The sequence below is a fragment of the Gallinula chloropus genome (assembly GCF_964237585.1).
Source record: "Gallinula chloropus genome assembly, chromosome: 18".
NCBI classification, from domain to species: domain Eukaryota; kingdom Metazoa; phylum Chordata; class Aves; order Gruiformes; family Rallidae; genus Gallinula; species Gallinula chloropus.
In genome coordinates this window covers 1227394-1511603 of record NC_140103.1, presented here as the reverse complement: position 1 = coordinate 1511603, position 284210 = coordinate 1227394, and the positions used below count along the sequence as shown (strand labels likewise).

Sequence of the window (284210 nt, the reverse complement as noted above, 5' to 3'; positions counted from 1 at the left end):
TTTCTCTGACAAAACAGAAAATCTTACTGAGGTGCAGTTACTCTCTCCTGGTAATTGAATAAATATTACTCCTCGTGAGTTGTTCCAATTAAACAGCGGGTTTAAATTATAGTATCATTTGGCAAAGGTCCCAAATTATTTGAATTATAGCCCTTTCTTGTTTCTTGAGATTTCTACAGTGCTTATTTCTTCAAGTTCATCATATATATTATTTGTTATTTTTAAATTATCTATAAAGTTTGTTCCATAATTCAAAACATTGAGTATGTTGAAAGACAGTGATGATGTGTAATTCTTGCAAATCATGAGGCATACTTTATTTGATTACATTATGCTGTATACTACATAAATTCACAAGAGCTTTCCTGAACACAGAAATCTCTTAAGATAAACTTACTACACATTAAAGAAAAAAAAACTGAACACAAAGCATTATTTCTGCAGATATTTGCCTCTAAGAAATGATAACATATGTCTGTGTCTGAATCTACAAATAGATAGATGGATACACACACATATGTTCCTTCACACACACACACATAGCCTCATACAGTCATATATCTTATACATATTTATATAAACAAATTTGCATGCTGCATCATTTGTAAATCTTAAAACCAGCAATACACATTTTGTGTCTCATTTTCAGGTGTTAATTCCAGTAAAATTACTTAATATTTTCCCAAACAGGAATTACATTGACAATAATCAGCCACACTTGTATTAAAAGTTTGCAAAGTATAAAACGGGCAAAATGTCAGTGATTGGTTGGAAATGCCCTTTCACCTGATTGTGTCTGACCTGCCACTTAATTAATCTGCTCTTGTCTGAGAGTGGACAGTGTTGGAGATAAGCAGCGTAGTGAGCAGAGTCTGCAGCACTTGGAAACTTGAAAATACATTCAGGGGGTTTTTTAGAAAATAATTCTACGGCAAAATATTTATAACATTCATCGTGGCTATTTCAATTTGTATCTTCTCTGATTTCTTCTTATTGCAAATATTCACACATACAGTTCCTGGCATCTACTGCTCTGCTTCTGGTTTTATCTACTCTAATCACATCCGCTCAGACAGCAAAGTTTGGGTTCCATACCTGTTCTCTGTGTTTCCCAATCATGTTTCAGAGACATGCTGTGGGCATTCAGGTAGTCCAGAGAAGGGTTTATAGTGACAAAATATTGACTGGATTTGGTATTCACTTATGAAGGATGACGTTAGTGCCACAAAAATCCCTGTGATGTACAGGGAATAGTTAATTAATTAAAGGACCTGCTAATTGCTACTTGAGGTACTGTGCAGAGATGATGAAGAGTGCTTGGTACAAGGTTAGATTCTCAGTTTTGAGTGAACATTTTCATTTAAAAGATTTCTTTAAAGTACATCCTAATTTTTTTAATGTTTTTTTCAGGTTACTGTATCTAGTTCAGACTCAAGTGTTCAATTGAGCTTCAATTAATTATAATATATAGTCAGGGTTCTTTAGCTGGGATAGATTGATGGAGAAGCTTTGTTTCATTTGGTGCAGGTGGCACTGTTTAATAAGCACAGGAGAGAGTGAATAATGTAGTGTTTGCAAAGAGAAATAAATGCAAAATAGAGAGGTGCAATTAGATCAGCTCAGAGAAATAAAGGATAAATATTAAATGGTCAGGTATCTTGCAAATGTAAAATAAAATAGTAATAAGTATCTCATTGAAAACTGCCGTTTTAATTTATGAATATCTAAAAGCACTGCTTTAAAATAAACCTAGTTAACAAGTCTTCTGCCTTCATTAAGCAGGCATGTTTCAGTATCTGGAAAATACTGCATTTCTAGTTTTCAAACTCTTCATATTATTTTTCTTAAGCTGAAGTATAAATATGTTTCTAAATTTAAAATATTGGCACAAGGACTTAAAAAATGAATGTATAAATTGTATTATAAAATACCTTAACCTTTGGCATTCTTTAATTGGAGCTATGTTATACTGGAGAAAAATCACCTCATGGAATATTGATCTGTGAAAACTTGTAAATTGTTATCAGTATTTCCTGTCAAATGCAGGGTTGTACCCTGCTCATGTGTGCACCAAAGTTGCAAAAGATTACTGGAAAGAACAGCAGAATTGTAGATGAAGTAAAGCCCTTGAGAATTAAAATATTCTAATGGCACACAAAAAATAAAAACAAGGATATACTCCTGATATTAATAAATAAGGAAAAAATGAGAAATGTGATTTGACTTTAAAAAAAAAGTATCTGGTAGCTAAGAGGATAGTCCTGTAAGCTACTTAACAAAAGAATGTGAATGTATTAGGCATTTCAGCAACACTTCTGCATCTAAAAATTTCAGCTGTAGACAGATTTTCCACAGACGATTCCCCCCTACTGCTAACCTCTTAAATATACCTATAAAACACAAAATGCTCCAAATCACCTCCAATAAAGGAAGCTTCCTTACATTAAATGCATCTAATATTTGTGTTCAAAATCTGAAGTGCTTTCTGATGTGGTTAAATTCACAAAGAAATGTGGTTGTAGAACAGAAAGGAATGTATTGAGCACATCACTGAATATTTGCAGATGGATACAGAGCCGTGGAGGTTTACTGATAAAATATGGAATTAATCATATTCTTAGCCTCTGATTATTCAAAGCAGGCAATACTATTGGGCTCTTTCTCTACAAACCTTATTTTTGTTCTGTAGCTGTGTTTACCAAATCCATGATGTACCCAATCAGGGCAGCCTCCCAAACCTCCAGGATTGGTTGATATTGAACTTGTAAAATGTTTATGAGTGAGTGTTTGCCTGGTAATGTAGCCCTGGGTGCCCTGCTGTCAGCATGGAATTACTGATACTATTACACACAGAAGGGGTTTGGAGGAAGGAGAGGAGGGGAGCTGGGCAGACATAGGGAACTTTCTTATCCCAACACTCAATGTGCATTTAAACAAAACAGTTTTGAACAAAAAAATACCTTCTCCACTTTGTTTAAAAAAACCAAGCACACACCACTGCCCGTTTACACTGGAAAGGGTTCCCACAAAGAATCTTGCTACACTTATTTAAAGTCTAACTGCAGGGCAAAAATATCAGCATGGAGTAAATAGATTTTAAAATTATTAAGAAGCAACTACACTACTAGATGTGAAGAGACATTTCTGCAATCTTTGCCATATTCTGTACAAGAAATGTACTGAATCATTAGTAATTACCACTTCATGTTTTGTAAAAATTATTCTATTCAAATTATTTGCTCCGGTAGATGCCCGAGTCGGGCAATCAGATCTAAACACAGCACCAGAAATCTATATTCCCCAACCTCACACTCGGAAGCTATCTTAACTATACAGCTACTGACCTTCAGAATCATATTTTCTTTACCAATTCACTGTAATAAAAGTGAACATTTTGTCATCACTTTGGGAAACTGTGCCAAACACCTTAAAACACATGTCACATGCCAACTTTACTTCATTTTTCTCCTCAGGGAATTGATACATCTGGAATCATAATCACAGATAAAAACCTTGACAAAATTGCACATGAGCCCAGCCCTTCTCTCCAACACCTACCTTTTCATAACATTTAATACAATATTAATATCGGTTACTAAAAAGGCTTCCAACCTTTACATTTCTGACATAACATGTTCAAACCCATATTTCACACTTCTTGTTCTGTTTTAAGTTCAGTGGATTTAACAGGACTCTGGAGAGCAGATCATGTGGTTGAAGATTTCCCTCCCTCTTTGACACCCGTAGAGGCAGTTTTGGAATTGTTTAAATAGCTGTGGCTATATAAACTGAAATATGTAAGATCATGGGCATCTTACTTCCCTTTCACATCTAGAGATACACCCTTATATTTCCACCCACAATCTCTTGCTTGTACCAGCAATAAACAATTTCAACACAACATCTGGCCAAAACATTCTAAATATTTTCCTTTTAAACTGTATTACTTATCTTTCCTCCATATTCCTGGCTTACCAGACAAATACAATTAGCTAGCATTATATAGTAATATTATTTGGTCTTTTATATCGATGATTGACAGTTTTTCAGATCAAAATAAAACATGTTCTTAGTCGATCATCTTCCTGAAAGTGTGCTACTGTTTTAAGCTCAGTTTGCTTCTGAGACAGCTAGAGATCTTATTCAGTCAGGGGTAAATGGGGAAATTAGAAATCCACCAGATTCCATACTCTCACTTGGCTTAGGTAGTATTTGATAGCTAACTCGTGGACTGATATTTTTACTGCATGCTTTCAGAAAAAACCTCATCAGCTGGTACTGCAAAGAAATGGAAATTGGAGAACTTCGCAAATTTTCATTTATTATTGTGTTTGTAATTAATACCCTACTACAAGTACCTCAGGCTGCTCACTGTATGGCTTTGTTCATGTCAGAATGGTGATAGCAAACTCTATTTGTTACATATTTAACAGCTTTGAAAGACATTTTTCTAAACAGCAAATGTACTAGACAGCGTTAAAGCACAGGACATTAAATAGGTTGCCAATTATTCATTCAGCCGCTCTATGTGCGTCAAAAAAATGCATACCACCAAATTTCCCTGAGACAAACCACTTAAATTTCCTGTGACTCATACACCATTTTTGCACTAACTGGATAAGGATAGCAATCATTTAGAAAAAGAAACAGATATAAAACGTTTCTTGCCCTGGAACACTGAAAAGAAAAATCTTGTAAAATATCTTCATTTACAGCTATGGGACAGCATTTGTGACAAGAAATGACCTATTTTTAAACTGAATAGTGTTTCTTAAGAAGATTATTTCATTATTCTCCTTCACTTTAAAATTACCCAAAGTGTCTAACTTGGTATGTAAGAAGTGCAAGAAGTGAAAGGAGTAATAATTTCCCTGAATCGTTTCAAGTCAGGCTACAGAGCAACTGAATCTGAAGCATGCTAGTCTGTCTCCGGCAACTCAGAGAGATGAAGAGCTGAGCTGAGCTCCACTTGCTGACAAGAAGCAAACTGTCTCACATTTTAGGAGAACAACATCATTGCCTATAAAAATGAAGAAGAGACAAAATAAATAAAACCAGTTAATGTTGTAGTTAACTTGCAAATCAAGTAAATCTGTTGGTACAGTATTTTAGAAATAAACGATAACAGCATCACACCAAACACACATTTCTGAACATATAAGCGTTCTGATTTTGATTTAATGGTATATCAGCGTCAACTATTGCTTCCTTTGCTGGTACACACTTCCTGATGCCTACTGTGAAGGGTGCCCATATTTACAACTGAGTAAGATGATTAATTACACCTTGTCAATCACGGTGCATGAAGACATAACACCACAGCAGACAATGAAGAAGATGCCTGAAGCTACAATTACATTTTAATTCATAGTTTATTGTATGTTCCCATATATTGCAGTCTAATAACCGTCGGGGCATCGAAAACATATGAGATATCAATCACTCTGCCCCCTGGTCTTTCATGTTTATATTATTACACAGCCTTTAAATTACCATAAGTAGTTACTTATTTTCTAAGCTTTCTTCTCTTCTCTCTTACCTTTTGCTTCCATTTATCTTTTATTCTTAGTACCTTTATCCAACAGCTATAAGTATTTGATGGAAGTTTGTAGCTCACTTAAAATCTGTAACAGACAACCTGAAACCCAGCAATTAGCAAAGACAGCTTAGACTTGTGTTCCTTTGTTGAAGGAGGCGTTGAATCTTTTGTTCTGATTTAGTCACGGTAGCTGGGTGGAAGCTGGTACCTCATTATGTGGTTGGTCTGTTTGTCTGGTAGGTAGCAGATGGTACTGGAGATGACGTTACCAAGAGAGGCAGGGTAGAGAAACTCAAGACCTGTGATTTGTTCACCTGTCACCTATAACAAAATACAGGTTAAAAGACTTTATTATTAGCTGCACCATTTTTTAAATGAAAAACCTCTCATTTCAAATGAGTCTGCGTTTGATTCTGAGGATTATTTTGCTATAGCAATTTTTCTGTTGCTCATTATTCAAGAATATCCTGGATTTTATTCTGAACAATGTAAATGTCATTCATGTGTCAGTGTGTACATTAGCAGCTTTGTGTTTACATTCTGTTCCTCTCCTTGTGTTTTGGTAGCAAGGGTTGGATGTCTTCTTGTGTTTGTATATCCATTAAGAAGATAATCAGAGATAGCCTGTGAACTGGAGGTCATGCCATACCTTTTTAACGTGCTATTGGTATTATTGGTTCCAACCACTTAGGCAATACCACTACATAAAATGTTGTATTTTAATCCTGTTAAATACATAAAGTCTCATTGTTAATTAGCAATGCCAGGCGACCTTTCTTAACTCCAAAATATATGTAATCAATTATGTGATAGGGAATTAAAAGGGTATTAAAACATCTAAGGGTAGTACAGTATGCAGCTGTGGATAAGGATATGTCCAGCAAATTGCTTAAGTGAAGATAACAGAACGGTGTTCCACAACAAGGTACGTGCTGTCCAGTAAGCAGTATTCCACACCCCTGTGACTGGAGGTGAATCTCCATCACAGCCGACAGTCCTTGAAATATCTTGGAATTTAACGGAGGAAGGGAAAGATTATTTTATCAAGATAAATACCATACAGCACCAGTCATTCTATTGTAGACTTCTAAACTGAATTAAAACACGAATTTCCATTGTTTCCAAGGTCTGATTTTAGGACAGGCTTTGGATAGTTCCCACGGATGCCAAATTAGCTTGCATTCGGTATGGTTTCTTGAGGGGTCTTGTGGCTATTTCATATGCATTTCTACAAGAGACACTTTGTTCTCCTCTGTGGCATGCAAATGTATTTAACTACTCAGAGCAATTCCAACAGAAGGATGATAAAAAGCCTAGATTATTGTAAGAACAGAACGGGTAACCCCAGCGAAGTCTGGCTATAAACAGAGTCCTTCCATTTATAGCAAAGGTAGTCTGACTGTACTAACCTGCAAGAGGCAAATCAGGATGACAGAAAACAACACCTAACAGGAATACGCTAAGTGATGTAATAATTTGCAGTCACGGATTAAGCAGCAAGTCTCATGATCTCAGATGTGCATTCAGATTTACTTTCCGTTGTGCTACCTTTTCTAATATAATTAGAAGTGTGATATTTGACATCTTTAATACTAATTAGTCCTTCCTTACTACCCACCTTCTGGATAAATATTTAGACATCACGAACACTTTCCCTGTGTACTCTTTGTCTTTCCTGGAGACTTCCTGAAGCTGCTCCTCAAGTTCGGAGGAGAACTGGCCTGGCTTTCTTCCCATCTGCTTGGAAATGAGGGAAATGAGGGGCTGTGGGGGGCAGGCGGCTTCGTGAACTCGAGTGACACAAACGATGACGTTCTGATGGTGGATCTTTCCGCGCTGAGTGTCGCTGGGTGCACTCAGCGAGCAATACGTGTTTGGGGTACCGTGATTTCGCGCTGTAAACAAACTTTTGACCCCCCCTACTCCTCCCACGCTGGAGGCATTCCCCCCCCCCCCTCCCCCATTTCTTTGTTGCTCCCAGGCCAGGCGCGTCGCTGACCGTCACCAGGCGGCAAACGCAACCCTCCGAGCGGCTGCGGGTGCCGGTCCCGCTCCGGCCTTCAGCGGCCGCCTCAGGCGCTCCCGAGGCCACGGAGCGCCCGCGCTGGGCGGGGAAACGGGACGTGGCAGCGTCCCGGGGATCCGGACGCCCGGGGCCGGGGCGCAGGGGCCGGGCCGGGCGGGCTGCCGGGCCGGGCGGGCAGGGCGGGCCGCGGCTCCGCGCCCCTCCGCGCCTCCAAGCCCCGAGCACATGCCGGCGGGCCCGGGCGCGGCGGCAGCCAATGGCGGCGGGGCAGGACATGATGTCAGAGGGGCTGTAGAAAAGGCGCGGAGCCTCGCGCGGCGCCCGGGCTGCAGACGCGCCGCTTGCAGGCACCGCGGCGGGCGGCGGCTCCGGCTCCGCTCCCCCCCTGCGGCGCGGCCGCCTTGCGAGCAGCCGCCCCGGGCCCCGCGGGCCGCGCCGCTTTAAGGAGAGAGGGGGGCCGCCGAGTGCCCGTCCCATCTGGTGCCCGTCCAACTCTTCCTCCTTCCCCTTGGCTTTTTCTTTTCCCAATGAGCTCCAGCGGGCTGGGGGAGGAGCGGGGGAAGGAGCAAACTTTGCCCCTGAGCTGCCGCCGCTGCCAGCCCTCTGGACTGTGAGTGCGTACGGTGGGCATCCGCCCCATCCTCCTTGCAGCCACAGCCTGCTCTCTGCTGCAGCCTCCCTCTCCCTCGCTTTCCTCCTTTAAATTTCGCACAGTGCGATGTAGGGGGCTTGTCGTTATTTTTTTTATTATTATTTATTTATTTCTCACCGAAGATAGCTTAATTTTTTATATTTCTATTATTTATTAATCCCTCCCAACCGTAAACCTGCCCAGCCTTCTGCCAGCTGGGCCAGAGCATAAAGCCTGGGACTGCACCTGGGGCAATGAGCCCCGCACTGAAGAAGCCTCCTAGAGGGATGTGCCGGGGCCGCGCAACAGACTAGATCCAAGCCCCGAAGCTTACACCACCAGTTATCCCCTCTCCCTCATCCCCTTCGCCCGCCTTTTCTGCACCCCGTCCCCTTGAAGCCTCGGATCAGTGCCTGCGCTGCGCTCCGGAGATCTTTGCCGGGGTGAAAAGCCCGGAGCCCAAGGAGAGACGGGGCGGCCGTGCTAGATGCATGGGGGAGGGCTCCGGTTAATGCAAGTTCTGGGCTCCTGCAGGGACCCCGACAACTGTCAGCAGCAGCAGCAACTCGGGGCCTCCTCCTCTGCTTCCTCAGCGATGCTTTTCCACAGTCTCTCCGGCTCGGAGATGCACGGGGTCATCGACGAGATGGATCGGAGAACCAAAAGCGAAGCACCGGCCATCAGCTCGGCTATAGACAGGGGAGAGACCGAAACGGTAGGAGGTGAAGGAATGGGAGAGTCATTCAACCCCCTAAACATAATAAACCCTTCAAAGATACAGCTTTTCCTTTAAAATAACAGATGGGGGGAACGTGTGCAAAATGCTAAATCGGAAGAAAATTAAGCAAAAAGGCACCCCAAAAGATTAAATAAAACCATGGGGAAAGGCATGAAACTGTTAATTATTAATAATATGCATAGTAATAGTAACGCTTGGGTGAAATGAACGGTACTGCTCTTGCGAGAAAACAGAAAGATAGATCAGCCTTTTGGTAGCGTCCAAGAACTCCTTCCCTTCCCCCCGCCTGCCCGGCCTTCCAAAGTTTTTAGGAAGAGGCAAAGAATGCTTTTATACAGATAACGTTTTGGCGCAGCGATTTATTTTTTTTCCTGCAGAATGGAAACACAAACACCAAAGAATCCAATTCTGTGTTGTTTTCCAGGTAGGATGTCTACACGGAATTGGTCTTTATAGCATTTATAAGGAAAAAAATTTCCAAACTCAAGTGCCTTTAAATAATTATTTTTTACATAATTGCAGTATGCATGAACACCGGGCTTGTGAACATGGCAAACAGAACTGGAAGATGTTTCAGTGAGACAGATGGATGCAAATTTTTATAACTTTATCACTTTTTATCTTATGTCTACTTATGCACAGTACTCGTATATTAACGCGAGTAGGAAATAGAGATGCATCCTTCTAACCAAAGTTAAACTACCAAAGCAGAAGAGATTTCTGAAGTGTTAACTGATGCAACGTTTTATGTATACTACTTTTTTTGTTAAGAAGTGATAATTCTGAAGTGAATCCCGTATTTTGGTTAAAGCTGTCTTGTAAACTGATACAGGCATATTCAAGGAAGGTATCTGTTCTCGTTTTTAAAACTTAATCGGTGTGTGTAATTTTTATGAATGCTACGTAGAAATTTACTGAAAGGCGACAGTGAGGGTATTTAATCTTGAAATACTGGCTGAAGAAAACAGCCTTCGTGCTATACGGGTGGAATGTAATTTCTAATCTGAACGGTTTTCGTTTTCTTTGGAAAAGTTAGTATTTCTCCATACAATTAAACAATATTAATTTTTTTCCCTGGAATAAATATTGTTGCATGATACCTTTATATATATATATTGTATATGTATACACATATATATAATAAATACTGGGATAGACTACTCGATCCTTAAATACCACTTCTGGATCCCAAATATTTTTTGCTACAGGAAAAGCAAAGCAGAAATATAGTATTTCATTTAAAGTGTATTTACAAGAAACTTCTTTGGTTATAAAACGGTCCCTAATTGGAAGTTAGCTAATGCCTTGAAAGGAATAAGCGATCGGTGGACTTGTCTAACACACCAGTGTAGCGCCATAATTTTATTTCTGTGTAGTGCTGATAGTGGGAATGGTGTAGTGCAGCCAGTAGTGCTCATTGCGATTGGGTTTTGTGATCTCTGCAAGCGCTGGAGGAAAGTAATCCGTGTGGCATATGCTGGGAAAAATAGCTTCAGTGGTTTTGGATTCTTCCCTATTAGCTGTCTTGTCTTTTTGCTTTGCGCAAGGACTTAAGGCTCTAGAGGAGGTAAAAGTAAACAAACAACTTCTCCCCCACTCCGAATCAAAACAAACTGCGTGTTTCTCACCTCTATTAAAAAAAAAACAAACCAAAAACCAAACCCAAAAACCCGTTTCGGGTTTTCCTGCTCAAGAACAAATCTGCAGAGGCTTTTGTGCAAAGTGGATAATAGTAAGTTTGGGACGAAGTGGACAGCAGCGCGTTGTAAGCTCTGCCATAGCCACTGCTCCCCTCGAGCCTCCTCTCTTCTCTCCTGCTTTAAGGTGCCGGCTCACATAAATACGCGTACTTCAACGGTTTCCGTTATTTTTCTCTCTTGCTATTTTGGTAGAAGTTGACAGAATATGGACGTATTTGTTTTTTGCGGGCTTTCGTTTGGATTGCGATTTGACACTAAACTATTAAATTATATAGGGGTTACATTTAGTTTTATTGCTTCCAAGTTTATCCCAGCATAATCTGAAGTGCTCTGTTGTTTTTCCCCCACTTTCTTTCCTTCACGTTTCTCGCTATTTCATTTTCCTGATAAAACATTCTGCACCCTCGGGTTTGGTGATGCTCGTCTCCTCCGCAGTTTTATTTATTTACTGATCCCCTTAGTGCTTTGGGTCACGTCGGATTTGGATACATGTTGTTTGGAACCAGCTTGCAGAGGGAGCTGTGTCTGAGCACTGACTACTAAGGGGTTTGATCGTAATTCACTCGGAATTTTATAGCTAGGAAAATACACACACAGACACGCTCCACATACACGCACTCACAAAGCATTAACTATGCAGGCATTCTCAATTTATCCATGATAATACATTTGAAAGATAACTCTCTGCGGTTTGCACTACCCTGTGGTTATTGCGCCCGTTATTGAGCAGCTTTTCTTGTTCCGGGGCTGGAAAATCCACCCAAAAAAAGGAGAAAATCCTGGGTTTCACCCGGACGCCTTCCCTAGAAGCCAGGGTGGTTTTCTTTTTGTCTCGCCTTCCTTCCCCCGCTCCTCCCGGGAAGGTGGGATGTCGCAGGACCCTGGGGATCCTCGTTCCCGGGAGCGGGAGGCAGGTCGGGGCGGCCGGGCGCGGAGCCCCCTCTCCTCTGCCAAACCCCTGCAAGGGAGAGGAGAAGCCCGGCCCCGGACGGGCAGGGGGAGGGGGGAGCCCAGCAGTGCACAAGAGTTTCTCCCTCTCGCTAACGGTCTGTAATTGTTTTCCCCCAGCAGACCATGCCTTCCATCAGCAGTGACCGGGCTGCCCTGTGCGCTGGCTGCGGGGGGAAAATCTCCGACCGTTATTACCTCCTGGCTGTGGATAAACAGTGGCACATGCGCTGCCTGAAGTGCTGTGAATGTAAACTCAACCTGGAGTCCGAGCTCACCTGCTTCAGCAAGGACGGCAGCATTTACTGCAAGGAGGATTACTACAGGTATAGCCTGCCCTCAGCCTGGGTGGGGGGGTGGAGAGAACCTGCTTGGCGGCCCCCCACGCCGAGCAAGCTCAGTCCAAAAGAGACTGCAGAGGGGATCCGTGGGCACGCGGTCCCCGTGGTGCAGGCTGTGGGCTCCTAAAGCCTCCCACTGGAGAGGGGATGGTGGAGATGAGCCCCGTGTTCTTGGAAGGGGAACACAGTCCGGGCCACAGCTTTACTCTGCGGGTACCGGGGGCCTCAAGCAGGCGTCCCCCTCCGTCCCGGGCTTCTTGGGCTGCGAAGGGAACCGAAACGGCCAAGGGGAACTAGGCGCGTTTCCTGCCCCGGACACGCAGGGCAGAGCGCGGGCACGGAGCGGCACCACGACCCTTGCGAGGGGCTTGCCTTCCCCGTGCGTGTCCCTTCGCAGATGAGAAGGGACGGGGTTGAGCCCCGGGCACGCTGTCAGCTCAGCCGGTAGCGGGGCTGGGTTCTCGCCCTCCGGCAGTGCCTTCTGCGCGGTTTCGGGCCGTGCCCGGGGCCCGGAGCCTCCTCCGGCCCCCGCAGCGCAGGGAAGTTTGCGGGGGTCCGTGCGTTGTCCTGGTGGGAGCTGGCGGGACAGGCGCTGCGCGGTGGCAAAGCGGACAAAGGCCCCTCGGGCTCCCTGCCCGTGGTGCCCGCCCGGCTGAGGGGCCCGTGGGGAGAGGCCGCCCTGCAAACGTCCCGGCTTTGTGCCGCTGCCCCGGGCCCCGCTGCCCCTCTCCCTCTGCCGCCCTGCGGGCGGACCCGACGAAGGGGTGGGGGGGATGCGCCTCTCACCGTCTCCTCTGGCCGTTCTGTTTTGCAGGAGGTTTTCGGTGCAGAGATGTGCGAGATGTCACCTGGGGATTTCTGCCTCCGAGATGGTCATGAGGGCCAGGGATTTGGTATATCACTTAAATTGCTTCACTTGCACCACTTGCAACAAGATGCTGACCACCGGCGATCACTTTGGCATGAAGGACAATCTGGTGTACTGCCGCCTCCATTTCGAGACTCTCATCCAGGGGGAGTACCAGGTGCATTTCAATCACTCGGATGTAGCCGCTGGGAAGGGCCCGGCATTGGGAGCGGGCTCTGCCAATACTTTGGGACTGCCTTATTACAACGGCGTGGGGACTGTCCAGAAGGGGAGACCCAGGAAAAGGAAGAGCCCAGGGCCTGGGGCAGACCTGGCAGCCTACAACGCAGGTAAGAGACCACCGCTTTCCCCCAGAACAATTCAAACGGTTTGTTTCTGTTCACTTCCAAAGGGGGATTTCCGTTTATTTTAGCTTAAACCGTTAATAATAGTTTAGCTGCAGCATAATTATTGAGATCAAGTGCTGTCAAACTGCAATTACAGAAGCTAATATGTTAGCATTTTTCACTTCAGCTGGAAATAAAATGTTTTGAAGCAAGGTCATCTGGTTAAGGAGGGGGAGAAGGGGGAGTGTAGCCTGAAATAAAATCTGGAAACCAGAGGTTGTAAGTTAGCACTTCAGAGAGCTGTGAATTTTCTTTAGTAGCTACACTCAAAGGCTGCTGATGGGTGAATTATTCTGCCCTTGTCCTGAGCTCTTGCACCCCAGAGTTTTGGAAGGAAAGAGAGAGGGAGAAAGTGAGAAAGTGGCTGTTTTCTAAGGACCTGCAGCAGGAGGCGGGATGGGGCCGCAGGGCTGTTGGGTGCCCGCGGAGCCCGGGCAGGGGCTGCAGGCAGCAGGTGTCTGCAGGCAGCCTCGAGTCTGTTCAGACGATGACAAGTTCGGCTGGAGTGTGGTTCATCAGATGTGGCTGAGAGAAGAGTCGGGAAACTCACAGCATCCCCTTCTAAAGCCTCGCTGTCCCGACTCGCAGCCCCTGCCTCTTAACTGAGATCAGCAGCAAGAAGAAAGGGAGCAAACCTGGCAGCAGCCACAAGCCTGCAGTCTGTGCAGAAAGCCTGTCTCCCAGGCTCTCTGCATCGAGCTGCAAACTTTCTGATGTGTTTCCTCGTTTAACCTCACCGCGACCACAGCACTGTAATTTTGCAGGCAGAGGAATTCGAGCAGCCTTCCATCCTCCTCCCCTCCGCCACTACCCAGCCCCCCCAGCACTGCCTCCCCCTTCCCCTCGCTCTTGGTCCATGTAGCTGCCCACCAGAACGGCTGTGATCACTGGCTCTCCCAACACTGCTGTTTGTAGGCAGCGGGAAAAAGTGTTTGGACAAAGGAAAATTCTTAGATCTTGATTTTATTAGAAGAATTGGAGAGAGAGGTGGGCTTTGCTCCCGACCCGAGTTTCCCTGAGCTGTGCGCCCCAGTTAGACCCTGGAGACAAAACTCGTTTGCATCTCTCGTTGCGCTGCTCAGTGCTGTCTGCTCTGCTCCGCTGCTTCGTGCATGTTTTCTTTTTATAATCTACGAACTTTAGACACGTCCCGTGGGGGGTAGATTTGCCTTTAAGACACACTCTCCCCCCCTCACCACCCCACCCACCGAAGAGGGCGTTAGGTAAAGGCCAAGTTTGCCGCGCTGTGTTTCGAGCCGCATCTCTGCGCGCCCCGGCTGCTCGGACTCCAGCTCCGGGCTGCGCTGTGCTCCCACCGTTCCGCCCTGTACGGGGGGAGAAGGGCGGGGGAAGGTGTGGGGGGACGCCGAGGTGGTGGGGGTCTCGGACTGCATTGGTGATCTCCCAGCACCGAGGTCTTCGGGTGCGGGGGAGGCGACCACTCCGGGAGGATAAGGCTGCGGGTGTTTTGCGCCTAAACGCAGAGTAACAATAGCGACGAGCTGGAGAGGCTTGCGCTGAAAATGGCAGGGAGAAAAGGCGCATCTCTAACTGGCAAACCAACCTGGGGAGAAAAATTGCCAGCTATTATTGGTTTAACTAATTGCTGAATAATTTGGAAATAGTGCAAAAATCAGTAGTAGTCCCAGCGGTGAAGGTCGATGAAAGGTGCACGTTTCTTGCGAGTAACAGTTGAGCCTTAAAACATACATAAAATATGAGTATTTCCCGCTTTAAAAGTGTCCTTTTTGGAGGGATTAGATTTTAATTGTCCTTCCGCTGTCTTCCTGTGCAGGACAGATGTTCAGATTCAAAGGACCTGTAAACCGAACCAGCGGCATCTGTCCTGGATGGGAGCACAGCCTGAAAAAGTCTTACTGCTCCCTGACTTCCTAAATAAACCATCTTTATCTGTATTTTATAAAATTCGTTTTCAAAATAATTGCCCTCTGACTTTTGGTCTTTGAAATTATGTTTAGAGCCTGCAACTGAAGCTTAAGAGATCTTCTTTGAGGAACCTTTGCCTTCTTTGCTTAAACTATTTATCTGCTTAACTATTTACTAAACCAATAACGGACTAATTTATACGACAATAAGTGCCATTGATCTTGGAAATCAGACCAGGTTGACCGTTGATGTAAAATTTCACAGACTAGTAAATTATTGCAAAACCTTCGATTTTGTGCCTTTTAAAGGGAAACCGTTTAACAGCGTTACAGCTTTTAGTTTTATTTTCAATGGAATTGGTAATTTCTCTCTCAGCAATGCACTAGTAATGCACAATATCGTCCTCTGAGGGGATCTGTTGCTGGTAATTTGTGTAAATACTTTGTGTAAATAAATCTACTCCAGAGGTGGTGGGAAAAGGGGGACCGGTAAACTTAGGCAGAGTTGAGACTGGGATTATTTTGTAAATCGCAACAAATATTCATCTGCAACACGAATTGGACTGATTTTTTTTTTCTTACTGAAAGAGACTCCGTTTGCTCGGGGATGATGGGTTTTAGATGTGGATAGAGCCTGACAAGTGGAAAATAGCTTAGAAGGATGCTGAAACTTCAAAAAGGTTTCTCTTTCTTTTTTTCCCTTTCTTTTCTTCCCTTTTTTTTTTTTTAAAGTGTGTTCCTGTGATCATAATTTCTTCTTTCACTTGTTGGAATGAAGTTTGATGGGGTTTTTTAGGTCAGTAAATCAATGGCTGAAAGCTTGCTGAACACAGAAGCACCTGTAAAGAATTCTGAATACTCCCTTTGTGAATTAGACCCCAAACCTCCCACATCCTGCTATATTTTATTCATTTGTATCGGGTCTGTCTTTAATATGAAGACACTGAGAGATCCTCGGGAATGACAGATGCTCTGCGCAGGCTTGGGGCGCGACGAGCCGGGAAAACACCCGTAATCGGTGCGGAAACCTTTCCTGCCTTTGCTAGCAGGACGGTACACAGCGTTTCGTTAAGAAGGCGATTCGGTATCTAGGCTAGATACACACCCTCGCGGATGGGGACCGAGCGGGGGCTGGCGGCTGCGGGGGCGGCTTTTTGCCGGGGGACGGGAGGGTGCTGAGGCGCTGGCCCCGCTCCCCGGCGCGGTGCGGAGCTGACTCTCCGAACGGCGTTTGTCAGAACTTGGTTGGGTGGTTTTGGGGCTTTATTTGGGTGGTGGTTGGTGGTGGTTTGTTATTTGGTTGGGTTTTTTGTTTGGTTTGGGTTTTTTGGGGGTGCTGGTGGGGCTGTTTTTTGGTGTTGCTTTTCCTGACAAAAATGGATAGAGCCTGGAAAGTTTTGAGGAGCGAATTTCTCTTCCCTTCCCCCCCCCCCCCCTTCCCTCCCCCCCGCATTATCCCGGGGAGTAAAAGGTCGGAATAAGCTTTCCTGTGACTCCAGTTGCAGAGCGAGCAAACAGGAGTGGCAGCTTAAAAACGGATGTCTTGCGGCGATTTCCTAAGAAAAATCAGAGTTCCCTCCTTCCCCCCCCCCTCCCGCTTCTCTCCCCGCTCCTCCTCCTCTTCCCCCCTCCGTCGCCGTCACCTTTCGGGCTGCCGCGGGCGCGGTGCGTCTGGCCCCTCCCCGGGGGCCTGGGGCAGGCGGAGGGGTCGGGGCAGGGAGCCGGTACCGCTCGCTCCCCGAAGGGCGAGCGGGGCCCCGGGAGCACTCCCATCCCTCTGCCCCGCCAGGCTGCCGTGCGCGGGGGCGGCGAGTCCCTCGGGAAGAGCGCGGCGGGGCGAGCCCCGAGGGGAGCGGAGCGGAGCCGGGCGCCGCCGCCAGCCGCTTCCCCCGGCCCTGCAGCCGGGCCGGCGGGCAGCGAGGAGCCCGGCTCGGCCGGGGCTGCCCGGGTTAATCGCGGCGCTCAGGGAATTACGGTGCACTCGCACCGGCTATTCAGCGCCATTCAGTTGGCTTAATTGAGGGGAAAAACCCTCCGCGGCTGGCTCCTCCCGCACCGCCCGGTGCCCCGCGGCGGCCCGGCGCGGCCCCTCTCCGGACCCTTTGTTCTCCCGCCCCGCCGCAGCCCCGGCCCCGGCCGCTCTCTCCCCGAGGCACCGCGGGGGAGTGGGGCGGGGGGGACTGTCCCTCGGGCAGTCCCGGGAGGCAGCGGGACACGCAGCCCTTTTGTCCGAGGCGGCCGAGGCAGGCCAGAGGAAAGAGGGTTTCTAATCCCAGCTCTCCTGCCTTGTGATGCTCGGTCTGGAGACAGTCGCTCCTTAAGACAGGCTTTATTTCCCTCTTTCTAGAAACACGTCTTGAAATTACAAGGCTGAGGCAGCGCTTTCTGGGTCTGTTGCTCCAAAGGGTTGTTGGGGGTCCCCTGCTTTCAGGGCTGCCGAGGAACCTCAGATGCAGAGAGGGTTACCTTGCCTGCTCCAGTGCCACAGCTTCACCCCTTTCAATACCAGCTGCGGTAAAGAGTTTAGGAATCTGCCCTCTCCAAGGGTCGCCTTCCACCAGGGAGGAAGACTCTATCGCTTCTCCTGTCCCAAGCTCCTTTCAGAGGACTCTGGTCTCACTTTTGTTCCCTCAAAGGGTGCGGGTACCAAAAAGTCCTGTGTTCACTCATGCCAAACAACAAATAAGGCTGTACCTCTGCCTGGTCCAGTTAATCACAAGTTCCCTCTCCAGGCAGCAGAAGGTTAAGACACCCCTTTGACTCACTGCAGAAGGGGTGTATGTTCCTGAGCCACTGAATACAGGGAGCTGATACATGCACCAAATATATGTTGTTTGTTTCATCTTTCTTTCAGAATCAGGAGTAGTTTGCTTTCTTCTTGAGTAATTTAACATGTCAAGCACAAGCTAAGAACAAAAGTTCCTCCAAAGGAAATTCCTCTTTCTCATCTTCTTCACGTGCCATGTGCTTGGCGACCTACTGACTGCTCAGGGCGAGCTTTACCCCGCTCCTGTCGTGGGGGGCTCTGGTGATGCAGTGTGACACACAGTGCTCCCGAGTTTTCTTCTTCACTTGGTGTTTGTTACAAAGGTAACAGCACATCCTGCTTCACACTCACGTTGCTGTTTTTAGTGATGCCATTATGCATTATTCCACAGAGGATATTTTGGCCACCAATACCAAAATAGGATCTTTTAATCTTAAATCTACTGTGATGCTCTCTGAGGACATCACCATCTTGTGGCCAAATGGACACTAGTATCGTGGTGCTAATGGAGGAGGCTGTAGGAGCTGGAGGCTCCAGGGGCCAGCCGAAGGACAGCAGGGCAATGGCCTGGATGTGGGGGCTGCAGGAAAGGCACAAGGGACTTAGAAATGTTCTAGGGTCAAAAAAGAAACCTGGCACCACTCCAGAATTTGTTTTATCACAAATAGGAATGAAACATTAGTTAATTTAGGACTCCTCTGTTTGACTGGAATTTTACCAATTGCATTTCTGAACTCCCAGCAGGAGCCCCAGAGACAGCAATTGAATGGAAACCCTACGTACGGATAGTGCAGCAATTCCTTTGGGAGACACCCAAGGACACCACAAAGGAACAGGGAAAAGAGGGTTGCGTGAGGAGCATGTACAGGGTTAGTCTTACACTGTGATGCCTTTTGCAGAAACTCCTCAGCTCTTAAAATCTCCACATGCTCACGCCCTTGGCCCGGTGTGTATCTCTGTGTCTGCAATGCCCATAGACACTTCAGATTCCGTGAGAGATGCATATAATGTTAGACCTAATATAAGAGACTTTTGAAGATGGAGCCAAGCACCACAACCAGATACGAGAGGGGAATTGGCATCAACCAGGACTATTTATGTCATACGGGGTGATGCCTGGGGGTACCCAAATCGCTTGCTCAAGACAACAAGCAGCAGACGCCCTTGTGCACTTTCAAAATCTGTTCCATAACTTTCTGCATAGGAAAGGACAATAGCTAACCAGTCTCACATGGCACACACCTACTGTCATTTTAATATTGTCTTTATGGAGTAGATGAGGAGGTAAAGTTATGAGCAATTCGAAGAGTAAATTGTTCATTGTCCAGTCAGGCATGATGACAAGCTGATATATCCTCATCCCGCTCTGCTAGGGTTTAGAATCACTCTTAGTTCCTGGGATCCTCTGCGTATCTCATTCTCTATGAACAGGTTAAAATCCAACTACTTGCAGCCCAAGGGTTTGTTTTGTTGCACGTTAACATGAACAGACAGATATTTCAGTGCATTTTCTCTGCCTTGTTATTTCTGGGAGGGTTTGAAAGCATTTAAGATAACACAGGGAGGTCTTTCCCATTCCTAATATCTACAATTCTACGAGTACATTTTAAACCCAAGTACTGCTTGGTTTTACATTTCCATAATAGAATTTGCTATGAGCGATATAGTTTCAGTTATTCATCCCAGTATTCTTTACATCAGGAATGGTAGCTGTGGAGGAGGCTGGAGCACAGGGGATGACCCCAGTTTGGCAACTAGATCTTAGTTCTTAAACCAGCAAAAAGATTTTACTACATTCCTCTCAGCTCCATTAATACCACAATTTTACTATCTCCTTTTATGTGTCTTATACCTTTTAAATTCAGGTGCTTCCAGTCTTGCCACGCCACAGGAAAACAAGCAGAAATGCCTCTTATTGCTAGAATTTGGCAGAAGGTCCTTGGGTCTGGAAAGGATTTATACAAACGTACACACACGCACGCACACACGCACGCAGACGTACACATGTATTTATACTGCACCATTTTTTTAGGCTGTTTTTGAAATTAAAGGAGCACAGAAACACATAGAAAAATCTGAGGCTTTGGACACTTTCTATGTATCTATTAAACAGACATGGGGTTTGCCTTAAAGCTGAGTTTTTGCAGGCCATGCTCTGTGCTGTGCCGTATCTCTTGAAGTTCGCAGAGCTGTGCATGCTGCAGGACCATGGCCTGTGGAGCCTGTGTGGATTTTCACTGATGAGTATGTGTGTTTTATGTGTATATTTAAAACTGGTATAACTCACACCCTTCAGAATTTGGATTTTTTGAATAGGGCTGAGGGATAGATGAGCCCAAAGTAAGACTCTAACAATACCCATCTACGAGATGTCCTCAACTGTAGTGAACCAGCAAGAGTAAATGATTGAAAACAAATCTTTATGTGTGTAAAAAATCACCAAGAATTCACATTTTTAAATACTTTTTTCCTCAATTTTTGCATGAAACATAGAACAGGGATAGTTGTAATTTTTTTCATGGCACTACTTTAAATATAAAACTGGTAGGAAATGAAAAGGGAGCTGTAAATTAACGACAGCTTGTTTCAGCTAATTTTCAGTTATATCCCTGATTATTTTTAGTGGATTTAAGCTTCATCCTTAATGTTATTTTAAGTCTTTCTATGGATAACTGTATGCACAAATGAATGAAAACCTACTTTTGATCTATGAGATTATTTTGCTTGGCATTCAACATTTAATACTACTTGATAATTATGATAATGTTCCTTGCTCACAGTCTGCCTCTACAGACTCAAGGTTGATTTATGCAAATGTATCAATCAGTGTCATTCAGTGATTTCAAAAGGATATAACAAATTGATCATTCAAACTAGTATTTGCAAATACTTTTTTAAAAAGGGAAATACAAACACATAAATAATTAAAAATGTACTTAATTTGGCATGCCAGCGATACATTCTAGCAACAGCTTTATTTCTGTAGCTAGTCAAATTATAGTAATAATTTGCTGTCTGGTACCCACAAACTTTATTTCTTTTATAGTGTTTCATTTAATGGTCTCTCTTGTACTCTACGGGGTTTAGTTTGATGGAGGAAATAATTATAATTTTAACTGGTCTGTTCCGTCGAGATTTAAGTGGACTGTATTGTGCAGCTCTCTTTGTGTGTTACAATGCAATTTATAGTGATACAAAGTACATTAAAACACTTTACAGAGTTGAGGACTGCTACTGTCCTACAAGCAGAGAGTGGAGGAAAGGCTGTGTGGAGATGGAGGGAAGAAAAAAGGAAACAGACCTGACATTTTAAAAGCCATAAAGAGGCAGGTGAGGGTCCTTGCAGGCTGGTTATTGTAAGGGGAAAATAGAAGATGCAGAGATGGAGGGGAAGGCAAGTAGGGTTTGTGCCAGTACAATACGTGCCATGGTATGTTATTTTAATTGCTGCACTCAGATGAACTGCAAACAATGTTGGTCACGGAGCAATAGATTTACACGCCTTTTCCTCTTGTTGCCTTAAGCTCTGAGTTGCAATGAAAACGATGGTGACCACCTGGATAGAGACCAGCAATACCCCAGCAATCAGAAAACAAAGCGCATGAGGACATCATTCAAACACCACCAGTTGCGGACAATGAAGTCATACTTTGCTATTAACCACAACCCCGACGCCAAGGACTTGAAACAGCTAGCTCAGAAAACTGGCCTGACCAAAAGAGTTCTTCAGGTAAGAATGATCTTTTGTCTTGGAAAGTGAATAAAACACCAGCTTTATATTTAAAATGCCAGGCATTTTGCTGATTTTCAGTCTTTTCTCAATCCTTCATACCTTCTGTGGGACTTCAGTCAGACCCTACAAAACAGTAGAGTTCTTTTCTTCTTAGTTTCCCAAAAGCAGATCACTTGGCTTCTAATTTGTAATGACAGATGTGAAAGTTTGTGGTCCTGCTTATTTTCCTGTAGTTAGTTAATCCTGGTGCATGTTTTAGCTTCCAATCTGTTGTAAAAAATGTGAATTATTTTAGCCAGTGTGATCACTGTAAATAGAGAGCTCTTAATTTAGAAATTACTGTGAATGTCTACCTTTATAAGAAATTAATCAGCAGCCTGAATTTATCTTATCAGGACAAGGAGGATATCTTTTCTTTCATAATTTAAATGGACATACATTTAATTTTTCAAAGATTAATTTTTTTCATTCATAGTTAGTAACTTAGAATGAAAGGAGACTACATTTTAAAGGTACTTTTTCTCTGAAAGCTGGAATTCTCTTGCTTCAAGAATATACACTTCATTGGAACTATAGTGGGAAGAAAAGGGGAGAATGCTAGATGCTAGATGCTTCAGCTCTGTTTGAATTTATAGTTCTAATTGAATAAGTCAGTTTGAACGGGTACTTATCCCAGTAACTATACCTAGAGATAAATTTGGGCATAAAGGAGCCATGGCATTCCAGGATCTGTTGCTGAAGTTTTTGAATGGGTCTTAATTGTAGCAAAGTGGTTTGTGAGCTTGGACACAGGGAGGGCTCAGAGGCAGGGCCCTGGGGACACTTCGTGGAGCTCTTGCAAATTCCTAGGTGAGTGGAGGCCAGCAGGCAAAAATATTGAGGAAAACTGAACTCACTGGAGAAAGTCTGGACCTTACAGTGTTAATACCTAACAGGAGAAGGAGTAAAGGTTTTGTAGTCTTCCTAGTAAAAACTACTAATGAAAACCCATACATAATTACTTCTCTTGGCTACGTCCTCTGTAGCTGGATTATTTTTCATGAGGTTCATTTGCGGTGGTGGAACAGATTCCTCTGAGATAATAGTGCCCATCCTAACACTTGATGCAGTGTCTCTCAGCAGCTCTCCTTTATCCATGCACACAGGTGCAATAGTTTACTGTATTTGTCCTTATTTTGACACTTCTCCTTTATCTTACCCTGTGAGTTTGGAGGCCTCTGTAGTAGCTCTTCTGTCCATTACAGAGCACTGACACCTGAACAAGCTGAGAATTTCCATGTAGTGCGTTAAGAGATGAGATCAGTGTCTAGAAAGTATCTTTCTCATCATCATCTTTCTGTTCTCTCTCCTCACTCCATGCCAACTTGTGTTCCATATCCCTTCTCTTTGCACCTAATAGGTCTTTCCTTCCATCTTTTTTCCAAGTTATTGTCTCTCTTTCTCTCCTTCCTTTTCAAAATGCATTTCCTTATCTCCAAAATTGGGCTCCATGTCTCCATTACACTTCAGTTCCTCTTTCAGTTTCTTTATTGCTTCTGTTTCCACCTGAAGCATACCACATCCTACACTTTTAAGGTGCTTAGTGGTTGGTTTGGGGTTTTTTTTGTGGTGAACCCTTACAATTCCACTAAACATTTGTTATATTTTGGTTGTTGGTGTTTTACTTCCTTTGGTTTCACAGTTAAATACTCCTTTATGTCTGGGGTCCTTTACCCAAAGAGTGTTGGAAGCTAATATGATGAGGATAGCACCCAGAGGGTGATACCATTGAAGGCAATTCAAGAAAATAATGGCTTGGAGCGATATTTGTCTAGTATCACTTGAATTTTCCTGTCTGTTAGGAGCACTCTCTACTCCATACTCTTGGTCATTTTGTTTGAAAATTAATCTGGACCATGAAAAAACCTCACCCTATATGAGTTTCAGGATTGCTCTTTGCTGGGGAAAACTTTTCCTGATGTTGGTTACTCAGATAGTGTCACTTGTTAATGCTTTTGTGCCAGAAATGTTGGCATTCTATCTGTGTCATTTATTGAACATGAAGTAATTCACTGACACTATTGATCTAAACAAGCATCATTAGGATCATCTGTCCTACACACCCAAGGTGCCTGGGCTCCCAGGTGTACACACACACTTGCCAGTAGTGAGAATTCTGCATTCCCTGTGTTATTATTAAGCACATTAGTATTGTCTGTGTGCTCAGATCTCAGTTCAGCTGATGAAGGATCATGGCTCTTTGTAAATCATTAATAGAATATATTTCAATAGGAAATGCAAGGCAGCAGATCAGGAGAAACAGATTATCTCGTAGTGCAACCAGAGCAGTTCCAAGCACATGGAGCAGAGCTCCGAGGGATTTAGGAAACAGCTACAGTGCCCTTACTGTAGAGACAGTTGCACATAACATGCAATGAGGCTACTTTAGAGATGAGCAGAGAATTTGACCATATTCTTAATGATCTGTGATATCAGACTGGGAAGACCTGACTTCTCTCTTTGCTTTGTATACAATTAGTCATCAGCTACACGTGTCCAGAAGTGGAATGGCACAGGAGTGTAACACGGCCTCATAAGCTGCATTTCCTTCAGTGGCTGTGTAATGCAGACTATTTTCCATAAGCAGCCACGTTAGAATCACAGTAAGCCTATTTATATTTTAACCCCTATTTTTATTTATTTCCATTTCAATTTAGCTTTATATTTGCAATTTAATTCATACATCTCTTGTATTGCAGCTGGGGAACATAAGCTCATTGTAAGTTTCCATTCATAATGAAAGTGACCAGCTAATTATGAGTTAACTAACTGGCATAAATGTTCCTCTTTTGGGAATTGATCTTTCTCTGAGTTTAGAAAGGGAAGGTGAAAGCAGATAGTCCTCAGAAGATACGGCTTGCTAGCCATAGGTATGTGCTCCTCCTCTCCCCAGGATTCTGCAATATAATTACCCATGGCAAAAGCAGCTTCGGAGCACAAAATGCTATTTTCTAGCAGGTGTCTGGTTTGCTGCTTACTGTCTCTTGAATCACTCCCCAGTGAAGCTGCTTGGAAAGCCCTACAAGGATAGCTGCGTGCATTTGGACTTCGCTAATTCAATTTCCAGTAGTCAACAAGCATGAAAACGTTCACAGTCGTGCGTGGGTACGAGAAGCTTTGCTTTAGGCTAGCATGCAGCAGGCTCCATTCAGAAAACAGCCCATAGTTCCCCTTGAACTCTATGCTTACTAATTACTCCAGCCTAATCAGAACGTGCGTGCAAGCAGTGAACATACTTGCTTTGTGGTGCAACACTCTTAGCATTTTTGTTTCTCCACTCACTAATCAGTAAAATTCAGCCACCCTAAATGTCTCCAGGTAGCTGTGTGAATGGGCAAAGCTGGGCTTAAAAATTAGTACCTAGCACGAGTTATTCCTACAACTCTCATGCAGCAGCTGGAACAATGGAGGTGTCACATACAAGAAAATAAAGTTATCTAAAGAGACTAGATAATCTCATTCACTGCAGCATCCAAAATCTTTATAATAATTAATGTATTTTCAATATGGGGATGTTATTTTATTCCTGTTTTACTTGACAGAGTTAGCTGTGCTGAGATACTATTTATTGCAGTTAGAATATTATATTATTTTGCCTAGCTGCTGAGTTGCCCAACTGCAGGCATCCAGCCCTGCCAAGCACGGTGTGGCAGTGTCAGTGGAGGGTCTTGCAGCTGCTTTTCTTTTTCAGCAGGAGCTTTGGTCCATATTTCCCCTTTGACTTGAAACAGCTCAGCCTCACAATGATGCAGCTGGACAGGAAAACACTACATACTTTCCAGTGATTTTTTTATTCCTCAGTATTGAAGACCAGATTCCTAACTGTGTAATTGATGTGAGATAAGTCCTTCTGGAACAATTCTTTCAGTGCTGTATGTTGGGGTTGTTACTCCCTGACTTCTCTGTCATGCTGTTACAGGTGCAGGGCCCGGACTGCCCATGCGAGCGCGCGGCGCTGCCGCCGCTATCCCCGGGCAGCCCGGCCTCGCCCGCTCCTGCACAGGCAGCAGAGAAGCAGCCCTGCACTTCTACACAGCACCAAACAACAGTTTGACTTCTTCACTTCAACCTCAAGTCTTTGCTAAATATTACCATATTTAAGTACATCCCAGAATATCGCTCCTGTGACAATTCTCCCTGTCATAAGACAGGGCATTGTCAGAATTCCAGAATTTCAATTGACAAATATTTAAACATCTTTTCAGTAATAATATGAATATTTATTATTGGAAATTTTTAAAGAGCTTTATAGCTATTATCTAATAAACCTTAACAGTATCTCAGTGAGGAAGGAAGTCAAAGTTTCCATATAATCTCTATTTTTTGAATAATACTTACAAGATTATGCAATATTTTCTATGTCTAACATCAATTACCACTATTAAAAAGAATGATCCATCTTATATGTGCAGCTCCTGCAAGCAGCACCAACAGACATTAGTAAGGGCATTTGAGCACAGAGTTTCATATTTAATGGAAGGTAAAGGGGAATACATAAACACCAGTAATACTGTTCACTTTGCATATGACACGTTTCAAATCCCAAACAGAAGCAATATCCTAGAGTGTCTCACTCTGTTAGGGAGCAGTGGGGCATTTAGGAACAATGCAAATAAAACAGTTATGGTGCCTGCTAGACGTTTCCATGCTTTAAGCAAGAATGGAAATGTTACTCATATTTGGGACCACTGCATATACACCATGTATATTTTTAATGACATAAGTATGAAATTGCAGAGAAGTGTGTACATATGCAGCTGGAATGGTGGTTTTGTCTGTTCTAAGTATCCTGTAGCTACTGCACACACACATAGCAGCAGCAGCCTCTAAACCTCCATTTCACCTTTGTATCTATTATCCTTTTTACAATTGCTAGAAGGTAAATTTAAAGAAATCAAATCCAAGTAACTGTGGAACAAATAGAAATTATCTCATAGTGAACAATAAAAAAGTCCCATAACTATTTAAATTGCAGTTTTGCACCATCCCAACTAGTTGGCTCTTAAGACTTTGCAGCTCAACTGCTTCTCTTCACTTGCACGCGGTCCCCCCGGGGCTCCGTGCCTCAGAGCCCCATGCACACACTCCTGCTTCTCCCTTCTTGCATGGCTCTGAGGGAACAGCCACAGGAGAGGACCCTGGTTGTGAATGTCCCAGCGAAACACCCCACGTTTGGTTTGCCTGGTTCTGCCAACATCGCTGCCCTTCAACAGCTGTGCTGCTACAAGGGACCGTGCCATAGAATCATGAGTATGTTTTTGCCAGAGCTAGTTCAGGAGATTTTTGTTGTTGTATATGAAATGGATATATGACCTTTAAACCGAGGGTTTTAACAAAGGGAATGCTCTTTTAGGATACTGAGCTTTTAGAAAGAGGGACCTGTAGGGATGTGAGTCATGCACGGCCATAGCCACCGCTAGAATTTATGCCTGAGGATTACTTCCTTCTGGCATTCCCTGGAGAGTGTGAGAGAGGGTGTGCACCTGAAAGACCCTTGGTTGGGAGAGAAAGCTTTCCAGAGAAAAAGCAAGTGCTCAGTAGGGGGAATTTGGGACTGGAGCATCCATAGATGTGAAGAAAGCCAGAGGAGAAAAGCTGAGATGCTCATCAGTTGTAACTGTGTCTGGCAAGCTGAGAGTGCAGAGAGAACACCTCACGGTCTGCTTGTGTTTAAAGCATTGCTCCCCTGCCAGCGGTCTGGCTTAACGTGGATCCTACAGCAGGGGCCAGATGTTTGGACTTAGAGATCAGAATTGCTGTAGAGATTGGTGTGGCCTCATGAGCTCCATGCAATCAGTGTCCCTACAGAGGCAGCCGAGGAGAAATCGGATGGAGATACTGTGTGGGTACGCAGATCCTTCCGCTCGCTCGATTCCGTTCTCTGGCAGACACAGAGACGATGAGGCTCATTGCATCTGGAATGGAAAGACTCGGTCCTGTTCCTTATAGCAGGTCAACACGAGGACAGCAGGACCAGGATTGAATCCATTGTAAAGAATGTAATGATGAGAGAAAGCCTTCTGATAAACAAGCTCAGTGACATTTCAGCTAGTGTGTAGCAGTAAAGTTATCTGGAAACAACATGTATCAGGTTGAACACAGGGTATTTAATGGCTGTGTCAAAGTCACACGCTGTACCTGGGTTTCATGCAAGTTTCACAAACACTTTTTATTTTATCTGTTTTCAAGTCAGAAAAATATTTTCTCTTTGAACAAATCCTGCAGAGAGTGGAGAGGATTATGGACCTAAGCACAGCAACTTAACTGAGAGAGATGGAGTCAGCTTCTGTCCTTCACTGGTAGTTAATAATCAAATAATGCAAAAAGTAGCAGTCTTGGAAAAAAAACTGTGTGTGGATGTAATTTCTACTGGAATGACAGTTTTTAATGCAATGTGGGTCTCTAATATCATTCAAGCCTCTTTTCCTGACATCATTCCATTGAAAAGGAAAGTGGCATAGGCAAAGGGAGCTGAAGCATTTGAGGAAGAAGATTTAAGGAAGAGGGACAGTTCTAGAAAAACGAGAGCACTGCTGACAGAAAGAGGGGAAGGCTCCTGGGAGAGCCCACAGACAGGCAGGGTGCTGTGGGCTGTGTCACCTGCTGCTTACCATGGGAGACGGACTTAAGATATGAGGGGGCCAAAACTCCTGGGTTCATACTCATCAGATGCTTGATGTCTGCCTCATCCTGACAAATACTTCTGGTGTTGAGGGCAGTTGAGGATTCATGTAGGCTGCCAAATTTCTGAGCATCTTTACACATAGCCTGCACAGAAAGACTCCCCACCTCCATCCTTAGTCCACTCCTGTCCCAGGCAGACCATTCATACAGGAGAGGGAGAGAGGAATGAGAGCTTTGCAGGTGTGCAGAGGACACGGCTCAGGACTGGGGCTACTTCTCTCACATTTTACCAGTAAAAGCCTCTTCCACAATTCAAGTGTTGGTGAACTTGTGAGTATGCTTTTGTTTTCTTAAACACTGCAGCTCTTTAAATGCTACCCTGTTATATTAAACTATTGCAGGTTTGGTTTCAAAATGCTCGAGCCAAATTCAGACGGAACCTCTTACGTCAAGAAAACACAGGGGTGGATAAGACTTCAGACTCAACACTCCAAGCAGGGACCCCATCAGGTCCTGCCTCAGAAATATCCAATGCCTCCATGAGTCCATCCAGCACTCCCACTACTTTAACGGACTTGACTAACCCTACTATGCCTACTGTGACATCTGTCTTGACGTCAGTGCCCGGAAGTCTTGAGGTTCATGAATCTCGAAGTCCTTCACAGACAACTCTTACAAACCTTTTCTGATGACTCTTTCTTAATAATTTCTTTAAAAAAGAAATTATTCTTAGTTGAAATTCCAAGTGTATTTTAATAGAGGCTTTGAGCAACTGACTAACCACAATTAGGATCTCTCCTAAAAACAGAAGGAAAAGTAGTGTTCTGGTATTACGGAGTACGGACTGAAGAATAACTTGGAAGATCTATTGCAACACAACATTTGTGTAACTGTACAGTTTTGTGGACTGAGCAAGGGAAACAGCAATTAATTTAAGTTGGCTAAAGCTTCTGTATTTTCAAAGACTGCCATGTGCCTTATATACTGTTTTATCTACATACTTTGGATTCCATGTCCACTTCTCTCTTTTTCTCTCTGTATATTTATGACCAGGGCAAAAATGTTAAGAGTTTGTTACTTTGGATAGTCCTAAGCCTTTCATCAGTTGCTTTGTTGTTTTAGAATTTTAAGGTCGAAGTCTGTTCGAATACCAGAATTTGTAAAATCTAACCAGTAATAAAACCACTTATGGAAACTACTTGGTAATGGCTGCAGTTACATTTAACAGTAGTGTCACAGTCCAGATAGGCTGATTGTATGTGAAAGGAATAGAAAACTGCACTTCAGACACAGTATCTGCCTAGGATAAACTCTGAATATGATGTGTACATTCCTTCGGTTTCCAAAGTACGTATGGGTGAGAAATCCAGCTTGTACAACACTCTAGGTGTCTTCATCCTAGAGAAATAGCTGTTAGTTGCAGGTAGAAGTTAAAATTCAAGCAGAAAAATTATACTTAAAAATAAAAATAAAATAAAAATTATACTTAAAAATAAAAAATAAAAGAAACGACATCAGCCAGCGTTTGTGAAAGCAATCTTGCCTTTGTGCCAGAGATGGGGCAGGCAAGCAGGGTACCCAGAGCTGTGTGGCCAGTCAGCCCATTTTAGAGCTGGGCACTGGGTAATACTGTCCTAGGAAAAAAGGCAGAAGTATTTCAGGTTATTTTACGACACTGGTGGGCAAAATCAAGGCAAAATTATGTTTTATAAAGTCACAGCCTTACATTCTTGTAATGATTTGAAGGAATAAAAAGTCAAGGAAAACTGATCTTACTGATGACAATAAAAGTGGTTATTCCTTTCATGATTCTGGACCTTTCAATACAATTTAACTCTTTCTCCCCGAAAAATCTGTGCAGAATATAACTCATCATTTGAGTTTTTTTCCTATTGTTTTTAAAGATGCTTTTCTGTAATTAAAGAAATACCTCAGCAAAGTTTAACTATGTATAAGAAGGAGTACACACTATGCTGTTTGCCCAGTAGTTTTATAGATTTTGAGTGGTACCTAAGATGCATATTGTTGTTCCTTTTCAAACCTGTTTCAGTCAGTTTCAGTCAGATGTTGTTTGTGGCTGGCTCTCTAACCTGTCATTCCTCTTGGATCAAAACTGCTAAAAGATGATTGCAAAAAGACAGCAAAATAGGTGCCAGGGTTCAGGCTCTTTGCCCTTTCCAGTGCACTGAGGGTGATTCGGTACCCAGACCCCTTCGTAACACAGTTTTTGTGTTGAAGTGCTACATTTATCCAGCTTTCCCAGCTGAAAATTCACCATTCTCGTGCAGGCCAAATTCCTACCGAGATCAGGGAGAGATCTCAGAGCATGAGGACTGTGGGATAGGAATGCTGACATAATTAGGTCATTTATTAGCCTTTTTTACACTTCAGCTTAAAAAACCCCACAGGTGAGTTATCTGAAAAGCAAGATAGTCCTAAAAAAATCCCAACTAGCAAAGATGAGTGTGAGGGATCATGTTCTGGTCACCAAACCCAGTAGGCTGGAACAGCTCATTATGTTTTTGCACAATAATCAAACATTACAAATGATAATTTGGGTTGAATTAGTAATTGTTACAGGTTTGTCCAAGACATTTTTCTTCATCATATAAAAGTCTAACAAGGAACTTGTGCTGGTTAGGGGACTGTAAAGGAGAACATATCCCCCTTTCAGAGACACTCAGACACGGAGGTTCTGCTGTGTGGAATGTCTGGTTTGTTGTCATTTACCTTGGAGATTTTTTGAGGTTTTTTTCTTTTTACATGCTTAGCTGGATCTTTTATTGATTTAAAAGGCAATGTTGGTCCACTGCTAGATAATTAAAACCCATAATTAAACCCCTGTGTAGTAACCTGTACACGGTTTTTAAAAACTGACTCCTGAATCCTCACGTGTTGCTGCAAATGTGGCAGGTAACAACCCAAAGGGGTCTTTTAAAATCACATTGCTACTGTCTGGGAACTTGAGTTTGAACTACCTGAACCCATGGATGGAAATACCTTTCAAACCAATCCTCAATATTGCCTTTTCAAAGAACTGTCAGTTACCAAGGGGAATACTCTGGTGTTAATCTAAAACCTATAAGAGACAATTAGAGAAATTGTCTGGTTGAATCAAATCAGGGATTTTGAATATAAATAAGAGACAATATTCTATGTAGGGTCTTTATGTAGGTGCATTAGGATTCACTCTCTGGCTCCGATGACCTATGTTGTCCCCATGATTGTTTCAATCCTGTGGTATTGTTTGGTTGTTTAGAGCTTGTTGGTTTTGAATGCTGTACATTTTTTTACTACTGCAATCCTAATGTTTCTTCACATACTTGTACAGTTCCACATTTGATGTACTAGTCTGAAATTCTGTTAAAAACATGAACAAAAATGGAAATGATATTTCTTTGGAAGTGTATTTTTACTGTATATCTAATTTGAACTAGTTGAACATACTTCTTTACATTTTGCATGATAGGTGTGTAGTTCATTTTTTAAATATGAAAGAGACTTAAGAGTAACTTAGAATGAGAATATAATGAAACCTATACAAATATGGAAAATACATACAATGATTTGCTACTTTTTGACTCAAGAAACTTTTTGAAATACATTTTACCTAGTTAATTTAAGATAATGCAGGTATTTTGTCTTTGAGTCTATACATGATACAGAATATAAAAGGGGATTATACACTAGAAGAACATTCGAGTCACCACAGTACCTGACAGCACACTGGAGTGTCATGGCAAGCAAGGAGAAAGGATATTTGGTTTTAAGAATACTGAATGAATGTATTTTGGTCTGCAGGAGAGAGGGATTGCATTGCACTAAGTGATCTCTAATCACAATTCGAAATCTATTGACACTGTTAGTTGCTACATCTCATAAAACTGACTTCTCATTCAAATTAACCAAGTCTGGGAAAAGAAGACTGAGGCTCATTATACTAATGAAGAAACTGGATGCCTGCCCTGGAAGCAAAAGTCAATTTGTCAAATATACTGTGGATGGAGAAAGTGCCTCCAGGATATTTTGGTTTCCAAACTGTCTTTCCCTCTGAGCTGTTCAAACCCCCACATATTTAGAGCATTTCTTATAGCTGGTAGTTATTTTTTGTCTGCTGGAAGGTAAAGACTAAACCTTAGGCACCTGTGACAATAATCTTCATCTAAAGGAAATGGAGAGAAACCCACAAATCAAAATAAGAATCAGGCTTTATACTGGGGCATGGTGATAGCAGAGACATCCAGGTGTCGACCAGAAGTTCCATGTGTACATGCTGATGGTCTTCCCTGTGATTTAATAATACTTGGAAGGAGAGATTTATTTGAAAACAGGTGAATTATGTTTGGTGTTCTTTTCTTTAGAAAGCCAGGGCTACTTACACAAATCTATTGTTGTTTTTCACAATGAGATTTGGTGTCAGGTATCATTAGAAAGGGTCACAGCCTCAAATACAGTGTAGGCATTTTAATTGAAGAGAAGCAAAGGAATAAGTATTCGATTCTTGATCTACAGTGAATAAAAATGTGTTATAAGAGTATCTTAGGACTGGAAAATGGCTTTAAAGGGGAATAAAGAGGACATATTTTTGACACACAGGAAGCTGCCTGGGTTGTGAAGATGAGCAGCGAAGCAGCTGGACCGAGCGCTCGTGTTTTCACTTCTGTAAGTGCAGAGACTGTCTTTAGCTCATCACAGGCTTTAGCTGGGGGCTTAAAATGATGTGGAAAATGAAGAATCAGGTTTGACTCTGTCATGACTTTAGGTGAGTTGTCAATAAGCTGCCTGAAAAGGCAACAGGGGAAAGACAGCTGCTAATGGAGCGTTACCCCTTGTTCTCTGCTGGGAAGGCACCTTCACAGGCTCCTGGGCTTGGGCAGGTGAACCCTCCTGAGAACTCCCAGTGAGCAACGTCTCTGGGGAATGGCAGAGAAACTGATATTGTATCATTGCAATTGATTGTAGTAATTTATAATTGTCATTGATACCCATGCCTCATTTTGCTGACATCTCCTGGTTTGTAAGCTCTGTGCAAAGTTCTTCTGGTGTTTGGGGGCTACAGAGTCATCAAGTCCCTTTACTGAGCTGAGCTTTGGCTTTGTGCCAGGAAGGAGAGTAAGAACTGAGTTGCATCAGGCATCATATATTACTTTCCATAGCTTAAAAAGCATCAGATGTGAGGTGGCAGCGATGGAAAAGCCTTTGGCTGGGTTTAGTTGCACCTTTGATGTTTACAGGGAGCCTTCGCTCTATGTGGAGTGACGCCGTGTCACACAGCGGCGTCCGGCCACACGCGGCAGTGGGCAGCTGATGGGCCACCTGAGAGGGTTCAGAGAGAGAACCCAGCCTCAAAAATGACTTCACTGAATCAGCAAATCCTGCCAGGCCTATCAGGCAGAAATGGATATTATTACAATTTCTGCTGCAATCGTAGCCCCCCCCAACCTTTTATGCTAATTGAACATGTGTTTCTTCTCACCATTCAGCCTGGTGAGATGGAGTTGTGTTGGATCAGGGCCATGGATGGCATTTATCAATTTCAGGATTGGTTTTTTCATCAAGGACTAGATAAAAAGATAGAAGGGGCACTTCTTGGATTTCTGATGACACGAATGTGATGTCAGCAGCTCCTTCTGGCCGAGTAACTGGAGTTTTGCAGCAACAAAGGTCAGTAAATATTTTGGGATTTCTGTTTGGAGCAAAACACTGCACTTAAAATATGCAACCTGCTGGCAGCAAATTCAGAGCTAGCAGTATCCTTTAGCATGCTAATGCACATCACTGTGCAAATTATAATTATTGCCTAAGAATACCACTCCTGTGGAAGTTCCTCTTTTGTTACAAAACAAACCCCTGTAAAAGGCATGGCTCCACATATCTATTTGCACAGCTTGTTTACACACTGTTGTATCAATTTATTAGACTGTAAAATCCTGCACTGAACAGAAAGCTGAATTTCTGCAACAACCTCTAGAGAAAAAAAAAAAATAACTAAGCTTTTCCTTAAAGAGAGAAACCTCTTCTAGCCACTGCCTAGTTTTAGCCCAGTGCCTATGAATAAAAATTATCTAACAGCTAAAACAAGAGAGACACAAATATTTGGGAAGTGTTATGCAGCTCTGTGGTGACCTGGTTTAATTGAGAAATCTCAGCACTGGCTTTTTCCAGGTGCATACAGATTACTGGGTAATTAGTGTTAGGGAACCACAATGAATCTGCAGCACTGCAAACACAGCGATGGCCATACATTTTTCTTGCAATGGCACAGAACTACCCAGGCTGTTATCCATCCACTGCACAGTAATTACTGTGTAATTTAATGCCTCTTGGTTACCAGGGGAGGTTTAGATTGGATATTAGGAAAAATTTCTTCACTGAAGGGGTTGTCAAGCACTGGACCGGGCTGCCCAGGGAAGTGGTGGGGTCACCATCCCTGGGGGGGTTAAAAGATGCGTAGATGTGCTTGGGGACATGGTTTAGTGTTGGACTCGATATCAAAGATCTTCTCCAACCTAAACAATTCTATGACTCTACAGTTCTGTGGTTCTATTTAAAAGCAGTGAGAAGATACTCACTTTGGTACTAACTTCAAACACTCCAGTGAAAGGGAGCTGAAATATTGGTCCAATAAAGAGTAACCATGCTGAGGAGCGCTAATCCATGTGCGATCTGTGTTGGCTGGAACCCTTCCTAGACAGCCAGAGACAACTCCCTCCCTACACAGAGCTGAAGAGACAAGTTCTCCCAGTGGCTCTGTGTATGGATCTGACAGATCTCACTGGCTCTCTAAACAGCTAGAGGAAGAAATGAGTCCAAGAGGCATATTTATGTTCTTATCAGCTCTGCTCTCGGTGCGTTTACAAGCTAAATCTGGCAGCTGTTTCATACCCTGTCTGGCTGAATGCCTCTGGCCCCGGCAGTCCTTGTGCCTCTGGAGCTACCCAAGGCTCTGGTAGATCCACTGTAGCATCTCACACCTTCAAAATATTGTTCAAACCAGGTTTTTCCCTAACATCACACACAGTGATGTGGTCCATCTGCTTAACCCTGGCACGTGGGAAGTGCAGATGTGAGATTGGCGTGGACAGGGTTCAGCTGCTTCTTCTGATTACAGCCTCCAGCCTCCAGAAATCGCTTCTCTACCAACTATTTCATTTGCCTTCTCACATCATTTCCACATGCTTGATCACTCACTTCCTGCTGCCCTCCTTCTGGAAATGAAGGCTAACAAAAGAGAGACTGTAATACAGCTGTGATTGAGCAAGGAGCTGGTGCCAGGCTACTCTGCGAAGGTAGGGGAGACAGTGTCTGAAAGGGCAGGTCTGTCACCACAGACAGGTAAGAAGGTAAACAGATGGCACTGCCCAGGCTAAGCCCCCAAAGACAGCTCATCTCTCACGCTCAGAGGGGCTGGGAGTTTTTTTAATGGTGGTATGAAACTTTTTGAGGCAGAAGAACACTTCACCTGTCATCAGTTCTGTCACTAGTCTAGACAGGCAGTTCCACCTTTTTCAAACTGTGGATTCCCTGAACGTTTTCTGCTGGGGATGCAGACTGTCTGGTGGGTTTAACGCTGCTGACCACAGCCTTGCCTTTAGTAGTTCACATGCACAGATCCCTTAGAAGTAGCTCAAAACCTTTTATATCCGTTTTTGTTACTCTATGATCTGACCTTTTCTGGAGAAGCCGGTGTACAAGCGTGAGCTACCCTGGGCTTGGGAGATAAGATGCCTCATAGCCTGAGCTTGCACAGCTCTTTGAACGGAGGCTCTTCCCCTCCAGCAGTCTGCAGTGCTCGCTTTCATCTGGGCAGGGTTCATAGGAGAGTTCTTGGAACAGGCTGCTGCCCTGGCCAGCTGCTGATGCCTTTTGGAGCTGGTATCATGCTTAAAGAAATCAATCATGGATGTTCTCAGCATCTCTTTCAGTCAACCCTAATTAATACAGACTCAGACCTTCTCCATTTCACATACTCTTGGCATTGACTCTCAACACTTCTCCCAACATGCTAAATGACAGCAGAAGTCACACTGCAGCCAGTGTCATTTGTGTTACAGAAATAAGCCTAACCATACACACTCTGAAAGCCATCCTTAATGTAATGAAGGCCATTTGTGGCCTCCGTTTATCTTTATGCCTTTTCCAGTTCTACCCCTATTGTGCCTACAGAATCCAGGACTCTGTTTTAGGCTGAGGTAAAAGCTACACAATGCTCCTTTCTGGGATCCTTCACTCTGTGGCTCCATGAGGGCAGGTGGTTCCCATCATGTTTTGTGTCCATACTCTTGTTTGCTGTCCCTCTGCTTTGTCCCAGAGGTTATGGCTTGTGCACACTGACACCCCCCACACTGACAGGATTCTCCAGCATCTCTTCCAGCTATTCCAGCACAAAAGAGGAGTCTTGGAAGAGACACTGGCAGCTATTTGTAGAGCTCCTTTCTCCCCACAAACCAGGTCCAGTTCCTGGGGATCTGAGGTTGGAGTGGAAGGTGTGCTGCTGCCACTCACATGTAGATGCCATCGTTACCAGCTGCCTTGGAAAAATCTGGAAGCTAGTGTTTTAATTCCAGTTCTAGTGGAGGGGGTGCCAGGTGTTAAAAGGAAGAACGTGTTCCTGGCAGGACTCCAGGTGTTTCTCAGGGGCCAAGGCAGGACTCCTGCCTCCTGCTTCCAGCGCAGACACCACTGTACTCTGTAGCTGTCACAGGGAGGCTGCCTGGAGGTAGTAAAGCTTTGCTTTGAGAAAGTGCTTAAAGTTCTCGCCTGAACAGGGCCAAACTAGAGCAAAATGTGTGTGACTGCAAGAGGAAGTCATTCCATTTCACATGGGAAGCCACAAGAAGAGGAAATTGCAGCAGATGAACATGACTCTGTGTGTAGCTCTGGTCTCACCTCCGAGTCCTGCTTGCTGCTTGACCAAGCTGTGCTGAAGACAGGAGACTCTGATTTACGTTATTCTGGAAAATGGAAACAGGAACCTATTGCATGTCTTCTGGGGATTGGCAAGATACATGAGAATGCACAGCTCCATCCTCTGCAGCAAACAGAGGAATTTATGCTGGCTGGAACTGAAGGAAATCTTCCTTTTCCAAGAAACCAGATCATATTATCTGGTAACCACAGATGGGGAAGCACAGGCCTGTGAAGCAGGGATGTGGAGAACTAAACTCGGTCAAAACAGGTAAGGCCGAGAGCATGAGAAGTCTATCCCTTCTCCTTCCCTGAGAGACAGCAAAAGTCCCAAGAGCTTTACAACTGAAAGAAGATAAAGATGCATTTCTGTATAAAAATCCCTGTAAGAGTGCTGGGGAGGAGCACCGGGCCCAGGGGTCAGGACCGCGGGATTGCCGGGATAAGGAGAAGTTCCCGTGTTAGAGGTGACGCCAACCCCGGTCACCGGTGAGGCTTTGGCTTGAGGAGTGATTTCAGATTCAGGCTGCACAGGTCAGGGAGAGAATAATCTATAGTGTGTGGAACAACACTTAAACATTCAATACTTGCCGACTGCTCAGCGTCCCAGCCCCTGTTGTTAATAGAAGGGAGAAGATGGCAGGACATGTCGGAGGGCTCAGCATTTTCTTTCACGCTTCCAAGCTTTCTGTCAGAAGCCTGAAGGAGACAAGCCCAGCCTATTCCACGTGCTGCCTTTGTACCCAAAGCTGCCCTTCGCTGCTCTAAGCTGGCTCTCTTCATTAAATGTATTTACTCAGATCAGTTGTTACGTATGAATAATTAACAAGGGAAGGTGTCTCTTGCTGCGCCAGCACCGCACGTTTCCAGTCCTACAAACCTGGCAGAGGAGCTGTGAGCCCCGTCTCTCCTTGTACAGAGTTTAATTTGGGGCATGTTTCCTATCTCAGTGCGTCACCTAACTGCTGAAAGTGACAAAACCAGATGCCATAAAATGCAGGAAAAATGCAGCTGGACTGAACCTGGAGTATTAACAAATCATATTCCCTTGATATACACTAATCTTATACCTTCAAAACCAGGAAAGATTCAGTTAAACTCACAATCGTTTTATAGTCTCTGTAGAACCATAGAAGCTTAGGGATCCTTTGTTATTCCTCCATAAAGAGGAAAGTTATAGTGAATGTGCCCTTCTTAAGTTGGGTGTCTTTAAATACTAACGTTTATTGCTCTGCAGTTTGTCTTTAATGTGTGTGCAGAGAACAAGAAAACACCTCACTGCATGGGAGTATTTTCAGAAACAATAAAAGAGTCCTCTGCTAATAACTAGTTACCTCTCACCATTTGCATAGCTGATCACTGTTAATGATCCGGTTAACAGGATTCATTAGGGAGGTGGGAAGATTTGCAGTTACACAGTACGTGATCCGTGGCACTCAGCAGAGCAGCGTGGTGTGTGTGGCTGTCAAGCCTCTGGGAAAGCTCTGTGGGTTGGGCACACACAAACCTGCCCCGTTTGGGTCCCACGTGCCAAACCCATCCACCCCTACATTGCCATTCATTTGCAACAAAAAATTTGTTTAATTTTGTGTGTTCTCGACCTGGCATCTGGATCGTCAGATCATTACATTCAGTTGGCCCCAAATAAAGGTTTTCTGAATAATAATAATAAAAAAGATAAAAGGATTACCAATATATTAGTCAGGTTTTGCAGAGCTCAGCCATACATCTGTGTGTAGGAAACACGACGCTCTGCTTGCAAACTGAGCTCTGCGCATCTCACAGGAGATTAATGCAAAGGTGGGAGATACCTAATCTTAATCTTCTGGAGAGAGCGAAACACTGATACAACATGTCACGCCCTGTCAACACCTGTTGCTGAGGGTTGAGATATTCCCAGTGTTGGAAGGAGGCTGTGAATGAGGAGTGCATTTTGATGACTGCAGAGGAGGGGAGGTTCTCAGCCACTGTTGAAGATGCTGCTGTTTTTCAGTGTATGATATGCCTGACCTGAGGCAGCGGATCAGCAGAGGCAGCCTGAGGTGCCTGCATTGAAAACATCTCTTTTTGAGCTACTGCTACATTTAGCAGCTGTCAGTCAAGGAGGAGAGCTGGTCCTCTCTTAAGCAGACCTCCTCACAACCTATTGTTGTAAAGGCCTAAAGCGTGGCTCCTTCTTTGGCATTCCCTGGTCCCAGTCTGAACATCTCTTTCAGCTTCATATTCTCCTTACGTTCCTCTTTTCACCTTTAGTACGCTGCTGCCTGGCTCCCACCTGCTGCCTCCCCAGTGCCACCTGCTTGCCTCTCTCCACTTAGTCTCCTTTGTTCCTTCTCCTCATCTCTGCTCCCTGGGGGAAGGCAGCACCACGAGCACATTGTCCCAGGTTGCTCCCCCAGGGCTTACTCTGCTTATTACTGCAACCAACCGCAGCCTTCCCTTGCATCACCAGGACCACTGGCACTGCACCGTAAGCCTCGCTGGCAAAAACTAAGGGGAGACCTGAGAAGCCAGGAGCCCCAGCAGGCAGGGGGCTGCCAACACACCCGCAGCAGGAAGGAAACAAGAGACAGGAGCTGAGGACACAGTGGGCTTCGAGGACAACCAAGGCCAGACAGCTGGAGGAGCACAAGCCTGGAAGCTGCAGAGGGAAACCTACAGCAAAGCAGAAGTTACGGGAAGAGTTGCAACATTGTCTTTCACAACCAAACATCCATCTTGCCATTAAATTCCACTGGCAGCTCAGTCTTTGGCTGTAAAAGTGGGGCCAAAGTGCTGCTTTCGCCTCCACTTTGCTGAGTGTCTTTATCTGGTGGTTTTTTGGGTATTGTATGTGCTTTGGCACCTGCCACAGCTGAACCCGCTGTGAGGCAGAGACTCTTGGACCTGCTACCATCCAAATTATTAGAATTTACATTATTAGTACTTCTATTATCTTTTTAAATAATAGTAGCAACTTAACACGCCATTTTCAGCACTGCCTGGGAAACAGGGCCCCCATCCCTGCGGTTTTTACACCAGGGATTGGCAGACTCCTGTCCCCAAAGAAGGGGTTTGGAGTAGGGCTGAGTCTCTCTTGGTACCAGCTGCTCTTCCATGCCACGGCACCCTTCTCCCGGCCCGGGAGGATCCATCCCCTCTCGGCTTCTGCAACACAGGCCGTCGGCACAGGCACAGCCAGCCGCTGTTTAGAGGAGGGCCCGTTCCTTGGCTCCCGGCTCCCAGGCCGCTCGGCCGCTCCGGCCGTCCCTCGCCCGGGGCCGGGGCCGCGGCGGTGCCCGGGGCCGGGCCGCGCTCCTGGCGGGGGCGCTGCGAGCCCTCTTTCCGCCGCCGGGCCGGAGTGCGGGGCTGGGGGCTGACCGGGCCGGGCGGGCCCGCGGCTGGGCGGGCGGGCGAAAGGGCGGGAAAGGGCCGGCGCTCCGTCACTAGGGACGAACGAACTGGGCGCGACCCCCGCTCTGCTTGTCAGGGAACGTCCTGGAGCTGAACCGCCGCTGTTCGTGAACAGCTGGGCTGGGGTGTCGCTCTCTGTCAATCGCAGTTGTTTTCCCAACGTTGCTGCACAAGGCTGAGAGTGAAAAAGCACGGAGGGCAGAGCTGAGAGTGTCAGCCTTGCAGGGGCTCCTGAGGGGCTCTGCCCAGCGCTGCTGTCACACCAGCACACACTGTGTCCTCACTAACCCCTCCCTGACTCAGCTTGCAGAGTCCCCTGCGAAACCTTGTGGCTGCAAACTGGCCCCAATATTAAGCCACACAAAGGCTCAGAAGTCTTGTGAGGCCCCTGATCCATGACACGCAGTGAGCCAGTATTAGGCCAGGCAATAAAGCAGCATCCTGTGTGGGTTGCCACCAACAGCGACCAGGCCGGGCCCTCCACCAGTCTGGGCACCAACGGCCTGTGGGCTCACGCTCGGAGCAGACAGGGCCAGAGGGGCCCAGCGTGCCAGGCGAAGAGCTCAGTGACGGTATCTGGTGGCAGAGACTATGGACTCGATCAGAAAAATGACACTGCAATGCACCACTCTCCAGTTGTCTCCAGTGAATGGGACAGAAGCCCTTCTGTTGGAGATACTGAATGGTGGGCTCGACAAATGAGTAGAAGATACATTTCTGGCAGGGAACTCTACTCGGGCTGCAGCGTGAAGGTTAGGTCGGACCTAGAGAAAGGCAGAAGTCAAGCCCCTTTCTGGGACCACACCTTATCTCACACGGAGCATGTACAGCCTGTGTACAAGCAGTGTGTCCCGTGTTTCTGGGTAGCCAGCAGAAACACTGAAAGGCTCTGCGAAGTGGGGGCTCAGCGAGTCTCATTTAATTACAAGAGCAGCGCTGGCGCTGCTCAGCCCCACCCACATGCCATTTCACGCCTGATTTCTTCTCTGATTTCTTTGGGGAAAGGGAAGGAATTCGAGTGCATGTAATTTGGGTTAACAAGACGCATTATATGCAGCCTCATTCTTGTAAAAACTTTCACAGGGAAATCACCCAGCCCATGGAGAGAAAAAGTTCTCTCCTTATTGTAATTTTTTCCAAGGCTAATCAAACTCTCGCCGCGATCCTATTGATCACGGGGAAGGTTTGATTTTCTACTGGTTGCCTAGTTAAGGTACAGTAGCTGTTGCTTGGCTTACTGCATGCTGTGAGTACAACAGAGATCAACCCTCCATTTCTATGCTCCTTTTTGTCCCTTTCCTAGATCCCTTTCCCTTCAAAGCTCACCTGCCTTTTGCTTTTGTGGTGCTCTACCTGCATTTCGCCTTCTCCTATACCCATTGAGCAACAAAAGGTGAAAAGCTGGGTTTATACAATTAAAATTGTCAGAATAAGAATGGGAAAAAGCAAAAACTCCGAGCAGGTTTGAAAACAGGAGGCAAAGGAAAAGTTAGCTCTGAATGCAGCATCCCCCAACAATATGGACAAAAAGGCTCTGTGCCCAGTACCTGTGTGTGTTATTAGCATAAACTCCCTCCAGCTTGGACGAGTAATTAGAAGGTATGAGCCCTTCGAGGTGGTGTGTGTCCAGAACTGTCACCGAACGCACGAGATCTAATCCTGCCATTATTGCCATATGCTCTATAGTCTCCAAAGCTTGTCTTCCCGTGTGAGGAAAAGCATCAGTCTCCATTTCAAGGTGCAGTCCCCATCCCTCTGGGGGACAGCTGCTGTGTGTCAGAGCACAGCAAGGAGGCAGGGAACAGCTACACAAGAGCAGCATGCTGGAGAAAGGTGCGGGCTTTGCTTTGCCTTCCTGTGCAAGGGTTTCTTTGGATGTGTTTTGTGTCCCTTCAAGTCACTTGGGAGTTTAGGAGAGCCAGAGAGAATAGCTTTTTCTGTCATTATTTGATAACCAATACAGTTCCCTTTGACCCTCTCCCCTCTTCCCAAAAAAGAAAGACCAGCTCAGCATTGTGTTATTTTTCAAAGCCTTTACAAATTAAGACAGTAACATGGAAATCCTCGTTGGGTTTCAGTTCATACTTCCTCCCATGCTGGGCTGAAACGGGGATTCTTTTGTGATGGCTGTGCTGCTTATTTTTTTTAAACCTCCTGAATTTGGCACACTGCCCTACTTTATTTTCTTTCCATTCTCTAGTGCTGCTCCCATTGGGAGGCTCATTCTCTTCTAATGCATGGTGTTATCTTTTGCAAGTTGAACTCTAAATCCCCGTGTTGTTTTTCCTTGCTTGTTATTCAGGTGCAGGGAATGTTAATGATGTCTCTTTGGCTGGTGGATGCTCTGGCTATGTGGCTTTAATTATTTTTATTAATGTATTTTATAAAGTAAATTACAGATAAATGTAGATTTTAACTACAGCTTAGAGGTGGCACATCTGTGAGACTTCATGGTCTCTAATTTGTGTGTGAAATGCACAATAACATCTTCCATAGCAGGAGGATGTTCACAGGTGTGAGTGGGAGAAGCTTCACTGAAGCTAAAGCTCCAAAACTATAAACTGACACCTGATACGCAGAGGGACAGGGAAGGGGGGAGAGAGGGGAGCATGAGGTCTGCAAAATAACTTGTCTGCAGGGTCAGCTTGTACTCCACACTGCTCTCCTGCTCTGGGACATCTGCCCACGCCAAGGAGGAAACTTCCATTTGCAGCACTCAACAGTCCCTGTCTGGAGTCATTGGAAAACCCTCACACTTGAGATCCAGAGACCTCATAAAGAAAAGATACAAGTTCTCTACTTGTCCCTGGTCCAAAATTCCCTGAAAACCTAAAAACTTCTCAGTGTCTCAGGAAAATCAGGGTGTGGTTTTTTCATGGTAGGGTTTGCTCACAGAGACCCTGACTCTCTTCCTTACCCCGGCTGCCATTCCTGAGCCCGTGGCTTAAGTCTGCAGGCGCCAGAGGACCTTGTTATGGCTGCAGCAGTAGCTGTTTGTGTTGCTCTGCCAATTCTTGTTCCGGCACTCAGGCCTCCTGGGGGACATGGTGTGTTGAGCCGCTTTGGGAAAGCGGAGCAGCCTCCAAGAGCCAGGAGATGAGGAAACACAGGACTATGAAGGGTCAAGCAGAGGGTCCTCTGTGGACACACAGCCCCTCCCCACGTGGGCAAGGCAGCCAGCTGCTGCCCCGGTCTCCCTGGCCAAGAACCGAATGCGGCCATATGGGGAGAGGGTGCCTGGTCCTGGCTGGAGGAGCCACAGGCTTCCCGCAGCCCCCAGGCTCTCTGTGCTCCCCCCGGCTGGCTGCCCTGGGTAATCCCAGCGGGGCAGCAGAGGCAGCTGCTGCTCCACGGGCACATGGCAGAGCTGGAGCGAGCGGCTCTGTGGAGGGCTCTGCATTTGCAGGAGGTCTTCCCGAAGGTCCCACGGGCTCCAGCCGTCACTCAGCTCTGGTACCAAGGCAGATGGGAGGAGGAGAAGGGGACCTGCTGCCGCTGGTGCCAGCACAGCCCTGCAGCTCTGGGGTCCCCGCTGGTAAATACCTGCCTGGAGTGGCTTGCACGGGCTGGGGCAGCACTGGGCTCGCTGGGAGCACAGATCTGCCCTCCCCAGAGAGATGCCTGGGCTGAGGAGGGAGAAGGGGGAACATGTATTGGCATGGAGAGAGGCTGGATTTCTCTGAGTACTCTGGACTGAACCAGGATTAGAGGATTTGGTAGAGGAAAATACATACTAGTGACTGTGGTTTGTCTGGTTTTTATTGAACTGAGAGTCCCATGCGAGCCGTACAGTAAGTAAGCAGTAAAATCATCCACCAACGCCTTGAAAACAGCTCTGTCCCTAAACACTGCACCTCTTGGGCACTGGTGGTGTTCAGAATGACTTTCTTCATCCCAGGAGACTGTTACCTTGGACAACACACAGCCATTGCCAAAAGTAAATAATTAAAGCTGGGTGGCACTTGAATCATCGCTACAACTCCAGGCTGGAAAACAAGCTGGTGGGTTTTATACTGGCAAAATCTCCAGGCCATTCTCCTCTTCCTGAGCACTTGCCCTTCATTTCTATGCAAGAGACATTGTCAGTTTGGGGGATTCTTACCAGGAGCTTGTGAGAGAAATGTTGAAAAGGGAATTTTCCAGGTTGCCTTTTCCGTCTTCCTGCTGCATTAGCTGCAGGTGGTGAAGCTGCTGTTTCGGCATTTCTTCTTCAAAAGCTACATCACGTAATATCACTGAGATCACAAGGAGATGAGGAGAAAAATGGCCCTATAGGATTTTTGTTAAAAAAGGATCCATCCATAAAAGATGAAAGGTTAAATTGCTTTTTAGAAACACAGCAGCGTTTAAACAGGTGAAGATCCTCGGAAACGGAGTTTGGATTCAATAAAGTAGCCATGCAGAAGGGCAGAAGAAGGCCTTTCTTTGGAGGGAAATGTCACACTTTCGTGTTAATAAAATGTCTAGTGGTATAATAGTAATGATAGCAATCAGGAGCCTTTATTTTTCACCTGGCAGGGCTGGTTCATGCGTGTTTTTTCAAAGCTACCTGCAATTCAGGAAAGAACAAAAAAAGAACCAGGCATGCATCGACTGAAAAATATCACAGCGGAAGAGAAGAGAAGCCAGACCGGCCCAAGACACCTGAATGTTACTGGGGAGATAAAGAGTGCTGCTCCCAGGTGGCAGGACATTTTCTTCCTCAGCCTTTTAGATATTGCCTCTTCGCAGCTGTGTTGTAAAGACATCGCAGGAGATTTACAATCCTAAAAGAACATACAATGAAAATGTCAAAAGGAACAGGCAATTGCAAACAATAGTTTTGCTCTGGGCTGCCCCCCTCTCCACGCTCCGTCGCAGTGATGTAGCACAAAGGCAATGAGCACGCAGCATTAGCTGCTCTGGCACCTCTGGTATATTTGTTAGGCTTAATGTGCCAGAACGTGGTGGAACAGAATTTGTTCTCTGCCTGTGTGGATGTCACTTAGAACTTTCTATGGGAAGAGAGGGAGAGTGAGAAACATTGGTCTCGTAGGGACAGGCAGTGACACCAGAGAGGCCAATATATAACGCACCAAGAGGTCTAATTATACATTACCTGCACGCACACCAATGTAAACAAGGCCACTTCTTCTTGCTCAACCTTTTTTCCCCACTAGTACATCCAGCACATTGCTCACTACACCTCTGTCACATCCTGGCTAATTCCTCTCTCTGCATCATTGTCCTTGTCATCTCAGTGATGGAAATGCAGCTCACCCCACAGGAAAACCTCGCTAACCTCTCTGTCAGGGTACGGCTTTGTTTTGGGCTGTGATGTCTGGCCATGATGGTGCCACTGGTCACTAATATTTCAGCTCTCCGGTTCCCCAAAGGAGCTGTTTGTTCAGGTTAGCATGGTGGGAAGGCAGCACCCCACCTCTACACTGGAACGTGGCAGCACCGCCCGCTCGATGGCCTTTCCTCCTCCCCAAACCCACTCCTACTCAGGGTAGGAAAATGTGCAGCTTTGGCAAGTACCTTCACAGAATCACAAGGTTGGAAAAGACCTTTGAAGATCATCAAGTCCAACCATTCCCATCCTGTGCTAAACCACATCCCTGAGCACCTCATCTACCCTTTTTTAAAACACATCCAGGGAAGGTGACTCAACCACCTCCCTGGGCAGCCACCTCCTTACTTCTGCCTGGGTGAGAATCAACTAAGGTTGCGACTCCGTGTTAAACACACAGTAGAAAGGGTTTAGTTTTTATGGTTGGACCCATTTGTCTGGAGCGTGACTCCAGCCTGTCGCTGCCGGCAGCAAGAGCCCCGGTGTGCGGCACTGCGGTTCGTGGTCGTGTCGGAGCAGCAGGGGCAGCGTGGGACGGGCTGCAGGAGCAGGCGCTCCCCAGAACCGTTCCTGACACGTGTCTGGCGTGTGTGGAGCTTGCCATCTCCCCAGCACTGGAGCTGAATGCCAGAGTGCACATCTGGAAGGACGAGGCTGCTGTCTTGCAGAGATAGGCTGCAGGGACTTTTCTGCTGTAAACTCTCCTCTTTGCCTCGTGCAGCAGCTGGCTGGGTTGGCTGTAGCGTTAATATTTGGAGCATTAATATTAACTTTAGTGAGGCTCATGCTGGAGACGATATACTCCAACCCCAGGAGCCAAGTCTTTTGAACAGTGCTTGCAAGATACAGCCACAACACTCGCTCCAGCATTTACTTTAAGGGACTCCTTGACTGTAGATTTGCTGCTCATGCTGGCCCAGAGTGTGTGTCGATGGGGAGGGTGCCAGCTCTTGTCAGTCATTAGTGTTGTCATGAATTAGCGGGGGCCACCCAGAGTACAGCCGTACGTGTCAGCCTTGTGAATGAGCACTGGAGCAAGATGCAAAAATGTAAGGTCCTGCTAAGACAAAGTACCAGAGAGAGAAGGAGCTCCCCTGGCAGCCCCTAGGTCCTGCTCATGCGGCATGTCCACAGTGTGAGCAGCCTTCTGCACCATCCCCGGGGCAGTTGCTGAGCTGAGTCCCTGCATGAGCTGTAATGGGAACATCACTATCTGACACAGAAGGGACCCACTTCTCCCAAGGCCCTGAGCATTTCCAGGTGCAGCACAGGCAGCTGAGGGGTGGGAACTGGGAGGATCTTGCCCAGGCTTCCCCGGGATCCGAGACCCTGTCTGCCAGCCTGTCCTTGCACGGGAGCTGAATGAGTTCAGGGCCAGTGAGAAGCACCAGTTCAAGGGCTTTGGAAAGGTGCTGTCTGGGGTTCTGCGGGCTCTGCTGCGATGGCACCAGTGGAGCTTTAACACAGGCAGCAGCTGGGCACCACAGCACTGGTAACCACTTTGCTGGATACCCAGGGCAGCTGTGGTCTTGCCCTGGACCTTATGACCACAGATGGTCTCTGTACAGACAAATGCCCATTTCCTTTACTGTGCAGTTTAACCAAATTTCTTAATAGCCTGTATTTCCTTATTTACATACAAGGGAAATATCCCAGACTGGGCATTGCTGGTGTAGGAGCTCACCATGGGTTTGAAGCAGGGTTGACACACATGAGGATCAGTGTGTTACTTCTACCTGTTACAGCAGAGTTCAGTGAGCTCTTTTGTGTCATCAAACCAAAGATTCTGTTCCATGGACCCAATTCAAACCAATTTCTCCCTTGTCTTCAAAGCAGAGTTACCATCGCTTCTCTGCAGGTAACTGCACAATGGTTGTTATCAGGGTGACATGGGGCATTTCTGGTGTCAGCAAAGCTTTGCTTTTTGGTCTTGTGCAAAACAGGGGGTTTGTGTATACTGCAACAAATAAAATAAACCAAATCCCCCAAAATAAAATAACTCTGGTCAAATAGGGTACCAAGTGCTAGTAGTGAAACTGTCCCTCAAATAAATGACACCAGCCATGGCACGCTGTCCAAAACCTGAGGTGTGCAATACACCAACTCCCTGGTTTGGCTGATTCTTCAGAGTTCCAGTGGCAGCACCCTACCAAAGCATCATTATTTATCTCCAGTTAACTTGTCAAAGTTTATATTAAAATATGTCCACGGCAATTAACCCCCTTAGTTAATCTGCTCCCCTTTCAAAGGCAGCCAGGGACAGCTTTCATTCAGTGAGCTGTTTGGGGGAATTTCTGTCAGCAACCAAATGGTCCAAAGGAGACTGTAGGTAGCACTATGCCTATGGTAAATTCACCAGCTCTTCAGAGGGAACAACACAGGTCGCTCACAGCTTCTGGCCAGTACAGCTGCTGGCTTGGAAGTAAAAGGACAAATTGTCATCTCATCTTGGGCACACTTGTGAATTAAGACTGATCCTAACAATGTCAATTTGCAAAAGTATTTTTGCTGAGACTTTCTAATGGTTTCTCTGAAGGTTGGTAGCCATCAGGATGGGTGCAGGGCGCTTCTACATGCTCCAGTCGGGGTCTGTAGCTCCTGGACAGATCTGGGGCAGGCCCATCTTTGCAGAGCCCATGTGGGTCCAACTGGAAGCATAACCTTAAATTTGTTTCTTCTCTCTCAGGAAACTGAGTAGGCAAAATTTGTGGTCTCCTGTCAGGCACCAAAACCCTTTGGTTGAGCAGATCCTTGGGTACAAGTTGGAAGCACCAGGAAAAGTCTAATGAGAGAAGAAACCAGCAGTGCAGTGAACCGGTGAGCGAATCATCTTCCAACAGTTACACATGTCACGGCAGATCTTTGCTGCTGCAATTTGTGTAGCAAAAGTACATCACTTACTGCTGTCTGTCCAGCACAACCCTGAGCTGGCTGAGTGCTGTATCTGTTGATTCAGCAGCAGCACACTTGGGAGAGCTCTGGACTTATCTTTTGCCAGGATAACATGTCTTTTTGACTAATTCTGATCCAGGCTTTTCTTGGAAAAGAAAAATCACCCTGTGCCTGCCCAGATCTGTATCGTGCTGCACATAAAGTTATTTGTGTATGTGGGTCACAAATTTCTTTGCTTCCCAGTGTCCTCTGCACATCATCAAGTCTGTGGAATAAACCTGTACCCCAAAATCTGAGGCTAGATTACTTTTTAGAAGAACATCAGGCAATTTGCTCTGTAAAATCTGTGTGGTGCTGAAATAAAAAGGGGAAGCAAGTACAAAAGTGGTTATGGTTTCTGAGCAAAACGTGGTATTGGTTTGGCTGATGTGCTGAGGTATTTGTGGCTCAGTTCCACCAGAGCCCGGGACAGCAGACTGCAGCCCACGCTGTCAGGCTTTCTGGTTCCCTTAGCTTTTGACCACTTCCCCTTCATCCTTTTTGGAGTGATGTTGTACCTGTCCCGTAGGTGGGGTGTTCTAAACTGGCTACTCCAAACTCTCCCAGTTATAGCAGTGGTTAGGCAGGGTTAGGTCTGGCTGTAACAGTTACAGGTGCGCAGTAACATAAGGAAAAACTCCATGGGAATGGAACATGAAACCGCCCTGGTACGGCACCTCACGAGGGAAGCACAATCACCTGCACACCTCCTGACTGAGGAGGCTGAAAGCAACAGCGGGAATTCTGCAGTTCCAGAGATGCCTCCAGGATGAAGAGTGTCACAGAGGCTTAACACAGGAAAGAAGACAAAATCTGGTATTTTTAAACCAACGCGCTTTTGTGGGTTGGGAAGGATTGGGTTTGAAAGCTAGTGGTTTAAATGCTAACAATGATTAATGTGACTGTTTTCCTACCTCACCCATCCGCTGTTTGCTGGTTGCTCATGGCACCTTTCCCCAGCCATGGGCTCAGGGGCTGCGGGCAGGTCCAGCAGAGGAGGGACCCCTTCCGGAGGCTGAGCCTGATGTGCAGGGTCCTGTGACCTGTGTCAGGTCTCCCAGAGACACGGCGCAGCGGCTCCTGGAGCCCCCCTCCAGAAACCCCACTCCTGGCTTCTGAACACTACCGACACATCGTGCGGGGGTCTTTCACAGACAGCAACAGCATCTTTCCACCCCCCGTGACACGTCGAACCAGGGGTTAATGAACTTCACACGTCTCGTTCGCTCTGAGAGCCACCGGCAAACCTCTGTTATGATTCTGGTCCGAGGCAGCTGCACTGCCTCATCTCTTCTTCACTCTCTCCAGCAGTTTCTCTGGAGGAACTGGAGAGGCTGAGGCAAATAATAGATACAAATCATGACCAAAGAAGAAATGACTGTCATTGCAAAAATGTATTTATTAATGATCTTCACATAATTCTCTGGGAGTGATATTCTGCAAGACAGAATTGTGATAGATTTTCACCAAATGGGAATATTTCCCTCCAGAAGTACGTAGCATTAAAGGGAGTGAAGAAGCTGAATGTGCTTCCTCCAGTCAGGAAAATGACGGATCAGGGACAAGAGACAATACATTAGTAAACAATATAAAAAATGTACATTTTGTCATTTTGTATTCCTGAGTTATTCTAAATCTGTGAATAAATCGAGAGCTTAAAGTCTCTAGAGCTGTTTTGAAGTCTCTTGCTTTCTATAAATATTGCATTTGCCTCAAGTAAGAATTTCTGACATGTATTAAAAAAATATACATTAGTAAAGCTTATAAAATAGATATTTGGAATGCTGTTATTGTTATTTTTTATTAAAAATACAGTTTAATGGAACAATTGAGTTCTACTTCAAAGTGTCAAAATTATTTTTCATGCTTTTTCCTTGTGTTCTTTGAACTTTATGGTTGAAGCTCTAATTTTCTGCTTTCTGATTTTGTCCCTGTTCGAAGCAGTCATTTCCTTGCACAGATAATGCTCTCTGCTTCCTATTAATGCTCCAGTGAGATGCTCGCATTAGGGTCTCTTGGCAGCTCGCCGTGATTAGCTGGGTTTGGAAGGCCAAGTCCAGTGGAGTCTGTTGGACTGGACAGACAGACAGTACCACCTCTCTGGAGCAGACCTGAGGGAATCTTTTAGAGCTGCTCTTGGTGTTGTGGAGGGGCATTTCTGGGGAGAATCAGTGCCAAACATGAGGACACGCTGGTACCCATACTTAGTCTAACCAAATGGTGCAAGGAGCTCTGGTATTGTCACAGAGTCCTGGAGTTTGACGGTCTGTGAGAAAACAGCTCCAGGTTTTCATGTTTGTGACATGTTTTATTGTGTGCTGTTCCATGCAGTCTGGGGAGAAGTTGATGTTTATCATGTGTTTGCAACATTTAGTCCAAGTAAAATTCAGAATTCTTTTGTTGTGTGTGTGATGCTAACCATGTACTCGAGCAGAAAGCTGCACTGCCAGCTCAGCCACTGACACCATGTCCTAATTCCACATGCCCTATGGACTTGGCATTACCAAACAATGCTGGATGAGCAGAGTGGTGAGAGGAAACATCGCAGAGTGAACTGCTATCACCTTCCCACCGTTTCTGCAACAGCTGAGCTAGCAAGTGACCATGTATTTCAGTGCTTGATGTGTGACTCAGTGAGCCCTTGAGCAGAGGCAGCGTCTGGAAGTAGAGTCGGTGTTCTGGAGCCTTGCAGCCGCTTTCCTTGCGGGCACACATCACCACGTGTCTCACAAAACTCTGTGCTGAGCCAGGCAGGAGCCATGAGAGCAGCTGAGGAACCTTGGCGAAAGAGGGAACGTGTGCTGCAGCTTTACATGTCTTTGCACACTCTGTATTTCCAGCTCTGGACTCACTTGTTTAGGAGAAAAATACAGGAACCTTTTGCAGAAAAACCAAATCTTTGAAATTTCCCTGTCACCATTACAGGGCTAAGTTCACACGGTGTGATTTTGAGACTTTCCTGGAGAAAGCAGTTAGAGCTTCAGTTCCAGAGATGCACAGGCTGCTGCTAAAGCTTCTGCGCAGGGTGAAAGAACAAAACAAGGGAGGGGCGAGGCTGCAGCCAACACACCGGTGGTTTTCTGTGGGTGTTGTCTGCACTCTGTGGCAACAGCATGAACCACAGCAGTAATATCAAAGAACTCCTCAACTTATTCATAATTAGCAGTGGGAATGCTCGGGCTTAGTTTTGTGCTCACAAAGGACCAGGGTCTGCGTCGGAGGGAACTGGAACTCTTTAATTAACTCCTTTCTAGAGGTTTTCTTTGTTTAGGCTTGCAGGCTCTGTCTTGATTGATGGAGGAAACCCTGTGCCTTCCTCAGGACTGAGTGCCAGCGTGCTGGGATGGCCGCGTTGGGCGTCCCTCAGGGAGGTTCGTGCCGCCGCACAGCACTGCGCTGGTGTCTGCTCAGCTTCGGCGGGAGCTCCCGCCCGGCCCCCCCACCCCCGCCTCCCCCTGCATCCCCACAGGCGCTCACACTGCGTTACAGGCGGCCGTGCTCTGTGGCTGGCAATGCCCCTTCCTCAGAAAGCCGCACCAGGCCTCCTGAGGGCGGGGGTTCCTCTACAGCTGCTGCCGCCTCCCCGCAGCACAGCCCGGCAGGGCCCCCTGCACAGCTCCCTGAGGGAAGGTGCCGGAAGGTTCCGGGGCCACACGGGCGGGTGCCTCCCCTGAGGGGCCGCAGCCTCGGTCAGCAGCCGCCCTCCTGCCACAGGCCGGGCCGCAGCGCACTGCAGCAGGCAGGTGCCTGAGCGAGCTGTTTCTGAGGCAAATGCTGGGTTTTCCTGAGGCGGCCCTGTTCCGAGAAACAGCCTTTCACAGAACTGTGGTGTTTCAGTATCTGTTTCTCTCTCTCCTGCCGGGAGGAGGGCAGGGCACTTCTCAGGTGCAAGGTGCTTTCAGTGAGACGATGGCCACTCTGAAGAGAGTGTTTGATCTGCAGAAGTGGAGGAAATCCCAGAGTTCGTGTGAGCACAGAAACCCCTCACCCGGCTGGAGCCCCACTGCCAGGGATGGCGGGAACCTCTCTGAGGAACCAGCCCGTGTCTGCCGGGGACCCTGAGGTGAATGTCCATTGCCCATGACAGGAGGGGCAGATGGTGCTGGCAGAGGACTCTGTGGAGCAGGCAGTCTCCCGTGGACGCCATGTGAGGAAACACCACCCAGAAGACAGCACCAGGTAAGCGAGGAGACAGGTTGGAGGTTTGGGGCATTTGGGGCCTGGAGCTGCCAGTTCTCCCCCTCAGGAGGTGTTTGCAGCAGGATCACAGCCCTTGAACGATTCCATGCATTATCCTAAGTGTGGGGCCTGGTTCTCTCTGTTGCATCCCCTCTGTTGCAAAGGATGTGGGGTGCCTGGCACAGCGAGTGGCCAGCCTGAGGGCTGTGTCCCTGTGTGGAGCAGGCTGAGGCCATGGGGGCCTGTGTGTCACTGGAGGCTCTTGGTGGGTAGTGCAGGGGCTGGCAGGGGCACAGTCCTTAATTAAAAGTGAGGTTGGGGCTTTGGTGTGTGTTAGATCTGAGCACTGTGAAGATCTGTGGCTGCCAGCGAGACAGACAGCAGTGGGAAGCAGGGCTGTGAGACAGGGGAGGGCTTTTGCCTGGAGAAGAGCTTAGATTTACTTCTATCAGTGCCCATTTAAACAAAGTTTTGTGGAAGTCTAATGCGGGAGACTGCCCTGTGCTTCAGCTTTCTTCTTTAACATTGAGGTGATGGATCTTTCCTATTCCCCTGCCTCACATTGTGAGGGGCTGGTAAGTGCTGGAGGGCGCCTGGTGTTTCAGCTGCCTGAGATGTGTGGGTGCTCATCAGCCATGCAGGCCGCAGTGGAAACCCAAGAAGGGAGTAAGGCCGCACACACGGCCTAGTGGGAGGAAATGGTGAAGAAGCAGAAGATCCCTGTGTCAGAAAGGCCAAGCAAAGGCAACATACATAAAAAATCTGCACAGAGGTTTTTTTCTCTTTCAAATGCTAGAGCAACCCGGTATGGGACACGCCTGGTGGGCAGAGAGTTGGGGGCTGGAGGTGCTGGAGGAGCACAGGTTAAAGGAAGAACTGGTAGCATACCATTCCTCTGAAATCAGGAGAACTGGACAGCCTGTGAGGAGACTTGATAAACACCATTTTGTTCAGGGGACTCCGGCATGCTGGATATCCACTTATTTTCTGATGCTTTGACACAACAAATCTGCACCAGAACATTGGCAAGCATGAGGTTAGGCACAGAGATGTTATCTTCACACATTTATGTGAACTGCATCATTATATTTCACTTATTTTTTGTCCACTGCCCACTTGAGTTAGTGACAAAGGATTTCAATACTGGGTATGCAAATTAGAGCAAGAGCTGCTATTGTTTTTCCAGGTACCTGACAGCTCCTCTTACTCAACCTAAGGGAGACTGAATTTGAAAGCAGAGAGTTAGGGCTGGGGTGTTCCTGGCAGAATGGTAGCTGACAGGCTCCTCACAGGCTCCAGAATCAGAATGATTCCAGAGTAAGAGTAATGTCTGACACGGAGGAACATGTGTTAGCAACCTTGCTTGAGACACATTTCCAGAGCTGGAAATAAACTGGAGCACTTCCAGGGGATGACAGAAAAGCTGCTGTTTCAGGGGAGAGCCAGAGGCCATGTCATTGTCATTCTTTTCCTCTGCTTGGCAGTCTGCACAGACTCCTTGGAAGAGAACCTGGGAGCATTTATGGGACAGGAGAAGTAATAAAAGCTGAAGTGATGGCTCAGTACAAGCAAAAACCCTATTAATGCAACATTTATGGCTACAAAGGAGCTCATGGCTGGCATGGGCTTGTTGCCATTCTACTGAGAGCAGAGCAGTGCTGTTGGAGCACAATCTGCATGATGAAACACCACGGTGTGCAAGGGAAGATAACTTATTTATTTGTTCTTTGAGAGTCTGACTGTGGTGAATACTGGTGTCCCCTCCATGAGGTGCTTGCCATCCTGGGTGTACTGTGAGTACATATTGAGTGCTGCCAGTGGTACTGTGACAGATTGGAAGATCCTGCTTAGTACCAATGATTCACAGTGCTTTGCTTTGCTCAAGATGCATCTGGAAAGCTTCCCAGATTATACATCTGCCCCTTTGACACTGAAGCAGCAGTGCAAGTTGGAGGCCAGAAGGAACAGAAAACAGATTTAGTCTGGGCTGTTCTTTGGGGTGAGGATTGTCTGTCTCCATGCTTGGAAAGCAACTGGAGAGTTACATGAGCCCAGAACAATTCCTAGAGCAATTGCAGGAGATCTGGGTGCCAACAGATTGCAAATATAATTGGGGTACTGGAGAAAACAATGATTTGTTATAAACCCACATGTTTTCTATCCCTGTGTGGCAGGTGAATTGGAAGTTGCCCAACTGTGTTCCCAGTGACAGTGCTTGCTATTTGCCTTCTTATCACCTCCTGTCCAAGCTGGAAACTACCACATATTTCCTGAATAAAATGGATCAGTTGGCTCCACACACTCAGAAATTGTAGCCAGTTCCCGTCCGTGAGGTGTGCTTTGTCTCTCCTTGCACGAGGGGGTGGAGATGAGGGTGCTTTGCATGTTCTTTAGGACACGGACCACTTCCCAGCTGTGGGGTTTCTACAGCATCTGCTGTGATGGGGAATGGTCAGAGGCACCCTGATACAAAGGATCGTTGTAATGGGAAAGGTCTCACCAGAAGCACCTGCAGAATTCTCCACGGGGGAAGCCGTCATGTAAGGGCTGAGATGGATTGCTTTTGACATGTGACTGGGAAGTATCTGCATTTCCATCACAGTTAATATGTGCAGCTCCTAAATGAGGAGGCCTAGTTGTTGGTTGTTTCATTAGTTTTGTTGTGATATGATTTATATGAAAAGAAGCACATTTATATTCCTGGGCAGGATTCTGCCCGTGGATCAGAAGTGTGTATCATGCATTCACAGAATGAGGCAGTGCAAGGCTTGCAATTAGAACTGCCTCAAAACAATTTCCATCAATGAATATCAGGGGTTTATGGCTATTTACATTATTCATTTCCCTGGATAAGGAGAAGGATAAGGCTGTGAGTTTCTTTGTGGCCTAAGAACTTAATAACAACTGTCCTCAGAAGTAAAAAAAAAATTCAGCCTGGTCTGATTTGCCATTTCCCTGTGTCCTTCTGAACTCTGCCTGGGATTCTGAGTGTGGTTGCAAAGTATTGTGTGTGCTTTGTAGACAGGACTGCAGCTTCTTTTGCATGCTGGTGTTTTCCCTGTAGAACCTGGCTGTCAGTGTTCTCCTGTAAACGTGGTGGGTGTGGAGGGACAGGTCTGCTCCCACTTTGCCCAGTTGTAAGTTCTTACTGGGATGCACTCTCAGCAAGTTTGCAGATGGCACCAAATTGGATGTGTCAATTCTTGGGTATTTTCTGGGACACAGAGGGTATAAAGTCCCAGAGAGCATCCATACTGGGACTGCTCATGCACTTCTTTGTTCCCCTAGAAGTTGTTTGCTTCAAAAGACTTTCCAGGTCTAGATTAACATAAGGAAAAGCAGCCACAGCACACCTTAGCCAGCACTTCTTTTGTTTCTAAGGCAAACACAGTGCAGGAGTCAGGGCCTTACCTGAACCTTGCTTCTTAGGAAGGTGAGACCAGAAAAGTTTCCTTATTCTTCATTGTCCAGACTTTTGACACAGAGCAACCTGCCCCATATTAACTTCTGCATTTCTCATCAAGATGCAACATACTTTAAATAGCATCTGCATGACTGGCTCTTTTTTTTTTTCCTTTTTCCTATGGAGGCTGATATACAAAGTACCTCAAGTGGCAGCTGTCACCAGTGAGGTGGCATTTTTCTTCACTGAGGCTGACAGCAGCTGTCCAGGAGAAGTATGAATGGAATGAGAATGACATCATGTTTATTCAGGAATGACATTCCTAGCCATGGATCAGTGTCAGCAATATTTTGATAAGTTTTAGAATGAGAAAACATTTCTTGAAATGTTCCCTGATTTATCCTTTGTAAAATACACAACACAAAAAATAATTGAAGAGATTGCAGCAGTACAAAGCAGGGCTTGCCTACCCTGTGTTTCCACGCACGCTGTTTTATCGGTACTGGAGACAGTCTGTAGGCACTGGGACACACAGCATCTTTAACTCTTGCAAGCCCAACAGGTTTGCTCAACATGCTTTTCCCTCTCTTCCATTTCTCCTTGCCCTGGCCCAGTTTGTAGGTAAACATAGGGGATTTCATAGCTGTCAGAGACAACAAGGAGCTGCAAAGAAAGTCAGCCAGCCAGAGCAAAGTACATTTGGACTCGTTTTTAGGATTAGCTTTTAGGGTATGGGACAGAAATAGGAACAACTTGGCTTGGTTCCTTACGATGCAACTAATGGGACTGCTTTTTCTTACATCCCTGTGGATGGTTCAGGCAAGGTTACATGTGATGCCTGATGAGGTTTTTTGTGGCTGGCTGACCTGGATGAAATCTGCTAGAGGCTGTTCATCCTGAAGCCTAATGAGAAGTTTAATAGTACTAAGCACACAGCTCAGTGCATTTGAACACCTGAGTCCCACAGGCCTGAAGCTCTGCTTTTTAACTTTATTGTGTTGCTTATGAACTCCCTTGCTACCTTGGTACAACTTCCCCCCCTTACTGCAATGGTCACACTTTCTGGTTTTTTATGCCTGGGCTCCTTAATGACATCTTTCTTAATATGCACACATTTGGCTCTGGTCCTTCTCATATCCAGCCCCTCCAGCCACTGTCCCCAAGCAGAGGTTAAGCACTGCTTGCAGAGCGGCTGGCAGGGCAGCCCACGTCAGGAGAGAGCCCAGGACGAGTCCTTGGCCTGAATGGCAGCACGAGCTGCCGCAGGCTTTGTTGTTGCAGTGTGACATTAGCTAAGAGCAGATTGTTATTGTTGTCAGTAGAGTCCAAAATTCACGCCGAGATACCTGCCTTTTCAGAGGCTCTGACTTCCCCTCTCATGCCGCTGTCAGTCAGGCGCTGCTCTAAGTGCTGACAGGTCAGGGAGACAAATGTTTGTCTGAATTTTCATTCTGTCTGTAAAATTTGAGGATTTGAGTGTGTCTGTCTAGTGAGAGACATGAAGCAGATGGACATGCAAGGGTGACCTCACTGCAGCTAATGCTACTGCTGAGCTGAAAGGAACGAGCCCAGTGTGCACTGGAGTCAGATGCGCAGCCTGGTGTTAACTTCACAGCTTCAAATGTGTGTGTTCAGTTGTGATCTCCTCCTCGTTCTCTCTCTCGCCTCCAGCCCTGGTTCTCTCATGGTATCAGATTCAACAGAGCTATATTTAATTTGAGTTCAACAGAAGGGCTTATTTAAATATAAACTTTGTGAGTGACAGCACATTGGCTCAATAGGCAAGAAAACGAATGTGTGGAAGTGGTTGGTGTCTGGAGAAGGGTGGGAGGAGGTCACAGCATGCCCTCCCTGTGAGCAACCTATGCAAAGAGCAGATATGGGCACCTTACCCTCACCACAGCCTGGTCTCTGAGCCAGTGGGCAGCTGCAAGCACACGAGCAAAGAGAGCTGGGAGTCTGTCTGGCCAGGAGTCAGGCACTGGAATGCACTGCCCAGGGAGGTGGTGGAGTCACCAACCCTGGGGGTGTTCAAGGAAAGACTGGATGTTGTATTGAGGGACATGGTTTAGTGGGAGCTAGTAGTAATAGGTGAATGGTTGGACTGGATGATCTTTTAGGTCTTTTCCAACCTTGATAATTCTGTGATTCTGAGTCTGTCTGTCACTGCCCTGCTCTACCCAGCACCTCCTCATGGGCAGCCCTGCGGTGGATGGGTGCTGAGGTCAAGGAGGGCATATTCACATCACACCCAGGGACCTATGTCCCTCCCACCTCTGCAGAAGGGCTCAGCTGAAGCAAGGCTGCTGCAGCTTCAGCTGCGAGGTGGCACCGTTGGGCAGTTTTACCCGGCTGAGGCAGGAATACGAGTCCCTGTTAACGCTGCTCGAGGTCTGTACTATTGTCTGATGCTCCCTTGCACTCTGCTCTCTTGTGCAGCTGCAGCAGAGAGCTTTCAGAGGTCACAGTGAGAGGGCGACCATGCTGCAGCCACTCAGACCCACTCCACGGTGAAGAATAGAGCTGCTGCAATCCCTTGCTGGCCTTTGTAGCAGCAATACAGAGCCAGCTCCATGCAGGAGCATTCCTGGCATGGTTGTTTCTCACGTCAGTTCAGCAGGCTCAGGGATGGCAGGAAAAGTTGGTGTAGAAGGAAGGGCTTGGCAACTACTGTGCTATGTTTTAGTGGGAGTGGGCTGTTACTAGAGCAGCAGGTTGTACTTAACCCTTGCTCTAGAAGGTGAAAAATGTTACAGTTCAGCATAGGTGTCACTCAGGTGAGAACTAGTACAGTGCTGCAGACCTCAGTAGATCTCCAGAGTGGGTCACCTAAAGAGTGATGTTGAGCTGAACTAGTCCACCCTCCAAGCTCCTCCTGCAGTCTGAGTACCTGGTGCTCTGTGTTCAGCAGTGCAGGTGACTGTGGGCGGTCACAAGCACTACAACATACGTTGCTCCTGTAGTGAGTTGTGGCGATGGTGTAAGAGACGCATCTGCTTTGGAGCCAGAAGGTCGGAGGATCTCAGAGGAAGCTGGTGCTAGCAGCTTTCCCATCTGATTCTGATTCTTTGCAGGGTGGCAGTTGCTGCAGTCAGGCTGGAAAGCAAACCATAAATAACCTAGCAAAGGAGGAAGCGTTTCGGGGAAATGTTCCACTGCAGCCTGAACAGGATTATCAACCAACTGAACTGATTTTTGTCTTATATTTTGTGGGTTGTTTCACACCATTTTTAAATCTCAGAATCTTTTTCCTAAAAGGAAAAACAGTTTCCATGCATCTTCATTTGGTGCCATGTCACCAGCTGGGGTCAGACCATGACACCGTGCTACACACCCCCCTGTTCTTTTTCACACAGCAGAAGAAAGAACTATAAAGAAATACACAGTGTTTATCTCTTTTACATTTCTAGATTCAGACTTTTAATTCTCATCTGAGTTTATCTGGGACTTGTGGGATTGATAAGGTATACTGAGGGAGTGCTGGAGGAGAGTTAGTCTAGGAGTAGGATAGGAAGACTTATTTGAAAACTGTCCTGTGGGTTCAGGAGACAGTATGGTACCCAGAAACGTTTGCCTGGCTGACAGCAGAACAGGCACCCTGATGTGGATACATGAATCTGAAAAGGCATCTCAGTGGTGTAGCTTGGTTCCTGGGTATCTCCAGAACTGTCCTCCTGAAGAAAGAATCGAAGTGTGTTTATTTCTCAACCCAGGTATAAACCTCAGAAATTCACGGCAAATGTGACCATACCCCAGAATAACAACATCAGGTCTACCCTGACCAGTGTGTCCCAGGAGAGGTCTAGTTTGGTCACCAGCAGACTCTTCAGCCAGAATACATTGTGCATTCAGGCATGGTACTGCAGCAGCTCAGGGAGGTGTTGGCAAAGAACAAGAGCAGTGACTAAAAGCTGTGGCTTTATGATCACCAAGTTTGCAGAGTAAGAAGATGTGTCTCTGAGTGTTGAAGGAGTCACGCTAAAAACAGAGGAAGCTTCTGTTTCATCTGTGTGAGCTGTCCTACTCTGGAAAGCAGATTACTTGGTTGATCGCTTTACAACCACATGCTAAACATTCTAAACAATTTATGCATTTAAACTGTATGTTTTTCTCTCTCAAAACTTGCTACTCTGCAATGTTCCACAGATCTTGTTTATAACACATTCATCTAAAATTATCTCAGTGCACACAGCACCCTCCTATAGAACAGATGCTATGTAACCTGCAGTTCTGTTTTGATCTCAAATCGACGTGTTTAAGCTACTTGTGTGAATTATAAATTGAAACTAAACTAAGAAAATGAAATTGTTGTGTTTTTTGCCATCATGCTTCCACAGTTCAATAGTTCTATTCATTTTAGAGTGCCTTTCTGATGTGACACTTGCAGTTGCTATTTAAGGTTTAGCTATTTTAGTATTTAAGGATCTTCTGGGTTATCTTAAAAAAACCCTCTAGAAATTAACCTTTCTCAGCAACACAGTTGAACTTTTCCTGGGTATCTTCTCGATTTGTTTTTGTATCACTTCTGAATTTAGGCGAGTTTTATATACAAGATGTTTTCCTTTGTAATTAGCCTACTTATATGTCTTCATGCATCTTGAAAGGATGGCTAAGTATCTCAAGAGATTAGCCCATGCATCATGGGGCCTTTTCATATCTAAATCACTGGTTATCATCCTCAGATAATTATTCATATTTATTTACTATTTATATTACAGTAATTCCCAAAGGAATCTCCAAGGTGGGGGCCCAGGGTGCTAGGTGCTGTAGAAGCAAGAATAAGATATTGTAGCTGTGAAGACCTCTATACCATGCTATGTATCTGCCTTTTGTAGGGAGATGATGCTGTGATGTCCTCTCTAAGCAGAGAGGGCAGAGGATGGATGAAGTCTGGAACCCCACATCTTTTTCCTTCTAGAAAGCAATTTAAGATTTTGTATTTTGGGAAAGGAAGGTGGTGCCCAGGGATTTTACTGCTGCTCTCTGTGCTCTGCTCTTACTGCTGATGAAAAAATGGACTTCAGGATCCAGAGCTGTGCAGTTTGCTCCTGTGCAAATTCCTGGCTCACAGGCCTGGCAAGAGGGTCTTTCCCTTTTTAGGGACTCTGGGAAAGCCTGCTTTTGCACTGTTTTGGCATCATCACTTGTTGAAGCCCCAAAATATTTCAGTTTCATAGGCTCTTGTTTTTTAGTAAGTTGGAGGGAAACTTGTTTCCCTTCCAAGAACCTTCTGACTTACCACAGAGCAGCATCTTTTCACTGCCCCTCTTAAAAAATCTTTTGGACAGAAGTGTTTCTGTGTAAGAACACTTCACATTTCATTATAACAATGAAAAGCTGAAGCCAGGATTGCCTCAAAGCAAAATCTTCAGGTCCACTTTGGCTTCAGCATCTCATCATGGGAAAGTCAGGAACTACAAACATAATCAAACCAAGGGCAGTAACGAAGAAACCTTGAATTTCCCTCAGGGTTGAGGTGTTGCAGATTCTTTGCCTTTTCAGGGCCTCAAAGACCTCAAAAATATCTGTTCTTCTCCAGCCTGATGCTTCATTCTCTAAGTTTGTGAGAATCATGTTTCCTGCCTCCTCATCCCTCCTGCAATAAGGAGTCGTGGCAGCTCCTGGCTGTGATCCTGACATTGCCAGAGGCTCATGTATGCAGGTCTGGGAATGAGGGGGATGAAGGTGAGTTAGAAGGAGAGGGAACACCTGCAATCAATGGGGAAACTACAAAAGAAACTAACGATGTTGTGGCCGGAGCTGCTAGCAAGGTGTAACAAACCCCAAGAATAAGGAGAGACCTAGCAGGAGCCTGCTGCTGGCACACAGCAAACAGATGGTGCAGACAACCTGAACAGCAAGGGTGTCAGCTTCACCAGGGCTCCCTGGATCAACTACCATGTGCTGCAAGGCCACGGAAAATAGTGGGGTCATTAGTCACTTCCAGAGGTGTACAGCTCTGCCTGCCCAGCATGCCGTGGAGACCAGCCCAGTCTCGACCTCATGGTAGGGAGGGAGTCAAAGAGCTGGAGAGGAATGATAGATGCAGGCCTGTGCTTTGTTAGGTGAGTTCATTCACAGCTTTGTTCTGAGGAGGCAGAGGGACTTCATGAATGAGAGTGTGGCTGGTGCAACGAGGCTGAAAAGCTGTACAGAAAAACGCTTTTGCACCCAGCACATAGAACTCAAGAAGGGCTGTGGCTGGGTGAGCAGAATGTGCATTTTCCTGTGGGCTATTGTTTAATTAGGCTGCTGCTGATGCTGACACTGGGTATATTTTCTTTGCTCTATCTTCTTTCCTTCTTTATTATTTCCTACTTGGGTTTGATGTTGTTGGTATATAAAATTTAAAGAGCTCTAAATTTTTTTAAAGGCCCCTAAAGGGGAGCGGTGCTTTTTTGTGTTAAAGTCATTACGTGAACACCTGTGAACTGTTGAGTTTAATTGGGCTGCAGCTGCTGGGGAGCGAGCGGGGATTTATTGGTTTGATTGGCTGTCCTCAGACTGCGGTGCGTTGTCACGCACTGCCCTTCTAGCTTGTCTTCTGAAACAGAAGCACGTGTGCGTATCAGGTAGTTACAGGGACTGGGATCTGAGGGATGAGGCTGTCAAAGCAGAGCGGGTTGCGTGGCCGTGGGAGGATGCGGAGGCAGCCAGCAGAGAGCATGGGAAAGCTGTGTCAGCTGGGGAGCACCAGCTGGCCATGGCCAGCCCGCTCTGCAGCCCGTGCTGGCCGTGCCAAGCTCACAGAGACATGTCTGAGCAGCCACTGGTCGTGCTGTGGGATTCTGGGCAGTGCTGGAAAGGAAAGGATGCTTCCTAGTGTGAAAGGAAGGTCCTGTCTGGAACATCACATGTCTGCATGGACAGCAGCAGCCAATAGCAAAGACAATAAACCAGGACACCTCTGGGTGAACAGGTCCTGTCACTAAGAAGTTGCAGCTCATATGCAGCTAGCTGGTCACGCCAGCTCTGTGGAGTATAAAGGCTCCATACGGATAGCAGAGACAGGGAAGAAGCCTCCATGATACCACTGTCCGTGGTACCACTGGCAGAGCTCAGCCATAACTGAGTGCCACAGACACAGCCTGTGTTTAGTTCATCCTTCCCTGCAGAGATGGGACTAGTGTAGAGCACCTCTGCCCTCCCCTGGGTGCGTTTGGGGTGGGGAGGCTGATGCAGGGCAGGCAGAGCCCAGCAGGACTGCAGGGGACACAGCTGTTGGCATCTGGGTGTTGGAGGAGGCTGGGTGCAGAGCTCACCCAGCTGGGTGGCACCTGAAAGCCTGGCCTCCTCTGGCAGAGCCCACGGGGCAGTGGGTGCCTGTGCCTGTCCTTGCACGTGGGCGTGCTGCCCTTCTTGGGTAAGCAGCTCGATGAGCTGAGAGGATGCTCCTGCTCTTGCTACAAATCTCTTGTAACTTGCACCTTTGTGCAAGTGTCCAGACCCTCATAGGGCTCAGTGGGACCCCAGTTACCAGCACCTGCCTCAGCTCTATTGTTCGAGTCATTTTGCTGCATGTGTCTGTGAAGGATGTGGACGGAGGTGTCTCTTTGCTGCGCCTCAGGGTAGGGGGGAGGGTAAGAAAATTCCTTTTGATTCCTTTTTTTTTTTTCCCTGTTGTTTTCACACCATTAGGAAATAATTAACCTCCTTAGTGAAAGCATGTCTCCTTTTCACCTGAGTAGGAAAACCTTAAAATATACATACAATATTTTTAACACTAAGCTTAAATTATGCAGTTGCTGCATTTTGATGATAAATATGCAGATGAGAAGATTTCTGCCTCTTTTATCTTGTGGTTCTAACTCTGTCTAAAAACAGATTGTCGCAGTCACCCTAATTCTGAGAAAAACAGCCTTTTGTGCATTGAAAAGCCAAAACAAGCAAGTCTGATGATCAGATCTTCTCTTCCTAGCTGGCATATGTCTGCCACGCTAGTGAAGGAATCACTTATTTCTCGTGGTGACGGCAGTTGGTGCCATCAATTCCTGTCAGCTGGGGAGAGGCATGGGAAGCCAAATTCATACACTGGTGATTAATTCTGGAAGCTCACACGAAGAAAGACACTGTGAATGCCACTGGAAAGCTCTGAGATTGCCCGTTCTGCTGCAGCACAGACATATCCTATCCAGTTGAGATTAGGTAATTGTTGTTTTTCTGCATCCTGGGGACAGCCCTGAGTGGGGAACCGCTCGGACGGGTTCTTGGCTGTAGGTGCCTGGGCCAGGCCAGCGTGAGATGCGTGGATTGCAGGTGGTGAGGAAGGCTGTAGAACTCCAGCAGCAGCAGATCTTGCTTTGCATCTGTGCCTTTCTCTTCCCTTCAGTTTTGAAGGTGATGCTTATATTGGAGGCCCTGGCTGCTTTGGGCAGTTCGAGGAGGGGGTGGTCCACCACCCTCTGTGGAAGGCATGGCATTTGAGAAATTGCCTGCTTTGCTCCCACCAGTTCTTCTCCCCCTTGTTTCTCTCTTACTGTCAAATATACATGCATACAACCATTCTGTCTCCACAGCATGGCTGCCTCTTGCCCTGAGTGTTGCAAATAGGCTGCATGCTGACCATTGTGCCCTTTGCAGCACTTGCTGAATATGTGTGGTCAGGAAGCGAAGGCCCTATAGGAGTCAGGCTAGCCTCTCATCACACAGAGACAATAAAGCCTTCTGCTGGCCCAGCTGTCCAGAGCTTGTGTCTTGGACTGGCCACTTGCACCAGCACTGAGCTGTGAGCTGGAGTTAGGTGCAGGCCTGACAGTCCTTTCTTGGCTGCATGACACTAAGCACAGGCCATAGCAGATAATAACTGCAAGAACCAATCATGTACATCATCCCCCTTCCCCATCCAGGAAACTCATGAAATGTCTCTGACAGATTGTGCACGAGGGTAGGAAATTTGGCAAAGCATAGTTAACAATACCAAGCAGATCTGGAGTTTGAGGGTCCTGCTTGTAATCCCCTCCTTCGATCACTGTGTAGCCTAATGCATTTCTCTGGACACCTGTCAGATTAGTGCTGAAAACAGTACTTCAAACCTTGTGTTTAATCCGTCAGTTAGTGGAGAAGCTACAAAGTTGGATACAGCAGAATTTACATAGAAGAGGGTCTCCAGTGAAAACTAATTGGCCTTGAATTACCTCTGCAGAAAACCCCCTGTAAAATAGCAGTTTCCAAGTGAAGGGCATTAAATCAAAGACCTGTAAAAACAAATAACACTGTCTGCAAGGATTGTGAAACTTTGTTCCCAGACAGTGTAACTTCTCATTTGACCTGTACATATCCCACAGTCAAACATGAAGGGCTTTGGGCTCTAATACCATCTGTGGGAATGTGATCCCTTGGCTAGTTTGCAGCTGTTCAGCACTCTCTCATGGTACACTGGAATTTCTAAGTTCAATTGAACCAGGCAGTGAAAATAAGTGTGAAGGGTTTTAATATGGATCTATGAAGATTATAGTGTTCATAGGCAAATAAACACTCTTGTGTTATGTTTTCTTGCACAAAGGGCACAGCATAACATGCTTTTATTTTAGGCTGAGGAAAAACTGTAGTGGGGAAGAACAGAAGGCAAGTCCCCATGACAGCATGGTGTCTGTCTGCTCATGCATGTCTGTCAGTCTTTTGCAAATGGTTGCAGACACTCTGAAAACAAAAGTAGTTGTTGAGCTCTGCACACAGGAGAGTTCTTACACTCCTACAGATGGAAAATAACGGGCGCTTGTGGCTTGGGCTGCATAATCCATACAGACTCACACCTCAACTCATCCAAAAAATACATTTTTGATCTCCTCAGAAGAACACCCCCCCCCTCCATTTCAGGCTTTTGGGTAATGAGGGTGAGTCAGCCACATTAGGGCTTCTATTCATCCTACTTCATTGTGCTTAAGCAGGCAATAGCTACTGGGATTGTACAGACCATGTCTGCACTAACTCGGTAGCGCTGCTTATTTGTCCATCTCTTTTTAAAGCCTGTGCAAAAGTAAACCTGCTGGGGTTGTACATTAGTTTTCTTTTCACTCCATAAGCTGTTCCTTTCCCAAGAAGCCCAGCACCTTGCTGCTAATCGGCTCGTATGTACAATATAAAGTAGAACCGCAGGAGATTCTGTAGAGAATCTGCCATTATTTTTTTATGGTTTTCTAGTATTTTCGTGATTAAAGAGTTCTGTCAGAAGAGAAATGGTCCTAGAGGCATCTTTCCTCAGGGGCCTTTGAATGGCATTTCCTCCTCTTGGCGCCCGGATCTGGTGTCTCCTTTTCTGTACATGAGTCCCTCATGTTTAGCACGTTACAAGTTCTGTTTGAATTGAATCGGTATTTCTGCAGCTGCATCATGCGATCCCCAGCATTAGGATGGTTGTTCTAGGATTAATAGTTCGTTCTCTACCTTTTGGACTGCAGCTTCCTTTTCCAGGAGGGGCAGGAAATCACATCCTGTGCTTTACATTTGCAGCCTTGGCTCCTTCCCAAAAGAGAGCGGAATTTAGTGCTGCTGATGCTTGCAGCTTGGTCAGATTGTCCAGAGGAATGGAAAACGTGCTGCCCACCAGCGGGAGGGGTGGGAGTCCCTGCGATGGCAGAGGTGGCATTTCAACGCAGCTCCGCTGACATCAGTGTAGCGGTGTCTCCTGGAGCAGGGCCGGTGTTCCCTCAGTCCCAGTGAGTGCAGAGTGCAGCCAGCTGGGCCGTGGCCAGGGGTGTAGCTCTCACACAGCCCGTCCGGACAGAAATACATGTGCATGTGCTGCCCAGTGCAGGTGCAGAAAGTGCAGCGCTGCCAGTCAACCGCACTGTGCCTGCCCAGTGAGCCCAGCACAGCCACTGGTGCAGCATTTCTGGATGGCAAGAGCCTGCTCAGAGTTGAGAAAGTCTGCAGATAGTGGGGCTGCCTGTCAAACTGTGTTATACTCACACATTAGTGTCCTTCTGACACTAAGCTTGATGTGTATGTAGTTGTGTCTTGTTGGCCTCCAAAGTAGAAACTGAGGAATACTGAAGAAGCTTCTCTTGGTATTCAGAGCTCACCACTGCTACTTGTCCTGTTAGTGAGGCCCCAGAGGCTCCCCCAGTAAAGCATCGAGGACAGAAACCCTCCCCTTGTGAAGCACATGATGGCTCTGTCCAGCGTAGCCTCTGCCTCTCCAAGTGGCTGCTTCCTACCTGTGCTTCTCTCTGCTTTTCTCAGAACCTGCTGTTGACACAAGGCTGTATCTCAGTAGTTACAGATGAGCTAGATACTCCAGAGATAGCTTCTTTACTGTTGCTGGGATTATCTGAAGTAACTCTCTGTTCCAAACCAGGGCTGACATGTTTTCTGTGAACATCTGTAACTGGTCTTGCTGCTACTAGACAGAGTGGCAGGACGATGGTTGTTGGGTGCAGAGGGAAGCATTTAATGGCTCCATCCCTGCAGGAGCACACATCATGGGCTGGTCTGGGATACATGCCTCTGCCACATGGTCCCCACAGGTCTCCTTCACTGCATTCACTGTGGAGACACATCCAGTGCCAGTTTTGGCTGCTCATCATGTTGGGGTTTTAGACTAGGCTGTGGATTCTTGAAACTTGGAGTCACAGCCAGGGATCAAAGGCCTGTATTTTAACCATTTCATTTTGATCCACGCTTCATCTTGTATTTGCTTTTCATGTTTTTATATTGCACCAATGTTTATTTGATTAATTGTCCCCATAGTGGGATGGAGGGGGAGCAGAACTAGATAGGAAGTCGTGATGAACTCCAGGCTGTGCAGCAGCTCAGCAGAGTAACAGTGAGCTAAGCCTTGTTCCCAGTGCTTTGGCCAGTGAGTGATCCTGTCTCCCTCCAACCTCAGTCGGTGGTCTCAAAATTCTTTACTGGTTTTCCTTATCTAAATCTGTTTGACTTCTTGATTTTTGAGCCAAGGTAGCCCTGCTTCAGCACAACCACGTAGCACCCTTTGCTGTGGACTGCTTGTGAATGTGACACCTCCAGTGCTCACAGTGCTCCAAGGCAGTGGGCTCCAATGCTCACAGTAGTATTGCTTGGAAGTAGAAGAGTTGCAAAGCTAAGAAACAAAAAACAGGGAGTTTAGTGAGAGACCATGTAAGGAACTTCATTGAAAGGCTGTCTGCCCTTTGCAAAACAGAACACTGCAAACCGCTGGGCTTTTGGATGCTGGTGTGTGCTTTTAGTTTAACCTGATGAAATGCAACAGGATAGAGAGGAAATGAAAGAGTTTGTACAAACTGTAGGGCCACCATATGGCAGACTGGGGATGGGGAGACCTTGGAGAGCAGTTTGTGGCCACAAGGATACTCAGCCTGTTTTACAGCACAGCTGCTCAGAACAAAAGGGTCTGTCTGGATCGCTTGCGTGTTAGCTAATGCTGGTGACAGGAAGTTTGGAAAATGTCTAAAATATTGCTCATTAAATGGGTGAATGCAGTGCTCAGGCTTGAAATGTACTGATCAAATACACTGGCCATAACAGACACGCTTATGAGATGTGTCAACAATTTAAGGAGTGGGTGCAAAAGCAGGGAAGCAGCAGAACCAGAATAGTAAAAAGGAGCAATGTGGTGTTGCTCAAGGTTGCACAGTACCCTTTCAGCTTGTGTAAACCCCTGGAACTGAAAAAGGCAGAGCAGAGAGGGTATGTATGGATGAGCTGTATGAGTGGACCTCAGAGTTTGGATTCTTGGAAAGTAGGTCAATGAAAACATCTTTTTCTGGAGCTGAGTTTCACTGTTACAGGGAGCAGATGGTTATTGTGAGTTTCATGGGCAAGATACACCCTGGCTTTGGTGATCCACAGATCCAATGGAGTTACTGTAATTCAGAACTTCATTGATAAATTCTATGAAAGTGTAATCTGGGAAGTGAGTTCTGTTGAATGGCTCTGCACATATGCAGACAGGGATCATAGGATCCAGTACATTTATACATTTAGGCTGGACTTGCTGAGGCATGAAATAACTATTGTCAGGTGAGGCAAATGTTTTCAGTAATGTTCACAGGACTGTGAGTTTATTCCTCCCTGGCATTCTTAGAGCAACTGTGGATGGCAGGAGCATTTGAATCTGGGTACGCAGCACTGCTGCTCCGTTAGTGCAGCAAACAACCCAAGGACCGGGGGAAACAGACTGCTGAAACTGGTGTAAAGTGAACATTGTTCTGATGAGCTCTTTGTTGTAAGTCATACAAGGGGAGTTAACAGCCTGAGAGTTCCCCTTGCCCTGTACAGTAGCATGGTAAAATTACTGGTGATTTGTACCTTTGGACTCTAAATAAAAATAAATATTTCCTATTGTTCTTGAAGTAAGGGATGTTTGCCCTTGTAGCTAAATGAGAAATTTAGAGCTTTCTGTAAAATTACAATCACATTGCTGCCCCAGTGTTTTTTGGATGCACAGTAAGTCTGAACATCCAGCCCCTCTGGATGTGGCGGCAGGCAGCTGCCCTCAGCATCTCTGCTGAAATCTTGGCTCAGTGTGACCCAGGTTTTTGTCTGAACCCGTGTACACAACAGTGCCCATGGCTGTGACTCCAGCTCCTGGAAAGGACTCCTACTTAGAGAAATTATCAGCGTGTAATGAGCGAGGACTGCTTTACCCAGACGAGCTTTGATCTTTGCTCAAGACCTGATTCGGGATAATAACAGGCTGACATAAAATACAAATGGCCACTTTGCAAGACAAAGATGATTGCTTGTGTAGAGCTCTGGCTACCATGCAATTCATTTCTTTTCATAGACATGCAGCTAATATCTAAGAGTCATTTGCAAGATATTTCTGATTTACATAGTGGCCCCACCTTTCCTGCAGCCCACACTGAAAAAGCTAGATTGGCTGGAGGCTTACAATGATGATAGCAATGAATAATACATAATCTGCAATCTGGGCTCCTTTAGCCATGTTATGTGCAGGCTGCAGATTTTCCCTGGCTTGAGCAGTTTGTTTTTTAGTGGATACGTTGGAATTTTGTTTTGTCCTTTCTGCTGTAACTGCACCCAGGATGTTTGGAGCTGCACATTGGTACCAGGAGGTGGTTTGTGCAGGAGATAGAACACTGTTCATGGCTCATCTTTGTGCAGGATAGAGATGGGACAGAAATGCACAAAGAACCTGAACCTGGAGAAGGAATTAGCCGTGTCTGGCTTTTTGCACCCCTGCCTTGGAGCATTTGAGGGTGTGTAGGGTCAGTGTTCGTTCGGGCTGTCAGTTTGCCATCTAGTGGCTGCGGTGGCTGTTAATAAAGGCCGAAGGAGCCCCCTTGCTCAAACCTGCTGTTTGACTTCTGCTCACCCTGGACAGGAGACAGTGGCAGGCAAAGCCGGCAGACATCCCCCGACTTCATCTTCTGCTCTGCCGGGTGCAGCTCACAGCTCCGCCGTCCTTTGGATTAGCAGCCGTCTGACATTTCAGCTTTGCTTAAAGGTGAAGCATGTTGTCAGGCCAGAGAGGTCCCGGGCTGAAGCCTGGAGTTTGGAAGCGTTTGTGCCAGGTTCAGCCCTCTAGAAATAGCAGGCAGCTCCGTGCACAGTCCTGCTGGGCCAGGGCTGCCGGGGTTTGCTGCCCGGTTTTAGCAGCGTCTCAGCCTGGCCGCACTTGCTGAAGCTGGACCAGCTTCTCCCCATTGCACATATTCAGCACATCCTGGTTCAAGTTATTTTTCTCTGGTTTGATCCTGTTTTGCGAAGCAGAGCAATGCTGTTGTGTTGCTGCCACTGCCTAAGTTTCCTGCCCCAAGGAGACTCAGGCTGGTACTTGGGTGTGTGCCCGTGCAGGTGAGAAAGACCCCATCCCTGGTCCCTTCTTAGGGGGTTGTTGACATGAGATTCTTTAGCTGAAGCAGCTGCTGTGCTAGAGTTACCATCCCATAGTGTGGTGCGTGTACTTGGGTGGGAAAGGGAGGAGCACACACACAAAGAACAGACAGTAATTTTGGGTAGAAAAAAGAAAAGCACTGGAGTAATCCCCTGCGCCTGTCTCCCCACTGGGGGTGTGCGGGAGTGGAGCCTGCTTGTGTTTGCTGTCCCAGGTACCAGAAGAAACGATGTGCTGCTCTCTCCTGCGTGTCTGCTTTGTGCCTGACTTTCTCTTCCATGATCTCATGTACGAATCAAAGCTTGCCTACAGGTGGTGATCGAGCCCAAAAAGGCTTATCACTTACCAAGCAACCGTCTGCAATTACTTGTTTGTCCTCTGTAGCCAGCTTAGTTACTTATTGATATCTAATGTTTGTCTCACCATGTTGTAATGAAAAGGAAGAGATAAAAGCCCCGTTCTTGCTTGAAGTGCCAGATTAGCTAAGAATGGTGACACTCTGCTACTGTTCTCTCATGTGCTCGGGTAGGAAGGTATAAACCATTGCTCTTTGTAGGCAGGGCTAGCTTGTTATCCTGGAACAAGGCTGTTTCTAATGCTTGAACTGTGAGCCAGAAGCATTTGAAATATTTACCAGACAGTTAAAATACAGGGGATGCTGCCTTTCTGTGTCAGGCCTCACACCAGGAATCGGCGTGAAGGGAACATTTGCTCTAGGGTAGCTGCAGTGGAGCCTAAAGTGGGCAACAAGGCTGAGGATTTGTTTTGGGACACTAGTCCTAAAGCACTTATAAAATCTCTTGAAAGAACAAATACCCATTGTCTTATCTGAGGTGGTCTGGCTTTTGTGGAGTGAGTGCAGAGGCCCAAAGGGCACTGCTGGGCACAGGGATGTCAGTGCCTGCTCCTACCTGCAGCCGGCATGATGTGGTGCAGCAAATGCAGTGGGAAGGGGCACTTCATCTCAGCATCTTCTGGGAGGCTCAGTCTAAGACTCTGGACCATCCCCCCTGGCTGTGCCATTTCAGTAACAGCTCTGCTTTGGAGGATGAGAACAGAACCTGCAATGAGCTGTTAATTCACCCATGACACTGGACAGTGGAATGACTGTTCAGGTGCCTTCAAAGTCTCTGTCATGAGATGGCTACTTGAGAATGACTTGTGGTTAGGAAGGGGAACCTGCCAGTCTTCAGTCCATAGCAGAACAAAGATTTTTTGACTATATAGTTAATGTCTGTACCTATCAGCAACATTAAAGTAAGTATCCTGAGATAACAACTTGGGCCATGTGCTTTCCTTGCCTTCCCCTGCAGCAAAAAGAAACAGCTGTTGAAATATTTTTATTTATAATCTGGAGGACATGAACAAACCAATGTGTCTGTGCACACATTTTATTGTTTGTATGGTTGCGTTTGTGCCTACAGCCAGACCACCTACTGCTGGGAGCCCATCAGATGGCAGCAAGGCAGGGCTGATGGCTGGTCAGCGTTAGCGCTGCAGTGGGAGGATTCCAAGACACATTTAAGCTATTGCAGGCAGCAGTAATGTGTGACTCAGGAAGTGGCTTGGCCATTTCTGCTGTGTACAACTTCCCAGGACAGCAAGGACAAAGCCCCCTGAAAGCTCTGACTGTGAGAGGTGGTGGAATCTGTACCCCATCCCAAGGGCACCCCCATATCCTGTCTTGCCCAGCCACTAAAGCTCTCATTGCAGAGGCGCCTACTTGTCCCTGGCAGCCAGGTTACAGGAGTTTGTAGTCTGGATCCTGCTGTAAATCAGGGTTTAAAACCCCTGGGGATTTGTGTGTGTGTGTGTGAGTGTGTGTTGTAAAATGATGTCTGTGGACATGCTAAGCAGACCACAGCATTTTGATGGAAGCCAGGGTTTGAATCACAAACCACCTCATTTCCCTCCAAACCCTATCTCCCCATCAGACTTGTCTGGATCCCATTAGAAATGTGTTAATCAGAAAAAAATGACATATGCCTCTACTCTGAGGTACATATAAATTTAGTGAGACATTGAGAGAGACCCAATGCTCTGTTCTTCAGCAGAAAACCTGTGCTCCTGCTGTAAATGCAAGGTTTGAGATTCTCTTTAATTACGCTGGTGATAACCTCCAGCAATGGCCAGCGTAGTTTCCCAGCACTGTAACTGTCGCAATAGTGATTGTTACATTTCCTTTGCTTGGCTTTGTTACATGAAAGCAATAGTTAATACTTCTGTTAGGAAAAAAAGCTTAACTTTTTTTTCCCCTGGTAAGAGGTAGAGTGATGTTGGAAAGAAGTTTCTGAAGCTGTTCCTGAAGCGTGCTGTGGTCACGAACCAGGGGCTGTTTGGTATAGAAGGCAATTTCCTTTATTAGTTGAAATACTTTCTTATAAGTGTGAGAGAGGGCTGTCAGTCTTGAAAAGACATGCTTCTGTTCTCCAGGGTTTGGGGTAGAGGCAGCAGTGGGAGCAGGGAGGGAGTTTTGCTCTCTGACTTTGCCTGATTGTTCCAGAGGTAGAGCTGTTCTTGGGAACAAGGCGCTTGAGTCTGGCTGCGATTGCTGGGAGAGGGCTCCCGGGTGTCCTCTTGGTAGCGTGACTAAGGCCTGCAGCATTTGGTGGAATTTTTTCTTCCTGATGCAGAAAGAAATGGATTTTTGTGCAATTTGAGCTCTCACTTTAGCAAAGATATTTCTAATCTTTGTGGTTATGCGAGAACTTTTTAAAACATGAGATGAATGCAGCTTAATGGAAACCAGAAAGCAAAGAAAGAGAAACCAAAGTGTATCTCTCTTTATCACATGATCACTTTGGGGAGGAAGAATGAGTCATTACTTTTTAGCACATGAAATTGGCAACACACACTGTGATTATCCCTGTTCCAAGCCTGCTTGTATGCACAGATAACACGAGCTCTACTTAGTGCTGCTTTGCAGCACTGATCTGTCCTCCAGCAGGAGGTTGAAGACACCAGGAAGTTTTGGTGAGAGGTGGGAGAAGAGAATGTGGCCAGGAACTGCACTGACTGTGGCCCTTGTCCCCAGGGCTGGAGTTAGACGGATAGTCCTTGTCTGTGGAATGGTGCTAATCGCTCTGCATCCCTCCCCGTGCCTACACGGGCACACGCTGAACCCCAGGGGCTGCTCATGCTCGTTTTTCAAGTCTCCTTCTCACTGTGTCTGACATATTCAGGAGTCAGTAACTCGGAGGAAATTTTCATGTTAGTGGTTCAAGATTCAGGTCTCCCAGTTTAATTACTCTGTGTTAGTAAAAAATTTGCCTTCTAAGGCAGATAAAATCAGGACAAAGACAGATACATGGGAAGAGGAAGCTTTTAAATTTAGAGTGCAAGTTGTTCAGTGTAAGTTCCCCTAGAAGTGATAGATGGAAAAATCTTGCTGGGCTGGAAAGCACTGTAATTCATCAGGATAGCTACACAGATGGTGAGAAGACAGAGGTGGAAGTTTTGTAACTCCTCTGTTTACAGCCAGGGTCGGGAGCAGAATGTTTTTCCCTTTCCTTGGGGTCTAGTGGCTGTATAAGCTGCACGTACCCCACTTCCTAGCGAGGCGCCCTGTATGTCAAGGTGGCAGGAATCCTTGGAGGACCCTTTCTTAGACTCAGAGAATGGTCCCAGCCAGCTCAGAGCTGAAGCAGCACTTTAGATTGCAGTTTCCAGAGTCATCAACTTCTGCTTTAATTCTGGGTGCTCACAGTTCTGACTTTTAAAACTCTGCCGCTTTATGATCTCCACCTCTGAAATCCCTCTCATCCCTCTTGTGCAATTACTGTGGATCAGAGTTGAATCTATTTTTACCCTCTTGTTTTTCCCTTCGGTTTGCAATGCCTCTGGGAGTGAGTTCTGGGAAGAATCTGCTTTGGTTTTAAGCTGTATGGTGCCGCCTCCTCTCCCATTATCACTCTCTGGTTTCAATGGCCCCATTGTGCTGTCTGTACTGGCACTTTGCTTGGTTTGAAGTGTGGGTAAGAAGTTGCTCCATCCCTCTAGTTTTATTCTGTCACTCACAGCACTGACCTTCTACCCAGGAGCTCTTTGAATGGAGCGGCTATTTCTCCTGCCTGCTCACCTGCCAGCAGTGGAAGTGGCAGGTACAGACTGCCAGGAAGCTTTCCTGCAGTCCCTCTAACACCTGCTCTCATGCCGCTGTGCCTGCTTTGCCTTACTCCAGTGCTTCTTTCTGGGCTGATAGGAATCCTGGATCCTGTGGATCCCGTGTCTTTAGTACTTTGGCACTTGAGATTTCTTTCAGGGACTTTTTTTGGCTTCTGCCACTGATTGAGAAAGAACATGAATAAACCTTCTGACGATGCAAAAATCGCTGTAAAGTAGAATTATTTTAATGTAATTGCTTTCTGACTGCATTAAACCCTTTCCATTGTGCATTTCTCAGGCTTTATTGAATCCCAGCCAATTTCCTTCAGCTTTGTCTCATTTCCCTTCAAAGTCGGCTTTTCTCAGCTCCAAGATATTTGTGTTGCTGCCCTTTCTGCAGACCCTCATCTGCATTTCAAACCTGGTGAGAGATTACCATCCCCGTATCTTAGGTATCTCTGTAGTCATTTAGTACACCTGGCTCGCATCCAGCCCTTGGATGCAGAATCCTCTCTGATCTGGCTGACAGTGTAAAGCAGCTGCTCTCCTGTACTATCCCCAGGAGCACAGTCCCTTCCGTAAGTGTCCCGTTGTTTCCCAAACGAAGTAAAATCCCCCCTGGACCACACTGCTTGCCCTGTTGACAGACCTCCCAAGTCTTTTCCCCTTTTCTTTTCTTGCCCAACTATCAATCGTGTTGTTTGGTCCTTTCTTCAGATGCAGAGAATCTGTGCCCGATGCTGGCTGCGCCCGGGGGTCGTCACGTCAGGCGCAGGGCCGTGTGCTGGCTGCAGGCAGTGCCTGCACGGAGACAGGGCAGCTTCCCAGTCTTTGCATAATCAGACAGGTAGACGCACTTTGGATGAATATTTAAGATCTGGATGTGAGCACTGGGCTAATGAATTGCAGTTCTAGCATTTGCTGCAGAAGCATCACAAACATAATGGGGGCAAAATTTGCTTAGAATTTGTTTTGAACATGTATGGCATTTTTCTCTTAGTTTACCCAATTCTGGTTTTTCTGCATCTTACTCTCTTTGTACTAAACAACATGAGTTATTTTCACTTTCTTTGTTTTGAATACATTTCATTTTCCTACTCTGCAGACAGAATGATACCACAGACTGTTTTCTTTACTTCCTGGAGATGTTATATCATTAATGCTTTCTAAAAAATTTACTTCTTATTGCTTTTATTTCTGCAAAAGCTTGGACTTGAAGCCTACAGCTGCTGTTCAAAAGTGGGGCATGAATTGTGGCCAGTGTACACTATGTGGAAATGAAGAGTGGGATCAGACAGGGAGAGTTTTCAGGATACTCAGAGTGCACAAATCCTACTAAACTCTTACAGTGCCGATCCCTTCCTGGATGTGTCCCGGGAAGGATTTCTCTCTGCCTCCCTTAAAGCACCGTTCCTGAGTCAGTCAGATCGCTGCCCTGCATTCACTCTGCTGCACATGGCAGCGTCCCATCCCCCTGAAGTTGTCTTATAAAGCTTTTCTCAATCTAGCAGCATTAGCCCACGTGATGGGTGAATCCAGGTCAGAGAGCATGGTCCCTTCACATCTGCTTGATGCTTGCTGCTGACATTTTCTTTCAGCCTGCCTGTACTGGGCAGCGATGGAGGTCTATAAAGGGAGGACAGAAACATCTTTCTGCTGGGGGAGGACAATGGCAGGACCTCCCAGTAACTGCAGCTGTGTCGGAGCTCTGAATACAACGGGCCACTCTTGGCAGTGCTACTGAGGTCTGGCTCTTGGAAAGCAGCACTGTGATTCAGCTGTCACTCAGCTCCCAGCAAAGGGAGCTTTGAAAAGGCGCCTCTGCTGCTCTCCTGGAGTAGCAAATATTTCCTAGGCCTCTGCTGCTGAATGGGAGAGATTGCCATTGTCCTCTTCCCCTCTCAGGCTTGCTGGGCTTGCTATAAATGGGCCTTTTGCAAGGGAACAATAAGCCCAGCGAAGGGTCCAGGTTGCACATGTCTGAGCAGTGAGAACACTTGAGGACTTTTTCATTGGCTCCTGTGATGTGAAAAGCTGTGCTGCCGACTGGGCAGGTTTATTTTCCAGCCACAGCTGTGGGCTTATTTTCTCTCTCAGGTTGCACTTCTCTGGGTGTACATCTGCATGTTTCAACTCATTTCCTAGCAAATATTATCACCCCAAGATTTCCTTTGACCTCAGAAATCTGTTTCCTTCTCCAGCTCAAGCTCTGTGATGTGTTTGCAGTGAAATTCACAAGCCAGGTGGGACCAACCTGCTTTCACATTTCTCTGCCACACACAACAGAATTTGGCTCAGGTTTGGTAGAATCTCCCCAGACTTGGGTTGCCTTGTGGGTTTGTGGTGAAACCGCCTGCACCTCGCTGAGTCAAACCTGGCTGGAAAGCCATGGCTTGGGCTGAGGTTCACAATGGTCTTTGAGTGAATTCAGCTAGAGAGTGTTCGTTGGTAATATGTATGGAGACTAAAGGTATGGCTTTCTGCCTGTGCCACTGAACAATTTCTAGTTCTCCTCTTGCCACCTTATGAAGCTTTCAGCATCACAGAATTATATGCTGCTTTTTGAATACAACTGATCCTACTCCTGCCCTCTTCCCTCCCCAGCTGAACTAAGGATTTTTGTGAGTACAGCATTGATTTGCAGCCATGTGTAAGCATACTGAAGTTTTTATTCATTGGGAAGAAGAATGGTCCTACCTTTCATCCTACCAAGGAAGAAGTGGGTTCTGTCTCCCATTGGAAAAAGTATGTTGTGCAGTGGAATACAATAAAGGCTGTTCCCACAGACAAATACTAACATGTCATATTACAATCTTCTCATCTGAAAACCAGGAACACAGCCATAATAATCTCTGGGTCACTTTGAAAAAGATCTTTTTAGTTTTTAAACCTCACCCAGATCCCAAATACAGAATGATCGCTTCCTCCACTTGCAATATTAGCTTTTAAGGGGTCTTATAGCAATGACCTGTCTAAAAAGACAGAAGACAATGGATTATGTCAGCACCTCACAGTATTCTTACTGCCCCAGAGTGCCACTGACATGGTTTGCTTTATCTCCTGACATTGTGTGTATAGATGCCTCAAAGAACAGCAAACTTTTCAGTATCTATAATCTCTGCATACATACACCTGTAAATCAGCGCCAGCTTTTCTTTACAAATACTATCAGAACAATTAATTCTTTGTTCTCTTCAGATATTTTATAATCTGGTTTTCCTCCCATGCTAGTCTTACTCCGGTGCAATTTCTACTGGTGCTTTTCTGGCTTTAGGCCTGTCTGAGTGAAAGGAGAATCAACGATTCCCTTGCACAGTGACTCAGGCTGCAGCCCAGCCACACCACCCCTGTCATCAAGAAGTTTGCAGAATTGAGGTGACCGCACCCTGGCTGCAAGTCCAGGAGTCTTGAGCTGTGGCTTGTCCTCCAAATGCCAGTGAGGAAAATCTCTTTGGAAGTTTCTGCCTGGCTCATCCCATTTACTGAAACTAAATTTCAAGAAGCTAATCGGGCAGAGAGTGCAAAGGATGAAATGTTAGAAATCAAATTAATGAAGCTGAATCACCAATTTGTGACCTCAAAGACTATTAGGAGTGATCAGAATTAATTAACTCTTCTTTGCGATGCTTCAGAGGAAGCTGGCACGCCAGGCATGGGGACACAAAGGACATCGATGGGATCTGACTACCTGCGCCGTGTGAAGCAACGCAGCCAGGCTGCGCTCCGGCCCCAGCCCGGGCTCCAGGGATACTCATGGGGCTCCAATAGCAGGAGGGTGAGTTGGCACAGTCCCTTCTTGTGTCCTGCTCTTTCATGCTTCTTCAGGGACATGTGGACAAAGCTGTGAACATGCTGTCTGTGAAGAAGCAGCAGTCCTGTTGTCTGTGATGGAAGTGTAAGGGAGTCTTGGGGTCTGAAGTATTGGTGGGATCAGCCATAGACAAAGGCAGGTCTGAGGTGTCTGCTGAGAGCAACGCTCACAGTAAGGGTCAGCACACACTACATCTAAAAAGCCTGGCAGTGATCACCAGCAGCACAGAAACCATGTCACAGTACCTTCCTGGTATTTTGCTGATTTAATCAAACCCAGGATTGAGTCCTAAACACTTCCAGGGAAAGATGATACATGTATCAAGCTGTAACTTCTTTTCTTTCAAAGGTCAGAGTTTTAGACAGCTCTGGCTGATGGTTGCCAAAATAAATTGGTCATTTGGGATACTCAGTGATACAAAGTCAACTTACCAAGTGATTTGAAGGGAATGTGAAAGGCAATACCTCCTTTCAGTAGCTCTCCAGAATCTTAAAGAAAATGAGTACTTTCTTCACCATTCTTTTTGGGGCAAATAGGGAGGAAGAAGATATCTAATCATAATTATTTTCACTTACCAGACCGTCAGTGTTTCTTCTTGAGTTAACAAACTCTTTTTATACTCTAAAGAGTCCATGGGAGGAAGAAAGGGGAGGGAACCCTTGGTGAAGAGATGGCTTCAGTTTCTTGCCTACTGTTTAGCAAATTGACTGTCCGATCAGGAAACAGTCCAATGTATATGATCAACATCGACATTGCTAGCTGGACAACTTACAAAGAAGCATTTTGGAATTAATTTGATGATTATGGAAATGTCTTGGATCTTTTGCTGAAGGCTAAATAAACACAATTAAAATATTCTTAGTTTTCAATATGCTTTGTTCAGTTCATTAAGTGTAACTAGAGCTTCCAGTTATCTGCATTTAGTTTTTCAAAAAATTGGAGGGTATTTTTAGAGCAATGTAAAGCTTATTGCTAATTACACCTGGGGGGAAATCTCATTAGATATTCATTTGCTTTCAGAGTTTAAAACAATTCTAATGAGCTGCATTAGTTGTGATAACACTGACTGACTCTCTCTTGGCTGCTCCCTCTGGCTTGTCTGAAACAAAGCTCCTTTGGAGCCTGTAACTCGGCAAACGTGACCTTGGCTATCTTTGGGGTGGAGGGGGAGGGAAGTCCAGAGGACAAGCAGAACGTTTGCTGCAGCAAGAGTGTGGAGCTGGAAGTGGCAGATGACCTTGGAGCCAGAAGGCTGGACCAGGCGAGATGTGTTGTCTGGTCCCTGGCTGCACCCAGCAGTGCCAGGAAGCACCGCTCTGCCTTCCCCATCTTTCCTGACACTTCTGCAGGACAAATGTGGCAAGGTCTTGACAAGGCCACAAGAACCAGCCAAGCAAACCTGTGAGAGGCCTGACCTGCTTTCTTCCTGTACAGAACGAACCTTCCCATAGGCCGTGCCTGGGCAGGTGGGTGCAGCTGGGGCTGGGGAGCCCTCAGACTGAGGAATTCAGGGAAACCCAGAGGAGCAGCTGCTTCCTCTTGACATTGCTCCTGCTCACAGTAGCCTGCAGTGTAGAGCTTTGTCAGCTGAGAAGTCTGCCTGGGACAATGCCATGAAGAGCTATCAGCTTGGTTCTCGGTCCTCTGCTCCACCAGCTGCCAGAATAATTGCTGGTTTACCACTATTTATCCAGAAGATTGGAAGGGTTTCTTGGGAAGAACTGTCACTGCCTTGCATGACATGAATCTGGGAGAATGAAACGGCTCAAGCTGAGTGAAGAGTTGGCTTGCCTTACCTAGTACAAAGAATGTTGAAGTAGGGCAGATAGAGCAGAATAATTTTATTTCTCCCTAGATCAGTATGTTTTGGATGAACTGGGCAGCCTGTGAGGAATTCAGTCTTTGTGCTGGGCACATAAATATTTGGGGCTGATCTTTGTATCCCTTCCCACTAAGCTCCAACAGTGACTCAAACCCAAGAACTTCTGCCCAAAGTAAGTTTTGATCTTGCTCCTTTCCATTTTACAGACATAGCACCTTTGTCTAGAGCAGTGTGGATCTACAGAGGATAAAAACTACACCCACTCCACACAATGCACTGTGCCCATGCCCCCATTTGAATGGGTTTAAGTCAGCTCTTTCTAACCATGCAAAACAACATGGTGGCCTGGAAAAATACCTGTTCATGTGGCTATGTAAGCAATGTAGGGTATTCATCTCCTCATCTGGCATGCAAGGAAGGAAACTGCCTGTGCACACACATATCTCTATAAATGGCATAGCAGAAAGGTGACTGTGAGCTGAGACACTCCTCTGGAGACCAAGGAGACTCAATGTGGATGTAAAGTGGCACATTGAGACAGGTTTACTGCTGCTTCTAGGCAGAGGCTATGAATTGAGCAGCAAGATAATGGTGTAGGAGTGATCACACACAGAGCAGGATATATGGGATTCTTTGGTAATTGGGGACATTTTGGCATTGGAGCTGAGCAGGGTGAGAACAAGCTGGCAGAGTCTGCATGTCAGCAGGAAGAAAAGAGCTGGCTGCAAAGATGGAAGCTAATTTTGTTTTAATCTATTGGTTGTGGAGTAGAGAAGAGGCAAGTAGAAATATCAGGCTTGGCTACTGGCAGAGAGAATACACCTCAGTCAGAGAGGAGCCGCCTGGACCAAAGTTGTAAGTAGAAAGGTGGAAACCAGACTTTATTCCTCAAAGGAAAAGAGAGCACAGAAAACGAAGCTTTCAGGGAGCTGGAGGGTGTGAAGTGGATGGTTGGTACCAAACCCCCTACTCTATGGCTCTCTTATTAAAGAGGTTAAAGGAACTGTGGGTCTAAATTGGAAAGGTTTTCACAGGCACTTCACAGAGCTGAAGTGTTTTGCAGGAGATTCCTCAAAGGTGGAAGGCGGACAGCCTCCCACCATTATTTAAGGAACGACCCAGATGTGCACCAGGGTCTTGCAGGGAAGTTCGTTTCCCTTCAGGTGAAGACAAGTCTTAGAAAATGTTTTAATAGATGAAAGGTGGCCTGTTGAGAAACGCACAGCTTGACCAAAGATAGCCAGTGTGGTTTCCGGAAAGGACCTTTTCTGCCTCGCTAACTTTTGGAAATTTCTTTTTTTAGAACATACACTCCTGTCGGCATAGACAAGAGGCTAAGCAGCAGTCAGGAGAGGCTTGGATCTTCAGACACTGTTTGACAGGGTCCCACGTCGGAGGTTAATGTCTAAAGGTGGGGAGTTGGAAAGGGGAAGAATTGGCTTACTGATTGAAAATTGGCCAGAGGACAGGAGCAGAGTGGGGAAAGGAGGCATAAATAGAAGCCTTTCAAGATGAAAGACAAGTTAATAAAGGAGCGTGTACTGTAGGAGACTGCACTGGCAGATCCTGGTCTTTCTGATAGTTACAGTGTATGAAAGACTTGGCTGAGGACATAGAAAGCAAGATTTCCTAGTTTGTAGATCACATCGGATTTGGGAGGAGTGGTGAATAATGAAGAATTCCAATACAGGCAGATTGGAGGCCACTTCTAGTCTTCCATACGATGGCAAACACAGTCCCAGACAGACCAATCATTTTATGGCAACATATTGGGTTACCAGTATCTTAACTTCTTTTTAAACTGTCTGGGATGGTCATTGGTTTTAATGCATCCCACTAGGTTTTGTTTCTTGCTGAGCAGCTGGAAGAACCTCACAGAGAGTACACTATGTGCTCTGTAACTTTTATTGTCTCTTTTGGTTGGGGGTAGAACATTTGGATACGTTTCAAAGGGCAAAAGATCGGAATGGAAAAGGGCAGAAAGTAGGAATGAACAAACCAGTTCAGAAGAAATACAGAGCAGCTGTTCCTTTCAGATTCAGTCCAAAGTTCAGAGTAGCTCAGCTGACTTGGAGAACAAACCAAAGCCGCTGAGCCACATAGGCAGTAAAACTCATCTGCCTCAAAACTGAGGCATCATCTTTTCTATATGGCCTGCTCCACAGTAGTGAACAACACAAGCCAAGGTGAATCCGGCTAGGAGGACAATGATTATTTCTCAGGCTGGGAAGGTCATTCATGTGTCTGGACATAACCTAAGGGAGCCTCATTGACTGTGAGGAGCAGATCTGTCAACTGGTCTATTATCTCTCTCTTGACTTCAAAGGATTGATGACATTTTTCACTGTCTTGGGATGAATACTGTGCTGGTGGAAGGAAGAGGTATCTCTGCTAGTGTTTTAAGTGGAATAAGATGGGCTTTAACTGTCTGCATGTGGCACAGAGTCTGTCCTTGAGATGCTTCTGAGCTTCTCCAAAAATGTCCATCCTCGAAGTTAAACCTCTGAGAGTTTTCCTTCAGTGGTGAAACTGCCCTCACTGGGGATTTTCCCCAGACCCACTCCTCAGTGATGTATTTCTTGTCCTCCAGCTGAGCTTGTGTAAATTCCTTAGGTTATTTTTGGGGTACTAATTAACTGTGCAGTAGAAATTATATTATACAACTGGTAATGCAAAATCTTAGATACTCTCATACACCAACCAAACCTTGGCAACTTGTAATTAGCTCAGTATTTGATACTTTCTTATTCTGCTTTTTTTTTTTTTTCCTGAGAAAAAAAGCCCTACATAATGAGCTCTTTGAACCTAAATCAAACAACATTTTCAGTGGGGATAGGTAATGAAATGTTAGTCAAACCCATTGCAATGGACAGATCAATCACTGCCTTGTAAGATCTTAAAAGGAGCGCTGAGATAATGGTGCAGAATGGCTCTTGCTGCAAACCTTCCAGCCCAAGCCTTTGTGGGCTGCACAGGTATGTAGTGGAGAGCTCACTCTTTCAGTCCCCACACACTCAGAAAAATGAGTTGCCACTTTACTGAAAGCAATGGGATTGAGACAAGAAAAGCTGCTTTCACTTTTGGATCAAGCCAGCGAATTCTCTGTGCCAAGAGGGAACCTGGAATGAGTATTAAGTCTTGCAGGAATGCTGAGGGAACTGAATATGTGTGCCTGGCCTCATGGCAACAACAAGGGAGAGTATAAAGCAAACAGTTGTGAGCCACTGAGCTCAGTGGTTCACCAGGGAGATGAACGGTTTGCTGAAGCTCTTGTTTCCATATTAGCATCATACACCAGCCCCATCTATTAGTACAGTATACTCTCAGGCCTGAGATGCTGCTGCAGCACTGAATCACTTCCCAAGACACTAACTTTTTAGTTTCTCAGCAATAAGGCTTTTCAGAAAACACAGTATTGGTCCCCCAAGAAATTCAGGTACTTCAGAATTTGGGTATTTTTGTCCTAAATTGTGATAAAAATCAAAATGTTGAAATGGTACATTGGACAAAACATCTGAAATATTGCATTTGGGAAAAAACCTGCAAAACAGCATTATCAAAACATTCCCTTTCCCTAATACTGAAGCGTTTCCCTGCAATAATTTCAGAGTGTCAGAGATGATATATAACAATAAAGTATATAGGGACATAGACTTCAGAATTGTAGGAACAAATTGTTCAGAAATATTCCTATTTCAAGCTTTGTTGAACTGCCCATGTTCCCAGGGAGCTCTTCAGTTCCTGATGAAACAGCAGTTCCTGAGTTTTGACATTTGGTCAGAAGCATTCTGAGCATCTCTGCTCAGCGCAAGCGGCGGCAGCGAGGATGGGCACAGCTCTTGTCACCCAATTTATTTAATGTTTGCTTTTGCTTCAGCTGTAACCCTGGAAGTCTCTTATACTTGTTCCACCTTTAGCATTATATCTCTCTGTGTTATTACTGCATGATTTGGAAATTAAATCCAGGCTGTGATCTTCTGTCATGCATGTGGGAGGACTTGCTTTCAGACTAGACAGTAGCACTAATGGGATCGATAGCTATTCCAGCCAGTGCACCGGTTCTCTGTGCTAACAGGCACTTGGCACATGGCAGTGTACTCCTTCACCAACTCGAGGTCCACCAGGACACTGACCCATCTACCTTTTCTGAGAACCTGTTCTGTTGAAGTCTTGAGAGGCAAATCTGATGATGTATCATTGTTTGCTCAGCCATCAGCAGATTTACCCAGTCAATCCCTGTCCTGGGAACATAGCTATCCAAGACAGCTCAAGATAGAAGTGGCAGGAGGTGCGTACACTCTTAAGAATGCCCCAGAAGTTCCCTTGACAAGGCTTCTGGAACAAGGATGGAAAGGTGCTCTGGCCAGCCCTGCCCACTGACAGCACTGGCTCCATATCCTCCAACAGGACTACAGAGCATTCAGGCCTGCTGAGCACACAACTTGGGTACCACCCTATGTCATCTGTTACTGGCCTGATGAGCCTGTGCTTTGAATTACTTGAAATATGTAAGTGTGCTGCTGGTAATTTGCTTTTGCTGAGCATTTCCCTAGAGTTCAGATCAGTGCTGAAGGTGCCTGTTCCCTGAGTATGCGTGGAAGAGCCCCCACAAAGCACCCTCTAAGGTGCTTTGCTGAACCTCTCTGTTCTACCTCCTTTCGTGGTCAGGGACCCTGGTGAAGATTAATCCTTCAGTTGGGTAGCTTCATCCTTTTATTTTATTACCTGGTATATATTTTGCAAGCCAAACTGATTAGTGCTCACCAAGGCAAGAGCCCAAGTTGCTTGGCCCCGGCAACAGGCCTTCCCTGACATTCAGACAGCCTCAAGGCCTTTGCTATCTTTCTAAACACTTTCCTTCTCTCCTGTAGAGCTGCCTTATTACAGCAATAAAAATAACAAGGTCCCTGCAGACCTCTTTATAAAGAACAATTTAGAGCCAGGAGTAAGTGTGAGGATCAGGATGAAAATAGGCTATCACAGTGCTAATGTGATATACAGGTACGATTCGGGTATTATATTGGTGCAGGGAAGTTGTGTGTCTTGGGGAAAGCCGGGACTCGGCGTGAGACAGATACAAATAGTGGGCTTGATACCCACTGTATGGGAACAGCCTAGTGTGCCTGGGACAGGTTTGAAATGGTTCTGCTAACTTCAGTGAATGCAAACACCAAGTATCAAATCTATCCGAGGACAGTACTCACCTTGAGCTGTGTCAGACTGGAACAGTGAGTACGAAATGACACCCCAGGTCCCTTGCTATGCACTCGCTTCTGCAGGCATTTCCAGGACCTGCTCATGGTCTCTAACAGTAGCAGCTGGGCTGAAGAGAGACACATAAAACCACTGCAGGTCTCACCTCCTACCTCAAGTTTTGCTATGTGTCTGCCCCTCTGATCTGTGGTGCTTTGGGTATCTGAGGAGACCAGAGGCACAAAGCAATGGCAAATTAGTTACTGAGCTAGACTGGGACTAAGAAGAGGGTTAAATGGTAATTTGCTGGTAGTTTGGAGAAAGAGAAAAGGAGAATGGAGTTGTGTCCCCCATGGAAGTACCTGTGACCTGAGAACCTGATGTGGGTGGAACTGCTATTTTCTTCCAAAGATCAAAAATCCCAACTGGAACGTGCGGCAAGAGTCTGCTCAGCTGCAGTGGGGGCAAGGCCAGCCACACCGTGGGCACAAAAGGCAGGAAAGCTGCAGAAAAGGAAAGGATTTTTTTCCCATCTCTTGCTTCAGTTCAAATGGAGGGTAAATAGGAAACAGGCTGGGATTCCCAGGGAGGCTTTCAGACACGTATGGTGCACGCACGGCTGTCAGGAGGGGAGCACTGTGAAGGATGGCTTGTGTTACTGGCACGTGCACAACAGTAATGTGGTACCTTTATATTTTTTTCAAAACAAGCTGTATGTATGCATTGGGAGACATATGAAAGTGCAGCAGCTCCCAACATCAAGTGAGGTGGAGCAGATAGAATTATAAAGGCTTAGTAATAAAAGGTTGAGGCATTAATCACAGCCACATGTTTTTCCCCTCCTGCTCTACACACTTTTTTTTCTCTCTGTTTTTTCTCCAGAGGAAGTGAGGTGTTCCTCTGGTTACACAGAAATTTTGAGTACCTGCTGCACTGCAGTTTTATTTTCTGACCCTTTTTTCCAGGGTGGGTGGCTTCTGGTATCTCTCAGTCTGAAAGGCAGATGATGCTCTGCCTCATAGCTGGAGCACTAAGTGCACCAAGCATGGGAGCCCTGACAAGGGGGCTCTTCTACTGACTTCCACTGAGGTGTGCTAGATTCCAGTATTTGCTCTGTGCAACTCAGGAGAGCAAGGCTTTGCTGTTGCAGCATCGTTAGCTGCCCAGCGGTGTTATTTCCTGTGTGACATCTGCCCTGCTGGTAGTTTTAAATAGAGCAAGATGAAGATCCTAGAAAACCCAGAATGTCTTTACTTGGAAGCCTCATTAAATAGAAATGAAATTGCTTTTGCTCTAACCACACTTTGTGATAACTGTGGCAGGATGGACTGTTCACTTCCTGTAGCTACACTGCTACTGGGAGCTCGGCTTAGCTATAAAGTTTGTGATGCCACATCTCTACTTGTGAGAGCAAGACCCATTCACATTTACCTGTCCTGTATCTTCCACATCCAGGTGCTGCGATGCAAATTCTGGCAGGAACACAGGAGAGGGATCTGTGCCTGTTACTTTAATTTTTAAAGTGTAATGAGAAATCACAACCCAAACTAAGGAATGAAAAGATGAAGCTGCACTTCTCAAGTGGGGCTGTAACTCCTAGCAATCACAGCAGTGACTTGTTCCCAGTACAACTGGGCTCTCAATCAGACCCTGAAGGTGTCACACAGCTTCATGTTAAGTGGCTTGATATGGAAAAGATTATTTGTCCCTCACTGTGGCTGGGGGGGGGGGGAAGTCTGCACAGAGGAGATGCAGGTTACCATTGTCTGGGGGGGTTCTTCTGCAGCAGACCTCTGTGTCTCAGAGACCTCCTGCTCCGAAGTGCCCCAGAGGCCCATCTTCACCTGGATGGCCAGAGGGACATTTAGGTTGAAGTGCTTGGCAGTGTATGCAGGAGGACGGCTGCTCTGGCTCTGAGCTCAGCTCTGCCAACAGACTCTGCCCCTCCGGCTGCACCTCTGGCACAGCAGCGCAGGGCACGGGGAGAGCAGAGAAGGCAGAGCTGTGCAGTCTGTGTTCTCCCCAGCACAGGGGAAGAGAGTCCTCATTTTGTTTGGCTCTGTAGTACTCCATTTCATCCTCTTGGTTTTGTCCTGGCTCATTCCTTGGCTCCCCTAAGATGTAACTTGGCAGGAGCACAATGCCCAGTGCACACACTTGGCGTCCCAGCCCTCGCTTCATGGCTTGAGTGTTGCTAAATGAATGATGCAACTGACTTCTGAATCCAGGCCTCTCTTGAATATTAAGTTACTGCTGCCTCCTCAACATGTTTTTCTGTACTACAGGCAAGTCCCTGTAGCCTTTCTTTCTGCTTCAATGAGGGTAATCTGCCTCACATAAAAAACCCACCAGAGCTGTCCAACATTTGGGCCGGTCCCAAACAAACTTAAGGACCCTCAGGGAAATGTTTCAAAAATATCAAACAATGTCTTTGTGTGCTACCCTCCACCAAGCTTCCTTCTGCTGCCCCACTGACATATGCTAGTGGCAGTGACTGTACAACCCTCCCACCTTGCCAATTCCTCCTCAACCCACCATGCAATGTGCTAGCCTGTGTCCAGCACACTTCACTTTTCCACTGCTCAGGGCGACTGCTGAGCTGTGCTCCGTGCCTGCCCTGGGAAGAGGGGAGGATGGTTGTGAGCCCGGCTGGCAGTCTCCTCCTCAAGTCATAGAAGGCTTGTGAGCACGAGATTGCTATAATATTGAGCAAGGTTTTCCAACACATGCTTTTCTCTGGCAAATCGCCACCCACAGCGCACTGTGCCAACATAACACTTTGACTTAAAGAGGGAAAACTGCCAGATAAATGTTTTAGTTGCAGGCCTGTTTCATTGTTGAATTCTAAAATCTTGGCGAAAGCCTTTGCCAGTGGCTGGGGAAGCAGTGTTGCTGTTGATGCTGGTGCATAGGGACTAAGGCAAACGTGTTCAGGAATGACATTTGGTGGACATCACCCGCCAGCTGACTGCCTTACAGCCCTTGCTTTCTGCACCAAAGGCATGTGGAGCAGATCAATGACAGTGGAGAGGGGGACCCTTTAGTTGTCTAGTGGTTGGCAAGCAAAGGGTTTCTTGTGATTTTGAGGGATATATCAGTGATGTAGGGGCATGTTGTGAGCCTGCAGCTTGCTTGCTCTGAGATGCTGGCCTTCCATAGTTATGGGGATAAGTCCCTGGCACCCAGCAGCATTTCAGAGGGCAGAGCAGTACTGGATAAAGGAAATAAAGGAATCCGGGCAGACCACAGCTCTGCTCCCTGCCACGCCTGGAATTCATCCGTTGGGGCAGTGCCATTTCTCTGCTCTGCTAGCTGCAGGCAACCTCTCCAGCTGCCCTGAACACAGTGAAAACTCTGTGTGTGCTCAATCCAGGCATAATGTCATCCAGCAGATCCTTCCAAACCAGCAAGGATTAGCACTCCTTTGCTTCCCTCTGCCTGGATCTGCAAGTGCAGAGGTGTCAGAGGGACATTCTGTGCTCTTCTGCCCCAGACCCAGGGAACCAGAGGATTAGCAAAATGTCACAGTGTTAGGCAATAGGAAGGAAAAGGCTGAACTTCCCTGTCAAAGCGCCACTTGCACTAAAAAACCCCAGACTATTGTAACTGTGGATTTTCTAAAGAACCCCCTCGTTTGCATGGCCTGTTTCTTCCAGGACAGCCACCTACACAGCTTTGCTTCACCACCGAGCATTTATTTTCTTCTCAGATCATTGTCTATACTAATTGTCTTAAACATGAGTAACTTCCTTTCTCTTTATTCCCTGGTGGTCTTGATAGGTTTTAATTACCTTTAGGTGGTTCCCCATATAATTGCACATCAAGTTCATTAATGATCACAATATGTTCACCTAATAGGTTTCCATTAAAATCCAATGGGTTCCCATCAAAATGAGTTATGGGAACTGACAGAAAACTCACTAAAATCCCAGTATCTTTAGTTACAGTGAATTAAACATTCTGTCTATTAAGAAAGATAAAAAACAAATGCCAAGATGAAAAAAATCCTCTCAAATATCAATAAATGTGTATCTGCAGAGCTCTGCAGAAATGAGCAAAAGGCTCTTTCTTCTCTGAGTCCAGTTACACAATGAAGTTTCACCACTTTGACCTGACAGAGTGAATTCTGTGACCAAGAGAATTTCATTAAAGTTCATCAGATGACTCATCAGAAAACCAAAGGCTGACTTCATCCCAGTGCACTGGAGTTCTGGAGGAACAGCGAGGTCTGAGTGCCATGCTGGCCCCACTTCAGGTCTTGTCACAGCATCCTCAGATGAAGATGGTGTTAAACCCCGTAGGTCTGGCAAATGATCTTTTACTTGCTTCCAAATCAGGCAACATTCAGTCTTTTTTTCTTAATTCTTTCTTGCAGACTCTGTCCTGAAGTTCCCACTTTGTCTTGGGGCACCTGATGTCCAGGGATCCCAGACCCCAGGCTACAGGTCTGGGACCAAATGCCTTTTCTGTGCCTTGTTTCATAGCTTGTTCTGTGACATGCACATGTGTTTTATAGCAGCTGAGAATTGTTCAGTACAAATCCACACAGCATGTGTTCTGAGGAGCAAAGATGGGACAACAGAGCTGGGTTTTCAGGGGGTCATGCCAGGAGCACACTAGGGCTGCTGGGTTGATGTGGCAGCGGGTGTGAGAGCACAAAAGGCAAGGCCAGCGTGGAAGGACGGAGCCGTGCCTGGTCTTTCTTCTATCTATGCACCTTCCACTACCAGCAGTTCCTCCCTCACTCCTTTGCTCCATCCCATCTCACCTTCCCATCTTCCACTCCCAACTGCAATAACCTCCTGAGGTCCTGCAGCAGACTGGAGGGAGGCATGGTTTTGCTCTGCACTCTTGACTCTTGGTCTCTTCTGTGACTGGCAGCCCAGGTGCTGCCCAGGGAGCTTGGAAAGGAGAGGTCACTCCTGCATTTTCAGTGCTGAGATAGACCTGAGTTAAGTAGGCATGTCTCCAGGCTGTGAGGTGATGTCAGCCCTGGGGCTGTTAGTATCCTCTCATTCCATCTGGATCTTGTAGGTGAAGAACATCTTTGAGCTGACAGAGTGCCCAGGACAAACCTTTTCATCCGCACCTGAGCTGCCCGGCAGTGCTGAGCCCCATGGAGCGGTTCTGCTGCTGCGTCCTGCCTTCTGCTACAACAAGCAGGACTTCAGAGAAAAAATCAAACTGCTCTAAATTCCAGTAAGCGAATCTGTGACTCTTCATGGCAACTCCACATTATTCCCAGGTTGTTTGCTATTTTCTCTGTTCTTCCTTCCCTGCTGCCTTCATTATCACACTGAATATCACCAGGGCAGCATGACAAGAATCTAGAGAGACACATTATTAGGACAGCCTTGTTCATACCTCTGAACTGTAGCATTTGTTAACATTTCTGAGCTTGAAAGGGTGGGGGAGGATGGCAAAATCTGCTTTTCAAAATTAGAAAAATGTATTTTAACAGTATGTGTGAGTGAGATCTGCATTTCACTGTTGCTAACAGTGACCATTCAGGGACCTCCCGATTGCTGTGCCACACAGCAAGCCCCCTGCAGTGGCACAGTCTCGGCAGAGGGGTGTCCAGACCCTGTCCCTCCAGGTGCACCGAGCATGGGATGCAGAGCGTGATCCCTGCCTACTCCTTGCACTGGCAGGTCCCACTGCAAGTGCTGAAGCAGCTCTGACCCTGTACCCTGGAGTTGCAGGGTGCTGCAAAGCTCTCTATCAGAGGAGGCAGTGCAGTGACTTGCAGACAGCGTGTCAGTAGCAGTCAGCAATGGCTTCTTAAAGGAGAGGGAAGTGCAGCACACAGCAGTGCCTGCTCCATGCCCGCACTGAGCCTTCTGCAGACCCTTGGCAGAGCTGCATCAGCAGTGGCAGCGAGTTCAGGCAGGGTGTCCGAGCCCGGGATGTGGACACTTTAATGTGACCTTATGTGTGCTGCCAAAGGCCACATTTTCCAGTGAGTTCAGCTTTCATTTTGATGCCACAGGTGCTGTCTGTCGTTTAATGTTAGTTTGCAAGAGGGCTGCCTGCGAATGCAGAGCGAAGGAGCGGGTGGGAAGCTTCGGTCTAGGATCAGACTGTCTTACTCTGGTCCTGGAGGAGAATTGTCTGCATTGCCTTGCATGAAGCACAGCTCAGGAGAGGAAATAATGGCATTACTGATCCTCTTTTAATTCCCTTGTGTGCCTAAGTTAAGAGTGCAGAACTGCAGGACACAGACCTTGACTTTCCTGTTTGAGCCAAGTGCCAGGCAGCCTTTCAGGGGTTCCCAGTAATTTCTGCAGGAGACAGAAAGTGAACAGAACTGGCTCCCTGCCATGGCAAAAGTTTTGTGCCTGTTTCAAGCAGCTTCCTAAAGTTCCATTAGTGCCAAGAGGAGAACCAGAGGAAATTCTTACAGACAGAAATGCTTTATTACCATTTCCTGTTATGAAAACCCACCAAAGCACCAGATCTTAGTGGTTTCGTTATGTCAAAATGAACAAAAAGGTTTTCTCACAAGTAATTAAATGATGATTTTCTCCTGTACTTGCTGGAGGTAATGTAGCATTTTAAATAACTCTAAGCTACAAACACATGCCTGACCTGAGAAAGAAACAAAAATTTCTTTTCTGGTCTCTGGCATGTGCAAGTAAACAAAATATTCCTCTTCTCCTCCTGCCACTGACTTTTTTAAATCACTGCTAAAAAATACCAGAATGTCATCCTTAGAGATGAATTCTTCTTCCTAGTCAGGAGACCATATCTGTTCAGAGGGAAGAGAGAGCTATTGCTGGAAGCACACCAGGTCTGAGCCAGTGCTGGCCTTACCTGGCTGTTGTGCTCAGCTGCATGTACACAAGCATCTGTAAGAGAAGGCAGTGAGAGGATGTGGAGTGTAGCCTGAGATTTGCCATCTTCCCCCTCCTCGCTCCTTCTTCTCTGGTGCCCTTCCCTCATTCTCTGGCTGCAGAGGTCTCAAAGCCACGCTGACTGTGCTGCTCTCCAGTTGGTCACATTTTTGTTACTGGCCCTTTTTCTCTCCAGGAACACATGTGCTTTGTGTTCTCTCCAACTCTGTCACTTTTTATTAACTCAGACAAAATGTAGGGAAGCAAACACCTCTTTGAAAATCCTTTCAGTAACTTGGTATGATACTGTCTGAGAAATGCTGAACCCATTCCAGGGCTCCAAGAGAGCAGACTGCAGGGGTGTCAAGCAGGGCTTTACAGCACATGCAGCTGGGTCCACAGCTCCTGTTACAGCCTGTCAAGGCTGGTCTCTTCCAGCCCCACTCTGCTCGTTACCAGTGATGAACCGGAGTATGACAAACAGGAATATGAAGTGGCTGGTGCTGTGTTTCAGGGTAAGGGACAGGGCGTGTACATCATGCAATTGCTCGCCCAGCCTGGCTTCCTGATAATCCCTGTTCCATTCAAGCAATCTCATCTCAACTTTCATGCAGTATTTTATATATTTGAGGCACCAATATGGGCCAGACAGTGGCTACCCATGTAAACAAGCTGTCCTGGTTCTGGCCAGGCCAGAGCTCACCTCCCAGGCAGCCAGCACAGGTGAGCTGAGTTAGCCCAGGCTGCTTTCCACCCCACCTGACATCACTCACCCATAAAAAGGGCTGGTTGGGGAGAGGGTGCTCCTGGGTGCCTCTGGAGCAGTCTGAGTGTTGCTGGGGCATTGAGTTGGTCCTTCTGTCATGCAGCAAGTTCATCTTCAGGTCAGTAGAGTGATATCACTGGGTGTAAATGGAGTTTGCAGTGCGCTGTTACTGTTCCCCTTTCATGGTGATTTTTGTCAGTAAGCTGTCTTTATCCCAACCCATGGAGGCTCTTTTGGTGTCTCCTCTGGGAGAGAGCGAGCAGCTTGTGGTGCTCAGCCACTGTTTGAGGCTGAACCACCATGCCAGCCCACAGTGTCCTTGGTAAAGCTGGAATTGGAGTGCCAGTGAGAGTCTGTGTGTTCCAGCTGATGTCAGTGGGGTATAGCTACATTACATCAGCTGAGAGTGCAGGAGTCTTTGGGAACACAGTGGCTGTGATTCTGGTACTGGGGAGAGGACCTGGAGAGCTGCACTTGCAGGGCTTGTGGTTTCAGGGAACTTGAAGCATCTGATTGCAGTGGGAGTTGTGAGTGCTCAGCACTTCTAAAGATCAGCTCTAGTATCTAGTGTAACACAGGCACACCGAGCGCTGTGGGACACTGCACTCCACATGGACGTGGCTGAAGGCAGGCAAAATGTTTAACATTAGGAAGAAAATTGCATTGGCAAGAAAGGCAGCTTTGTAGCACAGGATAAGCTGCGTAGAAAGCAGCACACAGGATGGTTTCTAGAGTCTAGCAGAGGCCCAGGGATGGACTCCCCCTTTATGCTGACATGCAATGGGGCTGCTGCCTGTATTAGCTTAACAGGCCCTGCCCAGGACCTTGAGTCCTGGGAAACTTCCCTGCCTGCTTGCTTCCAAAGCCAGCTCTGGCAGTAGGAAATCACAAAAGCTATTTCAGATCCTTACAGACACATCTGAAATAACCATGATTACTCCAGTAGATGAAAATGAATTGGAAAATGGGCTGGAAGGATGAAAACAGCCAAGGATTTGTTTTTTAAAATATGTGGTTCTGGCAGAGGGAAGAGGCAGTAGGCTGAGCTGTGCTGCAGTGCCTGGCTGCTTCTGACATGACAGGAGAAGAAAGGAGACCTGCACAACATGTATGTGGAGCTCAGGCTCTGCATGGAAAAGCTGAGGTGTTCCCCAAGATCAGATGTGAGATGCTGCTTGACACACGTGACTGCCAGACCAGAGAGGAAAGATTAAGTTTTCATATTAACAGCTCTTGGCAAGCTCCAGGTTTTTCAGCTTTTCCTTGTTTGCAGAGGTGCCAAGAACTGAGGCAAACAAAGGGTGAGAAATATTGTGTTCATCCTGCAAACAGTGAGTTCAGGGACACCCATTATGAACCGAGTCAAGTGCAGAGCTCTGGATCCAACTCTGGGAAGGAATGCTCTCTTCTGAGGCTTGTCTTCTGTAGACCTTTGAAAAGCAGAAGAATGCTTTCTGTGTTTGAAAGCAGCAAGTGGGGTGGAGCAAATGCAAGGACAAGTTAGTCAAACTGCTTTTGTGTCAAGTCAAGCTCAAGACTCAAGTTTCTGCATACTGTACCTGAAAGGCACTTGCTCCCCAGAAAACAGAACATACATTCCCTTGTCCTCCACACCCTGTGTATTATGCCCATGTCAGATAACCCTGTTTTCTAAGCCAAAGGAGACATACACCAAAGAATAGCTCTGAAGAATCACTGCTACCTGTTGCATCTTTCTTAACCTTTCACCATGTCAGTACAAGGGCAATTTCCACAACTGTGATAAGTCTTCCAGAGAGACCATGTACTTCAAGCCAGGAATCCCAAGATTAAGAAAAAAGTCTTTTAAAATATAAATTATACTTAGAACTCAGCGAAATTATTGTCTGGGTCAGAAACTTATCGAGGGCGATAAAAGGTAGTGGGCATCTCTCTGGCTTGTCTCATTACTCGTGGGTAATAATGAGTTTATAAACACCACATTGTTCTGGACTGGCTGCACTGTATCTACACCTTGTTGCTTTGGAGCACAAATTGCTCTCTGGCTGCAGGAGGTCAGAGAAACCTGCAGCACATTTTGCACTTTGTGGCAGTGGTGGTGGGAGGCAGGAGCCTGGGACAGCAGTCCCTGTGCTCCTGGACCTGGCGTTGTGCCACCACTCTTGTGGTGGGTCATGCTGCTTCTCAAACGTTCTGCTTGGTGCTTTTGAATATGCCTGTAGTGCTCGAGGATTGGGGAGGGATTCCTCTGCCATGCAAGCTCCAGCAGGCTCCAACCCCCATGGAAGGTATGCATGTTCCTAATAAATCGTATACCACTGGAGGTAGAAGAAACTCATCAGCTTACTTTACAAGCTGAAAACTTATCCTGGGTTCACTGAGAGGTTCCCAATCCCTCAGCTTAGACCTGGCTCTTGGTGCTTTGGGGAAGCTGTGATACTCAACCCTTCAGCAATGCTTTACATCACCATTGTGACATCTAGGAATATCAGTTAGGAGCTTTGGTTTGAAAGTCATAGGTGCAAACAGAGTGATTTCAAACCTTAATGAGCAAAATGCTTCTTCCTCTCCTAGCCTTGATGTATCAGACAAATTCTGGCTGTCAAAAGCCAAAGGAACCAGCAGGCAGGATCTGCATCCAGGTGGAGGAGAAGTAGCTTTGCTGGAAAACAGTGTATGTCAGTGCAGAGATTTAGGGAATCTGGCTATGTAAAATTTAGACCTCTGGCTCAGGTTGTGGAACTGCTGCATGACTGACTCAAAGTATGTTGTTCCCACATGTCACGTATCTTTCAGATGAAGCATAATTGAGGCCCCTTAGTTGTGAGTAAGTCCCACTAACATGAGAATAAAGCAGGGCTGCAGCCTAGGCAATGTCTCAGATGATTCTGTCTGAGAGCTGGTGGGGCTGGAGAGGCAAATGGGGTGTAATTCTGGGGCTGAAAAGCAGCAGAATCTGAGAAGGAAGAATTCAGACTCTCTCCTGCACTGAGAAAGCACAATACGTAATGCAGAAGGGAGATCATACTTTCATCTGAGAGAGAAGGGCTGTCCTTGATCACTCTAGGACCAGCCACATTAAAGGATAATATTTGCATAGGAGGGGAAGAGAGAACTAAAGACACTTTGCCGTCCTTTGGAATGAAGAGCTATTTTCTGCTGTCTCCAAACACTGCTCCTCAAGCATGCCTCTTGATGGCTTTCAACAAGCCATGGAGTTATTTTACACACTTAAAAAGCGTTCCTGAAAACCACTTTTCAGTTGCACACCGTTTTTGAGTCGATTTAGTTTCTGCAGGCTTGTGATAGGCTGCCATGGGCAGAGAGAGCTTCAAGTAGCAGGGTGTTGAAGAAACAGGCCAGCTTCTGTGAAGGAAACACACTCCTTGAAGTACTTCAGTTCTGAAAGCCTCTCTTATCCAGCGGTAAGTACTGCTGGGAGTAATCAGCAGAGCTAATAGCATGTGCTCAGAGGAAAGATTTTGCCTGAGTTTCCACATGTCTGTGTAAATCCAGACCTGACTGATAACAGAAGATGAACACACTAAATGGAATGAGCTCCCCTGTGCTCCCAGTGAAGGGGACACCCACACAGAATGGGGGTGAGCACAGCATCCAGGGCTCTTCGGAGAGCTCCTTTTCTGGCAACAGACCTGTCTGATCTCTGCTATGGGAAGGAAACCAGGTGGCAGGAATTCAGCTGGCCACTAGGGAATTTCGGGGAACGGCCACTGCACAGGCAGAATGTCTCTGCAGGAAGGCAGCTGGGGAACTCACTTTGGGATGCCAGGACTGGGAACCAGCACTTCATGGGCAGCAAGCAGCCCGGCTCTGCCAGATGTGTCACACAGGGCACATTCAGAGTCATCTCTGAATGTGTTTACAGGAGCTGCAGCTCCACTTCAGCTTTAGCCCTGTTCTTTGTGTGCTGCTGACTGTAGAGCTCAGCAAGGCTGGAACCGCAGCCCAAAGCGCTGGGGAAACACTCTGGGCTGAGCACGAACAGCACCGTTGGTCACAGCGGCGGCATCGCGCACCGTGCCAGAGCAGGCGGCTGAAATCCTGCCCGGTGCCTCTGTCGCTGAGTCCACTTAGTCTCTGCAGTGACTGCAGTGTAGACAAGCCCCATTAGAAATAATGCATAAAGGTTAATGAAATACTTGTAGCTATTTAATAAGCGATTAATCTTTTATTACATACTGTTACACAGTCCAGCAGAGCAATAGATTGCTTTTAATTGTAGCTTATAATTATCTATGGTAACTTCCACTGATGTGCTGGTAACCGTTTTGGACACATGCTGCTTATATATATAACAGGCCAAGAACATCAATTCATTATTTATTAATGCCTTTTAAGCTGCATAAAACTGGTACCATAACACGAAGCATAATCAGGGCAGGTCTGCCAAGTATGTGTGATGTTGCAGAACTGGCTGGGAAGGGTAACTGTGCCTAGCAGGAGCTCCCACAGCTGGCAGCCACGGATCATGACCAGTGGGACCAGGGTTTTGCCACACTTCAGGAATCGGGAATGCTGCTGTGCTTATATGGGAAATGCCCAGCTCAACCTGGTACATCTTGCCTCAAATGACTTCATAAATGAACTGCTAAACTGAGCCAGCCCTAGCAGACAGTGGCCTAACTTTAAACTCTGCCCTACACATCTGCCTTTGGCCACTGCAGGAGGCAGGTCAGCAGCTAGCTGAACCCCTGGCCTCAGCCAGTACAGCTCTGTACCAAAGCATCCTCACTCAACAAGTGAGTGTCTGTGTAGGCATTTCTGCAGCACTGATCCTGTGAGCGGGCTGCCCAGTGCTGGTGTGACTGCTTGCTGCGTGTTTCCAACTGGAATGGCAGTTCAAGGATGTGTGATGCAGGAGGAGTCCACCTGTCAGCGAGATGACTTGGGGACTCTCCCTTGTGCTCACGGGTGGATGCAGGCTCCCACCCTTCTGCTTTCGGTGGTGCCTGTGATGTGCCTGGCAGCCCCTTTGGTTTTCAAGTGTAGACCAGTGATTTGGATTGACGCAGAACCTGAGGTTTGTGTGGCTGTTCTTGCAGTGCTACCATGTGCGTTCAGTTTTTAGGTGTCTGTGCACAGGGAGCAGCTTTTCTCATTGTTACCTCTGATGAAATTAAAGCTGGTGAGGAAACCTCTGAGCATGACTCACTATCTGTCTCTGGGTCTTGAAGTCACTTCTTAGAAAACGAAATGGGGAGATACTGTTACATCCCTCTGATAATTGTCTGCAAGGAGGTGATGTGAGTAATGATCTAATTTTATCATCTTGTGGTTTGAAGAAGCACCAGGACTGGTTGCAGATCTGTAATTAGTGCATGGCTGGCAAAGGGTACCTGATGCAGTCATTACCAGTTCTGAGGCAATATGGAAAACAGAGAATTTGAGGGGGAAACTCAGCTCAGGGTGTTTGTTGATTCATCAGGCAAATGCTGCCGGGCTCTCGGGGCTGATTACCAATCCGGGTACCTGTGATCTCACTGGGCTGCAGTGAAGCCAAAGGTGGTCACAGCTCTTCTGAGCCCCCTCCCTGTCCGTTAGCCATGTGTGAAGTGCTGCTCTGAGTGGTTCCCTGTGCCTGTGAGTGCAGGGATGGCCGGGTCTGACCGGGACTCCATGTACTGTCTGAGGTCAGTGGTGCATTCATGCACCTGTGTGGGCTGGAATTTGCCACAGGATCTTTAAAGCATTGAAGAAATGACACGGAGGGCAGGATTCCTGGCAGTTTATCCCTTAGGAGTGCTTTCATGTGATTGTTCCTGCTGCTTTGCAAATCCAAGGGGTGTGGGGATGAGGATTCCGATGGACTTGGTAGTCCTTGCCCCATTGAAGATCCTGTCTAACAGCAACAATTTTCTTGACTTAGCTACAGCAGTGTACAAAACATGTACAGGAGGTTTGCTTTGGTGCCTTTGCTGGTGAGCAGAGACATGAGTCAGCTATAAATAAAAGATTTGTAGGAATAATCACCCTGGGGCAAATGTCTTGCCTTCAGTCCAATGCCCAGGGATGCTGAGCTGGGACAAGTGGAGACGGAGTGAGGAGCAAGGACACTTGAACCTGTAAAACCAAAGTACAGAGCTGCCTGAAGAGTGGCCTTACTGGCATGTTCCTTTTTCTTCAGGTCGATCCCAGGTCAAACAACTCTTCTTCTGGGCCAGTCTGATGAGAGTATTTCTTTCTATTCCCATTTTAGTGTGTTTTGGTTTTTCTTATGTCATTCTGCAATTTGCTGCTTTTGAGGAGCCACTGACTGATGTGGTGCTAAAAACAAGGGCACCACCTTGAATGGCAAGAGTGCCAGGAAAAGGATCTCCTTTTGTTCCAGAGCTGGGCAGAAAGCAGCTCCACAGACAAAGGACCCTCTAAGTCTAGGAGAATAAAGTGCAAAACAAGTTATTGTTGTTTCAGGATCACAGACCCAGTTCTAGACCTTGTTTAAGCATCTTCTGAGTCCTGTGCTTATCCAGAAAGCCTTTCCTGTTAATCCTGGGTCCCATCAGGCAGTTTTCACAGGTTCCCCTAGCATCTTTGCTTAATGCTTCCTTAATATTTTCATGCTGGAAGGTGCCACATGAAGGACAAAAAAAGCATGCACAGAGAAAATGACCTCTCAAACGTGCACCTTCTGCGTTCCTCAGCTGGGCCTCAGGGTCTAGGTGCAAATGAGAAGCACCATGGTCTCACCACCCCCTCCAAGTAACATTAAGTATCAATAATGGAAGTGCTTACAGATACCTTGTACAATTCAACCCTTATCTTTTATTTATAGCTGACAAAGCTCAGAGAAGGAAAAAATATCATCATACTTTAAATAATAGAAGGTGGAGGTATTAAAACTACCCAGGCAGTTACGGTAGTTGCAGAAATGTCTCCCAGCAGACCTGAGTGTGCATACACTGACTGCATTTTTAATTTTTAAAACATATTTCTTTCAAAATTATTCAGCAATACAAGAAAGCCACTTTTATGGGGTGATAAATTACTGTAATAAAGTGTCTTTTGTCCAAGCATAAGGAAAGAAAGCCATTGCAGGCAGCAAAGACAGGCGTTAGCCCCCAGAGAGCCAAGACCCATAAGCAGAGGAGCATGTTGATTTGTCTCACATGATTTTAATTATTTTTAGAGCATCCTCTCTGGTTTTTAACTGCAATTTTCCTTTCAGTTAACATTTATCTGAGGGCTTGATTTCTCTGTGAGTTTTGAATGCAGCATTAGACCTTTGCACTGGTTTGGGAGAACTCTGCTGCCCCTTCCCTGCAGCCCAAGCTAAATGACACTGTACCTGTCATTTACGTGCAATTAGAAAGACTTTGATAAGATTTATATTCCTTTGAAACTTTAAAAACTTCTTGCAAGTATTAACTGAACAAGGAATCATGAGTGATAATTAGGGGTCTGATCCAGCTCCCTTCAGGGCCAGTGTGTTTTTATCACAGCTACATCCATCATTTTAGCAGTCTGGGGTGTGATTACACATGCAAATGGAGGCACTGGGTTCTCAGTGGACTGAGTGCCAGTGGACGTGGGGCTTTTTCCCTGTCCCTCTAGACAGGAGTGTCACATTTTCACCCTTTGCTTCTCTATTAATCATCAGCGCTGTTGTTTTGTAAACCCAAACAGATTATCTTTAACCCCAGTCCTATATATACCTATATCCCTGTTCTGCACGTAATTCTTGCCCCCAAAGCTATGGCGTTTGAACTTCAGAGAATAAAGTACATTTAATTGGACCTATTATTTTCTTGCAAAGGCAAAGCCTTTCAGATCAGGCTTCAGCCTCTCTGTGCCAATGAAAATACACGTGCCTAATTATTTCCATTTTTCAAAGAACCTCAAAGGCAGCTGATGAAAGGAACCTTTTGCAAAAGCTCACAGCAAACAGAGTGAAGTCACCTAATGTGCAGAGAGAGAGAGCAGTGATCTCCTCCTGTGTGCATGGGGCCGGTGACGCTTGGCGTTGCCTTGAAAGAGGGTGGCTGTTGCTCTGGAAAAGAAGATTGTTGGGAAATGGTTGAATTCATGTTGCCAAAGAGTTTTTGGGAGGCTTAGAGCTTTTAGGGCATGAAGCCTTTTAGAACATGACAAAATCTTTTCCCCTGCTGCTGTTGCCTGGACTCACAGGAGGCACAGCCCATGGTCCAGATTCCTCAGGCGTGCTTCTTCCTCTGGGAACAATTCTTATTCCTTGCAGTTTTTACACTAACATCTTTGGCTTCACTGACAATGTACTTTTCCTTCTCTAGGTGTCGTATACATATTGGGTAAGAATCTGCTGTTGCCCTGAAAAGTTAATGAGCAGTTCTACTTACTATCAGCAGAGGGTCAGTCTGAGTGGTGGTACTGCAGAGTTCCTCTCTTCTCTCCTGTTGTTGCCCATTGCAGCCCAGCAACCCCAGAACACCCTCTCCAAGGAGCCTGAGAGGCTGTTAGCATCTGTTAGCGGATTGCATGTGCATGAGCTGAGTCTCCTTTCTTTTCTGTTTGGGTGCCAGGTGCTGTTATTTGAAGGGTAACATGGGTTTCCTCTGCTTAAGAGCAGTTGAAAACCATTTGCTATTTTTTTTAATCTTGTTCTGCATTTAAAATACTCTTCTTCGGGCCTGGCAGCTCTACTTTGTATTCTTTGCTGTAGCTAACAGGTGATGCTTTCACCCAGACAAGTCTCAACCCCCCTCCCTGTTTCCATGGGCTGGTGCCTGAACTGGATGCAGGCTCAGACACCCACACCAGCGCTGACGGATGGATGGGCAGAGAGAGGTTCTCCCCCCTTGCACAGTTGAGCCACGGCTTCATTGCCTTGATGGTCTGTAACAGCGCTGTCACTGATCAGTGAGCTGAGAAATGGGAGAGCAGTCTGACAAGGCACTGCAGATCCTCAGAGGGAGCCACAGCAGCCTGCCAGGTCAGGGATCTCTGTACACGCTGCCCACAACCACCTTTGCATCAGCGTCTGTCACTGGGAATCACCCCCAGCAAGGCAAGCGCTGTCCCCATAGCATGTAGGGAGGAAAACAGCCACCTGCAGCTTGTGGGAATCCTGCCCTGACACCGCCCCTTCCTTTGGATGGGAGAGCTGGAGACCTTCCCCACATCTCCCAACGATGACAGTATATTCCTGGCTAGGAGGTTGGGTAGGGAATCTGATAGTCGAAGCTCTGGACTGCCTCCCAGCTCAGGAGGAAGAAAGGAGCAGGTGGAAGCCATGGCCCCTTCTCCACTCACAACAGAGGAAAAACAGTGTCCCGTCCCACTCAGCTCTCCACGTGCCCCAGTATGTTCCACTGGGCTTCTGCTGGTGTTACTGGTAGCCGCTCCATCTCTTTTTCTGTCAGGGGAAGATTGATACAGTCTGGCAGGTTTTGTCCCCCATCCTTCAAGGACAGTATTTATTATAACTTTATTTACCTCAGAGGACTTGTTTGGGCCTGGACAAAGAGATCTGTAACAAAAGAACACACTTGACTTGAAACAGACTGAACTCAGATAAAAGGTACTCTGGATTTTTGGGCAGCCTGAAATCATTTGTTTAACTTTTATTGGCTTTGTCTTGACTATCAGAGGACTTTTCTTCATCTGGACTTAAGCCCAGCTGGACTTAAGCGCTTGCTTAAAGCTAAATATGAGTTAAATTACTGTGCTGAATCAGGGCTTTTCTTCTTTAGGAGTTATTTTGCTGTGAGTGCATTTTTGGTACACATGAATATAAGCTGGAGCTGTTATGCTAATAAAGTTGAAACTCCTGATTTTAATATTCTACATTTCTTTTCATTCTACATGGAGACGGTGATGACTTCTTTTGTATCTGAGATTTACATGCAGCCCCATATTTTAACAGTGACACATAATTTACATGTGATTAGATCAAAGTATTTACTTCCATGAGTTTTAAAACAACAAAACCTGATACTGAATATGCCTATTTTCCACACCTTTTAAGTGAATACAGAATAGAAATAGCAGGTTGAAGCAGCAGAAATTTCAAGAGATCTGAGTTTGAGAGAGGTTTCACTGCATTCTCCTCCTTTCAACTGCTGCTGTCATGACTGGGGAGTGAAAGTGGCAATGTCTCTAGAAATGTTTCATGAAATATTTTATAAGTGCAGTTTAAATTACTTTTTAAGTTGGGTAATCTGCCAGAGCTTTACATTGTTAACAGAGAAGGAGAAATTGCTTCAGAACTGACTGGTGTGCTCAAGAGATGGCAAAGCAGTTCTTGCCGGGAATTCGCTGTGCTTCACACAGAGATGTATTCCAGCATCTCACCTGTGGCAAGAAGCATCCCTACCTGGCAAAAGATAAGCATGTTTTCTGAGCTGCATGGGGAATGTGAGCACCTCTGCATGGAAAGGAACCCAGACAACATGCCCACGTGTTGGGGCTCTGCATTCCTCCCATGAAATCAGTAGTGAGGCAGGTGTCTGGGGCAGTCCACCTCACATGAAATACAGCCTTCTTGAACAGCTTCTGACACTGTGCTTAAAATGCTCTCTGCCCATGGGCCCCTTGTCCTGATGGCTTGTATGAAGTCCTCTGGGCATCTTCTGTTCAATTCTGACTTACTAAGTCCCACTTGGAATCCCGGTTGGGTGCCCTAGCAGTGGCTGCATGCAGTTCCTGTGCTGCACACACGCCCCACCTTGTACTAGGTGCTTGGCCACGGGGTTCATTCATGGTGTGCTGGCCTTTCTGCTCCTTTTTGGTTAGGGGACAGCTCTGCAGAGTTAAGCCACTGCTGCCTGCTTCACAGGCTGTTGCTGGGGCAGCGAAGCCAGTGCCTTCACCGCAGGGCTCATGGTAGCTGGCACTTCAGGTGTTTGTAGTCACGTTGCTGGTCCCCAGGACTGCAGAGCACGGCTGAAATCAGGAGGGTTTTAGTCTGTAGACCTTTGCTGATCGATAGGGTTTGTCTGAGCAGTCTCAAGCCACTGCAGGAGAAATCCTTCCTTGTCTCAGGACAGCTCTGGGTGTGTGACCAACGCAGCACTCTGTGTATCAGGTACAGTGCATGGTGCAGACCAGAGTTGTTCCAGGCTGGGCTGTAATTGACTTTGAACACTGAGCGAGACCTAATTTGTCTGTCTCACAATTCCTCTCCTAACACAAAGGAGTCATCTCTCTCCACTCTCTACCCAGGCACAAGGAGCAGATAATTAATTCTCCGGGGTAGGGATGAGGCTCTTGGGAGGTTCCAGAGGCAGAGTCCTGTCCTTGGAGAAGCAGGAACAGCTGCACTGGCCCTCCTGGTTGGGGAATTTCTTTTCAGCTTACCCAGATAATAAGATCCTTTTTCCTCTTAACCTCTTACCTAGAGTGCAATTAGGGGTAAATAGAACCGGCTGCTCTGTAAAGAAAGATGTATCCTTAACCTGGCAAGAACAACTTCTTAATTATTAAGCCCACAGTGGGTAGAGTGCTCTGTCTGAGCCAGGTGAGCAGGAGGGACTGCAAGGCTCACCTGGCTCTGTGCACTGATGAGACTCCATCTGCTGACCAGGCTCTGTGAAGCAACAAGCTCACTGAGGTTAGTCCTGGCCAGAGGTGAGTGCCTACCCTTCCCTTCCCTCCAGACCTGCTCCCAGAGGCTGTCCCTGATGTCCACGCTGGTCCCAGCATCCTGCTGTACCACTAGTGTGTGTGTCTCTGGTGCTCTCATGGGAGCAGACACAGCTAAATGGATCACAGGACACTTTCCACCTCTGTTATCTGATTTCCCCTGAATGCTTTGTTCAGTCTCTGCTGCAGGGTTGTTTGGTGACACCTGTGCTCAGTGAACTATTGTCTAAAAGCTGAGCTCATCCAGGTAACCATTTAACCTGTTAGAGCAATGGTAAGAGTTTAACTGGGAAGCTCCTGGCCTTGAGCTGCTTCTGCCTCTGTGGGAATTACTTTGGGTGCACAAAGTACAACCGGTGCTGTGGTGTCAGGTGGACTTATCAGCAACATCTTCCCAGTGCCGTGGTCCTGGGGTGTTTCTGTGCAGGACTTTTTTGAGTTTTCTTTTTCCCCACAGGCAAACAGCAGGTAAGATAAGCTGCTAGTGCAGCAGATGACTTACATAAATGTTAATGAGCATTTAATGTGTACATCATTTTCCTGCAGAAGGTGATCAAAGGTGGAGGGTTCTGACAGGTCTCATTCCAGGGAGCAAAGTCAGCCCATCTCAGCCCAGGGGCCAGAGCTCAACGCTGGGTATGGTGGCTCCATAGGCAGCTTGCATCCTGGCTCTATTTACTTCTTTCAGTTCCCTTTTTAATCTCTGCTGCCTTTCAAGTAAGCAGGATTTTTTTTTCCCCATGAAAGAATTATTACTCTCTCAGGCTCATTTCTACAGCGTGTGGCTGGTACAGCAGCATCAGCCAGTTCCCACCTCACGCTGCACCACCCACCTGGCTGGATGCCGTGAGGACAGGCAGCGTGTGGGCAGACATGGAGACACACATGACATGCTCATGTCATCCTCTCCCTCCTGAGGGAAGCTGGGTGGCTGAAATGAAGCCCTTTGCAGTCAGGCAGAGCACAGGGAGGATGTGGGGCACATCCCTGATTTTTGTGAGGGAGTGGAGGTGTCTTCAGCACAGCATCCAGCTATTCCCACTGACAGTCACTGGTTTGTTGTGGTAGTGTCAGCAAGGACAAGGACTAGCGAGGCTTGAGATGCTGAGCTGCTCCAGCTCTCCCTGCATCTTGCAGGGCAAGGTTAATGCCTGACTTGGCTTCTCTAAACTCTCCCCATGCCCTGTCCGCTCTGCCCGAGTCCTCCTCATCCTGCTGGGCTGCAAACCTGCTTGAGAGATGCTGTCTGGATACCAATTTTACACCTGTCTTGTCGGGGTGTCTTCATTATTCATCAGTATAGCTGAAACTTCCCCACACCCATCCTGTGGTGAGTGCCAGAGCTTGTGGGCTTCGTTTGATGGTGTTTCAGTTTAGGGCTACAACCTCCACGCCAGACTACTCCAGTGTAGTTTGAACTGATGTCTGCCAAGGCTTTACAGCTCCTTTGTTAAGTGAAAGTTCAGCTCTTCATCCTGAAGAGCAGCGTCCTGGTGCCTGGAAGGAGAGGGGACTTGTGCAGCACTCTGGGGGGAGTGCCCGAGCCCAGCCTGTCCTCTCTGGACCTGGCAGAGTCTGGGCAGGAGGCCTTGAGTCACCCCGGCTGGTGCAGATGATTAAAGGGACGCAAATGATTTAAACATCCCATTTCCCATTTCGAGACATCCATGACCCTGTAAGGCAAGATCTGGGAGATTAATTATTGCAAATACTGTTGTCAGCAAATTATGCCTCTTTCTCTGTTGTCCCTGATCAGATCATGATAATTACATTTACGCTTTGAAATGACTGAGGTAGTAATGAGGAGCTCTTGGTCTGCAGTTTGTTTGTGACAGGAAACTGCCAGCGTGTACAATTGAAGTTTGTGTTGCTCTGGTTTGACATGCAGAGCACGTGACAGCACTTCACTTCCCAAAGCAGGTAAGCATAACTCCTGGCATCAGGTGCAAAAGCTGCTTTGGGAGCCCCCAGCTCCCCTTATGGAACAGCCTTTTAGGATGTTGTAGGATTTGCTGGTTTGTGATCATTCCTGCCAGTAACTGGCATTCCTGGGATGTTCATGGCAGGCTGATGTCAGAGGACCATTTTATCCCACAAATAACAGCCTCTGCATTGCTTAAAAACCTTCTTCTATAATGAGAAAGAAAAAAAAAAAGTAGCACAAAATCTGAGGCTTTAGACCTTTTTCTTAAAAAATACTAGGAACATTTCCACTAAAAACATTCCCTAAGAAAATTAACATTTTAATTCCAGGCTTCTGATAAGCACATTTTGCACAGACAATACTTCTCATTTCCTGCTGGCTTTATGAGCAGTCCAGTGCCTGAGTCATTCCCAGCCACAGCACCTGGCCACTTGCTCTGGTAAGGAAACAGGCCAGTGGGTGTGGGAGTGCCCAGCTCTTCTCTCAAGAGAGCATGGGATGTCTTGTTCTTTCCTGTGGCTGTATTTCCACTCTGTTTATTGAAACTCGAGCAGCACCACGCTCCTGGAGGCAGACAGGGGACTGTGGAGGGGCAACTTCATTGCTCCTCCTCAGGTGGCTGAGCAGATCCCTTCCAGCTGGAGCAGGAGGGAGGATCCAGGGTTATGTGTGAGTGTGGGCACTTGTCATCTCTGCTGTTGGGTCTGAGGTCGTGTTCTGGCCAGAGAACAGGAATGTATGGCTAAAGAGAAGGAAGTTGTCTCTGATGACAGACCAGGCCTGGGAGGAGATGGCAGTACTTTATTGTTCTGTTCTGACTTAGCTCTTTCCATGTTCCCTGGGTATGTATCACCTACCAGTGCCATGACACAGGTTCCAACACAGCTTCTCTGGAGTGCTGTCTGCTCGCTTAGATCTGCTTCTGAAGGAAGCTGCCATGGGGAGCAGGAGCAGACCCAGATCCAGCAGTGATCTGCAGCTGATCAGATGAGGCAGTCTGAGAGGAGCTGCATGGCCAGGCTGGGAGTGTGGCAGGTAACAGCATGGTGGCAGTGCCTCCTGGCAGTGAGCAGAGGTGGAGGACTGCCCTGGGGGCTCTGCAGCCTTGCCTGTAGTATCAGACACTGCTGCAACATGGTTATCTGGCTCCACAGCACACCAAACCCCGAGGCTGAGACCCAGGGCAACTCTCCCCTCTCGCTAGGTCTGCAGGGACCAGCCCTGACCCTCTTCGCACAGCAGGTTGCTGACTCTTGAGGACACTGACATCCCTTGTCAATGCCATGGGGTGAGTGATGTCCATGGCTGGCCCTGACAGGACTGGATTTCCTGCCTGGCCCACTCAGCAGCAGATCCTCCCTGGCCAGAGTAGCTGTGGGGTTGCTCACAATGGCAGTCGGGGAGGGCTGGCCCCTGCCTGGGAAGCGGACAGCCGCTGGAAAGCAGAGCTGGGGAGGCAGTTGCATTTGGTGTGCTGGGCCCTCGCAGCCTCCAGGAGATGTTGGCACAAACTGCAGTTGCCCTGTGGTTTTATGTCCAAGTCTGGAGAGGTCAGAGCTCTTCCCTGAAGCAAAGCAGAGTGTTTGGTGAGCAGACAGCCCTCACGTTCTCCTGCCTCCTGCAGTAATCCCCTCTGCTCCCCATGTAAGCTGGGGCAGAGATGCACCCTCCTACCCGCCTTGTTTTGGGAGGCAGCAGATTGGTTTGCCTCCTGGTGCTTCCTAAAGGAGTTCTGATGTGGCAGGCTGCCTCTTGCAAATGAGCTGAGCTGCAGCTGGGCAACTAAAATAGGTCCCAGTTTCCTCCGACAGACCAGATCTGGCTTGCAGGTGGCCGGCACCGCGTGCCAGCACGCTGGGAGCTGCTACCGGGAGCAGGGTGGCAGCCGGAGCTCGCTGGCCCAGGAGCCCCGGCTCCATTATCTGGCACACTGGAGCCAACTCCTTGCCTCTCCGTTCCCAAGCACTGTGACATATGCTGTCTCAATGCCTCCGGCAAATTGGGATCAGCTTGGCTTTTTCAAAAGCCCTTTCATACAAAGGGCTGACATTTTCTGTGCTTTATTCTGGAGCTGGTTTGGGTTGTTAAGAAGTGTACCCAGTGGGTAGGAGCTGCCGTACCTCCAATGGCCTGTGAGGCTACTCTGGATTTTGTCAGCTGGGGTTTTTAGGGGTTTTTTTATTTTGGTGTAAGGAGAAGGGACCCTTGTTTTGAAACTGTAACAAGACTTTCCAATAGATCTGGAAATGTGCTAGTGGTAAATACCTATCTGAAGAACAAGCCGCCCCCTGGCACCTCAGGGACAAGGCCTCCAGCTGTTCAGTTATTCAGCCTGGATTGTGGGCTCCAGCTGTAATTTCTGTTCTGCTGGCTTAATTCTACGCCATTTTTACACTGGCTTTTGAAAGATGCATGTTTATTCTCCCTCTGCCTTCCCCCATTAGCTGTAAATGCCTTTCAGAGGGTCACACTCTAAAGTGCACTTGTCTTAACCAAGCTGTTCCCAGCGCTGCATCAGGACACCTGTCTGCAGCGAGGAAGGTGGGAGTCATTCAGGGAGGGTCTGTGAGTCCACTCATGGTGCTCAGTGAAACAGAGCAAACAGCAGGGAGAGCAAATCTCTGTGTCCCATCCGAATGTCAGTGTACACATAGGCACATGTGCAACAGCATCAAGTGCACTGCAGGACTTCCTGCTCATCCTCCAAGGCACACTGGTAACACTGGCCTGTCTCCTCCTTGGATCTTCACATGATAATGCTTTATCTCACTTACTCATGGAGCAGCTCCTCTCCATTTACATTGCAGCAAGGCTGGTGTGGTCCTTTTCACAGCAGGGGCAGAGAAATCCTGCAAGGTTGTGGGAAGAGGTGTGGGAGAAAAGCATGAGCTGAACCCTGCGGCGAGTCAGGCTGGGTGTCCTCAGGATTTCAAAGGGCCACAGCATTGGATTAATGGTAAAAATAGAGTGGAGTTACAAGACACCACAGTGGCCTGGGTGGTGGGGTGTACTGAGGCTTCTGAATCATTTCTCACAGGAAGTGGCATTGTTTCACCCTGTGCCTCCCGGCTGGCCAAAGCACGAGGTCAGAGCTGTGACTAATCTCTACAGCTCATTTGGCTTCTGTGCCTGTTCCAGGAACAAGGTGGTGTCGAAGCACGACTTTCACTTCTGTTCTACAATAACTATTTCAGTCTCTCTGGTTCCATATATTGATCACAGATATTCCAAACAGCAGCTCTGCACTGGTGGGGTGAGCGGTGAGATCAGACCCGGCCTTGTTGCTGGTGCCTACACTGGGAAGTGTCTGTGTGGTGCTGGTCTAAGTGCCTGGGTGGCTGACAGGCTTGGGACGATGCTGACTGGTGACTTTGAGAATTACTTGTCCTGATCACTTATGCCAGGGAATAGTCCCAGAAATCAGCCAAGTAAGTGCTCTGCTGCCTCACAGGGATGAGTCAAAGGGAATCTGGACTGCTCTAGCTGGTGCATGTATTGTGGGGGACAACACAGAGCAACCTGAGGCTGGGCTATGGGGACCATCTCTCATCTCAGGTGTCTTCCAGCACACAGCATGGACACCTACAGCCTCCACTGAAAATGCAGCAGTGTCCATTTCCAGGACCTGGGCCAGGGAAACTGTCCCACAGGCTCCTCAAACTCCCTTTCCTGTGGAAAATCTCTTTCCCCTGCTACCTTCACCACTGACCTCCACTAATTGTGGTGCTCTGCCACCGGGTCTCCTCCCAGGGTCCCTCTGTCTTGCTTGCAGGGAAGCATTCTGTCCCTGAGGGAAGACAGCTCCTGTCATTAAGGGACTGAATGCTTGGTTTTCTATTTGGCTAATTCTTGCATTAGCCCAATCCCATGGGCTATGCAGAGGACCTGAAGCTAAAAAGGGATGATTTGTCTTGTTCCTGAATTGTCTAATGGCTGTTGCCCATTTATACCGTGCTCTGGAGCTTTACTGAGTCTGCTCCAGTCCATCAGATCACCCCACTGAAGTGGAGAAAATGAAACACGTCCTTCCTTTGGCAGTGACTCTGTAAACAGTAAGGAAGGAGGAGAATGAAACCCTCCCAGTAAAGAGATTGCTCTAACCATTATTTACTTTGAGCAGGCATATCTCTATTAATTTGCTTTGGGTTGGCTTGATTTTCTTGATGAAGATTACAGTAGACGAGTTTTGGAGGAAAGTGAATTGCTTAATTGCCATTCAATACTGGGGGTACATCTTGCCTTTCTGCACTGGTAGAGCTTTTTAATAGAAATACTTAGTTTGGGATGAATGAAATGTGAATGGAAATGTGTATCTGTGGGTAAGCGACTCAGCAGTAGCTTATATTTGAGCACATCGCTAAGGGGGTGAGGAGGGGTGAGGGGAGTGCTGCTCAGCTGGCCTGCTCCTCACTTCACAGACCTGTACGAGTATGGCTTCAAGGCTCTGCTTGCAATTTCCTGATGAAAAGTAGGGAAGAAATAATCACAGCACTGTGGAAGTGGCACCTGAAACACTCCAGAGGATTGCAGCAGTTCAGCCTCACGTTTAAAGACAGCAATTGTTATATTTCCTCTTCTGACTTACCCTATGGAGAACCTTAAGTGAAAGACTGTCCAGAGATTGATTGTGTCAGAGTGTGATTCTGGCATTTCCCTCCCACATTTCTCTGGTCTTATTTTCTCCTTTTCATTGCTCAGCTGCTGAGCGTGCAAATCAATAACTTGTTATTAATTCCTTTGGGGAGTTTAATAGCTCTTAATGGGATTGGACTAGATGTTTACATGGTTCCATTTTCACAGTCAAACACGAACAGTAGAGTGAAGTTACAGTTCAACAGTAACTTCACCTTACGCTTCAGTTTCAGACTGTCCTTCAAATGCTGGTTTTCACTGGGGAGCAGTTGCACAGGGGAGGTGAAGCAGAAGGCTCAGCTGGCCTCACAGCCTCGCATGGATACAGACCCATGGAAGAGCCAGCAGCCAGGTTGCATCCCGGGTTTCCAGGCTGGGATGCTGTGATACACAGCACAGTAAAGAGCATGTGCAGAGGCAGCCGTGAGTCGGTCCTGGCTGCTGCAGCTCGGGGCTCCGTGGCTCTGCAGTCGGAGATGGGGCACAGAGAACTTTTTCCACTCCCGAGTCGGAGCCCAGCTGCCCTCCTGGTCATTGCAGGTGTCGCTCAGCCATGACTGGCACTGCCTCTGGGGAGCCTCTGACTTGGCAGAAAATAGGCAGTCTTGGTAATCTCCTGATGTCTCTCATCTAGCTCTGCAGACCAGAAAGGGAAAGTTTTGTTAAAAACTTTAACTTTCCATTTTCAGATGGAAAGCACTACCTTGAACCTGAGGGATTTTTCCCATCAGTGTCTAGGGAAACATCTCCTCTCCCCTGGCTTGCTGGGTAGGGTGAGGATCCTGCAGAGCTTCCTCGTTTGGGACCACATGGCAGTTCTTGCAGCTGGAACTGGTAGCACTGAGCAGAGTAGAGCCGTGTTGGAGCTGGGGTCCCACTGTCCTGTGGCCCTGGGGCTCACTGGGGAGCTGTCAGCATGTGTCTCGCTCTGCACAAGCTCTGTGACTGAGCCTCCCTTGGTCCAGCTCCCACCCTAATAGATCAGCTTTGAAAAATGCCTAAACAGATGCTTCAAAGCTTGATAACACGGTGATAGGTGTCTTAGAAACACCCCAAACTGAAGTTCATTTTGTCCTGTAAGCTGGGATAGACCAAGATAACTTCAGCATTTCATTGTGTCATCTTCAGTTTAATACACAAATTGCTTAATGTGGAGTTGTGACTGCAGGCACACATTGCTGTTTCCTGTCCTGGTCTTGGCAATATTGAATTTCCCCAGCCCGACCAGGACTCAGCTCCTCATGCCAATCACAGAGACTGGTCATTAAAAACGGGAGAGAAGAAAAAAAGGGAGCTGTTCCTGTAAGCCCTGTGCTCCAGCTGACGGGGAAGGCAGGAAGGAGGAGATGGGCTTTGCTTCTAATCAGCCAGAGACATTGCTTGCTGCAGAGACAACCCTGCTCTGCTTGAGACAGGCCTGAGCCACATCCCGGCTCCAAGTGACCTTGTTTAAACTGTACCTGGACCTGGCTTACTGGTCTGGGCTGTCTCTGCTGTAAACAGGTCCTTGCTCAGGAGCTTTCCTGACATATTGCTGACATACCCTCCTTATCTCCCCTCAGTTCTCCCACTCCCTGGCGTGGTTGGGCAAGAGATGCTTTCATCTCCTATCAAAGACAGGGACTGTGCTGCTAAAGGCATCGCTACTGGTGAAGAGAAGAAAAGAGCTCACATCGTGTTACGGGTGAGAAGCCGGGGAGAAACCAGGCTCTCACCTGGAAAGTGGGTCTCAGCCCTGGCCTGAACTGAACAGCCCTCCCAGGCAGTGGACAGGAGGCTGTGTACAGACACACTGTTTGCTCTTTTATCTTCTTGTTTGCTGAAAGGCAGAATGTGAACCAGAGAGGAGAATGCAATAGAGGAGAGCGGTGTGAAGGCTGCAGCAGGCCAGTGCAGGGCCTGACCCGAGGCACGGGGACTTCAGCTCCCTGGGCTGAATGAAGGCACAGAAAGCCCAGGGATGTGGATGTGTGTCAGAGGATGGGGGACACCAGAGTGACCCCAGGGATGATGGGAGGTGTTTGATTTGGAGTTGAAGGAAAGCTGTCTGTGCCATGTGGTCGGCCAGGGCGATGCTGCCGGGCTGGGGTCGGGCTCTCGGGGTGTGCTGCGAAAGGGGCACGGTGTGCGGGGCTGTGCTCCCAAGTGCCTGCAGCAGGATACAGCAGCAGTGGAAACACTCAGCCTGGGGCCCCTACAGCAGGGTGCGGGAGCACAGCAGGCACTGCTCCAATTTGACAAGCACAGTGAGTGATTAATGAGCCAGGGAAGACAGGGTGACACATGCAAATACTAGAGATCTACAGAGGAAATTCTGAGGATCAAGTCCACCTTTGTAAACAGAAATATCTCTATTATTGGGGAAGACAAGAAGGGAGCAGAGAAGCTCTGTGACTTCCCCAGACAGTCTCTAATGATACTTTCTGCAGTTTGCATCAATCCAGATTAAGCTTTGGGCTGACACAGACGGATCTTAACTAGGCTCTTGTCCAATGGAGTTGCGTGTTCCCCTGTCCCCCGCGCTCTGTGTTGCTGAGCTGGGCTCCGCGCCTGACACAGGGTATCTGCACATCCCTGTGAGCAGCTAACCCTGCTCCCCTGATTGCTCTGCCAAATGAGGCTCTTGTTTCACTGCGATCAGGAGTGCTGCATTGATGAGGACAGTCCATGTGCAGGAGGCAGTGGGTTCGGTCTGTGACTTGACTTGTTCCAGGCAGAAATTGGAGCAGCTCAGAGAAGTGCTGAAGGAGGCATTCTTAGTCTCCCAGGGTGCCCCTGCCAGCAGAAGGCAACTTACTCTGCCAGTCCCTGAGAACAACCGGGCTGGGCCTTGAGCAAAGCTCGGCTGGGAATCAATGTCACACAGAGTTGTGGTCAATGGGAAATGCCATTGTGGTGGCCTGGGATGGTGATGTGCTGATCTGGGGCAGGATGAGCAGTGCAGAGCAATGCTCCTTCCACCCCTGTGCTGAGAGCTGGGAATTTGGCTCCCAGCCTTTCCTAGCCCTGAACAAGGCAGCTCAGGTTCTGTGGGGGCTGCACACACCCCAGACCAGCCCCTGTGTGAGCGAAGGTCTGCAGCGGTGCTCCGGAGGCACCACTAGCAGCTGCTTCTCCCCAGCTCACACAGCACAGTGTTCTCTTTTGGAAAGAGATTTCCTTGTGGCCTCTAAAGAGGAGATCAGCAATTACTTCTCTGCTCTCCATCTAGGGAGGAAAGACTTGACCTTCTGGCACATGGTTGGATACTGAAAAGAGTTTGCTGCCAAAACAAACTTCTGAAAATTTCCCATGTGGCCCAAGAGAAGTTTTAGGATGAGATTTTCTGGGCTGTCTTGGAGCCCATTTTCTTCAGATAGCAATTGCAGGTTTGAAAATCTGTCCTCTGATGTGAGGATGAATAATGTGGAAGCTCCTTGAGCCCTGCTGCAGTTTTACTGGCACTCATCCACAGGTAGTTGTGGATTTGTTTACATCAACTTGAGTCTTCATCCTGTACCTGCTGCTTATGCAAGTGATCCCAGGAGTCTGGGGTGCCCTTTCCACCAGGGTACAGTACAAAAGCAGGACCTCAGCACAGGCTGGTAAACATGGAGTAATTATTCTGGGGAAAGCGGGGACATGAGAAGCGTGATTGAACATGTCATGTGTCAGTCAGGGATGCCCATATCTGGAGCAGATAAGGGAGCAAGGTAATTGGCTTTTCCAGGGTTGTGTTACCTGGAAGCTCTCTCCCAGCTGGTGTGAGTCTACAGCAACACAAAAGTGGTTGGTAATTGCGATCTGCACGATGCACATGCTGCTAAGGTGAAGCCTTCTACTCCTTGAGAAGGCGTGAGCTTGGAAGGGTTCTGGGCTTGATTGTCATTCTAGACAAGTGTATCCTGACATCCTTTCCTTTTTACTATAAATCAGAAGCAAAATGAATAAATTAGTTATTGAAGTTCCTTGTGGGCTTCATTGATGCAATTGCAGGTGGAAAAGACAGGTAACATAACCAGAGGGAATTGGTGTCAAGGCTGCTCCTTACAGACCCAGATTATGTCACCAATCAGCTGGTGAAATAAAGAGATTTCCCACGTATATTTAGTAAATCAACATGACAATGTCATATACAATCGGAGTTAATTAGGCAACCCTTCTTGCTGTGTGTAGCACACCTCATGCCTTCAAGGTAGAGAGGCTTCCGTCATCGCTGAGCTTTGCAAGTGTCAGGGGGAGCTGGTTGGTTGCAATTCTGCCTTGAAAGGCCCCTGCAGCATCCTCCTCCCTGGGCTGCTGCTCAGAGCAGAGCTGGGCAGCTCTGGGCTCTGCACTTTCATGCCACTGACCCCAAGAAAGCTGAGGCCTGGGCTGTAGCTCAGGGTGCTGTTGCAAGGGGACACTGCTGGGGTTTGACAGCCCAGCAATCTGGGGAGACTGGAGTCATTTATGGAGACCTCGTGTCTCCCATTTCATCTCTGAGCCCCCCATGCTTCCTGAGCTCCCTGTGAACGTGACCTGCTGCATTGCCAAAAGTCACTTGCTTGTCCCCCAGCAGCACCCACTGCGGGATGCTGCTCCTGACATACATGTGAGACTGGCCTCGGGTCAGAGAGGGACAGAAGGGACAGCAACCCCTGCCCCTCCTCGAGCTGCACACAGCTTCCTGGCGTGTCTAGGACACAAGGCATTTGATCTCTGAAGGCCTCTTCCTTGCCTCTGCCCCAGGGAGGAGAGGGCAAGTGTAGGGCAATGGAGTGACTTGTCCAAGGTCAACCCATGTCAGAGCCAGTAGCCAGCCACCATTTCCCCGCTCTGACTGTGGGACTCCCATCTGGTTTAATTCAGCTGTCAACCCCAGAGCAGAGAGTGGCAGTAACAAAAGGCTTTTTCAGACATAATCCCACTAAAGGGAGACAATCCTGTTACGTTTCCAGGCGACAGGAATTGAGACTTTAGTGCCAGAGTATGAGGACTCTGCCCTAAGGGCTTTGTCTCAGGACTTAATGTCAGGTGATCTCTGGGCCAGCCTGGTCTTTGTGCCCTAAAGCAGCACAGATTAAACCCTAAACATGTATTTTTTAACTGAGCAAAACCCAAGAGGTGTGATACACAATCTGGGATGAGGAGTAAGAGGGATTAGTCTGGCCAAGACAATAGCAGCCGTGAGTCTCCAAGGGGCACGGCCTGACATGCCAGCTGAGGGCTGGGCTGCCCTCCCCATGCCAGCTCCACCAGCCTGCCAAAGTTCAAATGTCTGACAAGTGTCACACTGCAGCTCCTGTATTCCCAGCCCATGTGTCCCCGATCCCCAGCAGAGGCCAGTTAATACCCAATTAACAGGACTCTTTCTAATGAACTGAGCCTTCACCACCAGCTACTCCATCCTTTAATCTCTCCCAGCCGGAGCGGAAGGGCTTGGCAGGTGTCACTTCAGGCTGGGGTGACAGGGCAGATCGAGCCTGCCAAAGCACTCTGCAGGCCTGACAGCCCCTCCCCGAGCCCCCTCCCCGAAACACCATTTACCCTGTGGCAGGCAGCACCCGCAGCCCTGTGTCCATGTTCGCCCCTGCAGTCTCCCTGGCCCTGCCACCCCACACACAGCACTCTCCTGCCCCGGGGGGTCCCTCAGATGCCAGTCTTGGCCAGTCACACTCTGTCAAAGCTTTTCTGCTCCTCCTGCCAGAGCCCCTTTCCTCGCCATGCTCGGTGTGAAGGGCTCGGTGCCTCCACACGAGCCCTGGCACCCTGTCCCCTCTGTGGCTCTTGTTCCCCAAACGGAGGAGCAGAGTAAGGCCCAGTGCAAGGAAATACTGACCTTGCTTCAGCTCAGAGACCTCATCCAGCAGATCAGGACTGGGGGGCTTTGGCTGTTATTTCTCAGAACACAGGGGACACACACTCGTCTCCCATGGGTCCCCTCAGCACCCCGGAGCACTGGATTGTGCTGTGGGGAGTGCCAGGGGTAAGTGGTTCAGGAGTTAACTTGGCTTTGGGAGCAGCAGGGTGAAGCTGTTTCTGCTCTAGGGGAGTGGCTGCCTTGCTTTACAGGGACTGTTGTGCAAACTAGACTTTCCCCTCTGTGCTGATCTCAAAAGTAGAAATCTGAGATCCTGTTACAGGCTAGGAAATCCCCCCGCGTATCCCAGCGCCTTACCCCAGCCTTGTCTGCACTCGCTGTGTGCACGCAACACGCATCCCGTGGCCTCGGGCACAGCGAAGTGTGGGTGCTGTGGAATTTGGGTTTCAGGCCAAATGGGGCCATAGGGAAGGAAAGCGGCTCAAGACATCCCACCCTTCTCCTGTGCCTCTCTGGCTGCAGGTAGCAGCAGCAGAGGCCAGGGTTGTGCTGGAGCCAGTCCTAACCTTGGTGCCTGGCCTTCCCGGGGCTGGTCTCGAGTTTCTGAGTTCAGAAAGCAGCAGGCAGGATGAGCCCTGCACAGGAGCTGGCTTTGTCCTGGGGACAATGTAAGGATCCTCTGAGAAAATACTTGGGCTACATCCAGGCATCCAGGCAGAGTAGCAGACCCACTCTTAACCTTCTCTGTGTCATGCTGGGGAGGGTAGGAGGATGGCTTAGAACCACCCAGAGTAAGTTCTTCCTTGAGCTGTTTATCAGAAGAGCTGAGGGGCCAGAGTAGGCTCCACGGGGAAACAAGCTTCGTACCTCTCCGTGGCATGGCAGGACACTGCAGGTAGGAGGGGATCTCCTCTGGGGCTCCAGGGATGGCAGTGATGACTGTGCCGTGGGCATTTTCCTCCTCAAACTGTTCTGCAGAATTAGAGTGAATTCAGGTGCCTTTGCCCCACACAGTTGGAACTGGGATTTGACAGCCCTGTAGACATGGAAATATTTACAGTCGAACTGGGGCTCCAGAGGAGGCGGCTGCTCACCCCCGCAGCGATGGTACGGCTGCTGCTGACTTCCCCCTCATCTCTCCAGCTGTTTAACTGGTGTTTCTGGGGATGCCAGGAGCTGCCAAGTCTGGATAGGGGGTGAGGCCCTGGCAGATAATCATGCAGTATCGCTGCGTTCTCGTATTTCTTTCATCCGCAGATCTCGGCATGCTCCAAATGCACTAACGAACACTAACACCAGCCCAGGAAGGGATGAGAGAGCATTAACCTAGCTTACAGCCCGGGAAAGGAAGACTCTGTGAGAAGGAATGCTTCTGGCTCTGTCAGGTGCCTGTGAGAAGCTGGGCCAAAAAGGATTTGCTTAAAGCCCCAGAGCAAATCGCTGGAGCAGATCTAGGGCTCTGTGCCCCAGCAGCAAAACGGCTCCATCCCCCCAGGCTGGGAGAGGAGACGGGGGAGAAGAACATTGTCTCCTGAATCACAGGGTATCTCCAGATTTTGTGGGAATCTGTAAGGATCAAACCTTTGAAGTTCTTCCCTGTAAGTACTGGGGCAGCCCCAGAAGCTGGGACGCCAGCTGCTCACACTTCTGGGACTGTGACAGTCTCTGTCCTGGTCCGAATTTCTGTTGGTGTCCGTTGCCTTGGTGCAGCTGCCAGGCAGCTCCCGTTATGCAACTCTGTTCTTCTCCCAGCCTGGAGGAGCAAGGCCTGAGCTCCTCAGCCACTGCTTTGTGGAGGCCGCTGGCCTAAACCTGAGGAAGCAGACTGGATCCTGAGGGATCACTGAACAGGAGTAGACAGGACCCTGTGGGATCTGTGTAGACATATTGCCTGAGCAGCTTGTGCAGCTACCAGTGTATCACAGAAGGACAGAGTGTGAACCTTCCCCACAGACCCCATTAGCCTGAGCAGGAAACTGCCAACATAAGGCCGGGCCCTGCAGCCCTGGAGAGACGCTCGAGCTGCTTCGGCACATCTTGTCCGAGCTTCCCAGCACAAGCAGAGTCACTGAGCTGACAACTGTACTTGTGCTGCTCCTGGGCACAGAGCTGCCACTTGCCTGTTGCTCCCAAGCAAAGCCCCCTCCCCTGGCTGACGGGGAGGCAGGGCCGAGGGTGTCTGTCCTCCTGCCTCTGGTGGGGTGGGGCTTCTCTCTGCCTTAATTTTCTCTCAGATGAATTTTATCCTGTACTTCTAATTAAGCCTCCCCTTTGGCTTAGGAGTCTGGACAGTCTGAGCATTTGTAAATTACCCCATCCACCAGACAGGCTTTGTCCAGCTCCCAGATCTCTAATTATTCTGTTCAGCCCCCAGAGAGGAGAGATCTTGCTGGAGACAGACCCAGCAAAGAATATCAGGTGCAATAGGTCCTGCTTGGACAGGAGCCCTGGAAATGTGGCTGCTGCTGCCCAGCACAAAGAGCTCTTGAAACACAGCCTGAACCTGTACCAAGCAGAGTTCTGTGTCTGCACACCAAAAAATCCTCTTCCCCGCTTGCGTGGCCAGACTGGGCTGTGGTCAGTGTCCCCCCTGCTGTGTGTCCCCAGCTGGTGCCCACCCATGGCAAGTGCTGGGCACCATGTCCTGCCCGAGCACAGAGCCTGTGGCAGGTCTCCCTGGGCTCTGAGCAGAGTCTCTTCCTCCTTGCCACACGCACCACTGTGATGGGAAAAGGGAGTGACTGTCCCTGCCTGAGGAGGTGACCAGCAGCTGGAAGCACCAGCAGAGATGACTCCTGTGTGCTGTGTGGATGGCTTCCCAGCAGCAGTCCTTCAAGGAGCTCTTTGGGTGGGCAGCACAGCACCCTGAATGCAGCACAGCAGGCTGCTTCAGGCAAGTTTAGGCACATTTATTCACCGTGGTGTGTGAGATTCAGCTAGAAATTTGAAAGAGACAAGTCAGGAGTCACTTGCAATCTCTGCAGCTCCTTCCCTTTGGTCCACATGAGTATGTGGATTTGTTTACAGGAAGCATTTGGAGAATGTGGCCAGTCTGGGCTTTCTGTTTTCTTATAAACAAACACGGAGGCAAAAGAGCTGCTCTGGAGCGCTGGGCTGAGCAGGACAAGGAGGAAAACACCAACCTGCCCGGCTGGGCTTGGCTGGGGCAGCACAGGGACGGCCAGGCAGGGAAAGGGAGGCGGAGGCAGCCCTGCCTGCGCTCCCTGCCTTGGCACACAGGAAGGGAGCATCTCTGGGGGGGAGGAGGCAAGCAGTGTTTGCCCTCTCCCCTCCCGGGCAGGGCAGCTGCTGCAAGATCACTCTTCATGCAAAGACTACAAGAAAAAAATGCACCTCTCTGAGCTCGCTGCTTTGTCTAAGTCTTGAATGATTTTCTGTCACTAGGTATCAAACTGTAGTTGAAAGGATTTCCCGTTGACATTTAGCAGTATTAAATTACAAAATAACCACAAGTCAGCCACTCAGTATGATATAAACAGTGGGATTTGACAGAGCTTTTTCTGGCCTTGGGGACCAATTTACTCATTTTTACAGTCCCAACTCCAGTCATCCGCTGGTAATGCACAGCGCCTTTTGGACACCATCTATTTGGAATTAGAGACACATATGGCAGAGTGTAATTACCTATTTATTCTGCTGCTGAATCAGCAAACTGAGACTAGTTAACATTGCAGCTCGTAAGCCCCTTTTATAAACATGGGTCAGTTCTGGAACCGGGCAAAATTAATGCAAAAGAAAGAAAAAATTCCTGTCGAAAGGGGAGCCAAAAAAATCAGATGATTTAACAGGGAAAAAATGGACTCTCCATGCTTTCTGTGAGGAAGAAATCTGAGGAACCACAGCCAGGCTTCTGGGAGGAGGGCCCTGGACCATCGCTTATTCCCACTGGTGTAAATCGGGAGTAGCTGTGGAAATGTCGAAAATAAATGAGAGGGAAATCAGGCACGTTGGCCAGAGCTCCGCTCAGCTCCCCGAGGAAACAGGCAGCTCCGAGCCGTGTGCTGCCACCCCACAGGGTCCAGCTCAGGCAGGGGTTCGTGCTGGCTTTTGGGGTCGGGCTGTGGGTCACCCTCTCTTGCACCACACATGGCTTTAGCCCCTCGCCAGCAGCTGCGAGGCTGTGGCTGGGTGCTCACAGGGCCGCCCGAACTGGGGCTCAGCACACCCCCGGCTTCCTGTCCTATTTTCTGCCACCCCTTGCAGCTCTGCATGCACGTTAATAACCAGAGGCAGAAAGTGCTTTGCGACTCCCCGTGAAGCTGAAGCGTTTCCTGGTGTGTAAATGGCAAAGCAGCAAAGGTGGGGAAAGCTGCTGGGGCAGGAGTGCTGCGGAGAAGCAGTGCTTCCCCAGCCTGCCAGCCGCACGTACAGCCCCAGCCTGCGGGGCTCCACCTGCCCGCCAGCTGCACACTGTGGCATTAAATGTGGTGCAGATGGAAGGGTTAACTTCCACCAGCACCCGCTGCTCCCAGCTAGAAGCAAGGAGCAGTATCCTGCCCTGGGTGTGCGGGGTTTGGGGAATCTCAGCACCCATCCGCTCGTGACTGCAGGATCGAATGGCTTCTGTGTTAACCCAGGCACTGGCGTGTGGCTGTGGGTACTGTGTCCTTTTCCTGGGGTTGGCAGGATGTGCAGCATCATGAATATGAACAATCATGGATATGCAGCATCGTAACTGCACAGCTCTCTGGGACTGCCTGCGAGTGGGCAGGCACAGGGCTGTGCTGGCAGAGACGATGCTCGATGCTTGGCAGAGGTGACAGGAACAGCAGACCCTTGGGAGGGCTGGGAGGACAGCTGAACACCATGGATACAGAGCTGGGGCTCTGCGAGGGCAGGGCTGAAGCCTCCCTGGTTTTTCTGGTTAGTGCAGCGATGTGCAGGGCTGTGCAATGCCGCACGCCTGGAGAGAGCTTGCTCTGCGGCGAGGGCTGGGCAGCAGCTTGGCTGGTTGAGGGCAGGGGAAGGAGGCAGCTTCCCTTTCTCTCCATGTGTAACAGGAAAAATAATAGCAGGAACCTAAGCTGCCAGCAGAAAGGCAAGAGAGTCTTCTGGAAAGCACCGACTAACGCTGTAGGAACATGTCTTTCCTCCCACTAACTTTAAAAGCTTTGTGGTGATTAAGACACACATCACTGCCAGGGCTCCTCAGTAAAGCTGCTATTAGGCAGTTTCCCTGTGGGACAGGGTGAGGAACAGGACTTCACAATGGTCTGAAGCAAGATGGAAGGGGAGGTGTGGGTCCTTGTCTCTATCCACAGCTGGTCCTCACTTGGGCTTCTCCCAAGGTTTGTGGGTCCAGGTTTGGAAACCCCATGAGCTGTGCTGTATGTGGGACAGGTGGTGGCACATCGCTACACCGGTCCTCACCCCGGCATCTCACCTGGCTCCTGCTGTTCCCAGATGGAACAGAGCAGTCTTCATTTCCTCCCTCTGCAGTAAATTTGCCAGTGTCCAGCCACTGCCCCAGTCAGGAGGGAACTGAGTTCCTTGGCCGAGCTTTGAAACCTGAGGGACCACAGCTGGTGGGGAAGGGGCAGCACTGCGGTGGGCACAGCCATCCCGTGCCTTTCCCTGGCAAACCCCATCAGCTGCACAACGGGGCTCCTCGCTCTGCCCAGCACTGTGGTTCTGCATCTGTAAACCGGGGGCAGTAACGAGCAGCTTCACTGTGGCGCTACAGAGCTGGTACTTAAGTTGTGCTTTTCAGCTGGTCAGGAAGAGGCATCGCCACGGAGTGTGTGTGGCGTGGAGATGCGGGGCCCTGGCCCTGCCCCGCCTGGCAGGTGCACACGCTTGTGCTCGCTGCGCAGAGGGCCGGGCATCCCGTACGGGGCTGTGCGGGGACCTGGGATTGGAGCTCATTAGCTTTGTGCAGCCTGCACCTGCATCTCACTTATGTCTGCAGCCTGTGGGGAAACAGTTTTGTGTTCCTTTTGCCTTTTTCCTTTTTTTGTTTGGTTGAAGAGAGGAGGAGAGGGAAGAGAGAAAATGACAAGAGCTCAGGAGCTCCAGCTTGGTTCTGGGCCAGGTGCTGCACAGTAGGAGCAACAGAAAATGCCTTAGAGGTAGATGGTGAAACTGTTCCAGGGAACGTGACTGAAATACCTGTGGCTCTCGCTGTGCTGAGGCCTCATTTGCCTTGGGACCACATGCAAGAAGGGATCGTGCTGGGGGAGCGTCTCTGTGCCTCCTGGCTGGGTGTCTCCTGCCTAATGTGTCCGCCAGACCAGCCCAATGTTACACTGCCAGTTGTGGATGGACCTTGTTTAGTACAAGCAGAAAATAACCCCAAATTTCTGCCTTTTCACCCCATCCTCCCTGCGCAGGGAGTGTGTGGAGAAGGAGGAGGGGTAGACTGTAAAGCTGGATGGCAGGATTTGTATGTCCTTATTCTTCCCTCTGCTGTTATTCACCCCTCTAGCGTGGATTTTTTTACTTGAAGCTTCAGTTTCCCCATCCCTAAGAGATAGGGGAACCCTCCAGACAGTTTGTCTCATCTGAATTCACGTCTACCTGCTCTACCCCCTTGCTCTCTATCTTTTTCTTTCTCTGTGATTTCAGATAGACTCCCATAAATCTTGTTCCAGGCCTAAATTAAATGGCTGCTTAGAAATCAAATCCCATCTGTGGCATGCCCTGTGACCTGGCAGTCTTCCTTTCCATCGCTTCAAGCTGGCAACAACCCAGGGTCTCAGGGAAGTTCTGCAGAAGGATTGTCAGGCTCCTGGGATTTAGTTTAGATCAGTATTTCCATCCCCAAAACCTGCTTTTGGGGGAAGGGAGAGAAGAAAGAAGTTTGATGCAGGGTTTTAAATTGGCCATGCAAAGTCCATACACTTAAAGCATGAAGCAATCTGTTTTATATCCGAATTTGTTGGATCCCATTAAAAGCTATGGAAACTTAAATCCAAGAAGTCCTGTTTTTCCCACACTTGCTGTTCTTTGGTTACCCACTCCTGCTACAAAGGACCCTGCCCTGAGCATGCAGCCATCGTGGGGACCTGCTGGGGGACCTGCTGGGGGTCCTGCTGAGGGACCTGGTCTGGTGTGGGGCTGCAGCTCCCAAATCTGCTGTGAAAAGTCTGATTTTTATCTCCAGTGAGCATTTTTGCTCAGTTTAACCCCAGCCCTTCGCAGTGCCTGAGCACTGCACAGACTGTACCTAACAAAAATAACAACAGGAAGTTGTCATAAAGCAGCAGAAGATGTGATGTGATGTGATCTGCACCACAGCAGGATCAGGCCCCAGACAGGGTGCCAGCAACATCCCTGGGGAGGGAGATGGAGTTGGGACACACGCCAGCACTTTTCCATGGGAATTCAGCAAGCCCTGTGTTCTGATGAAGCTGATGCTGGCAGGACACGGAGCGAGCCAAGGAGTTCACTCCAGAACATGGTGATTTTTAATAAAGTCACAATTGCTGCTCTGTGCTAAATGAGTCATTTTAAAGTCAGCTCCTCATAAAACAATCCCTTCTCAGATCCTGCTTCCTTCTATACATGTTTCACCAGCACAGGACACTTTTATGGTGTAAACACTACCTTAACTCACACTGCTGCCCAACAGGCACTGCTTGTTCCCCCAGGGCCGCCGCGCACAATGCCAGCGAACAACGTGTTTTCCATCCAGACCCCGGCAGTGCGAGCTGCAGTTACAGTGACAAGTGCACTGACGTGTGTGTGACACAGCCCCTGCCTGGGGACAGCCCCCACGTTGGTCCCCAGCTGTCAGGGTAAGGGACCGTGCCCTCCTGGCTGTGGTGGGGCTGGCCAGCAGCACAGGCAGCGGTGGCTGCTGGGCTCCGTTCCTCAGCAAGGATGCTGTTTGATCACTTTCTAGGCCACTGATTTTTCACAAACTTTGTCAAACTGAAAGCTGTGTTGGAGCCTTCTTCCTCTGCCTGCCAAATTACATGGAATTATTTTAAATTGGCCAGTGAGTCAAAAAGATAGAGGGGTGGAGGAGGTGAGGGGAGATGACAGATGGACAGTGTGAACCCAGAAATCTTGTGTCCTCAGGAAACCAGGCTGAAAACATCCAGAAAACCAAAGAGGTCTCTGATCCATAACCCCCTTTGTTCCGAGGCAGCGCTCTTCCCACACCAACCAGGCTGCAGAGCTGCAGGATGATTTAGCTTCCTTGGCTTTGTTTATTTGCTTTTTCAGGACGTGGGGGCTGCAGAACACACAGAGCATGTCTCCCACTATTCGGCTGCGGATCACAACCTTGTAAAACAGCTTTTTTTCCCCCAAAATACACAGTGTGAGTATTTGTAACCTGAATGCAAACTGCCAAGCACACACTCACACAACTCTGGTATTTTTGTTTTATATCTATATATTTTCTTTTACAATTTGGACCTAATGAAAACCATGTGGATTGTGCTGAGTAACAGCAGTCACAGAACTCGGTGACGGCCGTGTCGGTTCCTGGGGGCACCACTGACCGTGTTACTCTCTCGCTGGCTTGTGGACACTGCAGAGCAACTTGAACACGTTCCTCATCCCCACCCAAACCTGAACACTGCGGTTTTCAAAATGCTGTTGTCTTGGAAACCTTCCAGATCCTGTCTGGGCATTTAAAATTCGGCTGAAAGGAGTGGAGCAAAAGCTCCATGCAAGTGTTTGCCAGGCCTCTCACACAGCACCTGACGCAGACTCCACTTTCCTCCCAGTAGCACCAGTTGTCTTTGCTCTTATCTCAGTGCCACCTCTGTGGTACCTCCCCGTTTCCTTCCTGTTTAAAACAAAGCCCTGAATCTGCCCAGCATTTGAACCAGGGGCACCGGAAAGTTTTTGTTCTGTGGTTATTCTCAACTGAGAACTGCAAACAGTGAGGCCAGAGAGCACCATGGGCTCTCCAGAGCGCTGAGTCAGCACTTCAAACTTCCTGAGTGGTACAGGCTCAAGAGGGCATGAAACAGGGTGGTTGCTTCAGAAATGGCACCCAAATCCTACAAATGCAGAAAACTGCTCAAGAAATGTACATTTGAAGAAGTGCCACTGAAGCACAGAGAGAAAAATCCTTCATTGTCAAATCGTCTACCTCCTGCCTGCCCACACAGAGGAACCCGCTGCCTCTTCCCTAGGAGAGTGTTTTACCAAGCTCGTCTGAAACTCTTTTTACAACATCCCTTTGTCTCTCTTGGAATCTGACCAAGAATTATAAGCCTTTAAAGAGAGCTTTTTGCTTGTTCAGGCCCAAAGGGAGTAGCTGGGTATAAATAATAGATTGGCCTCTCCGGTTTCCAGTGTGTCTGTTTTGCTGCTCTGCTCAGACACAACCTGGGGAAGGTGTGGCGGTGCCTGTAGCAACAAGGGAGCAGTTATCTGGTCTCCCTCGAAGGAACATGATGATAAAGTGAGGAACAGCTGACAGGACCAGAGCTGGTATGTGCAGCCCCGTGGACATGATGTTCCAATTTTAGAAAACTACAACTGGAGAGACTCGCTCGCTGGCCGGACCTTGCTGCTGTTTTCCATACAGGGAGCCTTGGGAGAGCAACGTCTTATCTATCCAGCCTACTCAGCAATAACAGCCCCTCATCCAGCCAGCTGATGGTTAACAATTAATACCTCTGGAGCATACACCTAGCGAAGGAAAAATGTTAGGGCTTTGAAATTCGCAGCCAGGCAATATGAACCCCTTGCTCTCCCAAGGTGAACAGCTCTGCCACGTCAGCCTGGAAAGCCACAGTTCTTTGTTTTCAGCTTTGTCAGTACTGCATCTTCCCTCTCTCTTGCATGTGAGCACCAGTGTTGCAACCCCAGTGGTCCGAGCAGTCGTGCTTCCCACCCACCCCATCCCTGCCTTTCTCCTCCTTCCATCTTCTGCCTTCTAAGCTATGAAAAATAAATCTCCCCACTTTTCCTAAAAGATGCCCTTACCTGCTCCCTTGTCTGCCCCAATGCCAGATTCTGCCTTGAACTGTCACATTTGACACTGGCAATCTGGCAGGATCCCAGTTCCCACCCACCCCTTTCTCCATTGCTGGTGTTGGTAGGGAAGGGAGTTACAGGCTGTTGTGTATTCCTGAAAGGAAAGTCTTGTATTTATCTCTTGGCAAGTTGAATTAGGAACCTGAGTGAGAGTGAACAGGCTTCTGCTCTCTTCTACCCCTCAGTTACCTTCTTGGTCTCTCTGGGCAGATTAAGGCTTTTGTGCTGGTTTTACCAAGGTCAGCAAACTATTCTTTTGTATTCACTGTACTCCACTCAATTAGTTGAGGGCATTTAACATGGATTTTTCATATTTGCATCACAAATTCTAAATGATCCATGAAAAGCAGCTGTTCAGAAACTTCTGAGTTCATTATCCCCAGTGTCTTGGAGTAAAGAAACTTTGCCAGCCATGTGATTGGGGCTCTGTGTAGTCAGTACGATGGGAAACTGTCAGTCATGTTTGGTCTGCATTGAAGAAATGATGTGATGCTGTGGCATCTGGTTTCCATTTTACATTCTTTACAACCCCTTCTCCACCCAGCTTACTAATAGTCATGTACTAATAGTAGTGTCAACACACCAGTAGCTGAGGACCTGCATAGCAGCACCCCCAAGGGCTTCCAGGGCTGGCATGATCTGTGCAGGGATGTTACATGGCACAAAACCATTTTGGTATCATTCTTCCTCTCTTCTCTTCCCCTAAAGAGAAGGAGCTTTAGATTGGAGCTGGAATGTTTTACTGTGCCACACAGCATTCCTTGGTCTTGTTTTCTGGCTCTTTGAGAAAGACCCGGGACCTTGCCCAAGCAACGTGGTGATAGAGAACTAGAACAGTAAAACCTTGGTGCTTGGAACAACAGCGGTGAGTTTAAAGCTGGGAGAGGTTCAGCTCAGGGTTGTAAGGATTGCTTTCCAAGTCAAAAAGGAACTTTGAGAACAGCAGGGGAAATGCAGAGCACAGAGCACGCAGGTTCCTCTTCCCTAAAAAAGCAACAGCGGGACCTCCAGCGCGTGCTCGGGGCCTTAATTTATTTGGGGCTCAGCTTCCCTCTGGTTTTGAGGTCCAGTAGTTAGCAGAAGGAGAATACAGCATCTTCCAACCTGATATTAGCTCCCCTGGTGTCGCTTGATCATTGAGCAGCCTGGCCCACACCTCCCCTCAGCTGTCCGGCACTCCTGGACACACAGGGCAGGCAGGGACAGCTTCTTACACACTGCCTGATTCCTCTGTCCTACACACATGCAGGCACCACACCAAAACTCACACACACGGGGCTCTCCTCAGCCCCTCTGCGTTTCCCACCCGCCAGCTCCTCAGCCGCTGTGTTCATCCGTACAGGAACAGTGGCTGAGAGCCAGGGGCTGCTCTTGCTTTCTCCTCTGTTTCCTTCCTTCCTTTCTTCAGCTCGCTGGGTGTGACACTCTGAACACAGTTGTTTATTGCCTTTGTTTCCACATCTAATCAGATCTCTTTCCCTGACATTATGCAGCTCAGCACAAGCACTCCAGGTGGGATGAATCCAGTTCAGTGCCCTCCTCCCACCCTAGGCTGCTCCTGCCGCTAATGAACTGCAAACAACCATGTTCCCCATGTTCAACCTTCACCCTGCCCCATGCATCCATAATCTAAATATAGGCCATAATTATTCCACTGGCGTCTGTAGCCCCATTGACAGAACTGACAGTGGCAGAGGTCGGGAGACCCTTTGCACCTTTAATATATTCTCTTAACTATTTCCATGCCACTGATGGTTACGGTCTCCCTAACATCCAGTAAATGCCTGGCATTTGTCCTTTGGCTGCTCCAAATCTCTGTGTTCCTCAGTCCTCTCGGTTCCTGTACCGCCAAACCACAGGCTGATTATTTTCTTCCCCTTAATTGGGACACTTCGTTTGTTTATCTGGTTGTGCAATCAAATTGTGCACCCAGAATGCTCTTTTCAAGCCAATGACCTGCATTTCCCCAAGATGCAAATCCCAATGCCTGAGAAAATGAGTGCAGGGATCGATCTGCTGGCCAATGTGCTGTTCCCATGTTGGAATGCCCTGCAAGCAGAGGCACGGACTTTCCATATTATTATTTTTATGGCCCCGTGGAACAAACAGTTGAATACAGTGCTGTGTGAGTGAATAGTGGGGAGAGAAGCTAATCTGTGCTGTAAGTAATTTGATCACAAATCATTTAGAGAATGTAAATTGTAGGGGAGAGATGTCACTCCTGGCAGGAGGTCGCCTGTGTCACCTGTCAGCCGGTCCCCAGTGGCGATCATGAAAATTTTCATTGTGGGATTATTAATAAATAAACATAATGCTCTGCATTTCTGCAGCACCTTCCACTGGAGGGACAGAGAGCACTTTAACATTAAGAACTATGCTATGCAATTATTTTAACTGCCTCTCAAAATACTGTTTTAAAGGCAAAATTTGTCATTTTTTCCCTAGGATCCTAAAATGGTGTTAAACTTCATGATTCCCACCTCCACCTCTGCTCATTTTCAGGTAAGGTATAATCTCCATCTTACATCTTTGTAAATTAAATGAAGTGACAAGTCATTAGTGTGTGCTAATTCTCTGCAGTGGGGTAGCTCTGAGTGTAATAGCAATCAGGAAACCCAAAGTTTTTGTCCCACAGAATTTATAGTTTAGTTCAAAACTAAGGAAAGCAGGAGGAGAGGAAGGAGGAGGCTGGATGAGACCCATGGTGACTGCTTAGATCCCCTGTAAGCGTACACCACGTAGGACCTGAGGTTATAATCATAAACCTGCAGTGCTGTCATTCAGTGTGTGGTGATATATTGCTGCTCTTCCAGAGAACTGGGGCCTGGCTGCGCAGCTCAGTATATGTATCCCCATAACTGGTAATAAGCTAGAGGAAGACATGGGGAAGGTGAAGAACAGATGGAAGAGGAGCTATTGATACTGTACGATCCCTCTGTGTTATGTTAACCAACACTGCCTCGTTTTTCATTTGCATTCTTCTGTCTCTCTGTATCCACATTGTTAGTCTGTAATGTAAAACTTACTAGTGAGCTGCGTCTGGGCAGGGCTCTCCTTTTGCCCTGTCTTTTTTTGCACCACCCCAAGCACAGCCTGGGGCCTGACTTACGTCCTACGATGCTGCTCGTCTGCCCTGCTGCCACTGAAATTGATGGCAAATTCATCCCACTTTCTCTAGCTGTGAAATTACACACTGCTGGTGCTATGAAAAGACCTTAGGAGTGAAGGAGAGAACAAATCACACAAGTATTGCCTAGAATAGATCCTTCAGAAACTATCCCCTGTGAGCAGGGGCTGGGAGCGGGAAGGTGCATGCAGGCAGCCTCTGGCAGGGTCACACTCCTAACATCTGGCTGTGAAAGCCGGCAGGCTCTGCCAGCTCCCCCTGAATCACAGGCTGCGCACGGAGCCTGAGTGAAACCCTGCATTCCTGTGAAACTCGCCCAGAACACTTGGAAGGGGTCAGGAGGAGGAATGTCAGGGAAAATAGAGGAAGGGCCTGGGCCTGTTAAAGTCAGAACTGCTCAATCTGGCTTCAATTGCTTTTCTCCTTTCCTTTTTCTTTTCTATTTTCTTTTATTTTTTCTCTTTTCTTTTTTTTCCTTTTCCTTTCCTTTTCCTCTCTTCACTTCCCTTCCTTTCTCTCTTTTCCCTTTTCCCTTCCCTTCTTATCTTTACCTATCTTTCAATCTTTCTTTTTCAAGAAATTCACTCATGGGGCTGCAAGAGATCAAATCTCTGCAAAAATACAAGCAAACTGGTGCAGCAGATAGCACACCATGGGATGTAGCAGAGGAAGTACTGAAGCAACTTGCCACCATCTCGCTGCACCTGATGCCACACAGCCTCTTTCAGATTTGTGACCCTCTGATCACAGGAGGTTGGGTGATTTTCCCCTCCACAAGGTGACCTAGCAGCCCTCACCAGACATTTCCTTACTGAGATGTCTCTGGGGCTCCTCCCTACTACATGGGTCCGCTCGGGGTGGCTGCAGCCTGCAGCGGTGGTACGGGACATGGCTCAGATCTCATCCTTGGGTTCCTTCCCACCACTGTCCTTCCCGCCCTGCCCTGCTGGACTTGTACCAGCTGGCTGGCATGTGGTGATGTGGAGGTTGGGTATTTGCTTCTCCTTTGACCCCCTCTTACAGTGCCCTTACACTGACACACAGACTCCTTCTCGTGTAGTGATGCCCGTTGTTCAGCCTGTGCTGAGGTCCTGCAGCACTGGCAAAGGCAGCTAGACCTGTGTTTCACTGTAACTACACCCTTCTAGTGGTGATGAGGGACTTCTAAGGACCAGGCAGTAGCTGCTGGGGATTACCTTTTGTGTGGCTTTTGCTTTGAAATTGAACTCAAGGAAACTTTACTGCTTGGCATTACATGTCCTGCTTTCTCCCTCCAAACCAGAAAGCTCTTGAGAGAGAACCATGGGAGATGCTGGCTGCAGGGGCGATGCCAGTGACCACGTGCTGGACAAGCCAGGGAGTCGTGAGCGGGCAGAGCGTGGTGCAGGGTCTGCAGAGACACCAGAAGGGAGGATGTGCTGGCGTCGGAGCAGAGAGGAAGTTACATGAGCAGAGCTGCAGAAAGGAAAAGGCGTGAGTCAATATTCATCCATATATTCATGATCTGTAGGCTTGAGTGCCCTGATGCTCATTATCTAGGCATGACCTTAAAAACTGCAGTTGATTGAGAACACGGCAGCCCATCTGCTTGGCAACCCAGGCTGCTGGGGGCCTCACCCCAGCACTCTGCTCCCTGCACTACTTCTCTGCTCTTTGTTTGAATACAAATTCAAGGGCTGAAGCTTCATCACTGAACCCTTTGCTAAGGGCTGAGACAAGGCATCCACAGCTCCTCTCCCGAGAGCATGGTGAGAGAGATCTCCATGTGCAGAACACAGAGCTTCCTCTGCACCCCAGCTCTGGCTCTGCACAGCAAACTTCCTCCTCCCCCATCTCTCCCCAGAATAAGCAGTGACCACAAGCCTGTGTGCCTGAAGAACTCCTTCTTCCACTCATCCTTCCACGAAAGCAGCAGGAACAGCCCCTGCTAGGCAATGGGAAGCTCATGCCATAAGCTCTTTGCAGTTTGGGGTGGTGGTAGGTACCACCCTGACAGCTAGACAGGGACAGCCCTACAGCCAGCCTGGGTGTAGTGAGGAGGGGGGCTATGGCTGACACAGGGCCTCCGTCCCCTCTGCCCCTTAGCTGTGCAGAGGGGCTCTGCTGGGGTGACACACCTCTCCTGGGCTGTCCTCTCCTCACTCCTCCTGGGAGAATGAACAAATTCAGGAATGAAACTCACAATTTCCTGCCCTGCTAGCAGGGGCCAGCAGGACCCTGCTGTTTTTTCTCTGTTGCCCTTTCCTGTTTCCTACTGACCAAAGAAACTGTCCACTGGCAGTCCATCGTTTACAATGCACGATGACCAGAAGAGAGGACACAATGTTAAATGTTCTGTGTGAAAAATCCTTCTGCTCCTTCCTCCAGACACCTTCCCAAGCCTTTCTGCCATCCCTTCTTCTTTAAAAGAAAACGTGTCTTTCTTCTAAGCAATTAAACTCTATAAAAAAGGGACATTTTCTCCATCATACTTTCCCATCTCCCCTTTCCTGGATGGCAATCACATACTCCAGATCTCACGCTGTGAAGGATATTCTGCCACTGGTCACATCTGGTTCCCTGATGAGATCCGCAGGCGGCTGAGCTGGAGCCTTCGCTGGGTCACGTGGTGGCTCCAGGTTGCCTTATCTTCCTGAAGACCAGCGCTTTTTAATCACCTTTGATTCCGTTTCTCTCTCTTTTTGCAGCACTCTTATCAGTTTGAGACTAAACTGCTGCACAAATGCTCATGAGATCAATCTGCAGATCTTAAATATAGTAAAAAGAGGTGTTTTCTCTGAGCAATCTGTTGGAGAGATTTTGTACTGACTTTTAGACTAGTTCCACACTGGTATGCATTCCTTTAGCATTAATGCTTCCTCTGGGACTCCAACCTTACAGAAATATGAGAAGCGAGCATGCAGGCTGCAGACACAGCATGAAAGTCAGCCTGCATGGAGCGTGTGTGTGAAGACACGCTGCAGATCTGTCGGGGGAAGGAGGAATCCAGAGCCTGCCTTCTCCAGGTACCGCTGGAAAACCGACTCCTTCAACCCGGGGATTTTCAGTTGAGGGAGAAGGTTGTTTGGATTTTTGTGGTTTTGGGGTTTTTCTCTGAAGATAACTCCTAGCAGAGTCTCCTTGGACTACGCTATTAAGAATGGAAAATAACAAATAAATCCATAGGCATATTAAGTCAGTAAGGCCAGGAACTCATCGATAATGGACTGAGGATGAAGGATGCAGTGACAGTTGCATTTAGCGCTCAGAATAAAGTAAATCAATCACATTGACTCTATGTTGATTTCAAATCCTTGAAGATTTGGGCCAAGATCATTCTAGTTTTCCCAAAACAGTCTTGTTACCGGGAATCTTCAGACCCACAAGTAACATAGATGTTTTCCTGTTTAAGTTTCTCAGCCTCTGCTGATGTTATTACTTGCTGTGCTTGGTTGTGTTTGAACAGTTGAAAGCAAGTGGCCTCACTAGCCATGTGTACCTAAACATGTGGGCCATAAATAACAAGAAGAGCGTGGTTGCTCTACAACCATATTAGCCATAAAAGCTTCAGAGGCATAAAAGACCATTTCCTCCTACCTTAGATTAAAAATTAAGCTATTTAAAATACTTCATTGATGTAGTTCCCCGGTCCTTAAAGCAGATCTTCAGGCTTACACTGGCTCTTGAGTCCCTTCTGGCAGCTGCATCGGTGGGATTTAAAACACTGCAGATTAAAATGCACGTCCTTAAACTGATAAATGAAAGTGGTTAGCTGAGATCTGTGAAGGGGGCAGACCTTCATGTAGGGGGGGTGTGTAAATGACACTTCCCACACTCCTGGACACTCGACCTGGAGACTCAAAGCCCGATCTTGCTGCCCTGGGGCACAGACCATTGGTGACACTGCACAGGGACGTGGTCAGTGCCTGGCCTCAAGCATCGCCCGGGCACACCAGGCTGCAGGGCCAATTCCTGCCTCTTCCTACAGGGAGCAAACCAAGGAAGAGGGGAAGTAAACGTCTTCTGAGAGTTCTCACTCTGGGGGTGTCTGAAGAGGATTTCACGCAGAACCGTAGCACAGACTCCCAACAGAAAGTCTATTTCTGTCAAGACTTAATTGAGGAAATTTCATTTTCTTTCCTAACTGAATTGCTGCTGATAACCTCAAGTAACTCTGTCTGGTCTGCCTAATTTAGCGATGAAAAACCTGGATCTTGAAGCTGTGCACAAGAACGTGGCAGATTTTTAAAACCAGCTTTTCTGAATAGAAAGACAGTAACTTATGGCAGCCTAACCTATTTCTTTTTGCTGTTGTTTCGATGTAAAACACTGAAGTTCTTACACCTCAATCCACTGCCATTCTCTTTTTAAGAAAAAGAAACGCACTTTTGCAAATGGTACATCAACAGACCTTGGGAAAATTGAGTTTGGAGAAAAAATTGAATTCATTTTGTTTCTCTAAGCGCTTTCCCATGTTTCAGATTTTGTACTGATAGATTGATGATATGATTTGCTTTAAAACCAGGTGGCCTCTTAGTTTCCATCTGTTGTGTCTATTGCTCTGTCTCTAGTGAGAAGCATTGCATAGCTGTGCAGGCATCTGTACCCTTGAGAGAAAACTCTTTACGCTATCAGAAATTCTCAGGGAGGGAGAATCTAGTTTTACAGTATCTCAAATGTGAGACGTATCAGGAACTCCAGCCCCTGGAAGGATCATGTTTATATTCACTCAGACCGAATGCACTGAATTTATATTAGCTTTGTGTAAACAACTTTACAACAAACCCAAAACCCGGTGACATTTCCAGCAGAAACAGTTCAAACCCACATGAATACCCCCCAAACATGTGCTGCAGTTTCTTGTCTCTCTGGACACCACAGGTGGCACGGCTTTAGCAGGAATGTGTTCCCAAAAGTAGGAGTTTCCATGGATAAACAATGTCATTTGAGCAAAGGCTCACCGTGATTTCTGAGGTTCTGCAAACAGAGACTTACTTAGGAGCTTAAAGTGTGTGAGTGGAGTCTGCTGGAAAAAGTGACTTATTTGACCCAAAATGTCTTCGGTGGCAGGTCCCCTGCAGCTCTGGTGTAGGTGTGGGTGATGCAATCAGTGGAGGGAGAGGAGATGCAGCTGCAGAGCCTCACACTCCACGCAGGCTGCAAGCACTGTGCTAGAACTTGCATGTCTGTGGACCCAACGCATGGACTGGGGAATGGAAATAGCACAACGCTGCTGCGGGGAAGGGTGTCCGGCTGTCCAGCTGCCTCCTCCGCACAGCTAAGGGCGGCAGCGGGACACCTGAAGGAAGGTGGAAACACGTGGAGGCCGAGGCACAGGCCAAACGGGATGAAACCGCCAGTCACGTCCCAAAACACGGGGCTGCTGTGGTTTCCTCCTGGGTGCCTGGGGCAGATTAATGAACTGGGCTGACCTGCACCGCCCAACCTGCCCCTCTGTCCTGAGCTGAGGGGGTGCTGCAGCCAGCCCCTCGGTACCAGCCTGCAGCGATTCAGCGGGTCTCGCTCAGAGCCCTGGCTAAAGGCAGAACAGCGTTGTTTTCAGCTGGCAAAGGCTGAGCAGAAACGAAGCGATACTGGCAGAGGGAGCTTTGCACAGCGTGTTTCACTGCTGAGCTGTCGCAGTCTTGCTGGCATTAGCACTTTCTGCTGTGACAGCACCAGGAGTTTCCCAGTCGTACCAGCAAACACCTTCTGATGGAGCCGGGCCCTGGAGCCCACACAACACGAGGGGTTGTTTCCCACTGGATACGCTGGGACCGGGCACCTTTCGCCCAGCTCAGGCCCTGAGACGGGCCTTGCTAGTTTGGCTTTTACCCACCCTGAAGTTTACTGACAGGCTTTTGTTCACCTGTAAATCATCCCCTGAGCTTCAGGGCCGACTCGCGCTGAGCACCGACACTCCCCTTCGCTACCAAACACAGTTCGGGAATGCGGGGGCTGCCATCGGCAGCGCCGGAGGTATTTTGGAGCCGGACACGGTCTGACCCCCGGTCCCGCAAAGCCACGTGGGTGCTTCACCTGCGTGACCGCCCCGGGCCCGAGCACCGGCTGAGCGTGCCCCGGGCCGCCCCTCCGCCAGAGCAGCGCGGGACGAGCAGCCGCCGCGGCGGCTCCGCCGCTGTGCACGGCTCCCGCTTCGGCCGCCGCCCCGAAGGGAAGGAGCTGATCCCGGGCCCGCGGGTCTGCCGCTAAACACGGGAAACCCCGCAAGCAGCCGCCGGGTCGGCTCTCGGGGCGGGGGAAGCCGCGGGCTTTTCTTCCGACACCCGGGGCGCGGGGAAACCATCGTTTTCCGGGGGAGGAAAGGCCGCGGCGGCGGGAGGGCGCCGCTCACGCTGTTCCACGGGGGCCGCCGGGCTCCGGGGCTGAGGCGCGGCGGGACACGGAACCCCGCTGCCCGCTCCTCCGCTCCCAGCGGCGGGCCCTGCCCCGGCCGCAGGCAGCGGGGCCCCGGCGCCGCGGGCCGTGCCGGGGCGGCAGGTGGGCAGAGCGCCGGCGGCACCGCCTCCCGCCCGCCGCGCGCTCCCGGCCCGCCCGGCCTGCGTGGCAGCCGCCGGGGCGCGCGGCCGAGCGGCGGCGGGCGGCGCGTGCGCGGGCGGCGTGCGCGCGCGGCGAAGTTGTCTGCGGGACGCGGCGCCGCTCGCTCGCTCGCTGCGGGGCCGCGGCCGCCTGAACGCCCCCTTCCCCTCGGGACCGGCACCGGCGCTTCTCCGCCGGCCGCAGGTGAGCACGACGGGGCTCTGCGCCCGCCGAGGGCCGCGGACGGGCCGCTCCGCGCCGGGGGTGTGCCTCTGCGGGCCCCTGCGCCGCGCGGCCCCTCGGGCGCTGCTGCCGCGCCTCCGCCGCCCCCCCCCCCCCCCCCCCGCCTCGTCCCGCTTCCCCTCGTCCTCCTGGGCAGCCCCGTCCGCGGGTCGGGCGGGGGGCGGCGGGGAGAGACGTGCGGCCGCGGGGCCGGGGCCGCCGAGGGGCCGTGGGCGGCCGTCCCGGCGTGGGGTCCGGGCCGCGGCGCCTCGTGGCCTTACGTCCCGCCGGGGCTGCCGCGTCCCGGGGCCCGCACGTGCCCGGGCGGGAGCGGGAAGGGCCGGGAATGTCGCCGGGGCCGCGGGCCGGTCGTCGTCGGCTCCTGCCGGGGACGTGGTGTCCGGCGGCGTTGGGGCTCGAGCGGTGCGGGAGCTGCCGGTGCGGCGCCGCTGCGGAGCTTTCGGGAGGGGGCGGCCGGGGCTTACGGCGAAGGCAGCGGCGCTGCCCAGCGCGCACGTCCCGGCGGAGCGGCTGCCGTAGGAGCGCCCCAGCTTGTCCCCCCGGGAGCCCGGCGTGCGCCGGCCGTTAACGGGCTCCCCTCGGAGCCCCGGGGCCGGCGGGGGAATCCCGGGCTTTCTGTGAGCCGCTGGGCTCGGACCCTGCCCGACGGCCGCTCCCAGGCCGTGAGGCGTGCGGGACCCGCGCCGCTTCCCGGGGAGCGCCGGGCTGGGGGTCCCGGCTGTGCGGGCGTGTGTCCCCCCTAACGCGTTACTCCCCGCGGAGCCTGATGCACGCTGCGGTAGAGTAACGGCGGGTTTCTGAGTTCCATCTGCTTGTCTGTCTGTTCGCACACACGCAGTGTTGCTGCCTGCGGCGTTCTGCAGCGCAAGCAGCTCGGTAGGAAACGCTGTGGCGATGAGGAGTCCGGTGGTGCGAGTCCCGGCGCCGGGTGACTGCCTGTCCCCCCTGTCCCCCCTCAGAGCTCGCTGCTGTGAATCACTGTGAGCGCCCCTGGAACTTCTGCAGCGTTTCTTGAGACATCCCTTGACATTGAGTCAAACTCTTTCCGCTGGTGTTTTCCCCCGCCGACACTCTTTGTGACGCTCTCGTTCTTTTAAGCAACGACAGGAGAAATAAAAAAGGGAACTCCTTTGAGATAAGAGTGCTGCTGCCCCCGAGCCTGAGGCTCTGTGCCTCGGAGACCTAAAAAAAGCGGGGGCTGGCTGGGAGGGACTCTCATTATGGTGGAAAAAGAGCATCTTCTGTGGGAAGTGAGACTCGCAGGGGGAGTGTGAGTGACTGCTGTCACCCAAAGGAGTTGGCAGAACAGAATCAACCTTTTGTTTCTTACCACCTGTGGTGTATAAAACACGTCTGCTTGTTTCACTTTCCCTCCTTCCTCTGGAATTCTGTTTATTGGGAACTGTGTGTTTTATGAGGATGGACACGTAGCTAGAACACGAGTTCTAATGTACCTTTTGAAATAATTCAGTTTGAATTGTGTTGGGAGAAAAGCAGGTGAAGATGAGTAACTTGGGCTCCAAGCCCATGCTGGGAAAGAGATTCTTTTTTGTAGTACTTGTCTTCTCTGATCCTACCCAAAAAGTTTTATGTCAACGTATGGTACTTAAACGTGCAGTGAAAATATTGAGCCTGCCCTGGCTTTCCTCATTGCTTGTAGTAATCGAGGCCATGGTGGAGAAAACTGGGAGATTCATCTTCCAGTGTGCTTTTGGGTTTTATTCAGACCTACCTGTAGGTCTGAAGGCCTCTTTCAGTGGCTTTAAAGAGCTTTTGCTTGGAGTGATCTATTAATGATTGTTTATTCAGAGTAAAATGAGCTCATTTGTTGTTTTTTGTATGGGGCCAGGAGCCAGAAATACCCCTGTGGGGTTTTCTCCTGCTCAACCCCTGCTTTCTTAGCTGTAAAATGGGGGTAGTTGTGAACAGGTCCCCCAGAACACACGTTCTGGATGTGTAGAAGACAAATCAGTGGATGCAGTTTTTCCTGCTTTGCATGATGCCAATTCTAGTTAACCTCAAGGCTCTTAAAAATACTTGCAGAACAGACAACAGGGCAGGACAGACTCGACTGTGTGAACTGCAGCAGCCAACAAGTGGGGTGGGTGGCAGGGATCACGTGCGCTCAGTCCCAGCTTAAAGGAGGAAGATTCACCGTGTGTTGCTGGAGGAGCAGGGGAAAGACTGGAGGAAGATTTCTAAACAAAAACAATGGAAGGGGGCATCTGTACCACCTCTGGGGCTGGACTTTTATTCTGTCCTGAATGAACACTGGGTTGGGATATGGTCCTTGCAGAAAACAGGTTTAATAACCTGACTTGTGTCTTATCTTTTGGCATCATAATTTGCTTTGCTTAGATAGCCTTGTTTATGGAAGAGGTGGTTCCTGGTGATCTCTAGTAAAAGAGAAAATAAATAAGTAGAGTCTCACTTTAGAAGTTGGGCTCCTCTTCACCGTTGAGTGAATGTGTTTTTAATAGCAGCTTCCTCAGTATTACTAGAAATGAACACTTCATCGGGATGGACAGGGGCAGAGAGAGATGCTCTGTATGGTTTGAGCACAGAGTTGTGATTAAGGAAGTCATGGACAGCGTGCTGCCTGGGAGACACACTCCTGCATTTGTCCTGTAAACTCACTTAACCAGTCTGGTTCAGCTGCTGGGGGAACGATGGTGACTAATGCAGTGTGCACCTCTCCGGGTGCTTGACTGTGCTGCTTGTAGGAAGTGAGGTGTATACATCTTTGTGTAAGTTCAAGATGCAAGGAAAGTGTTCTTGCTGTGTGGAAAGCAAACAGGGAACGTGCGTGTGGTTGAAGTGTAGCTCGTGGCTCCCTTGGTACTGCTGAAGACCCTGAAAATGGGGCTTTTGGCAAGAAACCGGTGACCTGCTTTGCCCAGGCTGCAGGACAGGTGAGGGGGCAGAGGGAGCTCAGGTGTCTCTGTGCCACGCTTTATGGGTCTTTCCTGGTGTGAAATCAGGCTGTCTGAGCTGGGCAGGACTGGCTCCTTGTCCTGTTACAGGCAGAGAGACCTTGAATAGAGTTTCTTCTGTTACCAAGCCCTGTTAGTGGTGCGTTTGGAATACCCACCCTTCCCTTTGTAAAGCCTTCAGTGCAAGCACGTGCAGGTACTCGGCAAGTTCCTTGTGCTTTTCATCCGTGGCTCTCCAGGTGCCCTGGAAGGTAAGCACGGTTTATCTGCAAGCTGAGGGTAACTCAGGAAGGGCTGGCATGTCGTGGCATCACGCAGAGTCAAGCTGGACGGGCTCCTCTCTGTCCCCCTGTGCCAGGGCCAGCGTCCTGACCCTTGGCAAGGAGATTGGTGTGAAACTGAGGAACCAGAAAAGGAGAAGGGGGAAAAGAACAAACAAAAAAGTTTGGTTTAAATAAGAGAGTTGAAACCACTTCACTCTCCGTGGCTTCTGAAAGGGCGCTTTGTGTTCTCCCTGGCTGTGCCCTTGTCTTTTTCCCGGTGGGGAAGTGGGCTGTGGAGGGGCCAGGGTGTGTGCAGGGAGAGTGGGCTGGACCCCTGTGGCCTGGTACTTGCAAGGGAGCAGTGGTCTGTCTGGTGCAGAGCACGTTGGATGTGCTGCAGCGGGTCTCTTCCACTTGTGTCTTCCATGTTTCACTGTAGAGCTGGGTCTCAAAAGTTAAAAGGAGGAAAAAAATGTATTTTTTTAAAATTTGAGATAGAAGAAGAATGTACTCACACTGAGAGGTAATGCTGGCCCAGCCAGTATTTTTCCTTTTGAAGAAAAAACCCCGAACCCAGAAGCCAGCAAATTTGCATGCAAAGTGTAGATCTAAAAAGGGACTTCGAAATCATGGTGGCTTTTTCCAGCAGGTTGAAATTGCTGCAGTGTGTCAGAGTTACACAGGAGCTGAAGCTGAGTAAAATCCTTGCTCAGAAATTGCGTGGGGGTGTGGAGGTGTGTGCTCCTGCTGCAGCCAGCTTGGGAGCTGCTCCCTTCAGTCGGGGAGCAGCGAGGAGCAGCGCAGGACGGGGCGCAGTCCCAGGGCTTGTGAGCAGAGTTCTGTTTAAAACCAGAAACCACTGGGACAGATTGTTTTTAATAATGGCTCAGATGCAGCAGTCTGTAAAGCTGTCAGATCTCTTTATGGGTAGATAGGTCTCTTCCTATCTTGGCTTGTTTTTTATGTGCGTTTGGATTGGATCAGGTTCAGTTCAAGTTCTAACCTGTGTGAAGTATTTGAACATCTGGACTTGCTGTGAGCACCCTCCCGTGCGGGCGGGAGGGGCCTCTTGGATCCTTGTTTTAACATTAAAAAATATTTCTCTGAAATACTTTTTCTTTTAAATACTTTTTGTTCAGTCAAGCCCAGTGTATTGAGCTTCCTGTGCTCAGTCTCATGATTCAGCTGATCGCATGGCACGGGGCAGTAAATCGCACACAATTTTATGGTGTCAGGACAATTAGAGAAATTAAATTTCCAAAGTGTTTACTTCAGCTTCTTGGAGTGCCTGCTATCCTGGATGCTGGGCAGCGAACAGCTGTCTGTCGCAGATGGGAGAGGGGGAAAAAGCTTCCCCTTAGCTTCTTACTGCTGAAAAGGTTTCCATGCAGAGCCAGTGTAACATAACACAACCTTCTGGACACATCTGAGTTGCCTGTTACCTGTTCACATGAACTGACAGCAGACTCGATCTCTGTGAAACCAAATGGTGTAAGTGCATGAGACTTGAGGAATTTCCTTCTCCAAAGCATTCCTGAACCCCCTCCCAAGTGCTTCTTGAGCAGCCAGGGTGCATTATGTATTGCGCCTCAGAAAACCAGACTTGCAGGTAGTTTATGAATGACTGACTTAGTCCACGGTGTTTCGGTAAGATAAGGTGGAATTGTCTGTCCTGTTGTGCTGTGCTTTACACCACAAAACTGGGTAGCTGAGAAACTGCTGAGGAAGCACGTGGCCAATCAGTACTTTCAGTAGAGTGCAAGCGCAAGGAGGTCTGGAGAAGTGCCGGTGTGAAAGGCCACTGGCTTCTGTTGGAGTGGAGTGTTTTCTGGGATCTCAGGATGGTAGAAATGGAGTTGTGTGTGGAACTACACAGACTTGGCTTTAGATTGTAAACTGGCTGTGCTGTTTTATTGTTCTGTGAGCTGGTACACCACGGCAGTTACAAGACTTATTAAAATAGTTGCGACATGTCTAATCACAAAACGCAGAAGATGGGGAGATTGTTGGCTTTAATTTTAAAAGTTCCTGCTGCTGGCATAAAGCTTTTCCCTTCTTCCTGTCTCCTCCGTACCGGTTTTTCCCTGCACTATTGACAGGTTTATTACAACCCCACGGCACTTCTTGGAGTTCCCATGTTTATTTGCTACGAGTAACTCGGGTCTCCGGTTCTGGACTCTGACCTCTGTATGTGCTTCACATGAGGAATCAGAGGAGGTGCTGAGAACCTTGAAGCCAGATCCCTGGGCACTGGCTGGGACAGATCAATACTTTTGCTTTTTAGGTTAAGAGATTATTGTGTTGCCTTATCTCAGTGACTGGCTTTGGTTGTAATCTCAACCACTTCCCATTCCGAAGCTGTGCTCGTTTCTCTGTTGGGAGGTCATGGGTGTAGCAGATCCATACACCCTCCAGCTCACCATGTCTGGAAGATGTGGCTGCCCCTCTGGACTGATCCATCTCAGTGTTATAGGTGTGTTTTAGGTCTTTTTACTTCAGTTTACAGATTGTTTATGTAACATCCAGAAATGGCTTTGAAGTGGTGTTCTTCCGTGTGTGGAGCGTGGCTGAGCCTGCGCCAGGTTCCCCTTGGGACACAAGCCTTCAGATGAGGGCAGAGGCGGCTCCTCATTCTGGCCTGCCTGCAGCAGGACAGTGCGTGGCAGCGCTCCCTGGCACCCTTCAGCCAAAGCCAGTTGGGTGAAGTCTTGTAAACCAGCCTGAGGAATGGAGGGCAATAAACCCTCCGGTGCTGGAGGAAAAGGCAGGGATTCCCCTTGGAGGAGAGGGGTGATGACGTCTTGCCCTGCCGCAGCTATTTACGAAAGGAATGGCTGTCAGCAGCCTGGCTGCTGCGTTCCCCTGACACGCGTGTCAGCACTGCCAGGAGACAGCTGAGGGACCTTCCCAGGAGGTCCCAGTGTCTCCTTCCAGTGCCACATCCCACCTTTCACTCGGTTTGGGGGATGCTGTTGCCATCCCACCGTTCCGTGCGCTGTACCCAAGTGAATCATCATGGCCTCACCTAGTTTGGTGGCATTTCAGGGGTCAAAAATCGAACTGATAAGGGCTGTGCCCCCGCACCCAGCCCAGCCTGCTGACGGAGCAGGTGCTGCTCCACACCCTGGGGAGGATTTGCAAGTCTTTCATTTTACAGAGCTCAGTGACAAATACTGTTCTCCAGTTACTTTTGTGGTTCTGGCTCTTGAGAAGAAGCCCACTTGCTGCGAGGTGGGAAATAGCCACCAGCCTGTTGAAAACTCATGGTGTGTGTGCCTGGAGCGGGGCTCTAAGTCCATGCTGACAGGGAAAATGGGTGATGGATATTTGGGATTGCTCCCTCTCAGAGCCCGTGTGCTGGGAGGTAGCACAGCCCGAGCTGTCTGTCCGTGCTCACCACCCAGAGCTTTGGCAGTGGCCACTGGCTCAAGTGGCTCGGGATGGTACAAGACCCAGTTCTTCCTCCTTCCCTACAGCCAACTTCTCTTACTAAGAACTTTTCTCTTAACCTAGTGATTTTTAAACTGTGGGCTTGGGGATGAAAGTCACTGCAGATGGCTCATTAGTTGGGGAATGTTGACCTACAGGATGGGTTGAACTTCCCAGTACAATCCAGTATGATTCCCTTCAGGATTTCAGTTTGAGTCTGTCCTGTTCATAACCTCATGGACACGTGTCTCTGCCATCCCGACAACAAGTGGGTTTTCTCCTTGCTGGAAAAAATGCTTGTGTAGGAATGCCGAATGTCAGGCCTGTTTTGGGGAGCTTGTGGGTCCTGGTTCTCAGAGCACACGTGTGAGGTTGCGGGGAGGAGATGGGGAGAAAGCTGTAGGTGTTTTGAGGTTTGTCCCTTCCAGATGTAGGGAGACTGGTTATCAACAAACACGGACACAAGGATTCCCCCCTTCCATTCAGAAGGACTGCTTTCGTTCTTTGGTGCTGTCAGCATCTCATCAGCTCTTCAGTCAGACTTGTGTAAAACCTGAGTCTCAAAACTGGAAGGAAAACCCCTTGAGGAGGTTTCTAGAAACAGCTGAATCTATTCCAGAGAAGCGAGTGAGTCCCAAGTGTGTCTGTGCTGCTGGTATCAGTGGGGCGATTGCAGCGGTGACTTTCAGCTGTCACTATATTAAGAACCAGCCCTGCCTTGTGCAGCAGTCTGTATATACTGAGCTCAGGACTATGTAGTAAATATTCTTGCTGTGTTTTCATAATCATTCTACTTAGGGTAAGTGCTTCTTGGGTGGGTATTACAAATCTGTTAATCTTTATGGTATTTATAGGGTAATTTTTAACTCTCTTGAGCTCCTTACGTCCTCATGGGTCAATTACTCAATTTATAACATCATGTCAGTTGTAAGAACTTTACCATCCAAGGGTAAACAGTGCTGGGTATGGTCCTTTACCTGTGTTTGCTCTTAGTTCTTTGTATACTGAGGTATGCAATAACTTACTCTGTGACTTACTGATTGGGATTTCTTTTACTCTCTCTGGTTTGTACTTCAAAGTGACTCTGAAGGCTTGTTTTAGCTTTTGTGCTTCATTACTAATGCAGGGAGAGGGGGAACTTGCAGTTCTCTCTGCAGAAGGCTCTTCATCCAGCTGCAGCTGCTGGAGTCAAGAGTTGCTGTGAATAGTGTTCTGATGTTTGTGATTGTCGATGGATGGAATGGTTTGGAAGTCAAACATTTTGCTGTGTTGTGAGTACATCTCTCCTGGGGAGGGTTTGGCTCCACAGTGGGGCTGGACAGCTGACTTGATTTGGTGTTCTCACTGTAGTTGCCTCCGTTAAGGTGAAGCCTTGTCTGGCTGTGGGCTTTCAGCTGGCCCAGGGAATAAAGCTGGTGCCCAGCACTGGAGTTTTTCTTCTTGAAGTTGCCTTTCCCCTCACTCCTTTCACTGCCTTTCTGCACTGCTTTGGGAGAGGTATGTGTAATACAAAAACTGCTGGTGGCTTGGAAAGCCTGGGTTTGGGAACGTCCCCGATGGCTCCTGGTGCTGGTAGCCTTTGGGGACAGCAGAGCAGCAGAGGACTTTCTGGGACGTCTGAGGTAGGTGAGGCCAGAGAAGCTAAATAGTCTAGAGCTAAAGTCTCTTCCTTTTGTTACCTGTCAACACTGAAGTGTAATCTGCTGCCTTTTTTTCTCTTACACTTCTCTGTTGTGTATTTTCAAGATGCAGCTTCTGCTGCAAAAGCAGCTTTCAGCATCTGTGATGGCTTTTTGAGGCTCTAACAAGTCCCTGAAGGAGCCTGTGTTCTAATTGCATGTTTCTTTCTTCCCAGGGGTAAACCATGATTCATTCTCACGGACAAACAGACCTTGCAGCACTTTTGGTGTAAGGTACTGTGGGTTGTCACTCTCAAAGCAATGTGTGTTGTTTTCAAAGATCCAGCCAGGGTTTTTTGGAGCTGGTTGTTCTGTAAGCACATCACACCACAGTGCTCCCAGTTTGGGTTTGGGGTTTTTGTTTGGTTTGATTTGAAGCTCCTCAAGATTCTGTTTATTTATGGATTAGAAGAATGTCAAAGGGGTAACGAAGGGAACTTGAATTTCAGAATAGGAGGGTCAAATGCCCCAGCATCATTTGTGCCATCAGTAACAAGGCGGTGACAGCCAGTGGTTCAGCACTGCTTGGACCATCCCCTTCAGACTCAGTTGCTGCTGCCCATAGATTTCCCTTTGTGCTGGTACCATAGTGTGAAACAGTGGTGCTTGCAGGTACCTAGCTGCACACTCTGGTGAGAGCATGTGGCAGGTATGTGCTTCTGTAGACTAACTATCACTTTACTAGTAGGTGTCCTGCTCTCAGACTGGATGGTGTAGTCCTGCCTCTGCCTCCCTACTCTGAGGGGTTGCGTCTCTGGGACTCTGGATTCGCCTCTCTCTTCCCTTGCTTTGAGGTGAAATAGTCTGTGTCTGTCAGCCAGCTGGTAGGTGTTGCAAACACATTAATAAATGTTTTCTACTGATTTAAATGTTTTTCCTCTGTGTGTTCCCCGTCTGCCCATTCACTCTTCCAAAAGGAGCGGCTGCGCAGCTCTTGGCTGCAACGCGGGGACGGTGTCCGCTCTCAGGAACGTGTGCTGCCCAGAGAGCTGTGTTTTTATAGAAACCTTGCCCACACACTCCTTTTGCTTTCCAAATATCTCTAAATCCCTGCAGGACCCAGTGCTGACATCACTGTGTTGATCCACGTTTATTTTGGGATGCTGTCTAGAGGTTAAAGCAGAGTATAGAGTGGGGACAGGCCTGTGTCACCCCCACCTCTGACTCTAGCCCAGTGTGGGCACTGGATGCAGCGATTCACTTCCCAGTACATCGCTGCATGGCTCTTCATCTGTATTTCTTCTGCTGGCTCCCTGGTTGGTTTTACGTGAGGTCAGTTGGCTCCTTTGCTGTCACTGCTCTGGTTTTTGGGTTTCTGCTTTTCGGGCTCCTTCTCAGCCAGGGATGGCTGTGCCTGGGTTTGCTGGACTTGGTGAGTTATTTCTGTGGATGAGTGTTACTCACAGGTGTAAACATAATTTGCATTGGTATTAGTAAGCCTTATTGAAGCTTATTTGGAGATAGTGTAAATATTTGTGTTTCTCTTCTGAAACAAACCTTTGTGTTTTGTGCAGGTATGTGCTGGTAAACAGTTGTCTTTGCTGATGAACTGGTTTGTGCTGGGTATTTCCAGCATAATAAGTTCTGCATAATTAGTCTTAAAACCTGGTGGTTTGAGATGGTTGGAAAGTTACATTTTACTCAGCTCGTGGATTGCTGAAAGGTAAACTGTGTTCTGTGCCTGGGCTGGATTTCTTTTGGTTCTTTTAAGGGCATTAGCACTTTAACCCTGAGCACTCTTCATGGCTGGTAGGTGGGTGTCTGGTGGTAGAAATGCTGGGTTTTGAAAACATAATGCACAGGCCTTTGCAGACATCCCCAGAGTCCTTGGTGTGTCCTGTCTTACACAAGCGCTTTTTAAATTGCTATAGAAGGACTGTGGTGTATCTGCAAGGCAGCTCTGAGATGGACCTGGGGTTTAGGGGGAGGGACAGCACAGGTTGTCTCCACTTCTCCAGGGCAGCACAAGTGGTCTCCACTCACCCGATTACTCACACCTGTGTGGAGAGAAACTGCTGGGTCTCTGAGGGACGTATCGCTGTAGAGCTGGGAACCTCCGAGAGGCACCTGGTGTGTGGAGCAGAGACCTTTCAGGCAAGCTGGAAGTGAAACTGTGGAGCTTTTGTCTTGGTAAGTAAAGCACAATGCTTCTGGCTCCTTCAGATGAGTGAATTTGTGTTCTAACAGCGTAGTATTAATCCAAGATGAGCACAGTGTCCTGGCAGTGGGGAAGGACATGCAGGGTGGGCACGGGAGCAGCTCTGTGTTAGCATGAGTAAGCTTATGGCTTTTAATAACCCGATACTGCTGAGCTTACGCTTCAGCATCAGAGCTTAATAGAGTAACAAAATTGTTGCACAGAGCGCAGAATATAGCGTGAAATGTGATTTGCCTCTTGTACAGAGCTTGCACATTTAGCTATAATGTTCTTGAAAGGTTAATTCCCAGTTCTGCACAGAATGTTCTGTAGAGGGCCTTTCTGTAGGGGAAAAAAAACTGGACCCAATTTAAATAGACAAGTCTTGTGAATCCTGGAAAAATTTGGGCATTTAGCCCAGGAAAGGGAGAGTTCTCTGTAAGAACTTCATTAACCCTGTCTGTCATCACAATAAGTAATAAAAGTGGCTATGCAGACTTTATAAAGAACAGATCCTCTTTGTTTTACCCTGTAGCCTTGATCTCTAAGGCACTGGAGAAAGAATCTTGTTCCTTAAGGAAAACTGTGCCATGTGGGAAGGGAGATGGAGGTTTGTGCGGTGGTCTGGAAGTGTGGATATGAACTGAGAGCTGCCTTCATTTTTGGAAGACCAGTGCTGGTATTTGCAGAAACTCAGGAATGTGTAGGGAAGCTGATGATTTCATTTAGTACAGGTCAGGCACTTTAAGCAATATATGATAATAGAGTCTTATTTAGCATATTTTGAAGCAGAAACAGTGCATAGGTTTCTAATGTAGCTATTTTTGTAAGTAGAGAAGTGTTAAACCCAGGGAAGAGTCTCTGCTTCCGTCTGGCTGTTGACTGCAAGATGCAGATGCTGTGGGAGCTCTTCCTGCAGTGCTGGCATCTGGCTCCTCCGAGGTTTTGCGGAGGGTTTTACGAGGTGGCTTTGAAGTTGCCTTTGGAGTTGAATCATAGGAGCCTTCAGCCTGGCTGGGCTGCGCCGTTCCTCGCATCATTTCCTCTTACTTCTGATTATGAGAAATGTAAATACTTCAAGCTGGCGTTGTGATGTTTTGAAGTTGGGTGGATGTGTGTGTTTCTGTACCTTCCTCAGCTCCCTCTCCCTGTGTTTGAGGCAGACACGTGGGCTCTTAAAGACTCAGTGGCTCTCAGCTGCGTGGGCCCCATGGTCTGGTGGAGTTTGAGTCCATCTGACACAGGCTGGCCCATGTCAAAGCTTTCCTTCAACAGTTGAGAAGTTACAGCACCATTTCAGAAGTACCTTTGTGAGGTTGGCTTAATATTTGTCAGGTGCTTGGAAGTGAGCTAATTAAAAGGTATTAATCAGTGCTAAGTGGTGGTGTTTCTGCTCACACACATATATGTGTTTATAGAAGACTTTGTTAGGATTTAAGGTGATATGTTTAGTAAGCTCTCTGAGAGCAGAGCAGGCTGAAGAGTTCCCACATTCAGGTTTTGGGGCTGTAGCAGCAGCACAACTTAATTATTATTTTTTTGGGTACTTGGGATGTGACTTTTGGTTTTTAATTCCTGGCTGAAGATGAGCTGCTTGCTCCTCCAGTGCTTTGGGGTGCTTAACTGCTAAAGGTGTCTTGAGAGGAACAAGCTGTGGAAGGAGTTTGTGGTCTGTGGTAGAAACTGATTTTGGGGTTCAGCTAAACTGCATGTTTTTGCCATATGTGGGGACCAATCTGCCTGCCTTCCCACTTGATTTTTGGCCCTTCTTTTTTACAAGGGCTCTTCAGATGTGGATGGAGAGTGGAAACTGTTTGTATTTCATGTGTAGATTGTCAACTCCCTGGTAGGACAATTAAGGCTGCTTACTTCCTGCAATCACTGATTGTTCCCGGGATGGGGAGGGGGCCGTGCAGCCAGCACCATAATGGAGTTGACATTCCTGGTGCCGACAGCCTGTGTTTCCGAGCTGGGTCTGATGTTACTCATTTCAGTCCTGGGTTAATGATGTGGAAATGTCTGGCAGTTTCTGGGAACATATACATTATGAGTATATTCCCAACCTGTATTTAATTTTTCCTTCATCGGAAATGAATGGATTCTGAGCAGGAGAACAGAAATGTTCTTAAATAATCTGGCTTCAGGCTTGAAAGCTTTATTGCATTATGAATTAAAAGGTGGGCACGTTGTTGCATGCTTAGTAAGCAATCCAGGTAGATCTAGTAAAAAGTGGATACTTTTGGAAGGCTCAAAATTGCAACTAGAAGAACATAAACCAGTCTACTCTCAGGTAACTCCAACACTTGGAAGATGGCTTCTTTACCTGAAATAGGAATAAGTGAAAACTTGTTGGGAGGAAAAATGTGTGTTTACACTGTGATCTCTTCAGAGGAACACTGCTGACTGCTATCCATCCTCAGCTCTGGATGTGGATATGCACTTGATGTTTATCTACATCTTACACAAACACTGTACATAACTACGTACATGTGGTGTAGTGCTAGGAAATTCCATGCAGGGAAGTAAGAAGTAGGAATGGTCCAGTCAGGCTGGGGAAAAGGAGCGTTTATCTTATCACATTGATTGCTTAGTCATAACTATAAATCACCAGATACTGTTGGCATCAGTCCTAGGACTGTTTAGTAGGAGGTGGGTGAAACCATCCTTTGTAATGAATGGATTGAGCTACAGAGCATCTAAAATGTATCCAGAAGACTTTTACAAACAATTATGCTTTCTCAGTTGGGGTCAAGTTCTAGGAGCTGATATTATGGCACAAGGGGGGAAAAAAACAGCCAAAAAAACCCAAGGAGAAAAATAGCCCCAACCATAAACCCACAGATACCCTTAACTGAAACTAAACCTCTTTAAACCAAAATTAGAAGTAAGCTAACTACCTTTCTGGTTGGTGGTGAGAACTGATGAAAGCCATGGGCATACGAAACGTTCAGTCTGCACTATTATATAAACCTAAGTAGCATCCACAGGTGCGATAATACGGCTGGGGACAGGCAAATACTGTGTCAGACCCTGCTGTTTTCAAGTCATTTTACTAGATTTGTCCCTGAACTAGAACACCCAGCATTTGAAATTATAATCTTGCTTGTTTAAAATGGGAGGAAGGACCTGAGCTGGGTGCAGAGAGTGATTTGAAAGCGAGTGCGAAGCTTGACACGGGTATTTCATTATTGGCAGGAAGCGTTTGTTTTATTGACATCCACAGTGAGATGGCTCCAGATCGCTTTAAATAGATGATTTAGTGTCATTTTGCTTCTAGGTATGGAACAGTGAATTGCAGTGTCTGTCACAGCATGGTTTAATGAATATCAGTTGTTGACACAGTATGAGAAAGCTCTAGGGCTCTTCAGCCACGTTACTGCTCGGGTGCTGGATCTGGGCTCTGAGGAGTCAGCGCTCCATTCGGCTGCTGGGAATTTGCTTTCACAAAAGGTCTGCAGAAAGTCTCACAGGAGCCTGTCAGCTCTTGGGTATCCCCAGTGCTCAGAGAATGGGAGGTGTGATGCAAACACCCTGCTCTGCTCGGGTCCTTACAAAGGTCCTCGGCCTTTCAGGGGGCTCACGGTTGGAGGTGCAGCTCCCACTGAGGGCTGTGACTTGGCTGCTGCATTTTGGTTGGGCAGCAGCTACTTGGGGCATTTTAAATATTTAAATACATAAATAAGTTCTTGTGTTTTTGTATGGTGAGGTCAGTTCCATCCTTTGGATATCCCTAACTTCTGTCAGCGCAAGTTTGGTAAGGATATGCTTCTGAAAGGTTTCACTGTGAAGTGAAACTCAAATGAAGGTTGAGTTAAACACATCTGGGGTCCTTAGTACTTAAACATGCTGACAAAGGCATTTTTAGTTTCTGAAACAAAGCTATTTAACTGCACGGGTGAGTGACGGTTTTATTACTGCCGTGCTCGATCCAGGGCCTACCCTTTAAAGCTTCCCTGATACCAAAGGCTGGGAAAGCTGCCAGTGTTCATTTGTCCTTTAGAACTTATGTCAGTGAGGATGACATAGATTATTAGGTGATACATTAGCCCTTTGGTCAGGGATGGCATTACTGGGCCTAACAGAGTTGTGTAACCGAGTGACCTCAGTATGGTGGTTTTAGAGCCTGTTCCTGCTTCCGTGTGTTTCAGGCTTTCCTGGGCTCTGGGTGTGTGTAACTCGTGCTGTGCTACATTGGTGTGTCTCTATCTGTAGATACAGCTTCATCTTAGTGTGGAGCCATAACGTGTTGGAGCCATTCATCGGTGGCACATCCACGGTGTGTTGGACAGCCCTTCCTGGGCAGCCGCAGCCAGCCCCACACCACGTGGGCACCTCTTTCCCAGCCAGTCTGCACTGAATGCATTACCTAACTCTGCTCCTGCAGCCCTCTCCTGTCTCGTGCCTTTCAGTGGCAGGCCTCATGTTGTTTGCTTTAACATTCATATTCATATTTTTCCCCGTGTTGGCAGGTGTGTATTTCACATTAGCGTGAGGGGTTTGGGGATGTTAGGCTGCTATTTGCTTATGGTAATTTCCAGTCATCATGAGGTGACTGTTGAGAGAGATGAGCAGAGAGAAAAAAATTGTCAAGCATTTACAGTAAATACTCTCTGCTTTTGGAAACGCTGTCAGAAGTTTAATTGTTAGGTTCAAGTAAGTTTGTCATGTGCCAGACAGAATCAGTCTGCTGTAATGAACGGGTTACGCACTTCACCAGCAAAAAGGGAGAGTGAGAAACCAAGGGATGCTCAGGTTTTCCTGTCACCTTGCACTGCAGAAGGAATGGGGTAGGCTTTTTAACCTAGCCTGTAATTAGGTTTTGCATGGAAGCATGTATTACTGCGCTTGCTTTGCCAGAGCTCTTCAGTATGATGGATGAGATTTAAAGGTTGATCTGACTAAATTGCAATGAGAATACTAACGACAAAGATATTTCTGTTGTGAACTATTCCTACCAGGCATCATAGCTGTGACAGAAATGGTGTAAGATAATGGACAATAAAAGTCACTCGAAAATAATACTCTCCTAGGATTGGGCTGCCTTCCCTGCAGCACGTACCCTGAACCGCAGCGATAATGTAATCATAAGCCAAGATCATCATTTAAATATATAGGTGATCTCATATAGCATCCTGACAGATTTATTTTATGAGCGAGCGAGAGGAAGGATGTTATTGGGCAGCAGAGAGGGAGAAAGTGTCACCGATGTGGTTGTGTTTATTTTGTAGAGCAGTTTGCATTGCTCTGGTCTTTGGGGAGCCGGCAGAGAGCAGCATGCGGGTGGCTTGGGGGAGCTGGGAGAGCTGGGGCGCTCCCCGGCACCCCGGTCCCCGTGGTTATTGCTGCTGACATAGGGAACTACTTCCTGATGGATTTTATTACACACTGTTAATCTCAGTTCTCTGTATATGTCAGAAGATGGAAACTTCTGCAGTAAGTTCAAGTAACGTACTTGACTGTGTTTAAACAACTCCTGGATTTCTGGAGCCGTGGAAGACTTGGTTTGTTTCACATGGGGTACCCCAAGAGAGCTGCTTCCCATTGCCTCCTGCCTGTGCTGGGAGTAACTGAGTGGAAAAGCATATATATATATCTCAAATATATATAAAAAACTATATATATGCTGTGCATTGTTGTGCATTTACAAAGCTGTTTGCTGGGAGGTCTCTGCTCTGTGTCGTGAGCAGCAGCAGAGCTGGACACTGGACACGTGGAAGCAGCTGCTGCGTCTTGTGGGAGGGTGCACAGTGTTGGTACCAAAAACAGTCGTAAGGCTGAGTGCTGGTACTGCTGCTCTGCTGTCTGCTTTGAGGCGCCTGGTCCCACTGTGTTGATTATACATCTGGGAGCAAATAATTTGGCCTGTGGTTGGGTTGGAGGCACCCAGAGACACATGGTGATACCCAGGAGACTGGTCACAGCTGTTTCACTGCGTCGGTTTAGGGAGGAGCTGCACCCGGGGCTGCAGGGTGTGAGGCTGAATGCCAAGATGCTGATGAGGTTCTGCTCCTTAATGAGGGTCTTATAACTAATGATCTTGGCCTTTGCAAGCAAGTGCCCTGGGCTGTTCTGCTCTGAGAATCCCACCTGTCTGGTACCTGCAAGGTACCACGGGGTTGGATGGGGTTTGTGGCTTGCTTTGCCTTCCACTGATTCAGGCGTCGGAGGGACAGGGTGGGGCGTAAGGGCAGTTTGGCATCCAAAAAGGAGTCGCAGCTTGTGCTGTGGTGGGGGCCCAGACTGCATGTGAGGGTTTTCATTCCCCTTGCTTTGTAAAGACCCCAGGGTCGCTGTGGGTCCCACTCCCATACCCGCTGCTGCTCCAAGGGCTGCTGGAGGGGGGCGGGAAGTGGCAGGTCTGTGGTGCCACTCCATCATGTCACAGCCTGCGTGGGATCTTGGCTTTTTCAGGTGTTTTGGTGTTCTTAGGCAGGTTTTGTATTTCTTCTTCGTACTGTTTTCAGAGCTTCCCAGCTTATGCCTTGAGATCTGCTAGGAGAAGCAAGCACGATGTGCTGTGTTCACTTGTATTTTCCTCAAATATTTATTTTTTAAGTGGGCTTCTGATTTAATTGGAGTTTTTTTCCCTCCTTCCCATTGTTTCCAGGAGCTGTTTCCCCCAGTGCAGGCCAGCAGCCTGCACCAGTCTGTGACATGGGCGCTGCTGGTCCTGTGCATGGCTCTGTGCTGCTGTGAAGGCTTTATTCAACAGTGTTAGAAAGTTGAAAGCTTGACCAAGACATCATACACCTCACTTTATTTATACTGTGCAGCTAAGTATAGGTATTTTATTAATTGGAAACACCAAAAAAACCCTGAATGATCATAAACTCTGGTATTGGGAAGTCACTGAGCTGCTGATGCTGCTGCTGTGGGAAGAGTTACTACACTGCAGCAGCCCCACCAAGTAATTTGGAATCTGGCTGGCTGATTAACATTGATCCCAGATACTAAACCAGTTGTGATAGATCCTTAACATGAGAATCAGGGAGGTAGTGCTGCATCATCAGGCCTTCAGTGAGATCTCCCTGTGCCAGGAGACACAAACATGGTCCGAGCTCCGCTTCCCGGCCGAGCTCCAGGACTGGAGCCCGGTTGCTATCACTGGGTTTCTTGTTCAGTGTACAGTTCCCAGAGCAGATAATTGCTTTTCTGCAGGTAGAGGTAAATGCTCCAGTTTGGGCTAAAACAGGGGGGAGATCGGTCTTCAAAGGCTGGGAAATGCTGCAAGAGAATTCATGAATTGCATGCAGTCCTTGCTGGTGTGTACGTGGGGTTTTGAGGTGTTGGCGTTACCGGGGGTTTACGTGTATGAGGTCGTGAGCATTCACAGTCGCTGTGGAGAGCTGTTAGGTTGTTCTTGTAAAGCCTTTTGCCACTGATGATCCTGTCCTTTCATCCACCTCCTGGAAAGGTATGTGATGCTTCATGCAATTTAAAAATGGTTTAATTTACTGTCGTGGTCAAGACCCAGTCTGAAGCTGTTTGACACTGCAAAGCTTTGTAGGAAGTTTGGCAGCTGTAATAAAAGGCCTGTCGCTTGGGAGGAAAAGGTGTGGAGCTAGAACAGTGTGAGAACAAGCCTTATTCTGAGACCTCTGGTCTGACTTCCTATGGTTATCTTTGGCTGTTAAAAAATCTTCACTCACTTGCCTGTGACTGCTCCTCCCTCCACCCCCCTGTTTGGGAAGGAGGAAACGAGACCGAATCTGGAGTGGTGGTGTTGCTGCTCGGCTTTGTCTCCAGTAGCTTTGCTTCCTTCCCTGTTGGGCGACTTGGATGCTATACTGCATCAGCAATGCTGGTGCTGCAAAGTGACACACAAAGTAAATTCATTGCTCGTGGTGCTGTTGGGGTGACATCCTGAAATACAGCAGGGCAGTAGGTGCTGTTTCTCCCACTTCTCATGCAGGTCAAAGACTGGGGGACAGAACTCTGGCGTAGGCCTGGTGACTGCTGGCTCTAGATGTCAGTGAGTTAAGACTGCTACTTAAAAAATTGATTAAAGGAAAACCCATTACCTATTAATGCTGCCATCAGTTAACGAGGCATTGCCTGTTTAACCAGCCTTCTGCTGCGCCGTGCTCGGCGGGCAGGAGATGCTGTGTGTAGAAACGGGTCCTTCATCCTGACTGCTGCAGCCTGAGAGGTGGGGATTGTATTGTAATTCATTCAAGGAGCTGAGAGATTCTTCCTTTCCATTGGAACAAAGATACAGCTTTTGGTGTGCTTCACCTCAAATGCTTGTGTTAATTACAAGTGAGAGTTTCATGTTAATTTTCGGATTCCAGGAGATACTAACTTAACACACAGATGGTTTAGCCTGAATGGGGGGATGGAGTGAACAGGTTTAAATGTGTCCTGTGTGGCATGGTTTTCTTCAGTTGTCTGGAACATGTTGTGGCTGGTGGCCAAGCTACCTTCAGGATTAGCCAGATGAGCTCAAGGCATGATCAGGAACATGTCTGGAATGGAAGTGGAAGTCCCTGGTCTTGAGTAGCTGGCATGACACTTCATGTTCTCCGCTCAGTGGTTTTATATTTAATTGCCATTCCTGTTTTGCAGTTAGACTTTTCTAAAGAGAAAAATCTCAAAAACCTTGTGGAATTTTGCGGCATTACAGTTCTGCACAATCAGTGTGCCTTTCCTGACACAATAAAATGCCTCTGTGGTGTTGGCTGGTCCTGGAAGCCCCTTCCTGGGCATCCCCCTCCCACTCTACCTGCCAGCCGTGCCTGCCAGCAGCCCAGAATAGCCCAGCTGAGCGCTTGGAGCAGGACACGCTGTCCCGTGGGTGTCAGCGGGCTCGGAGCTGGTGTCATGTGAGCTCTGCTGGATCTCTTTTCAAAGCTGATATTTCTTTCTTCCTTCTCCCTTCCCTTCCAGCCCTAGTGCTTTACACCCAGTGACCAGACCCAGCAGCTCTGCTGAATTCATTCCCACACACACTCGTGGCACCTAGGCTGTCCTGAGCTGTTAATAGCCCTCCTGCTGCCTAACCCTCATGGTAGGTAATTGCACCTTGAGTTTCCTCATGGCAGCCAGAAAGTTATGGTTGGTCCTCTTAGGAGTATCCCAGATTGCATATGGTGAGGTGACGTGGGCTCTTGCATTCAGAGATAATTCCCTTTTCCCCTTTTGGAGGCTGTGTCCCTTCCAAAGGCAGGACACAGTAGGTACGGTGTTTGCTCAGGGTTAGACTCGGTACTTACCATGACGCTGCCTGGACGTGCCTCTTCCCTCAAGGGTGTAAATGTGAAATGTCTGAATTCCTTTGGAGAGGAGTAGTGAGATGTGAGCTGTTGGTAGCCTGCAGTCCCCAGCACTGTGTTCTCTTGTGGACTCAGAAATAATGTGCTGTGTTCTTTAAGTAATCAGTTTTTCTTCACATCAGGAGTAATTAAATAATTAAGACAGTTCTGGCAGTGTGTATAAGGTAGAAATGTATAAGGTAGAAATTCTGTAGGACAGGTTAATGATGATATCAAGAGACACTTTTACTTTTTAAGTATTCACCTGGATGTTAACAAACCTACAGATGCCTGATACTGAAGGAATCTTAAAATCAGACTTCTTCATACTCATAGTGAGTTCCCTCCTCTCACTCGAGTCTCACAGTACTGGCTTTGGAATACTGTTTGTATTGAGCGTGACCCAGGTGTTAGCCTGAGGACAGCAGCAGGTACTCAGCTCTCACTACTCTCTTCTAGTGAGCGTTTGTTAGAGTGGAAGTTGGCTTGCTTAGGAAATCAGAAAAGCCCAGACACTGTGTGCACATCTCAGGGTAGCTGGTGTGGGGAAGGACCTGCCAGGCCTACTGGCTTATTTTCCTGCTGGCTGCTGAAAGAACCAAGCGTGACTTGCTGTGCAGATACTTCCTCATCCCATTTTCTCCCCCACTCCCCCCAATATTTAAAATACCTTTGTATTTTAAATGAAGGGTTAGTCATTGCCCAAGTGCCAGGCACACACTATTAATACCCCAGTGAGGTCAGGTTGTGCCCTTCTGCTGAGCCAGTACTTGCCAGAACTCCTGAAACAAGTTCCTGAAAACGCTTGTGTTGGCCACTGGCTCTGTCACTGTTACGCTTTTGGTTGCTGCGAAAGGCTGCAGGAATGTGCCTCTGGATGACACGGTACCTACAGCCTGTGGATGGGGAACAACTCGCTAGGAATAACAGTATTAAATCAGCCCGAAAACGGGCCCAGCTCTCTGGGGAAAGGGTGTCAGTGTATTCGCCGTGCGTGTCTCTTGAGGCCTGGCTGTGTGCTGGGGCCAGAGCCCGACCCCCAAACTGGCACAGAGCAAGGAGCCTGGACCCTCTTGGGAAGCATCCCCTGAGCAGCGGATAAAGCGACCGGGGTTTGTGCCTGGGTCAGGCTCCAGCACGGTGTTGGAGGGAACCATCCCAGCTCGGGAGGGACCTGTGCGAAGTGGGGACAGCTCGGGGGCGTGTTTCCGCAGAGCAGCGGTGAGCGGTCAAGGGGGGACATACCTGTACTGCTGTGTTGGGTGTGGGTGGTGCTTTCAGAGGGCCAGCAGCCTGGTTAGATGGTGGGAAATCAATTCCCCTGCCTCATTCAACTCCCATGGGAATGTCACCTTTTAATTTTCTCTGGTTTTTTACATTTATTCTTAAAAATGGAAACTGAGTGTCACACTTCGATTCCTTCTAGTTGGGTGCCTTCTGGTCGATCATAACTCTTTTAAGTCCTCTCAGCCAAGTCTTTTCTTCCTTTCTTTTACCCACGGGCTTTTGCTTGATTCATAATACTGCTCAAAATAAAACCAGTCTTGTGGTACTGTGAAGTCATTTAAGGCAAACCCAGGATGTGATGTGTAGAACTTCTCTGTTGCAGGGGCAGGATTTCACAGCTCTTCACCCACCGTGCTACCAGCATAAAAGAAGGTTAAGATTTGTTTTGTGTTGTGGCTCAGAACTTCACAAACAAGATCTTTGCACTTAAAAAAAAGGGGGGTGGGTTGGAATGACAACACTGAATTGGGCTGTGTAGAGTATAGAAGGATCAGTGATGCAGTCAGTGATGGTGGATTTGCTCTTGCCTCCTTGCAGTAAGATCTGTATCTGGGAGCTTCTGCTGGATTTGCAGATCCATCCTTTTAATTTCTGTAAGTTTTGTAGGAAGTTCTGCAGGACAACGGTGTTTAGGAGCTGCAGGTGAAACTGGAGCAAACTAATTCATGGAATGTTACCCTGTTTGTCTGTTTGTTCCTAGAATAATGCTTTGATCTCCTTGAATCTGATGGTTTCTTGTTGCTGCTTCCTGTGGCTTACCAACCTGCACGAAAGCTTTGCTTTGGGGCTGGGAGGAAAGCGTGTGGCTAAAGCTGCGCTGGCCCAGAGGAGCTGCAGCTGTCTGGTGGGGCGGACTTGTTGCCAGGTTTGTTGTGCAAATGGAGGTGTCCTGACCTTCAGTGCACCATGCCCAAAGGGTCTGGTACCGTTGGGGGTCACCAAGGCAGAGCAGTGGTGGGAGAAGTGATGCCAGCTGCTGTTAGAGCTGACAAAAGCTGTAGGTAACGTACCACTGAGCAAATAAACCCCTTTTCTGCTCTTTGGCTTGTTACAAAACGATACCAGTTTTGTGCTGGTGACACTGGTGGTGGTGTTTGTAGTCTCCGGAGGGTGAGGGTATGTTGGACCTGTTGCTGTAGCCTTTCAGCTCGCGGGTGCATCGTGCTGTTGATGAGCTGAGCTCCCGTGGGGCTGGCAGCACCTCAGGGGGTTCTTGCTTTGAGGATTGTTTGCGCGAGGCGATGGAGGGGGAGGAATCTGTTGTAGCTGACTTGATGTGTGACCACGTGTGGGCACACCCCTGCACAGAGCTCCTTGCTTTCCATGCAGGATGGACAGTGATGAGACTTCTCTCTCCCTTCTTTCTCTCACCTCCAGCAGGACTGTGAGGCCGGGTTTGGTATGATACCATGGAAGGGCAGCACAACCATCCACACCATCTAGGGGACCAGAACAACCCTCTCTGCAAGCTGCCAGGACAGGAATACCAGCATGATCCTCAGGTAAGTGCGTGTCTCTCCAGTCTTTGTCTGTTTTCTTCCCTCCCTCTCAGAAAGTTCTGTGGGTTTCTTTAGCATTTAGCCTGTTTTCCTTTCCTCTTCTGTTCAAAGTGCAGTTACAGCAGTTTTAGGGTATATCCAGTTTGGGATTCAGCCAGCCAGAGTTTCCTGAATCTGGTTGGGTTTGGTTTTTTTTTAATGATACTTAGAGAAAAAGGAAATACTTTGAATTCTGCTTAAAGTGAGTATTTTTAAATCATCTTATAAAAACAAGTACTGTCTTGACTTTCTCTTCTTGATTCTTTGAAGAGAAGGCCAGGGAAAAGCAGTTGCCTGTAAGTGAATAAATGTATTTTATCTCCTTTCATAGTTTAATAATAAATGCCAAAGAGGTAATTACCAATGCAAGATGATGATCATCCTGTATGAAACTATGGGCTCTGACTTTGTTCCCCATGAGCCTCTGGAATCTCTCCTATGATGTATTTTGTCTGTACCATGACCGAGTTTCACCCTGGTGACTCGTATCCCTCCCCTCCCATCCCTCAGAAGGGGGCTAAAACTGGGCTTAGACCTGTGTTCCACCCAGCCTCCATCCTTTCCCTGTAACCATGGAACTGGGATTTTGTGAATTCTGGCTTCCTGCCCTTTCTTAGGCTGTTTTGTCTGTTTATCAGAGCAATTAAGCTTTATAGGCCCCTATTTTAAGGAGTAAAAAAGCATCATGGACAAGCTGTCAGACTGGGGGAGCTGAGGCCTGGTGTTACCTGGGGAGGGGGCTGGGGTGGTAATTTGTTGCTCCAGACCTGCAGTGCGGGGGTGACACAGGCTCCCTGAGCAAGGGGAGGTCATTATGAAGCTGTGTCAGAGCACAGGGCAGGACTTGCAAGTACTCTGAGTTGCCTACACATAGAGTACAACGGTGAATGTATCTTACACAGCACTGCTGGGAAAGCAGTGTTGTATGGAGCAAAGCCCCCCTCTCCTAATGTAGCAATTTGTCATATTAAGTCATTTAATAATAATTGAATCCCCTTGATTAATCTCCTAGAATTAGCCAGTTGCATTTTGAGCAATTAGGGTTAATTACTGCCTCATTTGGCAGGATAGAGCCCCTGTAATTATTTCATGAACAAGATTAGGAAGTGTTCCTGTGCAGCAGATACATTCATGGCATCTTGGAGCACATGTTAGAATTTGTAATGACATAGTTAAGTGTAATTAGTAGCTAATAATCCATGTTCTGCTGTTATGCTGATGCTGAGTGGGCTCATTTTGCTGTATGGACATTGTTCAGTGAAACCTCCCCTCAACTCCCTTAATATCCGAGTTGTGCTAATGGAGGCTCTGAGTGTATTAACTGCTCAGACAATGATCTCGTGTGGAATTAGGATTGCAGGAAGACTTCCTTTTGGGTTTGCTGTTAAAATAAAAGGGGGAAGAAAAAAAGAAAAGCAAAGCTGAGTAACAAGAATAATGCAGTCTACTGGAGAATAGGAAAGATGCTTCTCCTCTGCAAACTCAGTGTAGAAATTAATAAGAAATTGTCCCATTCAGAGGGCAGCCCCTTTACCTTGATGGCATGATACGATTGCTTATTACATATTTCTGATTTTCCATTTCCAGGAACATAATTATATATCATTTTCAATTTTCTGGTGCCTATTACCTGGAAGAATCCAAAATTACATCATTTATTTCTTCTGAAGATACCAGTAAAGCAGGCATGCTGTGTAATGGCTTCTGGAAGAGAAGGGGGTTTGGGAAGGAAAAAAAAGACCAAACGCGTCTTACAAGAGGAATCATGAATGGGAGGGATAAAAGCTTAGGAAGAAAAAACACAACTTGAGCTTTTAGAGTCTGAAATGAGGAGGGTTTTGTGTGGAATGGCCCTCTCCTCCACCCAGCCCTTTCATGCAGAGCTGCTGTGTGGCCCCCAAAAAGGCAGAGCCACCCCGTGCCCCGCAGCTCACACACCAGGAGCTGCCTGCCCTTCCCCTGGCAGAGGTGTTACTCCTGGCTTACAGCCAGCTGCTGCTCAGCTGTGTGTAAGCACATCAGGCTTTGCTCTCTGTCTCTGCTGTAGCTCAGTACTGAGGTGACACTCTTGAGTAGAGCTTTGTATTAGGAGTTTACTCATTGGAGTCAGTGAAGGGGTGTGAGTACGGGGAGGGCTGGAGAGGCCCCTGTTGCCGCTGGCTCCCTCCCCTGCTCAGCCTTACCCCAAGGAAGCTCCTCTGCAGGAGACACAGCGTTTTCTAGGGGTGTTCCAGAGGGAAAGTGTCAGTTGTTGCAGCCTCTGGATTACTCAGGGTTTGTAGCAGTAAGTGATGAAGGTTATGTAGGAGTAAATCAGAAATGCGCAGTTACAATTGTGACTGGGCTCCTGTCCTGTATAAACGTAGTAACTCCCTGTTGCACAGTGGTTCGTGCCCCCTCCCAGCCTGGCAGCAGAGCTGGTCGTGGCGATTCCATTTCACACTGTGAATCGAAGGTAGATTTGAGCTGGACATTTAGCAGCAGAGGGTCCTCCAGTGCTTGATCTCTCAATGCTCAGGTTGTTTCTATGTGAATTTCTTTGGGAAGATCACCTTGGTCTGCTGTTCTCAAGCTGGTACTTCCCTCATTCCATCAGAAGCTGTACAAATACCTGCTCTGAGGGATGTCCAGACTTGGAAATTCAAACCCAGTTCTCCAGCAAACTTTAAATTCTAGGTAACAGCCCGGGTTAAGGGTTTTATGATGGCTGTGTAGTCTCATTCCAAAGCTGCAAATGTACTCTTCAGTGATTACCAGGCTACCTTTTTAAGGATAATCTGTATTTTAAAAGTTTCCTCATCTCTTGTGAGCTGAGAAGTTCTTTTCTTTAATCAATCTGTTCTAATGTGTTCTCATAAATTCACGCTGAAAGTTCCACCTCAGAGTATGCGAGATTCTTTTCAGGTAGGCATTATTGAATGGAGATGGGTGTATAATTTGGGACATCATAAAGAGGTTTGAAATGCTGATGCTGATAGTAAATCATTGCTTATAATGTACACATGTTCAACTGGAGGGGCTGGAGCCTCCCCATCTACCTCCACAGATGTCTTTTAAAGGTGAAATTAGTTTACGGTAAATGTCATAGAGATGAAGTATGCACTTTAGAAGCAAGGAAACCATTGCTTTAAAATTAATGATGCGTTGCAAATATCAGAAAAAAAACTTCTATCCAGCATAAAGATAATTAAAATTCAGGTCAGAAGTGAATGACTTAGTCGGGCTAAATTTTTTAATGAGATTTCAGAAAATTAATTGGGCGAGTACGTTTTTACTCTTCTAAAGAATATTCCATTTCATGGCTCTACAGGAAAGATGCCTTATTGGCATCCAACGATTGTAGTGTCTGACTTGTTTAACTGTTGGTTATCCAGTCTTTAACAATCGTTAGGCTGATTACAACTAATCTAAATGTCTCGTGACCCCATAGCCGTTTGTGCAGAGTAACTAGTGCTGCCTTTCCACATGCCAATCAGACAGCAGTGAAGCAACTGACTTTATTATTAATTAACATTAGCACTCTGGGTTTATATATTGTGCAATTAGCAGAGAACATTCCCCCTCTTTGTGCTCGTTCAGGCTTTTTCCCCCGTGCCTCTGGGAGAAGCAGTTGCACAGGCATCGCTCGGCAGCGTGGTGGCATTTGACTGATATTTCTGTCTGGGTCTCTGTGCCTGAAGCCTTGGGTTAGAGGCTGCAGGAACAGGGCTTGGACAGTTTGCTCAGGGCTCTTAATGACAAAGAGGTACATTTATTGACTGATCATTGATTATTGTGGAGATTGAAAGTCTTTCCATGGAACAGATTTGATCTTATCCTTCCTTATCCCAAATGACCAGCTCTGAGCTGTACAGCTGCTCATGTAAGTAATACAAAACTGTTGAGGTTAGGTAGCTGTCCTGCCTGCACAGAGTTATGCTGCAGTATGAAGGATTTGGGGGAAATGTTACTGATTTTTCAAACTAAATGAGTTTGTGAGATATCCAGTAGTAAACTCTGGCCTGTTTGTACTCCTGCATGCTCAGAAAGTCACCTCTGTTAGCACTTGCTCTGACAGACATCGTCTTCTGACTGAAGCATGAGGAGACAACTACATCCTTGCACCAAAGAGCAAGTGCATGGCAAGGGATTTTCTAACACTGTCATCCTTGGGGTTGTTTTATAATCTGGTGTGGAGAGACTCCTATTAACCTTTAAGTTTCTTATCCTTGCAGCGTATCTGCTCGGGTGCTTACAGGGTAATACAGCTGAAGTTTTTATTTAATTGTGTTTTTTTGATATATTAGAAAACATTACTAATTCTGTTTTGCAGAAAATCTCCTAACACCTCAAACTCTGAGGCTGAAAGTCCCAGCAAATGTCTCCGTTGGGTGTTGTGATGAGGGCTGTCCCTGCACACTTCTGCCAGCTTCCAAATTTCGGCTCTTACGTCAGCAATTACATCTAAAAGAGAACATGTGTGCCAGAGATGTCATCCAGAAGAGCTTGTTCTTGGAATAATTTCTGCATTTCTTCTTAAAAAATGAATAGCCTCTTTATCTGAATGAGGAATTAATTGGCTTTAATCTTTGGCTTCTTTTTTTTTTAAATGGAGCAGCAGCAGAGTGAGACGTCACTGTGTGGATGAAGAGAGCAGCCTTTGTCTCAAAGCTAGCTCTTGCCAGACTGTCCTCTTCCTACAGCTGCTGTGGGAACAGAAGTGTGCAAACAGCCCAATTTTCATAGTACCACAGAGGTCCATCATAATTTTCATAGTACCACAGAGGCCCAGTGGCTGGGGGTGTTTATCCCCTCCCGCAGGACCTTTTTCTTTCTTCTTTAATTTAAGCTTGATCATTGACCTTGAAACCAGCCCAGCAGACAGGGGGCTTGGTTTTCCTCTGTGCAGACCTGAGCCCTTCAGTGAGCCTGAATCAGCCCTGAAAATGAGAAAATCTCTTTGATGAGTGGGTTTGAAGAGGATGATGTCCAATTTGACACACAATTTATATCTGTGTGTGAAAACTCTTGAGATTTGCAGAAACAAGGACCATGTTTTATTGGAATGAATGGGTCTTAATTCTCTGACATCTTTGTGAAAACTGTAGTGGACAAATGTGGAAAGACTTGAGAAAAGTGGAGTCCTCTTGTTGGAACTCATGAAATAATGAAGTGTATGTGAGGCCAGGCTATAGGGATGATAGTGTGAGGACGTAGGTGTTTCGTAGGTGCTTTGAATGGGTCCTTGTAGCAGTATTTAGCAGAGTTATCTGCTTATGTTTAAATGCCTAAGAGAAGGTTAATTTTAGAAATGTATGGGAAGATGCACTGCCATCATCCACAGGGAGCTTCCTGGTAAGGCTTGGTCTAACCTGGGCACGCTCTCCAGTTTATACCGTAATCAACATCTTCTAGCCTGTATGAAAGCTCCATTACTTTAATTAGGTCTGATAGGTTGTGATAGCAAATGCAAATCTAGGTCATTGCATATGTAAATGTGCAGCTGTAGTCCTGGAGGATGCCAGAACATATCAGCTAAGGTGTCCAGTCATCACCCAGCATTAACTCAGCACAGCAAGCAGACTTTGTGTGCTAACCATGTGAAAGTGGTTAGGACACACACACATCCCCCCCTGTCACTTGCCTAACATTTATTTATATTTTCAAGTTAAGAAGTTGCTAGATATTTCCTGGCACGTGATTAAAATATTAATTTACACTTAAACACTCTTGGTTTAAACCCACAATTGAATGATTTGTGAAGGGCAAATGGATGCCTCCTTTACTGCAGAGTGGGTTTCTTCCTTAAAAATAAAGTTTTGTTGTATTTGCTTCATAAAATCTTCTTAAAAACTGCTGCTTCTATTGTGACTGTTATCTCTGTGTTAGGAAAGCTTTTCCTCAAACTTTCCTGCTGCTCAGGAAGAGCGTGGCTCAGGAGGCACCCAGTCATGGCTAAGGAAATGCTTTGATTCCTTTGTATTTTTTAATTAGGACAAAGGGGTTTGAGACATTGTATATATCCTGACACCTTTCTTTTGGCTGGGTGAAGTGATTTGACTGGACAGCTCAACTAATTTGCTTAGTAGCTCGAACGTAAGGAAGTGGGGACCCGGAGATGTTCCCGGTTGGTTCCCAGTCACGTTGAACAAACCCTTGTGTCCAGACATCCTTCTGAGCAGGGAAAGTGCACGTGAGCAGCAGCTTCCTTGGCGCTCCCCGGAACGAGCTGAGTGTCCCTGCGATGTGTATTGATGAGTAGTGCTGTGTGTCAGATCCCTGCAAAGAGGGATTGCAGCCAATTTAAACTGAGAAAGCTGCAGGGGCTGATTACCTTGAGTATTTGCTTGTCTGGTTTCCTGTTACCTTACTCTGTTGATAATTTAGTAACTTGAAGTGCAGTGTATGTAAATAATGAAGCAGTGTTACCTTAACTCCCAGCTATTTACCTTTTTGCTCATCAGAGGAAGGATGCTCCCATTTTATTGTGTAGTATCCACCACGAAACTTAGAGAAATGAATCCTGAATCTTCATTTTAACCTTCATTTTGCTGTGCTGTAGCCTGTAAACACTATAACCTATCACCTAACCACAGCACAGGGACTGAGAGGAACTGTCCTGTGGCTGCTGACACCGTGGCTTCGTGCAGACTAAAGTCATCTTAAAAGGGAAACACTCCCTGAGCTGCTCAAAGGAAACACTTGATGGAATGAGCTTCCTGTTTCGGAGCGACTCGGCTTCACCCGCAAGTGTGCCTTCCTCATGGAGGTTATTGTTCATGGAGAAAAGATGGTGTCAGCTGTAGCCTAGAGAAGTGAAACCCATCTGTCATAGTATCAGAGTGCTGAAGTGCTCAAGGTGATAGATAGAAAAAATCACCCGTGGTCTTGGCACTGCAGAAAGTTCCTCAGAGTGTTGTGTTGTCTGAGGGTGAGTGGCTTTGCTCTTGTAGGGAGCTGAAGCTGAGAAAGCTGATGATCACAATGGCCTGAGTTAAATTTCCAGCTCTGTGCCTACTTGAGTTAGCAGGCACTGGGTGGGTGTTGTGGTGGTGTCACAGTCCCCTCTCTCCAGAGCTGCAGAGCTTTATGTTCTTATTGCCTGACACGGGGCCGTGGTGTGGTGGTGCTGGGCAAGCTCTAGCAACAAGCAGCCAGTCTGCCAGGGCGATGGGGGGAAGGTGAGGGCAGAAAGACCCAGTAGTCTTTTTGCTGTCTGTTTAGTGACTTACATCTGCACCTCATGTCAGTGTTTATAAAACATAATCATTTTTCTCCAGTGTGCCTGCTGCAGAACAGCTTTTGTGCTGGGGATTTCTCCTGTCTTTGTTGTGATAAAGATGCTGTAGACGTGACAGGTTTTGGAATAGCTTGTCATGGTTGATTGATGCAGTTAGTGGGTCAGAAATTACTGTTTGGGGGACTTTATGGGTGTGTTTTCTTAAATACATTGAATTTTACAGCTTTGTTTACAAAGCCTCCGCCAGATAACAGCGACTGTAGCTCAGAGTTGTGCAGACACCTTGAAACCTGGCAGCGTTTCCCAGTGTCTGATTGATTCTGTTTATTGTTTGTTGAAGAGTAGTTGTTTTTATGTCTGTGGCAAAGACTTGCAAACTTGTTGACATAAATACACGCTGTGAGAGTCCCTCACACTGTACGTAGTGCTGCCAGAAGGTGCTGGACTGGAGGCATTTAAACCTCACAGCATGTAGCTCTCCTGGGATGCTCTCCCTGTCCACTTGCACCAGGACTCTGTGGTGGAGCATCCCTGGGGAGCTCTCCCCCAGCTTGTGCTCTGTACTTGTCTTCTGGTAGGTTTTGATGGGAACTCTGAAACAGCTCAAGATGCTGAAGCTTAAAAATGCTCTCCTTGGCATGCACAGGAACTTGAAGTAATTAATTCTCATCATTTCTTTTTTAAACATTGGTTAGCAGCCACGTTAATTGCAGAAGTGAGCAGAATGGCTCTGGGGAGCAATCCCCAGCCCGTGGGGTACCTCATCCTCGCTACGCTGTGTCTACCTGCCTGGCTGGGTGTTTACCTGAGCCTGCTCAGAAGTAGGCATCAGCATCTCCCCAGTGACACGGGCAGGCAAAGTTGATGAGAGGGTGTGTAGCTAGGGAGAGAGTAGTTTGGGACTAATTAATTACCTACATGGAAAGCAAGACTTTTATTTCCTTTTTAAAAAAGTCATTTAACTTCATTCAGCCTGTGTTCCTAATAGACTTACCAGGAACGAAGGCATCCATGGTCAGAATTATCTATAGGCTGATCAGCCTGGATTAAATGTGTGCCTGTCAGAAACAAGAGCAGGAGAGGAGGCACCCTTGGGGATCCCACCCCATGCTCCCTGTGTGTGGAAGCTGATAGTAGTTTTATGCTTTGGTTTGTTAATGCTGTTACACAAGTCTCTGCTGTTCCATGTGTTTATATCACATCCTGTGTGTTTGTATCGTGACAGTGCTGGTACAGTGTTGTCTGAGTGGGGAAAGTGAAGCCAGACCACTGCATTTCTCACTGCACACCACCTCAAACCCGAATTTCACTGTCTGTCTTGCTGGGCAGTCCTTGCTGTGAGGAATTCATCCTCCTGAATCCCATTAGCCAGAGAAGCTGCCAGTTTGGGGTGATAAAGAAGGCAGATTGGGAATGTGATTCCATGTTTCTGCATGGCTTTTTCTCATGCACTGATTTCCTTCCCCTTGACCTGAGCAGAGGCATCTGACCTCCTACCCCTATCGCTGCACCTTGGCGGATTTCCAGATCGAGAAGAAGATCGGGCGAGGACAGTTCAGTGAAGTTTACAAAGCAACTTGTCTTCTGGACAGGAAGCCTGTGGCATTAAAGAAAGTCCAGGTGAGCATTTTAAGTTCAAATCTTACTAGTTAGCAAGCAGAGTGGGGATGTTTTAAGTGTCTACATGGATTTCTTGGAGTCAGATGCCCCTTTCAGGGTTCTTTTGTCAGCAGTTTATAAACTCAGAGCTTGGGCTGTGAGGGCAGCAGGGGATTCTGGTTTGATACTTTTACATTATAAACCCCAACACTTTCTCTTTTATTTTTTTTTTTGAGTTGATTTGGTTTTTCAGGTGGGTTTTTAACTTTTTTAACTTCTATTATGTCAGACTAAAGACTTAACAGTTCTGAAGGTTTCAAAGGACTTTCACTAACACAGCTGAGGTCAGGCTGGTTTCCCAGTGCTCTGCCCACACCCGGATAGACGAGGCCCCGTGGCTGCACCGCGCTCCTGCCTGCCCCTGGGTTGTGTCCCCAAACAGCCCGTGTGTCGGTGTGGGACCCTGTGTCCATCCTCTGCTGAGGTGTATTTCTACTGAGGTGCCTTTTCCCCTCCTCTCCTTGCAGTGGGCTCATGTTTCCAAGTCAGAATTGCATAGCAGTGCTGCCATTCCATATTTAATTTCCCTTTTTACTTTATAGAAAGGGTTCACTAAATGGTTACTGAGTGTGTGTGAAAGAGCCGGGCCCTGATGGCCACTGTCACAGGGCTGGGGACAGCCAGCTCAGCAGGACGAGGTGTGGGAGCACGGGAGCACAGAAGGGCAGGACCCCTGGGCTTGCCTGGGGGTTTAGAAGAATTTCTGCAGTACAGATTTGTAACTGGGCTCCAAGTATTGCACAGTGTTCGGAACAGCATTTTGTTTGAAGAAATTTGCCTTTTATCCTTCAACAGATCTTCTAAACTTTCACTTCTGGTGACTCTTGATTATTACAGAATGAGTATGACTGCTCAATATTGTTGTTAACTGTTACAGAGAAAGCAGTGGAAGTTCTGTCTGTCTAAAAGAAAAAAGTAAACATTTTATCTTCTATTTCCCACACGGAACCGATCGAAACTAAACTGTGTTTTGAAAATCACGATAGCAGATTCACAAACCAGTATCTTTGTTTTTCGTGCTGCTTAGAACGTTGCCTACAGGTTCTAAAATGAATTTCCCCCCTCACTCACCCTGTAGTGGTTTCAGAATACAGAAAACATTGCTCTTGCTTTGATCTGGGGATTGTGTGTGTGCTCATTATAGCAGAGGATACACGGGGTGGGGGGAGGAAAGAGCAATTTATTGTTAAAAAATAAAGTTTTCATGTTTCATTTTCACCCTCTATGTTTCTGTCTTTGAAGATTTTTGAAATGATGGATGCCAAGGCTAGGCAAGATTGCATTAAAGAGATCGACCTCTTGAAGGTAAGGATTTTTACAATCACTCTTCCCCCCCTTTCTTTTTCTGGGCTGGCAAGTCATTTGCTCTTCTGGCAGATAGATCTTACATAGCACACGCACGGGACTGAACAGACTGAGCTTTCTTTTGCAACCAGAATGCCTGTGTGGTGCCAGAGTTTTGCCTTCAAGCACAAGTGCCCTAAGACTAAGGGCTTGTCAGACCAATGTATCTGCAGCCTGATGTTTGCTCATCGGTCTCTCCCAGGCTGCTGGTTCCCAGTGCTCCAGGGGTAACCACAGGGGTAACCACAGGCTGCGTGGGGCAGTGCTGGGGCCGTCCTGAGAGTCAGGGGCTGCTGCCCCTGAACGGGACACGGGTCCCACTCAGGCTGGGTGGTGGTGTTGCTGTTTATGGGGACTGCAGAGTACCTGTGATCTCCAGCCTGGAGTTGTACTGAATTTCATGGGGTTTCCTGTTCTCTGAAGAGCTCTTTGCATCTGGGTTTCCCTTAGAACAGTGTGTGTGTTGCTTCAGGAAAAGACAGCTGTATCTTCCTCAAATTGATGACTTTCCATAGTGTTAATTTCAACTTTTTTAGTGTCATTACATTAAAAGATAAAATACCTTTCTCATGCTAAATTTATCAGTTAATAACTGGGTTTGTGCCCAGGAAGTGAGGTGTGGAGGAACCCAAGGGTCTGTTTAAATCTCACTCTGCTCTTCATCCCTGCTGATGTGAAGCACGTGTCTGCCTTGCAGTTGCATCTAGGTGTGTAATATTTTAGTTTTAAAACAATTTCCTTGCTAGGTCAAAACTCCTGTGTCTAGTATGAAGTATTTACAGGCTGTTACTAAAGCAACCTGCAGTGGGACCCTGCCTTTCTTTGGTGTTTTTATTTTGGCTGTGGAGGCACTTGTGAAGGAGTCACATCATTCCTTCGTGTGAGGGGATCCATCCTGGTCAGAATCACACCTCATCTGTTCTGATCATGGAAACAAAGGCTGGGGTGTCATTTGTAAATGAATTCTAATTCTTGGAAATCTAACAGAAGCCAGACAAAATTGTGTGTATTCCTTTCAGCTGAATTCTGGCCAGGAGGTTTAGGTTAAGCTACTCAGTGAGGTGGCTGTGATCAGCGTGTGGGCTGCCAGCACCCACCCTCGCTCACTCAGAGGGGACGTAGCCTCTCGCCGCCGGAGCTGCTGCGCATACACATCAGGCATTAGCTGCCAGCAAACTTCCAGGATGTGTTCAAGAAGCAGGAAGCATCATTAACCCAAGCCAGAGTGTGTGTGGTGTTCTGTGCAGCTCAGGATTTGTGAGAATGAATGTACTTCTCTTCAGACAGAAGAAAATTCAGGTGGCCTGTTCCATCCCAGGTGAACATGCACTAGTCATAGGAAAACCCCAACAACCCAGAGTCGTTACTGTTACTTAAAATAGGTTGGACAGAAGGACAAGTGGAGAATGATGGTTTGGCTTATCCAGAGAGGCTGTGCTGGGAAAGCACAGTGCAGACCATCAGTAACCAGTGTGCTGTCACTCAACAAAGCTGTAGATTCTTCATGTTGGGTCTGAGTAAGTTGGGCTTTATTATACACAAAGTACAGGCTGGGGTGTGGGGCAGGATGGAGGTGAGCCTAGTCACTCTCTCAGCAGTGTGTGATCTTCATTCCCAGTTACACTGGTTGTGTTTTGATGTTGTTTTATTGGCACGTGGTGCTGAGCTTAGAAAAAGGCTTGTTTGGCTGCTGGAACTCTCCAGTGCCTTTGGCAACTCGGGAGAGAGTTCCCATCAGACCATCCTAAGGAGGACAGAGCACATTCCCATCCATGGGAGCAGCATGTGGTACCCAGGGTGCCAGTGCCTGTGAGGATGTGGGGAGAGGGGCACCTGATGCTCGTTCTGCTTGGGATGTTGGGGTTTTTTTACTGTGAGCTGGTCTTTGAGTGATGTACCTGAGAGCAGACATTGAAAAAGAAATCTCAGCAGAAGTGGCAGGCTGTGGTATTTATTTATTTCTTTAAGGCTTGCTCCTGAGGGAATGGCCTTCTCCCGATGCCGGCGCATGGAGCCCATTAAGGCTAATGGGCGCTAGTGCCGAGGCATCGCGAAGGGGAATCTGTCCCCTAATGTGCATGTGGGGAGGAGTGATTAGCATGATGGATCATAACAGTGTTTCTTTTGGCTTCGTAACCCCTGGAACAGGCAGGTTGAGTCACAGCTGTTTAGTAGATGAAATGCTCACTTTAGTATATTCTAAATTTACTGCGTGTCTGAGAGCAGGAGAGGAAGGTAATCGGATGCAGAAGGAGCTGGAGGGAGTAGATCCAGATACTGCCTCCCTGACCAATTTCTACTTTAAGAAGTGCAGACATAAAATATTAAACCATAAATTTTAATTCATTGAGCTGGTTTCTTAATTTAGTGCTGTGAGTAAGGAGCGTGGAAAGAAAAGAAATTAAAATACCAGTTATGAACATAGGAAGAAGCTGCACTCAGACAAAACAGTAATTTGTGAAGATCAAGCAGAAATAATCAGAAAAAAACCCTGATATATGAAATCTGTGAATTGTTTTGCTCCACCAAAGTTTTAATTTAATTCTGTTCTTTTAAGGGGCTGAGAAACCTTGAAGAGTACTGTAACCAGCCCTTTCTTTGTATTTAATGGAGGAAAAACCCAGTTATTGTTTAATATAAAGTTTCTTTCAGGATGTAGCCTTTTCTGTTGTAAACACAAAGTATTTAAAAGCTGTTTTCCCAATGTAGGGCTGTATTGCTCTGGTTTTAGGCAGTAAATAGTATTTCTTACAGGATTTTTGCCTAGGGTAACCCAGGGCATGGTTTGTGACTGCACCTACTGCAGCCTGGTTTGGGCAGTGGTTACAGAAGAGGTGCAGGTGTCCTATGCTAGAGTTGCCATCTCTGCAGTGTTACAGATGTTCTTCTTGTATTCCCTCTTTCTGCAGCAACTGAACCACCCCAATATAATTAAGTATTTGGATTCTTTTATTGAAGACAATGAACTTAACATTGTCCTGGAGCTGGCCGACGCGGGTGATCTCTCTCAGATGATTAAGGTAAGGACGTGTCAGGGATGCTGCACACTGTCGAGATCAGGCAGACATGAGGTGGGGGGGTAAGAGGATGGGTGCTTGAAGCACTTTTGTTCTGCTCCAGCAGTTTTGCACACCCAGGGGGTGCCTCCAGAGCCCGAACCGAAGTGTCTGGTGGGGGGTTACTTGCACCAGGCTGTGCCACCTGCTTCTGGTGGCTGCTCTGGAAGGGAGTGAAGCTCTCTGGGCTGTGGTGGGACCTGGGTGTTATTTGCAAAGTTGATTTATCCAGCCTGTGATTGATGGGGACATTTAATTACTGTTAGTTTCACTGTTCACATAGCCTGTCTGCCACGCTGAAGACATTCAAGAAAGTGTATTGACTTTCTTTGCAGCAGGGATTTGGGTTTGAGAAAATGTTTCAAGTACTTGCTCTTCTCTTATGTTGCTCTTAGGAATACTTGTATTGCTGCAAACCAGCTTTAGTTAAGCTGTTACCACCTGCTTTTATATTTTCTTTGACATGTTAATCTTTAGACATACATCCCTTGTGAGAACAGATGTGTTATATCATGTTTGTTAGCACTCTCAACCTTCTCTCCGTGTTTTACCTGTTTTTTGCCATCATTATTCTGTAATTATCATAAATGAATGTTTGGAAAGTTCTCCTCCTCCTTGTTGTCACAGTTAAAATATCTTATTAACAGATTTGTTTTCTTTGCCAGCAGAGCTATGAGGCACTAGGCCAAAGGCTGTCAAACAAGTTCCCTGTTTAGCCCATAGTCGGTGGCTAAATTTGCAGTATCCATGAGAATCTGCTCAGTTGCAGGGCAGAGTCCTGCAGGCAGTTGGCAGAGCTGCTCCCCAGAGTTCCAGAGACCCCTCACACCACAGCCACTCGGTTACAGGGTGATGGTGGGAGCTGCCCCCACCCGAGGGATGAGCTGGCCGTGACCGAAGCTGCGCGGCGGTGAGCGCGCAGTGACACACAGGGGGGTGGCTGCCTCCCGTAGCTGGGGGTGTCGGGTCTGGGTTGTGCTCACCAAGGGTCACGCAGACAGAGCTGGTCCTGTCTGCAGAGAGCTCGTCTGTGTTCTGATGCTTGGCTGGTTTCTTGTGGCCCCTTGTATGCTGCACCCTTCTCCCCACAGGTCCTGGGAAGCTGAGCTCGTCTCGGGCTCTTTGCAGTTGCAGGTGAAGGTGGCTGGAAGTGAGGACTGGGAGAGTCAGGCTCTGCTCATCGTGGGGGTGCAATGTTTGGTTTGATATTTAAATAGCAGCTTAGGAAACACTTTAACTTTGTAATTGTGAGATCATATAAAAACCTTGCATTTTTTTTGTCACTTACACTTTTTAGTTTAAAACCCTGATAAATATCTTCATTTGTCTGTCAGGGTTGGCTATTTAATTTTTTTAAATCCCTGTTTATGTCACTTGGAATAGCAGTTGTGTTTTCTAAACCACGATTTCTGGGTTCCTGTGCTGATGACTTGAGGAGCACTGTGACTTGTGTTCTTCCTCCCAGTGCTCCCCAGCCTGGTGTGTTTTCCCACGTGGGTATCACAGGCATGGAGAAGATGCTGTAGGCTTTTTTCCAAGGCCATAGAAACGATGGGTTTCCATTGGTGCAAATCTTGGAATTCCCATTAAAAAAAAAAAAAATTTGAGAAAACCCCCTTGAAATCCAAGAGGGACCAAAAGTCTCCCCCATACAGGCTCTGTCTGCAGTGTCCCCCCACACCCCAGCCCTCCCTCGGGAGCTGAAGCTTTCTGTGAGGATTTTTGGCTTCCCGGGGTGGCAGGAGCAGCAGTCGCAGTGCCCAAGGTGCCAGAGCGGGAGAACCAGGGGCTGTCTTTGTGCCTGCATTATTTATGAGGCATTGTAAAGCTGTGGTAGCTGCGTGCTGCCGGGTAACCCACTGGAGAGTTGCGACTCCCTTGTAAATGTCAGGCAGATCTTATTGGACATGACATTTAGAAAATTACCACTTGTGGTCTTGCATACCCACTCTTCCCCACTTCAATGAGAATTAAGTCGTTTTCTCGTGTATATAACACTTTGTCCCTCACCCTCTGCGGCTCCTCCCGGCTCCCTCTCCAGTTTTGGTGGGAGGCTCTGCAGTCTGTCGGGTTTCCTGCCGGGGAATCGCAGGGTCCTGCCCCTTCACAGCTGATCTGCACCAGACAATTTGCCGTTGCTGGAGTCAGACAGGAGCCGGTAACAGCATTTCACGTCACATACACAGTGTGACAGGGGACATCAGATGTCTGTACGGAGAGGGGAAAGCACAAGATGCAGAAAAGGACAACAGCCAGTCCCTTTATTCCCGCTCTGCCGCTGGGAATTCTGAAGGGTGCCGTGGGGGGAGTGCAGTTGGGGTGTGCCAAACAGCGTACGGCCTGTCAGGGAGAGGCCTTATCCAGTGACCCCTTATGTGTCAGAGGAGGGGGAGCGCCTGATACCTCTGGACCCCTGTTCTAAGTGTTGCAGTGCTCTGGTGGAAGAACCAGCTTGGTGTCTAGAGCAGGAAGCAGCAGTGGGAAGTCAGGGCCCAAACATCCCAAGCAGTGCAATGTTGGGATGCCTTGGAGGGGGTGGTCACACTTTGCATGGGATGCACGTGGTGTCCTGCGTTTCTGACGGGGAGAAAGAGAAGTTGCAGCTCCATAAAGCTTGGCCTTCGCTGGGGGGTGCAGCAGATTAGTTATTGCTGTGCTGAGCTGCTCAGGAAGAAGACCTGTGTTCCAGAGGGCCGGCACCACACTGCACTCCTCTGTGTGTGCACCGTGTGCTTGGCCACTCTTTTGAGAGCTGTTTGCACCCAGCAGCCCCTTGAACCCAGACTCCAGACTGGTCCTTTCCCAGCTCAGTGTGTCCCATGGCAGCAGCACCTTTCTGTGGCACTGCAGAGAGCTCAGTTAATTTGCAATTCCTATTACACATGACATAGAATATATTATCCTACCTGACCAGGGAGGAACAGAGGTGCTTTATTGGTGCTCTGGCCATCCTTAAAAAGGGGGGAACAGATACCTTATCCCTGTTAATAGACTGTACAGCAATGAATGTTTGCCAGATTTTTTTTAATGATCTTTTGTTACCTAAGGCAAAATATTTGAGACATTTGTTGTTTTGAGGCATTAAATATGTTTTGCAAGGTAATTAAGGAGATTAATGCTAATTATAATCGGTGTCCATTCAAAAATGTCAAACCTATTTAAGCATATTTTTCATAATAGTTGTTAATTAGTGAACTGCATTGAAGTTTACATACAGAGGTAAAAGCTAATCAGAAGAAGTGTCATGCTGCTGCAGATCTGGAAGACATGAGCAACCTGCAGCTGACTAACACGAGTCCAGGAACGAGACACATACGTTGCTTTTTTCACTGATCTTTTTATTTCTTTCCTCCCACAGTATTTTAAAAAGCAGAAACGGTTAATCCCAGAAAGGACAGTGTGGAAGTATTTTGTGCAGTTATGCAGTGCAGTTGAACACATGCACTCCCGCAGGGTGATGCACAGAGGTAACATTAATTCAGTCTCTTTTCACTGAATAATAATATAATGTTCCAATTAGTAAGCGCCTACATTCAAAAACAATTATGCTGATGTTCAGCCAATGCATGTTTAGAGAGGCTGGAGCTTGCAAGATGGATTTCTCCTTCTGTCTCTTTGCCTCATTGTTAAAGGATTCAGTCTGAAGTGAGCGTGGTATTAGGAAGATGAGCTGCTTTGTATTCCAGACACTGATATTAAGTAGAAGTGTCAAACTTGCCATTAGAAAAGTGTCAGAAGTAAAATGCTGAGACTACTGGATACAGTGAACTCTGAGAAACAGCATTCATTATATTGGTTGTGACCTTAGAGAGTTTAGAAGAGTTTTTCTGTCTTGTGAGCTTTTCTGAAATATTAATACAAATATGCCCCACACTCTCATAACCCCTCCTCTGCTTCCATTAATGAGTTTTGAATGTCTTGGCTTAGAACTTTCCATAACTTTGAGCTCTACCCAAAAATCACACTGCTGCTTTTGGCGTTAATGAAATGCTTTGTGAGGGACTTGACCCAGGAAATGCAAATACCCAAAAGGCACCAGCACTGATCTCTGCAGCTTGTTGCTGCCTTCAGGCTTTGAAGTATTGAATTCTTCACTTTTTTCCCCATTTTTGCTCCTTTACACATCCCCTGATGCAGTTTATTGGTTGTACCTGAATTAGGTCTGTAACTGGTGGCTGAGATTTGGTGTCTTCCGCATTTAGTCTGCGTTAACATGAGGAAAGAGCCTCACTCAGTCCTGATGTGACTGATGGGAAACTGGGGTGCTGGTAGCTCCTACACCCCCTGAGCAAACAGGGCTGTAGAGAGCCCAGAATTGATGTGTACGTGGGACAAGGTTTTGCCCTTGCTGTGGGGGGGACCATGGCAGGCAGTCGCTTCCTCTAGAAAAGAGTCATTTCCCCAGCGAAGCAGACTTCTTGCTTTGATTTCCATCACTTAAAGAGGTTGCCTCTATTCTGTTGTGCTGTTTCCTGCATTCTCCCTCATTGGTATTTCTTGTGCTCTGATTTTTGTGTATGTGCAGAGCTTGAAGTCGTGGAAGATTCAGCCTATCAAAGCTGAACAGAAGCACGGTTCTGCTCCAGCCTCTGTTGTACAGAGAGCGCTCCAGGCGATGCTTCTGTTGCAGCATTAGAACCAAATAACCTTTTGTGGCTTTGACCTTTTACCTTTCTCTTCTTGCAGACATAAAACCAGCCAACGTGTTTATCACAGCCACGGGGGTGGTGAAGCTGGGAGATCTCGGATTAGGCCGGTTTTTTAGCTCTAAAACCACTGCAGCACATTCCTTAGGTAAGATGGCACTGGTGCAGCTGTGGGCTGTGATGCTCAAAGGGAGCGGTGTCTGTCCCCTTGCTGTGACAGGAGCTGATGCAGGGCTGCATTCCGTGTGCTCTACTATGTATTTTAAACACTCTCCATGTGACATTAAGATGTATTTTTTGCTTTGAAACTCCAGTTGGTGTTTTTCTGGGAAGGCCTGGTAAGTGTATGGTTTGCAGCAGAGGTAACAGATGCAGCTTTTCCACTGAGAGATCTGCTTACTGGAATTCAGTGACACCGTTTTTGGCAGATGCTGGTTGGAGGTCTTACCCTGAGCAGGGGTTGTGACTTGCCAGAGCTGAGCCCTCACGGCTCATCCGTTCCAGACAGGGACTTGAAACACAGTTTAGGTTCTGAAGATGCACATTTTCTTCGTGTCTTCCCCATCCCCAGGTTGTTTGGTGCCCTTCTGGTGTGCAGGTAGTTGTTCAGAGCACAGCACCTGCGTGGCACAGTTACTGGACCACGTCCTGCTCCCAGACTCTCCTACCCATCATCACTCTGAAATTTCTGTCCAGGCTCTAGTTATCCAGAGGGCACTGCTGTGGTCCTGGCTCCCCAGTTAATGTGTGTGTTGTGCAGAGCTGGAGCTGTCTGCTCTCTTGAGGGACTTCACCTGAAGTACCCTTCTGCTTTAAGTGGGAACTGCTTTTTCTGACCAGTTTGCATCTGTTAAGTAGTTTTGTTTAGACAGATAGTTTGCTTAGAGCTGAAGTATTAAGCATGCCTTTAATAAGTGTGTGGAACTTGTAACACATCTTTGCTGCTGTTTCCCTCCCTCTGAAGCCTGATCATGGAATTTTAAAAGTCCATCGTTTGTCTTGATGCTCTGTGGGCCACTCATAACAATGATTTGTTCCTTGTCCGTTCTTCTGTGTTTTACAAGCAGCACAGTTACACCTCCAGCACTTTTCTGGGAATTGAAATTTAAGTTCAGAGCATCTGGGCTTCTCTCCCCCTCATTGTTACCATGAGCATTAATTACAGAGCTATAGCAGAGTGTATGGTGTGTATGGTTCATTCTTTAAGCCTTACTGTACAAAGTATTTCACAATTGTGTTTGTGACCCCTTGGGAGGTGACAGATCTTCCAGTTTTATTACTGGGTCACTGTTTTTTGAGTCCCAAAGGTGCTTCTGTGTTAGAGCAGTGGGAGAGCCTTGGCTGTGAGCAGTAAGGAAGCTCCTCCACACTTCACACCCGCAGCTGAATTTGGACCCACATGGTGTGTTTCTCTTGTCTGTGTGACTCTTGCTTGATTGTTTCTTATATTTACAAACTTAATTGCTAATTCTTGCCAGCAGCGCCAGGGCTTCTTAGTGCACAAGAAAGGAAGAGATCTGCCTTGTTTTGTGTGTGCTTAAAAAAGCAAACACCAAAGAAAGAGGCGTTTCTGGAGTTACTTGTGTGATAGAATGTAGACACTCACTGTACTGGATAGATTAAAATAAACCTTCTTCATAGAAAGTTACAATCACATCATCTCAACAGGCAGGAATACGGTCATGTCTAATTATATGATCTTATCTGGTTTGACTGCTGCACTTATTAATATAATAAGAATAACTTGGGGCTTGGAAGCTGGCTGCACATGTAAGCCAGGCTTGTGACCTTTACCAGGGTTGCTCTCCCTTAATTGAGAAGGCTTGTGTAGGCAGAGCTAAGGCTCTTCTGCAGGAACCTTGCCCTTCCACCGATCAGATGCACCCTGGGAACAGGTGAATAGGGTGCACAAGGCCAAAGGAGCCAGAGGAGCAGCAGTGAGTGATGTTGGAGATGGTGCGTGGTGCTCAGGGAGGGATGGGCACACCCCTGTTTCCAGTGGTTCTTGTGTCCAAGTAAATAGAAATCCAAAAAAATGCACGTTTGAAGCTTTTTGTTGGGTTGGGTTGTTTGTGTAATTTTCAAGACATACACATTTTGTAGCAGCAGGAAATGTACTGATCTTGGGTTTTGTTTAATTAAGGCATTGGTTTAAGTAGCTGTGAGTGATGAATGCCCTGCAATCCAGAGTGTGGTACCCACACGGACCCAGGCTGCGATGCTGGGCACTTCCCATAGCCGCGTTGCCCCGGCAACCGCCCTGAACCATCATTTCTCTGGCTGCTGACCCATGAATTGAATGTGTGGCTTATGCAAATATATTCATCTAATTTTTTTTCCTTTTGTTGTATTTGCTAGCATCAGACTGGCATAAAAGGGCATTAGGCAGTACCACGACCCGTCTGACAGGTGTACCACCGGGCTGCGGCAGCGCCGCTGCCGCCGTGTCAGGAATGGGAGCTGTAATTAGAGCAAGGAACAGAATGAACGTCAGATGAATTACCAGGCAGCAGATCATATTTGTCAGGAAGGATTGCATACATAAAAATTAAGTGACAGTACATGCCGGGGTAATGAAAGAGAAATGGAAGATTTGCCCGTACACAGCGCGTGAGATGCAGGCGGGCGCCTCGCTCGCAGCCAGGGCGGGATGCCTGGCTGGCAGCACGGCCCCGCCGGAGCATCGCCGGGGCAGCGGGCGACCCCCAGACAGGGAGAGCCCCGGCCCCTGCAGAACCTCCACGGGCAGAGGGGAAACGTGGGCACGTCCTGTCTCACTCAGCAACAGAACTGGTTTGGGAAAGGCAGCGGCGCTGTGGGGAGGGTGATAAATGCCAGAAACCAGCCGGAGGCTGCAGGGTGGGGGTGAACTGATGGGATGGCACTTTGCTGCTTTCCATTCTTCCTCTGACTCAGGAGAGAAGACAGGAGATGCTTTCCCGTGGGGGAGAGCCCTTCAGGCACATGCTTTACCACAAAACTCCCATGTTTTAAAGGCCACGAGTGTAGCTAAAGGTGAATTTTGCTGCTTCTTCACACGACGTGATGGCTTACCATCCTCCTTTCCATCGCTGAAGCTCCGGGATTTAGTTTATAGAGATCATAGAAAGTTGTTTTCTTCTGGGGCATAGGAGGGAATGGGGTAACCATTCAGCATGAAGTCAGGAGGAATGCTTTTTGGAGGGGGGCTGCATTGTGTTTCTTTCCTTCAATACTACTTACTGTTTTCTTTTGAAAGACTCTTACAGCCTGTTTTTTTGCAGGTTATACTGTGGGCATTTCACTGCAGCCATAGTCCTCTGTGGGGTTTTCTTCTTCCTTGTTTGGTGTGTTTTGGCTTTGGTTTACTTTTTTCCCCAGAGGAGCCCTAGGATACCTGTCTGATGGGCTGTTTCACTACAGAGAATTACTTAGCCCAGGGCTTTGCACGCAGCGATGCAGCGTGGTCAGGGTGGTGGAGGGTGGGAGTGTGACACCATGCAGTTTGGGTGAGTTCATAGCATCACAGTGTGATGTCCTTCCAGGTGTCATCTCTTCCATTCAAGATTTGATAGGGCTGGGAGTGGCTTTTTTGTGTCTGTTCCTAATGTTGGATTGTGTCTGTTATTGCTGATCTCCAAGGAGGGCATTCAGAGCAGCATCTGATCATTAAGGCTGTTCTCATGTGCTTGTTAGAAAGTTTAAATCACCAACGTTGCTATAAAACCTGATTAGTTACAAGACAAAAATCAGAACTTGCAGAGCATCTTTAAAAACTACATAGACTTTGGAAAAAATAACAGTAAGTTGGTAGATGCTGTTTCACTAGGAGCTGTAGTAAATGTAGAGCATTGCCATTAGTGTTAAAATGGGTAACTTTATAGGGAGCTGGTGTAAAGCCCATTTTTAGGCAAATAAACCTGGCATTATCCAAAGGCTCTGACTGGCTTTACATTCTGAAGAAGGGGGTAAAAGAGGAAAACTCCACTATTTTACACAGAATAGTCTTGTTTTGGAGCAGATGATTTATTTATTCTTGGACAAGAATGAGCTTGGAGCAGATTTTCCTTCTGGGGGATGCACGTAGGTCAAAGCTTCCCAGTTTAGAACGTGCCAGTAGCTGTGGACTGGAGTACGTGGGGTGTTCCACGTTCCTTCTGGTTCCTTGTGGGAGATGAGGGTGAACAGGGAGTAACCACAGCCATGAGGACATTCTTCTGGCTTTTTCTTTTGCTTGCCAAGCTAGTTTGTCATCTGAACCAAGCTCACAGTGCTCCAAGGGGCTTGTGAGCAGGACTTGTGACAAACAAGCAGACCCCAGAAACTTGCTTAGAACTTCAACAGCCACATTCTGTGCACTTGGAGAACCTCTGGCCCCATGGGCTGTACCTGTAGTACAGCATCTGGGGAAGAAAAGATCCTACAGAGTGACTGTGGGTGTTTTGTGCTGCCTGCGTGTAAAAACAAACCCTCCAACTGTAGGGACTTTGGTGAGGTTGTGTAAGCAATTAAATCCTGATACAAGAGGATATTTTAGTGCCTTCTCCTAATTCCCAAATTCTCCTTCTGGGAAAAGACCTCAGCCACTGCCTTGGTAGCACTCCCTGAGCATTGCAAGCACTGAGGAAAGGCACTTCAGGGTCAGACTCCTCCTACATCACACTGCACCCTTCCCTTGGTAGCCTGGGGCGTGTCTGGAGAGCCAAGACAGGAGAGTTGGGGACTCACATTTCCGAGCAGAATCGCTTCCCTGATGTGGTTGCACCACCAGATAGTATTCAAATACACCAGAATGTTTTTCTCAGCTGTATGGATGTTCATGGAATATGCAGGAGCGTGTCACACACATTAAAGCTGAGCTAATAGTTCTGGAAGTAATTATTACTTTAAAAACAGAGTGTGTTTTTGTTACCCATGGATGGCATCCCGGGTTCCTGAGTGTAGCTCTTTGCCTTCTTCGTTTGTAATGAGCGTGTTTCAAAAATCACAAGTATTTCAAAACATTGCAAAGTTTGTTTTGACAGGAGCAGAGCATCTCTGGAATGAAGGAACGCTTTAATCAGCATCACCCCTTTGAGGCCCGCCTCGCGCTCTGATATCTCGTGGTTTGAAACTGGGAATACTCTGTAAAGATACAATAAAGGTCAGGATTTGTTAGGTTCTTTCATATTCAGAACTCTGTTCCCTGCTGTGAGGAGGGAAAGTGATAGATTCAGAAATGCTGTTTGGCTCAGATGAGCTGGAAGGTGCTGGTGAAGGAGGAACAATAACAGTGTTCCTTATCGCTGCTGTGCTGGGCAGCCAAACGTGGCTGTGGAGTTTCATTAACTTCAGAAGATACTTATTTTGATTGCATTTTTAAAAAGCCAATGTACAGAGCCTATTAAAATACTCTGAACTCTTCCCCCACCAGTACAGTCCAGTGACAGCCTGCAGAGAGGTGCATCGGGCGGCAGCCGCGAGAGGCTTGTCCGTGGAGCGTTGTATCTAGTGACTGAGGCTGTGGATGGAGCCTCCTGGAAGGAGGCTCAGATCAACCCCTGCTCTGCCCACGGGCAGCCACCGGCGAGCCCGGCTGGGCTGCGCTCGCACGAGCAAAGCTCTGTGCAGAAAATAAGGATCCAGTGTGTGGCTGTACACACAGCCTGGCTGCTGCTGCTTTCACAGCCACCAAACTCCTCTGATTTGAGCTGGAAAATGTTTTTAAAACGAGTGAGCAGGGTCTTGCTGCATAGGGAAAGCCATGCTGGGGGAGCAGGGAGCTCTTGGCGTGTTCCTGGGGCAGGTATGGACTGCAGCTTGGTTGCTGGAGGTGCACAGCCAGCTCTGGCATTCAGACACTATACGAGAGGAAAGGAATCTGAATTTTGTTTCTGGAGCAGCTTTACTGCCTTTGCCTCTGGGTTTTCCTGGTGAAATGCTCTGCTCAGAATAACGGGTGGTGTTGGAGGTGTCCCAGCACTGCTCCAGGCCCTGGGTGGGTGAGGCTCTGCACCAGTGCTGGGGGGAGCAGGAGGAAGTGTTGATGTGGTGTTGCTGCAGTGTCCTGATGGAGACACATTTGGCTTTCAGGGCTGGATGGGAAGCTGAGGAACAGTCAGTCAGGGTCGTCTTTACTGGTTTGCAGCCTTCGTAGCTGCAGAGGCGTTACTCCATCAGCCAGGGACCCATCCTGCATCTCCACAATGTTTTGTATTTTCAGCAGGGCGAATACCAAAGAAAGTTCCTGATTAATAGTCCCCGATTAGGCTGTTCTTGTCAAATTGACTAATGCGATGCGGTGGTGAGCGCCGGCTGATTGCGCCGCCAGCCTTGTGCGGCTCTCTAGAAGCTGCTCATTACGGGAGATCCCCGCGTGATGCTGGACAGGCCGTAAGGAGAATTGGGCTTGTCAGTCTTTTATCATGGCAGTTAGTTAAAAATTAATGCATCAGTTTTGAAACGCAGAGCCCTGCTTGTTCATACATTTGCTGACAACACCCCGGTAATGGTAGGTAAATGCGCGGGGCAGCCTCTGCAGGAGCAGCTCAGGCGTGGGCTGCTCCACAGAGCCATTAATGGAAGGGAACGGGCTAATGCAGGGGAATCAAACACTGACCGCAACGCGCTCAGCCGTGCCCCAGCCCTGTCACTCTGCCTTGATCCAAGGGCGGTTTAAGGCATTATCTGAAATGACAATTGGAGCCTACCCAGCAGACCCCTGCTAACGTGGAAGGCAAGGCCGTAACTTTAGAGCCCACGCCTTGTTATTTGCTCTCAGCTTGTCACGCACTGACCCAGAATGACTGATGGCAGGGACAGCGATGGCTGGAGGCTGCCCCTGGCACCAGTGCTCCAAAGCAGGAAGGCTCCAGGGAGGAAGAGTGGGCATGATCTCTGTGTTCCTTCCTTGTGTGCCACTGTCTGCCCGTGCCTGGCTCCTCTCTGTGCTCTCAGGGAAGGACCAGCATGACCATCGCTTCAGCAGCACTGGTAGGTGTCCTGGGGGGTGTGGGACACAGCAGCACTGGAAGCGGAAGGTGGGGACGTGTCTCACATGCTGGTGCTCAGTGGGGACTTCCAAAACCATCCTCAAGAGTTTCACATAATGAATCCCTGGTTCTTCAGCAGCTGCGTGCTTCTGAGCAGGAAAGTGAATCAGTGTCGTTCCAACCAAGGCAGCTCTTGTACAGAAGTCTGGCACGTGTGTGGGAGCTCCTTGGAGAGCCCTGCTGCCCATGGAGCGCATCTTGCCTGCACATGGCAGAGCCCCACGGAAAGCCTGGCTGGGCTCTTTGAGTCCTGTCTGCTTTTGGTGTTCTCTGAAGTTACTCTGTGCAGTCTGTTAAAAATTATTAACTATTAGCAGAGCTCTGATCTCATCCATACGTAGGGGCCTTTCACTGGCAATTAAACCCAGCCAGATCTGAGATGCTGTCAGTGCAGCACGCTCACAGGCTGAGCATGGAAACACACTCTGTGTGCTACTCCTCCCGTGCTGGAGTCTGTGTAGAATTTGCAGAACTGTAGTTTTTCCTTAGGGCACTCTTCACCTCGAAGTAATTCCTTACTTGCAGGATGTGTGGGCACAAGCTGCGTTTATCTCATAGGGCAGCTGGTTACGGAGAGTCCTGGGCGGCAAATAAATGAGCCATCAGGGCAGTGGTCCCCTTCCTTGGTTACTCGTTCTGTTTGGGTGAGTGGAGCTTCATGTATGTATTCCTGTATGGAACATCTTGTGTTTCACGTTGATGCCAGAGGATTGCTCCCACATTATATGCCATATTGCTGAATAGGTCAGAGTAAGAATCATTGAGGTTGAGTAGGCTCGAGGTTTGGGCACGTAAATATGTGACAAAGCGGAGAATAAAGAGGTGGTTTGGGTGGTGGGTTTGGTTTTGAAATAACTGCCTGGTCTTCACTCCAGGGAAAGATGATTCCTTGAGTAGTTAAGGTTGAGTAGCTGCTGCAGCATCATCCCAGTTTGCCTCATGGAAAACTTTGGGCTTCAGAATCCTGCTGCAGTAGAGACTTCAGCAATGGGGCCAACTGGGAGGGTCGGGTGTATGTGGCATCTGTACTTCCAGTGAGACCTCTGTGAGGGGGGATCTTGGGTGTTATTTGGGGCAAATTGGGTAAAATTACAGGCTAGCATTGACAGTATTCAAACCAATGCTTTTTCTCTGGACTGAACAACCTAAGAGAGGATTTTTGTATTTCTCTGATTTCCAGCTTCCATTAGGATGCTGATGTACTGAGAGTGAGTGTCACCCAACTCCTCTTGTGCTGCCCCGCGGCTGCGCCTTGCTTTCTGCCCCAGAACTCCTTCATCTCCCACAGTGTGCAAACCCCTCCTGCGACAGTGGCAGTTCTTCCCCTCCACCTCTAACACCATCTCCTGTGCTTATTAGTCCTCCAGCTGTCGGCAGGCAGCTTTTCAAATGGAGAAATGGTAAACTGAACGTTACAGGCAAATTAAACATTTGCCATCTTGTGAGGAAAGGTCTTTAATTAGGAGATGGATACGCTGGAACGCCAACAGCAAGGAAAAAAATTGACAGGGGACGGGCAAGCAGGAGAAGAGAGAGTATAGAAAGTCCTTGGATGCTTTAATAAATGATGTATCTGAAGATTATTTGATGTAGTTGAGGCTGCCAGGATGTCTTGTATTTTCGGTATCACAACTGAAACTTATTTAGGATTTAAAAAAGAACCTTTTTGAGGTAAGGAATTTATTAATAATTTCCTGTAACTTCTGTCCAAAACGCTGGAGTAAATTTCTTTTGATAAAATACAGCCTTGTGGAAGTACATAGAAATCCCTGAGCTGCTGACGTGACTGCAGGTTGGGGCAGTGCTGTGAAGTTTGGAGTGATACCTCAGTTCTGTCAGAGAGTTACTGAAGCCCTGCCTGGTGCTGGGCTTGTTACTGCAGTGAGTGGTCCCCTGAGCTCTCAAAGGGGACCCCGTCCTGCCCAGAGCAGCTCTGTCAGACCGCTGGCCATGCCCTGTCCCAGAGGCTTGTTCTGGCAGCACATGGTGATGCTGAGCTTGTGGTTTCAGCACTGTTGAGCAACCCAGAGGAGGGTGACCCTTTACAGCTGCTCTGTCTGCAACGCTCCGAAGGTGCTGGGAACAATGGAAGGGGAAGAAAAGGTTCCTGGGATTTCAGAAGTACCAGAGATGTTCAGTACTGTTGGCCAGTCCCCTCGCTCTGTGTGTGATGATGTCTTTGGTTCTACATCTTCTAAACCACAATTTGTTTCCAAGTTGTGCCAATCCCTTCTAATTAGCTGTTGGTGCTGAGGTAATGCTTGGATGAACTGGAACTTGTGTGTAACACGGGCTGCACGGTCACTTCCTATGACAATAACTCCTCTCTTCTTTCTTTGTTTTCACAGTGGGAACTCCATACTATATGTCCCCAGAAAGAATACATGAAAATGGCTATAACTTTAAATCCGATATCTGGTCTCTGGGCTGTTTATTGTACGAGGCAAGTATCCTCTCACTGCTCTTCCCAGGGTTGCCATAACCCCGCGGTGCGGTACAGGAACTGAGGTCAGCCTTGCTTAGGCTTAATTGTTGAGAAACCAAATGAACAGGTAACTGTTAGTGCTGTCTGTGTGCTTCCTGAGTGTGCTCTGGGGAAGGCTGGGCTCAGCAGCCTGCTGGTGTCGGTGTAGTACTGAGCCCCATTGGGGCTGCCGTGCTGCTGGCAGTGTGGGTGTGCTGTGCATCGCTGGGGAGACAGGCTGGTGCTGGGGAAATCCATCAGCAGTGTGCTGGCACAGGGACATAAGCAGTCCTGGGGGCTCGACTCTGGCAGCCCTGTGCCTCTGGGCTGTAAGGCAGCAGCCAGCTGGTTACAGATCTGTGTGGCCCAAAAAAATGCCCTTTGGGGGGAGAACCTCCCACTGCTGCCTGTTGTTTCTGTACTCCTACCAGTGTCCGCACAGGCTTTATCTTCTCAGGGCTCCAGGCAGCCTGTTTAACTGCTGGCTGCCCTGTGCACTGCCTGGGGAGCAGAGTTTCATTATGGGAAAGATTTATCCGGGGTCTGGCATGGGCAGTCACCCCAAGCAGTGTAACATCCCAGCCTTGGCCAGGGCAAAGAGCCACCAGATCTGCCCAAGGGAAGGTCCAGTCCAGTGGAGACACTGGAGCCAGGTGTGGTTGTGGCACCATTTTACTGTTAAAATCCTCTCCCAGAGGAGGGAGAGAAAAGGTGCAAGACACCCATCTAAGTACTTCATCAAAAATACTTACAAAATCCTGAGCTTAAATTGAGTGGCTTTGTCCCTGTCCTCAAGTTCTCCATAGCTCTAGTGAAAGAATTAGGAGACTTTTGATAGTTCCCAAAGCAGTAGCAGCAATATGCCATTAAAAATGGGTGGGTTCTTCTAAAGGGTGTTTCTTGTTGTGATGCTTCTCAGGAGGTACCAAGAACTGGGGTGGGACAGTGTAGCTGCAGGTACCTGGGTCTGCTGGTGGTGTCCAACGAGGATGCTGAAGACTCTTGTTTGGGAGCAGGGGAAGGAAGCCTGAGCTCCTGGAGCTGGTTGTGCTGAGTGGTTCCAGTAACACTTCACGTGCTGGGCATTGAGGAATCCTCAGTAGGGGCTGTGCTGAGCTGAGGCCTTTGGCCCTGCTGCGGGGTGTCGGACTTGCTGAGCCCATCGAGCGGCCCAGGTCGGACACCACGGCCCGTTTGCTGCTGTGCTGAACAGCTGCTCCCTCAGGCTGCTCCGAGGCATTCCTGAGGCTGAGCTCTGCAGGAGATGGGATTCCAGATTTATGCAGAGAGAAATATTTAGCGTTGTGCTAAGTTATGTTTTTGTAGCAGGCAATATGGTCCCCTTATGGCACAGTAGTCCTGGTACTCCTTATCTCTCAAGAAGCTGACTTAATTGCGCACTAACCACAATTCCCTGGTAGGAGTAGCAGTACCACAGTAACATGTGAGAGGTTTGGCATGTGAACCACTTTTAAATTTACTTCCTACATAGGTAAAGCCTCAGCTTTGTGAGCAGGAGCTGTGAGATGGTGCAGCAGCTTCCTGGGAGGACTGGACAGGTACCAGTTCTGTGCTCTGTAGATAAACAGCTACTCGACTCTCTCAACTTTGCTGAATTTGGAAAATCAAGAATCAGCTTTGTCTGTCCTTGAAGGAGCTTTATCTTCACTCCTGGCTCGGGAGGAGAATGTTTTTCCAGTTGGCTGTTTGTTTGGTTCTGAGTCACTTCTGATCTTTCTCCAGATAGATTGTGTAGATAAGCTGCACAGAGATTTAAGGTACAAATTGCCTTCAGAGACACACGTGTCCACTGGGATCCGCGTAGGGAGCGTTGAGGCCTTTGGGATGTGATGCCTCATAGCACCACTTAACTTTGACATTGATAATGGCCCAGTGATTTTTATTCAATCTTATCAATATAGTAGTAACTGTCTTCACTGCTCGCTTCTTGTGTTTATCTGTCAGCAAGATAACTTGGAGGGGCTAAAAATAAGTTGTTAATTCCCAGAACATAGCTACGAGCAATGACTTGAGCAGCTCTGGATCTGTCTGAGCAGTACCAGCCATCCCTGTGCCTGTACACTTCTCTCTCTTACCAGCTGTGCTGCCTGGTGCTGCTTTAAATGGCGATCTCGCTGTCCTGCAGTAATTGCTCTAATCCAGATGTCAGGAGCAAACCCTGGTGCAGCATCCCAACCTGCTGCTGGGGGGGATTGGAGCAGCCCTGACCCTCGCAGTGGGAAGGTCTGTGCCATCGCCTCCCATCTGAACCCCCCCGCATTTCCCACCCCAAAACCCCACTGTGCTTCCTTTCTGTTCTTCTGCCCATCACCACTTCCCTGGGCTGGGAAGGAGAAGTGAATTGGAGCTGCAGAATCCCCTCCACCTCTCTGCCCTTATCGATGTATCGAATTCTCAGGGACCTGGTTTAACCCCTCACTGCCGCCTGTGCCTCCCCCTCGCACCCATCAGCCCTTTTCCTGGCACAGTCTCCTGTGCTGGGCGCTCACAGTGTTTAACTGGCAGAGAGCAGTTTGCTATCAACCTCTGATTGGGGATTAGTCTCTAATTGGAGTCTCTTAATTCCCCCCCTCCCCTGCTTTGCCTGTTACTGTTCTGTACAGTAAGAAAGTGCCAGTGATGTGGCTTCACCTTTTGCCTTCGGAATCCTGGGGCAGGTGGTGAGCGCGGGGCTGCCGGGGGCTCTCCCGGCCGGTGGGGATGCTGGGCACCCTGAGGTCTGGGGCTGTGGGGATGCTGGGCATTGCTGCTGGGAATAGAGGTGGGACCATGGAGAGGTTAGGGGGTGCTTGTGCCCCAGCCCACTGCTTTGTGCAGCAGGGATCCTGCGCTGCATCACGTGTGGCTTTGAAGCAGAAACTGGACCTAGAAGTTTTTGAGATGCTTCTTGGAGCCCGGCCCTGGGTTTGCAGCATCCTTTGGTGCCAGTTGGGTACCTTTGTGTGTTCTCCATGGCTGTTTCTAAGCATCTCTGGAGACCTGGCAGTGCCTCTGGAAGAGCTGCTGGAGGATAACAGGAGCTGGTGGGAACTGAACTGGGAGATTTGGTACTGACCTCAGATACATCCCAGTGCTGCTTCTGAAGGTTCAGAGCTCATATCAGAGGGTGTCTCAGCTCCTGCTGCCTCGTGGCAGGTGACCCCCTCACCTGAAGTGGGGTTTCACTGGTTCACAGAGTCACTAGTATGTCTTGCAGATAAGCAAGGCATAAACATAATAACTGGGTTATCTAAAAGGCAGGCTTCTGATTTACACCAAGGACAGTTGATCTTGATGTGTCCCACACTGCTTAGCACCTGGGCAGTTTAATGAAGCTTGAGCAGGACCCCCCAGCTGCAGCCTGTTCCTGCGGGTCCCATGGCTGGAAACCCAGCCCAGACACAGCGCTTCAGAGCCCGGCCCCACTCCAGACCGCTAACGACCCATCCATCCTGATTCCTGACTGTGGGATAAGATCTGCTGTTGACTTCCTCTAATTCTGCCGGGAGCTTGCTGCGTGTCAGCGACAAGACAGCGCTCTTCAGATGGCTTTCACAGCGCATGGTAATGAGCAGAAGACTAATAATCATCAAATAACCCCCATTAAAGCCGGAGTGAGAAGCATCAGCTTCAGCTGCGGAGTGAAAAGCTTCCAGATCTGGTGCAGCTTGTGGCAGGATGGGTCACAGAGATCTAAGGCGAGTGGGTAACGGCTGCAATTAGCCAGCGGTGCTCGTTAGGAGGAGGTGTCGCTGTGCAGAGCGGTGAGGAGCAACACCCTGGCCGGAGGGGCTGATGTGCCCGGCATCGCCTGCAGCTGCAGTGGGTCTGCGAGGCTGGGGTCCCGCTGTGGGAAGCGATGGGGAGGTGCTGGGCTCCTGGGGGACCCCCCGGCCCCACGCCAGCTCTTCCCGTGAGATCGCAGACGCTGGCTCGTGGTTCACTGGTCACTTCGACCTCCTGGTTGAGGACTTGCAGTGTCAGCGGGTTTCCACCCACAAAGATGCAGTTTCCTTCCTGAAAGTGAAGTGTAAGATAAACCTGCATTTGTCAGGAGGCTCCTGGCAGGAATTCTTCCCCACCCAGAGCCTTCCATCGCGCTCGCCGTGCTGCGTGAGCAGCCATCCACCTCTGACATCTCTCGTGCTGCGGGGGGGGCAGATCCTGGACTCAGAAAGCAGAATTGAAAGAGGAAGACGACCAGATTGATAATGAAAAGTTTTGATAGTTTGGTTCCCACCTCTGCCCAGTTTACCCTTCCCAAAGAGCAGATTGCCAGCAGGAAGCCTGTTTGGTTTGACGTTGCTTTGGTTTTTTTCAAGGCTGAACTACGTTTCACACACTTAGAGGATTCTTCATGTACTGGGTACCTAAACATCCCCAAATAACCAGTTTCTTCCTTACATCAGACTATTAAATAGTTCCTAGTTGCAGAGAGCAGATGAACTGGCTGTTCTGAGTGTGAGTGTGTCTGGGGAAGACCAAGGCTGTGGCATGTTGCCGAAGCCAGGAAAGCTCCAGCATTTTAAAGACACAGTCACATTCCTGAAGGGTTTTCACAGGCATCTTGGGGCCAGTTGGTTTCTAATGGGTTGCCAGTTGGTTTAAAAAATAGGTGTGTTTTTCCTGTGCGGGTGTAGAAGTGCCGGTACCGCCCAGTGTCCCCTGTCTGAGAGGTTTGGGGCAGGAAGAGTCACAGTGGTGATGGGAAAGCGTAGCGCCTGTGCCTGGCTCCGTGCTGCCACGTGCCCAGGTCCTGGCTGGAGTCAGGGATGAGGGGTGGCATCTTGAGGTGTATTGTGAAACAGCATCAGGATGGGCCTGGGTGTGCTGAGAGGGTGTGACTGGCACCACTGGGATGGGGACAGGGACAGGTTCCCTGGCAGGAGGAGCTGCTGCTGCACTCAGGCCTGTCAGGAAGGCTGTGACAGTGTGGGGCAGCTCTGGCTGCAGACAGCCTTGCAGAGTGGCATCATCGCTGTTGCAGAACAGAATTTGCCTTTGCAGATCAGTGGTGCTGGGGGTGACCAAACCTCTTGTGTTTCTGAAATGTTTCCTGTTTCCCTCCCCAGATGGCAGCTCTGCAGAGTCCCTTCTACGGAGATAAAATGAACCTGTTTTCTCTCTGCCAAAAAATCGAGCAGTGTGACTACCCACCTCTTCCAGCTGAGCATTACTCTGAGAAGGTAAATGGGGAGTGGTTTTATGGGGACTGGGGGGAAGGGGTGCAGCCAAGTTCATCCCACACAGGGCAGAGGAACCCGGGTGGAGAAGCCCCCCCCCATTCCCCACACATCCAGGGTGGAAGAGGAGGTGACCGGAGTGTCCCTGGTACCTCAGGGCCAGCCAGGGAAGCTCCTTGCAACACCAGAGTGTTGCCCAGCTGCAGTGAGGCAGCAAAGATGGTTCCTTAAGGTGAAACTGGGAGTCTGTGGCACTGGCAGAAACCAGCAGCGAGCTGTGGGCACGTCCTCTCCTTTGCTTCCTTCCCCTAAAATAACAGACCATAAATCAGTGCCTGAGTTTTCGTCTCTGAAGCCTTTGGAGTGCAACAAGGGGCGTGAGGTTAGAGGGGGAGGGGAGGAAAGCTGTTGCCTTGAGTGCACCAAGCATCCACCCAGCAGCTTTATAAAGCCTGGGGTTTGTGCAAATGAAACCCAGGGACTGACAGTAGCCAAACAAGAGGATATTAAGAAAAGGGTCCCCGTGTGAGCTGGCTCACTGATGTGCCCCTCCAGCCGCAGACGTGTGGTGTGTTTTCTTTCAGGACACTTTGGTTTGGGTTTTTAATCCACCCCTTTCCTTACCCCAACAAACAGCTGCTTTCCCTTTCCTCCTCCTTCGCTTACAGTCGCCTCTGATTTGCAAGGAAACGGCCAATGTCATTTAAAATGTTCCCTGTATCCTTGGGGGTTTTTCCTTTGTTCTGCCTCCCAGTTCTGGGAGCGAGAGGCAGGATGCGGGGGAAACACGGTGCTGGCAGAGACAGTCTGGGCTCCACCCCGACAGGGACCCTGCACCGTGGATGTGATGTTTTACCCCAGTTTTTACTTGCTGAGTAACTCATGGGAAAGATCATTTGAGAGCTGCTCTGGAAAGTGGCTGGGCTTTTAGTTGGGCTTTCCCTGTGTTGCCGACACAGCGCATCCTGGCTCCGTGCGCACCGCTCTGCCGCGCTGCTGCAGCACGCGTGTCAGGATCTGCCTGCTGGCAGCAGGAATTAGTCTAAGCTGACAGATGTGTTTCCTGTCTTTACAATTACTGTCTGTTTGCTTCCCTCTGGCAGTGCTAAAGAGTGTGTGTAGTGTGGTGATACAGCGTGGGGTGAGAAGGGTGGTTTAAAGCTCAAAGGCGCCAGGTCCCAGAGAAGGAGGCTCCAGATGGTGTTCCTGTGCTGCCGGCGGTGCCGGAGCAGGGCTGTGCCTCTGGCTGTGGCTCAGCTCCGGCGGTAGCTGCTGCCGGCTGGAACACAGCGAGCTTCACCTCCCAGAAACCAGAGCCCAGCTCTGGCGTGAGCGACACTTGGCTTAGTACCTACGTGTAAGGATTGGATTCTCAGGTGCTTTTGGAGTGGATGGCTGAAGGGGAAGGTGTGTTGGTATCTCCCAGCAGCCAGGCAGGATCAGAAGCATAGAGGCAGCTGCCTGCAGCCACAAGTTGCACCAGAATTTGTTCTTCCCGTGACCAGCATGTGGTTCTCTCTTACACGTCGTCTTTCTCTGGTTTAGACTGAAAGAGCAGAGGCTTTGCCACCACTCCACTATTGTCATTGCCATGGGCTTGTGGGGGCAGTGGGAGGGCAGTGAAGCTTTTTGATAACCTGCTGTGCTACCAAAGATGCTCCAGAGCCATCGGCCCATCTTCCCCTCATCTCGGTAATGGGGTCTTGAAGCAAAAGCACCAGTTTCAATGAGCGAGGCAGAGCATCTCTTGCAGAACACCCCCTTTAATGGTGCTCCTGCTCAGCCACGGTGCTCTCCTCTGGAGCCCTTTGTGTCTAACCAGCCCGACTCCTCCGTCATCAGCTGGCGTGCTGCTTGTAGCAGGAGGAGCTGGGATTCCGGCCAGGATTAGTTCTCTGTATCAGGAGTGGATTTACTAGTAATTGGAGATAGTGACTGTTGGTGCTTGCTGAGGCTGGTTCTGCCAGGTCCTTGTAGGTGATAGTGCGATGCCTGTGGCATCCCAGTCATGGGCAGGATGGAACTTCCCGGCTGCGTTTACATGGGAATACAGGTACTGGGCAGGCTGGTGGTGCTGGGCACTGGTACTGGGCACAGCTGAGTTTGTGGGCATTTCATCTTGGCCTTGGTTGGCTGGGGCTGAGGGAGCCTTTGGGGGTCTCAGGGTTACAAGGGTGGCACCTCCTGCCTCTGCTGAGCAGCATAAAGTCACCGTGGAGGTTAGGAGTAAGCGGCCAGGGCTGGGCAGCCGAGGTGGGCTTATTCAGGAGATGGGGGCTGAACCCTGACTGGGGGCTGAGCCCTGGCTGGGGGCTGTGTCATGCTCAGTGCATACACACAGAGCAAGGGGAAGGTGGTTGGCAGTCAATGGGTCGCACCGTGTCCATTCCTCCCCCCCCGTCCCGGCTGGGATTCCCTTTGGAAGGTGCCTCAGGCCCAGAGGCACCTGGACGCGCTGGGGCCTCGCTCCAGCCAGAGCCGCAGCCCTCACTTGGGTCCATTCGGTAACGCGGCTGAAGCCGTGTGCACCGTAGCTGCATGGTCATGCTTTTAATTAACATTAAAATAATTGGCACCATGGCTACTGGGAGGATGTGAGAAGATCAGAGGCTCAAGGCTGTTTCTCCCGGTGCCTCGGGGGTACCAGCAGCTTTCAGTGTCTGTATAATTAAAAGCTACAATCTTTCATGTGCACAATAAAGAGGGCTGGGAGGTGGGGAGGCTCCAGCCCTTTTGCATTTTATTTATTAAACATAATCAATGACCAGTCTGTCTTCTTCACAGGGTTTTTAGGAAGCACAGGGGTTCGACAGCCATGCCCCCATGACTTAGGATACACCAGGGTGGGTTCTGGGGCTGATCCCCTCTGTTCCTGCTCCGTCAGGGCCTTGGTGCACCCCTCTGACCCGTGCTGCTTCCCCAGCCCTGGGCACGCTGGTGTCCTCGCCGGGCTCCCTTTCCCCCTCCTCTGTCCCCTGCCCCACACCCTCTTGTGCTTTACTCTGTTGACTGCATGTTGCTGGTACCAGTCATCACATACCCTGGTTCTCTGAAGTGAATCTGAATCCCTGGGAGAAGAGATTTAGTTAAAAAAAGGTGCTGTGAGAGCCCCGTGCGAGGGGAGCCGGCTGCAAGGGGCGGCTGTGTCTGGGGGGGGGAGGGGCAGGGCTGTGTCTGGGGCTGCACCACTGGCCAGGGACGCCGGGGTGTGCAAATGCGAGTGGCACAGTGTAAGTGATGGTGTAAAATCCACGGGGTTGTGTGGAAGATGTAAGTGGTGAGTGCTGAAGGTTTGGTGGAAAAGGCTCTTCCTGCCCTTTTGTAGGGCGGGAGGACGCAGAACACTTGGACGGGAGCCTGTGCTCTGCCCAGGAGCGTCTGCACAAAGCAGGTTTCGGGGCCCGCCCTGGACTCGGGTGGTGGCACAAACATCCCAGTTGGTGCCTTTTCCAGTGACCAGTCATGGGTGTGTTCATGTTGTTTGGTGTGTTGTGTCTTGCAGCTGCGGGAGCTGGTCAGCATGTGCATCTACCCCGACCCCGACCAGAGACCCGACATCGGTTACGTGCACCAAATAGCAAAACAAATGCATGTGTGGACCTCCAGCACATGAACCATCTGCAGCCCCTGGAGACGCAGCACAGCTCAGTCTTACTTGAATTTCTTTTTCTCAGATGAAAGCGAGTGGTGCCCGGTCACCCAGGTGAGAGGGTTGAGCACTCGCAGCAAGATGCTCCATTATTTCTGCAGGTTATTTGACAAGGACTCTGCCAAGGTGGTCATGCTTAAAGTGAAGATTCTGTGAGGTATTGCAGGTGATTTTTTGTTTTCTGTTAAAGGCCAATAACGTGTTACAGATGTAGATCATTTAAGGGTCCTTTCTTAAAACTGTCGTGTGTAATCTAGGGTAGGTGATATTAACAAGGTGTCGGAGCGTTTGACACCCCCCTGCTATCTTAATGTAATGTGAACTATTGAAATAATTCCTTCAGTGAAATCACTTTATACTAATGTAAGGATTACAGTAGACTTTGTGTAATTTGTGTAACTGCTACTTTGCCTCTTCTGCAAACGGTTAATAGCAAATCCAGTTTTTACTTTGTGTATTTTAAAGCAGCCATTTATGTGTTGTTATGAATTCCCTCCTTCAGCTGTAGGAACTGGGAGGGGCTGGGGTGGGAAACACGTTTGTTTCAAGATTTCTTTTCTTTTTTTATTTTTAATTGACAATTTAGAGTGAGTATTCTGCTGATGCATTTATCTGTTGACTGGCTACAGCCAGTGAGATGAGTTAAGCACATACCTGGGGAAAGAAAGAGGAAAAACATGCCAGACAAACCAAAACAAGCACTGCTTCTGCCAGTGAGCTCTCTTGAAACTCATTTTCCCAGTTGGTGTGATTGGTTTCAGCCTACACGTGCTCGGTGAGAAACCGGTGTGACTCTGGTGAGGATGCTGCTCCCCATCCAGCGGTACCTTGGGTGCTGCGGGTGCAGCTCCAGCAGAGCAGTGTTCTAAACACTTCAGAAGAGAAATACATAGTGTGTTGTGACTCTGATCCCAGGCGAGGAGCAGCCCCGCTACTGAACTGTGAAAGAGAAGTTACAGAATGTGAATTATTTTTATAAAAATCTCCACCTGATCTGAAGGAGTCGCCTTGAACTACAGGAAAATTCTCAGCCAGCTAAATTCATTCATTGAATCAATGATCTGTCTCGTTACTGTCGATGAGAAACATCCACACTGCTTCAGGAACAAACCTGGATTCACGTTCAAGTGTTTCCATTTCACGTGCCGGCGGGAGGGACGGGGCTGCAGCGGGGAGCGGGGATGCCGGTGCTGCTGCTGCCGGGGCGAGTGCCAACACCTAGACTGTGTGACAGTTCAGATGCAGCCTGTGCCTGTTTTTGTTGTTGTTGGGTTTTCTTTTTCTTAAGAAAAGCATACAATCCTTCATATTTTGGAGTAAGATTAGGGTTAGAGGGTTACATACATATATATGCTTTTAGTGTTGTTTTTTTTTTTTTAACCTATTTTGCTCTACTTAAAGGAAAACTGCAGTGCCAGCTTCCCTGTGCCCTCAGCCCTCCCCAGTGGTTGTGTAGGGCAGCAAGGGGGAGCCGTTAATTGCTGCGAATAACGTTGGCATCGTTCATGCTGGTTACTCAGTGACTCCTCTTTGCTCTCAGGAGGGCACTGGGGCAGTGAAGCAGCAGCGGGACGGGGTGGTGGCACCGAGCTGCTCCCCCATCCCTGTGCTGGACGGGGGGCACAGGGACCCTGCAGCTTTCCTTTAAGCCGTGGTGGCAGCTACACGTTGGGAGGGGCTGGTTGTGCTGCGCCTGGCGGTGTAACCCGGGAGGAGCCCTGGCTCCCAGGGAAGCTCAGCGTAGATGTGAGGCTCTTGAGAAGTCCGGTCACTCTCTTGCTACATAAGATTTACTAGTGCTTGTAAGGAAATGTAGTTCAGAAAGAAAAAAAAGAAAAAAAAAATTTTTTTGCAATTTGTGCATTTTTAGATAAATAAAAATGATTTACAGAATAAACCTTTGTTAAAAAACGTCCAGTATGAAGAACTAAATTTTTCCTATAAAAGCCATCCCAAGGCTGCAACCGGCCTGAGCACGTGTGGCACTGGTACCGCTGCACACCTGAGGTGGGTTTTCCTGGGCAGCTGCTCAGGATGCTGCACCAGGGACTGGTACCACGACCCCCTGGCACCAGGACGCGCCCGGCGCTGGCTGCAGGGGCTGTCCCAGCCCCCTGCACCCAGGGCCCAAATAATCCAGCGGGTGGATTTTCTGGTAAGGACTTTCCTTTGGGATCCTCTGGCCTGTACGGAACAGCTGGAACTCAGGTTCTCCCTGATGTTACAAGCTCAGGACAAAAAAGGTCCAAGTTGGAGCAAGGAACGAGACAATTTGAGACTCTGAGTGATGCTGTTGTCAGTTGTGTAATTGAGACATGAAAACACCTGTACCCTGTGCAGGGTGGCTCCCTTCCCTCGCCTGTCTCTTTCTCCAGAAAACAGGGAAGAATTAACATAATGAGCCTCTGCCAGTGTCTGTTCCTGCAGTAACAGCTCCTTCTTTTCGTACCATTTCTTGATCCAGGCTGCAGCACCCAGAGAAGGTCCTGTGACAACCCCTCAGAGCCCCATTTTACCCCTGCTATCTTACTCCCAGGGTGAAGCAGCACCCGCTGCTGTACTGAGGGGCTTCTGCCCCGCCGCTATGGTGCCTGGCAGGAGCCCTCACAGCCCCACCCCACAACAGAACGCTGCTCTGTCCTGCATGAGCCTCCCCTTCCCCAGTGTGAGAAAAGTGGCAAAAGAAACCAGCACCATGTAAAAACACCGAGGAAAATGGTCAGAGCCCTTTTATTCTGCATGTCTGTCCCGTGCAGGAGGGTTCCAACCACAGCCAGGCCGGGCTCCAGGGCCACAGCAGGGCTGCGCCTACCGGCTCAGGACGTGTCCATGGTTTGTACAGTTTCATCCACCACCTCAAGCTCCAGGCGTGACACGTTTTCTGTGAGAACAGCAGTCGTTCCCTTCTCACACTTGTAGCGACCGTACCTGGAAAAGGAGTGAGTGAAAGTTAAGCTGGGAGAGGGCAACACACAGGAAAACTCTCCTGCACTGCAGAACCCATCTGGCTCTCCCTGTAAGTAAGTGTTCCCAGTGGTCCCTGCTGGGACATGGCTGGCAGAAGGGTGAGAGCTGCAGAATGCTGCCTCAAGGAAACAAGTGACAGTGACACTGCCTTTGTGCAGGATCTGCACCAGCTTCTCCTGCTGTGCAACCCTTCCCTGTGCTGTAAGGACCCCAACACTGAGAACCATAACGGGGGGGGGGGGGGGGGGGGGCTATACAGAAATCTTGGGGTGTTGTGGGAGAGGGGAAGCACCAGCCTCTACCTCGGGGAAAGGGCTGAGACTGCTGCTTACAAGCCCCAGTTTGTGTATAAACAGACTAACTGGGACTCAAGTTTAGTCCAACCAAAAAAAGAAAACCTAATCCCACCCAGGCTGTATTTAGCTGTTACCTGTCAGCTCACCTTTCACCCCATCACAGTGTCCCCAGACAAGTGAGGAGACTGTAGCCACCAAACACCCTTGCATCGGCCAAGTCTCCAGCCCCCTGGCTCGCCACGGCCTCAGGAGCAGGACGAAGCCCCACCCAGCAGTCACAGCCCAGTGCTGAGGGGTTGTCCTCTGGGTCTTGGGGTTTGTCATGCTGTGAGGCCAGAGGCTGTGCTGCCAATGCTGCTGCTTCTCCACCTCACCCCACCTGCCACCACCAGCAGGTACAGCTGCTGATTCTGAAAGGCACACACAGCCCTAGTGCTGACCAACACAATCCAGGGCCACAGAAGCCAGGAAGGGCTGGGCAGAGCAAATAATGAATATACAAACCTCTCCCCCTTCTTGTTGGCCACGTCATACGGACGGAGAAAATCCAACTTGCTCTTGCTGATAACACAGATATCGATGTTGCTGCCCGAGCCCAGGTCGTTGTATATGCCGGCTGCAATGGCATCTCTCACAAGCTGCTTGGCTTCCTCTTCCTGGAAAAGTTGAAGAAGCTGTCAGGGCACAAGTGCTGGCATTTCACAGACATGTTTGTCCAGGTGGCAGTGGAAGCTGTGAGCTCCCAGGACAGCCCTGGAGACACCAGTGCCACCTGACTCACCGAAGCACTGCCAGACAGGGCGGACATCTGCCAGACCCTCTTTTATCCTGCTCATGACCCACCCCCCCCCCACCCAGCCCCAGGCAGATTGGACTTTGCAGAGAGGCAAGGAAGAAAAATCCAACATTTCTGTCTTGATGAATGGAGAAAATCAAACTGCCTGTTTCTATCTGCCAGGCTTCTGTGCACGTGCACACGCTCCCTGTAGTGCCCTCTGTGTAACGGCTGCATACAGATTCACACCAGTTCAGTTACAAGCCCTCCCTGGGTAGGGACCATCTAATCATCCTCTGTAGTACCAAAATTAGTGCTATGATTTTCTAACACAGCTTGGTTTGCAAAATTTTTTCAGCTCATCTTCATAGTAACCGTGTCACAAAGCAGCCCAGCTCAGCACCGACCTGCAGCTGGGGGGGGGCTGGGGCACAGAAAGGCCGCAGCACCTGCTGTACCTGGCCCAACACCCTGCGTGCTGCTGGCACCCTCCTGCACCAGCACCCTTTCAGTGAGAAAATGGGAAACAGGCAGCTTTGCTGCTGTGTACTTCAGAAACGCCCTGTGTGACTAGAGCAAAACACAGCTCCTGTATTTCTCCAAGGTCCAAAGCACACCTATTCCTAAATTACTCTGTACAACCAGTAGAATGATCTGTGCAACAAAACCAGAAGAGAGAACTGGAACAGGAACCAGGGATCACTATTTTTGTTGCTCCTGGTTCAGGCACTGAGCCCACAGAAGGTCTGACACCTCCCCTCTTACAGGCTTTGTACATCCACTTTCTTTAAAAAGCACAAACCTGCAGCTGAAGTACACACACTGCACCTCACCAGAGCACTTTCCCCTTCAGAAGCTGCCTACACAGCCTGGATCTGCAAGTGTCAGCATTAAACACACTCAGATGAGTGTCTTCCACAAGGAAACGTTTCCACTGCATCAAACTCTGCACTAAAACATTACAGCAGGTCTGTAATTACCCTCCCTGCCGCCTCCCATCCAAACGCAGAGCAGTACTGAGGAGGAGGGGGCCTCACAAGTTCCACTCGCCCGGGCTGGGCAGGCGATTGCAGCAGCGCTGGCTCCCTCTACAGCTCCCGGGCAGGGCCTCTCTATGCAGAGGCAGCTCCTTGCAGATCCTTACCCATCATCTGATGCGGCCAGTGAGGCCTCGGTGTTGAGCTGGGACTGGAGAGGGTGAGCACGAAGGAACCTCTTGGTGCGTCATTTTAATCTCACAAAAGCCAGGCACAGGCCTCTGCCCCCAGCACTGACACGCAGCAGCCACTGTGATGAGAGCTCGGGGAGCGCTGGGCAGAGCCCCCCTGCTCAGTGCAGGGGCCCCACAGCCCCGTACCTCTCACAGAGACAAACAGCCCCAGCCCAGCACAGTGTGTGCTGCTGCTCCCAGCCCCAGGCAGAACACAAGGGAAACTGTCTCTGAGGACACCCCTGCTTCAATCTGTAGCCTCCTTACCACCTCCCAGAGCACCATGAAATTCTTACTTTCTCTCCAAGGTGTGTGAAGCCCTTACTCAGACATGCTCTAGTCACAGTGAAGCACGAGTAACACCGAAACTCATCTGTGACGACCAACTTGGACTTGCTCATCCCCAAGTCCGACGCAGCAGTTGGTGCTCAGCCAGCCTGAGGGCCAATAACGGACTAGGAGGCTTCTCCTCCTCCTCTGAACTGGCTCCTGCCACTGGGCATCACAAACAAAAGAACAAGTTATTTGCTAAATGCAGCTTTTTAAAATCTGCTCCCTGTGCAAGGCCCTGGTGCAGGGTCCTGCCCCGGGGACCCGCAGCCCGCTCCTCGCACCGCCCGCTCCCACGGCAGCTGCACCAGCCCCGAGTACAAGTGCAGCTGAAGAGGAGCCCAAATTAGCTCAGCTACACTCACGTCTGCTCCCAGTGCGTGCCTGGCATTCTGCAATGGCTCTAGAAAATAACTCCTGTTCCTATTCCAACAACTTCGTTAAGGTACCGAACTGAAGGGTCATTTTTTGGTCAGTAAACAACAGAAATAAATTACAATCTTATTTCACTCCCAGATCTATCAGTATTTACATTTTTTTTTAAAGAGTTACACTTTCACCAAGCTGGCTAAAGCAGCTGTGTGCTTAAAGAAATTCCTTTATCTTTCTTCAGTGTTTTTGGCAATAAAATGCTGATAGGCAAGTATTTCCTCCTGCAACCAAGAGATTACTTCCACTGATTTGCTGCATGCTAAGGGTATTTTACTACTGTAGCAAAAGTAAATACACTAAATAAAACAAAGAAGTACATGCAGATATCTCTTAAAATTACGTGGTAGCAAGCCCTGAATGATTTTAAGCTGTACATGTTACTGTAAGCAGAGCACTGCAGCTTAGGAAACTACAGCAGATTGGTGGGACCTTCCACTATGCCTTTTCATTTTAACTTTCTTAGACAACAGTGTAAGTCTCAGAATCCTCTAATTCAAATTCTGTTTACTTTAAAAATTGTAATCTATTAGCCTACTGTTATCAAAATAGATCTAAAAATAGGCAGTGGAGTCCCTAGAGCTGAGCTGTACTGGCACCGCAGCACCCACTACATTGAGAGCCTGAAATGATTGCAGCGCTTTCCTCTCCTCTCACAGGTCACAGACCCAGATGGATTTTCATTTCAGAAAGCCCTGCTTCAGTGCTGCTTCCTCCTCCTGCTCTTTTTGGAATTCAGAAAGCTGACCAGCAGAGCCACAAGGAAAAAGCCCAGGCCATGCCTTGGCAGAGCTCCTGCACGCCAAGGTCTAGCAAGGACTGCTGCTTTACCATCAGGAAATAGGGGCTTTTCATGGAAAGTGCTGACACAGGCTGGAGCACAGGGCAGGAATGAGTCACTGTGATAATTAATCTTAAAAAACCCTAAAAGTTCAGAGTATATAAAAGGAGCACTTCCTACTTTATGGTTGCAAAGACCAAGCTAACTGGGAATATCATTCTCTTGGGCCCGCGGTGCTTCTTAAATGAGATTACAGCCAGAGTGATGTACGGTAATACAAGTCAGTTGTGACAAGCAGCACTTTATGGAGCTATCTGTTTGTCTCCATCACCACATCACACAATGTGTCCCAGGACTCCAATGTGCAACTCCATTTACCACTACATGACAAATGGGCAGCACTTGTAAAAGGCGCAAAGAGGTCCGGATCAGCCGTGTAATGGTCACCACAGCTGTACAGAGTGCTGGAGGGGGGGAAAAACAGACCCCCAAGTTCATTAAAGTGACCAGTAATGGATCTTTCAAAATGTGTCTTAGGAATAGTACAGTAAAGGCTAAAATAAATAACTCAGCATGGAAGGCTAATCTGAAATGGTGTTTGATAAATTATTTATAACACAGACAATTGTCTGCATTTAATATTGGAGCTACTGGTAGCATCTTTAAAAGATGATTTATGTGTTGTAATGCCATTAAGGTTTATATGGGCCCACTGCTAGCTATAAAGTCTGCTGAGATTTAGAGAATGAGTTTTAAACTGTCACTGCAACATCATAGTAGATAGAGACTGTATTAAATCTTTACTTTAAACCTGTTATCTGGAGAGTTGCATTTTGTAGACACTCAGGAACTGATAGATTACCTCTCTACAGCTGCTGTGGAGCAAGTCCCCAACAGCACCAGCGAGGAACTTTTACACATTATTCTTGTATATGACTTGAATAGAGTTTCTCTTCTCACTTAAGCCATTTCCAGACTTCAAATGCTACTGAAGTAAAGAGACTTTTCTACAGAAGATGGGGGTAACTCTACCTCACATTAATACTATCTTTACTAATAGCTTCTAAATAAGTTTAGCATCATACTTCCAGCAGTAAAAGGAGCAGCTGGAATGACTGTGTGACTTATTTCCCTGATATTTTGTAACTCTGGGAGCAAAGTAAACAGGAAATGTCTCTTCCAGATTTAAAAACTGTAGACAGGATTAATTCTTTTTTAATTCTTACAGGAATTTAGTACCTTCTGCAGGTCACCAGTATCCTGTTAAATATGTGATACACACCGCTGTTCTCCAACACTAAGTCTTACCAAGAATTTGAAATACAGTACACAGTATTAGTATGGAATGAATGATGGTAACATTTTTTATAGAAATAAGATCCTTTCACATATTTATCACGACTGCTTTTCAGCAATGAGATTTGTTCAAATTATATAATTTAAAAAGTCAATCCCACCTAAGTGAGTATCCACAAGAGTCACCTGGGCAGAGAAGGGGAAGGGAAAATAATCAAGAGCTTCAGGAAGGACAGTGATAATAAAAACATAAATCCATAAAGGAGCATTGGGAATTTGGGGCCAGGAAAGTGATACCTCTTGAAGGACACAAGCGCCTACAGAAGCATAATTAGACTTTGGAAGAGGAATCGGCAGCGTACAGCACGTGTGAGGATGCACCGGTCTGCCTGTTGGGACAAGTGGTGCTGGAGATCAATATGTAACTGGAAGCGATGCTAAAACCTGCTGGCTGAGTCCAAAGAGAGAACAAAACTGAGCAGCAAAGTACTTTGTGCTGTTCTTAAAGGGCAGGCTGGAAGCTCCCTCAGTGGGAACGAATCTGGGCCGGCTGCGGGAAAGGGGCTCGCTCACCCGTCATCTAAAGCACTCAGGTTTAAGGAGCCCTCACCCCCAGAGGACACACTCTGAGGGCAGGTCAATGACATCTCTTCTTAATTTTGATTTTTTTTTTTTTAACAGACTGATGCTCCAATCAAAATATTTTGTCTTTCCTCTCTGATCAGGTGAATGGAGTTTAAGGAGTAGCCAATCTTCCCTAGCTCTCTCCTGCCTTTCTTCCTCCACCACCTTTTGTTCATGCTCTGGTCACAAAGTAAGTGAGAAGCAGAATGCTGAGGTCTAACAGCCCAAGCAATGAAAACAGGCTCTACAATAGGTGTACGTGATGAACAGGTAGGATCAGGATCCCACATCACAGAGAACAGGGTTCATCTGACGTGCCAAGCGACTGCAGCACAGAGAAATGTTTACAAGGTTGAAGTTGCAAATAGAAATAATTAAAGCAATGATCACACCAAAGGCAAAGGGTTATGAAAATCAGGATCTGCAGGATTAGCCTCATCTGGGAGGCACAGCAGTAAAACACACAGATGGGTCCTGGGACAGCCACTGATTTGTGCATAAAGAAATGATGAGAATATTCCCAGCAGGCAGTAGGAAAAAATAAGCTATCTAAGGATACCTAGGACCAAAACTGTGCCCTGTGATAGGGATTACGATGGCATCACCTCCATTCTGCTGAACTTCAACCACACTCTTAGTTATTTTGGAATTGTAGATGATCTAAAGAAAAAACTTAATTCTGAAGAAAAATATGCCTTCAATATGATACACAAATGTATTTAGTTGTACTGAACAGCTGTAAGGTTAAACAGAAATGTAGAGTTTCTAAAGCAAAGGGGGGAATCAACTCTCTAACTTTGTGTGTTGAACAGCTACCTTATTTGCCTTATTTTAAACCAATGCAACGTGTATCACCTTATTTTCCAGTTCTGCTTCCATAGCCTTATTTCACAAGAACCTGGAACACTCCACGTTCTGAAACATAACTCCCCTTCAGCTGCAGGAAGGCAGGTGAACGACTGGGTATTTGCACAACTATCAGTGTCAGGGCACAAAGACTAGGAAGTATGATTAGAATTGTTCTCTCCAGAAAGCATCCTGTTCAAACACCAGAACACACCTTCTGCTGGGAATGGTAACTTGAAATACACGTGTCTGCACTGTCACCTCCCTGAAGCTTCTATTCAAAGACAGAACAAGGCAGCAGAGCCTGGATTTGGTTCCACACCCCCTGTATCTCTCGCTCTGCTGTGCACTGGTGGGTTCATCCCTTGGCCCTCTCACACAGCGCCTGTCCCTGACACCCCCACCAGCACACAGCATCAAAGACAAAACCCCAGCTCACCTAAACCCCAGATTACAAACACACCGGGGTTGATGTGCTGCCTACAGTACACAAACAATGCAGAGAAGGAGCTTTGTTAGGAAGCAGCAATCTTCAGCACAAACACTGCATGGGCAGGAGATTATGCACAAAGAAAGGAGACATGGCACTGCTGTTGAGGCAATTTGGGGTTTACACAAACACACCTCCCTTCAGTCATCAACACACCAGAGATCAGGTAGCTCTGCACTGCATTTGATGTCAGCTTTGCTGTGACTGCTTATTTTCCTGTTTTCCACTAAGAACTTTTCAAATGAGCTGCACCTCAGTCCCCAATTATTCTTCTCAGTGATTGCAGTTTGTTCGTGTCCCGGTGGCAGCCGCCTGCAAGCCCAGGCTCATCGTCACCTCCCCCTTCCTTCTGATACCACACACCACACAAGTATAATAAACCATGTTAATATTTCATACCATTGTGAAATATGCTGGAGTATCAATTCAACATCTGCTGTCTTTAGGGTCCCGGCATCCCGCAGAGACACTTTCAATTTGTAATTGAGTTCTATACTGAATTAATCAGCAGTTTATCTTTTTTAGTAAAATAATGTCTTCCCCACTAACCTGGATTTACATTAACAATTTATGCCAAATTACCTGCCAAGACAAGAACCTTCTATGCTTCAGAACTACTATTCAATAACGTTAGTTTCTGTGTGTCATTCCTTACACAAAGATTAGCACAATACATCCTGCCAATGGCACAGAATTAAATTACAAGCTCCCCTCACATCTACAGGATTTCTTCTAATACTATTGCCATTCTTTAAACTACAAATTAATACAAAAATTCATTCAATCCATCACTGCATACATCTGAGTACAGTTCATGGGGTTATTTTAGGGAACAGATTCTAAACATTAACTACAGTAAGAGCTGCAAATTCTGCCCTGACAGGGGGATATCCCATTTTCTGTACAGCTGCATTTCTGTGCAGAAACATACTCAGCCTCAGCCATCAGTGAGTAGCCAGAAGTGTAAACCATGCCAAAGATGACAATTAAAACCCCTGTATATAAAAAATTAATATCCAGCAAGAACAAGGCTTCAAATAAAGGAAGTATCTGCTCAGATCACTTTACCTCTGAAAAAAGGAAACAGAGATCAACATTTTATTTGGAAAAAGAAGTCTTGGGACCTCTGGTAATATTTCCTTGGTGATTCCCAGGCTGGCTCCCACCCTCTGCCACCCTCCCAGTGGCTCTTTCCCAGTAACCACAGGCTGCCTCCACAGCCCTCGCCGCAGGAGCAGCACTCAGGCTTCGTGCCATGTGAAATATTTTCCAGTACCTTTTGCCTGTGTTCTGCAGTTATGGGAGATACACAAACTGAAACAATTTGAACTGGAACACCTGCTCCTGAGAAATGCATCAAAAATAATTACCTGTCCTACATCTACCCTGCGCAGCAAAATGATCTCGGAATGTGGAGCCCGGCTTCCCACTACCTTGTCTACATTATTACAGACAAAGTTTAAGCGTTACTTTCACAAAGGTGAAGAAAATGCTGCTCTTTGTCATGCAGCAAGGCCCAATTTAAACTCAGGTAAAATTTATTTCCCCCAAAATAGTCTGTAAACAGAAAGCTAGGTGGTGGTGCTACCAGGTACCCCTGGTACCTCAGGCTGGTACTGCCTGCAGCTTCCCACCTGGTTTCTGCACAGAAATTGAGCTTTGTCAGATGCAAAAGGCACACCTCAAACCCCTCTCCATTAACCCTAGCCACTCCAGAGCACTTCTCCAGCTCCATGGTTTGCATCAGCCTCACCATCCCTGTTTAACCTTAGTTCTGCAAAGGAAATCAATCCAAGGTGCAGTTCTGTGAACGAGAACAGCACTAACTGTCCAGTGCACCAAGCAAACCAGGATCCTGTAGAGAAATTTTAATCTAAAAATGAAGAACCAGCACGATAAGCCTTTATTTTCTGAATTACTGTCTGTACTAACATCTGATATTCACCCACAGAAATCCCAGTCTCTGAAGGAGACACTAATACAGGTATGCAAGGAAAGCACGGCGCCTGCATCGCCACGAGCGCTGGCAGAACAGGCAGTGAAGCTATGCCACTAACAGCCCCGTTACTGTCCCTGGGTAATGAAATAAACAGATACACAGAGCACAGAAATACTAACTACTTATTTTTGTTCACAGAACAGATTTCCCCCCCCCCTCCCCATTTACTTAATCTCTGTGTTTGACACCAACAGGGGTTCGAGTATCTCAGGCAGGCTCTCCAGCTTAACTCTGATAGTCTGGCTTGATCTCTATTGTCTGCTGCCCGAGTTCAGCCGACAAACCTCCCAGCAAGTGGTCACCTTCCTGCCGAGTCATTAAAGCCCCAGTGTCAGGCGGTGGGATTAGCCTGCAGCCTGCCACACCTGAGCCCTGTGGCGGGACGGGGCATTTTGATCACCATCACTAATGAATACAGAATTCACATGCAGCTTGTCACTGCTCTTGAGCCCTGAACCACACAGATGCAGGCTAAATAAGACTGATGAGACAACTATTGTGGAAGATTAGAGAGTTTTGACAGTTTCCAAAAATAGCTGGGTGTTACTGTCAGTAGTGAACAAAGTAATGCACCATCTTGAGGGGCAGCAGGAAGCACGGGCACTGCAACATCTGAAGGGTCTGGGTGTCAGCTGGGCAAAAACAGAAGAAAGTGACACATTTTCGTAATATTTTGTACTGTGCCTGATGGATATTTCACCAAAACTGAGGTACACAGTGAAAGCTAAATTTAGACTAGTCCCTGCTTTGGTACAGCAAAGACCTTCAGCACACACTGAGCATCCGATGAAGGCATTTGTCACACCTCAGCTTCTTCACTCTGAGGCTGCTCACAAGTACCTCAGCAAATCAGTGGCAAAGGCAGAAACAAAACCAGGGACCAGAGGAGCCCAAGTCTACACACCCACCAGTCCTCTTCCTTCCTGTAATTTCTTTGCCAACACACCTACTCCCACAACTACTAACTGAGAAAGGTTACTGCATCCAACTCCTCCTGCCTGCCCATCATTTCTCCTTCTACAGAGGACTCCCCAAACCTGCTGAGTTGCTCCTAAGATTGCTCCCTAACCCACATTTGTCAGAACCAAACAAGTCAGCAAAAGCGATCACTGCAGAATGATTGTGAAAGCAAACCTGGCCAAGAGGTGAAGGAGAGCAAGGTGCAGTTTTCTGGACAGCATAGCTGCCACGGGAAGAAGTGCCTCTGCTCCAAGTGCTCCTCTTATTTCTAATCTGCTCCTACCCCTCCAGAGCCTTTTTGTTTTCATTCAGCACCACTTGATTTCCTGAACACACTAAAAGAGTGGTATAATAAATGACTGTAAATATAATCTCATTTTTTGAGGGTGATCTATTTCAGAGATAGTTTACTTAATATCTGCCAGACTACCTACTTCCATTTTTTCCACCTATTCCATGGCCCTGAGCTCATTACATAAAGATTTACTTCCCTTTCCCTGCAATAGTTCTGCTTTCTGTGGCTTCTATTGATTCTCTCCCTTTTGGATCCTCTTTTTATTAGACCTGGGTGTTTTGATGAAACACAGAAAAGAGATGAAGTTACAAGCAGCCAGTTTCCTTGCTTAAACATGAAGCTCTTGTCAGAAGGTACAACATAGCCCCGCTTGTACAACGAGTGATTCCTCTGCAGGCAAAAAGCTTCTGCTTTTGAAAACAACAGAAGTCAAATACCAGAACAAAATATATAACATACCCCCCCATCTGCCTAGGAATTCAACAGCCACAGTATAGATAAACCCAGAATTCCAGCCTTTAACACTGCAGACATTTTCTCCCCACACCATGATGCTATCAGTGACTCAGAGCATCCCTTCACTATTGTTTAACACCAGAAGGCATGAATGCATTTGCAAAATCTGACTGCAAGGTTTAAAAGCCACACAGCTACCCTATTGAAACTCCATTGAAAGAAAAATTGGCTGCAATGAAAGATCTGAGCTCAAAACACTCTATTAGATGTGCTGTTCTTCCACTTATGTTTTTTAAAGTAGATCTATAGCTGCCCACATGACAGATTAATATTGTTCCACAGTAGTTAGGTGCTTGGCATTACATTTTTGAAGCATCTACAGGCCTTCAGGGCTGAAAGTGTTCACATCTTCAGCAATCTATAATGGTTCCTCTAGAGGCCAGCACTTGCTTCATAATGAAACATGCCTCCATAAATCAGCCTGCCGAAGTGGCACTCCTGTACGTCACCATCTATCTTCACAGTTTCTCTGAAGGATGTTGGGTAAAGATCATCTCCCGGCATTGCAACCAGGGAAAGGACCATCACAGTTGGCACTGATAAAGCATGTGCTACTTAAATCTGAAGACACACTAAGTCTATGGAAAAAAACACATCCTGCTGGTGTTAGCATGCCTCAGGCAGTGGTAGAAGCTTCAGCAACTCATCTTCAAAAGGCAGAGAGCCAGGGCTCTAGAAACCTGCAAAAATTGGCTAAGCCTGCAGTCGTCTTTTTTTTTCCCCCTTTTTTTTTCTTTTTTTTTTTTTCCCCTTTTTTTTTATTTTAAGTTGAGCATCTTCAAAGTCTACGATTCTAACTGTAGGGCACAGCAGCTGCCACTGCAGATTTGATCCTCTCAGCTTTTGGCAGCTCTCAACTTGAAATTCTAGCAAAAGAATTTTTCAAGTTGCTATTATTGCCTGTCATGGATTTATAAATATTGTGCACTATCTGCTGTGGCATGGCTCTCATGGGACACCAGTGCATGCCAAAAGCATAACAGAATGAAAAACAGTTCCTATTCTTCAAATAAATGCTAATTTTTTTTAACTGTGCTCACACGATGCGTTTGGTGATCAGCTTCAATAGTACAGAATATATATCAGAGGAAAAAAAGCTGATTGTCTTTTCCAGTAGTATTCAGCTGCTACTTTCATTAAGCTTGTTTAATTACATTCCAGATGCTAATTTGCAAGTCGATACCAGAGGGTGCAGGACAGTTTGCCTTTGAATCATTTTTTTCTGTGATGTGATGGTCTTGAAGCACACCACTACCCTCCAGTAGCCCTAGCAAGATATTCTGACAATTAGTGCAAAAGAAGCACTATTGATCTTGACAGAAAAAATATTAATCCTCTGCCCATTTTACTAAATTAATCTCCAGGAATTTTAAGTTTATCAGCATTGCCATTTCACAGCAAATTTTATGGAAAACATCCATAGTGTGTTTCAGCTGTAAACTGCCTGAATTTCAATAGCAACAGCAACACTTATTTTGTTACTTTATTGGAAAAACCTCCACATCTTCTGAGTTAAAAGGTAAATATTTTAAACTGGCAGCCAGAACACAATATGAAGTGTTTACAAGTACAGTTGAGCTTCATGACCTGAAACTTTGTTAATAGGATTACTAAATTGTTCTAAGAGAATACCCAGCAAAACAAAGGAAGGGTTAAGGCACACGCAAGTCTCAAAGATCTAAATATCTATTTGAACACACTGGTAGGCTGCATTTCTGCATGCTTGTTGTAACAGTGAATATCTGCTGCCATTTATGGGTGTGCATGAAGACAATTTAATTAGAATGACCTTTCTAAATAGGAAAAGTTGGAGATTTACCAATTTTTTGGTGCCTTTTTTGGTTGCTCTTACACAAAGAATGACTTAAAATAAAAGCTTGCAAACTAGCTGAGAATAAGATGAAATTTTTAGCTTCACAGCACAGCTCTTTGCCATTTGTACCTTTGAAAGCAGATTATTATGCTGGAGCTGTTGATTCCAAGGCTGTGTAGTCCGGGTGCTCAGTATGAACAGCACACACGCCAAGTGCGCAGCCACACGAGAAGAGGCTGGGAAGAGAGACTGCCACTCTTACAGAGGAGTGAGGGGAGAGGGGAAAAGCAGCAGAGAGTCTACCTCTACCAACTGGTTCTTCCCATCAGTCACCCAGTGTACTTGCTACTTACTGTGCCCACTAAAACCACTCCAATATCTCTGATGGGTTTATCAATATACCTGGGCCAGAGGCCAGTGTCTTCAGATCCTGCCCAAGCCATTGCAGGGACACAGGAATCCTCATCTTACCCTGTTTTCAGGTCTTTGAACACCACATACTGACAGAGAAAGAGCCAGTTCCAGAAATAACCTAAAACCTGCTTATTACTAACTCTTCAAGCAGTTTTACTGGAAAACCTCTCAAAACAAGTTTGTGTTTCTTCTTTGAATCAACTGGTATCACACATCACATGTCTGCAGGTGTAACAGGGCATGACACATCAGTTTAAAATCAATTCATTTGGAAATTTAGAGAGGAACTCAGTGGACAAACGGTGCCATCACCTGCAAACACGGTGCAGCCACAGCACCACTTGAAAATGGGGCAATAGGGGAGAAGTGACCCACAGCAACTGCAGGACAGAGACAAGGAGCACCCAAAAACCTTTCCTGAAGTAAATCATCGTTTTCCTTTTCCACGTTATCCAGCAACAGTAAATAGCTGTAACATTTGTTATAGCTGCATTTTAGACTGAAAAGATTGCAACTGGCAGTGTGTTCAAGGCATTTTTAATGGGTTCAATTCAGTTCTGCATTCAATTCCATTTTTTCTTTACTGTGAATTTATTAATCAATTGCAATGAAGAGGAGCATTCACAGAAAGTCTGAGGAGATTAATGTGGTTTAAAAGAGGGCTTGACATTACTTACTCTGATCTTAATCATGACACTCCAGCTTTTAGCTTCCCTGAATGTTTATAATCAGACTCCAAACTAAACATGTTTCACTTTTTATCACGAGCATCAGGAAAACACAAACAACCCACAGCAACATAAATCTTCTGACAATTAGTTTTTAACTAAATATTAAAAATAAAAGTGCAGTTACTAGTGCTGAACATACCCCATCCACCAGAAATCTAACTGGTTTCACACACTACTTTCCTTACGTTTACAGTCACACATTCTCTTTCCCAGATCGATGGACGGGCTGCTACTGAGGGGAAACAGCAATATCGACTAGTGCTGTTACATTTTGTGTGAAACTGAAATCAACTTTAATCACTAAATTGTATGTTTTTAAAGCTTCCACATACATTCAAATCACACGAGTTTTTCCATAAATAAATTTGCAAGAAGCTGCATTTCTTAAATTCATTTTACCCCTCAACTCTTACAGCTTTGCCACACGCTGACATTAGTATGTTTTAAGTACAGAGAAACCAGAGCAGATTTAACTTTTTTCAAGCTTAAAACCTCTTAAATTCTTATAATCATCAGAATTATCAAGGGAAGAAACATGAAACTTCAAAAATAAATTTCTTACCTCCATATCTGGCTTGTATTTGTCTTCAAATATTGCCATAGCTGCTAACGATCCAGAACCTACGGTAACACAATTAGGATGCTTATTCAGCCAGTGTATTTAGGTACAGCACTTTTTTAAAAATGAAAAGATAAAAAATACCAGCACCACAAACCAGACTGAAACCTACCACAGCTTACTGTACACTCTGAAGTGTCTACCCTCTTTAAAGCCCAGCACCTAATTTCATCCTGAATTTACAGGCAGCACACCCAGACATGTCACGGTCCCCATTCTGACAGCCTTTTGACTATTTTGAACAGTTAAGATATGAAAATGAGGTTGGAAAACTAGAGTTAGCTGAATGCCAGAGTTTGGAATTCCTATTCCTCCACTGCTGTCCCATATTTAGGTATATGTCACTTAGCATTAAGACACTCAAAATGAATAGATGGCTTTAACGAGCTGCCCTGGCACAGTCCCCTCTATGCATGTGGATGAGTAAACTAGCGATGGTAACAGGGTTGCTGGCTGCAGCCATCAGGTTATTTCCTCTATCTACTTTAAAACAGTTTATTATGCATTTACTTTGTGCCATTATTTTTACATTGAACAGTAACAGCTGAATAGACAGTGTGACAGACAGGGAACGTGAGCTGAGCATTACTTCTCTTCAAGGATGCAGTGCAAGAGCAGTGATGGAGCAGAAGCCATCTCTACACGAAGCACTGGAACTGCAGGTGTTAAAAATGTGCTTTCCCTAAATTAATACCAGAAGAGGTTTGATATTATTTGAAACCATAAACTTGCTGTGGTCAGGAGGAGTGAGTCTTCAAGAAGACACCTTGTCTGTCGGCAGCCCTGACCATATTTCAGCCTGCACCACTTTTGGGGAGTGAATAAAGTTACCTGCAATTTTTTACTCCAATTAGAAGATTTTTTTGGCATTTATTACTTTTTAACTTGTTTTGCATACTGCTATCTGTTTAGCTGGGTCAGAGAGAAAGCCATATTTTCTATTTAAAATGATTTGTGTAGATGGCTTGACCACCTCAATGGTTTAGCGGAAGAAAAAGGCAGCGATTAAACAGTTTCAAATGAGGTGTCCTGCTGATTTTATCAAGTCTGCTGAATGTATAATGAAAAAGGAGAAGCTGACAGTGACACTGTTGAGAAAATACAGACTACCTTATCTGAACCATTTAAGGAGGTCCAATTATAGATCAAATTTAAAGGGTAGAAGCAGCAGATTTACAGACACAAATCAAGGGACACGGTAATCCCAATGAATGTGACAGATATTCCTGTTACAGGATATTGCTGTGGTTGAGGATCATTACCTTTACAGTACCAAATACATCACATCTAAAAGCAGTAGGACACTCTAAGTGTGTACTGGTATTACAGGCAATGACTATTCATTTACACCTTGGAGCAATACACGACTCCATTTTTAAATGCTGAAACGGGGAATAAAGAAGATTTTTAAGCAACTAAGAGCAGAAAGGAACTGCTGATACAAACAGCTGAGATCACAGGACAAATCACCACTACAAATGATTGTACTGCTCCTTCAAACAAGGTTAAAACAAGGTGTGTTCCAAAACAAATACGGGACTTGAACTGTAAAATACCTGTTCTTGTGGAATGACATAGGGACATTTCTAAGGAGGTGGAATCTGAGATGGTCTCAAACTAAGACACATTCTTACTACAGTCCAATCAGGTTTGCCACAACCAGAACAGAAAGCCACAAAGCTAGAGAACAATCTTACCTGGATATTAAGGGTTCTTTGAAAAAATTAGAACATAAAGACTAAAAAACCACATGGAAGAATGAAAGTATAAAAGGTAGTATCTGAGTGAACTCACTGTGTTAAAGCCACTGAGCTAAGAAAAAGTAATTTTTGCTTTCTTAAATCTTTTGGCCAAAAAAAAATTAAGAATAAAGCTTTATCACAACAATCTTGTTATGTGGCTCAGGCTGTATTCATTCCTTCAACTCCTCCTTCAAAGGAGCTCCCAAAAGAACCTGTGACCAAGAACTCAGAAAGAAAAATGAAAAAGGCAGGGGGAAGGGAGGACCTGACATTACACTACATTAAATCCCTTTTATATAAAAGAATTGTACTGTTAATTATTTATCTTGCTATATTATCAAGACACAAATAAATGCCAAACTTAATATCAACTTTAAATAAATAAATGCACAGTCCTATAATGGAAGTTTTCAAAGAGCTGTTAAGTTAAGCCTGCATAGAGACCTTTACATCTCAAAGCCAGAGTCCCAGGGAGGTTCCAGCAGAGCAGGAAGGAAAGCTGGAAAAGCTTAAGAAACTCAGGGTTGGGTTTTTTTTTCTATTGCTTATAAATCCTAAACATAAGTTTTATAAGCTTGCATTTTAAAGTGCCTTAGCAAAAAGTCTCAGAGCACAGCTCAGCGTGCTCTGAAGGAACAGATTTTTGTAATCTGCAATAGCTGAGTGAAAATCCCCTCCCCTTCCTAGCGCTGGATGTAAACACTCTGCTTTTAGAAACACAAATAGGTGTATGCTTCTGAGCTCCTGCATCAAAACAAATCACCTGCTGTTTGACAACAGCAATATGATATGAACTGCTTTGAAAAACACATATTCACCTGTAGCACCTTAGCTAAGAAATCCCCCCTGGGTCCCCAGTGTGCAGGCTGGGGACTGCGAGCCCGTCCCGGAGCGTCCGGCGCAGGCAGAGCCAGCAGCGGGCAGCTGTGAACCTCACCACCCAGTTACCCCCCCTTCCCTCTACTTGTCAAATTCCACATATGATCCAAACAACCCCACAATGTTCCAAGTAGTTCAACTGACTTGTGAAAGCTGGGCATTGTAACAGGAGAGCTGGCCATAAAACCCGTGAACTTAAGTAAACATGGGAAGTATGGTTTTCTTGCTGCAGGACCTATAAAAGCACCGAAAACTCAGATATTAAGGGTCTAAGGAGAACTTGTTTGTATGTAGGGAAACAGCTGTTCTCTTGTCCATGTATCTGGTGCCCACCAATAACTCATTTTTAACAAGCAAGCTTTGCCTTCATGTAGAAACAAGCCCAACAATTCCCCAACATAATGCCTAGAGAAAGATAAAACCCAAACATTGCAAAACACCATCCATTAATTAGGGGTACACGTCCCCACCCCATGCACACAATGACTGGTTTAAGTCACTACCAGTTGGGATTCAACAAAGCTGAGATGCAGCAATTCAACCTCAAATCTATTAAAACATTCAGCAGAGCTGGGAGATAAAGTGTCATGAAACAGCATCTTCAACTGAGCTCACAGTGATACCAAACCAGGTGTTTCTCTCAGACACATAACTTGAGTTTGAAATCTTAACACACAACCAACACAGAAACAGGAGCTTCTCCTTGTTAGAATTTTTTTAACCTTTGAAGCTTACAACTGTTCTGTGTGTGAGCAAGATGGGTAATTAAAGTGGAACTGGTAAAGTGACCACGTCTTTGTATTTCACAGCATTCAGAAAACACACCCCTTTCAGGTAGATCTTTAAGAACCACTCACTGCTATGAACAGTTACACTTCAACCACCTTGAAACAACCATCAAGGAAAAGATGCCATATCAATTCCACAGAATTTAGTTTGCAGGCATTTTCAGTAAACTACATTTTAGTATTAACCAGAAGTATTATTAATCTAGCATCCAAATATATAAAAATATTGATTGCCAAGCAAATTATAAAGAACTAAAGAAACCAAGATGTATTCAGAGGCAAATATTTCAGCCTGATAATTACCATGAAGTAGGGAAGCTCTGAGACCCCAACAGATTTTATTTTTCCCTTCTTTAAGAACCACTGATCATCTCCTAAGTGTTCACAACCAAGTCAATCAAATTTTTTCTGGACTCAACTGTAATAAACTCACTTAAAATTCCATTTGGTCTTTGAGTTGTATCATTTCAGTATAGATTTACAGTGAAAGATAATTATTGATACATAGCAAAAAATCCCAGCAAACAATAATTTCCACTGTGTTTTGCAACTGCAGCAGCTTTCCTAAAACAGATGAACCAGACCTGTTTAACAGAGCACTGGCTGAAGACAACTTCTTATTGCTAAGCACAGTCCATTTTCATCACCCAAGGACCTGTTTGCTACCTCAGTCTGCCACACTGGAGGATGTAGAGAGCCTTGAGAGTAACATTTAGCACTTCCTAATCCATCAGTGTCAGGGCTCCCTGACAGGGCATTTATTCACACACACTCATTGTTATTCAATTTGCTGCTCATTCTAGGTAAAAATTCGGTGATCTCCACAGCCCCATGGAGCGGGATCATTTTTCACCCTGGTTCCTGGCTGAGGGGCTGTGTCTCAGCAGTGGTACTGCTGGCTCTGCAGGACGACATCGCCAATGCATGAAGAGCTGATTTATGAATATGAAGCAACACTGGTACCAGGGGACGAGCTTCAGCCACTAGAGACGACTGGAACATCCTCACTGTTTCCCAAAGCTGAACTACACACTTCAAGCACTTTAATTTTATGCATGCATTTCATTATAAGTCTTGGCCAGAAGCTCTCCTAGACAAGCCAAGCAATCAGACAATCTTGCATCGTTTGCTGAAATCCAATTTTGTCCTTTGTCAGCACAAACAGTTTAATTTGATGTTTTCAACCCTGAGTAAGCACTGAGTATCTTTTAAATTTCCTCTGCAAGGCAGGACACCGCTCTGTCCACCCACAACCTCACTCCAGCACCACTAAAACAAAGAAAAACCCAACACCTCAACATCCTTTCCTATTTAATACCAAACTGCCAGCAGTTAACTGGCCAAACATTTAACAGCCCACCCCTAGAACATGTGAAAAAATAGCAAATAAGTAAATCTAAATAAGAACAAAATACAATTCCAACTACTCTCCCCAATTTGACCTTCAATACCTCAGCTCTAACCATTGTTTGTTTGCATATATTAAATCTCTTCTTACTCAAGCACATCCCAGAGACTGGAGAAAGGATCATGTGTGAGGTGCAGAAACGTAAAGGACATTTACACTGGGAAGAGCTTTGTCTGAGCCCAGGGACAGAAGCAGCACATGATCACCAGACACAGACCTGGTGCCTCTGACAGCAAATCCCGGTGTAAGTTACAATGAACTCATTTCATTGATATTCTACTTCCTACTTGTTTGAACTTCTGTTACTGTGTTGTTGCTGGGGAGGATGGGGGTGAGGGGCCAGGATTTTCAGAAATGCCCCTTTTAAAGCTTTTAAAACAGTCACAAAAGTAACCACATATATAACAGAGGCTGTGTGACTGCACTCAGACAACTGGCTACCAGCAGCTTCCTGGAGTCAGTGCTGGTTCACTGCTTGCTGCAATACTGGGTTTAAGGCAACTGTAAGAATCATTTACTTTTTTATGTATCAAAGGCTAAACAGTGACATCACTCGCCTGTTCCATGGATTTCATTTGCCAAGTGATCTGCCGGTTCCTAAGGTGGTGGCACCATCTATTGGTCCCACACGACCTCTGCAGCATTTCTGCAAATTCCTCTCACTTCCTCGGTTACCCAGACGATTCAGATGAACAGAGGTGCTAGTTCAGCAGTGCAAAGGCCAGAATTAACAGAGAAACGGTTAACATTTCCAAGAATATAGTCGGTTGGTGTGTTCCCTGGAGATGCCAACCATGAACAGAAAAAGATTAGCTAGAATTAATTTTCTATTTTCCCATCACAGTCAGCACACAAACTGCATCAGGCTGAATGTGATTCTCACAAATTTTCAGATCAATTTCTCTTTAGATGTATTTATTTGGACTCCACACTTCTATAGCTTCCCCAAAACCAAGCTTTTATTTAAAATCATCCAAGTCTTCAAAATGAAACTCAAGTCTGAAACAGTGTCATTTTGAACAATCAGAGAGCAAAAAGAATTGCAAGCCCAGTGATGTTTGGGATTTTACTTTTTCCAGGAAGAACTGGAAACTTTTTTTTTTACATTCTCAGTAGAGCATTAACCTCCACAGCCCCTGGTGGAACCATGCAAGAACGTTATTAGCTCAGAAGGCACCAGTTTAGTCTCTTACCTTTCTTTTTTAGCCAGTTATTGCCTATAAATCACAAAAGAATTCAGAACTAATGCAAGCAGCTCAACATCACTATCAAGAATACTCCCTTTACCAACAGTGAGGCAAATTCCCTTCAACACCACATGTGCTATCTCCCTTCTCACAGCCACATGAGGATGATGGTGATCACCAAGTCTCTCCTGCAAGAGGCAAATCCTGATACAGCCTGATCAGGATTCTGAATTGGAAACTAAGGAGATGCTCACAGCATCACATACACACACAGCTCAAACTGGCATGACAGAAAGTCTCACACAGACAGAAGGCTTGGGGTACAACACTGAATAACCCACTGATGGGTTACCAAGGTCAAGCTGACCCCAACAAGAGACAGAATTAAATTCTTCAGCAAGCAGCTTCATACAGCAGTGAAGACCAATTACTGTACACAGCAAGTAAACCTGGTGCTGCATGAATGCAACGAAGCCCCTTCTTGAGTAAGATGCAGCTGCTGGTTAGCAAGAAACACAGAAATGTCACAGTCCCAAAGAAGCAGCAAGGCACATTTTTTTCCTAATGAAACTCCAGAAAGACTTCAGGCAGATCCCAACTCCCCAGGTCAAACTTCATATGAACCCAGAGTTAGGATCTGCTGCAATTCCAGTTTCTAAGGGTTTTTTTGAGCAAGTTTTGGGGAATCCCATAATTCTTTTGCTTTGCTGGGGAACACACACAGCAGCTTTCCTAGCAGCTTCAATCAGGTAGTATCAGCCCATGCTTTTAAAGTGTTAGAAACAAAACAAAGGCACCTGCCTTACAAGAAGGGGTACAACTGCATCTGTGAAGTCTGAGGTCTGCACAGCTCCCAGGAAACAATGCAGTTTTAGTAACAGCATTCAAATTAACAATTTTAAATGCTCACACTTCCTACCAGGCAGTTGTGTTACAACACTGAGGAAGCACCACTCACCCATGGTGACGTATGGCAGTTTGTCAGTTGATCCATGGGGATAGATGCTGTAGAGGTGAGGTCCTGTGACATCTACACCCCCCAAAACCAGGGACGCCCCAATGTAGCCTTGATACCTAGGAGCAATGTTTACACATGAATCTGAAAAGCCACAAGGAAGCTGTGGTTCTTTTTAATACAACACATACTACATTCTTCTGTGATCACTGCAGGTACATCTCACAACAGAAAGTCAACTTTTACTATCCAGGAGCAACAGTTTAAATTAGGCAACTTACTAAAACAGGGTGTATTTCAGTGTCAAGCAGCACAAACAAGCACTGGACAAACAAGGAGGCTGGATGAGAATGTTTGTGCTAACAGGGAAAGAATTGGATTAGTTTTCAAGCCTTAAATGAGATCCCTGTATCTGCAGTTAAGTATTTGTTTAGAGACTTCAAAGAAAACACATCCCTTTGTTTCCCTGTGAAATGCTGTCAGCTTTAAACTTGTTATTTTGTGACAAACTTTAAAAAAGGGTAAGTCAGCAACACAGCATTAAGTGACTGAGCTGAATCCCTGTCATTTATCTCAGTCACTTGGTTGCACAAAGCATTTTGTTTTCACTGCTTTCCTTCACCTTGCTGCAGACTTCCCAATCACTTGAACACCGTCTTTAATTGAATACAGGCATTTCCCTGCCTCCTCCTCTTCCTGCAGAATCTTTTACTTCTGCAGAAGACAGCACTGGAACGTGTAGAGCTTTGGAGAGTCTGCCCTCAATCGAAGGGCATGGTCCACATCATGCTGCTAGTTGGGAAGTTCAACTGCCATACCATAATAGTCTGTGATCAGGCAATCAAACAAAATCTTTGGATGACTGCAGCACAGCTCCCAACCCCACTATTATTATCTCACTATATCACCAGCACACTCGTACTTTAATAGCTGTGGGCTTTAAAGATTAAACATCTTACAGCCAATTCTGAGCTGGGGATTCCATTACCAACCCCAGCAAATTCCTGATTTTACAAGCTTGCACATCCCAGTATTATTACTGGTCCAGCCACAAGGATACACATCAGTTTCCACAGCTTTCTTAAACTGCTCCCTTCAGCTCCTGCAGCGCAAACACTACCAACACTCTGACTATAGCATGGATTCTCTAGACTACCACAGCCTTGACTTCGCTTCCCTCTCAGTTCAGAAGCCTGTGGAGCAAGGAGCAACTCTTACACCTCTACTAAGGTTTTGTTATGGAGTAGACTGAGGAAGAACACTCCTTCACAGGAGCTTACATGTCATGTGGTGGCTCTGACAGCATCATTAAGGAGAAACCCATGCAGGTACCTGAAAAGCATCTGCTTCAGCATGCGATTGGCTGTGACAACTCGTGGAAGTCGCCCAGTTGACAGTGAGTGGAGCTCCAGGTTGGAGGAAATCATCTGGGTTGTCATATCAGTATCTGCAGCTGTTCCTGCACCGCAACAGCTGGAAAGCATTACGAGCAGGTTAAGGAAAGGTGGGGAGAGCAGGGAAACAGAGAGCTCTATGCTTTTTACAACAGAGAGGTTTACCTCAATGTAACACTGAGAAAGTTAAGTTCACACACAGTCTGTTTAAAAACAGGTGGAATAGCAATGAGCCCCAAGGCCCCTGACTTTAAAGTGTGCCTTGATACATGTCATCAACAAAGGACAGGGCTAATATTCCCAGTACAACCACACAATAAGCATTTTAATACTTACTAAATATTGGGGGAAATGAAGTGGATTTTTGAGCAGTTCTTGTCAGCAACAACCATTCCTTCAGTCGCTCTCGTGTCTGCCCCGAGGACAACGCCATCCTGTGTGAGGAGAGGATCACTGAGCATACAAACAGGAAGGGATTCAACTTTTTAGAAGGGTAGACAGTGGCAGGACAAGGGGGATGGATTAAAGCTAAAGGAAGGGAGGTTTAAATTAGATATTAGGGGGTAGTTCTTTCCAGAGAGAGTGGTGAGGGGCTGGAAGGGGCTGCCCAGAGAGGGGGTGGGTGCCCCATCCCTGGGGGTGTTCAAGCCCATGTTGGATGGGGCCCTGGGCAACCTTGTGTAGCTCCAGGCCTGGAGGTTGGTGGCCCTGCCTGTGGCAGGGGGTTGGAGCTCTGTGACCCCTAGGGCCCCTTCCAGCCCTACCCAGTCTGGGATTCTATGATTCCCAAGGCCTGGATCTCCCCAGCTCTTCCCACCGAGTTGGGCAGCACAGGCCCGGGGTGGCCGCAGAGCCGCCTCCGCGCGGGCCGAGGCGCGGGGCCCGGGGCGCGCAGCGTGACTCAGCACCGCGGAACCCCGGCCGCTCGCCGCGCCGGGCCGGGCCGCCGCTTCCCGGGGAGGCCGCGCTGGGGCCGAGCGGCCTGGGCCCAGCCCCGACCCCCGAGCGAGGGGCGGCCGCGCTCCCGCCCGGCTCGGCCTCGGGGCGGAGGGGCGGCCCGCGGGCCGGGGAGGCCTCCCGCCCGCCGCGAAGCGCCGCAGGGACGCGCCCGGCGCCCGCCTCACCTTGAAGACGACGCCGGCGATGGTGGTGCCCGTCTTGCGGGCCGCGGGCAGCCGCTGCCCCTTCTGACCCAGCTCGGCCTCCAGCGCCGAGTTCCTGCAACACAGGGCGAGAGGTGAGCCCGGGCCGCCCGCTCCCCCGCGCCCCGCAGGCCCGGCTGCCCCAGGCCGCCCCCGCGCCCCGCAGGCCCGGCTGCCCCAGGCCGCCCCCGCACCCCGCGCGCCCCGCGCCTCACCGAGCGCAGTTGTCGAAGCTGAAGCCGCCGCTGGGCGCCCGCAGCACGGACACGGCCGCCATCTCAGCGCCCCGGCACAGACCGCAGGCGCCCGGCGATTGCTTCCGGGTCATGGTCGGCGGCGCGCAGGGGGCGGGGCGTGGGGCGGGGCGTGGGGCGGGGCCGCCGCTGCCCGCCCATGAAATGGCGGCGACGCGCCCGCGCTACCTGGCTGTGGCGGGGCTGCGCCGGTGAGCGGGGTGCGGGGCGGGAGGGGTCGCGGCCCAGGCGGGTCTGGGCTCCGCAGCCTGAGCGTCGGCCCGGGTGCGCTCATCGGCCTCGCGCCTCCCGGCCCGCCGCGGCGGCGTCTCGGGTCGCGGGGCTGGGGGTGCTCCCCGGGCTCTGCCCGCGCCGGGCTGGGCGCTGCCGCCGCCGCCCCTCCCGCCTCCCGCTCTGCGGTGCCGCAGCCCGCAAACGCCTCGGGCTTCCCGAGGGGAGGGCACGCAGGGCTCCCGGTGCCCGGTTCTCGGGGCGGGTGCGCGGCCCCGTGAGGACCCCAGCGGCGCGCCGGGGCCGGCGGCTCTGTAGCGCTGCGGGGAGCAGGTGCCGCCCCGCTGGGACCGGCTCTCCAGCCCCCTGGCCCCGCGGACGGGCGGCCTGCTGCGCGGGCAGGGAGGGGAACGGGCGGGGACCGAGAGAGAGAAGATGCACCCCGGAGCCGCGCAGGGGGACTGAGGCTCGTCCCGAGCGGCTCCCGCGGGCTCTGAGGGTGCGCAGGCGGGACAGGCGCCCGCACAGCGGCCGTGTCGGGCTGCGGGTCACACCGCGGCACGCAGAGCCCGGGACAGGCAGCCGGGAGAGGCTGTGGGGTGTCCTCTGGAGACATCCGGACCCGCCCGGACACGTCCCTGTGTGACCTGCTCGAGGTGACCCTGCGCTGGGGGGGTTGGACTAGATGCTCTCCTGAGGTCCCTTCCAGCCCCGGACACCCTGTGGCTCTATCCCGCACCCAGTGAGCTTTCCAGATGTACAGGTGCCTGCAATTAAAAATCGGTTTGATTAAAAAAAAAGGAAATCAGTGTGTTATTTGCTCTAACCACTGTGAATTGCACCAGGCCTGCTCTCACCAAGAGTGACATGAGACCAGGTCCTGCAATGGCTTCTTCCCAAAGGAAGCTTTCTGTGAGTGTTGTACTGGGTGAAGGGCCGTCCTCCGTGGGGCAGCCGGTGCTTGGGATACAGCACTGTTAGTGTGTGTGTGTGTGGTGCATTGGCTCACACGTGGGAAGCGAGTTGGACGCCTTGCAGCCTCTCCCAGCAGCCCCCAGTTAGGAGATGGGAGAAGAGGGTCCCCATGTCCACACCACATCCTGGTGTCTGCTGTGTCCAACTTAACAATTTGAAAGGGAGTGGTGAGTGTTCTCCACTGCCAGCGTCTTCCTGTGCTGGAAGCATGCAAACAACAATGGGCTGGGTGGGCAAAGCTGTTGCATAATTCTCTTCCCTTCAATGCTCAGAAATGGTTGTGCTGTGAGGGAACAAAAACACCCCCAGGGAAGAAAACCCAGCCCCAGCCTTTGGTTTGGCTGTGTGGGTCCTGCAGCTAAAAGCCCCCAGCAGTGTTTGGACCAGGGGAGCTGCACTAAGCCCTGCCAGGGAAGAGGTAAGTCCTGCAATGAAGTACAAAGGAATTGGCTTGTTTGGGACAAGGAAACAAGGGGTCCTGGGATTTCCAAGCTCTTGCTGAGGACAGCTTGCAGACCGTGAGCTCTGACAGTGCTGACCTGGCTCCCAGTTGCTGTGCTGCCAAAGAGGGGGGAAAGGTGCCTGATACCTGAAATCTGGGAGAAGGAGTGGGTGCTGTTTCCCGAAGTGCCCTTTGGTTTCTGTTACCTGTTGGAAAGCCGTGCTGCTCTGTCTGTGCAGGCTGGGGCTGCACCGGGGGGATGCTCCCATGGTCCCTTTCTCTGCACAGGCTGAATCAGACAGTGTCCTGAGTATCGATTCATCACCCCTCTGTCTGTAGGGACCCAGTGAGGTTCAGCTGCTGGGTTTGAGGTGGAGCACAGCGCACTGAGAGTGTTCCTGCCAGCAGACTGCAACAGCTCTAATACAGGCACACAGAGAACCTGTGCCCTCTTCTCCCCTTCCAGCACACCGGTTTGGAGAAGGAATAGCCTGCTGCCAGGTGCTCTCTTCTTTTTTTTTTTTTTTTTTTGTTCTAACACAGTTGTTTTTCTCTTCACTTGATAAAGTTAAAATAAACAGTCTCTGGGGTGGATTACAGGCGTCAGAATTGGATTGGCATACAAACTGTAGAGCAGTTGGTGGTTGGGAGTCTGGGGAGAAAGGAACAGCAGGTTTTAGCTAGAGGGGACAACAGCTTTATTTCCCTCTTGGTCCTTGACAACTAAGCAGATGTCCTACAATTATTGTTTTACCTTCTAGTAATGCATTGTCTTCTCTATCCTCCCAGGTACTCGGCTGGCTCTTTCGCAGATGCGCAAGCAGGCTCTCGCTGGTTCAGAGCCTCCTTAGTGCACCTCTAGCTCCATCTATTGCCGGTTAGTGCCTGGCTGAGACTCCAGCAAATGCTTGTTTCTCCCTCTCAACTTCCCAAGACACCACTTCCCAGTCCCGTTTGTGTGGGTCCAGCTGAGGGTCTGAAGAACAAGATCTTTTCTGACCATCTGACACGGGCTTCTCCGTACCCGTGGCACTGCAGCCTCTGCCTCGGGGTTGATGCCTCCCTCATGCATGCAGGTGTCCTGTCTGTGTTCTTCAGAGCCCTGAAGTATGGCTGTTCCCAGGCCCACCAGGCCCTGCCTTGCTCTGCTGGGGTGCTGGGGTGGTGGGTGGCATCGCTGCGCACAGCCGCTGGCACGGGGTACCTGCTGTGCTAGTGAGGAGGGGACATGCTGTGCCGTGTCAGTCCTGTCCTGAAGAGCTCGGAGAGTTGGTCAGACTAAAAGTGGGAGAAGAAAGCACCCTGGGGAAAGTCTGCCACATGCAATGGATTTTTAAGGGTTAAAGGAGTGCCTGCGTGGTCTGACAGAGCATGTGGTCTGCTCAGGAGTTTCTGTTTAGCAGGAGGAAGGTCATCTTTGCAGGGTCTGAAATACCCTCTCTGGAGCTCGAGGGCTGTGTACTTTCAGGGCTAATTACCTTCAGTGGCTGGGAGGAGCTGTGCTGAAGCCAGGAGAAGGCAAACTTCTCTCTTTATTTCCTAAAGCAGGCCTGAAGTCTGTTCCTAGTCTGCAATCCTGGTTTATCATCCCACAAGACATCTGACAGGGAAGTGAAATAGCACTCCAGACACATTTTTAAAAACTTGGGATACAGGGAATGTTAGTGTTTTTCTCAACAGGTGGGCATCCAAGCTGAAGCCCGTGTCTTTGCAGTCTGTTTGTGTATGTGATGTACACCCCCCAGGTATTTTGGTGTCTGCGTTGATACGCTGCCTGGTTTCCCAGTTTTGTCTTCAGGGCTTTCTGTGTGCCTGAGTGCCAAATGACATCTTCCATTCTTGGACCTCATTTCAGGAGACACTGGGTAACTCAGAGTGTTTGACAAAGCCTTCAGCACAGTTCTACTCCACGCCGCTTGCACCTGCTCTTGCAGCATGAAAGACAAACATGCTGCTTCCTCAGGGTAACAAGTGTAACTCATCAGTCATGTTTTTGCTCTTCTCTAGAATAAGGGAGTTGCAGAAATAGTCTTATCAGATGAGGCTTTTGGCCCTGTGGCGATGGGATTGATTGTATGTAGCGGGGCAGTGATGGGCAGAGGGTGCCTGTTGTTCCAGCACTTGGATGGAGTAACTGGGCACCTCAGCCTGTTGGCTGAAGGGTTCCGAAGGGCAGACAACCCTGACAGCCACACACGCTGAGGCAGCCCGGAGCGCTCTGTAGCACGGCAGTGAGGCCTGCTGCTCTGTTAGGTAAAAGCCAGCAGGGACCCCTGTAGAGTGCTGGTGGGAGCCTGGCGCCCAGTGGCGTGTGGCTTGGGCCTGGTGCCTACAGCCATTCCAATCAAAGGTGACAGGTCACCCCTGGCACACACGTGGGGCACGGCAGCAGCTTGGAGACTCCTAGGAAGTGCTGTCCTGTGCTGTGAGCATCCCCACTTGTGCCTGTGCTGCGCGAGGCCCGGTTGGCTGAGGGCTGGCTGCCCTCGCGCTCGCTGTGTCCGCAGACCCTGGGGCAGGATGCGCCAGGTCCCGCCGGTGCCACCCAGCCCTGCGCGGGTCTGGGTTCCAGCAGGGGCAACACATCCTGGGAAGCCAAAAGCCCGTCCTGCGGCTGTGCCTGGCCCCTGGTCGTGGCTGGGGCGTGTTCTGGCAGGCACAGTCCCTCCTTCCCAAGCCAGCCAGCCGCTCGGGTAATGTCCCAAGGTGAACTCTGTTCGGAGCGGAGCCAGGCAGAGAGATAATGGCTGAGCGGGAGAGCGAACGCACCATGTGTCTCCTCTTCAGAACCACTCTAATTTCAAACATCTTGCCTCAACCACGATCTGTTAACAAACTGCAGGCCAAGAATCTGTCAGAAGAATTTAAATACAATTCTGACAAGATCAGAACTAGATAGACTAAAACTTTACCAACATGTGGCTATGACAAAGCTCACCGAGTAGGGTTACCCAGGGCAGGGCAGAGCTGATCTCTCAGGGATCTTCTTTGTTGCAGGACTGAGGCTTCAGAAAGCAGGAGCTGTGTTGGAGGTGTTTAAACTCCTTACAAGAAATAGAGCGTTGACCTGAGTCCAAGAGGGTGTCTTCATTACTTGAGGAACTGAAAGAAGAGGTTGAAGCTGGGAGCAGACAAGTGTTGCCGTCAAGGGGATGATGCACTGAAATGTGAAGCAAGTTCTCAAGAGTTTCTGAAAGAACCGTTTTCTGAATGGTGAAAGGAGCTGGCAGAGGTGTAGATGTGAGAAAAGGGCTGTCTCCCTCCAAGGGAGGGGGACCAAGGAAGAACATGGGGAGCCCTTTGCTTGCTTTCAGCCAAATGCCGCAGGATGCTGGAAACTCCAGAAAGTCCAGCACTGATCTTACACTACTTTCTAGCTTTATGGTTCTCAAATCATTATGCCACTGTCTATCACTTGTCAATACTGTTTGGAAGAAGTGCCTGAGTTTCTGGTGTTCTGCTGACAATTGCAGAAGTCCTTCTGTTAGTAGTGCTGGAGTAAGTTCTCAGCTCTATTTAGGTTCTGGCAGAACAACCTGGCAAAACTTCCCAAGTTGGAAGAGGGAGAAGAGAGTTTCAGGTACAAAAGGGTTTCTGTGCCACTCTCTGAGATGCTTTGGGGGTTGTTAAAAGGGCTGTGAAGTGAGGAGTCTCCCCTGGACCACGATGTGCATTCGAGCTGACTGAATGTGGCTGCAGGGGTACAGCTGCTACCAAGACAGGCTAACCTTCCACAGTGGGGTGTTGGTAAGCTGCAAGTGGGGCTTTGGCAGCGGGGTTGGACCGGATGAACTCTGGAGGTCCCTCCCAACCCCTACAATTCTGTGATTCTGTAGGAAGTGTTCACCCTTGCAGAACACACTTGGAGCAGCAGGTAGAGGCTGTATGTGTGTTATTGCTGTCACCTGCTGTGATGCAGGGAAAGTGTGGAAGTGCAGTGAGGAATAGCACTGAATGTGAGTGAGGTGGGAAGAAAAACACAGTGGGAATGCTGAGCAGCAAGGACCCAACCTCAAATCGTCCCTGGGCACTGCGATCCAGCCTGGAGGGCACTGCAGGGAGGGGTGCCTGGCTCTTGAGACCAACCCACTGCAGATGCTGCTCTTCCTGCCGGCGTGGACCACAGCTCCCCTGAGCACTTCGGTGTCCTGAAGGGGGTTCAGCACCTCCCAAATGTTCTGGTCAGGCTCTGCTGTGCCAGGGATGGCTGGGAAGAGGAAGGGAAACGGGCAAGGTGTTAGCCCAGGGTGGTCCTTGCTTTCCAAGTGCCTTCTGTGCAGACAGTCCCCTCCAGTCCGGGGGGCTGTACCTGGCTTGCACAGCAATTCGTGCTGCAGAGAGCAGGTGAGTGCAGTAAAGAAGCCACTGGGCTGGAAAATCTAACAGTGCTCAGGGTCACAGCCAGGAGGGATGGAGAGGTGGGTGTGTGACAGCCTGACCTGAGCAATGACTTGTCCTTGAGGGACAATTCCACATCCAGTGAACCTTTGGGGCTTCCATTGCCAAGTGCTACCCCTCCATTCCTCCTTGGGCAGGGAGAGTCAAGGCAGCATTCAGAGAGACATCTCTCTTCTGTGAGCTTCAGAGCAACACGTGGAGCTCCTGCCCCCCGAGTGTATTCTGTAATTCCATGGTCTGTAATTTATAGCCCTAGTTCTCTGCACTTAACCTTTCTTACTGGCATCTCTGCAGCAGGAATCTGGATTAATGTCCCGATTCTGACAAAGATGGGGAGAGCTGGTGGGCAGGGAGGTGTCTGATGGTCTCCTTCCAATGGACAAGCGATGATAAACCCACAACACTGCTTTGGAGCTCAGCCTGTGTTTCACCCCATGGGACCTGAAGTGCTTGTGTTCTTCCTTGGGATCCCAACAGGAACCACTGGATGTCTGAGAGGTAAAACTCAGAGTAGCTCAGGTACTGACGGCAGCTGATCAACTGCTGAGCTGATCACTCCAGCCTCACAGGGTTAGTTAATTATCTGGCACTGGGAAAAGCTCTGCTCTGTACCTGCTGGAAAGCCTCACATCCTTCCTAAGCTATAAAACCCGTCATTACTTTCTTACTGCTCACTGTTGCTCTGTATAAATAGCCACAAGGTATTTTAAAGAGGCTTTTGGGAGGGGGGTAGGCCTGCTTTGCTGGGTGTGAGTGACCGAGCAGTGTGCTGCTGTGGCTCCATGGCCAGCCCAGGGGGTCTCCAAGATGCCCCACGGCCCCGTGTCCCTCGGGGCTGCTCGCGGCCCTTGACATGGTGTCTGTGTGTAGCCACTGGTCTCCCAGGCTGTTGAGGGAGCAGAAACAAGGGGAAACCTTGCGAGTGCCCGTGCCAGGACTGAAGAGCTGCAGAGGCACCCAGGGCCCAGCCAGGCACCACATGCTTCCTCTTCCCCAACATCTGTATTCCCCTGAGCTGATGTGGATCTGCTGATCCCGGTGGTTTGTGGACCCTCCCTCCTGTCTTGTGACCAACATGATTAAGCCTGATCACGACCTGGCTTTGCCAGGTCCCTGCCACGAGCGCTCGGGCCATCTGCTCCTCGGCCGGTGGCGCGGGGCAGGGTGCTGGCTGGGGCTCTGCTCCTGTGCAGCAGTCAGGCATGGAAAGTGTTACCCTTTAATGTGAAAAACAGGGCAGACAGGTGTGATCTGGAGCTCATCTTGTACCTTCTCCTCTCATCTCCCCAGAGCTCTCTTGCTGCTGCCTTTCCTCACGCTGCTTCAGTGCCAGAGTCTCTCTCCTTTTCTTGATGAGGGGCTCTTGCAGGGGAGCCCCTGTCCCCCGAGCGAGCTCCCTGACACAGGGCTGTTACCTGGGGTCTCTGGGGGAGATAAGCCACCTCTTCATGAGGTCTGTGAATCCGAGCCCGAGCGTATCAACTTGCCTGCAGAGGAACAGCAGTTTGTGAACCACTTGCCAGCTGTGGTTACAGGTTGAAGTAGATCCATGGGGGTGTCAGGTTAAACCAGCAGAACCCCTTCATTAGAAAGCTATGGGGAAAGGGTATTGGAGAGATTTAGTGCTTCAAGGAGGATCAGAACCAAATGCCCTGTCTTGCTGGTAGGAGGATGGGAGATTTAGGAGCAGTTAGTAGCCTGAGAAAAAAACCAAAGATGAATAATAAGGGCAGGTCCTATTTTTTTCCATTAAAAGTTTCTAGGCTACACAGGTTTGTTTTAAATGCTGGTGTTAAATAACCAGCCGTGCCCAAGCTCCCCTGAAAGGCTCTCTAATATCAGCAGCTGATGCCCCACTGCGCAGGGACACAATTGGGTCTGTTCCTCCCGACAATACACCTGTCATTGGGAAACAGAGCGCTGGCAATTAGCAGAGGCGGCTCTGTGTTGTGCTTTCAGTCCTGACAATAAGAAGGGCCTGGAAGAGGGAGATTAAGGCTGGCATGTCCACAAGAGATTGTTGAAACAAACCTCCCCGAGACTCTGGCATGTTTAAGAAACAAGAACAACAAAAATAAACCCCTGGTTAAATCTAAGTCTACAAACAAGTCTAGAAAGCAAACCAGCACTGGAATAAGACCGTTGGCCTCAGAAATATAACCCTAGGGTTGTGAGGAAGGACTGACTTTTCAGCTGAGATGTCTGCAGTTGTCAGTGGTGTATCACAGGTAATAAACACTGACCCTGCAGCTGGAGCTCTGTGTCGCTTCACCAGGACCAGGCACCAGCACCCACCAAATTGGTTTTGTACCCAAATGATGCAAGTTCCAAGCCCTGGGAGATACCTGGCACTCTGAGTGCTTAAAAGTCTCCCAAATTACCCACCCCCTCAAGGCTCTGAAAGCAGTGCAGCCACACAAGGGGTCTCAGCTGCTGCTTGGGACCAAACCCCCCCAGCCCTTGCAGAGCTTGCTATTGGGATAAACTAATTTGGTCAGCACATCTCAGCAACGTTAATTCTCTGCTGGTGCAGGAGCCCTTCCAGCCTGCAGGCATCAGGAAAGCCACAGAGGTGAGTGAGGAAAATCTCTTCCCTGCAATCAGCTCCAGCTGCCCAGGCAGAGAACCTGTGATCACCATGTGCCACGATGCAGCATCAGCGGTGAGTACATGGTGGCTGATCCCGCTCTGTACCTTCAGCAGGGCACAAAGCAGGGAGAGGGATGTGGATACTGGCTGCAGAGCTCTCACACAGCTTCCTGTTTGCCAGCAGTGGAGGTGTGATGTGTGTGCTGGGGGCATGGTGGGGGGAGGACTGTGGGGTGCATTGTGTTCTTTGCAGTGTGGGGAGGTGACTGGGCACAGGCTGCTGGGACCTATATGCTTGGGTCACTCCATCCCCTCAGGGAGGTATTGCTCTTCCTGCCCATGACCCTGTGCCCTGTCACCCCAGCTTCCTGAGGGACACATCACTGACTATTGATGTGAAGCTTGTAGCATCAGGAAGTTTGGCTGAGCCTGATGTGACAGACTTGAAAGGAGAAGGGGAGAGGAAATTGAGAGAACTAGACAGATAATGGTGTGGCCAAACAGGCAGGTGTGTGGCCATAAAAGCACATCCACACAGGCCTTTAGCACGTGGAATAAGGGCACTTGTTTGGAAACCTGAAGAATTAGCTTGAGCGTGTGTCCTCTGTGTCTGTCTCCAGCAGATCTGTGGATGTGCAATTGCACCCACGGTCCAAAGTCCCAAGAGCAAACTGGGCACTGGGTGAGTGCTGCTGCTCGCCCGGCAGCCAGCGGCTGCTGCACAGCTACAGGCCCGTCTGCTGGGTACTGTGTGCGTGGAGGTCGGGTGGTGATGCTGCGACTTTGTCTGGGGCAGGTGGGAGACTTGTCCGGATCTTTCCAGGCACTGCTGCTTCTGCTTGATCCACGTGCAAGGGGTAACGTGTTAGTAGCTTGCTGGGGGTGATGGCCACGGGATGTCCTGGACTGACATCCCCCTGTCAGCTGGAGCAGTGGGGAGTGGTGCCAGGACAGCATCTCACTGCGATGTGGAGCCGGTTGCTTCCTGAACACTGATGAACCTCCTTTTGGGAAAGCTGACCTGGGGGTCCTGCAAGAGCAGAAGCCAGCAACTGTTCAGCTGGCTGGAGTTGATGGGACAGCAGGGTCATGTGTCTCTACACATGGGAATCCCAGGTGGGTGGGAAGGAAAAGGAGAGGAACTTCAGGGCTGAGGTGTCTGTTCCGGGGATGTGATAAATACACAGGCTGAGAACACTCAGAAACCTGTGCCTCCTGTTCCTGTGCCAGGGGCTGTGTCCATTCACAGCCCTCAGTCTGCCACGGGCTGTTTGATTTGTGGAAGTGACAAAGTGCTTGTTTGCGATGCCCTTATTGTGGGGTGGGTGGCATTTGGTGGAGGGCTTTGGTGGTGGGACTGGAAAGCAGAAGTGGAGTTTTGGTTTCTGCACAAGAGAGACACTGGAGCTCTGCCTGCGCTCCTCAAAGTGCCCAAATTAGAGGCAGCAGAAGGCTCCAACCCTTCCCTGTGCAGAACCAGCCCAGCCGCCCCTCAGGGACTTGGCATCGGCCAAGAGAGAAGCAGCAACTGCTCTGCTCTTCTTTCAGAGCCTCGCAGATGGTTTATTAGGATGGAGGCTCTGTGCTTCTCATTCCTCCCAAACCCATCGACAGAAGTACCCCTTGCAGAAGCAAAGAAACATCCATATGGAGATAAATAAGGGCTCCAAGGAAGCTTTGAACTGCTGAAGCAGCGCTGGTATCAGTAGCAGTGAGGCATCAGCACCAAACAGCAGCTTTTGAAACGTTCAGATGTGTGAAACGAAAGGAACTGAGATGCACCAGGCGTGGGAAATACTTTGCTGCTGCAGCACTTGTGCCAGTGCCTCCTAAAGCAAGACTTGACAACCCCATCTCTGCTGAGAAGAGTCTAATCCAAAGTGTGGGTGCCACTAAACTCCGTGGGGAGGAGCTGGGTCAGAGAGGGGCTCAGTTCTGTGCGGTAAGGAGTGAGAAGACACAAATGCTGGCCTGGAACAACATCTACAGCTGGGCTGGGGACGTGCTGTGCGAAGGCTGACCCTGCGAGGGCCAGGCTTGCACCACGACCTCCTGATCCCTGACACGCGCGGCGCTTTGTGCCACTTCTCGGTGCATCTTGCTCAGGCACATGGCTTTCTACTCCACTTGGCAAATACTTGATTTATAAAGATTAACATGCTGCTAGCCCATGTGCTGGGAAGCTCTTCCAAGGGGGGTGTGAAAGATGTGCCTCGCGGGTGGCAGATCGGGGTTTAGAGCTGCTGAGGAGAACGCTGCTGAAAATGCACCTGAGCTGATTTTTTTAATTGCCTGTGTGTAAACAGGATTGCAACCTGCTTACCAACAAGCTAACCTGGAGTGACAGCATCGCCCAAACCACCCAGCAAAACCTGCCCTTTGCTCAGCTGCTTATTAGAGAGATTTGCAGGCATTAAAAGTACGTTGGGATTTTACCATCCAACCGTCCTGAGGTCGTGGATCTGCTCACCTTGCACTGGATGGGCATCTCTTAACTCGAAGAACTCTGTTCTTTCTAATTTATTCTGAGATGCATGAATGGAGGCTGACTTCAGGAGCTGTGGTTGCCTTAGGGAGGCAGCTGACTGGCTGGAATATTTGCTTTGTGGGAATTAGTGCCGATGCAATGATGAATTACCAGCACTGGTGGCCATGACCCTGCTGCCATGGTGAGGAGCAGATGGCAGTGCCCACGTGTGCTTGTGGCTGCAGAAAATCCTCTGGAGAGCTGAGAGGTCCAAAGGAAGTGTTCAGCAGTGCAGGCGCTGGGCCCTGCTCTCTGGACTTGCAGAGAACCTGTGCTCTTTGGGGCCTTTTAGGCGAGATTCTAGGTGAAAGGACAATGAGGTGCCAATTATCAGCTTCCACTTGCTGTGACCTTTCCTTTGAAACGCCAGCGAAGCATTCTTGCCAGAGTCTCTAGAGCCCTCCTCGATGCCATCGAGTCTTGTTTGAGAGTCCAGTGTGTGATTATGAAGGTTGGTTCACATTTAAATCCACAGACCTTGTGTGGGTCAGGCTGGAAGCTCAGGCAGCTCTCGATGAGCACAGGAAGCTTTTCTTTGTGGTTTATTTGCATGGCTGGGGGAAAGAGGAGTGATGCTGGAGGTGGTGGGCTGGATTCCATTTCTAATGCTACCAGGAAACTGCATTTAGTGCTGGTGCAAAAGGTGTTTAACTCTGAGACACGGGCATAAAGAGGATAGTTTGCAGCCTGCTGGGGAGCTTGTTAAATTTTACTTAATCCAGCCATAAATTAGGAAAACACTTTTCCTCTGAAGATCCCTGGTGTGAACTTGGGCTCTGTCTCCTACCCTTTGCTCCCTCCATCACCAGAGGAGTGGGACCTGGTTTTGGCCACAGCACAGCGAGTTGCAGAGCCCTCTCCTGGTGCCACCGCGCTGCTTCACAAGCCTTTGGCTCTGCGTGCTGCGCTGGGGGCGAGTGCCAGGCCCTTTCCCAACTGGCAGCGGTGACTAAGAAGCCCGGAGCAGCTGCCTCGCAGGTCCATTCTTCTGTGAGAGATTTATTGCAGCGAGCAGAGGCGCTGGGATGCGGTAATTGCCTTCATTCCCAGACGAAGACCCTGGCGAACAAAAGCCAGTTGCCCGTGAATCCATGGCGTGATTCAAGCATTCACTGAGAGGGGAGGAGTGGGAGCTGCCTGCCTGTTGCTGTAGCAAAAGTGAGTGGGCATCGGTCAGGGAGCTGCCCTGGCCGGTGAAGCGGGAGCGCTGCCGGCCCCTGGAGCCGGCCTGGCCCCTCCGGCCTTCGCATCCTGCCCGGGGCTGCCTCGGGCTTGGGGACCGGCCGGGACGCTGACGGGAGGGAATCGCAGCGGGGACGCGCTGGAGGTGCCCGCAGAGCAGCTGCGGGCTTGACCCTCCTGCCCTTCAGCCCTGCCCCTGCTCCGTGCGAGCCCCGTCGTTTGTTCGCCCTCCCAGGCATCTGCCCAGCGCCGACCGTCCTCGCGTCCCGGCGCCGGACCCGCTGCCCCGCCGAGCCCCGGGCGCTCCCCGCCGCCTGCTCCTTCTGCCGGCACCACGCACCAGATCTCCTGGGAAGCTCTGTCGGGGCTTCCATGGAGAAGTGACGCCCTGGGCAGGAGGATCCCGCGCTGGCGGTGCGGAACGGGAGGACCGTGAGTGCTTCGCCGGGAGCGGGGCGCGCTGGGGGAGCCGTCCCGGGCGGGGCGCGGTGGGGATGCGGGAGTGGGGGGGGGGATGGTCCAGCCCGGTCCCGCCGCTGCCCCTTCGTGCCGCCGCCCAGCCCAGCCGTGCCTGCGGGGGGGACTAGGGGGATCGGGGGGAAGGAAGGAGCCGAGCGGAGCTGCGAGAGCCGAGGCGCCGGCATGGAGGAGGCGCGAAGGGGGGCTCGGTGGCCCCGCGGAGCGGTCCCGCCCCGTCCCGGGACCCCGCTGCCCGTCGGCGCGGTCGCTGCCAGCCCGGCTCTGGGGCTGGTGCTGCCGGCGGCTCTGCGGGGCCAGCCCGTCCCCCGGCTCCCGGTGGGAGCCTTGCTGCCGGCCCCGTCGCGACTCACTCGCTCGCTGCGCTCTTCCTTCTGCCAACGCCGCGTTCCGCGCTTCCCGAGGTGGCGGCTTCAGGGACCCCGCGGAGGAGCAGGAGCCAGACCCGGCCCCGGGGCAGCGGCCGGGGAGCGGGCGGTTGGCCACTCCGGCCTGTGCAGGCTGCCCCTGGCTCCCATCACTCGCCCATCGGATGAGCGTGGAGCCGAGCATCCTTCTCCCCAGGGCTGGGGGCTGTTCTGCGCTGACAGAGCCAGTGCTGAACTTCGGAAGGCTGTTTGTGAATGCGGAGCCCGGGCTCCAGAGCTGGTCTCCTTAGTCCCTTAGCAGCAAAGTGCTTCCCCGTGTGCCTGCGCTGTGCACACAGGAGAGTCCCAGTGGGAGCGAGACGTTACTCCGGGCTGAGCATCGGTGCCCAGAAACAGCGTTAGGACGTGTTTACCTTGGAGAGCACGTTGCTGGTTTCCATGTTTGTGTCTTTACGTACACATTCTACGACTTTACTAGGCTTTACACAGCTACATGCTCAGGCTTTGCTTCCCTGGGAGCAGAGGTGGTGAGTCCTGAGGTCGGGCAGCTCTCCTGGAGGGTGCCCTGGCACTGAGCTGCGTGTTCGGATGCTGTCCATGGAGGCTGGAGCTGCTGCTCTGCAGGATCTGTTCTGGTGCTGTCTTTCTGTGGGCTTTAAAAGAGATGAGAAAGAGCTGCCAGTGATCTGACCCCATTTAACAGTGCGATTTATGGTGGCTTTTTTATTTAGTTAATGCAGATAAAGAGGCTCTGCTAACTTGCCTGCCCATTAATATCACACATCTGTATATGTTTTAAGATTAATTACTCTGTATCCTGGAAACAAACATTAAACCCAGACCCTGAGTTCTTCAAGAACTGGGAATTATTTTGACAGTATGCTACTCAGGACAGGTATCTCAGAGAGAATGGTTTTCTCCCTGTTGGCTCCTGACAGCAGCCTGGTGTGAGAACCAGCTCTCTGCAGGATGCTCCTGTCTCCACGGTGCATCTCTAGCAATATTTTGTTTATTCCAGCAAAGGGTGAAAGCTTGCCAGCTGGTCAGCATGTTTAGGAGAGACTTGAGACCTGATTCTTGGCTCTTCAGCTTTCTGGTGAGTTTTACAAGAATTCTCACAAGTTGAGATAATACTAATGCTTTCTTTGAATGTCACAAAACGGCCTCTCCGGCAGGTCGGCAGCCTGTCCAGGAGTCTCCTTGCCTTTGCTGCCCTTGCTGAGAACCAGACTTCTAAAGGTTGGTGGTTTTATCAGCACTTCTGTATGGTTTTATAAGCGATACTCAGGAGTCACAGAATCACAAGGTTGGAAAAGACCTTTAGGATCATCAAGTCCAACCGTTAACTCAGCACAAACAATGCATAAAAACGTGTCTGGGGGCAGAAATGAGGGTAAAGAAGCTTTTTCCAGTACCCTGCGTTGTGCCTGAGGTTGTGTTTGCATAGCTAAACACTTGCTTGGTGGACGATGGAATTACCATCCTGGAGCAGGTGAGCACTGCCCGGCTGCGGGCAGGGCAGGTTGTTCTGTGCCTGCACATCCCATCTCCAAGTGTAGGGGCTGGGAAATGGGGATAAAATGGGAGCATTTGCTTGTATGTATCTGCTTCGAACAAGCTGCCCCAAGGGCCCTCCCTGGGCGTACCACAGTGAGCTTTCTCTTCAGACTGAGCTCACCTGTGGGGCTGGGTGTCGCATCGGAGTGTGCCCAGTGCCAGCCCCAGGCTGGTGGTTTGGTTTGTGAGCGGGGTTGGGGGTACACCAGACATATGGGGCACGAGGTGTGCCAGAGAAGCTCCCCATCTCTCCACATTGTGTTTTCCCAGGCTTCACTCCTGTCACAATCGAGACCTCGAGACACGTGTACGAGTTCGTGGCCGCCGCTCTGGACTGGTGGCGTGCGGACAGGCACTGCGAGCAGCACTTTGCTCAGCTGCTCTTGGAGCCCCAGGACAGCGAGCGGGGCTCCCTCAGCAAGCTGCTGCAGTCCCACCGCCTGGGGGGCTCCGTCTGGCTGCGTGAGAGGGGCAGCGCCCTGCACAGACCCAAGTGGAGACGTGAGTATAAGTGGGCTTGGGCTGCTTGGAGACATGTTCACTGCTGGATCTCTTTCATCCTGAAAAATTAACCTGACTGGAAAAGTTGCCATGTGGTTTTTTGTTGTCACTGTGGTAACGTATAGAACCTTCTGTCCCAAGCTGGGACTGACTGTGAGAACCACAGTGATCCCAGCACAGCAGCAGCCCAGCTACTGCTGAGATATTTGAATGCATCGCAGCAGAGAGGGGTTGTGAAGGGGCTCCTCTGCTGTTCTCCTGAGCCATCACCCTCTAAAGCAGGTCTGCCTCTCCTCAGCCCCACTGTTTGTCACCTGCAGGTCCTGCACAACAATGATGGTAGAGATGGGACCAGGAGAACAGGTGTTCCTCAGCAGCAAGGCACCCCAAGGCAGATGCCTCAAAGGTGCTATTTGACCATGCTCTTGGTTGCTGTAGCGTGGGGTGCTCAGGACCTCGCTGTTCTTCCCAGATTTGCTAGAAGCCTAGGTTTCTGTAAATTACACTGTCTCAGCTTGCCTGCCTTCCTGATCCCTGCCAGGCACAGGAGAAGCAGATGCCTTGCTGCATGCCTGCTGGATGCCCTTGCCTGCAGGGTCCATGGGTCCTTGTGTGGGTAGGAGGCAGGTGAAAACGATGGTTTCACCCCAGTGGAAGGTGAGCAGGCTTTGGCCCGTGCTTCTTCCTTTATGCTGGCTGGAATGTCTCCTTCCAGGGGACCACATTGTACCAGTCCTGGTATTTGGAGACAAAACCAACACCAAATACGTGAAGGTGCTCTCTGACTTCCCAGCGCTGCCTGCTGTCACAGCCTGCGCCCACCTCCAGTGGGACACCAGGACCCAGGAGATCGCTACCATCTTCTCCTATGCTGTGCCAGCGTTCATTAACGAGTTCCAGCTCCGAGGCTTTGTCGATGAGGAAGGCTTTGTCCGCTTTGCTCTCATAGTCCACGGGCACCATTCCCCCTACCTGCCCGTGTTCCGTGCTGACAGACATTGGCACCATTTCTGCGTGACCTGGCAGCAGGAGAACGGGACGTGGGCCATCTACGCCGATGGGAAGAGGAGAGCATCTGCCAGTGGGTTGTGTGCTGCGGGGCCGGCTGCCCCCCAGGCCATCTACGGCCAGGGGACTTTCATAATCGGGCAGGATCAGGATTCACTGGGGGGCACCTTCCGGGAGAAAGAGTCCTTCAGCGGGAACATCACCGACCTGCACGTCTGGCAGAAAGTCCTCGGAGCAGAGCAGGTGGAGAGAGTGCGGTCGTGCTGGGTGGTAGAGCAGGACCTTGTGTTTGGCTGGAGCTCCGACGCTCTGGAGGTTGAAAGCACCGTTCAGGAGGTGACCACTCAGTTTCTTTGCCCAGGTGAGTCGTGTTCCCTCGCTGCTTGAGCTCCCTCCTGCAGTGCAGCAGGGGGTCAGCTCATGGGGACTGTCCCAGAAGCGAGGGAATGAGGTGTGGTTTGTGGAATGATGCTTCTCCCCTGGGAAGGAAAGCACAAGCAGATTCAGAGATGGGCTGGCTGGTTTCCAGATGGTACTTAAGGTGCAGTCATCACTAAGCCCTCAGTCATTGAAGACCCAGGCAAAGACAGCTCTTCAGATGTCCTGGGCTAATTGCAGTCACTTATACTGAGAGAGATGGCGTGTGAGAGACACGGCATGCCTGTCAGTGACACCTTTCCTGGGGTTGCACACCCGGGGCTGGGATGCTCTGCTGGGAGGAGGGATCAATCCCTCAGCCAGCCCGGTGTGACATCACCGATAAGTCACTGTCTGGCACTGCCACCTGAGCTCCTTCCAGAGGGCATTTGTGAGCTGGGGTCAGTTTCTGAGCCCAAGCCTTGCTCCGGCTCAGCCGTGGGGCCGCGCAGGGAGTGATGTGTGGCTGTTGTCTCCAGCAGGGTTTGGGGGTGGCTTGTGGGAGTGGTGGTACCTGCTGGGGGATGGTGTGTGGCTGGTGTGTCTCAGGGGAACCTGGGCCTTCTGCCTGTGTGTGTCTCCACAGGGCCTGTTGAGGAATGCCGAGTTTTTGAAGTTGGCAGCAGCGGATTCAGTTACACCTCCTGCCTGCAGCCTCTGCCTTTTATCTGCCGCTACAGGAAGGGTACAGCACCTGTGACATGTATTCACTGCCTCCTGGGAGAGGGTCAGGGATGGGGGGGGCTCACCTCTGCTCTGCAGAGATGTCATGCACAGCACAGTGTAGCCACAGCTTTGCTTCAGGTGCAGGCACTCTGGCAGGTTAACTTGCTGCTCTCCATGAAGCAGTGCTTGTAGATGGTACGTGGGTCTGGATGCAGTGCTGCAGAGTGCCTCTACAGTCCCAGCATCTCCAGGCTGGTTGGGCAGGGGACATGGGGAGGAGGCAGAAAATAAAGTTAGACTGTCTCTCCAGATGGGATTTTGTACTAGAGACAAAATGCAGCTGTGAAGGCTCCTTGTCCTGACTGTCCTACAAACTTAGGGGCCACCTGAGGAGCGTTCCCCAGGCTTTGAACGTGGCATGAGCTGACCCCACTGCCAGGCACCCTGGCAATGGTTGTTCTTTCCTTTTCCTCCCAGATGCATACTGGCAACTGAAAAAAGCTCAGCAGGAATCCAGCCACTCGCTCGCCAGCCGTGTGAACGTGCTTGCAGAGAGGACTGTGGTGAGTCTGCAGCCCCAGCAGTGGCACCTGACACCCTGAGCAGGCAGGAGCTGTTGGGGTGGATCTGCTGGCACCAGCTGGTGCTTGAGGTCACTTTGGCCAAAGTTATGCCTGTGGCCCCTTCTGAGCTGCTGTCAGAGAGTGTGACCAGTACAGCTCTAACTAATAAGCAAAGCATTGCCTCAGGTTGACTCTCCCAGTGAGGCTGACCGGCTGGACACAAGAGCTGAAGGTGTCAGGGCAGATCTCCTGCCCATAAGTTACGTGTGGTTGGCCACACAGGTGTCCTCATGCCAGCGAGGACGTGCAGGGCATTGCCAAGGTGTAGCTGGTCATCAGGCAGCATCAGTGCTCTGCACTAACTAAAACATCTTCTCCATGGCAGATTCCTGAGGACGTCTTCACAAGCGAAGTCCAAGACATGAACCTCTCTGTTGCTCTTGGTGCCCTTGATGTCGTGGCGACTGTTCTGAGGGAAGGAGAGACACCCACGCTGGAGTCATCTGACCTCCTCGCCGTGCTGCTGTTACTGAAGCAAGTTTCTGAGGTGGAAGTCCAGGAGGGAGAGGAGCTGGAGATGCTGGAGCAGTTGTGCCAGTATTACATGGAAGTGACCGAGTTAATCCTGGAAGAGCAGCATGTTCAGGCGTGGTCATCAGTCAGCCAGGTACCGGTGTCACCAGCGGCCTGACGCATCTGGGGTGTGTGTGCCTGGCCTGCCGTGTGTCCACAGGCTGGGGACCTGTCCTTGCATGGTCACACAGCCCTTCTGGCTGGATGCTGGAGCTTGTGAGATGCAGCAGGCATGGGCATGGAGCCTCCTTGCCAGCTCAGGAAAGGCCAGGGCCGTGCTGTTTGTTAGAGGGGCAAACACATGCTCAGGTGCTGCCCTCCCTGCCAGCCCCGCCAGTGGCTCTGCCTCAGCTCCCTTCTTGATTCCCCACTCTGTCAGACAGGATTTACAGGGCTCCACACAGGTCACAGATGCCCTGTGCTCTGCCAGTTCCTTGCCCCGTGTCCTGCCAGCTCTGGCAGGGTAATGCCCTTTCCTTAGGGTTCCTTGTGTTTTCCATGGATGGGCTGCCAAGGACCTCCCTGCCATTGGCCCCCACACTGCTCAGAACGCTGCCAGGCTTTGTGGGGGGGATTCCATCATCCTACCCCCACCAGGATCTTCTCTGTTGGTTTCTTCCCCTCTCACGTGGCTCTTTTGTGTCTGTTACCGGCTGCACTCGCCTGTCTCTGGGAAATGTGTGACAGAGCCTGGCCTGGCCAGTGCTCCAGGAACCGTGCCAGGGGCCTCCAGAGATGAAAGGACACTGGAGAGTTCAGGCTTACTTCATCGCTGAGAGTCACTTAGGGCTCCATGGCCACAATTACTCATTGTTTCTCGGGGGCAGCATAAAACCAGCTCTGGCCCTGGAGCAGATGTATCTGCTGAGGGAGAAAGGGTTTGAGCACTGCAGGGATGGGATTTGTGCTGCCCAACACTGCAGGACCCTGAGTGATGGGGCCAGTCCCCTGCTACCCTTCAGCAGCAGAGCCTGTCTCTATGGATGGTTGTTCTACAGCTTTGCAAGGATCAGTGCTTTCTTTACAGTGTGCTTGTTATGTGTCTCCATGCTGGTTTAATGGGTGTTTTATGGACACCAGCAAGTCTTTATCTCATTTCCAGTCTTGCCTCCAGTGCCGAAGCAACTGGGAACATCCATGATTGGAGAAATCAAAGCAAAGCAAAAGCCTGGAGTCCCAGCTGCTCTTTTCCACCAAGGACCAAGCATTTAAGAAAGCTCCTGTGAGCTGTGGGAGGTGTGAGCTGGTGGTGTGGGTGCTGATTTCCATTGCTCTCTCCCTGTTTGCAGGTTATCAGGGGGCCCATGGCTGTTGTTGAGCTCTGTGACAGAATGGTGTCACACTTGGCCCCACTGCTGACCGCAGGCAGGACAAAGATCACGATCCAGCATGGGAACATCGGTGAGTGGCACTGGCAGAGCTTGGGGGGGGCATCTCACCAGGACCCAGCTCAGTCATCCCATCTGGCTCCCAGTCCAAGTCTGCTCCTGGCACCTCTCCTCCTCCAGCTCCTCTGTCCTAACTCTACAGCCTTCCCTCCATTCCCTTCATGCAAACCTGGCACAGCGTGGGAGACATCTCTCACACTGTGCATTGTAGGAGGATTACAAGACACTTTTGGGTGCAGGAGACAACCTGAGCCCAAATGCACATGGTTTGTGCTGAAAGGGATCTGGCTGCTGCTGCTGTGGGTCCTGGTGGGGGTTATAACATTCTCATGGTGCCTTTGGGGTTATAACATTCGCATGGCTCTTTGCTGTAGCAGTAGCTCTAGAGGAAGGCTGAACCCTGTTTCAGTACCCAAATTTGCCCCTTCTGCAGGGATGGAGGTCAGGAAGCTGGAGCTGGGCAGGCAGGAGCTGAGCAGTGAGACATACCTGATCCAGAGCACCGAGAAGGGCAGGCATGACCTCATTGAAATCCCTGCAGAAGAGATGCAGAGACTGAAAGCCAGAGGTGGGTTACAATGCCTGTGCTTCCCGGGGTCTCCCTGTGCTTCCCGGGGTCTCCCTGTGGTGCTGACACAGCATCTTCCTTAACCACAGGACCTCCCTGCCCTGAGGGCTGGAGGAGTGTGGGGGGGAGAAGCCCTGGGTGACGGGGCAGTGGGCTGTGCGGGAGGGTTTCCCTGCTGGGGGCTGCGGGTGCCCCCGGCATCGCCCCCCAGGTGAGGGGCTGGTGCTGAAGCAAGGGCTGCCCTGAGCTCTGAGTCTCACCCTGTCCCACCATGCCCTCCCTGACCAGGTCTCCACAGACTCATGGTGAAAAACATGTGGTTTGGCTACGGCTCCCTGCAGCGATGCCTGTCTGGTGGCACTGCTGTCTTCCAGGCCACAGCAGCCTCTGATGGAGGAGAGAAGTGAGTGGAACCAAAGCCCCTTCCCCAGGGCTGCCCCCTGAGCCCCACAGGAGAATTCATACCTGAGGCAGTTGTGAATCTCACAGTGCCTCTGTTTTGGGGCCCCTCTGCCTGGGGGTGTGGGGATGGACCCTGCAGGGGCTGCTCAGGGTCCCCTCCAGTGGGGCAGAGGTCCCAGAGCCAGGGTGACCCTCAGAGAGGGTGGGAGGCAGAGCTGGGCAGCGCTCCCAGAGCTCCCCGAACACGAGGTGGGGGTGCAGCCGGTGCAGCCCACACACACTCGGCTCCTGCCTTGCTCTGCCTGTGCCTGCGAGCAGCCTGCTTTCCCCCACAGGTCCCTGAGCACCTCGGTGGGCACCGCTGTGATCTCATCCACTCTGCTCAGCGACTACCAGGAGATCAGCACGTCGGTGCGCTACCGCCTGCAGCACCGCGTCCAGGTACCCGGGGAGCGGCTGTGCTTCCGGCTGTGTCCTTGCCAGTGGCATCCCACAGCCTGACCCAGCAGGTCGTGCACAGCCTTGGCTCCAGGTCCCCAGAGCTCTTGGACTTTGGGGTGTCCCACACCCAGGTTCCTCTCCTCGATTCCTGTTTCCTTGGGGAGATGTTTGTCCTGTGCTGACAGACCTTGTTACAGCCCCATGAGGGAACCGTATCGGTCTGCATACAGATGTGCACAGCTGTGTCACCTCTTCTTGTCCCTCTCTGCCTGCAGGACATGCCCGACAGGCTGGTGGGGCCCATCTGTGCCTTCTGGAACTTCAGCCTCAGGTGCCCTGTTTCGTTTCAGCTCCCCACATTTAGGAGCTTTCATTCCCACTGGGAGACCACCCGTACCATGGTGAGAGTAGGGACCTGGGGTTCTTTGCCAGCAGCCTCTGGCTGCTGGAGCAGAGTGCTCTCCCGGGAAGAGTCACTCGCAAATGACCTTTACTGAGGTATATACAACTAAAATCAAAGGCCCTGGTTAATTGTGATTGTTTCCCACAAGACAAAAGGATTTGTCCCCCCGAAACGGGTCTGTCCCAGCCCCCTGAACACTGCTTGGCAGTGAGCTGTGGTTTTGCTGGCTGTCACTGCAGTGAGAGCGCTGATCATGGACTGGTGATCCCTCCATTCAAGTGCAAAAAGGCTCCTTAGAGTCCCAGTCCTGTAAGGTGGGAAGAGGGTGGGTTTGCAAGCAGCTGGTCACTACATGAACGGTTCCACTGCTCTGAATTTGATCTTCCCTCTCACCTTGGCCTTCAGCTGATGGGGATCTCCATGTGTTCTCTGTTTCTTTGCTGTACCTCAGCCCAGACGCTGGTGGGATGTGGTCCACAGCTGGCTGCTCTGTGGTGACGTCTCTCTTGGACTCCACCACCTGTTTCTGCAACCACACCACGAATTTTGCGGTGCTGCTGCAGGTGTACGAGATGCAGGTGAGTGAGGAACCCGCCTCTGCCGCTCCGTGGGGTGGGTGCCAGGCCTGCCAGCAGCCTGAGGTTAATCTGGGGGCATTTGTCTCTTCTGTCGTTTCACAACTGGAGCAGAGGACGACCAAGGAGGAGCTCACGCTGCAGACCTTGACTTTCATTGGATGTGGAGTTTCCTTCTGTGCCTTGACAGTTACCTTCATTTTATTCCTGGCAGTGGGGTAAGAAAAGCCCAGGCACTCGGAGCCTCCTCTGTGGTTTTTGTTTGAACCAGTGTGTAGGTTCTAAGAGACAAGAGGTCTCTGCACCTTGTCACTGTGGGTTGGGGGTCTCACCCTGTGCACCAGTGGTGGGTAGCAGAGGGCAGGGAGGGCAGTGGTGGCTGCTGGCTGGGGTGTGGACACGGTGCTGGGTGTTTCTGTGGAGATGCTGGTGTGAGCTGTGCACACCCCTGAGCCCCACAGGAAGATTGCCATCAGCCACTAATGGTGTTTACCATAAAAGCCACTCGGCTAGAGGTAAGTTTTATAAAATAAATGGAGCACAGACATCACTTGCCAGCTCTGCTGTCACTTGGCAGGCACAGAGACCTGCCTTGTGAGCACAGCGGTGGCTCCTGCCTCCTCCTCCTCGCTGACAGGTCATTGGAGCACTGGCCAAGGTCTGAGCAGCCATACCTGAGCGTGTCCACCCAGGAGTAGTGTGAGCCTGTGCACCCTTCCGTTTGGGTGCTGCTGAGGGCTCCCTGTCTCCTTCCCCAGCGTGCCCAAGAGCGAGCGAACAACCGTGCACAAGAACCTGATCTTTGCCCTGGCTGCAGCAGAAGCTCTGCTCATGTTCAGTGAACTGGCCAAGACCAACCAGGTGAGGGGCTGACACCAGCAGGTGTCCTGCTCAAACGTGCTGCCAGAGCCACCCCGTGTAATCCCTGTGTTAATGCTTCATTAGTGACCTGTAATTTGGAGCTAGGAAAGGCTTGTGTCTGTGTTTGGAGACATGCACACTATGCAGACTGCTGGGGGAATTCACCCCTTTTCTCTGACTGTTCCTGACCAAAAACCTCCTTTGGGAAGCATCAGTAGTTCTAAACCAGCAGCACGCAGCTCTGTCCCTTGCTGTGTCCTCTTCCTCATCCTGGGGCTGGATCAAGCAGCGCTGGGATGAGACCTGCAAGGGAGCTCCAGGGAGGGCAGGAAAAGCTGCCATCGGCTCCACCATCCGTGGTTTGAGATGGTCACACAGATGAGCTGCAGCAGTTGGCTGCCCACGTGTTGCACTTTTAAGGGCTCCTCCTGTGCTCATGGGTGAATGTTTAAGCCTGTTTCTGCTCACTGTGCAGTGTAATCTGCAGGTTCTCCTCCTCCCCACCACACGCGCTCCGGAGCTCCCAGGGGAGCTGATGACTCCTCCTGCCAACGCCGTGTGTGATTTCTCTCCTCCCCAGGCAATGTGTTTCACGGTCACAGCCTGCCTTCATCTCTTCTTCATGGCAGCCTTTTCTTGGATGCTGGTGGAGGGGCTTCTCCTGTGGAGCAAAGTGGTGGCAGTCAACATGAGCGAAGACAGGAGGATGAAGTTCTACTACATGACAGGCTGGGGTATCTACAGACTCCCCTGTGCAGGGCACTCAGAAAATCCATTTTTTGCCTAGCCAAAGTTTCCATTCCTGAGTGTTCAGTTTGATTCCAGCCAGGAGCTGGGTGCTGCTGCTCTGCAGAGCCTTTCTTACCCTTATGTGTCCGGTTGTCCGGTTTAGAATGCAAATTAAAACCCATTTCTGTTCATTTTCAGAGTGCAATTAAAAAAAAAACAACAGAGGAGGAAGTTTATGGCAAGGTCTTGGAGAGCATTGCTCCTGCCTGATAGTAATTAAAACATCAATGTGTTCCTGGTGAAGCGCCCTTTATCCTGGGCGAGCCCTTTGGGGCTCACTGAACCTCCCTCCAGCGTTCCATGTCCCTTTCCACCCGTGCTCCTTGCCAAGCACCCCGGGCAGCTGATGCAAATATTTCGGATTGCTTTATGGGCTTGATTGTCCATTTTGTTAAAAAAGCAATCTAAGGAGTAAATTGCTTTGATCAGGACTCCTCGGGATGCTTTACACCTCGGAGGATGACACTGACAGCGCATAAATCTGGCCTTGCAGAGCCGGGGTGGATTTCAGCTGCAGTAAATTGATGTTGCTCCTGGGGTTTCAGGGGCTAAGCTGGCTCACACGTGTGTCTGGGGGTTTGGAAGCAATTGTCTGGAGCACGGCTGACCTGCACGGGTCAGCTCTGCTTTCCCTGGGCTTTAATCCGCGGGTTCTTCCACAGGCCTTCCCGTCCTTATCGTGGGGGTGACCCTGGCAACTTCCTTTAACAAGTACGTTGCAGACGACCATTGCTGGCTGAACATTCAGACCAACGTCATCTGGGCCTTCGTGGGGCCTGTTCTCTTCATCCTGGCTGTAAGTGCCAAAGCTGAGGGCGATTCCTTTGGGCCTGGGGTCAGGAGAGCCCTGCGGAGCCGGGGCCGTCAGCCCTGCTCCAGCCACGGTGCCTCCTCACAGGGCTCCTGGTGCTGCTGCTTTGGTGGGAGTCGTTGTTCTGCCCCATGTAAACTTCCACAGCTCAAACAAATCTCTGAGCAAAGCAGCTTTCCTGATAGAAAAAAGTGTTTGAAAAGCATTTGGCTGACCAGTTCTTGTCCTGGCTGTTGAATGAGGAGTGGAGGTGAATGTGTAGGCTGGCTGGGACATCACTGTAACTGGAGGTCTGGTTTTCGTAAGGGAACATCTATGTAGTAGTGTCAGTAGCAGAAAAAGGTGTGATGTTCAAGGGGTCCAGAGTAGGCCCTTAAAACAGGAGTAACTTCCCTGTTACTATTCTGCAGAGAAAGTTTTGTGATGAGTTTTCTGGGCTCCATCCATGTGTGGGTAGCTCTGGGTTGTTACGTTTCTCCCCAAGTTGTGATGTTTGGCTATCGAGTGCCCAGCAGAAAAGTTAAGTCACTGGAGTTGAGGTTGCAGAGGGTGACTGGGTCCCGTGGCTCCTCTCTGACAGGTGAACACCTTCGTGCTGTGCCGGGTGGTGATGGTGACAGTGTCCAGTGCCCGCAGGAGGTCGAAGATGCTGACACCCAACAGCAGCCTGGAGAGCCAGATCGGGGTTCAGATATGGTGAGCAGGGATGGAGATGGTTTCACCAGCTGTGGCTGCTCAGGGTGGGATCTCTGCTAAGCTGAGAGCCTTTTCCCTGGCAAAGTGAAAGACTGTGAGTTGTGGGGTTGGGGCAGGGAGGATTTTCTCCTCCTGGGTAGCTGCGTGTGTCCCAGAGGCAGTCTGTCCACTCAGTGTCTGTCCCCTGAGAAGCCCAGCCAGCATTTTCAGTCTGGACTCATGCTCTGAAATCTCAGCACTTCAGGCAAGAGACCCTTGGTGGAGCCTGCTGACAGCACAGTGACACTGGGCCCAGCAGCATCCCCAGGAGCAGCAGCCTGGGGCTGGGCATGGCCAGTGTGAGCGTCCCCATCGCCCGCAGCAGTGGTGGGGTGTGTGGGAGCACAGGGGACGCTGCCGAACCCACTGCTGAGCTGTCTGCCCCTCTGTAAAACCTCCCCTGGCAACGTGAGGGAGCAGCTTGGGTGCCCCATTTCCAGGGAATCTTATAGAGTTCTGAGCCAGAGGAGCAGCTCCTCTCTGCTCTGCACCCCTTGCAGTTTGAAGGGGTCCCCACTGAGCGTGCCTCACCCCCACCCCTTCCTTGGCACTCGTGTGCCCCCAGAAGGGTGCCTGCTGCCCTGACTTGGCTATTTGCCATTAGGAAAGTCATTTTCTCTACGAGTTTGGGACGTGGTGGACTGTGAGTAACCCTGGTGGTGATTGCACATGGGAAGGAGAGGCAGCATGGACTCTTCTAATCAGTCAATATAGAGAGACCTCTAAAAAACTGCTGATTGAGTCGTTACTTTATCATCCTCTGGGAATCTTTATTGTTGTTAGCTGGCGCCGGACACCCCTGCTAGACACGCATTGTTCCCCTGTATCATAAATAAATTTCCCCAGATTTACAGAAGCACAAAGATAGGGCATCTCTGGAGGGCAGGCTGACATCCATATGCTAATGAAGCAAATACAGAAGCCCTCCTTGTAGCAGCAACTGGGGAGAAAATAGCTGTTTTCTCATGGCTAGTGACGTCAAAGAGCTCCCTTCTTGCTGACTCTCAGTGATAAATGAAGAGCAGGGCTGGCATGTTGGGGACTGGGAGGTGAAATATTTGGGTTTTTCCCTCTTAACTAATTTTGTTTGCAAAAGAATTTGTTCTGTAGCTACCGTCTTGGGTGCCTCTTGGTGGACACATTGTTTGCAAGGCCCTTGCTGGGGGAGGAGAGCCATCTCCAGCATGGAGACAAGGAAAGGTTCTCCTAAACCACAAGGTACAGGCCAGGGTGCTCCTAAACCCGTGGAGATCTTTCCACAGCACATCCACTTCTGTGCTCTGTGACCTCGTGCAGATGTCCCTGACAGGTCATGGGGAGACCCTGGCAGGGTTTGCAGAGCCACAAAGGATGTTTGTCAGGCTGGGGTGCTTTGCCACAACACCCTGGGCTCGGGGACCCCCACGGGGAGCTGGGGGGGGGGGGGTGGGTACCAGTGCACCACGTTTCAGCTTTGAAATGCGCCCAGGTAACCCCCAGCTCTTCTTCCTGACAGGGCCACAGCCAAGCCCGTGCTGGTGCTGCTGCCCGTGCTGGGGCTGACCTGGGTGTGTGGGGTCCTTGTCCACCTCAGCATCGTTTGGGCCTACGTCTTCATCGTGCTGAACTCCCTCCAGGTGAGTCCTCACCGCACAGCCGGGCAGGGAGCCTGTTCCTGGTGTTTCCATGTACCCCACCTCTCCTGGGAGTCAGGGGTGTTTGCCAGCTCCAAAGCCCAGCTTTCCCAGGTCACCGTGGTGTTTTGTCTGGGGAATCAGAGATACAGCCCCAGAGACCTTGTTCATCTAATGGTCCCTCAGCATCAGTCTCTGGAGTGTCTCACAGGTGCTTCCCGTGCAAATCTGGTTTCTCAGGTTTGGGTTTTCACACTTCAATGGCCACTCTGCAGGGAGCTCTGTCAGCAGTTCGACCTGCTCATTTAAGGGGTAACTAAAGAGGTGCCTGTCTGGTGTCCCAGGCAGGAGTCCCGGCTGGCGTTGGAGCCCCGTGTCCACAGGGCAGGGTGGGCGCGTGTGCCAGCACCCCTGTCAGAATAGGGCCCTTCACAAAAAGCATCCCAAAGGTCACTTCCAGCCATGGTCTTCTTGAGGTGTGTATACAGGATGGGTGCTGGTCAGCTGGTTCATCTTTGTACAGGCTCAGAGGTTGTGTCCCAGGAGCTGTAGAGGCAGAACCAGAGCCAAGGACTGACAGCCCTTACCCCTAAAACCTGTGTTGCCTGCAGCCATGCAGCCGCTCCCAGGGGATGCTCCCAGTGCCCAGGAGAGCTGCACTGGAATCTGGTGGGATGCAGGAGTGTTAGGTGGGACAGATTGTGATGCAGGCTGGTGATGAGAGCCTCGCACAGGGAGGCTGGAAGTGTGTGTGTGCTGCTTCTGGCTCTGCCTTGCAGGACCTTTGGTGAGTCACATCCTCTCCTTCAGCCTCTTCATTCTTCAGGAGGCATCTGGCTACATTTTTAAGGCTGTTTGCTTGCCTTGATGTCTTCTGGGGCCATGGCTGTGACTCCTGAAAGCTGCTGTAATTTGGAGTTGTGCTGTTAAGGTGTTGGTATTAACGGGGGCAGAAAGACCCCTGGGTGTGAAGTGATGCTTGGTACTGGCTTCATCCAGAGAGTTTGAAACCTTGAGTGTGTACGGGGCTAAGAGAGCAGAGCAGCCCGTGCTGGTCACAGCAGGAGGGGTGCTCAGCGCTGCGCCGAGGCAGGGCAGTTCCCAGGACTGCGGGGTCCCTGCAACTCGGGGACACAGGGTGACAAGCCGCCTCGGAGCCTGTGCTTGCCACCCGCGCTGGGGACAGCTCTCCCCGAGAGAACGCAGCTGTAGATGGAGCTAGAGCAGCACCGAGCATCGCCGCTCCGGGTCCGGGGCGGCCGGAGCCATCTGCGGGCTGCTGGGAACCGGCCCGGGGACCGGCCCGGCCGCGGAGCAGCCCCGGGGCCGGGACAGCCGGTACCGAGAGCTCCGGGTCACCCCCAGGCAGCCCGGCCCTTGGCGCTGCCCGTCACCGGTGCGCTCTGCAGAGCCTCCTGCCCAGCGCCAGGACAAACCCGGCGCCCGGGGGTCCAAGAGAGCAACTGGGCAGCAGCCCCCGAGGCGCTGGGGTGCAAAGAGCTCCCCACCCCGCTGCCTCTTCCTTTGGAGGCGGCGGGAAACGGCCCTTGCTGCAGGTCCCGGGAGCGCCCCGGGCAGCTCGCAGCGCTTCCCCCTGCCACACTTGGCGGGTTTCGGCTGGCCCAGCTCGCCAAGGGTGAAGCACGGGCCTTGTCACCGCGCGCACGAGGCGGGTGGGTGCCCCAGGGATGTTCTGCCTGGGGCTGGCCCCGGGCCAGCAGCCGAGCGCTGCTCACGCACATCCGTCGGCTCTCCGATGGGGTGTTCCAAGGCCAGGCTGGGACCGCCTCTCCCATCGCTGCTATCGAGGCTATCAGAAGGGTGGCAGGAGGCCTGTCCTAACTGTAATTAAATATAGCATCAGCTGTCCTTTCCCCCTCGTGCCATGCTTGGGTTATTGAGCAGCAGAGAGCTCCAGGCTCGGTGCTGTGAAGGAATGAGGGGAGCTGAGAGCAGCCCCTGCATCTCTTCATCCACAGGACAAAACCCTAAAGCCCATTTCTCAGCTTGGGTGAACTCCATCAATTCCAGTGAGGGGCAGCATCCCAGCACCATCCCAGCACCATCCCAGCTGCCTGCCGTGCTGTAAAAACATGAGCCTGTGTGTCACACCAGAGGAGTCCTGCTGAGGACCTTGGACAGACAGTCAAGGGTTTGCCTGTGAATATAGAACCACGGAATGCTTTGGGTTGGAAGGGACCTCAAAGATCATCTAGTTCCAGCCCCCTGTCATGGGCAGGGACAGCCTCACCAGCCCAGGGTGCCCAAAGCCCCATCCAACCCAGCCTTGAACCCTGCCAGGGATGGGGCTTCCACAGCCCCTCCGGGCACCGTATGCCAGTGATAATATGCTGTGCTTGTTCAGCTCTGTCCCTTACCCAGTTCAGGTCAACTTGCAGCTTACCCCAGCAGAGAAACGCTGGTGGGAAGCTGTGGTGGGACAAACCCACCCTGCTTCAGCCCCTTGCCGACTGCCTTATGTGTCACCTTGGAATGCTGTGTAGGGCCAGCGTGCCTCTCCGACTGTGAGTGCTGTGTGGGGAAGTTGTGCTGCTGTGGCTGTTTGTTTGTTTGGCTGCTGTGTGTTTATCTGCAGAAACCCAAGCCTGCATTCAAGGTTACTCTGTGCGTCGGCACCGAGCACGGCGAGTCCTTCTCCAGCCAGGCAGCGCAGCGGCTCGGCTGGGTGCCTGAGAAGCAGCGCCGAGCGGTGCTGTGCCGGAGGTGGTTGTGGTGCTGTGCCAGAGGTGGCTGGAGGTGGTTGTGGTGCTGTGCCAGAGGTGGCTGGAGGTGGCTGTGGTGCTGTGCCGGAGGTGGCTGTGGTGCTGTGCCAGAGGTGGCTGGAGGTGGCTGTGGTGCTGTGCCGGAGGTGGCTGTGGTGCTGTGCCGGAGGTGGTTGTGGTGCTGTGCCAGAGGTGGCTGTGGTGCTGTGCCAGAGGTGGTTGTGGTGCTGTGCCAGAGGTGGCTGTGGTGCTGTGCCAGAGGTGGCTGGAGGTGGCTGTGGTGCTGTGCCGGAGGTGGCTGGAGGTGGCTGTGGTGCTGTGCCGGAGGTGGCTGTGGTGCTGTGCTGGAGGTGGCTGCGGTGGCTGTGCCACAGGATGGTGAGCCAGCGGCAGCACCATCCCTCCAGCCCACCATTTCAGAGGCAGCAGCACCAGCACCCTGCCAGGCACAGAATGCCGGGTGGAGGTGTCTGCTGGTGACAGAAAGTGGGGTAAAACCTGCTGTCTGCACCCAAACTTGTAGAGCTGGAAGGACAGTCCTTAGGCTGGCTCAGGGCAGGGACTCAGAGAGCCACTCGCCCATCTCCGGCCAGAGACGTCATTGCTCCCCGGCGGGGTGTGCAGAGTGCAGCAGGACAGACAGACACTGGACAGACAGACAGACACTGTCCATCCCACTCTGCAGGTCCCAGCACGTGCCATCTCCTGCCTGTGGCCGCCCAGCACCTGCCCAGCCATGAGCAGGGGACGCAGCAGCCGGGGCATGGCAGGCCCTGCCAGGAGGGGATGGCATTTGGGCAGGAGCGCAGGCAGCAGCGGGCGCCTCCAGAGCCGTGGCTCCGCTTCCGCCCGCTGCGCAGCTGGGCCTCTTCTTCCTTGTTCTCCTCCCAGCCGACCTCACCGCTCCCCCCTCTCCCCCTGCTCATCCAGAATGATTATTTCAAGGAAGACCTGCCTTGGCAGCCTGGCCAGAAATCTGGTCTGGGGGAGTGAGCGGCATTGCTGGCTGAAGGACAGGTCATGGCACGGCGCCAGGGTGCTGCTGCCATTGTGCCTGCCAAGAGCTCGCAGATGAAGAGCGGGGCTCATTGAAGGCAAGATGGATTACTTCTCTTGCTGCAGCTGATTTATCTAGCTGCGATAACAAACACCCCACAGATATGACATAAATCTGGTGGGCCAGATAGGGCTGCCGTACGGCGAGATGGCTGGTCTGCAGCTGTAATTAGCCCCGGGCTGTGGCCCCAGGCGATGCTCGCTCCGGCCCTGCCCCGCACGTTTCCCAGAGCACATCCCACACCAGCCCCCAGCACGTAGCTGTGGCTGAGGGTTTCATTGTGGCAGAGCATGTCATTGCTTGCTGGTCCTTGGTGTGTGCATGCAACAGCACTGGCTCGCTGGGGAGGGAGAGGGTGGCCAAGACTGTGCTGCTGGAGCCCTGGCATGCCAGCAGCATGGAGGAAGCTCTGTTCAGGCTGGCACTAAGCAATGTCTCTGGGTCTGTATCCCACCGAATTTGGGTCACAGGCTCCTGCTATTGCTGGGGTCTGTCACTGTGTGGGACAAGGGAACTGTCCCCAGCATCGTGCTGGGAGCTGGTGAAAGGTCCCTGTGATCCCCAGGGTCAGCCCTTGGTGGGAGGCAGGTCAGCTTCCCGGATTCCAGTTCCCCTGGCAATTAACCCCTGGTGGTTTCTGCTTCTCAGCCCTGGAGGTGTTTCCTGCACACAGGAGTGAATGGGAGTGCAGGAGAGCTCAGGCTCGGGAATCCAAGTGCCCAGTGAGAGATGGGGGAGAGGAGGAGGAAGAGGGCCTGGGGCAGGGACTGTCTCAGCTTGGACTCTCTGAGAAGAGCCTGCTCTCAAGTGGGATTTGAAGGAAGGCTGCTCCTGCCGTGCTGTCCCTGGCTGGGCTGTGCCCGCTGCCTGCGCCTCTTCCCCACCGCCCAGTCCTGCCCCAGCCTCCTGCTCACCCACGCAGAGCAGCACAGATCAGCTGCACACCCCTAACCCTTCCTGTGCTCTCTCCTTTGCAGGGCCTGTACATCTTCCTTGTCTATGCCATCTATAACAGCGAGGTAAGAGATGCTGCTGGCTGGGGCTCCACATGCTGTGGAACAACTGCTCCTTGGGGGCTGAGGGTAGCTGGGGCTGTAGGTGCAACAGGCAGCATCACCCCGACTGTGCTTCTGGGAGAGTGCTTCCTTCCTCTCCATGACTTGCTGGAGCATCTCTTGCTCTGTGTCCCTCTCTAATGCCTTTTCTCTGCTCCAGGTGAGGAATGCCATCCAGAGGATGAAGGACAAGAAGAAAGCCCTCTCGTTCACAGTAAGTGGCAAGGAAGCCCTGCCACCCTGCTGTACTCATCACCCTCCCACTATGAAGGGCCCTAGCTGTATGGCTGGGCTGCTTTGAGATGATGCTGGGAAGGAGCCTTAGCTTTTTAAGTCTTTGTCTGCTTTCTTTACAATCACTGTGGATGATGCAGACCTAAGGATAACCTACCCAGAAGCCTGCTGTGCCAGGCTGGGTGGGAGTCAGAGCCCCAGGGGCTGCAGGGCAGATGAAATCGATCCTTAAAGTTGGACCTGGGTCCAGCAAAGATGATTGCTGCAGTTTTCACTGTCCTGTGTCTCCTCCCCATCGTTACAGAACTGCTCTCATCCCATCAACTACTTGTCAAGTCCAAGAAACACGACCTCCTGGGAGACAGGGAAGCTGAGTCCGTCTGCAGCTGAGAGTGCCTTACCAAGCCCTGTGCCCAAAGACCCTCCAGTGAAGAACATCACCAACAAAGGTAAAGGGGGCTGTTGTTGCTGTTGGCCCAGGCTGTGTGACCAGACCTCAAGGCTTGAATTTGAGTGCACGTTCTCTTGGCACCACCTTGAACCTGTTTTGCACACTCTGCCTATGTGAGCGCTTGGCTCTGGTGCTGTGAATGCAGCTTGGGATGAAGGATTCCCAGGGAAGGCCGGGGTCATGTTCGTGTGGCTCTCAGAGGGGTCGGGCTCGTGCCTCCAGAATTTAGGCAAGGGTGGCAGCAGGAAACAGGGCCTTTGGCTTTGGGGAAAAAAGGTGTCACGTCCTCCAACCAGCCTGTGGGTGCCACCATGCAGATAATAACCTGTTTGTGCCTTTGCTTTGGTGGGAGACGCTGTGGGGACACGAAGCACCAAGTTCTTGGTAAAGTGCAAATAGTTCTACTCCAGGCTGCAGGCTCACTGTGCTGCTTCACCCCCTAGGAAACTTTGGAGCCAAAATTCCCATGGGGATCTCATCAATTATGTCACCCGACAGACCGGTAGGTGACATCTTCTGTTGTCCTTCCACTGTCACCCATACCTGGAGTGTAGCAGTACATAGGGATAGTGTCTAATGGCTGGCCCTGAGGACCCCTGGCAGCTCCCAACACACCCACACTGTGTGCAGGATGAGAGGGATGCAGGTCCCTGAGAGGGATGCGGGTCCCTGAGAGGGACACCAGTCCCCTCTGTCCCAGGGAGTTACTGGGGTGCAGAGTGCTGGTGAGGGACAGGCAGCGTGCCAGCACACGCGTGCCGGGAGGGCTCTCATACGCAGCCTTGAAGGCTCTGGGTTATTCAAATGTGTCCTGGTAGTGTGTGTATTGATTTAAGCCATGGAAATCGTCTGAGGGCTGTGGTGTCCATAGTGACCGCTCCTGGCAGTCAGGCCAGATGCAGCTGAGCGTTGGCTGCCTTCTGTGGAGGCATGAGGCTGAGAGCAAGGGGGCTGGCAGGGGCTGTGCCAGGAGGGCAAGCTCAGCTCCAGAGGGGCTTGTGTGTCCCCTACTTGCTGGGCAGCAGAGGAGGAGGCCCCTAACAGCTGATTTCCTGGGTGAGCGCCCGTGTCTGAGCTGATGGGGAAACGGCCCCGCTGGCATTGATGCAGAGCTCGGTGAGGCCTGGCATAAAGCAGGGAGCAATTTAAATTTGACTACTGTGGCGCCGCTTCCATCTCCCACTATTGAAATGATCAGCGTTCCTTGTGCACTTGACACACAAGTGCTGTAATTTCCTCAGAATAAAATCCAGCACTACTTTCCTGTGAGTCTCTCACTGAAGGATCTCTCTCTCCCTCTCCAATATTTATCCTTTGAAAACCTGTGTCACATAGACAGCTCTTATTTATCCAATAGATAATACTTCTATAGCTTGGCATACCGTGCAGAAGCCACTCAATAGAGTCCATGTTTCCATCTCTCATGATTTATCTCGTGGCTGCCGCCATTCCGCCCGGCGTGCCGCGCGCCGGCCGGCATTCATTCACAGGCCATGCTTCTCCCAGCCAGCCAGGTGCTGGCTGCGTAAATCGGGACCTGGGCTGAGCTCCTGGCACCAGACAGAGAGGTGGGCCAAAGGGATTATCCCGGGGACCTGAGTTCCCATGGGCAGGGAGCATTAGGAGGCAGCAGCAGATCCCCTAAATGCCAAGGCCGTGACATTTCCCGGCAGACAAAGACAGAGAGCGCTTTCCTCCGCGCGAGGGTCACCATGGATTTCACTGTGTCTTTGCTGCTTAAACCTCACGTCTTTAATGTGCTTGTTTCCTTCCACTCTGAGGTGGGGGGAGCAGCCTCAGAACGTGAGGCTGGTGCAGGTCCTGCCTGGGGATGGGCGAACCGATGCGGCTGCGGCAGCTCTCAGGGCTCCAGTGGTGTGAGCCCCACGGTGCTGCGCCGGCCGGGGCTGCGGGGAGTCCCCATTGGAGCCCCGTCCTCATGGGTGCAGCTGAACCCCAGGTGTGGTACCCTGTGCTGGGGAGGTGCTGCTTGCTGAGCTGCTGGCTCTGTACATCAGTGCTGTTTTCTCTGCTCCCTGGCTAAATGAGTCACGGCACTCACCAAGGAGCGGTGGATTAAGAATGTCACTGGCAGCTGCACAATAGTTTGGATGAAGAGAAGATGCTACTTAAAAACGTTTGAAAACACTTAAGCTGACAAAACAGTGAGGGAGTGAAGATACAAACAGGGATGAGTTGTTCTTTGTGTTTCAGCTTTTTTAAATGCTGGGTGATGGTTGTTGCTGCCAGGCTGGGAGCAGGAATTTCCCACCTCACAGGGCATCACCACCAATGAAGTGCAGGGTGCAGGCTTGTGGGTGCTCTCTGCACCACAGCACAGGGAGGAAGTTCTCTCCCCTTCTCCCGGGCTTCCCTGTGGTCCCAGCACAGTGCCCAGCCCACTGGGTCTCCTGGGGCTGGAGGGGTCCCCGGAGAGGGTGAGCAGGCCAGCAGCTCACCCAGTGGGTGCTGCCATGGGTGCAGCCCTGTTTAAGAGACTCTGCAAGGTGCCCATCCCTTGGGGACCAGGATGAAGGCTCCAGGATGAAGGCTGCAGGTCCCAGCCCGCGCAGGGGCTTAGTGGGAGCGAGAGTGTGGTGCAGCGGCTGGGTGGTGGGGGAGCCCTGCCCGGTGCTGGGGAGCATGCCAGAGGGCTGCCAGCAGCAAAGCAGCCAGAGCTGAGCCTTCTAACATGTGTTCTCCCCTCTTTCAGGCTGTGGAGCTGACGGCGTTCAAATCCTCAGGTAACGTTTGCCAGCATCATTTCCTCTAATGTTTGTTGCTGCGGCCTCTGGCTTCTGTGGATGCACAGTGGAGCACTGCCAGGGGGTGGGAATTTCACTCAGGCTTTAGGAAGTGTTTCATTTCCAAATTGTGCTGGTGGGTACGGTCCTGGCCAGGCTGTTGGGAGATCCACGTGCCCCTGAACGGGTGAGGGGGGGAAGGGGAGTATGAATCCCTGGCTGTGCTGTCAGCGCTGCCTCTCACCAGCGGTGCTGGAGGTGCCCATCTCACAGCACCCGCCTGGCTTCTCCCCATGCCTCAGCACCCTCCCTGCTGCCTCTCCACGGGCCCCTCTGTAATGGCAGAGCTGCAGGCCTCTGCAGGCAGCGCCGGGGCGGTGGGTGCCGGTGGGTGCCGGGTGCCGAGCACTCTCCCCGTTCAGCACAGCCGGTCCTCGGGGCGCAGCAGGGACCCCCACACACCCCGATGCTTGGCAAGACCCGTGGCAACAGCTCTTTCCTACTGGGGGGATTTTAAACCAGCAGCTGCTGCAGAAAGTGGTGTTGGGTGTTAGGAGAGACATGTCCCCAGTAAGGGCAGCCAGGGAAGGTGGGGGTTCAGACAGGGCTGGATTTATGAGCTTAAAAACAGCCATTTAGCTTCTTCTCTTTCAGGTTGTAGAAAGGCCAATGTCACCATGGAGGTGGGTAGCATTAAACCCAGAAATCCCTCCTAAGCCCCAGAACTCTGCTCAGCTGCAGTGCTGGGGAGAGCCTGGCTGGGCACAGCTCCTGCCTCGACTTCCCTGGCTGTGAGCGAGGCACCAGCTCCTCTGGGGATGGGGGTAGCACACGTAGCTTTGGGTTTTCACCCCCTCTTTCTGAGCACGGGCTCTGGATGGAGTCGCTGTAGCAGGCAGGGTGGTGAGGAAGCCCTGGGGACGGGTTGATAGTGGTTGTTCTGCGTTGTCAGGTTTTCTTTTGTCAGAGGGAGTGGTGTGTTAGTGGGTTTCTGATTTTGCTCCACGTTAAGTGTCTAAGCAGGGCTTGCTTAGGCTATTTGCCAGACGATGCCACCCAGAAGCGTTGCAGCTTTCCTCCCCACAGTGGACACATGAGCAAGGCAGAGACGGTGGGAGCCGGGACTGAGCGTGCTGCAGCGCTCGGGCGCAGGAGTGGGGTCTCAGAGGCAGCAGGACCTACACCCAGCACGGGCATTTGTGCTCTGCCCCCCACACCCCTTCACCCTCACCTGCTCCTGCACAGCTGAACCCAGCGGTGTGTCATTAAACTCCAGCTATGCAAAGAGGCAGGCTGCTTAGTTTGCTTCTGTTTGCTCAGGTAAGGCCTCGAGGCATTTTTGGAAAGCCTGGCCCTGCCCAGAGGCTGGTGGGGATGCTGGGGGTGGGCTCGGTGCCTGTCCCCTCACACACCAGAGGCCGCGGGCGCAGGGCAGCGCTGTGCGCAGCCACCCTCTGCGCTAGCACCGAGAGCGGCTCCTCGTGTGCCCCGGGGTGAGGGAGCCCTGGGTCGGGCAGCCCTTCAGCCCTGGGTGAAGGAGAAGATCTCCTTGAACCAGAAGAGCACTCCTCGGGACACTTGGGTACGTGCGAGCCAGCTGCGCTGCTCCGAGGCGCCGGGCTCGGTGACAAGGGCTCCCAGCCGCTGAGAGAGGAGAGGCAGCAGTGCCCAGCTGCAGGAACGCCTGGGAGAGCCCAGGGATGCGTGGGCCTCACAGCTCGTTCAGCAGAGCGTGAGGCTGAGGAGCTGCTGGGGAAGCAAAGCACAAACCCTGTGCTGGGTGAGGAGCAGAGGCCGGTCGCTCCACGCAGCTTCCAGCTTCCCTGCGTTTTCTCCGAGATACCTTAATGAGGAGAGACACGTTTTGCCCCAGGTATCTTTATTTGAAAACCTCCTGCCAGCCCTAAGCTGGGGGTACCAGGGGAGCAGGTACTACAGCTCGTGGGGAGACCCAGGGGGACCCCACCTGCCCTGCAGTGCAGCGGGGAGGGCTGGGGGGCAGGAGGAGTGCTGGGCTCTGGGCACGGTGGGACACTCAGGGAGCAAAGGGCTTGCTCACCCTCTCCCTGGATGGAGTTTGGGGTGGAATCCCCATCTCCTCTGCTCCCACGCTCAGCCCTGCTCCTGAGAGCCACAGGCATCGCTCCAAGTGCAAGAGGTGGCTGGTGGCCTGTGAGGGGAGGCAGAATGGGTCCCCCAGCCATGTGTTCACCCATCTGAGGCTGAGGACAGATAAAATGCAGGTACATACCAGGCCAGTCTCAGAACCACAGGGTCCTGCAGCCTGGCAGTGGGGGGAGGCAGGCGTGGGCTCCCTCTCCACCTCCCCACCCCCAATATTAGGGCTGCCCCGGGAGGACCCAAGGTGCTGGGAGCGGCAGTGATGAGCTGCAGCCCAGGCGCACAAAGCTGCGCGGCGCGCGCTGCCCGGATTCATTACACCCTTTATGTAAGTGGGGGGGCTGGGGGGGTTCACATATTTGCACAAACAATAAGTACCGTCTTCCTTGTCTTGGCAAACAAGAGCTCCAAGAGGCCTCCACATCCTCCAGCTCTTCAAGTGATGGCTGCTTTGTTTTCCCCACGATAATTTCATTATTCTGTTTGAATACATTTATATGTTGCTAAGCCACACATAGCAACATGGAGCTTGTCTCCACGGCCCAGCCTGCCCGGGATCAATACCGAGGAATCCTGCAACTCTTGCCACACCACGGTAATAAGATTGGGATTTTTAAAAAGTAAGGAAATGGTGAGTCTTTGGGATTCACAGCCAGTAAAGCACCAACCCCCCGCCCATGCCAACCCTGCCAGGCCCCTCTGTGGTGGGATTGCAGCTGCTGCCTGTGCCATGGTCCTTTCCAATGGGCTGAGGTACCTTGTGCCCTGACAGATTTGGTGCAGCCCACAGGACATCGCTGCTCCCTGCCATGGTGGTGCTGGTATTGTCATCAAATCCCAGTTAAACCTCATTCTTCAGCACTCTGGGAGCTTGGCACTGTGCACAGTGGGCTAATTACTGAGCGGGGGGAGAAGAGGTTTCTCCTCACCGAAGATGCTTTGGCTTCCTGCCATAAGGACCTCATTTCAGAGACCCCCCCTAAAGGGGTCGGGGGGCAGATGCCGCACCAGTGAAAGGCAGCGCTGGCCGTGCTCCATCCTCCGTGCTCCATCTCGGGGCAGGTTTGGGCTGTGCTTCCCCCAGTGTGACACAGGACCCTGCTGGACACCTGCTGCCCTGGGAGGGACCCCTCCCCTCCCCTCCCTGCTGAGACCATCTCTCTTTTGCTTTAGGTTTCTGAGGAGGTTCTGGGTGACAGGCCCACAGCGCTGAGGCTCTTCCAACAGCCGAGAGGATGGAGGAGCTGGCTTCCACACGGAGAGCTGTCCCAGCCCGGGCAGAGCTGGCAGCCCTGCACTTCTTCCTAGCAGCGTGTGCGGCCCAAACCAAGGCAGGACTGGGGCAGTGCAGGGGTCTCATGAGGCTTCTGCTGCTGCTGAAGGCTGCCCCAGTCCCCCCCGGGGCAGGTACTCGCTGTGACCCCTGCCCAGCCTGGGGCTCCCTGCGGCTCGTGCCCCCACTGCTGAGACAGCCGAGCTCACGTGTGGCTGCTCTTGGCTCTTGTTTAACTTGGGGCACCTGGAGCAGGCAGCAGCCGTGCCCCAAATGTGTCCCCAGGCTCCTGTGCCCAGGAGGACGGCTGCCTCACCCAGTGCTGCTGCTGGCCCCACACAGCTCGACCGGGGCAGGGCTGGGGATGCTCCGAGTGGGAAGCACATGCACCAAGGAAGACAGGGCTGGCTTCAAGCCTTTTCTGAACCGGCTGACTGCAACAGCATCTTCTGCTGCTTAGGACAAACATCCTCTCCCTGCCCCTCCCCGGGGTCCTGCTTGACTAATGGGCTGAGGGTTCTGCTGTTCTCTGTGTCTGACTGGTTCTCCTGTAAACACCACCCTTTGCCCTCCCAAGTGTGTAGAGCACCTAAACCAACCCCCACCCCCCCACCCCGGTCCTTTTGCTGATTATGACAACAGTAAATGCTGATTTTAAAGGCACCCTCCTCTCCTCACTGCAGTGTACCCTGGGGAAGGGGTGCAGCAGAGTGCTGAGGCTCCACGAGCTGAAAGAAGTGTGGGGGAGGGCTTGGCTATGGTCTGGGGACCGGGACACTGGGGGGGTCCTCCTGCATCATTCCTTGGCCTCAGCCCAGTGTGGATTGCTGGGCACAGCAGCCCTGTGTGGCTCAGGAGCAGGGGGTGAGTGTGGACCACCACTCCAGGGATCAGTCAGCACCTCCAGCCCCGGGGCTGGGGAAAGCCAGGGTGTGGGGTGCTGCCCACCCTGAAATACAGACAGACAGGTCACCAAACGTACCGCAGAGCTCTGCCCTGGGCTTGCTCCCTGCCCTGGGGGCTCTCAGCCACAGCGACCACCAAAGGCTGCAGGAAAGATCCCAAGTGGAAGCAGCTCACCAGGACGTGGTGTCATTCATGGGCTCACTCACAAAACACACTCAGAGTCGCTATGGTGATTGCCAGCAGCTCTGAACCCGATCCTGAGCCACCAACGCTGCGCATCGTGCCACAGCAGCAAGTCCCCCCCCCAGCCACAGGGCCCCTGTCCCACCAAAGGATGCCTGTGGGCACCAGGGTCTCTGCTGTGGGATGGCTGGCTGGGCACCCCACCAGGAGGAAGGGTGGCACCAACAAGGAGGGTTGGAAAGACACCCATAGACGACAGAGTCTGCCTTCTTAAATGAACTGCAAAATTTATTACAGTGGTTTGCTCTTGACAAGGAAGTTGGTAACCTCCTGCCTGGGAAGGAAGGGTGGGGAGTGGGGAAGGGGAGGGATGAGAGGGAGGAAAGGATGTGAGAGACAGAGAGAGACACTTAAGGACACTTTTCATTTTCTGAAAATAAAACATCTTTTACCTCCCAGACCATTTTCTCCAGTTCTTGAAGTTCACAAAAAGAAGAGGGTGAAACCGAACCACAGACTTGAGGAGGAAAATGCACAAACATGTTGAAAAGCAGAGACAAACATGCTCTTCTGCACCTAACAAGCTTCCACACACCCTGCGGCTCCGGGCGCAGCCTCTGCGGCTCCTCAAGGCACCGGCTCTGCCCAGAGCCAGGCAGGTGACATCCCCGCTCCAAACGAGGAGCAAACCCCACCAAGGACCCCAACCAACCCCTGCTGCACTGGAGGAACCCCGGGGGGGGTGGGTGCTGGGGGGCCACAGTGGGTTGCCCAGCTGTGGCAGCAGGGCAAGAGGAGAGGATGGCTGGGACTAAGAGAAAGCAGCAGCAGGCATCCAGCACGTCCCAGACTGGGGAGTTGCAGCCCCCCTGAGCTGCCCAGCCCAGTCTCTGAGCCCCAGTCCCACAGCAGGGCACAGCTCTCTGCTTGTGGCTTTGTCACAGCATCAGCTGTCACCAGGGGACACACCAGAGCGCAACAGCAGATCTGGGGGCTCAGCTCAGCGCAGCACGGGGCAATTCTTATTACTCCTTGCTCATGCACTTGAGCAGGTAAATGCAGGGGGGGCTGCAAAGCCCCCCAGATCTCCCAGGCCCTGGAACACATCCAGGCATGGGAGCAGCTCTGGGCTCTCTGTAGCCTGGACCTGGTGCTGCCTGGGACCTGGAGTGCAGGGGCTGGACCCCGCACCTCCCTCCCCCCACTGCCGCTTTGCCAGCATCCCCTGCAGGTAGGAAGGGGAGAGGGACTGTCCCCTGCCCCATCCTGCCCCTCGGCTGCTCTCCAGACACTGCCTGGACAGGGCTGGGAGCCGCAGCGAGGCAGGACACCTTCCTGGGGCCACCACGTCCTTGTGCTTTGGGAACCAGTTCCACCCACTGTGCCGATGCTGCTGGGGCACCGTGACCTGCAAAGCTTCCCAGTCACAGGGATGCTGCACTGGCACCGATGGGGGAGCAGCAGGACTGTGGACCCAAAGCATCCCAAGGACAGTGGTACAGCTGTGGTACAGCTCCTGGTACCACATCTCGGAGCCTCTGCAGGAAAGTGTCCTGACCACAGAGACCCGTGGGCTGCCGGCACCACAGCTCCCACAGGCTGTGAAGCCACAGCCAGTTCCCCCAGCACTGCCAAAAAGCATCAAAGCTGAGGGCTCAGCGTTGCCCCTCTCTGCCTACCTTCGTCCAGGGCAGCTGTGGGATGCAGAGCAGGAACTGGCACTGCAGGGAGTCAGGAGCAGGGACCCTGGCACAGTCCCAGTGTGACTGCGTGGGGCTGACGTCTTCATCTCTAACCCCAGCCCAGGGATTCTCCCTGGCTCCTGCAGAAGTCCATTTCTCTGCCCTGGTGCCTGGGGACACACCAACTGTCACAAAACCGCAACCCAGAGTGGGGGGGTTCACCCCACCTCTCCCCTGCCCGGTGCACGAGGGGCCCTGAGACATGGGGCAGGGTTGGGTGAGGGATGGCAGCGATGGAGAAACAGCTGGTAGGAGCAGCAGGATAGGAGCATAAATAGGAGAAAAGCCTGGACAGGCTTTACCCTTCCTTCACGCTGCAGAGCCGGGTGAGGCAGGCGACAGGTTGAGCACCGGGTGCGCGGAGGGGCCGATGGGGTGGTCTGGCAGCCAAGCCCACGGCCCCGCAGCCATCAACCGTCCTTGCTGCGTATTCAAATAAACCATCTGGGGCTGTTCCAATAGTACAGGTTAAATAGCATCACTGAGAGAGGCGGGGTGGGGGGGCAGCACCGGCCCGCCAGCCCCGGGCACGCATCCTGCCCCTGCCGTGCCGCCGGCAGCGCCGGGTTCCACCGGGTCTGCACTCAAGTCCGCTTGGCGTGCAGCATCTCGATGAGGAGGTTGTTGCAGGGCACCTCCCCGCTCAGGTGCTTGTGGTACAGGTACTCCTCTGCCTGCATGCTCAGCGCCCGGACCTCGGCCAGCCGCAGCAGCAGCTGGCGGAACTTGTCTGTGGAGTGGGGGTAGTGGCACACCGTGTACTCCAGCAGCGCCGCGTTGGCCTTCTCCTGAGCGTCCTTAGCCAGCGTGTGGTTCTCCAGGTACTTCACGTCTGCAAAGGGACGTTCAAACCGTGCCGCTCCTACATGTGCCCCACCTGTACTGTTCTGTGCTGGGAGGAACCCTCAGCTCCCACACCAACACCCCTCGTGCGGGAGAGCACAGCACAGGAAGGCCCATGCCCGGCTCCTGCCTCCCTGGTCTCCCCCAACCCTGAGGATGGAGACCTAAAGCCCCCTTGGCAGCAGAAGGGCCCGTGCCCCCTCAGAAAGCTGCAAAGCTGAGACTCATCACCAGCTGCACCCGAGCACAGGGAGCGCTGCCATCAGCCCCCTCTAATTCCTGAAGGTCGGGGAAGCGGCTGAATTAATTCCCTGATAAACCTCATCTTTCCAACGCAGCAACAGGGCTCACCAGCCTGGAAACCCTAATCCTCCACACCCTGCCAGGGCTGCAGCAGCTCCCCATAGCCCCTCTGGTCAGCCCAGCTGCCTGCGGAGCAGGCACAGCAGCACCCAGGCAGAGGCACAGCACTGAGGACCACAACTCATGACCCCCAGGGCTGCAGCCATGGCAGAAGGCGACAGCAGGGACAGCCCGGGATGGCAGCTCAGGGTTTCCTCAAGCTTTCAAAGCAGCCTAAGCTGGGATCTGCCCTCCAAGGGTGCTGCCTGGGCACCCAGGGTGCTAAAAGTGCTCTGGGAACCACACACTTGTTCCCCAGCTCTGCAACAGCCCATGAACAGTCCCTGCACGCAGGTTCCAGCTGTGCTCTGCCCTGTCAGCTGGCCACAGCTTCACACAGGGGTATCTCAGCACCCACCTATGGGAGACCTCGCCGCAACCCCCAGCACTGCACCTGCTCAGGGAGAGATGGTGCAGAGATTTACTGTCCAGCACGGAGGGACCCGGCCCCACCACGCTCGGGTACCAGCACCACCAGCTCTGCTGCCCGTGTCCCCTGGCTGCTGACACACAGCCAAACCCTGGTCTGTGCTGGCAGCCCAGAGACGTGCCGCCCACCAGAACAGGGAGAGGTGGGCACAGGCCCTGGCCAGGTGTCGGGGGGTATTTCTGGCTTTCAGCCCCAAATAAGAGGGGACCCAAACATGGTTTTGACCCAGAAGGGCCCCTCCCACAGCCCAAGGGCTGAGCAGCAGTTGGGAGGGAGCAGACAGGACCCCAAGTGTCCGGTGGGAGTGTCTATGACCCCCACACTGCTCCCTTTGGGGGGCCACAGGACTAGGGCTGCTCCAGCCTGGCAAAGCTGGCAGACCTCAGGCAGAGCCCAGGGAGCAGCAGGAGGGCTGGGGGGTGCCTGGGGAGACCCAGCCTCCGGCCATGCCCAGGGCTGGGCTGCGTGGCACCGCACAAAGCGCCGCAGGTCATGCCAAGATGCACTTTATCAGATCACTCTTCCCTTTTCACTCCTGCAGCACATTTGCTCCTATTGTGGCCGTCTCCCTTCTACCCGGCTTGTTGTTATGAAATCTCTTTATCTGCATAAGGTTATTGTGCATGTCATTAAAAAAAAAGAAGTTATATTGATAAATGTCAAATCTATCCCCTGAGTTGGCTCAACAATAGCTAGTTCTACTCGATGAACTCACCTGGTTCTCTGAAAGACCCTATTCACTGTTTAATTGAATATTTGAATAATCTTTTCATTCCTGCAAGGAATAAAGAATGTTGTCCAAATAACATTGACTCACTTCATTTAGAGACACTGCAGCAGTTGCAAAGACTGTCCTGTGACAAAGCCTCCCATCACACATACAGATATGCCTGGGATTATTTCTATGCCCTCAAGTGTTCTTCCTATTCACAGCTCCTTTTGTTTGGGAGAAGCTGCTGATAAATTGCAAACGCTTAAGGGAATGTGGGCTATAAAAGCCTCTCTTCCTCCCCTCCCCAAGAGTAGCTGCTTCATGAATGTAAGTCATGAAATCGAATGATAGGTCAATCCATTAAGGCTCTATTAAGCCCTTCTGTAGAACAAAGCTAACCTGTGCCGTCCTCATAAATATTGCTATTTTGAGAAGCCCTAATTTTAATTAAATCTCTTTACCTGCTCAGGAGAGAAATCTATTTAGAACTCAAATGGCAGCTCTTGTGAGCGGGGCTTGGCTTTGATTGTGCTGTGGCAGAGTGGTAAATGTGGAAATTCTCTTGTTAAAGGCAATTACATCCTGCACATAATACACAATCCCATCCTCTACAGCTGAGCCTGCGAAGGGCAAATTACTCCAAGTGAGCTCTGCAATATGGAGAGAAAAAGTTGGATTTGGGGCAAAATTATGTCTGGGAAAATAGAGCTGTGTGATTCCGTGCCTCCCCTGAACACTGCTGCTCCGGGGAATCGGCACAGCAGCCGTGGCTGCAGGGGCTGTGGGGTGACCAGCCCTCCCAGTTTGAGCCTGTGGGGAAGGTCCCAGCTCAGGGCAGAAGCCCGCTAGGCTCCTTGATTCCCCAGCCCAGGCACTGTTTGTGCCACAGCTTATCACTGCCTGAACAGCAAATTATCGTATCCCACTTCTCTGGATTTCAAAACAGCTCTGGAAAAAGAGAAAGCTGCAGGTGCAGGATGGAGCAGCAGCGTGGCTCCTGCACTCCACAACACCCACCTGCCCAGGGCACCCACCACTGCCAGACCTGCCTGATAATAGGGAACTCCTCCAGAGCAAACCCAACCCAAGACAGTGGGTCCTTGAGGCTGTACTGGACCTGACCCAGCCCCTCGGATGGGGGAGCAGATTCCCACTGCCTGCAGCAGTCAGTGCTCCCACTTAACCCATTAACCCTGTGGCTGTGCTGCTCCTGGAGCAGGCATCAACACATCAGGCTCTCCAGGCCTCCCCTGGATGGGACCCATGGTGCACAAGTGCAAACAGAGGTATTGGGATGGGGATGGAGACAGGGCTGCCCTGAGCAGGGCTCGCTGTCCCAGCTCAGCACCCAGACACCGCGGGGACCCCAGCACAAGTTTCCCTGGGGACATTCCCGTTGCTGCCCCGTCTGGGTCCGTGCAATTAGCAGCAGCCAGGGAGGTGTGGAAGTGAAGCTGCCGCAGCGGCAGAGGTGCGAGCCAGGAGCACAGCAGCCAGATGAGTCCCCTGCAAGCCCCACTGCCGCCTTCATGCCAGCAGGTGAGATGTCCTGCTGGGACAGGACTGAGGACAAGGTGTCAGCACCAGTAATGAAGGTGGCCAGGCACCCTGGGGTCCCCACCGCGGTGCTCAGCACCATGCACAGCCCTGCCATGGACTGAGATCTCTCTGATGGGACTCTGGTGGGTGTCCCTGCCTCGGGGTGATGCCCAGAGGACAGGGAGACGCGCCCTGACCGCTGTGGATGGGAAGACGCTCCCCATGGGGGTGGCAGCGAGGCCTGGGGGGAGCGGGGCAGGATCAGGGGTGCACAGCGCCGCAGGCCCAGGCGTGGTGTGGTGCTGGCAGCAGCTCCTGTGTATTTTGTCTAGGTGAGGCAGGAGCGTGTGAACCCGCCGCCTGGGCCTGACGGAGCGCAGCCTAATCAGGAGCCACACGCAGCCCTGCCCGGCCGCGGTGGCACAGGCCTCTGACGCAAGGCCCGGGAGATAGGGCCCCGGGCCCGGCTCTGTCAACACGCCTGTTTTGCCCTGGCCATATCAGCCGGTTGTTTCCCTCCCAGCGCAGTGGGCAAGTGCCCAAAACAGGCTCCTCTCTGCCAGCAGGTTTGGAATGTCCCAGGAGGCCAGGGCAAAGCCACCCCCGCCGTGGGAGACCTTTAGCATCCCCCACAAGGCAAAGGAGCCGGCAGATCCCAGCCCTTGCTCCTGCCCCTCATTAAAACCTCCTGGGTCGCACATAGTCACAGTACCCAGCACGGCTGAACCCCGGCATGCGTGTGCTCCTCAAGCCCCGCTCCCTCCTCCCTGCCCCAAGACCCCGCAGCACCACAGCCACGACCCCCTCCTCCCAGTGCCCCCCATGGGAACGCTCACCGAGGCTGAAGAGGATGAGGAACTTGAGGCAGACGAACTCCTGCCGGTCCACCTGGAGTGCGTGCAAGTGTAGGACCAGCTCCTGCGCCCGCAGCACCAGCGTGTTCAGGATGGAGCCCGCCTGGGCCGCCACAGTCGACATGTCCACCTGTGGGGACAGGGACGGCATCAGCCACAGCTGTCCCAGCCCCCCCAAACCCGCTGCAGGGGACCCCCACACAGGACAGGACCCAGGCACCAGCCCACTGCACCAACTGGGGATTAGGGGCATTAAAGCGATGGCTGGTGGGCGCAACAAGAACCCTGTTTCTCCAGCCCCACATAAAACAGGGGGGTCCTTCACAGAGCACTGGCATCACAGGTGCCCACCTCTCCCAAAACCACCCCAGGGAAGGAAGGGGCCCTCCCTCGTGCCCTGTCTCTGCAAGTGCAGGTGTGGCTGTTGAACTTCCATGAGAAACTGCTGTCTCCAGAAGCAGGAGCTGGATCCTGGGTCGGGATGGGATGGAACATTACAAGCAGTCCCAGAACGCAGCAGAGACAATCTGTCTGCCCTGACTAGGTCAGCAGTGCTCAGCCAGAAGGAAGCCAAAAGTCACCCCTGTACCCCCCCTGCTCCAGCCCCACTGCCCGGCCACCACCACCCCAACCACAGCGGCCCCTGCACTCACCTCCTGGCCGGTGACCAGCAGCATGCTGTGCTCCTTGCCGTGCTGCAGCTGCCGGTAGACATGGTCAAACACCAAGAGCTCACTCCAGCAGTTCTGCAGCAGCTTCATCTGGTCACCCACCTGAAACACAGCCAGAGCAGTGTGCTGACACCCATCACCCAGGGCCACCCCAGGCTGACAGGAGGGGGCCAGGCTGCCCTAGTCCCCACACCACTCCTCCAGCCCCCAGCTCTGCATTCAAGGGTGCACCCCACACTCCAGCAATGCCTTGGCACAGAACATCAACCTCTGCCTTCCCCTGAAGCCCCCAGGTCCCCCATCCACAGAGCCCCACCTTGCCCCAGGTCTGTTTGTACCCACCTTTGCTGCCCAGTCCATTACAGGAAGGTGCCAGGGGCATCACTCACCTCCCTTGGGAGCCCAGCTCCTCCAAATGGGACAGGACCCTGTCCCTGACCCCCACAGCCTGGAAAAAGCCCAGGACTTGACTTTTTAAATTATTTTTCTTTTAGGAGCCTGAACCCCACTTCACTAGACCCTCCTCAACCTCTCTCACACACCTTTATAAGTGGAAATTGCAGCCTGACTGTGATTAAGCTCTTCATGAGGAGCTGCTGTATCCAATTAATGAAATGTTAATTGCAAAGCCCTGGTTTGTCTCCTGGTTCCCATGTCTGCCCATGCTGGCATGTAACTGGGTTCCCCCCCCCTTCAGCTCCCTGCTGATCCCATGGGTCCTCTCTGGCCCTCCCTCCACGGCGGGTGGGAGGAGAGGACAGCGAATGACACACGTGTGACCATGTGCACGTTTACATGTGTGCTGGTGTGTAGGTGCTGGCACAGGTACCAGCGTTCACAGCCACTGCCTCCAGTGAGCAGCTCGGCCCGGGACATGACCTGCCCCGGCCTCTGCAGGGAAAGCGGGTGGGCTGCAGGCAGCGGCGGCCCCGGGCAGGAGAGCTGCCAGCACCAGCAGCTGTGCTTGGCAAAACAAAAAGCCCTGCCCGGCCCCCATGCCAGGAGTGGTGGTGAGGTGTGGGGCACACTGCTGTCCCAGCTCAGGGTGGGATGGCAGCAGACATGACACCCAGCTGCCATCCCCACCGACAGCCACCACGCGTCACCAGCTTCATCCCCTCACTGCTGCTCTCCAGGGGACCCTCGGGCCTATCTGCAAAGAGGTGAACCCCCACCCTGCCCAGACGACCCCCTCTGCCACAGGGCTGGGGTTGGGAAGGGCCGGGGGGTGTCTGTAATACTTCCACACAGAGCAAATCCGGCGCCGGCAGAAGAGCTCTGCAGTGTCATTGTGCTCTCTGCCTCTAATAGCAGGAAGACAGATGCAGCATCACAGGGCTGGATAATACCCTCGTTCTGCTGAGGCCGCTGCAATAACCCAGTGCTGGGAGATTGCAGGAGGAATAGAAAGCAGATGAGAAAGAGCTTTATGGTCTCGGAGCCCCACGCTCCCCGTGAGCTGCTGGGATTTGTCTCTCCAGTGCAGTGGGTGGTGAGACCCAGACGTGCAGCGAGGGAGATGCGGCGCAGAAGGCGGTGAGAGCGGCTGGGGCTGTACTGCCAGGGGCTGTGCTGCCCAGGGCTGTGCTGCCCACTCCTGCCCCACAGCCCAGAACCTGCCTGCAGGGAGGTGCAGGGGGGCTGCCGAGGCCGCCCCATCACCCAGGCGGTGCCGGAGCCGCAGCCTGTGGCCCTGCTGTACAGGCCGTGCGGTTTCTGTTCGGCTGCTGAACAAAGAACTGGGGAAAAGCTCATTCTGCATCAAAACAAAATGGAGATTTCTCTGCGTTCTCAGTGACCTCTGCCCCGAGCCGAGCAGCTGGCCACAAGCACCGCCAGCCCTCGCTGCGCCGTGACAGCGCGCTGCCAGCCCCGCCGCACGCTCCTGGCCAGTGCCGAGCTCCTCCGCTCCAGCTGAGCTGGGGCGTTGTTTTGGAAGCTCCTTCCTGTGCCTCATTCCTGAGCAGGATGAGCTCCTGTCTCGGAAGAGACAGAAGAAGGAGTCTCCTCTGAAAATGTTTTTTTTTTAAATGTCTACTTTCACCAAAAGGAAGCGTCTGGACAATTCTCGAAAGTCTTTCCTTTCTTTAAAAACAACCAAGCAGCTTCCCCCAAACTCCTCCGGGGGGCTCAGACCTCCCCCCCCCAGAGCATCTCCTCACACCCCCTCAGCGGCAGGGTTCACCCACTGCGCCTGCCCCATGGCTGCTCCCCCGTGCCACGGCCCTTTCGCAGGAGCATCGCCATGTGCCGGAGTCACGCAGCCATGGCATGGAGGGGGTGTGGTTGGGAATGGGATGGGACAGGCTGGGAGCTCTGGGGGCCTGGCAGGGCTCAGGGATGGCTCCAGAGACCACAGTCCTGTCCACACACAAGCACCAAGCTGGGCATCCCCGGGTTGGGGTGGCAGTGGTCATCCCCCCCCAACGGTCCCACTCCAACAGCCTGGCTCCTCTGTAAGAAGGCTCCTGGCTGGAGACCCCCCTCCCCGTGCCCAGGGGGCAGAGGGTGCTACTGCACAGCCACTCAGAGCCCTCCAGCCTCCCAGCGAGGCAGCTCGCACACACACTCGCCTTTAAAAGTTAAGCAAAGGATCTTCCTCTTTTAATGTCAAGGCTTTCCAAGGGAGAGCTGTATCAAGGACCTGATGCAAGCTGTCTTTGAGAGGTGATTTTTTTTGAAAGCAAGCATTTAACCCATTCATAAAACGCAGCAGCAAGATGCTGCCGGTGCTGGGTGAGCACCCCCATGCTGCTGGCTGCCCAGGGCACACTGCTGCTGGGGGCCACAGAAAGGTTCCCTTCCCTGCAGCACACGGGCTGGGGGCAGGAGGGAAGGCAGTGTGTGTGGGGGCACTGACAGCCCAGCCACAGGGCTCCCAGGCCCGCTGTGGGTGTTGGTTTAAACCTCCTGCAACCCTCTCTTGTGGATTCATAGGCACGAGGAGAGGAAGCCCCTGGGAGTGTTGGAGCTCCCCAAAATGTGCCCAAGCCTCAGGACCCCAGAGCCAAACCCCCATGGGGATAGCACAGCCCCACTGTGCACGCTGCTCCCTGCACGGCTGGTCCAGGACATCCCCCACCTTGGGTACTGCTCTCTGCCCTTCCACACCTCTGCAGCATCATGAAGCAGAGACCCACCAACAATCACTGCTTTGCTGGGAGCCCTGGGAGGGTCCCAGGACATCCATCCCCAACCTCTCCCTGCCCGGTGTCAGCACGCCACCAGCACAAGGATGCTCAGATGCCCCTGATCACCAGTACAGGATTTGCCCCAGCAGCTCCTCGCAGGTGCACAGCACACACCAGTGCTCCCAGCCACAGCCCGGGCAATTACTGGGTGCGAGCAGGACCCGTCGCCTTGGCTACCGAGAAGTGCGAAAGTGGATTTCCATCCGCCAGCCACCCGCAATCGAAACCCCACACAAGGCTGAGGTGTTGATGGTCAATGCAGGTCCCCACCTCCCTGCCCAGAGACCACCACGATGGGCACCTTAAAGCACAAAACCCGCCAAGGCGAGTGCAGCAGCACCAGCATCTCATCTCCCAGCTGGCAGAGCGCGGTGCTGCCATGGGCTGCAAGGCTGTGTGTGCACCCTGGCTCTGCACGTGCTCCCGGGGCGAGGGCAGGGCTGCGCCAGCCGGGATGGCAGCAGGCAGGGAGAGCTGTCACATTTCCCCCAGTGCACAGGATGCTCAGCATTGCTGCAGCATCCCCGACCAGAAGGAGATTTTAAATCTGCCAAAAACTCTCTGGCTGTTGGCCAGGAGATGGGGTCAAGATGACCCACACACGCTGAAGGCAGAGAAGCGACTGACTACAAATAGACTTCACCGGGGCTCTGGGATCTCTATGGAGAAGCACAGGAGAGGAGCCCCACAGCCAGACCCACAGGAACCCCTCAGCCCATGGGAACGGTGTGGCCCTTAGTTTACCTCCCCCCCCACTGCCACTGGAGCTTGCTGGGGTTTGCCCTGGCCCCAGGGCGAGGAGGGGACCCACATCCACCCCCTCCCCACAGCTGCGCCGTGCCCCCCCACAGGCAGCAGGGACCCGCTGCACACCCAGCCCGGCCTTAGGGCTGGAACCACGGCAATTTGTTTAACATTCCTGGCTGCTCATCCCAATCTAAAGGTCACTGCACCCCTGTGTGCATGATATTTACATGGACACATGGCAGTAACACCTATACACACCAGACACGTGTGTATAAACCCACCCAAAGCCAGGCCCAGCCTGCGTGTGCAATGTGCGTGTGCACACACGCTTTCCTGCCCGTCTCTCCCCAGATATATATAAAAAAATTACATCTGAAAGGACAAAGTTGCCTGAGACTCGCGACCCAGCAAAATATATTTCACCCCCAGCCCATATTTTTCTTCCTGAAGAGATGCTGCAAATCTTCCCTCAGTCCTGACACATCTCATCTAGACTCAGTTAAAGTTCGTATTTATGGGCGTCAGCACTGACCTCTTCCACCTCCGCCCGCGCGGCCTCGCGCCGCGGCTGCCTGGCCGGCCCTCGATAAACAAGCGGGCCCCCAAATCCCCCTCTGCTGCTCGGCATTATTAGTCTTGCCTCCGAAGGCCAGCGCAGTCCGTAATTCTCTGCCTGGTGACATGAGATGAACGCGGCGACATCAGTCTCCCCCGGCGGATTGGCATGGGGACCCTCGTTTGTCAGTGGCAGACTGACAGAATTACTGGCCCTTAAATGAAACGATATATCTGGGAAGTTAAATCTGTTCTCAATCTGACTGCCCCGCGCCAGCGGGCGGACGTGGCGTGCGAGCCGATGTCAAGAGGCCATTAGCCCAGCTCCCCCCCTGCTCCTTCCCGGGGTGCAGCGGTGGAGCCAGGGCCTGGGGGGACACACACATTCTCCCCAAGGGCCCCCACTCCGGCCACCCTGTGCTCCGTCTGCCTCTGCCCCTCGCCTAGTGGGAATGGGGATGGGAAAGGGAATAGGAGAGAAAACGGGAATGGGAATGGGAATAGGAACAGGACCTGCTAGCCCCAGGGGAACCCACTCCTGCTCTCCTTGGGCAGGGAGCAGAGGCTGGTCCCTGCATCCCCAAGGGTTTGCTCCCTCCTCTCCAGGCTCCCTGCAAGGCCCCGGTGAGAAGCCACAGAACAGCCCTGCAGCAGGAGCACGTGGGTCCTGGGAGTGTTCAGGGAGGGGATGCCGTGCACAGTGGGCATCTGCCTGATCCCCCTTCTCACCTGCCTGCTTGGCATCAGCCTAGCACACTGCCCTGGAGCCATGTCCCAGCCCAGCACCCTTCCAGCCTGGATACCTGCCCTCGGCCAACAGCCCTTCCCTGGCCAGGGATGGAGACCATCGCCTTGGCACAGACGTGAGGCAGGGCTGCTGTCATCCCTGGCTCTGAGGAGCCCGGAGCACACACAGCAGGGCTGCCTGTAGGACAGCCATCAATCTCAGAGACCGCCGTTTTACTCAGTGAGTGGGCTTTAGGGTGAGGCTGTAAACGCTGCACTAGCAGGAGTTCATTTACCGCCCCAGCAGCCATTGGCTTTTATGTGCCCAAAGGAGCAGGAGTGGAGCTTGAGGAGCTGCTGACCAACTCCTGCTTCCCCTCCACCTCTCTCCATGTGCCCAGGGGAAAGCCACCGCCCTGCGCCAGGGAGGATGTGCCGTGCTGGGCGGGCAGCGGGCAGCCCCGGCACCGGCCCCAGGGGGGACACACACAGAAGGGCCGGAGCACCCGGGGCTCGGCGGGAGCCAAGGCCAGCCACAACCACCCTTTCTCACGCTCCCTCTGGAGTCAAGGCAGGACATGGCGTCCTGCAGTCCCCGGCCCTGCGAGCGGCTGGAAACCCGCCCCGTGCAGCAGCCAAAGGCTCAAGGCCCAGGGGTGGCAGGGGTGGCCGGGGATGCCCAGCCCAGCTCCCCTCCCTGCGGCACCACGTCCTGGGCATGGTGGGTGACATGCCCCGCTCCTGGTGGGACGCTGGTGGCCCTGCCCAGGTGAGGCCTCTGGCACTGTCCCCCCACACGTGGAGCGCCCGCCGACACGGATTCACACGGAAACAGCCTATTTTGGTGGTGCAATCAGGCTGACAATGGAGCTACAAGGCTACATGGCAATGCCGCCGGGAGCTGAATTCCCACTGTTTACAATATCTCCTGCAAAACAACGGCCACCCTGTTCCCAAAATCCAGGCTGGACACTGATATGATTGAAATGAGCCCGACCCACCCCCACAATGCTGTTTCCTGACACTGTTCTGGCAGCTGGGGGCTATTTTGAGCCACGAGGCTCTGCCACACTCGATCCCATGGCACCGTGCGGGGTGGGCATGGGGAACAGCCTGGCCCCATCCCAGGGCACGCTCCCCACAGCCCCATGGGAGGAGGGTGCCTCTGGCCAGCGCTGGGTAGCTTGGAGCATAGGAAGGCACCTGAGTGTCCCAGCTGCTCTGGGACACAGCTCACTGGGCTTTGGCCACATTGCAAATTTTTTTCTCCCCTTTTTGCACCAGTTTGGGAATCTCAGGTCAGCCCAGGACACGACTGGTAAAGGTCTCAAAGCTTGGCAAGGTTTGCAGCACAGCAGAGTCTGCCCCAGACCTGCTAACGCACCTCTAGGCCCCAGTAAGTACGGGGGGGATGTTCTAGCTGGGATGGCCCAGGGAGCGGGCTCAGCACCACAGCTGCGGGCTGCTGGCAGCAGAAGTGGCGCTGGTGGTGTCCCCTGCCCCGGCCAGCCCTGCCCCGACTGCCTGCTGCTAATAGGCACCTACCTGACAGCATCGATTTTCCTCCCAAAGGAGGAGAGAATTGTCTCAACTATAATTCCTCAACGTTACATTTTTCAATTATATCTTGAGCCTGACACAGCAGTCACTCTGCCGGCGATTGCCTCACACCTGCCCCCACCGTGATGAATCTGAAATCATTAGCCCCATGGCGACAGCGGGAATTGCTCCGGCGCTGCCTCCAGCCGCGCGGGGAGCGGGACGGGGCTGCACCAGCACATCAGCAGCGACGGCAGCCCCAGGCCCGTGCCCACGGGCATTGCCCCATCCTTAAGGCATTCCAGCCCCAATCCTACCTGCCTCCCACAGCCTGACCCAGCGCAGCATCCTTCCCCCCCTTGCCCAGGGTCCTACCTCCAGCTCCTTGAAGAAGATGCAGCTCCGTGCCCACTCCACGATGGAGAAGAGGGTCTGGTCAGCCATCTTGCACATGAGGCCAAAGGTGCTGAGCTTCTCATGCCGGCCTTTGCCTTGCTCTTGCTGCAGGCAGGCCAGTATCCGTGCCTTCACCTGCGCCTCGTCGGGCTCCAGCTGCAGCAGCTTCAGGATGACCTCCGGGATGTCGGGGGGCGAGCTGCTGGGGTAGGTGTCTGGGTACATGTAGGTGGGCACAGACTCGTGCGCGGTTGTGTAGTGGTCGGGGTACTCGGACTTGATGGTGCGGTTGGGGAAGGAGGAGTAGTGGTAGCCAGCCAGCGGCGCGTGGCTGGGCACAGTCATTCCCAGGGAGGGTGTCCCGTAGGGGCTGCGCTCGTAGTCGACAGGCGTCAGGGCAGCAGGGTTGGGCGGCAACGACTTGGACATGGCGTGGATGCTGTGGATGGTGGAGGACAGGCTGTAGTCGTTCTGCACCGGGGACACAATCTGAGGCACGGTCTCCAGCTTGAAGCCGCTGGCACGGATCAGGGCTTTCTTCTGCTGCTTTAAGGCACGGTCCCGCTTGTACATGGGTCCAAACTTGTTCCTGCCTCCGCGCATCCGGTCGGCACGAACGGCTGGGGGCAGAGAGAGGGCAAAGCTGCAGTGAATCCGCATGGAGGGATCCCACCACTTCCCCATGGCATGGAGAAAATAAACAGGGGGGTGGGAATTGGTGGCCAAGCAGGGCTGGGGACAGGAGGGAGACATTCCCAGGCAGCTCCCAGAGGACTGTGCCACTCCCAGCCCAGCCGTGCACACCAGGGGCACGACACAGCAGGTTTGGGGGTCTGGCCCCAGCTCTTGCCTTGCTGGGGTCACCTTCAGAGCCGCTGGGAATTGCAGGGAAGGAAGAGACATTCAGCTTCAACCATGAAACTGGCTGGGGGACAAAGCAGTTTGCATCCTTCGTGGGTTCAAGGGACAGCCATGAAGCCTGGGCAGACAAGGGCACCCAACACCCACTTTGGATTTTATGACGCCTGACCTGGGATTTCCCTCTTTATGCAGAACCTGAGACCCCACAGCCCCCCAGGTCCCTGCTTCACCCACATCCGGGCTGCAGACCTCTGCCCCCTTACAGGCAGGTCCCACCCAACACTCTGCACCCCGCAGCAGGGCTGTGCCAGCTTTTGGGCAGGAGGCTGCCCATCCGTGCCAGGCATCACCTACGGCTGAGGAGCGCTGCTGGAGTGTCCCACTGGGAGAAGGGGGGCACTCTGATGCCTCACCACAACGTCTGGCTGCAGCAAAGCAGATGTTCCTACTGAACCCCAAAGAAGCCCAAGAATGTGTCAGCACACAAGGCAGCAGGTGCTTCTCTGCAGCAGGAGCCTGTCCCTCCTCACCGCCCCACTGTGCTCCCGGGGCGGGGGGGGGGCTGCTGCCCTGACCAACCCTTGGAAGAGCATCAGCTCGCTGTGAGCTGGATGGTGGTGGGGAGGGATGGAGAGGAGTGTGCTGCCGAGCGCAGCCTGCAGACTTCGCATCAAAGAGGAAAAAAACCCCAACCCTCTGCTAGTTCGTGTCCCTGCTGACAGCAGGAGGGTCTTGCTTTTGTGTCTCAGCAGTTCCCTCTGCCTCTCCCACCTATTTATCCTGGGGCTGCTGAAGTGGCCGGTGCCCCGTGGGGAGCCAGAGCAGCACCTCCACTGCCGAGGAGGGCTGGGAGCTGGGAACACAGCAGCAGGCTGGGAACACAGCAGCCTCAGCCAGGAGCAGCAACATTTCCAGGGCGAGCAGGAATGTGCTCCCTGGGGAGCCGCCCTGCACTTCCTCCCTCATTCTTTTTTCATGAAAACAGCATCTTGCTGGGAGCGGGGCGGCCAGAGGCATCCTCGGAGGTGGGGGGCTGCTGTGAACCCCCCAAACACACAGTCCTGAGAGCCTGCCTGCATGCCGCTGGGAAGCAGAGAGCTGCCCCAGGGCAGTGCCTAACTTCAGGGGTGCAGTCCAAATGTGTGTGTACCCCCACCAGGATCGGACCCCCCCTGTGATCAGGCGCTGACACGCAGCCCAGGCTGGCACTGGCAGGGCTGGAGTGCCTGGTTGCAACCCACAGCAGTGCTGGAGCACACCCAGCCCCAGTCTCCCACCCATGCAGTGATGTGTTTACACCTCCTTCGAGGCCTGGGGTGCAGGTCCCAAGCAGACCCCCCATGACCCCAGGAAAGGGCGCCCAGGCAGGGACCCCACTGGTGCTGCCTGCACCCCACAAGCAGTGGGAGGTGCTCACAGCCCAGCCTCACCAGCCCTCCGCAAGCGACAGCCAGCACCCCTCCTTCCCTCCCCCAGCAGGAACACAAAGGGAGAAGAGGCCTTTTAATTCCCCTCCTGCTCCTCTTTTCCTGCCGTTTGTGCCTCACATGGATTAGGAACAACTTTGCCATTTGCTGCATCCCAGCTGGCTGCCGGGAAGCCAGCACTGCACCCCAACCCCTGGGGAAGGGGCCCATGCTGAGTTGCTCTGGAAGCACCGGGACCCCCAGCATCCCTCTGACCAAACCACCAGCCCTCAGCCCTCGAGCCACACCTGGGGTGTGGGCAGCCGGCAGAGCAGCCGGCAGGAGCACCCCAAAAGCCCTGCAGCCCCCCTTCCCACTCCCTCTCGCTGCTGCAGTGCGAGCTGCCTGCCGAGCTCTGCCTCCCCTCGCCCACCTCTCCCACCCCGGGCAGGAGCATTGGGGGTGCCTGGGGGTGTCTGGGGGTGCAGACAGGCTTGGGCCAAGGCTGTGCTGATCTCCCCGACCAGGCAACATCCCCTCAGGCACTTCAAAGGGGGGGGGGGGGGACTGTCCCCAAAATCCATCATCTCGGGTTGGCTTTTGTCCTGTGGAGCTGGAGGCTCACCTTCCAAAGGTCACCTCGTGTTCCCTGCCATTTTTTTTTTTACCACAAAAGAGACAATTCCATGGGAATATCACCCTCGGCTGGGTGATACCCCCCTCCGGCCGCAGGACTCTGCAAAGGAGCCAACAGCAGGAAAATAAACAAAAAACCACAGCCCCATGGGCTGTGGGACTGGGGGAGCCTCACAGCGAGCAAAATCTGCAGCAAACAACCAAACCCTGCCCCTGCCTGTCCCCCCCTGCCCCTGCCTGCCTGCCCCCGGCCCCTCCAGCCCCTGCCCGGTGCTCCAACCCTCCCGCAGCACAGCTCAAAACTACTCGAGACCCACGGACGGATCGGGGGGCACCGGCGATCCCAGTGCAGGGAGGAGAGCAAACCTGGGATGTGTTTGGAGCCGGGGCTGGAAGCCAGCCCACGCCGGGAGTTTGCAGGGGCTGATTTTGCTGCTCGATGTTGTGTCTCACTCTGCTCGCAGGCGCTCATCCCGCTCCTGGAAGCGAGCGGCCGCTCTGCGAGTACACAGAGTACTTTGCGATTAACCCGCACTCTGCCCGGGGCGCCCAGGCGGGCGGAGCCCTGCGCAGCCCGGCCACAGGTGAGGGGCTCAGCCCGGCCACAGGTGAGGGGCTCAGCCCGGCCAGCACATCTGGCCGGCTTCATCCTCCCCGAAACGCAAACGAATTCAGGGGAGATGAGGCGGAGAGGTGGCTGGCTGTGGCGGCGGGGGGCTCCTCTCTGCTTCTGCTTCGCAGTCGCTGCCCAGCGATCTGTCCTCCCGAATGCGTTTGCCCGGCCTGTGCCAAGCGCTGCACAAACCGCAACACACAGATCGGGGATGCTGGGGCCCGGCTCTGGTACCTCAGTCGGGATCGACTCCTCCGACACGGACGAGGCGGTGGCCGGGGAGGCTGTAATTGCGCTCCCCAGAGCCAGACAACCCAGAAATCCGTTACAGCAAATGTCACCGGGAGGTGACACACAATTCGTGGTGGGTCTGCAGCAGTTTTATTGCGAGCCCCGTGATTTTTAACGTTTTCCTTAAGTCTTGGCTGCTGGAATTACATGTTTAAGGAAAACAATAATTTCTGCGCTATTTCCCAACCGTTCTCCCGGCAAAGAAAATCCTGGAAAGTTGAAGCCGCAGCAGCCAAAAATCCCCGGGAAACAAAACAAAAACAACCGGAGGAAAAGCCGGAGGCGCCGCGAAAAAACGAATTTTTGTTTTTCTGGGGAGGAAAAAACGGAATCGGAGCGGCCGCGACAATCACCGGCCCGGGGACACGGCGGGGACACCGCGACCGTCCCCGGGGCGACCGCGCAGCCCCGCCGCCGCCCCCTCCGCAGCCCCCGGCCCCGTCCGCGGAGCTCGGCCGTGCCCTACCTTCCAGGCGCATCCCCACGGCGAGGCACTTCTGGAAGCGGCAGTAGGGGCAGCGCTTGCGCTGGGTCTTGTCGATCTTGCAGTTCTGGCTCTCGGTGCAGGTGTAGTGCTTGTTGTTCTGCACCGTCCGCTTGAAGAAGCCCTGCGGCGGCGGCCAAGATGCGGCGGGAGCCGGTACCGGCATCCCGCCACCGGCATCCCGCCACCGGCACCCCGCTACCAGCACCCCGTGGTCCCCGCGCCCCGCTTCCGACGGAGGCTCCCCCCGCACCGCGCCCGCGTCCCGTCCCGCCGCCGAACGGGAATCCGCCGCTAACGAAAACGGGCGAGGAGCGGCCCGCGGCCGGCCCCGCTGCCCCGGCCCCCGCAGAGCCCCCTCCCCGCTCCCCGCACGGCCCCGGTCCCCGCTCCCCCGCGCCGCGGTCCCCGTGCAGCGCCGGTCCCCGCACGGCGCCGGTCCCGGCTGTCGCTCCCGCACGGCACCGGTCCTCGCGCGGCCCCAGCCGCCGTTCGGCGGCTCCCGCACAGCCCCGGCCCCGCACAGCCCCGGCCGGCTCCTACCTTGCAGCTCTCGCAGGTGAGCAGCCCGTAGTGGTACCCGGAGACCTTGTCCCCGCAGACCGGACAGAGCTCGTCCAGGTCCTCATCATAGGAATAGTCCATCCCCTCCGGCGGCCCTGCTGCGGGACAAGCCAGCGGGTCAGCGGGACGGGGCGGCCCCCAGCCCCTGCGCTGGGTGCGGAGCGGGAGCGCGGCGCGGCGGAGACCGAGCGGCAGGTGCCGGAGCCGGAGCCCTTTATAGCGCCTGGAAGAGCATCTCCATGTTGGTGCGGGCGAGCGGCCAGCCCCCCGGGGGCTGGGGAACCTCCTCTGGGGAGAGCGGGCTGCTCACGGCGCCGGGGACAGGGTGGGGGCGGAGGGACCTGCCAGCCCGGGGACACAGGGACACGGGGACGGGGCCGCGCTCTGCCCCGCTACCGACCCCCGGCTCGGCAGGCCCCGGCGGGCGGCGGGCACGGCACCGCGGCTCCGGGCAGCGGCCCCGGCCCGGGCGCGGGGGGCAGAAAGGGACCCGGGGCTGGGGACTTGGGGCTGGAGCGGCCCCCGAGGGCAGCGCCCTTGACGGCAGCTCCCAGGCCAGGGAAAGCAGCTCGGCCAGGCCTCTGGTGACCCCCGGGGATGGAAGGCACTGGGCACCTCTCTGCACGGAGGGCCACGAGACCCTCCCCACTCCCCCCGCGCCTGGTGGAGCCACCCCATGCCTTCCATGGGGAGCAACAAGCTCCCCACCTCCCCAGGCATCCAGCCCGCAAGCGGCAGTGCCAGCGTGTGACCAGGAGCACAATTAAACGTGTCGGAGCGAGAGGAGCACCCCGCAGCCGGCCCCGCTCCGTGCACAGCCCCCCAGACCCTCGGGTCCTGCCAGAACCACCCCTCTCCCCCTGCCCCAAGCAGCGCTGCCAGCCAGCGGCAGGGCAACAGTAGCATGAGTAGTGCTGGGGTGTGGGGCAGCCCCTGACACCTCCTGTGGGGCTGCTACTAACGAGGGGACAGTTCGGACCTTGCGCCGGCCACCCCACACGGAGAAGCCACTGCCAGCAGCAGGCTGGTCCGGCTGTCCCAGTCTTGTTCATCACCAGTCTTTGAGTCATTGCTCACATGGAGGGGCTCTTAGAGAGATGTTCCGTGGCAGCAGCAGGCAGGCGCAGCAGCACCCATCCTCCTGTTTGTCAGGACGCTCCCAGGCCACACGCTGTGGCCCAGGGACTTGGCTACAGAGAGCTCAAGGCTTCGGCACCGAGCTGGGCGCTGGAGCTGAACCCGTCCTGGCAGGGCTGATGTACTTGGTCAGAAGCGAGAGCAGAGGCACAGCCTGTCCCTGCACAGGAGCCTGCTGCCTGTGCAGCCCCAGGGACAGAGCTATGATTCGAGGTGTTCTGATGCCGAGGGAGCCGTGTGGAGGGCAGCAGTACGGGGCCCCCAAGGATGTGGGCCCCCAGAGCTCCCGCACGAAGGGGAGCTCATCCCACCCGGCTCATCCCGTCCATCTCATCCCACACAGCCGGTCACATACAGCTTGTCCCACACGGCTCGTCGCACACGGCTCATCCCACACGGCTCATCCTGCCCGGCTCTCCCCACACGCCCGCTGCCGCCCGCGGGTGCGCCGGGTAGGAAGCGGCGCTGGCAAGGAGATCGGCAAACAGGAAACGGGCTCGTCGGAGCATCGCTCCAGAGCCACCAGGAATCAAGCCCAGGCTAAGAATAGCAGCAGGGCAGCCCCTGGTGCGGGTCAGTTTGGCCGGGAAGGAGAGCCCCCAGCGCCGGCAGAGCCCCTCGGCCACGGCCCCCGCGCTCATCCCGAGCTCCTGGGGGAGCTGCCATCCGGGAAGAGGAGCCCCGGAGGGGCCGTGGGTAGGGAGAAGAGCCGAGCAAACACTGCGAGGAAGAAAAGTGACTGGGAGGTGAG

At 49.9% G+C, this 284210-nt stretch overlaps 5 protein-coding genes across 5 annotated transcripts; 3 read left to right on the top strand and 2 right to left on the bottom strand.

Annotated features, from left to right (window-relative positions):
• Positions 1 to 8776: 8776 nt before the first annotated feature.
• LHX2 (LIM homeobox 2) lies at positions 8777 to 28916 on the top strand (the record flags this gene model as incomplete). The annotated part of the gene is made up of 5 exons (XM_084272334.1): positions 8777 to 8911; positions 11707 to 11909; positions 12739 to 13121; positions 21356 to 21561; positions 28629 to 28916. Exons 1-5 carry the CDS (start codon positions 8792 to 8794, stop codon positions 28914 to 28916), a joined length of 1200 nt encoding a protein of 399 aa, XP_084128460.1. The 5' UTR covers positions 8777 to 8791.
• A 130899-nt stretch (positions 28917 to 159815) lies between these two features.
• Positions 159816 to 198381, top strand: NEK6 (NIMA related kinase 6). Its single transcript, XM_084272456.1, has 9 exons — positions 159816 to 159928; positions 168663 to 168803; positions 170085 to 170147; positions 173096 to 173206; positions 176601 to 176709; positions 177929 to 178036; positions 187247 to 187341; positions 192435 to 192548; positions 196048 to 198381. The coding sequence occupies exons 1-9, from the start codon at positions 159836 to 159838 to the stop codon at positions 196156 to 196158; spliced, it is 945 nt and encodes a 314-aa protein (XP_084128582.1). The 5' UTR covers positions 159816 to 159835; the 3' UTR covers positions 196159 to 198381.
• Positions 198382 to 198900: 519 nt separating this feature from the next.
• On the bottom strand, positions 198901 to 223397 carry PSMB7 (proteasome 20S subunit beta 7). Its single transcript, XM_084272602.1, has 8 exons — positions 223296 to 223397; positions 223063 to 223156; positions 222275 to 222372; positions 221877 to 222017; positions 220548 to 220663; positions 213529 to 213587; positions 199962 to 200113; positions 198901 to 199122 (listed from the first exon to the last, which is right to left on the bottom strand). Exons 1-8 carry the CDS (start codon positions 223355 to 223357, stop codon positions 199011 to 199013), a joined length of 834 nt encoding a protein of 277 aa, XP_084128728.1. The 5' UTR covers positions 223358 to 223397; the 3' UTR covers positions 198901 to 199010.
• Positions 223398 to 237550: 14153 nt separating this feature from the next.
• Positions 237551 to 259765, top strand: ADGRD2 (adhesion G protein-coupled receptor D2; the record flags this gene model as incomplete). The annotated part of the gene is made up of 25 exons (XM_084272710.1): positions 237551 to 237598; positions 237678 to 237741; positions 238330 to 238560; positions 239276 to 239929; positions 240572 to 240670; positions 241129 to 241214; positions 241600 to 241881; positions 243077 to 243188; positions 243609 to 243743; positions 244032 to 244146; positions 244481 to 244586; positions 244862 to 244917; positions 245441 to 245567; positions 245679 to 245782; positions 246323 to 246425; positions 247006 to 247159; positions 247877 to 248010; positions 248606 to 248721; positions 250256 to 250376; positions 255131 to 255172; positions 255369 to 255422; positions 255747 to 255891; positions 256337 to 256395; positions 258607 to 258637; positions 259650 to 259765. 25 exons carry the CDS (start codon positions 237551 to 237553, stop codon positions 259763 to 259765), a joined length of 3294 nt encoding a protein of 1097 aa, XP_084128836.1.
• A 5681-nt stretch (positions 259766 to 265446) lies between these two features.
• Positions 265447 to 282403, bottom strand: NR5A1 (nuclear receptor subfamily 5 group A member 1; the record flags this gene model as incomplete). Its single annotated transcript, XM_084272668.1, has 6 exons — positions 265447 to 265694; positions 269625 to 269772; positions 270296 to 270415; positions 277447 to 278087; positions 281741 to 281882; positions 282302 to 282403. 6 exons carry the CDS (start codon positions 282401 to 282403, stop codon positions 265447 to 265449), a joined length of 1401 nt encoding a protein of 466 aa, XP_084128794.1.
• Between the last annotated feature and the right edge of the window lie 1807 nt (positions 282404 to 284210).

Excerpts from the sequence above, each read along its gene's own strand:
- NEK6 (XM_084272456.1), top strand. The coding sequence starts at position 159,836 with ATGGAAGGGCAGCACAACCATCCACACCATCTAGGGGACCAGAACAAC. Across the intron at positions 173,207-176,600 it reads ATCTCTCTCAGATGATTAAG|TATTTTAAAAAGCAGAAACG; the intron begins GTAAGGACGTGT and ends TTCCTCCCACAG. Across the intron at positions 178,037-187,246 it reads CACTGCAGCACATTCCTTAG|TGGGAACTCCATACTATATG; the intron begins GTAAGATGGCAC and ends TTGTTTTCACAG.
- PSMB7 (XM_084272602.1), bottom strand. The coding sequence starts at position 223,357 with ATGGCGGCCGTGTCCGTGCTGCGGGCGCCCAGCGGCGGCTTCAGCTTC. Across the intron at positions 223,157-223,295 it reads AGCTTCGACAACTGCGCTCG|GAACTCGGCGCTGGAGGCCG; the intron begins GTGAGGCGCGGG and ends CCTGTGTTGCAG. Across the intron at positions 222,018-222,274 it reads TTCATTTCCCCCAATATTTA|CTGTTGCGGTGCAGGAACAG; the intron begins GTAAGTATTAAA and ends AATGCTTTCCAG.